A 235,694-nucleotide genomic window follows, 5' to 3' on the forward strand; every position below is an offset into this window, starting at 1 on the left:
ACTCTTCCAATGTAAACCACATTCAAAAAATCAAGTCTCCCTTCATTGCTTAAGCCCCACGTACTAATAAGAGCGTGCGTGGCTCTTCTCTGTACCTCGTCAGCTAAGTCTATGTCATTCTATAAGTGTGGTCTCCAAAACTTATACAAATACAACGCCACAACAGGCAAATTGCCCAACGAGGTGGCTGACTTAAGAACATCATGGATCCCCGAGCCATTTTTTTGGAGGCCCTACCTACTACTGCTACACCACACATGCACCCCGCCCACGCCAACTTAACGGCGTACTCAAATCCAAGGGGAACTAAGTCACGGAAAAGTGGAAGGATCACTTTAGGAGAACGCGAAGAGACCTTTTTGAGAATGAAACCAAGCATTCTGTACGCTTTTTTTAACCACTGCTGAACAATGTTCAGAAAACCTAAGCCGTTCGTCAATTAGAATTCCCAAATCGGTGACCCTAGTTGCACCCGGAATAATAACACTATTGAACTCGTAAGTTGAATTGCGTAAATTAAACCAAAATGAGTGATCATGCACTTAACAACGCTAAAAGTCATGCTCAATTCATTTGCCCATGCTGCAATGCTATTTGATTTAGTCTGCACCAATCCCCCCCCCCCACATCGCGATATAAGGAGTGAAGGTATAAGGTGTTTCTGGTGTATTGGTTAGCGCACTCGTCCGGTTTTGTCATCCTATACATAAAATTTTAACATGGGGTTACGCTAATTCAGTAAGATCACAATTACGTCATTAAAAAAAATGGGACTAAAGAGTATACAGTATGCGTTTATGTACACAGTAAAGCCCTATTACATGGAAAATGAAAAATCCGGTTTCCTTTACTCCGCAATAGGGAAAAATCGCGAAGGATTATGGAAAAGGGATATGCACCGCAAGAATCCTCATAGAAGAGGGTGTAAATATTTCCTAATCTTTCCCTACCAGGGAAAGAAGTCGTCAAGCCGAGTGCTGGAGCTCCTAATGCTACCGCAATACTGCACTTGTAAACGGAGCTTAATAGTCCGACTTGCGTCGCCTGGCATTTGTGTCGTCTCGTCTTGTTTTTTTTTTTTTTGTAATAAAACGCATTTTGACAAAATATTTTGGCGTCGTATTTTTAGGGACAAATGTTCCTCAAAGAGAGAGAGTCGCATTATAATATATGTAGAATTGGAAGTGTCCGTATTCTATTTTTTTTTCAAGAATTATGATAGAAAAAGATGTTTAGCGGAAAGAAGGAAAAGGGAGATATTTCCACATGAATCATGGATTTCCCGATTAACATGCCTTTCTTTCGAAAGCAGTGGTCGTAATATAGACGTCTACTTGACCAGAATATTGCCAGCTTCTATTATAGTAGAAACTTATCGAGAACTGTTTTTTCCCCTTTTTTTAGAGTTGAGCTTCATCACGTCTTCAAGGCATGCTTTGGTGAATTCGAACATCTCGTAGGTAGAATTCGAGCTGGCGGTTGAGTCAGTGTTCCAGTAAGTTGCATCAAGCAAAGATGCAGATTTCTTTCTTGTACTGCTGTTTTTTATTTCGCATAACATATTGTCGTTGATTGAATCAGATTCAACGAACAGTAGTCGAGCAATCGCACGACAGTTGAATGCAAGTAGCAGAGCTGTGATAAGCATTTTGCGCGATGATTCTTGCATCCGTATCATTACATCATTACACACGGGTGCAAGCACTTATATCAGAAGATTATCCGCAAAGAAAACAATCCTGCGAATGGCTGCTCCAACGACAGCACTTTCATTAATAGGATTCTATGGACTTGACTCATGAAGTTGTCTCCAACAGCCATTTCTGGGACTCTTCCAATCCTCATGCAACACGTCCCCATGTCTATCAGGTTCGTTGGGGAATTAATATTTGGTGGGAATTGTAAATAAAAATCTTCTAGACTTCATACGCTTCCACAGAATCTGACGGGTGTAGGTCGATTGTGCCCAAGATAAACCGTTTATGATAAGAAATAGGTCGATTGCGCTCACCCCGATTTCCAAACAACCCGATTTCCAGACTCGGCGCAGACCTGTTAGGGGAATACAAACACTCCCATTTTCGGCGCAATCGACCGAACCCCGATCTGACTGCTGAAAACTACCTCGTTTTCTTGAGAGATTGCCTTCCAGTATTCTTTGATGATGGGCCCCATGGCTTATCAGGCAAAATCTTTAGCTGCAGCACGATGGCACAGCAGCCCATTACGCTCGAATGTCCGCCAGTGATTCAAGAATACACAAATAGTTAGATTGGCCGCAGTGGTTCAATACAGTGGCCTGTTAGATCCCCTGATCTAAATCCTATAGATTTTTTATGGTTCTATCTTAAAGCGCATATCTATAGGCATACATTGACTCGCAACGAGACTCCGTGACCGCTTGCATGTGGCAGTGAAAGTGTGACACCTTCCATGATAGAGCAGGTTCAACTTTCTATCCCAGGCCGTGCCTCTTCATGTGTTTCAATAGACGGAGAACATTTAAGCCCCGTTTACATGTGTAAAATTGGGGGTCGCTTTGGTGATTATTACCTGCATGGCAACTTTGTCTCCTCATGGGGAAAAAAAAGGAGGGATGAAGATCCGTCAAAAGAGTCCCATCTTTGTTACGAAATAATAGTGGGTAACTCCGACCTCCTCTCCAATAATCCTTTGTGCCGCGAAAACTACAGTAAACTCCGTCAGCCATCTTGAACCAACCACTTCCGTTCAACCCACGTAACCAGTGACGACTTCCGGAAAGAAGAGGGGAAGGAATACTGGTATAAACTAAACTCCCTGTAAACGGGTTGTAGCAAAAAACCCTGTTACGGGTAACTTCCCGGGAACTTCCCCCATTGCACATGCAAACGGGGCTTAAGTCAACATTATTCAATTGCCGGGAAATGCACATACGCGATACGCGAGTGCCAGTAACGTTAGTAAAATCTGCGACTTTCTGGCTAGGAATGGCATTTCTGTTTCTTTTCGTCCCTAGAGTGACATATTTATCCTCTTGAGGTGTGATGATCCTCCCAGGACTCTGGCATGCTTTCGCATAGCAATTCCAACTTCAATTTTCTTCCTCGAACCATACAAAAACTCAAAACCACCTTGAAAAACAAATGGGAAAAAATCCTTCAACCTCTCCTCAACAGTTTAGTGGGTGGACAGTAAGCACAACAGATGTCAAATATGTATCAGTGTCCGAAGAGTCACTTTCATACTGACGAACTCACGTCTGTCCTTATTTCCAGCAGAACGAGCACTTTTCGTCACTGTTTACAATTTGCTGGGCATTTTTGTGTCATGTGGCGATATCCTTTTCGTTTTGCATAACAAAGATACTTTAGGTTGTCTATTAAATGTGTCACGTTTCATTTCTTTTGAAGGATGTCTATCGTTAGGGTTAGGTATGACGGAAAATAACACTGTTCCTTAGCATTTATCAAGAAATATATTATTATTGTGTAATTATTATTATATGTGTCCTACAAAAGCAAAAATATTTTCACTAGTTGTCTTGCACAAAATTTCCACTACACAGAACTCTATTTTAGAATAGAATATTTTTTATGAGGTTTCTCATCTTTTTGCGCATTTATTTCCAATATGGATTCATTTAGCTGAATGGGGTCTAGAAAACAACTGTTTTCCCTTCAAACCTTGAGTGGTTCAACTACCATAAAACTAAACGTTTGTGGGTAAATGAAAATGGCCAAAGCCTAAGCCAGAATAACCTAATAACCTTTATGATGCAGGCCTACTAGATCAAAGGCGTTTGATATTTTGATTTGTTTTCACTATTACACAGCTTGAAAATAACAATAGCAGTAAGTGATAAATCGCTGGCAAACAAGACTGGATTACAAATGCTACTAATATGATAATGTTTTTCAAGATGCACTCCGCTACGTACAGTATTAATATTAAGCTTTCAATTCTTTTGCTCAACGTCTCTGAAGTTTTTACGGTGATTCCGAAAATTGGTTCACATCTTTGGAACAATCGTTGAATTTTAACTAATTTCTGTACATCACTCTCTGATTATAATATCTTTTTTCGTATATAATTAATACTGTGTTCATTTCAATATTCGTAGTAAAAGATCGAATTTCGATATCCTTTAACATATTTGAATTCAACGTTTAACATGATCGATGTTCTTTTGCTCCTTGAAGTATGGGCTTACGATGACGAAGCTGATTACTATAAATTTCGGGATTTGATCTATTTTCTTGCTGCTGTAGATCATATAATATTTCTGGTGGAATATTTGTTTATACACCAAGCAAATTTATCAATTCACTAAACTTAGTTTCGTCACTATGCACTCTGCTGAAACTGTATAGCTGTTTATTTAAATGATTTACAACTAACCATCCTCAACATTTATACACTCATGTCCATAAATTAAGGATAACGCCAGCTCCGGCAAATAAAGGTTCAGAAACAAAACAAACGTTACTTATTCATAAAGCCCATTTATTAAACAAAAGATAAAGAACAAAAACGATAGTGTATGTATGATACCATTCATAAAAACTACGATTTTTGCTCCCTGGAGCAATTGTAAAAAATATCTCCTTTACAAAAACTTACTATTACATGGTTGGTATGATGGTTAATACATTGTATGTCTCCCATGCGATGAAATACAGTCCGTACAACGCCTAGGCATGCTGAGTATCAAATTATCGATCTGATCTTGGGGAAGATCACTCCACTTAGCAAGCAATGCTCTCCGAAGTTCCGGTACACATGTAGGATGTGGTTGACGGGCTGCAACTCGTCGGTCAAGCATGTCCCACACATGCTCTATCGGATTCAAGTCAGGTGAGAATGCTGGCCATTCCATACGGGTTATATCCTCAGATTCAAGGCATTCGTTTACGATGTTTGTTCGGTGAGGACTGGCGTTGTCATCCATAAACACAAATTCTGCGCCCATGGCACCCCTAAACAAACGTACATGTTGTTCCAGAATGATGTCCCGATAAATTTGGGCTTTCATGGTTCCGGTTTGAACATGCAGATCTGTTCTGGAACCCAGTATAATTCCACCCCAAACGAGCAATGCTGCACCACCGTAACGGTGTCGTTCAATGATGTTGTCTTGGTGATAACGGGTACCTGGCGTTCTCCATATGAAAGTCCGACGGGAATCAGACTGCAAGCTAAACCTGGACTCGTCGGAAAACATCACACAAGCCCACTGTGACGATGTCCACATTGCATGTTCTCTACTCCAGGCTAATCGCTGCCGACAGTGAGTTGCCGTGAGCGGAACACATCTAACATGCCTGCGAGCATATAGACCATTACATCCCAAACGTCTGTACACGGTTTGCCTGGAAACTGTGGTACCCGTGGCTGCAGATAGCTGACGAGACAGGTCGGATGATGTGCTCCGTCTGCTTCTTTTGGCAGTTACTGCCAAATACCGGTCTTCATTCGGCGTTGTAACTCGGGGGCGAGCTGTACTGTAACGTCTACTGACATTTCCGTTATCTTGGAATCGTTGCCAAAGCCTAGAGATCCCACTTTGGGCAATTCCAAGTTCCTCGGATACTTCCATCTGAGCACGCCCACATTCCAGGCGGCCGATAATTCTACCACGTAAAAAATCATCCACATGCGTCCTCTGTGTCATAACTATTCATTTATGGCACTGAGCGCCTTACAGAACTCGTGTGAACAATTTTACTTCTTTGCCACCATTCGTTATACACCCCCCCTCTTACACTCTCGTCATTGTGACGTACTATTGACATCATCGGGTGGCTGCCTGAAATTTGCATATCATTCTTGCAGATGAGTGTGATAATTCTACAGGTGAAATTTTTACTTTAGATTTCGATTTCCGTGTGATTCTGAATTATCCTTAATTTATGGACATGAGTGTACATCGCATGCTTGCACAGCTACTGAATTTACTGTTGAATTAGATAACGTATTAAAAGAAATATATTAAATGCTCAAACTTAGTGTTAATAGGTGACATTAATATTGATTTTTTGAATACAGAAACGGATACCCATACTCACTATATTGATCTACTTGCTTTTAATGGACTAAAACTATTAATTACTGACATACCCCGTCCACTTTCTCATTCTTGTCTGGATCATATTTTCATCCGCTGTTCAATTAATATTTTATACTACAAGTCGACTGACAAAACTGATCATTTTCCAGTTCTCTGTAATTTGATGTTTAAAAAACCAAGATCGACAATATTACCAACAATTAATTTGCCTAGAACCATTAAAGTTGTTGATTATAATGTCATTTCTTCCTATTTATCCAATTACAATTTTGAGATTCATATTTTTGCAATTTTGATACCTCATTCGAGGACTTTATTCTTAAACTGCAAACAATAGTGATAAATCATACTCGATCATACTTACGTGCTTCTAAAAAAGTAAATGTACTCTTTGGTTTACTGATGGACTCAGTAATCTCATAAAAATAAAACAAAAGCTTTATTTTAAGTCTAAAAGACTAAGAGACATTAACAAACTAACTGGTAATATTGATAAGCAATCAAAATTGCCCTCTAACACTGACTTGAGATTACTCGATAATAACTTTAATATTCATTTTACAAATGTTTTGATTTTCTGCCTTTCCTCAATACATGACTTCAGGCAATTTATTTCACACAATCCAAACTCAATATTTTTTCCTCCGACAGATGTGTTAATAAAATTCAAAAAATTATCAATCATTTTCCATCTGCTGTTTCTGCTGATGTCCTTCATACACGTATTAGAAAAAACTTCCATTTAAAAACGATGCACAGCTAATAAACTCCTGTTTTGTAAATGGAATTTTTCCCGATAGCTTTAAAATTGCTACAGTCACACCTGTGTATAAAGCAGGTGACATAAACGACTTAAATAATTGCAGACCTATTTCTATTTTGACTTCTGTCTCAAAAAAATATTCGAAACATTAATTAGAAGTAGACTTTATTCCTTTCTTCATCACTCAAATTTTTTTTCAGTTAATCAATTTTGGTTTCTCCCAAATAAAAGTACTGAATCGGCCTTATTGTAATTTAGCTCTACAGTTGTTAAAAATATTGATAACTCCTATAAAACAATAGCTATTTTCCTCGATATAAAAAAAGCATTTGACAGTGTGTCCCATGAAATACTTCTTGAAAAAATAAACTTTTGTGGAGGAGTGGGATTCCGCTGTACCTGTTAAAATCATACCTAACTAATAGACAACACTGTGTGAAATGCCGTGATGTAGTTAGTAAGTTAATGAAAATAAATCATGGTGTACCTCAGGGATCGATTCTTTTCCCTTTACTTTTTCTTGTTTTCATCAATGATCTCTGTGAGCTAAATTCCGCAGGCAAGGTTATAACATTTGTCGATGACACAGTTGTAATTTATAAGGCAAAAGACTACAATTCACTGACTAACATCATTAACAGTGACTTAATTAAAATCAGGAATTGGTTTTCTGCTAATTGACTCGAATTAAATATTTCTAAAACTAAATTCATTAATTTTTCTTTGTGGAAGCTAATATTAATGATTGCAAATTTGACTGTCTCCGTACCCCTCGTGACTGTATTCGTCTTGAGCAGATTACCATTAAATACCTAAGAGTTTTAATTGATTCGAACCTAAAATGGAAATCACATACAGCATATTCATTCTAAACTTCGATATCTTATATACAGATTCTACTACCTTAAATCATATATCAACTCCTCATTTCTTTTAGTATTATATTACGCTTTTTGTCATTCTCATCTGCTTTACGGACTATCAATTTGGGGAACTGAATACATTATTCATCTACATCCTTTGATTTGTATTCAAAAAAGACTAATCAGACTAATCACTAACAACTATAGTTCATCGTCTCACATGAGCTTTTTCTTTCATTAAATATCCTCCCTTTTTGCGGCATTTATACTTTCTAAAATCCATTCTTATTTTGAAAAAAAAATTCTTTACCAATTAGTAGCTTTAGATCTCCCCCAAGATTAAATCATTTTTATTTGATTTGAGAAATTAATAAAACAGTTGGTAAAAAACATTTCACCTATCTGATTCCAAATTTTTACAATAATTTACCAAATGAAATTATTAACTGTAGTAGCATCTATATATACCCACTTTTAAGAAAATCTGGAAAAAACATCTTTTTACTATCACCAACATTGAACATTTCTGTTAAAAAATTATGCATTCACCAACCGCTTTTCTCCAACCGCGTTACTTTCCAATTGCCACAGGTTACCTCTCCTTAATTTTTTCTGACTACCTTCATAACATAACCCTTTCAACATTTTTTTAAATCTATTGTTTATTTTTCTTTTGACGTTCCAATTAATTTCAATTCAACAAAATGTCTGAATCAAATGATGGGAAAATAGATCAAACAATTTCTTTCTGATTACTATTGTTGCTGCACCGCAATTGCCCACCACTAAGTATTTTGTCATTTTCGAGTTCCCCTCCTTTTTTGTTTTCTCTTGGTGTTTTTGTGTTCTCTTATTTATTATTTATTATCTTATCTAATTCTGAATCAAATCCTTACAACTAATGTCTAAAACCCAAAAAAATTGTGATTGCTAGTAAGAGCCACGTCTCGAGTTCTTAGCAATTTTTATCCCGCTTATATTGTTCTGTATTTTCTGTATTTGTGAATAAAATTGAATTGAATAAACAATAGAACTTGATCCATATTACAAATCCTTATGTGCGCTTCCCAATTACTAAGTTCTACTTTTTTTCCTCATGCTCTGCCGAGATGGATCGTGTAAGTTCTCTCAATGAAGTCAAAAAAATTCTGGAAACGTTTTGTGATTAGTACGGTTTTTATTGTTTTTATACGGGTATTGTATACTATATGTATGTATGCAAATAAATTGAATTTAACTGGAAAAAAATAATTCCCTACGGTAGCAAGTTTTTTCTGTGGTCGTGTTGTCGCCATATCTATTGTAACTCCGCGTCGGGAAAACGTCTGACAAGGACGAATCGGGTATCGAACTCGCGACACTTCTGAATATCGTTCGGTACTTTCGGCGAGTATCTTATCGACCTAGGTTACCGAGCCCGACTATTTTGCATGTTTTCTAGAAGACACTGACAGTGCTGCAAAAGAATGCTGCCCCAAGACGGCTGCTCAGATTTTACGGTAGAATCCATTTGACGTCCCAAGAAATGCTATATGATATTATGTAATTTTGTCATAAATATTTTTTCACTGAGAAACCTCGTGAACATGGTGAACAAATCTTAAAACATAAACATGATAATGAGTGCAAGATTTTCGGAAGACTGATTATATTTGAAGATGATGATTTAGGAAGAAAATTCATCTCTGCCTCCACGGCGACACGAACCCGGTCTCTCGTTTGCCGGACGAGTGCTCTACCCTGAGCTATGCAAACGGGTATAATATATCTTCTTTAGAGAGTGTGTATATGCCGAAAGATTCCGTGCAAATGGATGGTGGCCCCAATCAACTATCAGCTCGTAAATGACATCAGGGCCACCAGATGGCGACGTATTGCACGGAGCCTTCACGGTATATATACTTTCCAAGGAGGATGCATTTTATCTGTTTCCATAGCCATATAGGTAGAGCACTCGTCTGGCAAACGGGAGACCGGGGTTCGCGTCCCCGTTGGAGCAGAGATGAATTTCCTTCCTAAATCATCATCTCCAGGCAAAAATTTTCCGATAATCTTGTATTAACAAGTGGAGAGGACATCTCTCTACATGATAATGAGTGGTTTTTACTCTTCGTAGTTCATGTATACGTCAATGAAACACCTATCCACAGTGGATATTTCGCATTCAGTTTTTTTTAACCGTAATCATATTACTTCGCGATTACGGTTCAAAAATAACATTTGTGCTTGTGTTTTTAATCGTTTTACTTGTTAATGTAAATTAAAGATTAATAAAAATGTTAAATATTTCAATTACATCACTAAAATATTATACACCCCTCTCACTCTTTCTCTCTCTTGTTTATCTTATACTCCAAATTTTAATATTACCCTTTATTTCGCAGTGTTGCTCCCAACCACAATACACATGAGTTCATATATTTTTCAAATAACGGCATTGTGTATTTTGAGCTCGTTCCCAGGGGTTAACGAGGAGGGTTAAGCGGGGATCCAAAAGGTGCGATGCACCCGGGGGGCAGGGTGGAAGGGGCGGCCGGCCGGTTTAATTTTAGTCGAATGAAATTTTTTTTTTAAATTTCCAATAGGAAAAATTCACATGACATCACGCTTTTGAGCCAGTCTGACGACAGAATTGTTGAGAAAACTTGAGGGAACAGTCAAGTCCTGAGACCGTAATACCAGAAACAATGTACCCCATCACAAGGGGCAAGTGTGCATTTTGGTGCCCTCAAATATGAATTTTTTCGGACCGGTCAAGTAAAGGCAAAAAATACTAATTCTGGAGGTGGAAACTATTTTAAAATGGATTTATAAGAATAAACATCGTTCCGCTTTATACATAATCTTTACAGGATAAGTGTAAGCAATGATAGCTCCCCAGTCATTGCTGTTTTGTGGAACGGTAAAATATTTTTAGACCAAAAAACAGAACAAACTGCTCAAAACTACACAGTTTGTGCGGCTTTAACCTCTCACTAAACCAACTCTCGAAAAGTTCAACCTAACGACTATAGCTGTGCCTACTAAAAACTTTGGTTTCATGCCCCCCTAAAGATGCTATACCACAGATTAAACAATTGGGAATTTATTACTTTCCATGAGGAGATTGCTCTCTTGGTTATATAGGACAGACACAAGGGGACCTATAAAAGCAAACACGATACCTTAAGCTGAAATCCTGCTACCACGAATTACATGAGCACGTTCACGGTGTTAAGAATCAGGAATGTCAAAAATCGACCATCGTCGCTCACTGTTGGCAAGAGAGCCATGGGTTTAAATTACAGGAAGCGAAAGTTTTTCACAAAGTCAAGTCCACAGTTGATTTAGATTTCTACGAAAGCACATATATATTCGGGGACTTTCAAAAATATATTAGTAAACGATAACGAATCTACACCACCGATTGCAACGCCATGGCATAATTCATTACGAGCGGGAATTCTAAGAAAATTCGAATAGACCAATCGCGTAGCTCCATTTTACAAGCATCCAATCAGGACGCTTCATTAGTATGGCATGCAAGCTCTCAGCTTCATTCTAACCAAAGCCGCTTGTAAGTTTAATGCAGCTTGATTCTAACCACGACGTTTGAAGTGAAGAGACGTACTTTTTTTTCGCTTAACACAAGAGTAGAGATTTGGTATTCAACCCAAGTGGAATCCTCGGTCATCGTGTGCGTGTGCGTGTGTGATTAGTGGTTAAATATTTTTCTCTGAAGACGTCACCCATTGTGTGTCGAAATGCATTTGGAATTTTGTACTTTTCGTGTATTTGCCTTATTCGTTGGCGACTTCTTAATACTATGTATATTTTTATACGGGAGCGTTTAGGATTTTAATTTTTTGGTTATTTTTTCTCAAATTTTAAATTAACAACATGCAACTGTATTAAAAATCACGAAATTTACTTCTACTTTGTGGCATGAAATTACTTTAAATCATTTTAATAAGAAAGAGAAATCCTCTCAGGATCCATAGTGTTGAGAGACACAAATTTCAAGACGAACAAGTGATTTGTTTGAAAAAATATTCCTTATCTAAACTCAGTTTTAAGAAAAGAGCATTTTATAATGGAAAACATTAGCGTGTGTGTATGCCTGCCAGTAGTTTATATTAAAATGTGTTAAAAATACTTTCAGTGCAGATACAACAAAAACTCGAACACGGTTAAACGCAAAATATTTTATAGTATTGGAAAATTGAAAATCTCGAAAATATGTTTTTAGAAGATTTGCGTGTGCCAACCCACTTACAAAAAAGTATCGTAATTTCATGATTTACGTTAGAAATTTCCATGCTAATGCCTCATAATCGCTGAATTTCATGCAGGATTTCAGCTTAAGGTATCTGACTACCTTTCTTGACACTTTTCTTTAAAATAGTAATGGACTGAACTTTAATAATATTTTTTGACATCATTGTCTCAAAATGGTGAAAACAATAATAAATTTTTCACTACCTGTCATAATCTAAGAAAAATTTTTATATCAAATTTCAAGCAAAATTCTTGTGATATTCCAAACACGGTTGTGAGAAATTCTATGAATGGAATGTTTTGTTATTTTCACAGTAAATTAAGCTAGTAATGGAGCAGGTGAAGAACTAAAATTTAAAGAATTGTATATGATATGTTCATAAGTTATATTCAAAGATGTTAATGTCCGTGTGAATTTTTTTAAATTTCATTTAAAATTTTGACTATAAACATTGTAATTAGACAAATATATGTTATAGACTAGACCTTAGATAGTGATTCATAACCTGAACAATATATAGCAGAATATCATACTGGCATTTCGTAATAATACAATGAATAGATTTTTAGAAATCATGTTTCAAACTCAAGTTATATGTCAAAAATAGCATTCTTCGTTAACACGTTTTTATTCACGGATTACTTGTATGTAAAAACACAACACTAAAGTGGACGTAACTTTGGTTCTAAGCATCATATGAACACAAGGCGTTTTGGAATTACAAAAACTAAGGTTTTCATAAAAATTAAAAATTGATATGACATGAATGTCGCTCTCCACTTGTTAACACAAGATATACGGAAGACTGGATGTTGTGAAGATATTTATTATTTGAGATGTTAATTTGTGTGTGTGTGTTGTTGTTGTTGTTGTTTTTTTTGTTTTTGTTTTTTTTTTAAAGGAAGGAAAAAACTCATCTCTGCCTCTAGTTTTTTCCTTCCTTAAAAAATTAACATCTCAAATAATAAATATCTTCACAACATCCAGTCTTCCGTATATCTTGTGTAAAAATTGATATTTTCTTCCAAAATGACGTTTTTAACGTATTCGGATACCTCAAAGGAAAAAAAGTCCGTAACGGTTGAACATTATGCAACCAATAATGTACGAAAAAAAAAACAGTTGTTCACACACAGTATTTTCAAAATCACACGTGCCGCTCAACTAAACGGGACGTATGATCAACGTACTTGCAAACGGGATTTTTTTTCGGATATAGCTGTGTGTCATTCGGCTATTATTATTAAAAACCATGAGTCCCGATGTGGTCATATTTAAGTAGTGCTGACTTTATAACCTCTCAAAATTTTTCTCCTCCGGATATTTTAATTGTTGCCAATGAAACAGTTAAACCAACTCTGTCATGGAACAAAAATAGTTGAAAATCGTGATCTAATTTAAGAAACCACAACCACCGCGCGCGCGAAACTAAATCTCGTGTCACGAAGAAATTTAGTGTTTTACCGGTAACAGAACATACAAACCTGCTTTCGGGAAACTGAGAGAGAAAATGTCTAAAAAAAGCATTTATATATATATATATTCAACTGGTCTAACACACACATGAATTTTCTCATATATATTTCACTGATTCATTATCAAAAGCAGCTGAGACAGCTGCAACCACACAATATGTGTTACAAAAAAGGATTCCTGAAAGTCTCTATGAAGGGTTATGTCAAAAAAGAAAGGCGCAGGTTTAAGTTTTGTAAAAAAAAAAAAAAAATCACGTGTACAATGAATTCCTGCGTGTGTGGATTATCGTCATAAAAAGCAAACGGCAGCAACGAAAAGGTCCCAGACGTACGGATAACGTTCGAACAACCCAGAAGCAGGTACTGATTGTTGGATTTATATTTCATTATTATCTGTTTTATTCTAAAGAGCGACTTGTCAGTATTACGCGCACGTAGACCCCCTTTCTCTCTTTTGTTTATCTTATACTCCAAATTTTAATGTTATCCTTTATTTGGCAGTGTTAGTCTCTAGCACAACATGAGTTTCTTATATTTTTTCAAATAACGGCATTGTATATTTTGAGCTCGTTCCCAGGGGAGCGTTAAGCGGGGATGCAAAAGGTGCGATGCACCCGGGCGGCAGGTTGGAAAGGGCGGCCGCTTGAATTTTAGTAGGACACCAATTTTTTTTTTTTTAATTTCCAATAGTAAATATTCCCATGACATCACGCTTTTGAGCCACAGTCTGACGACAGAAGTGTTGAGAAACCTTGAGGGAACAGTCAAATCCTGGGACCACAATACCAGAAATAATGTACCCCATCACAAGGGGCATGAATGAATGAACGCCAGGCTCTCTGCCACCGGACTTATACCGTTGCCGAGATCTCTTCCAGCTTCGAGGCAGAGTCTGGAACAAAGTGAGTGCACCTAACAGTCTGAGTGTGCAGCTAGTGTTGTGTATGATATTTCAGTGCTGCCATCTATACTTCAAATTGTGAGTGAAGTGTAATGATTGAATATTTGTAGATGTAGACCTGTTGCTCTCTGTGGCGAGACTTTTTAACGGGGAGATCGGCTCGCATTCGCGCCTTGAAGTTGGGAACCACAGAAAACCAACCACCACTGTGGGGTTCGAACCCGGATCCTCGCATCGCGAGTCCGTCACTATAACCACTCGACCACCACAGCGGCCATCATCACAAGGGGCAAGTGTGCATTTTTTGGTGCCCTCAAATTTTTTCGGACAAGTCAAATAAAGGCAAAAAATAATAATAATTCCTGGAGGTGGAAACTCCTTTGAAATGGATTTATAAGAATAAACATCGTTTCGCGTTGTCCATAATCTTTACAGGATAAGTGTAAGTAATGATAGCTCCCCAGTCATTTGTGTTTTGTGGAGCGGTAAAATAGTTCTATAGACCAAAAAGCAGATCAACCTGTTCAAAAACTACAGTTTGTGCGGCTTTAGCCTAAAGAAATCAGGTTAATTCCGAGGCTAAAGCCCTGTCAGCCTCCCACCAGGGTCGTTTGTAGGGGCGGCACTTGAGTCTTTGCAACCGGGCAGCAGGTAAGCTCTTCAACGCATGATCCGAGGGGCCACATTTGGTCCTCGGAAGTTTTAGTTGTGGCCCCATTTTTTCAGAAAATATTTGAAAACGTTGGAAAAAATAGTTTCGGAATTAAGGAAGGAAATGATTTCGGAATTAATAAAAGAAATAATTTCGGAATTAATAAAAGAAATAATTTCGGAATTAATAAAAGAAATAATTTCGGTATTAATGAAAGAAATAATTTTCGAAACAAGTAATTTCTGAGTTAGTGGGAAAAAACAACTCAGATAAATCAATGAGAGAGAACTAATTTCGTAATTTCTGATAGAAATTATTTCACATTCAATAAAAGAGTAATTGCATAATTATTGAAAGAAATGATTTCGAGATATATTGAGAAGGAAAATAATTTCGGAATTGCTGAAATAAATAATTGAAGAATCATTTAAAGTGATTTCAGATTAAAATTAATCTCATAATTAGGGAATTTGATTAATCAAAACCTTTTTCAGAATCAGTGAAAAAAAATTATTTCAGAACTGATCAAGATTGATAATTAATAAAAGAAATAATTTCAGAATAAATGAAAGTCTTTAACTACTTTTTCCTCTTTTTAACTCTCTTTCAGGGCCCTGTTGTCCCCCTTCAATTAAGATGGCACTCAATTACATGAGTTGGTGGCCCGCGGGATCCGTGGGAAATTTCATTTCGACCCGCCGCGTCTGAAAGGTTGAAGACCCCCGAATGTCCATTATTAACATTGCTTTAGTTTTTGTATAGTGTATAGTAGTGGTTCTCAACCTTTAGAAGCCCGCTGCCCGATTTTTTTTTTTTTTTTTTGTGTGTGGAAGGCCCAGCCACAGGGTTTAACTAGGCTGACGCTGGTGGGTCTTGTTCCCCCCCCCCCACGACGTTGGACCAGAGAGGGCGTCAAATTCACCCTTTAACTCAGAGGTTCTTAACCTTTTTCAGCCATTAAGATAGCTTCGTTACCCATGAAACTGTTTGTTTTTCAAAATTAGTGAAACCATTGATAAGTGCATTTATAATAGGACAGTAAGTGGATTCGTACGACCCATCTCTGAACCCCCTGCGACTCAAGTTCGGGTCGCGACCCATAATTTAAGAGAATGCCTGCTTTAAATTCAATTCTATTCTATCCGAATTCTCTATTTAGTAGGCCCCGTGGTAGTATTACAGGGTAAAGATCAATTTTCTTGAGTGAAGTCGAAGCATGAAGCATGCACAAAATCACTAACATGCGGCCCAATCGGCATGAACTTTATGTGTTTGATTAATTCAGAAAATTATAGAAGGCTTATTATTGCCAGTGTTGTATGCAGAGATAGGTGTATGTACGTACAATCATGATTCTGCCGAACCATGCAAAAAAAATAAATAAAAACGTGGCTGTTCGATCCCCGTTGACAGTGTAGTGGTGACCTGCTGAAGCTGGTTTTCTACTGTTTTTTCTAAGTTCCAGTAAGGTCGAGACTGTTTCTTCTTCAAAAAAGGTATCACCATTCTGGCAGCAGTCCTACATACAACATGACAAAAATACAGCACCTTGGATTTTCATTTTAACCGCTTTACAATTCTGTGGTGATTGGTCAGAACATGAATGATATCTCCAAAAAATGGTTTTTTGGTCTAAAAGTAAGTTCCTTGCTAATTATAACTAATTAGATAAATGCATAAATACGTGCGTACGGCTAAACGATATGCTGATGTATGATATTTTCATTTGTATTTGTTGCTATGTTTTTTTTTATTTTTAAATGACAATGAAAATGCTTATATCTCAAAAATGTGATTTTGGAATTATCATGTTCTGACCAAACACCACAGAATTTTGCCTATTTTGCGTAAAATTTTTCCGCAAAAAATTATCAAAAATTAATTAATTCAATACTTATTATAACAGTCTGATTTTTGACTGCGCTGATTTGAATTTATATAATCGACTTGAATACAAAATTGTTTATCAAAAATGCGCCTATTTTTGAACACAATATGGCAGAGAAAATGAACTGTTGAGTGTTTAATGAAACTTTTAAATACACTGCTAGCCACCCAAATTGCAACACCAAGAAAGACATGAGATATCGCAACAATATTTATTTTGTAGATAACATGTTGACCAAGCATCAAATGATTAAATTTATAGACTTCTGTGAAGTGTGGTTCCTGCCAAAATCAGTAGCCAGAGTAGCCGCCATTGTTGGAGATCACCGCTGCCACACGCCTCGGCATTGATTCAAAGAGACTTTGGATGTGTTCTTGGGGTACAGCAGACCAAGCAGCTTCCACGCGTTGCCAAAGTTGATCTGGTGTGGCAGCTGGGGATGTAATCTGGGTCAATCGTTGAGCAACCATGGACCACATGTTTTCTATCGGCGAAAGATCCGGAGAGCGAGCTGGCCAGGGAAGCAATTCAATCTGGCGATTGACGAAGAACCTTTGGACAATGCGTGCCACGTGTGGTAGCGCATTATCCTGTTGAAATATGGCTGTGGGCAAGCCCTGAAGGTAAGGAAGGACAACTGGCTCCAACACCTCGGAGATGTAGCGCTGGCTTTTTGAAGTACCGGCAATGCGTACTACAGGAGTGCGAGAGTGATATCCAATACCGCCCCATACCATAATACCCGGTGCAGGACCAGTGTGGCGGTGCATAACGCAGCTGTTCAGCATCCTCTCTCCACGGTGTCTCCAGACTCGAATCCGACCATCGTGGTGTTGCAGACAGAAGCGTGACTCGTCAGTAAAGACAATTTCATTCCATTGTGCCGTCCACATCCTTCTTTCATCGCATCATTGGCGGCGGAGACGTCTGTGGTTCTGCGTCAAGGGTAGACGAAGCAATGGACGTCTTGCGGACAGACCACTCTGCTGTAAACGGTGTCGAATGGTACGCGCAGACACTGGATGATGCGGTACAGACTGAATGTGCTGTGCTATGGTTCGTGATGTGGCTGAGCGATCCGTCACTGCCATACGCACAATACGCCTGTCATCACGTGAAGTGGTGCACTGAGGTGGATGCGATCGAACACGTCGATCCGTCGTACCCTCCTGCATCCAACGATCACATATCCGCATTACAGTTGTTTGGTTTCGTCCAACACGACTACCGATTTCCCTGAAAGATAATCCACAATCTCGGTAGGCCACTATCCTTCCTCTGTCGAACTCGGATACTTGATCAAAAGATAATCGTTTTTTTGAAAAAACCACAAGAAAAACACAATTGCCGTACTTCAAATCGTCGAAATCTCCAAGCCTTAAATAGCGCTTTGAAGTGGCGCCACAGGCGCGCGTGATGTGCTTCTGCGCTGAAATTCTAATCATTTGCATATCTCACCTCCGCTAATGCATGTTGTAAATTTCATATTATTTGCATGCTTCCTTCAGGGTGTTGCATTTACGGTGGCCAGCAGTGTATATATACACGCAGTGTAAGTTTTCGTTTTTAAGAAAAATTATAAGCAGGCTTCAATTTCAAAATGCTTCATGTAAATTATTTTCACAGTGAATCATGACAATGAAATACTCAGTTGCCACTTTGGTGTCCGGGTTAGTGTGTCTGGTTACGTTGATGTTCCGTTCGACGGAAGGAATTGTATGCAAGCCGAATACCTGTCGGACGGTTAGATGCATGCAAGTGGATGAAGCATACTGCGAAGAGAGAAACCAAAAATTTGTAAAAAATGGTGGCTTTTGCGGCTGCTGCAACAGTTGCGTAAGAATCCTTTGTAAGTCCTTTTATTTACTATAATTGAAAATTTATTGCACATGCGTTTGCTAAAGTGTTACTAACTTAGAGGTCGATCTGTTTTGACTGTTTTTATTTTTAATAAATTTACAATATTTTTTGATGTATAAAAACAATTTTTTGTCGAAACTTACAGAATCGGATGCCTAACATAGAATAAAATGGGCGCATTTGATAGTATGAACGGTTCTTAACTTTCTTGCCTTGCATGAACCTAGTTGACTTTTCCTGGCCAGAGTTTAAATCCCCCGCCAACTTGTGTCAACAGCGGTAGCCCTACAAAAGGGAAGATATTCTATTCTTCATTTGAAAAGAATAAGATATTAAAGGGGTGATCTGCAATATATATTAAATAACAAAAAAGGGATGGATAGCAGATACTCGAAGATTATTGTGATCAGTGTCAAAAAAAAGTCACTTATTTTGCCGTTGAACATTAAGCAAAGATTCCATTTTTGGCGACTTTCTTCTCGAAGATGAAATGTATACAGTCTCATCTGTTGCAGAATATCCGACAGGCAAGTAGTGAATTCGGATGATTAGAATCGATATTAGAACTAAGAAAACTTTCATTCAAAGATATTGTTCGTTACATATGATTTCGTACTTTTGGAGACTCGTTATCCTTTATATTAGGGGCCATTCAAGTATTACGTCAACATCGATGGGAGAGAGGTTTCGGGTTTGCTGACTTTTGATGACGGGGGGGGGAGGGAATAATGCTTACGTCATCAACCACCCGTTATAAAAATATGAGATATTTTTAATGGCATCTTACTGGGTGAAACGAAAAGAACCTTTCGCTAGTTTGTGGGCACCTGATCTAACATTCTGTCTATTGATCTCTTTAGTGATCTCTAAATGTCCCGATGATCCTTCAAGTGAGCTGTGTCCGGGCCACTCAAGTTTTCTAGAAATGTATAGCAGACCGCTTAAATGCTCTGGAACCGTGCCGCGCGTCATTCAAATGATCTGTAACGATGCCATTCATCACTTAAATAATCTGGGAAGGCCCCGCGAGTAGCTTGAGTTATGTAGAACTGCACTGCGGGACGCTTAAGTGCTGCAAAACGGTGCCACATTCCACATAAGGGATCTCTAAATGTGGCACAGACCACTTAAGTGTTCTGAAACAGTGCCGTGGGTCACTCAAATGATCTGTAAATGTGTCGCGGGTCACTTAAGTGATTTGTGAACGCGCCACGGGCCGCTTAAATGCTCTGGGAATTGTGCCACGGGTCACTTAAGTGATCTGTAAATGTGCCACTTAGTTCATTTTTACAAAATTAGGGTTTGAGGTGGCGGACCACATCAGATAACCCCGAGGGCCACGTGGGGCCAGTTGCCCGTAAGTTTAGCATTTGTGGCTTAGAGGTGGGTCGCAACGAATTTCTTAAAGGGGAATTTTCTGTTAAAGTGCATTCAAATAGCATTGAAATGAACATAAATTGATTATAATAACATATAGAGGTATTTTCATCCGAAATTTTGATTTGTTTATAAATATTTTTCACATCAAAAAAAAGTAATCATCGGGGGAGGGGGGACATATCGGGGCTTGTGTGGCACCCCGTCCCCACCGCGTACGATTGCGATCCCAATATGCATTAGCAGGTGGTGGGAAGTGATGACGAAAATTTGCTGACAAGAGGGGAGGGGTCCGAGTTTTGCTGACTAGGAGGAGGGGTCAAAAAAATGGCTAAAACTCTCCTGACGTAAACTTGAACGGCCCCTTACAGCTCTATAGATGAAGAAAATAGGACCGAGCCAAAAGCATTGTTTTGACCGCTTCGCTTACAAGCGATTGGCAAGAAATTCGAATGACCTCTGTTTGACGAATCGTCAATAAATATAACGTTGTTCTAACGTAATGGCATGTTAGAAAAAAGGAAGGCAAAAAAGTAGAAAAATAAGTTAAAAACAAACGAAAGTAAAACAGTATATCTAACTGTAACCTCTCTTACCTGTAATACTTACAGATAAGAGAGAGTACGTATGAAGCATATTTCTCTTTTCACCCTTACCTACCTGTCCTCTTTCCTCTCTTACGTAAATATATACAGTAGAACGTATTTAACCTTAGAGTAGAAGCTTTTTACCTCCTCGTCACGGAAGTGAGAAGAACTAATTTTTTCATAGGGTTGCAACAAAGTGTCGTGGTGATGAAGAGAGAGGAAAGAAAACAGAGAGACTTGTTTGAATTTATTCCACTGGCGTTTGGACGCAATATTACGTCCTTGATCGTAAAGTGGATGTAAGATGTTCTTTACGGATCAGATTCGCTGTAGTAAAAATTTGTAAAACAAAAGTAACAAATAGAAAATAATTAATATAAATGAAACAAAAAAGGCTTTCGTGGCCATCGAGTAAATTTAATTCTAATTAATATAAAAAAAATTTCAAAATTTAGCCACCTTATAAAATTAAAATACACAATCTTGAACCTCTTTTTCAGTTGTCAATTCCTGAGATAGACGTTTAGTGGTAGAAAAGCTAGGTTGGTGTTGCCTTAACATTTTAAGAATCCAGGTTCGAACTATGAGTTGTGCACTGCTCCGGCTAACCAATGAACTGATGGACATCTCCATCACGGTCTAGTATTTTAATGAGTGAAATGTCCATTCATTCGACTTATGTCGCCTCTATCACTGTCATACCATGGTCATTTTTCGCTGACACGGCCTGCAGTAGCTGAAATATCCACTTTTTTGTTCGATTTAGTTTTGACGTGAGAACGTCTTTGAAATCGATGCCGGTCGTGGGAAGGCAATCGCGCCCAAATGAGCTACAGTTTCTGTCGAAGTAATTACGAACTTCAATTCCCCGGCTAAAATAGACACGGCGGCGCCATCTTGATCTCGTTTTAAAGAGATGAAAATTTGTGCCAGTACTGCTTTGACATTCGTGGCAGCCGGCTGTCGCAAACACTGCTCACACGCAAAGTGAACCACGATAATCCCATTGTGGACATTCCGGATTCGTCTGTGTCCATAAACGGGATCATATCTCAGAGGCTAGTCATTCAATCTGAGTACACCAAGCGTTATTTTAAAGAAGAGTATATATGTATTGCAACTCAAACTGAGTTGAAAGTCTTTATCCCCAAAACTCAAAAAGATAAGAGGCTGTGAGTTTCAAAATATTTGAAAATTTCCCGATTTTCTTGAAATGTCACAATATATGAGGACAAAGTACAACCAGAATTACAAATATGCGCATGAATGTGTAGACCACAAAATTCCAAAGACAATGACACCGAAAACGCCTGGTCCGAACCCAAAACCAACGCAGTACTATCGGGAATACGCAAGGTGATGCCTTACGTCCTTGGCCACAAATTATTGGCAAACTGTTCATCCTAGAAGTATACATTATGGAAATAATTATAAAAATTAACCAAATTACGTGTAAATTCAAGATGCTGTCCTAAAAAAACCTAATTAGAGAAAAAGAGAAAGTGTTGTTGCCCGTCCCTCTCAGGCCAACAAACAAAATTCCATATTTTTACCGTAGGGATTACACTATAAAAGTTTGATAAAAGTTCTTTTATAAAACTTGAAAAATTCAACCAACAAGACTGTCGGTTACATTCGAGCAAATATACACTCGTGTGCAAAATTAAGAGAATTAGCACATTATGTCGAATTTCTGAAATAGCTAAAGGACAGATTTTAATGAAATTTATACGAATACGCAGTTATATAACAGAGAAAGAGATGTACCATACAAAAGTCACAGTATGCCAGCATGATTGTCAGTAAAGCTCATCATTGCAGGAATGTCCAAAATCCACGCGTTGCGAGATCGAACCGAAAATGAGTCTAATATGGGGTATGGTCCCCTCTCACAGTCAGACAGGTCGCACAACGCGACAGCATACTGGACACGAGGGAGTTGAGAAGTCCCTGTGGCAATCGGTCCCACTCCTGCAGCAACGCAGTTTTCAATTCCAGGATAGTTCCCGAAGGGGGGTGGCAAGATGCAATTGCCCTCCCAAGAGCGTCGAGCACGATGTGGACGAGCGTTGTTGTTGTCCATGAACAGGAAACGAGGACCAACTGCTCCCCTGAAAAGTCGAACATACACTGTGTAGGGCTCTAAGATCTCCTCTCTATACCTCCTAGCAGTCACGAACCCTCTGCCAAACACATGGAGGGTTGTGCGGCCGTCCTACATGATGCCTGCCCAGACCATGACACCATGACACCTCCACCACCATAGTGGCCCATTTCCCTGATGTGGGAGGGATGATATCGGGTACTAGCCTCTCTCCAGATGAGTGTACGTCGAGAATCAGTGTCCAGGCTGAATCTTGACTCATCTGTGAAGAGCACGGTGCTCCACTGAAATCTGGTCCAACGCTGGTGTTGTCTGCACCATGCTAAACGCGCTCTCTTGCGTGCTGCAGTTAGCCGGACGCAAACAGCGGGGTCTTCTGGCATAAAGCCATCTCTCGTGAAGCCTTCGGACAACAGTAAATCGTGAAACTCGAGTTCCAGTGCCGGCATGAAGCTCACGTGAGATCTGTGGCGCCGCGCTGAAAGTGCCAAATAACGATCCTCATTGGTCGTCGTGGCTCTTCTCGATATGGATCCAGTGTCTTGAAACTGTTTCCACAAATTGCAGACGACACTGGGCGTAACATCGCGCCCTGTAGCCACCTGCACTTGTGATTGCCCTGGCTCCAATCTACTGACGATTCTCCATCTCATTCCGTCATCCATACGTTTGTGGCTACTTATTTTACCTGATAGCTTAAAAAATTTACCAAACTCTTGCGAGAAGCACAGCGAATGTCGCCATCCATATCGAGTACAAACGAATCGTGGAATACGCCTCGTGGTCTCCTCCGTGGTCACAGCTCCTCCCACACGCACATGTTCGCTTACGTATTCGACACTGAATATTTGCTTACCTCTTCGGTGGCATTATTAGTACCTTCGGTTCAGTACTTTTTGTGAAAATGGACACCAACGAATGTGCAAATTCTCTTAATTTTGCACACGAGTATAACCAATTTGCTAATTGGTTAGTTTTTCAAATTTTGTAAAAGATCTTTTATCAAACTTTTTAGTGTAAGCTCTATCTAAGGGCAATATTCACTAAGATATTTGATTTCTAAAAATCGCTGAAAAGGTTAGAAAGAACGGCATAATGAGTTTTTCCGTTAGTTTATGAAGTTCTTTCCCTCATTTTCAGCGATTTTTGAATTCATATATCTCAACAAATATTGCATTTAGAAATATGAATTTTTTTGCGAGAGAAACAGGGAAACATCTTTTTTTTTAATTGGGCTTTTTAGAACCGGGTGACCAAATAAAAAGTTAATTTTTTTTTTTTATTTCATTAATGAAAATTACACATAAAGAAAAAAAAGTTCCTCACATTTAGAGAAGATTTATGCAAATCAACACAGACATTCGTGAGAATTTTGAATTGATTTAACTCTACAACCCCTTGAAATGTGAATGACGTATCTGAAATCTAGTTATTTAGATACTTCTTCTAATTGGAAGTATGCCTCTAGGATCAACTGTTCGTCAGTAATTTGCGGCCAAGGAACTTGAAGCATCGCCCTGTATAGGCATCGGAAGCGCGCTCGGACAACTCAAGCGGCAACTAACGAACCTGCGTCACGTATTGATGTGGATTACAATTTTTTCTACATAGCTGACGTATCTAAACATAAGTAATTCCCTATCATAATATTGTATATGTATTAAAAATTTAATTTCAATATTTACTATACACGATTGACGTTTTCGTGAAAATAACTGCGGCAGTATCCGACACTGCCTAGTATTTTTTTATACCTCTAAAGTGTTGTATCCGTTGTCGTTAGGAACCATCGAGTCGATTCCGACTCCTGGTGACTCTATAGAACATGGCTCTCCAAGCTGGTCTGTCGTTCACAAACATGTCTCAGTTGTGCGAGCTCAATTACGGCATCCGAGTGGCGCAGAGGTAAGATGCTCGTCGTCCATTATGAAGGTTACCATCAAGGTGTATGGATTCGAATCCGGGCAAAGGAGCATCAGAAACACGTTCTTTACCTACCGAGCCTGGGGTGACCACCGATAGATGTCGCCTTCATTTCCCACCCAACTCCAATGGTTGGAAACTGCCGTATGGCGGTATATGACCGGTGTTGGTGTGCGGTAAAGTTGCTTCATTGCAACACCTCCTCTGTCAATCTGGTGCTCTGTCTGTCTCTCTTTTCTTCCAAGCATTATCATTTTTTCTAATGAGCCTTATGTACGCATTATATGACCAAAGTAAGATAGTTTCTGTTAAGAGATTTTTACTTCTAAAAAGTAGTCAGCTTTGACTTCTTCGATAACTGGTTTATTAGTCCTTTTAGTTGTCCATTTGGAATTCGAAGCATCCTTCTCCAGCACCAAAGTTCAAAGGAATCAATTATTTTTCTATCTGCTTTCCAGGGCCGTAACTAGACTGGGGCAACCGGGGCACTGGCCCTGGGCCCCAAGTCGAATGAGAGCCCCACAAAAGTTGGCATTTGTTTTGCGTAATAATTACCCTTTCAAAAATGGTCCCAATGAAAAATCTACCCCGGGACCGCGAGAAGGCACACTACGGCCCTGCTGTTTTTTGTAGTGTTCAAGTCTCACATTCATAAATTATTACAGGAAAGACCAATGCATTTACAATCCTAATTTTTATTTTCATTTTGAGATATCTTTGCCTTTCATTATTACGTTAAACTTCCTCATGCTGTTTTTCGCAGAACTACTCGTCTTTACAGTTCTTTAGTGCATGTTCCTTTTTTTTTACAATTCTTAAGAAATTGTAAAAAAAAACAATTTTTACAATTCTTACAATCCTAAGAAATCAAATCTGTCCACAATCTCAAAACTTTCATTATCTCGTTGAAAACTGTGGATATCTGCTGTAGTTATGATCTTTGTTTTTTTCAATATTCAGATAGTCCAAGCTTTTCTTACTTTCTCTTTTTACTCTTGATTCTTCAAGTCTTCTTCAATATGTATCCTATAGTTAACACGTACTGGATTGCTTGAAGGTTTTTTTGGTTTTCCGTTGTCTTCCTGCAAATCTTCCGCAGTCTCACAAGATACTCGTGGAATCTTCTTTGGGGTTTCTTTTTTTTTCGTAGCATGTTTTAAGCCTTTCCGCGGCATAGCAGAAATTACTGAACCCCATTTAAAATGTCATATCTTTTTAATGAAGCAGGTTTTCTCCCGATTTTCCGCAGGTGCAAAGTAAAGGTTTTGGGAAAAAGTTCTGACTCTTGTAGTTCCATCGAGAACTTCACAAAATATCTGGGCTTGTTAATAGGTTAATTCTCTTCTGATTGTAGATCTCTGAAAGCAGATAAGGTTTCTTGCTCCTATATAATTCAGATATTCTTGTGTGTCCATGTCTATCTGGAAATAAATTAATCAAAATTATTATAAATCAAAATTAGTTACAATTTTTACAACTGGTGGCAGTCTGGAAAAACTGAAACATTCGGAAAACTATCCATCATTCGCAGCAATAACCTTTTTAAACCCTGGTGCCACAAATGTGTGTGGGTGTTGCTTTATCTCACTGGAAAATTTTTTCTTTTGACCTCAGGGAGCTAAGCTCTGACTTAAAGGGTTGTGTGAGTTTTGAGTTAGAAATATGGTGAACGCGATCTTTTCATCAGAAAAGTTGGGGCTTTCATCAGAAAAGTTGAATTTCAGGGGGTTTTTATGGTGGCTTCCAGGAAAAAGTGCCTACGGGGGAAAAATGTGATTTATTACATGAAATTTAGCAATAAAATTCTATTTGAAGGTGAATGTATTCTGCTATTCTGCATTATCTTTGCTGAAAAAAAAATTGAACGAAATAAATTACTTCACAAAAAACAAATTTTTCTTTAAATGAAAATTTGAAAAATTAAAGATTTGGTGGCATTTATGTTTTTAATGCATTTTTTGAGTATCAAAAATGAAAAAAAATCCTGAAAATCCAAAAAATGAATGCTTGGGTCTGAAAAGGTTAACATGGACAAAATGATATATTAACCTCAGAATAAAATTCGCAGGAACTCCGTGTAAGCCGGGATGACCTGAACTCAATGCAGACAAGATTTCACAACTAGCTGCAAAGTTCGTCAACAGATGGCAATGAAGTCTGAAAAACTAAAATGCGGTGCCTTCACAATCCCAAAAATCCTTATGAAAAATCAAGTATGAATCACGTGCCAGGTTATTTGCATTGTATTATAACCGTATTACCTCTTAAACTAAATCTCTGTCTTCTTCCCGTGATTCAGTGTCATGCATTCCATTGTAAGATTATGCGGAATTCCGATTCAAGGTTTTACTAATGCGGAAAGTAAACGTGTGTGTACCGATTTAAACAAAGGATTTATTTGAAATCCCAATTATTTATCAAAATAAGTTTCAATAAAGAATGTCTCATAACTCAGAAAAGCCATGCATGGGCCTATTACATCATATCCTGAACTGGGGTGACTTTGTGCCACTTCTTGAGGTTTTTACTTGATATTTTTCCTTATACTTTGCTTAGGCTGCTGGGGATTTTACTAAAGGTAGCCTCACATCTCAGCTTTCTGTTTTTAAAAAAAAATTATGATGATAAGGAAGGGACAGGACATTTTTTTCGCTTGGCACATAGTCATCGCCTCGGGGGTAGTGACTACGTGCCATCACTTTTTCTCACCTATAATTCGCCGGAAAAAGTCGGGGTACATTGCCGCACCCAGTTTTATTGAATTCCGGGTGTTAACTTTTTTTACTAGGAACACTTTGAAAAATTATTTCTGCCCAAAATAAAGTCATTTTCTAATTTTTAAATAAAATGAACAATTTTTGAATAAAATGAACAATTTTTAAATAAAAAAAAACAACAGTTTATAGGCATTTTTAAGTAAAGAAAACATTTATTTTTGCTTTTTTGGAAAATTTTAATTTGCTGAAACATAAACAAGAATAAAAAAGGCTCAAAACTTAAAAATATAAAAGGCTCTTCTTAAAAAAAAGTATAGCCTAAATATAACATTCATATCTTGAAATCCACTACAAACATGTAGTCACTGCCAATTGGTGCAAGTTTCTTGATTTTTATGACTTGGCTCCTCCGAAACCAAATTTCACCGGCTGGGTCAGGTCGAGTAAAATTTGCCAACTTTCTCTTCATGGCCTTACACACGCCTCCCCAATATGATCAAAATTGGTGAGCATATGCTTGTTTCTTATCGCACGAAAAGCCTCTTCAAGTGTTTCATTTGAGTAATTGCGGTAGGGTCGACCACCCAGCTTCCGCACGTACTTGCTAACCACTGCTGAAACAGCAAAAAGTAACAAACTAGTGAAAAAAAAGTCGAAAACGCTGAAAAAACAGGTGGCACAAAGTCGCCACCTGAATCCCCATGTTTTTGTTTATGTGATGACAAAATGCAGTATTTTTTCAACTCAAATATGGGTAGTTTTAATCATGGCCCCCACAAGGCCGGGGCTGACAGGGCTCTAGCCTTGGGGTCCGAGATAATTCTCATAATTTATTTGCTTTTTCACGCTATACATGAACTATAGAAGGGCCCGTGAGTAGTCTGACCAGGGGGCCCGCGAAAGATCCCAGCCTGGGAACCCTACTCCTGGATGTAGGGGCCCATGGTTCTAATCGTAGGTAACTTCCACATAGAAATATTAAATAATCTAGTTTCCCCGAAACACACGCTGCCTGCACCAGGAGAGGTTTACACGCACTTGAAAAATTTCATGTAAATCACAATATAATCTAAAAAATTCTCCAGACAACAGCTGACAGGAGATGATGCAATAAATGCTGTCGGTGAGTCACCTACAGCTCCTGAATCGGCATGAAAAATTTTGAAACCGATAGTTCATCCATACGCTCCCGGAAGAGCTTGCGTCCTAAAATACGTGAATGGCACACAATTCGGAACCTTGGCACAAAGTCACCCCACTTTACGCTGCGCAAAAAATGAAAGAATAATTAATATCCGCCAATATACAGGATGTTTCACGTAGAGCGTCCCTTAGGAATAAAAATCCTATGGTTCATTCTGAAGTTACCGTAAAATAGAGGAAATTGAGCGGTGATCTTTTCTTCCCCCATATTATGGTTATTGAGAAAAATATACAGGGTGTCCTGTAAGTGCTAATGCGGCTTTTATCTCATCAGCCGTCCATCATAGAGGTATGATTCCAGTTTAAAAATGCTCGAAAGGCGTTCAAAAATTATCCAGTGCCAGTTTTGAGAGTAAAAATACGGTGTGTGTCACAAAATAGCAAATCTAAATTTTTATACGGTCCCCTTGTTCCCTGACTTCCAGTAAGAAGATTGTTGCCCTATATCTCCTGAGGCCAAGAGAAAACATTTCATGTTTCCAAGTTCAATATTCGCGAAGATATTTGAATTCAAAAATCGGAGAAAAGTTATGAAACAGCAGAAACTAACGAACAACTCTCCTTTCCCTCATTTATGCTGTCCTTTCCCAACTTTTCTCCGATTTTTGAATTCAAATATCTCAGCGAATATTGCACTTAGAAACTTGTTTGTTTTTGTTTGTTCAGAGAAAGTGCTTTTCATTTTCTTGTCACTGCGAACAGCGGATTTGACACAGCCAGCAAGCAAAGCACCAAAACGAAGGAAAATTCTACAGGACATGATAGAAAGAACTTACTGTGTATGTGTTTCTTATCGGAGACCTATGCCCTCCAAATGCTTACAATGGACTTTCTTACCCTCTGAGGATAACGCTGAAGACATTGGGAGAAAAAAAAATAATTTCAAAGAACATATGGCCGTCAAAACAATTGAAACCCGTTTCTTTGCCTCTCGCCGCGTCGGCGTATTCTCAGAAACAAGCAATAAACAAATCACATGATTTTCCTCTCTAAATGGCTATCAGCCAGTTTACTGGCTATTTTCGTATACGTCAGCAATCGCCCTAATGGCTTTTGCGTGTGTGGGGCCGTGAGCTCCTTATGGCAGTACATATCCCAGTGCCGACAGACAGCAACACTTCACTTTAGAAATGCGCCTATGTACGTGCCTATTACTTCATTTTAAAATGTGGTTGTAGAAGACACGGATTTTACAAAGCCCAATGATTTGGTTTCATTATCCAATTCGTGTAAAGAAACATCATCTTCACAATAAAAGAAAAGTACAGTCAAGCTTACCGTGATCCACATTAAAAAAACCTGACTGTTTACCGGCGAGAGATCCGGGACCGTTCAACAAGTGTCATTACAACTTCCGATTGGGCCCAAGTTGGATATTAATCGAAATTAACTTACGAAATTTATCTGCAAGATCATCGTTCATTACTTATCTTTAATTTACCAAATTTTGATGCGATTATGACGTCCGTTGTATGTAAGTTTGATTTATAAATATAAACGCTAGATGCATCCATCCCTTGGGAACGCCTTGAAATCTCCAAAAGATGTGTAAGACTGCATACGTATCTGGTCTTATAGGTGATAATATGCAAAAAGAACTGCATACAAAAATTGTGCGCATTTGATGAATATAAATGACGTTATTTCAAAAGATTCTGAGTTTGCGTCGAAGTGAAAACGCCGAATAAATGAATTATTTTAATACTGAAGTGTATAGGAACCAATTGTGCGACCAAAGTCAAACGTCGTATAAACGTGAAAGTCGTATAAACGAGGTTCAACTCAATGGATATCTCGACGAATTTTCATTCAAATGTTACGAAGTAAATTTTTGTCGGCATAATAGGCACTAATTGACAATTTTCTGATTGAAAGGAGATGAAAATTTAATTTGTCAAAATTAATCTTAACCATCGTTGCAATATCAATTCACAGAAATGAAATTGTCACAACAATTTGCCACTTTTTGCTAATATTTTTTCTTACATTAGTATAATTTCAAATATGAGCATAGATTTTTTATTCCTTTTGGACTCTTCGTAGAATACCCCGTATACAAAAATAAGATGGAAATTGGAAATACGTTTTGAGTGTCCTATACAAATAATATATGTCGTTTATAATTGTTTTGCTTTGTTTCCATACATGAATTTCGCTGTTACGTGCACTTAAATAAGGTTTCCATTGTGATGTTGGCGTAAGTGGACAAAAAACTATCGTTGTAGTTTTACCTCGGCCACGAATCACCGGCTGAAGCTTTACGAACGTTTCGAACACAGAATGGATTGAACAAAGGTTCGGGTCAAATAACTCCTGTAAGACTTTCGTGCTGCGTCCTCTGTGTACAAAACTTTCTGCACCATAAAATTCCTCTTTTCCGAGAATACCTTTTTCCGCAAACTGCGATCAAATGAACCAATTCCTTCAATTTTTATGGATTTTTAAACTATTTACGAATTTATGGGACACATTTTATATCCACCTCAATCCTGGGTCCATCTTAATAATTTATATTCAATTTACAGCTTCTTATCTCTAAGAAAATTCAAGATTTAGAATTCATCTGTTTTTAAAATTGTTTAAAAAACGTGGTGGAAAAACCCCACTAAATTTCAGCATTTTTACCAAGAAATCGACACACTTTTAACATTAATTTGTATGAAATTGATTAATTATTATCCCCTGTGCTTGTCTTTCAAAGTTATGCTGATTATGATATCCATGCGAAAATCCTCATTAAACATTCTTATAGAACAGCTATATCTTATAGAATTCGTGTATTGTTTCCATATGCATTTATATTTTTAAATTTTGTAACACAAAAGGAATTTTAATCAGTAACATAATCTCTCTCGCATAGCTAAAAATAATACATGTTTTTAATTCAGACGAAGGAGACGGCTGCGCTTTAACAGAACTCAGAGGAACGCCACCACCTGAACAGTGTGCCGACGGCTTAATCTGTGACAGTGAAACTCAAGTTTGTGTTAAGCAACAAAGAAAATTCTGTGGCTAAAAATTCATCAAAGAAATGTGACATTAAACTGTCGCTATCTAGTTTCTTAGGTTTTGATAACAATTGCCGTTTTCTGACGCTCAAGAAACGTCTCAACTGCACCTTTGCTATGATCGTCAATTAAAATTAATAAACTGATTAACACTGATTCTGTATACTGACTCCATGATTTCCATATGTATTTGTTATTGTGTGAAGTATGAAACATTTTCCACATTTACTGGTGCTTATGTAAAATTCCCAGAATAAATTTTTAAATTTGATAAATCAGCAATAAAATTACTCAAATTTACAGGAATTGTGTGTCTTCTTCTTCTCTTTAGTTTATACATGGCTTTATGCGAGTATAAGGCCATCACTTGTATATTTGACTAATAATTCTAAGCAATACTGGATAAATACTTGTAGATAAATTCATAAAGGAGGACAAAAACATGCTAGTAGCAAAGTAATTCAAGACTGGGTAGAACAAAGACAAGGTAGATTTAGTGTTAACCCTTTAAGTGGTTTTTAAAATGTTCCTGATCCGCATTATAATTGCCATATTGGAAATAAAAGCGTGTTAAGAACATGAGATATTTCAGTGTGACCGAAATAAAAAAAAGCAGATTAAGTTCGACGAGATATCTCGGGATTACCGCTGTAAGGGTTAACCGGGATGCACTACCAACCTACACCCCAGGAACTGTGCGTAAACGTCATCGGTCAAGGATGGTGAATTCGATCGATAAATGCTGGTTTTGTTTGGACACGTTGATGCATGTGAAGAAAGACAACTTTAACAATATTGGTAATAATTTTTAAGTTTTTATCTCCCTCTCTCTTTCACAACTATTTCCATATAGAGAGATTTAGATGGCTTTTTTCTCAGCCAGAGATATCAAGGAAACAGTTATTTTCCGGATATTATGCTGAGGTGAGCTCGGAAAGAAAAGTCATCACGTCTCCGCCGGGACTCGAACCCAGGCCCTCCTGCATACCGGGCAAGCATGCTACCATCTACACCACTGGAGACACATGAATCTGCCTTCCTAATTTCACGAACTGTGTCGTGAGGCGCTGAAGTAGAGGCATTAGTAGCCTCTCTTAACTTCAGGAAATGGCCCCCGGGTGGGACGGTTTAGAGAGATTTAGATGGCTTTTTTCTCAGCCAGAGATATCAAGGAAACAGTTATTTTCCGGATATTATGCTGAGGTGAGCTCGGAAAGAAAAGTCATCACGTCTCCGCCGGGACTCGAACCCAGGCCCTCCTGCATACCGGGCAAGCATGCTACCATCTACACCACTGGAGACACATGAATCTGCCTTCCTAATTTCACGAACTGTGTCGTGAGGCGCTGAAGTAGAGGCATTAGTAGCCTCTCTTAACTTCAGGAAATGGCCCCCGGGTGGGACGGTTTAGAGAGATTTAGATGGCTTTTTTCTCAGCCATTGTCATTGTCATTCATGTGTCTCCAGTGGTGTAGATGGTAGCATGCTTGCCCGGTATGCAAGAGGGCCTGGGTTCGAGTCCCGGCGGAGACGTGATGACTTTTCTTTCCGAGCTCACCTCAGCATAATATCCGGAAAATAACTGTTTCCTTGATATCTCTGGCTGAGAAAAAAGCCATCTAAATCTCTCTAAACCGTCCCACCCGGGGGCCATTTCCTGAAGTTAAGAGAGGCTACTAATGCCTCTACTTCAGCGCCTCACGACACAGTTCGTGAAATTAGGAAGGCAGATTCATGTGTCTCCAGTGGTGTAGATGGTAGCATGCTTGCCCGGTATGCAAGAGGGCCTGGGTTCGAGTCCCGGCGGAGACGTGATGACTTTTCTTTCCGAGCTCACCTCAGCATAATATCCGGAAAATAACTGTTTCCTTGATATTTCCATATAATTTTTAAGGAAAAATACGTATATTAGACGAATCTCGTCAGAAAAACTAATAAACTAAAAACCAATAACTCAGAGTTTCTCAACCTATGGTTCGCGAACCAGAGGTGGTCCGCGATGATGACAAAGGTGGTCTGGCAGCAAACTTGACAATTTCCTTCCAAATATCAATTGTAAAATTGTTCAGTTGGTGTAATTGATACTACTAATATTCAATATGGGTTAAAATAAGAGTTACAGCTTCATACTTGGCGTCATCATGTCTCATCTAGGAAAATGCGAGAAATTGCGACCCTATATTCGGGATATCACTAATTGTAGCCCAGATAAATTCAATTTCCGACAAATTTGCTAATTATGGCAACAATTGGTGAAATAAGAAGCTGCTGCAAATCACAGTAAACAAAGTTGTATTCCTTGAAAAAAAAGTGTCATGACTACTTGACCATATTTTATTAAGTAATATACGGGAAACTGGGGGTTTTAAATATGGCAAAATACGGAACATCGTCAATTGTCAGCAAAAACGTTACCATAAGTCGGCAAAATCAACAATTGTTGCTAAAATGGCGGAAAAATTGCAAATGCTTAGGAAATGATGGACTACTAGAAATCGTCTTGGATTTTGAAATGTGGCCATAGGAATTTGAAGGGTAGCAGCTCAAAATTTCTCTGGGAAGAGATTCCTTGTGCTCCCCGAACCCAATGTTCCCCCTCTAAAAGTTGATCTTGAATACGACAATGCTCTTGACCAGGGTGCAGGGTAATGTAATATGGTAGATATGGTGCATCTTTGGTTAACGCAAATTCTACCACAAGTCACTATACCGCTTGATCATTGTTTGGCACAGCATAACCTCTTGATGGTCCTTGCACCTATGAAAAACAAACTCCAATCCAATCCAATCCGAAGCTGCATATGCTGCACCCTCGAATGAATGATAGCACATATCGCAACAAATCCGTCGAAAAAAAAAATCGGCAAAGCGGTTTTCCAAAAACACCCTCTACGCCTTTGCTATTGCGATTCAATATATTTAATATAATATATTCAATTCAATGCCTATGCTGAATGGCTCCATGCAATGGACAGCGGCAACATTCTGCTAATAGCTCGCAAATTGACATCAAGGCTACCAGATAGCGACGTGTACAGTCAAACCTCTCTATCTCGATACTGACGGGACCGAAAAAAATTTCGAGATAGTGAGTTTTCGAGAAATAGAGTTTTTTCAGCAAGAAAGAAAAACACGCCAAAAATGGCGAAAAATTCGTGATAAAAACTAAAAAATATACCGTACTATATTTTACTGCATACTAATGAAATTATTGGTTAAGTTACACAATCAAAAATGTTCAAACACACTGTCTGCAAATATATTAAAGTACGTTTGAATTTTTTTTGTTCAATTCAATTTCATTTACATACCTTAGTTACAATAATCCGTAAGCTTAGATTGACGCATATATTTTGCTCTTTGAGCCTTTACAATCATCCGTACTCTAGCAAGAGCTGCAAATATTTCGGGCCCTATCTTCTCTCGTGTTCGCTCTAGAAAATGGAGCAGCGTTTTTACAGCATGTGTTTAAAGCATTTTTCACTGTTACTTTTTTCTAATTCTTCTGGAGTATCTTCTGCTGTATTTTCGTTACCCGAGTCGGTCATACATCCAGCAATAATTTCGGTATCACTCAGGGTGTGCTGCAAGTTTGTAGTCAACTTGTTCATTTCCACAAAATCGGAAAATGAAATTTCTAACTTCAAGTGTTTTTTTAGTAAAATGCCCCAGTGTTTTTCATTTTCAACATTGTTCTGAGAATCGTTGAAATTCAAGTGAACTACCTTATCTGGTCTTCCATCACTGAGACGACTTATTCCAAACCCGCAGATTTCTTGAAGCGATTTTAAATTGTCTGTTGGCTGACTTTTTGGCATGCTCAACAAGCCATCCACATGACATCCACTCCCGTCAATCATAATATTATCCGCCTGCGATTGACAAGATCCATGAACACAATGCGCTGTAATATACAAATATAATCCTTTCTTATCAGTTTCTTTCACCTCCGGAGATTTGCGCGAAAGAAAGAGAATTTCGGTGTTGTCCTTTTTATTATCATTGGGCTTGGCCTTCCAGATAGAGAGTTTTTGAAAATTGCTTCGAGACAGAGAGGTGAAAATGTATTGATTTAGTACAGTAAATGCAAGGAATTTTTCATTTTTCGAGATATGAATTTTTTCGAGAAAGAGAGGTTTGACTGTATTTAGAAAGACGTCACTCTGCCTTGTTAATACAACAGATTCGGAAAACTGGCTGAATGAAGAGATATCGGTGTTTCAGGGAAGGAAAATTCAAACAAAAAGAGTTGAATATTTCTTGAACTTATGAAGATATGAATTATATTGATGCAGTACTCTCCCTAATCTAGCACATATCACACAAAGGTGTGCTGGGTTACCGAAATCGCCGAATTACTGCAAGTTGATTAAAAAAAACCCATTTAAATAACAAACTTCTGCTCATAGACATGCACTGTGTGTATGATATGTTTTCCTCTTCTGTGCTCGAAGAAATCCCGCCTAAAAGCACCGGATTACTAGAGGGCAGTGGCGTAGGAAGGTGGGTGCGGGGGGGTGCGGACCGCACCGGGTACCAGTTCTGAGGGGTGACAAAAAATTGCCGTTTTTGTATTAATGCGCCTTTCTTGTTACATAAAATAACATTTCAACTAATTTACATGGGCCTTTACAATCGCTAATTGCAGCAAATTGTGGGCGGGTAAACGATGTGATGCTTTAATAATTTAGTATTATTGTGTGGTGCGTAGGGGGAAGGGGGTGTTCCGTCTCGTTTCTTTTGAACTGTGTTGGTGCTCAAGTAAACAAACAGACGGTCCTGGTGACCCATCATCTCATCCTTCCTACAAATATCATTTGCCCCAAGTCGTTCTGTGCAACAAGATCGTATTTTTAACCCGAACATCATAATAATATTCAAAAAATCGTCAACGAATAAGGCAAATACCGGGAAATACTTGAAACTTTTTATGCATTTCGACATGCTATGGGTGTCGTCTTCTGGGGATAGAATATCACATTGACCGAGTTTCCCACTTCATTTTGATTTCCAAATCTTCAATCTCGGTTGCTCGGCGGAAATAAACTGTACGCCTGTCCAAGTCAAACGTCGTGGCAAGAATGAAGCGAAGCGCCTGCGCGTAAGTAAACTCGGTCAGCGTGATATTCTTATCCTCTGAAGACGACACCCACAGCCAGGGGCGGTTCAAGCCAGGGTGTAAGGGGATGCGGCGCACCCGGGTGGAGGCGCACACGGATGGCAGCGCAGCCTTTCGTTAACTTAAGACCCAAAAATTTAAGTAAAAATTTACATGGCATCACGCCTTTGAGTCATACCTATACAACGGAAACGTTGAGAAAATAGACAGGGCCTGTAATGCCAGAAACAAGAATGTAAGCAATCGAAGCGGCTCGAGATAAAATCTGTACCCGTACGGGACCTATTTTTTGCGTCTTCTGCCTATTACCCCCCCCCCCCATAGCTCCTACGTCGTCCCTCAGGACCCTGAGACTGGAATCTTTCGCTTAATTCAAGGCAGATTTTCCATGGGGGGGGGGGGACTTCTACAGTTAATTTAGTGTGAAAAAAAAAACAAAATTATAAGGATTTAGTTCCGGGCTCCCAAGTTGGAGCCTTGTCAGCCCCACCGTGGGGGTCATGCCCCTCCCTCGCGAATTATTAAAATAATTCTTACGCCTTTTCATCTCGGATTTTGCACCCCTCCAAAGCAGACAGAAAACTTTCTTCGGCCAATCAAACTGTTTTTTACCTATCCATCTCGAATTTAGCACACCTATTGAACGGCACCCTGTGTAGCCGCAATGGGTCGCATGACCAAGCGCCTCCCCTGTATTCCTATCACAATGGGCAAGTGTGCATTTTGGTTCCGTCACCCATGGCCCCCACAAGGGAGGAACTGACAGAGCTCTTGCCCTGGGGCCAGGGACAATTCTCATAATTTTTTGGCTTATTCACGCTATAAATTAACTATAGAAAATCCCGTGAGAAGTCTGACTGAGGGGCATCACAAAAGATCCCATCCTATGAGGCGCTGCTCTAGGATGAAGGGGAAGGGGGGGGGGGTGCCATCTAAGAGAGAGGAGAAATAAGAATTGTACTTCTTCTCAATGGGTCGGAAGAGCGCGTACTTCTTCTCAATGGGTCGGAAGAGCGCGTGAATGAGCTTTCGCCCTCTACATATATTTCTTCTCAATGGGTGCCATGCCCTCGCCCAGAATTTGTTCCAGAATAGCCAAATGAAGGCAAACGAACAATTTGGCTTCTCACTTGGCCGGTCCCTGGAGTATCGAAACACCTTTGAAAAATATTTCCAAGTAAAAATAATCTCGCTACATATCTTTACAAGATAAGTGAAAAAGTTTCACAAAAATAAGTGCTGTTTCAAGGATTAAGTTATCTGGCATTATTAAGAATAATAAGATAATTCTGAAATTAAACAAAAATCTACTTTAAAAACGGGACGTATGGTCACACACATTTTGCACAGTAAACAATAAGATGTGCGGCTTTCTTCTGGGAAAAAAAGCAGGTTCATCTGGAGGTCCCCTTCACTGGAGCCCTGTCAGCCTCTTGCCAGGATCGCCGGGCAGGGGCGACAAGTAAGCTCGAGCCGCCCCTGCCCATAGCGTGCCGAAATGCATAAGAAATTTTTTAGTATTTCCTGGATTCCAACAATAATGACTCCAATAAATAAAATGTCTTATTTGTTGTCCTCTTATTAAACAATTGTTCCTCAATAAATTTCATTTTATATTTTGGTGGACATGGGGGTGACAAGTTAAAACTCCGCACCGGGTGCCACCAGACCTTGCTACGCCACTGCTGAAGGGATTCTTGAGAATTTCAATTATAGAGAATCTCTATACGTAGTGGTATAAGATGCCTTATTTGAAGACAAAGAATATGGGTTTCCGACGCAAAATGTTTCATAAATCGGGTGTACAAAGCTGGAAATTTTTAATGAATTTTCTTGATTTTATCGTCTTGTTTGAAAATTATAAGCCGTAAATGAGGAAGTTAAAAGGTATTATTTGTGAATACAGGCATATCATCAATGAGCAAAATCTTCGTGTTTTTACAGTAGAGTTTCTTTCCATTTCAAGAGAGGATATAAGTTTGGTGTGTTATAAAAGTTTCTTTGAATTTCTAAAATCGTTCACAGAAACACAAATTAATTGTCAAGAATGTGAGTAATTGAAAGAAGAATGCTTAATGTTCCCTAAACAAATCGCTAAGTCTTCAAAGCGTATTCGTAAACACCAAAAGTTGCTAAAGTGAGCAGAGCTCAGCTGTGGACGCTTGAGTTTCCAGCAATGGTTCCCAACCTTTTCAGTACATACGCCAAGCAGATCAAAGGTTCAGACTAAACAAGGTACGGAGCGAAACGAGCAGAGACCACAGAAAGCCAACTTGAGGGTCCCTCATGGATTGAAACAAAGTCCCTTTGGTCAGGTCCAGTGCCGGCTGGTAAGTACGGAGCTGATATAAATAAAGTACGAGCCAAGCAGAGCCAACTGAAGGCCCCTCATGAATCTGCCGGCAAATAAATGGGATACCGAAAGAGACAAGTAGAGACCACAAAGGGCCCACCTGGGGGTCCCTCACTGATATAAACGAAGCTCGTTTAACCGGTGCCAGTGATGGTACGCAAAATATGAATAGATAACAAAACTATCCTGTGCTACACTGAAACCGAAACTATTTTATCATGGAACCTGCAAAAGAGCCAAAGGCTGTGCCGCGTAGGTTCACCTTTTTTTCTGATAGTATGTGATCCTTTAACCGACTGACGGTTTGAGGGTGTTGAGAAAATCGACTTGAAAAAGGTTCAGGTAATTGTCACAAAACTGCTTCGAAAAAAATCCAACAATTTTTCCTTCCCCCCGTACAAACAGCGGGATATCGGATTTAGTGTTGTGTGGTTTAAAATATTTGTTCCGCCCACTGTTGAATGCTTCTTTGTAGGAGAGGAAAAGAAAAGGTGTGTTCTCTCGTAAAAGGGTTCAAACTAAGTACAATACTTGGCTTTCTGTGGGCTCGTCTTTTTTCCCATTCCTCTGCCAAAGTATTTTTTACTTTTCAAGTAAAGATCTGTTACCAAATTATTTTACTCAAAAATTTCAATAAATTCACCGTATTCCCACGCATTGGCCGGCATGCCGCAAAACACGAGGGGCACCAGCTTTTTGTATGTTGTGGTCTTGGCCACTTTCGGCATGCCGGAAAAAGTGAGGTTATAATAGGATCACAGCATGCATTCAGCTGAATCAGTGGATTTTCCGAATAAAGTTTATATATATGTATATATTTTTCTAAATCACACTTCCTCATTTTCAAAAAAATCAGTTTTCTTTAGATATTAATTTGTCTCGTTCTTCCTCAGGAATAAATTGAATCTATGCATTATCTTGTGTTCATAAAACTTTGAAAATAAAGTATTTTACTTACATAGTTCCTGAATTTTATAACTCTATGCCATCTGATATGAATTCAACTGTCAGCCTTCATTCATACACAGGGCCGCAACTGGGAGAGCAGATGGGTCTCGTACCCCGGGCGCTGAACCCGAGGGGGTGCAAATTTCATTCTGAAACCTCTCCTTTACCATTACAAGGGGGCGTAAAAATTCGCGCTTCCCCCGGGTGACCAAGCATCTAGTTGCGGCCCTGTTCATACACATGTATAGAAGACTAATCAAATTTTACCTTTTTTCAATTCCAGTACCGACATTGAACAATATTTCTGATTCTCTCAATGTTTCATTTCCTTCTTCCTCCCATTCAGTTATTCATTCTAATATTAAATATTCAACTGTTTGTTTTCAGTAACATCCAGTAAGAGCCAACATTGTTGGCTCCGTGGATATGTATAATCTATTTTCCTGATAAGAAATTAATAAAAAATGAAGATATTCAAGAATTTTTCAGAATCCGTGAATCGAATTTATCGGCATTCCGGAAAATACGGATATTTTCAGCATGGTGGTCTGCCTCACTGTTTCCCGGCATGCCAGCTAATGTGGGGGAGTACGGTAATTATTTTACTAAGAAATTAGTTTTTCTCACTAATTGAATTCAATTGCTGTGGCCCGTTTTACATCCAGGAGATGAACTGTTTTTGATCGTTAAATTTCTTCCTAAAAACATTATTGCGCAAATAAATGTTATGTTAGGTTGTTTGACCTCAAGACCTGTCAGACCTTTCTATTATGTGGGCAATGGTGCTATTGGAAGAGCCGTAGCCAGAAATTTCTTGTGGGTTGGGGGAAGGGAACTGACAGTGCAGTACTTAGTCCAGATTTCACAATATATAAATAAAATTCTGGCATTTAGGGGGATGACTGGCAGTGGGGGTGGAGCCAGAGGGTGCAGTGAGTGCTCGAGTACCTACAGTATTCTGTACCACTGATCTGAGCACCCCCAAAATTCATTCAGGGATCAATAGTTTCCATGTAAAGCTCAAGTCAAACACCCACGGTTTAGTAACTCTTCCGACGTATCTAATGGCTGGGCCACCAGATCACTATCTTAGATGGAAAAAAAAAGTCAGTCAACCATTTGGATGTTTCGTTTGTACAATGAGCACACTTTTTATAAGTGTGATAAATGACCAAAAGATACAATAAAAATTTTTTATTTTATTTTTAAATTTAAATGTACTTTTTTTTTCGTTCAATGTTGAGGCATTGTGCTTGATGAGCACGTACAAGCTTATTCATGTCCTGTCACATAAGTGTGAGGAATTTATAGATGAGCTGAACATTTTTTTTTTTGTATGGAATGCTTAATCATAAGCCGTGGCTCAGCTTTTACAGCACAGTACTTTTTTACTGGATTTTCACCCGTGGCCGTGTATATTCTAGAGCTACTGTGTCGTCGCGTGGACATCACTCTGGGATCTCATCACGAGCATCCAGGTTTGTACCTCACTGGCGGCAGAGTGCTGGGCTACCGAAGTTCGTTTTCTGTGGTTTTTCAACTTAATGAATGGCTACAGCAGCGGTTCTCATCCTTTTTGGACTCGCGGAGCCCTTTTCAGTATATAATTTCTTTGGCGGAGCCCTGTTTCACTCGAGGAGCACTTTTTGCATCTAATTTTTATGGTAGAATCTTGTAGGCCTCTTATTTTTTATTTATCTATCAAAGTTACTGATTTGTTTTATTTTCCTCGAGTCACCGCGGAGCTCCTGGGAAGTGTACACGGAGCACCGGTTGAGAATCGCTGGGTTACAGGTTTATCCTGCTTGAAAGTTCGAATTTACTCATGACCGGTCAACAATGTGATAACATGCTTATATTTATTTCCACTTCCAACTGTTTTTTTTTTTTTAAATTCTTACTATAACCGATAAAGTTTAAAAAAAAAAGCCACATGGTGCCCTTGCCTTATTTATTTTTTAGAGCATTGCTCAGCGAAGCGATGAACAATGATATAAAAATGTATATATTTGTATAAGTACCTGTACTAGCTGAAAATGATCAACTAAGCAATAAAATGTTGCAGAGATTGAATACATGCGTGGATTTAGGTATTGCAAATGAGCCGCATTCTCGATTTCACTGAACATTAGCACGGCATAGTTTGCAAAGCTAATAGAATTTCATACATGTTATGTACGCCTTACCACAAATGTGATGCGCATACTTTCCCATATGCTTTCTCTGTGTACGTTCGCCCAACTCTGGTTCACAAGTATGGGATGATCCAGGCATAGTCCGGGGGGTATAATGTCTTCATGGGGGCCTACATGATAAAATTCTGGCACACAATAATTTTCGAAAGTATGTAAATATGTAAGCTGTTACTTCCATCGAAATACTGAACCCCCCTTCCCGAATATCACTTTGCACGCGGGAGGGGGGTGGGTTGGCGCGATCTTTGCATCACTGCCCAGCGTATAACCTTCCCAAGTGGGAAGCTCGCTGGACTCTAGAGACAGGACAGTCTTGACAGACACTATGACCATGGCCCCCACATCCTGAAGCAGGGCCCCTAGGCTGGGATCTTTTACGGGCCCCCCGACCAGACTTTCACGGGGTCCCTTTATGATGAATTTATAGTGTGAAAAAACAAAAAAAAAGATTAAAATCACACCGGGCCCCAGGGCTGGAGCCTTGTCAGCCCACCCCTTGGGGGGGGGGGCATGACTATGACAGTCTTTGTTTATAAAATTTTCGCTTTCACTATATAATTTTTCAAAAAGAAAATAGTTTGTATACTTAGAAATGGTTTAGTCTGCTGGGTGAGGTTAGGGGCCCAGGCAAAGGCGGGGGCCAAGAAAGCAAGAAGTGAGAAGAAAACATGGTCCAAAGAGGGTTACAGGGGGTAGGGTAAAGGAGTTAAGAAACACTGGTATCAATTATGCTCTGCGTAAATAAACATGATAATGTATTTTTTTGGTTTTCTGATGTAGGGCTTTCCAATCACATCGGGTAATTGAGGTTCAGCCGTATCGTACTTGAGTAGTGATAAAGAGGTAAAGACAAACAAATGAAAAATAAAATTAAAAAATTTCGCCTGTACTGTAAAAAATTAAAATCACTGGAAAGCCAGGATGTCACAATTCGGGGGGGGGGGGAAATCCTGTTTATCTCTATCTTGCATTCAGTGTTTCGCAGTCAATGAGTTTTAATACAATGTAATTTTCATGCCAAAATAAAAGTGAATGCCAGTACATATCCTACAATCAAGCGATAAGAATTTCTATAATAAGATAAAGACGTGCCTTTTAGGTGGGGCATTTCTTGCTGAAGAGCAGCCTTTTTTATACTTTCTGAAAATTCCTCTTCGTTTACAAAAGGATTAAGGCTTCTTTGAACCGACCATTCAAAAGAGGCTTGTCAAACCTCTGTATCTGCTAAGTTAATTGAAAACTGTCCCCTCCCGCCGAAGAGGCAGAAGCCATTTTGTCGTTTTCAACGCCCAGCGCTGTTGCGAGTACAATGGTCATTTTGTGGAGAAAGGAGAGGGGCGTATGCTAAGCCAGCTTAGTGATTCTTTATGGGGGGAAAGCAAGGCAGTATATTTACGGCCAGGACCATTTGGAAGTCGAAAAGTTCACACGTGAAAATACGGCCTAGACCGTTTGGAAGGCATCAACTTCACACGTACATATACGTGCAGGACCGTCAGTCGGTTAAAGTTTGAGCGGTCGCATACATCTTTCGCAAGTGCAGTGTGACCCTTTACGGGTAATGGACTAGAATTGTGTGTGTCCGCAGTACATACTTAATTGATAACTGCTTTGTTTTTGTGTGTCGGTGTTTGTATTAATTTTTTTCTTCAAATATTCAAGGATCGTCTCTATTAAACGAGGTTTCTGGTATACGAGGTAGCTCAGAATCGGTTTCCTCTGGTTGACCGAGATCCTTACTCTATTCATATTTATTTTGCGTAATTGTTATCAAAACGTCGCAGAGAGAAACGTTTAATACTTTCACAGGGTTAAAAAATACATTAATAAGGAAAATATCTACCTACTTTGACAAGAAAAGCTGGAAAAAAATATTTATCGAATACAAATACAACGCCACAAGAGGCAAAATGCCCAACGAGGTGGCTGAGAAAAAGATGCCCATAGCAAATATGGATGTCATATATTTCAAAAATACATACGGATGTATTTTTTATTTGCGTATATTGTTGTGTCCGGTTAACTGTGAGCTTTAATTTTTATCAAGCAAAAGAAAATTAAGTAGGATTCTCGGAGCATTTTTAAATTCTTCATATGCTTTCGATATTCTGCTGTATTTTCATTTGCAAATTTTTCATTTATTTGTACTATTGCACTCTTGATACTGTAATATAAATTTTTTTAGCTGGAAATGCACATCGGAATTAACGTGATCCTCACGTATATCTTTCTGGCCAGGGAATTTGTTAGCGGTAGTAGAGATCCATGCCCGAGCCAGGATTCGAACCCAGACCTGCAAAGTCAGACGCTAGCTCCCTAAACACTCTACTGCCAGGCTGCTAAAGAGGCCTTACGTTTATAAATACAACAGATTATTCAGTGCCCAAGAAACTTTTTTTATGTACGGTAGTTTTTGCGAGGGTAGCCGGAACAAATGTCCAAATTCATTGTCAAAAAAAACTAATTCATTAGTTGTAACATTAGTTACTACGAGCAATTTCTTAAATAAGTATGTTGCTTACTGAAAAAATTTATAATATGCATTAATATAAATTTTAATTAATTCACAACTTTTAATTTTTATATTTTAAGCATGTTTGGCGTCTGCGGACACTAGGTTGGGCCTCCCTTATCGGAACCGTCACTTTAAAAAATCGCCCCCCCCCCCAACACATCACCCTGGATCTGCGCCTGGTTCGCCAAAAGCTAATTTTTTTAGCACATGCACGTTACTTACTTAGAAAAATACGCTGGATCATTTCTAACGATTATCGGGTGCAGGGTGGGGATATCATCGTAATCTGAAGAACAACCCTCTGCAGAACTGCACTGTATCGACAGATTGCATTTGGGGCTCCCACCTGGTTTTCTTCCCCCTCTGCTCGGCTCCTGGCAAAGATGGACGTGATTCAAAGACAGGCTCTAATTTATATCACGCGATCATCATATCGAACCATGGACACCACGGTTTTACAGATTTTGCTACTGGCAACCCCCCCCCCCCCACTGGGTCTAAAGAAATCAAATTTTTACTAATTTCCACGAATTTGAATGACTAATTAGATAATTATGATCTTAATTAGCATCCGGCTAGTTATGATTATTAATTAAATGACAAGTTTTCAAATTTATGAAAATTAGAGAAGTCGCAATTTTACTCATTTTCATGAAAGTTGGTAAATGTCAGCATTTACCGAAGTGCTTGGTAAAAGTCTGAAAAATGTATACGTTTTTCAGGCTTTTACCAATTCGTCTTGGCAAAACCTAGGTTTTACCACACAGTCTTCGGGCTTTTACCGTAACATATATGTATGCTTTTATATTGGGAGTATTTTGGTTATATTTGACATCCATATTTTTTATGGACATAATTTGCTTGTTGTGGCCTTTGTATTTGTAAATGTCCCTTATCAAATGTGAATTCAGTGTTGGTTTTTCACTGCAGATTTATTTTTCCTTGTTTGCCTTTTGTGATTATGAAATTGCATTCTTGTGGAATACAATTACATAACTGCATCAATATTATTAGAACAGTCAGATTATTAGACCAACTGTAAAACAAGAGCTACAAAGATTAAATCAACACACATCTATTATTTTTATTACAAAACAGGTTACACAGCATTGTACAGCACGACAACTTGAACAATTTAAGGTGAAAAATAAGACTCATTAAAATAACCATGGACTCTTTGAAAACGTTTATTAAAGTCCAGAGAATTTTTCTTTATTATTCAAGACATTGTCATTGGAACCACAAGATAAACCTAGGGTTACCAGACATCTTCAGTTTTATGTTATTTAGTCTGTGCATATACACACACATTTTTATGATTCCTTTCTTTTACCAAATTTTCAGTTTTCCACATTTTTGTTTTTGTTAGTAAAAAACTTGCAATGCAAACAAACAATTTTGCACGTGTGTATCTGTATGTTCCTTTTTCATACAAATTTACACGCTTTATCAATCTTAAAAAAAAATTAATGACAACTAGAACTGTCATTGCCTCCAAGAAGGGAAGTAACTGTTACAGTCATGCCTGCTATTGACTAGTTATGAAAAATAAAAACAATCTGACAAACCACTCTAAAAGAAAAAACACAACACCTGTCTTAAAAAGATCATGTTCTCTCTACAGCAGCTAAGGCTAATCATGGAAAGGTTAGGGAAGGAGTGACCTCTCAAAATTTGGAAATAAATCAGTGAAAAGACAAAGTCCCTGTCTCCCAACATAACCTTTTAACATGCACCAGTAAAAGTAGAACTGACCAAACATCCTGACTCATATTAAGCAAAGGGAGATACAATGCTCATGAACTATCCAATAATTCTTTCCCCCATTAGTTGTCATAGTATCTACCCCAGATGCTGACAAAACATGAATAACACAATTGGGATGTGTCCGGTTAAGTGGCCAGGATTATTAGACTTATAGCAGTTGTGTGTTTTAAAAAATTACTTTGATACAAAACCATCAGCTGAAAAGTCTCCTATAGTGGCATGATCTGTTGTAAGCACAGGAAAGTTACATCACAATGTGGCTCATTCATGTGAATTTGCATCTTGGGGGTTTTAGAGAATGTAATATATATAACTCAAGATGAAAACATATATTTATTTAACATAAAATGTTTGGCGATTTTAACATGTTTAAGTACAAATATTAGAGTATACAGTCTGACACAGGAAGTGGATACTAATAAAATAACACACCAATTAAGTGGTTTTTTTAGTTCCACTAAGTTTCCATGCATTGATAAGAGAAAAATTTCTCAAGTAGATGCCGTTTTAGAGGATGAAACCATTTAAATGATTGCTCATTCTCAACCCAAAAAATTCAAACACAACATGAATAACATTTTTCTATATTAATATTGAATTTTCCTATTAATTTTTTTCCTCAATTTCTTGTTAAATGTAGAAAAATATATTATTTTCAGAAACTTTTTTTGATTAAATTAAAAGTAATCAAATTGAATAAAATAGTTTCACCCTATTTTGTATGACTGCATAAGTAGATGAACTGCTTAAGTGGATATAGTGTACTTTCTGTCTCAATAATATATACTTAGAGAGGGTCGAATATATATGATTACTATTCTTGCTCATTTCATGCACTGAAATAACAATTATATTACAAAAAGTGGTTAATTCACAAAGCAAGATATTACTTATTAGCATATTACAGTACCTTTATAGCTTTACGATTCAGACCAGTAAAATAATGGTAACAGACTGGAGTGAATTGTAAAAAAAAAAAGAGTGGGGTTTAAATCAGTAAAACATTTTCTCTCCTCTAATCATGAGATTCTACTACATGGTGGGACAACATCCAAAAAAATAACTCAGGGTGGGGGGGGGGGGGGGAATACAGCCTACTCTCAGAAAACCTTGTTTTACACAAAAATCAGAAGCTAAACAGGAATGTTGATACAACACAACAAAGAAACCGAAGGCAAATACAGTCAACCCTCAGTTTATGGACAAAAAACATGATTTGGTTTAGGGACATACAAACTGGCAAAAAGGAAACCTTAAAAAAAAGAACATGAAAAATAGACTACATCCTGAGGGAAGTATATTTCAGAAGTCTGTGCCCACATTAGCCATTTATATACACGGAAATTCAAATATATTTAAAAAAATAAAATATGCCTGCGACTCTGCTGTAATTATTTTATTCCACACATATTAACAGAATATGAAAGATTAACTCTCCAACTTTTTGTTTGGTAACACTGAAAAGCAGCTATATCCTAAATGTTCACTAAAAAGGCACTGTTATTCAAAATGAAATAAACTTATGATTTGCTATGTGCAAAAATTTCAATGCATTTTCATTTTATTCACTAATTTGGGAAAATTCCACTTTCACAGGACTTATAACAGTTGAAGCAGTGAATGGCTGATGAGATAGACTCAATTGCCTGATCAATCTGGTATTTCAAGGAGTTCTAGGTCAGGGTCTATGCTGGCACAGACGTGGCATAAACTTTACTGAAAAACTGTATTTCTAGAGAACATGTAAAAGATGGCAGCTTTTCATTGTTGGTAAACGAAACTTTGAGATTTAACCTTTCGTATTATGTTGATATTTGTGAAATAAATTAATTACAGCAATCACAGGAATGATTTTTTTATTGTGGCATTCATTTCAAATTATCCTGCAGTTGTGATTATAATTAGGGAATGTCTGATAAATCAGGTCAGTTAATAATTCATTTTTTAATGCAGTTAAAAATTTTAGTTGATTTAATCGACTCGCCTAATCCAATTAAAATTTGATCACATTTTTTATTAACAGTTTATAATTTTACTTGATTTATTTGACTGAACCGATTAAATGTCTTAAATTATGTTCCTATACATAACATTTCAGATAAGTGACCATATTTAAAAATACAGTAAAACCTATCTTCAACAACACCTGTATTAAGCAGAAACCTGCCTTTAACAGGAAAAAAATCATGGTCTCGTGATTTCAATGCCAAAATACAATACTGGATTAAACGAAACCTGTCTAACATGAAAACAAAGGAAAATTTCCTTTGGAACAAAGGAAAAAATCTTTTAATGGAAAATTTCACACAAACACTTTGACTGTTTCGCGACTAATTGACCAAAGGATCATACAAAGTGTTAGTAGTTCTATCGAAATTTTTAATGCAATGACTGCTTGCCAATCAATGCTAGTCCTACTTCACCCACCCTTAGATTTGTAAAAATCGTTACCATACTTGATGCTGTGGTTTTTGCAAAGCCACATGTAGTGAAACAGTTGCTTTCTGAAATTGTGATAACATTTTTCAATAAAGTAGGCTTTTCTATGGGAGAAATCAGTTTAATGGTTAGCTGATATACAATGACTTACAAAATTATATGCAAGCTCCTTTCCGTGATCATAAGTGCTGAGCAGGGCCGAAATTAGAGGGAGGCAATGGGGGGATATTGCTTGGGTGGCAAGATTTAGGAAGTGGAAAATTTTACGTGGGAAAATTATTAAATTTTACAGTGGTCAGGGCAGCAAAATCATGTCCCCCCCAAAAAAATCATAGTTACAGCCCTGGTGCTGAGGATTACATAAATATAGACAACAATGTACAAACTGAACCTGACATGACAGATACATGACCCTCATTGAAAATTTCAGAGAAAGTAAAAAAAAACGTGAATATATATAGTCATTTCAAATGAAGAACAGTCTGGGGCTGGGCCGTCATTTCAACTTTTTCCAGGGGGGGGGGGACATGCACTTAATGTATGTATATATATATATATACCATTTTTAGTGTATTTTCAAAAGCCAATCAAGGGCCTGGTCTGGGGCGAAGTTTCACACAGATGCTGTGAAAACCTAAATATTTAGTAATTATAGAGTAATTAATGTACATTACATTATTTTATGTACATTTAAATTAATTATTTTATTTCCAAGTGATTTATTTTTAATATACTGTACACTTCAATTACCTACAAGATCATTACATAATTTTACACATTATGTCAATTCAATTGAATCTCTAATTGAATCACAGGTGGAAACCTGTGTACAATGGAAAAAATCTTGGTCCCTTGCGATTCCGTTGAAGACAGGTTTTACTCTATTTGAATCAATATTTTGATCAAATTTTTTTCGACATGAGGAAACACAAATCGGTTCAATGAAAACTAGTGATGATTTCTAAAATTGCTGATTTAAAAAAATGACATGATTGTTAAGAAATTCAAGCTTGTTGTATCTGAATGGAAGTTCAGATATGACAAGCATGTTCAGCATATCACTCCCCCCCCCCCTTTCAATGCCAGATAAATATGCAAATTTTCACTTTTGGGTTTATCAGCTGGTTGGATCACTTATTTTGCTATGTTTTGCCAGAAACGCACAGATGTGTATCCCCCACTGAAACACATTTTGGGCGCAGTAGCCCAGGTCGCCTAAAGTACCAAAGGATGTGTAGAGGTGTTGCAAGTTCAATACCTGTTTGTCCTTATCAGAAACTTTTCTGAAGCAGGGGTACAGGCTACACACATGACCACAGAAAAAGATTGCTACCACAAGGAGTCCTATACTGAGGGGCTAGTGCACCAACCTCTCTGTAAGTATAAAAATAAACTGCAATAGATTGCAGGCTTAAAATCAGCAATAAATTGCAGTTCCCAGTCTAATTAGCCCTCGTGTGCAGGAAATGACAGTGGTGCGACAAAAATGATCAAATGAAATACATTTTACAAATCACTTTAGGAGAACAACTTCCATAGAGTAAACAGTCAAAAGTTATTTTCCAAGTTATAGAAATTAGCGCATTCATGGTTCTGGCAAAGGGGGATAATATTAAATTGCTTCAAGCAGGCAGCCTTTATTTGTTAATCTATTTTTATATTTATTTACATCCATTCAGTGGATTGATGCATGAAATGAATAGAATGTTTTTATAGAATCAATTAATATTTCCTATTTACCAATACTGTGAATGCTATGAATATTCAATCTAAATTTGATTAATAGGTCCATTAATCAATTAAATTATTTTGAATAACCAATTAAAAATTTTAATAGATTCCCATTCCTAATTATCATGACCACATTATAATACGCTCCCCCACTTCCATGGGGAAAACATCATATTGGAAGGTTTAAAAAATTTGCTTCGTAAGAGAATTACATATTTGAACGGAATAAAAATTATATTATTAATTTTTTATATAATGCTGATTTCTGAATGAATTCTAGGGATGTTCAGACTGGTGATACAGAATACTACAGATGTTTGAGAACCCACTGCGCTCCTGGCTATGATGCAACTGCTAAGCTGGGATACCACTTGGGTTGTTTCCAAATCTTAATTCTTAGTTGCTCAGCAGAGAAAATTTATATCCATACAAGTCAGAATGAATATAAAATTTGCTCTCTCTGAAGGGCTATAAAATTAGATTCTCACCACAACTTCTGACTTGTACAGACATTATTTTCTCTGCTAATTAACCAAGAGTTAAGATTTGTTAACCAGCCTGAATTAGATCTTCAATCAGAATGATGGGGATTATATTTGTTCTCTCAAAACGCATAAGAAACTCATGGCTTTTGTTTATTATTTTGACAGTTTTTGACAGTTCAAACCTGTTTTTGATGCTTGTCATGCAAAAACAAGTTTTAACGTGAAAAACCCAACCCTGACTCCAACGTTCAGAAACAAATGAAAAAATGCAAAGAATAAAAAAAAGAGTAAATGTCTTGATTACATAAAATCAATGGATGCCATACTTAATAATTCAGTCTGATTATATCAGTAAAATTCCTCCTAACAGACACACCTTAGATGCAGTCGCCCCTCTTTTATGGCCAAATAATTATTTTTTGTGTATAATAAAAATATGCTTTTCAAACCAATGATTAACTGTGAACTCTCTTTCACAATTTTTTTTTCTCCCACTGGTGTCCTCAAAAGAGAGGTTTTACTGTATTTACAAATGATATTATACACAAATGCAATTTGTTTCAGAATAAATATAAAATAAATTAGATGGTTTTTCATTCACAAAATTAGGTCATTGTTAATTATAAAGGGTGGATACTATTGACTGCTCAATAATTTTACACATGTGATTCCTTGTGAAAAACTAATATGGAAAAGTGTTTTAAGTTTTTGATTTGACCAATAATTCCAAAGTTATAATGTTTCAAAAACTGATTACGTCACTTCATAATCCTGCCAAATTCACCGAACGTATACCAAACATATAACTTGCCATTTTTGAAGCTGGTAAAAACTTGCTATTTTTGAAGCTGGTAAAAATTCTATTAACCATAACAGAAATCAAGAAAGATAAAGATGTGCAAACCAGTTTTTTTCCTTGCACTTTTCAAATTTTTATGTGGTTGTTATACCCAAAAATGATGGTTGGACCAAGTTGCACAATGTTTGTGCTCATTTTATTTGTCCCATTTAAATGGAAGACATGCATCGGTTGTTTCACCGACACCTAATAATCGATACAATTTACACCCAAGAAGACAAGTGTCAACTGTTTCATCCTTTTCCGGCGGGTGTGAATGAAATGGAGATGCCGGACATATAGATGTCAATTTATATCTTATTACAGCTTGATTGGTATATTCTAGATTGGATAAACTCACTTCCAGATTCTATCACATACAAGACAAAAATTATTCTTTGATTATTTATATAAGGACTATTACGATTACGGATTATCTGTGGATGATGCTATATGATCACAATTTGTACGATTATTTATTCCAGATTATTTATTGTATATATGTATATCATTGTTATTTTCACATAAATTAATAAATTTCCGGATACACCCATCCCCCGGGAAAGCTTCTATATATCTCTGAGATGGGAAGCGGGGTGTGTCCGATCCTTCAATGTTCAATGTCCCATTTAAATTAATGAAGTATCATCAACAATTTTTAAATTTTTTCCAGTTTTAATTTAGAAGTTTTAAAAGATATGAATGGTGCATCACGGCTTTTGATTGCAATTCTGCAACACAATTAACTTAATTAACACAATTAGCTTGTTAAATGATATCGATCACAGTTACAAATTTTCATGATGAAGTCTAACAAATAAAGTTTAAAATTGTTATGGCATCTCATTTATGTTAAGATTATGTGTATGAAACAATATTCAAAATCATATTTAGAACAAACAGTAAAGAGATGGATTTTGGATTTTATTTTGAAAATTAACGCTAAGGGAAGGAGCATGATTTTTCAGGGGAAAAAAATTTAAGAAACAAAATATAAGAGCATCTCAAAGGGGGGGGGGGCAAAATTAGGAGTACCTTGGGCGGTGAGAGCTTGAAGTCTGTCTCTGCTAAAAAGTTCATGGGACAGCTGCTCCCTTTATAAATTTGCCCCCAAATAAAACTTCACCTGAAAAAATTACCAAGTTCTGCGTGAATCATGCAGGCTGGAATAAATGACAATCTTTCTTGTAAAAAGGTAAAGTAAATTTATCAAGACAGTACGAGTTCATAAAACAAAATATTTCAGCATGATAAAAAATCAATTGCGATCACAAGGTAATGAAAAACCTTCATTGCAACATGTAGAATTTTGTATGAAAATGTGACTCGAATATAATGAATAGGAAAAAAACTGAAACAACTAATTATTTTGAATGTAGATTCATAAAATAATTAGTTTGATCAAAGTTTTTTGATTGAAGCATTATTATTTCGCACCAGTCGCTTTTGTCAAGTTTTTTTTACATCCTTCATTGAAGCTTTTTACATGTAACAGTTTTGATGAAATTTTAAGATAACTATAAAAATATTGCCATTTTATTGATCTGCATGTGGTCTAATCCAAATGATAGGGTAAAAAAACTACCATGAAGTGAACACTATGCACTGCTGCACCTTCCCTCAAACAATATCACTTGACAGTAGACGAGATCAAATTACCACATTTTGCCAAAAAAGGTGTTTTTTCACCTTTGAAACACTTTTCCACTTAAAAGGTTACAATTTTTCAAATAGATCTCATTTGGCTAACACTTTGCAAATATTGTGATAAATTTGCCAATATAGCAGAAGAAAATAACACGTAATAACAAGGTTATAATATCACTCTACATGAAGGGGAAAAGTGCAATCGGTGAGAGAAAAAACAACTAAACTTGGCTTGTAATGAGATTGAATATTTAAGTTCATTTTAATAAGTTGCAACCCGCTGCTGGGGGAAAAATTCATTTTTGTTGTGTGTTTGGCACGAAACTGATCATTACAAAACAGACACATCACAAAACTCTGAAACATTATAACTCTTGAAATATTTGTCAGATCCTGAAACAGAAAACACTTTTCGATACTAGTTTTTCACAAGGAATCATGTTTGTATGTGTTGGGATGGTATCCACCCTATATACTAGATTATACAAGAATTATAAAGCTTAAATATGATACTGAATGTCATCGCACACTTATAATAGCTGTTATAAAATTTTTCATAAAAGATTAAAAGTTTGTTTGAAATAGTTTGTACTATCTGTCAAAAATATTAAACTGAATATAATTTGTTGAAAGCATTTTATTATTAATAAGATTGATTTTGAACACTGTAGATAATAGCAAATGCACTCAATACTGAAAATAAATGCCCATAGAGTCAGACCTCTATACATTGCAACTGTCTGAATAAATAAGTTTTGGTGAATCTTCTGTATATATATAAACATTGTGAAATATTTTTTAATAAGTAAAAAAAGACACTCAAACACCATTCACAGGAATATAAATGCAAAAATATATTATGTAAATAAAATATACTTCCACACATTGTGTTTGACACATTCCATTTCTTACGACAGATTTGTATAGAACAAAATGTAAGCAATACATACCCTATCACTATGTCCTGGGACATATATGTTGGACGGACTCCAACAAGTTTTATTTAGTTGCCAAAATGAATATAATGCTGGCAGGGCAGCCATACCTTGTAAAATTTCATTTCAAAACCTGTGTAATATGGTATGAAAATTTCACTGCTCATACACCAGAAGTTGAGGTGATGTTTTAAATTTTTTTTGTCAATATTTGTGGACCTCAGAGTAATAAAATGGAATTCTTGTTGTATTCTGGAGATACCCTGGAACTTTAATATATTGTGAAGCAACAGGACCATCTATGAATCCTGATAGAAAGTGCTACAGGTTTGTTGACACAGGTGATTCTTCAAATATGAATTATTGCATCATTGACAATGGTGGAACAAAACAACTAAGGCTGCACGCATACTCGGGAGGGGAGCGAAGAGTGCGACTACAAAAGAGAAAATGCATAGCGGTGGAGGTAGAAATGCCCTTACATACTGATGAGGCAGAGGATAGTGAAAATAATTGCAGGGGTTCGCTCTGCCTTTGAGCGGGAAACGTGACATCCTGCCAACTAGCAACCCAACCAACCTGTTCATGCCAAATCAATCAATTTGGCAATATTGGAGGCTTCCAATAAATGCATTAATACTCAAAGGAGTACAAGTCCTGATATATGTTTTTAAATGACATCTTGTATCAAACCATTTTTTCCAATATTATTGCATGGTATGTATAAAAATTGAAACAGTTATACTTCGATCAAAATATAGATACTGAATAAAAATACATGCCTACAATCTGCAGAAGCTTATTTCGATACTTTCTAAAAAAATATCACCGTTAATGTGATGAATCGAGAAGTTATCCATGCATCTCAATGAGGCAACCATAATTTTTTTATGGGCAGTGTATCATTATTTTATATATATATAATTTTTTTTTTCTCGTGGTAATTGCTCTCATATGAGGTTAGTGCATAGCAGATATATTAGCATCCATACTTTTTTATGGGCATCCTGTTTCACCCCCCATCGTTGGGTATTTTGCCTGTTGCTTCCTTTGAATATGTATCTATCGATAAATCTGTGAAAAATGTTATTGCAAATTAAGTTTTGGAACATTTATTTCCATTTCAACTTCTTAGAGGGAAAAAAAGCTGTAGATAGTACTCATCCCTATGCACGCATCCTAGAGCAGAGGCATACGCAAGCGAAGGGCATAGGGGGCTCACGCACTGCCCTGAATTAGGAACAATTTCAATATACCTGTGAAAGAAAACAAAACATCAAAAGAAAATACCTTTTATACACTATTTGAATTTATTGCTTTTTGATGGTTTGTTACTCAAACTGCTCGGAAAAATTTTTGGGTCTCTTCCAAAATTCAATTATGCGTATGACCCTGCCCTGGAATGGAGTGCTGCGCCATGGTCGTGAGTAGGATTTTTGCCGCTGCCCCCCCCACAACTATAAAATTCGATAATTTTAGACTGGTGTTCTTTGTTCACAGTTAAAACTCCCACCCCAAAATGTTACTGCCTGGGCAGTTGCTTCCCCCCCCCCCTCTAGTTCCGGCCCTGTGCTGCGGTGCCACCTTTTTTTGGAATCTTTTTTTTTTTTAATTCAAGGTAACAATTTTTGATGAATTCGCATTTTCCACTCGCACCGCCCCTTCCCCTTACCAAGAGCAGTTATAAGCAAAGCATTTTTTCAAAATACCTTTGTCAGGACCAATGCCCCGTTGCACTTCTGACAAAGGTCAGCAGCGCTCAGTTTGAGAACACCTGCTAACCCATCAACTTGTTGACAAATGCCTACGAATTTTTTTAAATTGTAAAACATGTTCAGCATTAAGTAGAAAATTAGAGTCGACCAGCAATTCTCTACCTTTTCTGACTCGCAGAGCCCTTTTTAGTACATAATTTCTTTGACAGAGCCCCATACGCCTCGTTTTTTTCATTTGGTTGTAAAATTTACTGATTCATTTAACTTTAATCGAGTGGGTGCGGAGCCCCTGGGAAGTGCACATGAAGCATTGGTTGAGAACCGCTGGTATAAACAGTATATAAAGTTTTCTTTCTAAAAGGTTTTGGTGTGTTTGTGGGGAGACATGATTTTTCCGCCCCGGCAACTGCATAATGATTTATAGTGATATGCTTTATATCCTATGATTTTATAGCAGTTTTTCAGTTTCCACCAGAAATTTGCCGCCCTCTATATTTTGCAGCCCAGGGCAAAGGCATGGACATGAAAAAACATTGAGAGGGTTGAAAGTTGCCAGTCGTTCAGTAACGGGCCTCGAAACCATATGTAGGAGGATGCAGTGTGCTGCATTCTATATTCATCAATTGGGGAAGGGGGTTCTCAGCCCCCTAACAAAATTTATTGGGAGGGGTGTCTGAAATATCCTCGTTCCCCCCCCCCCCCCCAGGTTCTGGTGTCTATGCCACATGGCAGTATGTTTCTTATTAAAAGCTATTCAGGGACAATTAAAAGGATGGAATTTGCACTCCTTCTGATACTACACCTGGGAAACCAGACCCCCCCCCTGTTCCCCTCCTGGTTGCAGCCCTGTTCATTCCTCAGAAAGAAGCTTTCTTGCACATATAGTGTGTAGTTTTCCATGCAATAAGCGCAATGGGATGGGCGGAAATCTGAGAAATATGTCACAGTAAAATTTTGAAAAATATCGACGCCTAAAAGAATGACAGGGGAATTAATCCGTAAAATGCTACCACAACAATCATCAAATTTTTAAATTAGGATAGGTTACGTTAAGCACAATGGGAATTGAAAAGAAGAGAGGGTGCCAAAAGTGGAAAAAAATCGGAAAGACTCCCTCCAAACTGAATGGGTGTGATGATGATCTCTCCTCAGAAGTTTTTTTCAAGAGAGAGAGGAGAAAAAAGGGAGAAAACTGACCAATCCCTAAATAGAGCTTGATTGTACCTCGCGGTAAAAACAAACCAGATTGAAAGAGTACCTCGTTGAGTGGCCTCTTTCTCCTCTTCGACTTACTTCCTGAGTATGTGAGGAGCAGAACAAAACAGTACATTTGTTTTCGACGCTCCCCTCTACCTCTTCACTCTCCTCCCAAGTATGTGTTCGGTCTAAGACTGCAGGGAGACAAACTGACTACTTATTCAGTATCTGGCAATCTTCTTGAAAATATTTTAAAATTTTACACAGTCAAAGCCAGAGAAATATGCAATGGAAATACTGTGGTGCTGCAATGCAGATACCTCTTTTTCCCTAAAAGCTAATGTGTTTGTCAGACGACATTCTGACGAAGCAGCAAGTGAAAATAAAGCTTTGGAACTTGTCAAGACATTGGTTGATCCTAGGTAGAACAAAGCATAGAACATTATGATGGACAAGTTCTCAGTGAGCAGAAGATTCACTACAGTGTCTAAACATTTCAAAAAAAATTATAAAGTTTCCACAGAATTACTGGCGATAAGATGAAAAGCAGATGTCTATATATCATTTCATAAACAATTAACCTGTGGTTCACAAAACGACAAAATAGATAAAGAGAAATTTATTCACACAGAGGTGTTACAACCTTGTCGAGCACGGGAAGAAGAAGCAATAAATTCTTTTCTTTCTCCACGGACGCGCGCGCTTTCTCGTGACGATCGCAGCGCCACAGTACCCCCCCCCCTCCAGTGCGGATCGCACGAACTAATTATTGACAACAAAAGAAAGAAAAATATATATATACACATATAAGGACGGGATTATGAATGCACTTATACAATGAGACGATTCGGGGGACGACTTACTCTGCCGTAACGGGTCACAATGGGTTCACTGTTTGTACTGTCACTGTTAGTGGCAATGTGCGTTGGTTTCACTCGTGCAATGTTCACACATACGTTTCTTCCTTTGCATTTGATGGTGATAGTGTTATTGTGCCTTGCGACCACTTCATAGGGGCCATCATATGGGCACTGCAATGGCTTCTTGACAGCGTCATTGCGAAGGAAAACATGAGTGGAATGATGAAGTTCTTTATGGATGAATGTTTTGGATTTATTATGGTGAGACGCTGGGACAGGTCGAATTTTCGAAAAGTGTTGTCGTAATTCAGTGAGCAACTGTTTCTCATTGACGTCTGTGGTGGAAGCTGAGAAGAACTCGCCAGGGAGTTTGATAGGTTCACCATATACCAGTTCAGATGTGGAGCATTCCAGTTCCGGCTTGTATGTCGCTCTTAGTCCTAGAAGGACGATTGGCAATACTGCCACCCAATCTGTTGATGAATGGCACTTGATCGCTGCTTTAAGGACGCGATGCCACCTTTCAATGGCACCATTCGCTTCCGGATGGTATGGAGTGGTACGATTTTGTTTGATCCCCAGTAGTTTGCCGAGAGATCGGAATAGATCACTCTGAAATTGTCGACCTTGATCAGTAACGATCACTTCTGGTACTCCAAACCGTGCAACCCAAGTATGTATGAAAGCCTTAGCAACAGTCTCAGCAGTAATATCTGCTATAGGAATGGCTTTGGGCCATCTTGAAAAGCGATCTACGCAAGTGAGGCAGTAGCGATAACCTTCTGATAATGGAAGCGGGCCCACTATGTCGATGTGCACGTGACTAAATCGTCGAGATGGAGATACGAACTGTCCAATATGAGGGCTGGTATGACGATGAATTTTTTACCTCTGACAGGCGATGCACGCTTGAGCCCAATTTCGGATGTCTTTCGTCATGTTCGGCCATACATATCTGTCTATGATCATTTTAACAGTGGATTTAACACCCGGATGCGCAGGTTGATGAATAATTTTGAACACTTCCCAACGGTATTGTTTAGGGATATAAGGCCGTGGTTTAGATGTCGAGGTATCGAAAAAAAGTTGTGTTTTTCCAGATGGGGAAGAGAGCTATTGAAGAGCGAGTGAAGATGGTATATTTCCGTCAAGCAACTGCTTCAGTTCAAGGTCATTCTTCTGTGCTTCAGCGATGAGGTCGTAATTCATGGAAGAAGGAAAAAGTAGGTCAACTCCTGCTCGCGAGAGAGCATCCGCTACCACATTGCTTTTTCCCTCGATATGACGAATATCAGTTGTAAACTGAGAAATTAGATTTAATTGATTAATTTGTCGAGGAGAAAGCTTGTCGGCTTTCTGATTGAAAACGAACACTAACGGCTTATGATCTGTGAAAACCGTGAAAGGTTTACCTTCCAGTAAATATCGGAAGTGAATGATCGATGCGAAAATTGCCAAAAGTTCGCGGTCATAAGCACTGTATCGCTTTTCAGTATCACTCAGTTTGCGGGAAAAAAACCCGAGCGGCTGCCAGCTATCATTGACTCGTTGTTGTACCACTGAGCCGATAGCTATGTTGCTGGCATCTGTCACGAGTGCAATTGGGGAATAGGGCCTCGGATGTGTCAAAAGAACTGCTTCTCTAACAGCGAGTTTTGTGTCATCGAAAGCTTTAATGAGCTCTGGTGTCCAGGTAATAAGTGTTTTGTCATGACATGTACAATTTCGAAGTACTAGATGCAGTGGCAATTGTATCACAGCTGCTTTCGGTAAAAAGCGACAGTAAAAATTAACCATACTGACAAATCGGCGAAGTTCTGCCTTGTTTTTGGGTCTTGGGTAAGAGTCAATGGTATCGACTTTGGCTGGTAGCGGTTTAATGCCCTGAGAATTGACTAAATGTCCTAGAAACTTGATTGAGCTGCATGCGAACACGCATTTGTCGATATTTATTTTTAATCCGTGTGTACACAGACGTTTCAAGACCTCACGCACATGACCGACGTGCTCTTCAAGGTTTGAAGATGCAATTAACACGTCGTCTAGATAAGGGAAACAGAATGGAAGTCCTCGCAATATTTTGTCTATATAGCGCTGAAACGTTTGCGCAGCGTTTCGCAACCCGAAACTGTGGACGTTAAATTCAAAGAGTCCGAAAGGGGTGACAATAGCAGTTTTTGGTACATCGGAAGCAGACAATTGTATTTGATGATAAGCGCGTTTCAAGTCTATGGTAGAGAAGATGCATTTACCGTGCAGATCCATAGTAAAATCCATAATATTCCGAATGCTATATCTGTCAGGAACCGTCTTCGCGTTGAGAGCTCTATAATCGCCACAGCATCTCCACGAACCGTCGGATTTTTTCACCATGTGGAGGGGACTGGACCACTGACTATTTGAAGAGCAACATATACCCATGGTAATCATTTTATCGAACTCAGCTTTGGCAGCTCGCAGCATCTCCGGGCCTAATCGACGGGCTCTCACGTAAACCGGTACTCCTGTAGTTTCGATGTGATGCACCGTTTCGTGTGTTGCTTGCACTGGACTTGATGTTTCTTCCATGAGCTCTTTATATTCTTGTAATAGATTGTGGAAAATCTCATGTCCACATGTCACAGTTACTGCAGGGGAAACAGTTGGAGAAACAGTTGTTCCGGTTGTAGACCGTTCACCCCCGTTGTTGACCAAAACTCGGTTTCCCAAATCCACCGTGAGTCGGAATCTTTTCAGAAAATCGGCGCCGATTATTTGTCGGGATACATCAGCAATGGTAAACACCCATGAAAAAGTTTTTGCTAATCCGAGACTTAGTTTTATCATTTTCTTACCGTATGTTTTTATTGTAGAACCGTTTGCCGCAGTAAGCGTGAGTAGTGACTGTGGTTTATTTCTATCAGCTGCCGAAGGGGGTATTACGGAAATATCCGCACCAGTGTCGATGAGAAACGAAAGCTTGCTTAGTGGGTCTGCGATGAAAAGGCGACTGCTGAATGAAACCGACTCCCTCGTCGCCATTAGTTGTCGGTTTGGTCGTTTCCCGAATAGAAACTACATGGTTGCACACACTTACGGGCGTTGGGTCCGAATTCACGGTGATACCAGCAGAGATCGTTTCGAAACCTCATGGATTTTGCACCTTCGTGGCGGTTTCGATTGGGAGGACGTTGAGGGTTTCCACGTTGTTCTCGAGATCGACGTAGCGCGTCAACTTGCAATGTCAATGTCTCTATTTTTTCAGTCAGCTGCTGCACGTCAAGTTGTTGTGGGTGATCGAGATTTGGTGAAATATTCTGTACTTCTGCTTTGCCGCTGACGCTGATGATCTTGTCTGCCATCTCTGATAACTTTTCCAACGTTTCTGAACTTGTGGAGAGGATTGCTTGAACTTGATATGGTAACCGTTGTATCCATAGACTTCGAAGTATTTCATCGCTGAGGCGGCCACTGGACAGATCTCGCATTTCTCGGAGTAACGCCGAAGGTCGACGATCGCCCAGCTCGACTTCATACATCAAACGTTGTAAGCGTCGCTCATCTGGTTCAGCAAATTCAGCTTGGAGGCGTCTTTTTAGTGCGTCGCACATGTTTGCCGCCGGTGGATTCATGATGAGGTCACTCACATGTGCCAAAACACTCGTATCCATGGCTGCAACGGCTGTGTGGTATTTAGTGGCATCGGAGGTAATTCCACTCGCCAGGAACTGAGAATCCAATTGCTTGAACCATAGATGAGGTTGTTTGGCCCAAAACGGTGGGGCTTTGACAGCGACTCGGAACATTGCAGGTGGTTGCTCTGATGAATTGGGCATCGTTGGTTGCTCCGATGGATTGGACATCGTTGGTTGCTCCGATGGATTGGACATCGTTATCGTTGGATGCCGGGTCACCAAACTGTGGTTCACAAAACGACAAAATAGATAAAGAGAAATTTATTCACACAGAGGTGTTACAACCTTGTCGAGCGCGGGAAGAAGAAGCAATAAATTCTTTTCTTTCTCCACAGACGCGCACGCTTTCTCGTGACGATCGCAGCGCCACAAACCCTTTGTTACACATGGAAGCAAATGACATGTTATCGACCCATGGTCTTTTAGTTCATTATGCTGGACTTTGTAACCATTACTGGGTAGATTATTTAGATTTTAAATACTCGTAATAGAAATGCCATTGATGTCATTTCTTGCCAAAACACCTTGGAAGTTAGTTAACAGCCTCATCCACAAAAGAATTTAGAACACCACTAAGCAACATTCTGAAGTATTACTCACTGAAATCATTGAGAGCGGAAATTCAAAATTTGCACACCACAGAGGCTGAGCCAGAAATACAAGTGTACAATAAGAAGGTATTCTGCTTTTTCACATTAGTAAGATAGGAAAGGAGTGGACCAATCACACAAATTGCTTTAGTCCGCATTGCCAGAACACCTCAGATAGATTCAAGATTTTGCAGACAGTGGGCTATACAAAGTTTGCCCTCTCCCCTTCCTATTTCAGTCAAATTTTCTTGATAGCTCCTTCCCAAATTTACCACCCCACCGAACCTGCCATTCTGAACTATAGCCTTCTGTTAATACTTAAAGCATTCAAAATATTTTTGAATAAATATGAAGTTATGAGGGTATTTTTTTTTGGTAGTGGTTGAAATTGAGTAAACTATATGAATTAGAATTGATAATTTATAAATATGTAAATAAACCAACATATATGAATCATGTAAAGTGTATAAAATCTTTCTATTGAACAAACTTCAGGTCATAATAGGATACATTATGACACAACATAGTGATAGGGTTAAGTTTCTTATTTGCCTTACATATAACTGCTGACTTAAAATATAGAAGGCAGAGTACAAATAAGTCACCTGAATTAGAGACATTACAGTGAAAAACAAATGTTTAAACATCACAGCATAACTTTGAAATTTTAAGTCCTGAATTGACAAGTCAAGCTGGAAGAAGAAAAAAACTGCTTATCCCACACTGATTATGCGATATATAGCTGATAATGACAAAACATTCATATAGAAGTAATGGGAAATAAAAACCAACAGACACCAAACAGTACAAATTCCAAATATTAAATACAACAAATAAAAGCTCTTGATTTTGTGTAATATGAAAATATAAAAATAAAATCTGGGTTTTACAAGCTATCAATTTCGAATAAAATCCAACCCTGATTTTATCAATCCCAAGTACAAAGTATGATTCAAAACTTGTTGTATAACATTGATAATAAACAACGTTGTATTTGTATAAAACTCAATGTATAAACTTTTAGGGGAGGTAGAAAACACAAAAACAAAACAATCATTTTTTTTTTGTATGCATAACTGTGGATGGTAAGAACTTTGAGCACTTATTGTGAAACTTAATGTGTACACCGGTGTTTCCCAAAGTGGGCAATATCGTCCCCAGAGGGCAATCTGGCAGAAGACTGCAACAAAGAAAATGCTGATAAGGATTTTTTTTCCTCCCTCTGAGGATCTGAAAAATAATCTTCCATGGAAAAAAGTGAGGGTAAACCACTTGAATGTAGATTTATCCTGATTTTTTTTTCTTCAGATTTTCCCTGACTTTTCCCAAGTATTTAGAATTTTTCCTGACTTTTGACAAATATTTAACATTTTCCCTGACTTTCCCTGACCTTTTTCCGATTCCCTGACTTTCCCTGATTCTCCCTGACTTTCCAGGTCGCTGGGAACCCTGTCCCTAGGAAAACATCATGACAGTTCCCAGGAAGGTATGCAATTAACCCTTCCAAAGGACAGTCGAAGTTGCCTCATTCTGAGGCAGTCGTCATCTAGAGATATCCATGTCACCGGCTACTATGGCTAATGGAAGCACCACCGAATGAAACTATGCATTGTGAGCACTATTGGTACCTTCAGACCAGATGGTAACTCCAATGAGAGGGGAGGTTGTCATTGGGGAAAAATTACTAGATTTCTTTTATGGTGTCCCTTTCGTTTGATGTCCTAAGCATGTTTTTTTCCTTGGTTGATGTAGCCCTGTTATATCTTTAATAGCAGAAAAAGAAAGGCCAGACATTTTTCAGGGGTAAAGAATGTGGCCACTTGCATACACTCTTTTCCTGTTTGAAATAAGCTAATGCCATACCTAATAACACTAAAAATGATATTATAGGGCTTCTAATTGAAAGCCTTCTTTCACAATCAATAATAGTTTGATGGGGGGAAAATTAAATTTTAATCAAAAATTTCAAAAACATCTGCTGAGAAAGAAAGGGGTTTCTTCTGGGAGAATTGCGGCCCCTGAAATTTTGCAGCCCGGTGTGACCGCACCTTTCGCACCCCCCTAAGTCCGGCCCTGAGGGCAATGGAATGGTGAAGGGGATGATAGAAGTTACAGGTATAACATAGGATTCTATGGGTTGGCTTGAGTAGGGGGGGATGAGAGAGGAAAAATTTCTGAAGGAGGGAGCGATGGAACAAGAAATTTGGGAAACTATGGTGTACACATACTGTCCTCATGTAAAGTATCGCTACAAAAAGAGTTATTCCGCCCATTATTTGCTTGTCATCATCTTCGTTTATCCTCCAGCTGATCAGATAGGAGTTTCGGTCATACATTCCTGTGTGATTCTGTTTTGTTTTTGTGTTTTCTACCTCTCCTAAAAGCTTGTACATTGAGTTTTGAATCACCTTGTATAATAAATGAAACTATGGATATAATTTTTGATGCCGTACCATAGGATGATCTCTCATCAGATTGGATATAGCAAACAGAATATTTTCTGTGTCTTTTGAAGTTCATTATAACAGGGTTGGGCAATATAAAATTTTTACTAAAATTGATATGGGTGTGCTATAGCTTAAGAAAAGTATTTTTTGAGTATGATACAACAATAAAAAACTAAAAATCACTGTTGCATAAGTCCAGTAACTTCTACTTTTTGGATCCTGTGGTATCAATACTGTAATACCTTTCATAGAAATTACATTGAGCAACAAATTAAGCAAAAATAATGGGAAACAAACAGAATTTACATTGTCTTCAGATTGTTTGATTCTTTGGGAATGATGCACCAATAAATTTGTATACGTTATTTTGTAAGTTGTTTTGGCTGAAAATAGAACGCGTGGTTGCCTTCAATTTAATCAACAAGACTATATTGTGTAGAAAGTTTTGTTTGAATTATGACACATCAGCATGTCTTGATTTTTAGCTTTCTGTATAAAATGAACTTTACTTAATTTTTTTTTTCAATTTCTCTGTCAAATCTTAGAGAACAATATCATTTTTGTCACTTTCTCACTTGAAAATACTATTGTTTGGTTTATTTTGTGTTCAACGCAATGTTTCAAATCCTTGTTCAGAAAAATTTTAACATTTTGAGTTAACTCTTCTCTATAATTTCAGTATGTAGATATTTCTTACTTTATGCAATCACACTGTATACGATCTTGCAACAACACAATTTGGAAAGGTCAATTTATAAGCCAGAAAATGATATAATTGAAATAACAAAATCTGCTGGGTTTGAGAATGCAGATGAAATTAAAAGGAAAGTATGTAGATAAACTGTTCAAATAAAATTTACCAGAGCTCACTAATGAACTACTCTTGGTAATGAAAAACAAAATGAAAACTGAAATTTTGTTGCATTAGAGCATTGTTGTTGAGCCCCATCAAGCAGCTTTTAACAAAAATTAGATTTTTTTACACTTTGACGATGGCATCAGAATCATAAAAACAATTATGAGACTAGAATTGTCACATTTCTGAGAGATATTCAGAATTCTCTGGATTGCTAAAAGTTTATAAAGACAAATAGTGCTGTGAAAATCAACTGAATATAAACCGTTTTATTGAAGAAGTTATCAGCTCATCATACCAAGCTCTTCAGAAGGAAAAAGATCCACACTATATAGAATCAGTTCATCATTTGATAGAAAACAGTCAGAAATAAAAAAAGTTTAATCAACTTTGTTCGTATGCCATAAATTTGCAAAAAAAATTTATGAGTTGAAATAACTAACACACACACACATTCACAAAAATTGATTTCCCTCCTGGAAATTGCCTTTATATTTTTCTAATGTTATCCATGTGTGTGTGATTCAACTCATTTTACATGAATATTGCAGAACCAATTAATCATGCAGAGTTAGAGATATTTGTACCATTCACAACTGCCACCAATTCCTGTTGCTCAAAGTGATAGCTTGAACATGAGCATTATGAGAAACAAATATTTTTCTATGTCGCTGTATAAGCACATCTAATGTATTTATTTTGCAAGTGGCTTTTTTTAATATATGAGATAGAAATTAGTCAAGAAAAAAACTCAATTTCTAAAATAGAAGTCAAACTCTGTTATTATGGCATTGAATATTCATTGAAATTTTGTCACTATAATGGAGGTTTTGTTACAAATGAGGTTGTCATTTTTTAAGACCTTTTAAATGTGGAAAAATATAATCAGGAGCAATCAAATACTATATATGTAGTTTTGTTCTTTTGCTAATATTAGGGTGACTATATTTTGTCAAGATGACTACAAGAAATAATCTAAATACAGAACATGGCCAGTTGTCACCAAAATGTTGCAATTGTCAGCAAAATTATCAATTATTGCTTTTTTTAAATATGAATACAACTTTTTTTAAAGTCCTGTTGCTCAACAAGATTACTCAACAAAAAATTAAAAAAGAGAAGACTGAAAATATAAATAGAGGAGGAGTGTCCATCTGAGGAAAAGGTCCTCACACTTGAAGAGATTGAGGTAGAGCAATACAGAAGGGAGAACCATTCAGAATTAGATATAAACTGTAAGTCCCAGTCTAATTAGCTCTTGTATATGTAAAATGACAGTGATATAACAAATACTATTGAATAAGCTTATAACAAAAACTTTTAAAAAGAAACAATTTTCACTCTATATAACATTAATGATCTTAAGTTGGAAAAATTAATTTAAAGTATATGATGTACAGATAAAAGATGTGAAGAATTTATAATTTGTACTTGAATATAAAATTCTAGATACTTGAAAAATTAATTTTTACACAAAATGCATTACTTATTTACAAAGTAACCAATGTACAAATGTTTTTTGCCAAACTCTGGAGATGAAAATTTGAAATATTACTTTAACAAAACAATATTTATACATTGAAACTATGAGAAAAAAAATAGTTATTTTCTGTGTCATTTCAATGAGCATGAATAACAATAAAAAATAAGAATGATAGCAATCATTCAACATTAAACATGTACTTTTGTAAAATTCCATAAATCAAATCTATGGGAACAATATGCATTGAATTTTGTGTAATTAAAGTTTTCCCTCTGCATAATTGAAAATTTACTCTTTTTTTTCTTTTTTACAATTTTAACCATTAATTCCTTGCAGTTCCTTAAATATGCTATGTTTTTATGTAGCTGGTTATCATAACGTAGCAATTGGTACACAGAAATATGGCAAAAAAGCAGCAGTTCACATAAGCGTTTTCGGATAGACTTTTCTGTCTTAACTGCCATAAAACTTGGTAAATTTGCAGAAAGAAGTCGTTTACAAATTTTTTTAATCCAAATTCTCTAGGTCTTCATTCATACACAAAGAGTTTTTTTTTCATAAATGCACAGCATGTACACTAAATTCTATAAGCTGATAGGTGTATCAAAATATAAATAATTTCTTGAATGCTATTAATTAGATGATCAGATTCTATGGATCAGGAAGACGTACAGAAACTTCTGGTATAAACCTAAAGCTTAAATTGTCTATCATAGGAATTTTCACTCTTACATTCACATTAAGCCATATACATGAACCAGATATTTCAATGCCATACAACAGTGGTTCTCAAAGTGGGCATCATGGTAAGATGTGGATATTATGTAATAAATAAATTACTTTTATAAAATATTACTGTACAAATCAGATGTGTAGCTGATTAGAGCTATGAAGTGGTTCTTTTCTAGGCTATATAGGGAAGTGGCAGGTAAACAATGTATGGGGCAAAAGAACCGTGAGTGGCAAAAGTTTGAGAACCATTGCTATACAGGAACTTATTATGGTTTGATAATCTAATGAAACTGTGTGCAATAATCTGAGTTATTTCAGAGACAATTTTCACAAATCCTGCCAACTGGTATGCCAAAGATATTCATGTAACTAGCTTTTAGTATATAAAGTTTATATTCATATAAAAATGGTAAAAGTTGAAACTGCACTTCTTCATCACCACTTTTTAATCAATGGTTAAAAATTTATTCAAAGTTTAGAACCTGCAGAAGAAGTTCTGTCAGTAGTCACTATAACTTCAGAAGCTGGAAGGAAGTATTCTGTAAAGAAACCAATATTTAATTAAATCAAACCTTAGAAAATCAATATTACACACAAACTTCTTGGTAAAAAGTGATGAATAAACTGAAAAATCATGATTTGAAATGAAATATCTTATGATTAAAAGAAAATAAGGTATTTTGGGTGTCAATTAACACAAGTTACTTGGTTATACATAAAACTGCTATTGAGGTGGGTGTAAAATACAAATGTGTCATAAGTTTAATGATAACACTGTGGAAAGAACAATATTTTCAGAATGTCATAATTTATAATCATTAGTGACCACCAATTTATAATCATTAGACTGAGCTAGAAGCACATTGCTCTCACCTACAAGGATGAATATCCCTAAAACAATGTGCTGATCATCGTGACCTATCACTGTAAGATTCAAATTTTTAGAAATATCTTTGGAAATTTGGCTGCCTCCGTCAACTAAGCATTTCACAATGCAACTTTCACCCTCGTTCTTGTATAATGTCTGATCTGTTACATGCAGATGTATTTTGGGACACTTCTGACAGATTTTTTTCATACATATTATCTCTATAAGCTAGCTCGCTGGGTGGGAGGTTGTGGCTCCACCAATTTGAAACACGGTTTCAGGATGCTTTCTTCAACAAATTTTGCAATTCTGCCATTTGCTTTTACACTGAGATGCTAAGTGTTGTCAAGCAAACACAAAAAACATCTTCCGGTGCACTTCTGAAAGTCGCTTTTCTTTTCAACACTCAGCTCTTTGCATTCGAATTTACTGTGATTGTGAGACTGCATTCAAATTTACCATGCCGGACCCGATCGAATGCCTTCTGGAAATAAAGATAGGCAACATCAACGATTTTTCTTTTTCCCAAAACTTTAGTCACGAGATCCATAGAAGTAAAGGAGGTTGGTTATACACATGACTTCCCCTTCCTGAACTGATGCTGGTTTTCTGACAATTATTCCTGTCTATCCACTTCACTGTTCCACTTTTATACTCTCTAAATGCCCTTTTCTTTTCCAGATAAAGATTACACACTTTTTCCCTGAACCAGAGGGGTGTGACAAACAAACATGCTTTTTACGAACAAAAAGTATGACGTCATACAAAACAGAGGAAAGTTTTGCCCTAAATTCTTCCCACTGACTTACCACACCGATTCCAACCAGTCTATGAAAACCTCTGCTAACCTTTTTCACAAAAGGTCGAAGTTGGTTCTTCAAAAACAAAGAACCATTCTTCTGTGATCACCTTTGCCCAAAGTAAATTTACAGAGAAAACTAACAGCACGATGATCAATAGAAGAAAACTTGTCCTCACTGAAACATCTTCGACAAGAGCTTCGGAACTAGGGAAACTAAATCCAAAATAGAAGTACCCCTATTGGCTTCTGATACGAAAAATTATCAAACACAAACTTAAAGTCTTTCTCATATTGATCTCTAGCCGATAGGTTCGACAATTGTGACCCAGGCAATTGAAATCCCTTAATATGACAACCCTCTCATGTTGACAAATGTAGGAAATTTCCTCATGAAGTTTGGAGATGTATTTGTGATCCTTATTCGGTGGATTATAACTCCTACCATAAGCTTATAATGATTTTTTTTCCAAGCTCAACCCATGTAGTTTCAATATCACTTGTCTGTACGTTACACTTTCTAACCATCAAACAATTTCACGTAAATCAAGATTCCACCCCCTTTCCTATCAGATCTTACTTCTTAAAAATGTATCTATCTCAATACATTTTCAAAATTTCATTCAGAGTCTTTAGTAATGTTCTGTATGTGAAGTATCATTTTAATTCCCAAGTGTGAAAGTAAATTTTAACTTAGCAATTATGAGTAAACAAAAGTTAGTGCAGTTGACCACAGAAAAGAAAAAAAAATTATTAATTTAATTGACATATTTAATTACTGAATTTAAATTTAATTGTAAAATATTGTTAGTAATTAGATACTTTTTTTAAATAATTATTTTCTAAAACCCATTCAAAAGGTTAATGCTTGTAAGTATATATATATATAGTTAGTATTTTTTATTATTCTATCAGTTAAAGTCGTTTAGTGATGCTGTAAAATATTTCTTTGCACCTCTATATCTTAGACACTTCTCCAACTTAGATTTTAATAGAACCGTAGATGTCAAACTTAGACAGGTTTTACTGTAGTAGGTAGATACAGAGGCAGCTGTAGATATTAAAGATGTGCAACCCATGCCCAGGGGCCTGCTATAGGAGGGGTGCCAAATAAGGGATAAAAATAATTGCAGCAAATTCAGAAGAAATGTGATGTCTCGCAGAGCTGAGAATTTTGGTTAGAGGCCCCCTGAATGAATGCCAGAACTCTGAACCTAGACTTATCCTGTTCCAGCCCAGCTTTATGGTAGTCGCCTCTAAGCCACTCCTGGGTAGGTACTTCAAACCTTGTCAAGGTCCCTTGAACATCACTTGGCCCAGGAGCCTATAATACTGTTAAGATGGAATCAATTGAGAATGCTTCCCAATATAAAATTTTTTAATAAATACTTTTTTTTTTCCATCTTTAACATTAGTCTGTCAATGATGCATTGGAGATCACTCATAATCACTCCTCGCAAGATTCTCTCAATAAACAGCACTCATTATATCAGACTTTTACTATAATTTACATTATAGAAAAAGTCTATTGATCATTATTTATTTGACATGGCTCTTATTGATACAGTATTTTTAAAATAAACACTTCATGGGGTATATGCTGAAACCAGGAAACATCATTAAAAACATGAATGTGAGCTTTACAAACATATTGCATATTCACGTTTTAAAATTCTACCCTTATATGATATTTTCTCTTTTATGCCATAAGCAAACAATTGAGTATATTATACAATATAAGCAAAAATTATTATAAATATAAGCAAAAATTATTATAAATATAAGCAAAAATTATTATAAATATAAGCAAAAATTATTATAAATATAAGCAAAAATTATTATAAATATAAGCAAAAATTATTATAAATATAAGCAAAAATTATTATAAATATAAGCAAAAATTATTATAAATATAAGCAAAAAATTATCATAAGGTATTCACTAATTTCAGATTGAGATATTTGTAATGCAATTCAGTGAACTGAAATTTTCTAGTTATAAAATTATTATTTACATGGGTGCTTTTTTAAATTTCTTAAAAATTAAAAACTAGTTTATGTGCTGCATGAGCATAAGTAGCACAGTACTTAATCAAGGAGAAAAGTGATTTTTAAATGAAAACTCCAACGATTTTTTTATCCCATGTCCATTTTTAATCTTTCTTAGCATTAGAAACAAAAAAATGTCTTAATTTTCTTAAAAACTGTAGTGAAATTGCTAATACGGTGTAGAAATGCTGTGTACTGGACTTTCACAAATTTTGAGGACAATCACATGATGGCATAATTACATAAAAAAATTTAAAACAACATGGCAACTAAAGCGAATTAGTTATCTATAAATTATCTATTTCCATTGTCACATCATTCAAAATGACATAATTTAAGAAAAAATTCCAATAATAACAAATAACATCTTATGGTTAAAAAGCTCAATAATAATGAAGACACGATAAGTGAAAAACTCACCTATTTCAATTGCAACATTAATTACATCATTTACTCGTGGTATTAAAACAAGATGCTTATCCCTATATAATTGAAAAAATAATAATTCCAGTTGAGAATTGAATACTTCAAATAGAAGAGACAAGCATGCACTTTTGATTAACAATAAAATTTTAGGGAAAAAAACTACTTCTAGTGAAAAAATATAATAAAATACCTTTTTTCTCTTATTAAAGCACCTTTGCTGACTAGAAAAGAAATGCAGTTATTTATAATATCCAATGAAAGACACCTGTAATCACAAATCTCCTCATTAATTATGTCTTTTTCTATGATTAGTTGACACTGATGTGATAGAGACTGTGAATTCATATCTTCGGCAACAGTACATGTTATAAGGTATTTACAAATGGCCTGAAAAGAATTACAAAAAGAAATGCTTTTAACACAAATAAAAAAAATTAAGAAAAATACAGTTTCCCCAATTTTTTTCATTCACCCTTATATCCTTATACAGTAAAACCTGTTCAAGTTTGACACCTACGGTTTCGTTAAAATCTGTCCAAGATATGCAGGTAAAGTATTCAGGAAATTCTGTGTTACAGGATTATGGTTGGTTCCATTCAAAACTGTCCAATGTAGGGAAGTGTCCAAACCAATAGGTTTTACTGTATGTATATAACCACCTTCCTATCTTCCATCAATGTCTTATCAGCATTTAGGCTATTATTAATTTTAGTAAAGATCAATACACAGGGGGTAACAAAAACATAGCTTTTCATTCATACTGGTCAATTGAGAATTACTTAATTTAAGAAAAAAAATATTATTAAATTTTCAGTTATAATCAAAATGTGTTTTATGGTGTATGGTGTGCAGCAGCACTTTAGAGTACACTGAGATTACCCAATGTGAGATATCTCTATGATAGAATTAGAATTTTATTGGGGGTAGGTATGTTACAACAACCTCAAAAGTTGCTGAAGTACCTCAACATTTGGCAGGGATGCTGCCAAACATTTGAAATTCCAATGTCATTCACAAGAGGATGTGAAACAAACAAAATTTTACATCCCTGATCCATGAACTATTCCATAGGTCCAAACTGAAAATGAGTTATTTTCTGTATCATTACTTATAAATGGCTTTTTTGAGTGTCTCAAAGATTTAGGTTCCTTCTTGTCTACCTATTTTTAATACTTTTTGTAGGTTAGCTCATGGACTCTAGTCATTAACAAGAAAAGCTGAATAATGTATAGAACTATGCATCCAAAAATGGAAAAAAAAAAATGTTTATGCATTATAATACGAAAATTTAGCTTTTGTTTATAAAATCAGGATTAGAGGGAAGGATTCTTTTTTATTAATTTTTTTTATCTCTTTTTGCTTCGGACAGAAAAAATTTTATTTGACATGCAGTTAAATACAGAAACTTCTGATAAAAGGTATTTTTCATTATCAATTATATCATAGTTACCCAAACTTTTTGTTCAATCGTCCCCTTTCTTCAAAAACATATTTTCTTCTTATCGCCCCTTACTCAAGCCAATCCATAAAATCCTATGCTAAACCAAAAAAAAGCTTCCACCGCCCCTCATAAGGGAGATGATATTGCCCACTTTGGGAAAGTGGTCAACATTGCCCACTGAATGATATGCTATAATTTTTTTTGAATCAACTGAATACAAGCTAAATATTTAACAAATAAAATTTGTATACATTTTTTCAAAGTAAACATCTGTGGCGAACTGAACTTTTTGACTTTAACCATAACCATGAAATATACGTCACATCGTGGATGGACAACTGACAGAAGAAAAAATTTTGAAAGTGATCTTTTCAAATATTTTTGCATATTTCTTGCAGCTGGAAAAACCAGAGCCACTGCTTACCATCAGCAGTCTAATGGCTGCGTAGAGCGCTTTCATCTCCAGTTGAAAAGCGCCATCATGTGCCATACTGACATCCGGTGGACAGAAGTTCTTCTCAGCGTGCTGCTTGTGATACGTGCAAGTTTGAAAGAGGATATGGAAGCTACACCTGCCGATTTGGTGTATGGATGCTCCCTCCATTTTCGGCGAGTTCTTCCGAAACTCTTCCAAAGACATCTCTTCAAGACAAGATTTCGTGGACAGTCTGAAAGCTTATGTGCAGCGACTACGTCCAACTCCTACTTCAAGCCACACCTCTAAAGCATGCTTTGTTCACAAAGATCTACCGATGGTCAAGTACGTTTTCGCCAGGAATGATGCCGTTCATCGCCCACTGCAACAGCCGTATCAAGGTCCACATCGTGTCTTGCAGAGAACAGAAAAGTTCTACACTTTAGAGATCAACGGCAAGAAAGCAACAATTTCCATCGACAGGCTAAAACCCGCCTACGTACTTAGTGATTCCTTGTTTCAAGAGTCAAGTAATGAAGTTCGAGACGGCACAGTGATTACACGCTCTGGTCTGCGTTCTAGTCCGGTTGTCCATTTTACTTCTTGATTATCTTCACGACTCAAGGGGGAGTAATTGTGGCAAACTGAACTTTTTGACTTTAGCCATAACAGTGAAATATACGTCACGGTTCACAAATAATCACATCATGGATCTATAAATACTGCCGAATTCTATTGTACATTCGCATTGCATTATGTTCGTTCATTTCTGTAACCATCATTCAATAGTTCACGTTAATTAACCATGTTACTCAGTACTAAATATTTAACTTTCTGATAAATGTAATGAATAACAATTATGGAGTCTACTGCTATTTCATCCCTTCACATCCTACAAGGCAATAACAATGAGAAAAGAAATCACAATGAAACTCAAAATGACACTGCTGATGTGACTTTAAAGGGGAATGGTCCTGGCCAATGCCCATAAAGCAGTGTTTTTCGAAGTGTGCATCGCAGCTCCTAGGGGTATCGCCAACCGTTGTCAGAGGCATCATGGCAAGCTGGAAATACTGATTTGTGTGTCTATTTGTGCTTTAAAGTGGTTCTTTTATACGAGGCAATGTCTATCAAACTATTCTGGGAAGCTGCAGATGAACCATGAATTGAGTAAGGGAGCCGTGGGTGGCAAAAAGTTTGAGAACCACTGCCATAAAAAATAATTTTAATGAACCTCACTTCATTGACAACCACGAATGAACAACCACCAATTCATTGACCTCGGAGGTAACAACACAGCACTTGTCCATCCATTTCACACAGCATCACTGTCAGAGTTCGCAGAAGCTTCGAACCCGTATTGATGTGTTTTTATTGTATTTTCATTACCTATAGTAAGCTTCATGTATCTCTCTGGGGGTTGACATCTTTAACTCTGCTCAATTTATACATCTGTTATCTCTTTGAGCTTTCATTTTTTACTTGAAGGGACTATTTGAATTCCATTCATAGTCTCTAGAGGAACACACATCAGGGCATAAAAAAACTGTCATTTTTTATTTAACTGTCATTTTTATCATTAATTTATGTTGTGACTATAAATGTTGTTCTGCAATCTCTATATATAAAAATTATCTTCTGAGGTGCAAAAACTTTGTTTAATTCTGCATTATTTATATTATGGTGAAATAACCATTTCATGATGGCGTATGGTATTTCAAACCCATATCTCAAAACCTCCACTTCATTTACTTAATGAAAAAAAATTTTGGTCCCTTTGGATGTTTTATTAATCAAGTTTGATTATATTTAATAGAAGCTAACCATAGTTTGAAAAAAATTATAAAAGGATTATTGTAATCATCAAAGAATTTAATTGCTTACGTGATAACTGACAAGAAAATGCATAGGTAAGTGGCTGAGAAACTCAATGTTGTCTTCTTTTCCGGGTACTATTGAAACTTCGGAATTTTTCAAACAGATGATATTCTCAGTGAGCAATGAATCAAATGAAGAATTAAAATCCTAAAAAATAAATATTTTTGATTAAATTTTTGAACATAAAAATTTAGATACTTTTTTCACAGCAAAATAAAAATTAAACACTTTTTTGTTTTCAATTTTCAATTGAGCCAAAGCTACATCTGTAATTTTAATATGTTGTTCTTAAGAGTCAAAAAAATTTATTCTATCAATTTCATTACATTTAGTTCATTCATTGGTTTGTAATAAACATTTCTTTTCATCATCTCAGTCTCCTCGTCCCATTATTAGATACTTTCTCCAGGGGTTCTATGAATATATTGTTAACCTGAAGAGAGATAGGGGGGAAAAAAAATTCAAATTGGGTTTTTAAAATGAGGTGACCAAATAAAGAGTTAATTTTTTTATTATAATAGTCATACAACCCCTTGCAATAGTAATGGCATATCTGAAGTCTACGTGTTATTTGGATACTTTTTCTAATAGAAAGTACGCCTCTAAGAGCAACAGTTTTCCAGCAATTGGCAGCCCAGGGACTTCAGGAATCATCCTGTATACAGGTATATAGTCAACCCTCTGTTCACGAACGTAATTAGTTCCCGAAGTATGTTCATGAACTGGTTTGTTCACAAACAAAAACAATTTTTCCCATAGGAATCTATGTAAAATGGATTAGGGTAGACACTGTCGACTGCCCAATAATTACACGCCCGATTCCTTGTAAATATGGAAAAGTGTTTTCAGATTTTTGATTTGACCAATAATTATGGAGTTATAACGCAGTAAAAATTGATGACGTCACTTTAGAATCCTGCCAAATTCATTGAACATGTACCAAAAAAAATGTATAACTTGGCATTTTTAAGCTAATAGCAATGCTACAACCCTGAGCGTAATCAAGAAAGCTAAAGCTGTGCAAACCAGTTTTTTTTCCTTGTCCTTTCCCTCAAAAAATTTCACTTAACAGTGAAAGAAAAAACAATTACCACATTTCGGCAAAAAAAGTGATGATTTTGGGAAAACCATTTTTCCAATAGATCTTGTTTGGCTAATGCTTTACAAATCTGGTGATAAATTTGCCAATATAGTGGGGCGAATGCAACACATACTGACAAGGTTACCATAACTTTACTTGAAGAGGAAAAGCACTAATCATAAAAGGAAATAACTGAACTGGTTTCTAACAGGGTTGAATATTTCAGTTAACTGTCAATTAGCGGCAACCCACTTAATGGGGGGAAAAATTTCTGTTGGGAGTTTGGCAGGTAACTGACAGAAAACTGATGAGTCCCAAAATTTCAAAAGGGTATAACTCCCTTAATATTTGTCTGATCCTTAAATGGAAAACACTTTTACATATTAGTTTTTCCACATGGAATCATGTGTGCAGAATTGCCAACTGCTACAGTTTGTCTAGTTTCTACAGTTGAACTTAATAAACTACGGAGTTACACAACCTCTGTTGAGAATTTTTTTTTTAATTGGAGTCATACCTCTACAGCAAACGGTTGATGAGATAAAGGCTGCGACAGTAACAGATAAAGCACTTACAGGACATTCTGTATATACAGGGTTCATAGATAACAGGGTGCATGGCATTTTACTGGCAAACCATTGATCCTAGAGGTATACTTCCAATAAAAAAAAATATCCAAATAACATGTAGTACTCAGACATGGCATTCATGTTGGAAGGGGTTGTATAGTTATTAAAATAAAAATGTTAGCTTTTTATACAGACACCCTGTGCCCAAAAACCCTGTAGATGTTTGTTGACTGTCTCATGAAAGTTGTTGCCTGATGCCAACAAAAAAAACCTATGTTTCTTAGTGCAATATTCACTGAGATATTAGAATTAAGAAAACGGGAGAAAGTTTAAAAAAACACAGTATTAAATGGAGGAGAATGGCGTATCCGAGTACTACATGCTATTTGGATACTTTTTCTAAATGGAAGTATGCCTCTAGGATCAATGGTTTGCCAGTAAAATTTTGAGCACCCTGTTACCTATGCACCCTGCGCATATACTACAAGTCTAGTTTTACAATAAAATAGTAACTAATTAAATATATTTACTCACTTTTTCTGCACTTAATCTTTCAAACACAAACTCTCTCTGCAAAAGTTCTCTTAGAATTTTATACCGCATGAAAATTGTATCTGAAATTATCAAACAATATGTTTATTGCACACTATTCTAATAAATTCAAAGAAATAAAAACAGGCACTTGAAGAAAATGTTTATATAGAGAAAAACAGAGAAAATATGCAGATATACATAGAGTATAGCAACACAAATATAATAACACCTGAATTAACATCATAGTTATGCAAAGAATGTTCATAAATGATCAACATTTTGACCAATAATACCTTCATTTAGTGATTTGCAAGTGTACACCTTAGTAAACTAAGCAATCAACTGTAGTGCATCAATCTGGAGTTAGTTTGACCTTCAGGGGTGGCAACATCTTTCCCACATAACGTTTTTCAATAATTATTTAATGGGACTGCTTAGAATGTTTGTAATATATCAACCTCTTCAATCTATTTTTGCTAAATGATCTCCTGCCCTCTGTATGATTGCTTGGAAATTGAATGTCATGAAACCTTTTAAATTGCTTTTAGGTTCTATATATTTCAATGATGTTTTCTGTTGCTATTAAAATTTTCCTATCAGTTCACGGTTTGTAACTCCTTCCATGCACCAGCTAAATTTTAAATTATGGATTTGATGCTATATCTGTGCAAATTCCACAGTACCCTGATTCCTTCAGTGTCTTCTAAATCATTTTTCTAATATTCAAATTTATTGATTTAGCTAGTAAGCCATAATCAAAGTGACAAAAATGTGCTATTACAATTAATTTGTAATAGCACAAAATAATTTACAAAACAACATTTCCTCTGATATACAAACAATATACAAATACAAAGGTCACAACAGGAAAACGCTCAACGAGGTGACACACACACACACAACCTGTGTGTGTGTGTGTCACCTCGTGTGTGTTTGTTTTTGTTTGTTGGAACTTCTCACCTTTTTCAATAGCTGCTTCAATTTTCGGTAATGCCAAACAAACCATACAAACATGAATCAACAGCTGCATAGCTTGATTGCCATAATGATAAATGTACATGGAAGGTACAGCATTTCTTAATGTTCTTTTCCGAAGTCTGTGAACAGGCTGCTCATTTTCTGAGCACTGTATCGATACAATTGAGCTATCAGAAAGTTTTACAATGTTTGAATGAAGACTGAGTTGGTATTCAACAGCTGTAAAACGATTGGAATTGCCTAAATAAAGAAATATTTCATATTTTATTAGACTGACAGAACTGTACATCCATTATTTATAATTTACGCAGTTCGGCTCACTTATAACAAACATGGATATTACAAATTTTTACATATAATGAAGTTTTTCTATGTCTCATGAGTTTTGTAGTGATTATCTATGTTATTTTGATTGCTCATAACAAACACCAAGTTCAGCAAATTACAACTATAACAAATTTTCAACCAGTTTTCAAAAACAAATTTCTTTGTTATTTTATCTAAATTCTCTTATCTATTTACCTTTCTACAATGTGTAAGTACAACTAATACTGTCCCCTTTATTTCCCTGACATTCTAGTAGGGCATTTTTGAGTATTGTGTGAAATCCTCTTCCTTCTCATGCTCCACTTTTTTTACTTTTCTCTGTTAAATCCTGTTTTGTTCACAGAAAACATCAGAAAGAAAAAACTGAGGTTATACTGCAAAGAATCTCACCTCTCCAAAACACCTTTAGTGTATATTTACCAACTTTAGTTGGATTTGGACATTGTGGCGAGTTTGTTTTTGTGCTTGAAATTTGCAAAAATTATATTCGCTGCTTCAAAAATTAAAGCTATATGCAGTTGTTTGAAAGCCAAAATTGGAAAAAAAGTGATGTATCGAAACAATTCAGGATTCCTCGAAGTTTGCTATCCACACTTTTGAAGAGCAAAGAGCAATTAAAGGAAAAAGTTTTCAGATGGTGGACTGAAAATCTACAAGGAGATTCATACAAGAGGTTCTTTTTAAATGGTCTGAAAATAAGGGACAAAACATTCCAGTAACCAGGCTCTTGGTAGAAGAAAAATCATTACATCTTTTGCATGTTTATTAGGCAAAAATCCTTTTAACGCAAAGCATTTAACGTCCACGATCGTATCATGAAGAAAAAAAGATCAAACATTTTCATTTATGGGTCTTTAATTATATAAGATTTTGATTACGATTTTTACTTTTTTTAATTAGTTTAATCTTTACATTAATAATGCTCAGATTATTGAAAAATGTGTACCATGCATTTAAATTATGTTCCATTTTGCTGAAACACATAATTTTAAGCCGATGCGGAACCATAATTCTGTATCCATTATAACACCTGGTTATAACGAAGTTTTAGTATAACGAACAATTTAATAGTTTTTACCAACCTCATTATAAGCGGGTAGTAAAAGAATGTATGTTTGGCACCAGGAGAACTGCTAAGCCATCCAGGATGTTGGACTGGTCATAGTGTACCTGTGGTGTGGCATGGCTGACACGCTCCCTAGACCTGAATCTACTGGAGTACTTATTCTGGGGATATCTGAAATCATTAGTCTATGACACAACAGTAGACTATAGCGGACGAACTTGTTTCTGACAAGAATAGCTGAACACCAGACCTCTGGAACTCTGGAAGCAGGTGCATCATTCCCTTCCTTGCTGGTGACAGTTGTACAACAGTACCCTCGGACACCACTTTCAGCAACTACTGTGAGGGCTTGCATAGCCTGTTACATTGGTATGTTTTATTTTTGCTGATTTCCATGAGGTGTAGTTATTTCTGTAATTACTTATGTTTTCTATTGAATTAATGTTTTTTTTACACAAGGTTACGTTGAAGAAGTTGTTTGTCTTGATGTACTATATCAATGCTAGAAGTTTGCTGGTGGCATTCCGGATGACTCTGTCACTAATCTATGTCCAGAAGTACCAACTTTTTTGTGAAAAAAAAAAAAATTCGAATTTTTTTTTCAATCAATAAAGGAAAGGTACCCCACCCCAGGCGAGTCCCTCATATAATAATGCAAGAGATGTGCATCTCCTCTTGAAAAGCAACAACTTTTGATATGAAATCATACAAACAGAGACCATCAGAATTCATCAACTTTCTAATAAGAGGTAAATGTATTGTGTTTTCAATGTTTTTGCTATCTGGAACAGATGCAGATCTAGGGGGGCTAGCCCCTCTAAAGCACTGTGAATAACTAGAAAAAATCTGTCTGTCCTGTAAAATAAGGGACGATCCAATGAACCTACATTGACATTGATGGACTGGTAACACCCCGCTTCACATCTCCAAAAGGATATTTCAAAACATTTCCCAGGGAATGGGTGCATCCAGAAGTCCAACAAATCTTTACTAAATTCTGAAGAAGTACAAAAGAAAAAAGAGTGAGCTGACAAATTTGCCAAAAAAAAAAAATGAACCTACAGAACAAATCATCTCTCCCTGGATCCAGAATGTCTTTTTACATTTTATTTATAACGCAATCATATTGCAGCAGCTTGATATCACGTGGTCAGCACACAACGGCGACTGTGTAGAGCTCCCATAGATCACCATAGCTACTATAATCTATGACAATCGCAATTGTAATGTAAAGCAGAATCTAGACCAGCGCCATGACAAACTGAACAAAAACAAATTTGGAAGCATGGCTGAGGAGAGCGCGGGCGATTAAGATGCCGTGAAAGAACTACAGTGAAAGGGGGCAGGGAAAATATACATATCGGCTGTATCTAGTGCTACGACAAACAGGAAATTAGCATGAGCTGGCAAACTTGTATTCAAAACAAAGAAAAAGAAAAACCTTTATTTTTAAGGCTGTTGCTAGACAAGTAGAATTATTGCCGTACGCTGAAGTTGACATAATGCACAAATTTTCAGACAAGTGCTATTTTTTATGGATGAACCAGTCTCATAATGAAGCCAGAGTGGCGCAGTGGTTCAAATTCGGGCATAGGACGTCAGAAACTTTACCTACTGAGCCTGGGACGACCACCGATAGAATGTGCCTTCATTTCCCACCCAACTCCACTGCTTGGAAATTGCTGAGTGGCGATATATGACCAGAGTTGATGTGCCATAAAGTAATAATAAAAGACACCCACCCGTAATTCATTGTGTGATTCTTGCCGTCTGCAATCCTCTGAAAATTCTAGTTCATTTTTCATCCCCAAAGCGTATGCCACAAATGGCATACGTGCAGTAATTTTTTTGCTACAATCAAAATTCCAATTTTTGGCGAAAATCCGGAGAAATTTCCAATAATCCCGGAGAGTGGGAAAGGGTGAAAAATCTGGAGTCTCCCCTTCCCTAAATCTGGAGAGTTAGCAGGTTTGAATGTCTATTAATAATTATCAAGTTAGATGATAGTTGTACATACATTGTACAGGGCATCTATAATTAAAAGACCCTATTTTAGAGTACCTACAGGCAAAACCAGTCATCAAAAAATTGTGAAATTTTGTGGAGGGCTTCATGAAGTGATGGGAATTTATTTTGGGACAAAAAATTAGTTGCACATGTTGCCACCAGAGGGCATTTCACTTATAATACCTGTAGTAAACATGTAAATTTATTTGATGTCACGCAGCAGCTGTTATAAAATCTAGAAACATTCACGAAGATCTTGTTTCTCAATGTGTTTGCTGCTCACAATGACGATAAGTTTACAAGATCATGCTTTCTTGGTCAAATTGTTTCACCAAAACAGCAATTCCACAGTAACTGCTCTATGAAAATATCGGAAGAGGATTTGAAAAGGTCCAATGAATGTGAAAACCTTAAGAGTATGATAAAATTTGAAACCACAGGACAATAGGCTGTTCGTCCTGGAAGAGGAAGAAACCCTGTTTCTATAGGCGCAGTACAGGAGGTTTCACTTCAGGTGGAAGAGGACAGGGCTTCAAATTCTTGTGGTAGCACTAGTTTCAGGTGTGTAGCACAGGCGTTGGATAGGCCATCTTCAACTGTCCATAAGATCATGCAGAATATCCATCAATATTATCCGTACAAACTTTCACTTGTGCAATGGTTACTTCCACATGATTATGACATAGCTGCCAACTTTTGGAAATGAAAATTCGGGAGATTTTCGCGCAAACCAGTATTTTATGCTTAAACCACTCCCTAATAAATAAAATAGGGATTTTCCAAATAAAAAAGGGATTTTCCAAGCATAAAAGTTAAAGCGTAGGGAATAAAATCCCTACTCAAAAACTGAAGTCAAATTAAAATAGGTATTTTACACACATGGAAGTTAAACCATTGGGAATAAAATACCTACGCAAAAAACAAGTGAAATTGGAGGACAAAACTTCAATAGTGATCTAAAATATACATATTGTGTTCAATCAGAAACGATGTGAACAAACATTCTGCGCGAATGACCCCAAAATCATCGGAAGATGAAAGAAAAAAGCGTCAATTTTTGAAGAACCCTGACTTTTTGTGACGCTTGATGGTTTTTTTTTCCCCATTTCACATGAGTGTGATGATGACAGTCTTTCCATGACCGATGTTTATGTCCGTAACACAACTTGTACAAAAAAAAAGGTGGCCCTTTTATGGAACGTTTGATGAAATTCATCGGGGAATAAGTATCTTTAAAATTGATTAAATATGTTTTTGCTTATCAGTATTCATGTTTTGTTGTATTATTTGTTTTGTTGTACATTACTTCAACAAAAGAAATTTTGGCCATATGCGCGTCACTATAACCTTCAATTATTATCCAGGACTATTGGCTGCTAAGCCATTTCCCTGCGCGATAAGACAAACAACTTTCTTGTTATCATCAGAGGGTTTGTAAAATTTCCTTAAAAAGGGAATTTCCCCATTTACGACATGTGATGTCATTTCGAAAGGGAAAAAAAAGAGGCCTCATGCCCCACAAGAAATTCCTAAGGGATTGTTTTCATAAGCGGGGATTTTTTTAATGAAGTAGGGAATTTTTAGGGTCAATCAGGGATTTTTTGTGATTTTCTTAAAAATTCGGGAGATTTAAGAACTTTTCGGGAGGTCGAGCGATGAAGCTAAAATTCGGGAGATTCCCGAAAAATTCGGGAGACTTGGCAGCTATGTTATGATGCTCAACTCCAGTTCTCACTGCAGTTTCTAGCTCATGTTGAGGTCGATTCAAATTGGCCTTGGAATATCCTCTGGACAGATGAAGTTCATTTTCACTTCGATGGTGCAGTCAATACTCGCAACTGCTGAATTCAGGAACCAGAAAATCTGCACGCTATCTTAGAGGTTCCATTGCATTCACCAAAAGTGACAGTATGATGTGGATTTACTGCATAATTTATTCTTGGTCTCTATTTGGGAGTAACGTTTTACAGGTCCAGTGACATGTTCGATCACTGGGAAGCGATATGCATTGCTGTTACAGAATGAAATTGTTCTGGCTCTGCACGTCACTGCCTTGTCCCTACTGCCATTTCAGTCCCTACTGTATCCCTACTGCCATTTCAACAGCATCATTGCACCAGGGCAAAATGAAAGAGAGCTTAGGCACCACCTCTTAAATTACATATTTATCGTCATAAATCATTGTGCCATACCTTATCGTGGAAGTCCCTATGCAAATTAGGTTCCCATGAAATGCCTGGGTAAGACTCATGAGTTAAGAAAGCCCTGGGTGTCCCATAAAGTAGATTTAAATTCTGCAATTCAAGAATCCTCTCTTCTAGTGGATAATTTCAAAAAAAAAGTTTTTACAACTTATAATTTCCTAATGAAACAGAAAATGACCGAGTTTCTGGTTCAAAAATTTGATGTGAAAAAATTTAGTTTTGCTGTTTCTAATCCACCTGGTCTGATTTTTTTTTTTAAATGACACTATCCCGTAAAATAGTCCCGTTACTCACACTGTGATATTTTAATTTTAAAAAAATCAAAAAATATGCAATAATCATATATAAAATGAAAAACTTAAGTCTTTCAAAAAATTTTCATCGATTATTTTTTTTATGCATGGATTTATTCACAATCAAATGCAGTGCCACACTATATCTCTAAGACAAAACTAGATATATAGAATGATCAAATTTTCACAAGTAAATGAAAAATATTTATCAAAAAATCAAAATAGAACCACAGGTAGATACAAGAGCGTATATCAGGTACTGAAGCCTAATAAAACACTGTATAAAAAAAAGCTTTTCCTACATAGCTCCTAAAGTTTTAAACTTATTTTATACTGAAAATAAAATTAGCAATAGAAAAAATATAAATCATATAGCATTTGACTTTGTTAAAAATAATGATTATGAAATGATTTAACAAATACGCTATAATCAGATATAAAAATGGTTTTATGCACTGTGTACGAAAAGAGAGAAAGAAATTGTAAAATGATGAACGGATGTATATGGTTGTCATTGTGCATATAAGTATAGATAGATGCATGTATATGTGCGGTATTACATGTAATGTACTAACTGATATTCATAATACGTAATTTAATTATATAACTGTGACTATGACTCTCAAAATGAGAAATCTAACATCTTAACGTATACCGTAATCGTATAAATATATAAATAGAAATACAATATATATACACTGCTGGCCACCCAAATTGCAACGCCAAGAAAGACAAGAGATATCGCAACAATATTTATTTTGTAGATAACATGTTGACCAAGCATCAAATGATTAAATTTATAGACTTCTGTGAAGTGTGGTTCTTGCCAAAATCAGTAGCCAGAGTAGCCGCCATTGTTGGAGATCACCGCTGCCACACGCCTCGGCATTGATTTAAAGAGACTTTGGATGTGTTCTTGGGGTACAGCAGACCAAGCAGCTTCCACGCGTTGCCAAAGTTGATCTGGTGTGGCAGCTGGGGATGTAATCTGGGTCAATCGTTGAGCAACCATGGACCACATGTTTTCTATCGGCGAAAGATCCGGAGAGCGAGCTGGCCAGGGAAGCAGTTCAATCTGGCGATTGACGAAGAACCTTTGGACAATGCGTGCCACGTGTGGTCGCGCATTATCCTGTTGAAATATGGCTGTGGGCAAGCCCTGAAGGTAAGGAAGGACAACTGGCTCCAACACCTCGGAGATGTAGCGCTGGCTTTTTAAAGTACCGGCAATGCGTACTAGAAGAGTGCGAGAGTGATATCCAATACCGCCCCATACCATAATACCCGGTGCAGGACCAGTGTGGCGGTGCATAACGCAGCTGTTCAGCATCCTCTCTCCACGGTGTCTCCAGACTCGACTCCGACCATCGTGGTGTTGCAGACAGAAGCGTGACTCGTCAGTAAAGACTGTTTCATTCCATTGTGCCGTCCACATCCTTCTTTCATCGCACCATTGGCGGCGGAGACGTCTGTGGTTCTGCGTCAAGGGTAGACGAAGCAATGGACGTCTTGCGACAGACCACTCTGCTGTAAACGGCGTCGAATGGTACGCGCAGACACTGGATGATGCGGTACAGACTGAATGTGCTGTGCTATGGTTCGTGATGTGGCTGAGCGATCCGTCACTTCCATACGCACAATACGCCTGTCATCACGTGAAGTGGTGCACTGAGGTGGATGCGATCGAACACGTCGGTCCGTCGTACCCTCCTGCATCCAACGATCACATATCCGCATTACAGTTGTTTGGTTTCGTCCAACACGACTACCGATTTCCTTGAAAGATAATCAACAATCTCGGTAGGCCACTATCCTTCCTCTGTCGAACTCGGATACTTGATCAAAAGACGATCGCTGTTTTCTACGAGGCATAATTGATCGTTTTTTTTGAAAAAACCACAAGAAAAACACAATTGCCGTACTTCAAATCGTCGAAATCTCCAAGCCTTAAATAGCGCTTTGAAGTGGCGCCACAGGCGCGCGTGATGTGCGTCTGCGCTGAAATTCTAATCATTTGCATATCTCACCTCCGCTAATGCATGTTGTAAATTTCATATTATTTGCATGCTTCCTTCAGGGTGTTGCATTTACGGTGGCCAGCAGTGTATATAACATGTCTAATCTTTGTAAAAGCTGTTGTGTGAAACATATGTGATTATAACCCCCTTTTAGACCTGCTGGAAGGACTTTCAAGTCCCTTGGGGTCAAAAAGTGTTTGTATTTATGTGTTTTTATGTTTGTACCTATGTGTATGTTTGTATTTGTATATATGTCTAAATTTTTGTGATTTGTTTATTTCAAAAAAAATTCAAAATAAAGAACCGTTTGGTAGGTATTAGTAACAAGAAAGTTTTCTTATTTGAAAGTTCTCCGGGTTAAAGAATTTTTAAATTTTCCTTGGCATTTGATAATGGGGAACCCCAAAAAAAGTTGTCAAGAAATCCTAGGGTTCCATGGAACACTAGTTGGAAACTCTTGTAATAAAGACACTGGGAACACTTGTTTCTGTAGACATCCAAGTAACTTGTCACTAAGTAAGTTTTGTCAGCACTAAATGAAGTATACATGTTACAGTAAAGCGGTAAATCCTGTGATTATGCATAGTAACCAACTACTTCAGTAAGTTTGATCAATTTTGTTCCCATATCCCAAATTAAATCCCATTGTAACATTACATGGAAACATGCATAATACCCAGGTCATACTAGTTGATAAGATGATCATCAATGAATGTTTCTTGAGATATGTTAAATAACATATGGCAAGTGAGGGACTGAGATCTCAGTCCAACCTCGTCTGAGTGGAATTTAAAACTCTTACTTCAGCTACAGAAAGTTGCAGCATGTTAAATCCATTGTTTGTATTTTGAAAATATGGGGAAGGGCAATGGTATTTGAAGTAGATTTTTTTCCCTCACCTTCCCTTTGTCTAATTCAAGTAGGTGAAATAATAGAGGAAACTCTGCTGTACCCTGAGCATAGTCAACCTTGAAACACTTGAAAATATTTTTACATTTTTGCACAAAAATTGTGTTTTGTTTTTCCTATTTCCCAACATTTCAAGTTTAGGGAACTATTTGTAGTTATTATAGTTCATGCAGTCATCTAATAAACATCATTCATGTACCGTGAAACAGTACAAAACTGGAAATTATCCTAGTGTAAACTAGAATTTTTAACTCTTCTTTTTATTTTTTATTTTTTAGTTTTATTTGCATTCCCTTCTCCTACAAGAATTTCAGCAGCCCCATTTCTTCTCTCCCATCACATTTAGTTATCTCCTAGTCAAATGTATTGGAAAAAAAGATATAGTCCACTATATATGGACTGAATCCAACAAAAACTTTCACCAAGCAAATTTGAAATGAATTTTCTCAGGAAGAGATGCGAGAATTTTTTTTAACCCATTCAGTGACTAACATAGCAACATGTATGTTGTAGCTCTAATGCTAGGTAGCATCAAAAGAACTAATGGAACTGAAGATGTAGAAACATTTCATTTTCCTTTAATACAAGTATGTTGTAAAATAATTCTGCATTCAATTTTTATAAATAGTTTTAACTGCATTTTTGTTATTTTTGTGTTTATTATGTGTTAATAAATATATTTGTGCCATTATTTACATAGGAAAAGGGCAGGGATTATGGAATACCATTTTTTATTCCAAATTAAAAGATGAAAGAAACCTGAAACTCATATTTTTAAAAATTTTGGTTCTTGTCGTTGCTTTGACAAATGTGTTGTATACAGGGTGTCCCGTAAGTCTTAATTTGACTTTTATCTCATCAACTGTCTATCGTAAAGTAATAGTCCCAATTTAAAAAATTCTCAAAATGTGTTCAGGAATTACCCTGTACCAGTTTTGAGTGTGAAAATAGTGTCTCACAAAATAAAAACCTATATATGGTTTCCCCATTCTCTAACTTATTGCCTGGTCTCTTGAGTCCAACAAAAAAATTCCCCGTTTCTAAGTGCACTATTCGCTGAAATATTTGAGTTCAAAAATTGGAGATGAGACAGGAGGAAAAAAAACCAGTATAATGAGCTTGTCTGTTAGTTTATACTGTTCTTTCCCATTTTTTCTCCTATTTTTGAACTCGCATACCTCAGCGAATATTGCACTTGGAAACAAAAGGATTTTTCTTTTGGATTCAAGAGAGACTGGCAAGAACTTTCTAATTGGAAGTTAGAGAACAAGGGGAACATACATAAATTTAGATTTTTTATTTTGTGACACACTGTATTTTCAGTCTCAAAACTGGTACAGGATGATTTCTGAACACATTTTGAGCATTTTTTTAAACTGGAACCATACCTCTATGGTGAACGGTAGATGAGATAAAGGCTGGATTAGGACTTACAGGACACCCTGTATAAAAATTAATATCATGTCAGAGAGAACAGGTATTTATATAAAATGTTTTATCAAGCACAATATTCCTTTCAAGGAAATTTTGTCTACATTATCTGATTAGATGTGTAAATTAAATCATCATCATTCAAGCAAAAGTCCACAAAAAAAAACTTCTATGCACTACTGCAGTTAATTAGAATTTCCAATTAATTATTTCATGATATAAACAATTATGAGCCACAAACCAGTTATCTAAAGATCAGTAAATCTACTGTGTAGGAGTTAGATATCTTTAAAATAATTTTTATTATTTTTCATAACGACTCAAAATTAACAAAATCTCACACACACAAAACTGGACACCGTGACTTTTGCTTGAACACCAATGAAATTATGTTCTTAATAGTAAATGTCCACAAAGAAAGATTGGGACAGAATAATTGTCTGCAATAATGAGATATATGCATTAAACAGAGATGCAGTGATGAATGTACAATATATTTAATCCCATATCAAATACCAAATTTTCAGCACAATATTCAAATACCTGTAACTATAATAGCTCCTGTTCTTTCTATGAATATTTTGAGATAGAATACTTGGTTAACAAGTTCTTCAAGATGAACACCTTGTGCTAAATGAACTGGATGACCAATCACTAAGCACATAAGTGGAAACACAGATAGTACAAGATTAGACTGATGCATACATATAATATAATTTGCCATATCTCTGCATAGTAGCTGCTCTTCTTTTGTTGATACACATGATTCCCTATAAGGTAAAAAAAAAATTATCTTCAAAAAGTTATATTATACTTCCTGTCAAAAGAAATAATGTGCCAAGAAAGAATATTTGAATGGCTAGGAAACATGGCACGCAGTTATATCACATGTAGGTATGCAAATGATTGGTATTGCAAAAGAATTACGCAAATTATCCTCACCAGAAGGCATGAAATTACTTCCTCCGTTACTCTTTCAAACAGAGTCAGAGACTGCTTTCACATATTATACAGAGATGGAAATAACACGCTATAGCATGTCAAATACCCGGAATTTCGAAAAAGTACACATAAAAATTTGGTTCACACGTCCCCGGGACACATTTTTTTATAGTTCCAAAAAAAAAAAAAAATAGAGAGAAAAACCTTTCCAACATTTTCTTTTCACTGTTAATCATGATCGTGTGATATTGAAAAAGGTTTTACTACTTTGTATACTTCAATGACAGCATCTATACGGCATAAATTCAGCTTTTTTTGGAACACCCATTCAAATTGTAAAACATTTTCTGAGATCATTCAGAAGAAAAAAAAACAAATCTGTAAAAACTCTACCTTGACTATCTACTGTCATCTAGCTGCTATGCGGTAATCACCATTTCTCATCGTGGAAATCATGATTGTGTTTGCAGAATCGGCTTATGGAGGGGCACAAGGATTTCTTCCACAGAAATTGTGGGTCACTAACACTCAAAAATAATTTTAAATTAACATATAGTATAAGAATGTATTTTTTCCCCATATTTTAATTTTTGATCTTCTTGGGGGGCATGCCCCCTCCCCCTTTGCCTTAGATGAAAATATGGGGTGAAACCTGAGATTGTGCAGTGGTAATAGGCAAACTATGGTTTTGTACATTTTTCCAATTTTGAGTCGGCTATTCCTTTGAAAAAAGCTTTGGTTGCTACGACGATCACACAGACCTACAACACAAATATGTATGTGGATATGATGTCACTCTCCGCTATCCATATGAAGGTTTTCAACAGCTGGCTGATACGGTCCCGTTCAGTGTACATGAGCTCCAAGGAAAGATTGAGATATTCGTTTCCTCTGTAGTCCAGTGTTCTAGGGCAGTGTTTCTCAACCTGGAGCCATATGGCCCCCTTGCGGTCCTGGGATATTCTAAGGAGGCCACGAGTGAAAATCAGATGAAAGGGGAGTTATGACAAGTGGTGAAGTGCAGAGAGATATGAAGAAATCAAGTTTTCAAGTGAAATATGTTGGGGAAAAAAGTGTGACTTAACTTTCAGAATCCAGCAGAGCTGTCCATAAAGCAGCAGCCATCTAAACCTATGTGGACATGGCTTGGGGTGCTCATGGAGGCCCTTCGTGGTCACATATGGTACTATAATTTTTGAGTGTAAATATATATAAGCTGTTTCGATTACGTAAAGGGGCACACCAGAATTTGGCCCGGGAACCATGATAGTGAGACGGCCATGCATAGAACCCCCAAAAGAAGGAAGTTTACTGAGCTCCACCACACGGTAAGGTGCAAACCCATACTGATGTGTCGGTAGGGACGATTTATTGCAAAGGTTCGTTGGATGGTCCAGCATTTCACACATATTATATTCCTATATAATTTGTCCCTTAAGAAAGGTGGCAATCTCCCTTTCCCCTCACTTTGATTGATTTTATCTATAAAACTTTTGCTCATTATAAATTTACTTTGGATTACACTAAAATAAAGTAAGTAGAAAGTGTTTCGCTCCTTCATGAGGGTAGGGGGCCCCCTAGGTAAGACGAGGGAGCCACGAGAAAAAAATGTGGTACAAAATGGGCCATAAGCTAAAAAAGGTTGAGAACCACTAATCTAGGGCATTCACTCGGAACACACACACAAGCACACTGCTAAGTTTCACCGACACAAATCTGACATAGTTCCCATATTCAGGTGTGGAAATATTGCTGGATAAATGGCTTAACAGATCAGAGTGGTGGGCCATCAGGGAGAGAAAAAATTAAATACCAGGAAATCGCTTTGCAAGGATTTATATGAATAGGGGAATCAGAAGATAAATATCTGAGAGAGAGTGAGAATCTCATTTGCTTTAAATTTAATCAGAAGATATTATTGAAAGAGTCAAGATTTTTTTCAACAAAATGGAAAATCAATCAGAAGGGAATTGAGACTGAATCATATAGACTGATTTATTAGTAAATATATGAATTTGTGCCTCTAACTTTTAATCACAGTGCATCCTGCTTATAACGTTTTTCAAAAAACTGTCATAAAAAACGTTGTAAGAAGGAAAAAAATTTAAACAGGAAATCTTAATGGGCCACGAAAAAAAGTTGTAGCAAGTGGAAAAATGTTCTAAATGGGAACATTATAAGTGGGATCAACTGTATATTTATTTTAGGTTTATCACATGTGCTAAATACCATAGGTTAAATTCTCAGTGTTAATGGGCTTCTTTGCAAGCTTTTCCTACTAGTAGACAACGAAAGTAAATGAATCTTTGGATAGAACATGTCTTCAGAAATGATTTATTTTCCGACATTATTGTCCTTTGGATGATATAATAAAATGCAATAACACTGGCATGCTATCACGCTGTGTGAGGTGTTGTGTTATTTCATACACATAAATACCTCCTCCTATCCAGAACATGACCTGCCCCTGTCTCAACAAAGAGATATAAGCAGGTGATCAAAGACCTGGGGCATGTTGGAAAAAATTCATAGAGATACCAGTGAATTATGGGGGGAACCATACTTTTTTTCAAGAGGGACCCACTTTCACTCAAAAAGAACACAGATTTTTCGAATAACATGGGTCTTGGAACCCAAATAAATTAGAGTGCATTAGCATCTCGGAAACACCTGTTTTCATTTGATAAGCTGTTATTAATTGCTGATGATGCCTCTTTTCTATTGAAATAGTGTGCGAGTGTTTCAATTAAATATATAACCTGTGCTTATGAATCTTGGTTGCCTCTCTGAAGGTTTAAGAATAAAATCTTAATATTGCTGATTAATACCTTACGGCCAAAAGCATGTTCTGCCATACCTGATTTTTTTGTCTACAACTTTTCATAAGTTCTCTATTTCTACCTGTCACACATTTTTTCATGGTTTCAGTATAAACCTGTCTACGCGTACATAGTATACACATACAGCAAACACTGATTGCTGGTAATTTGTCTTTCCTGTCCTTGGCGGATCAGAAACAATCACCAATTTTCTTTGTTGGCTGGGAAATAATTTTATACAAAACTTCTTGGGATATCATCTGATTCTCTCAGTAACATGCAGAATGAATGACAAATTCCTTAAATTGAATGTATGGCAAATTCACCAAAATGGTAATTCATTCCACATGTATGAACGAAATCAGACAATATCTGAAGAAGTTTGAAGTATAAACTAATTATAAATAATGGACATTTCTTTATACACTGTATATATAAGCTGTAGAGTAGGCCTATTTGGAGTTTTATGGAAGAAAATAATTAAAAAAAGTTTTATAAAAAATGCAGCACCTCTGAAAAAAAAAAAAGCTACAAGCGAACAAAATATACACTCATAACTCTAAAAGCCACAGCTTATCTTCTAGAAATTATGATACCACAAGCTTAATGCCAAATAACTCAGACTCTCATACACATGCATGAAAATAAATTCAAATATTTTTGACAGACCTAGGGTCCATGTTGTGAGCACTCCTGTCATAGCTTTTTAAGAATTCCTTTGATGAAACTGGATCTCCAAAATGGACATAAACATTTCCAAAGTTTTCTGAAAGTATCTTCCTTGCTTTAATCAAACCCTTTGTGATTTAAAGGAAAAAAAAACCTTGAAACATTATATCTACATTACATGGTAAATTCATTAGTACATCACTCATGAGAGTTAAAACATTTTTAAAAAACATTCACATAAAAGTAAAATTTGCAAAAAAATTCACACACATAAAATAACAATGAAACCTCTCCAATACGGTTGATTTGCATTTCCTGAAAATTTAGCCATCTGCAGAGAGATACATGATAAAAAATTTGAGCAATTTCAACAAGGGCACATAAATGTTGCAGTGTCTCACTTTCAATAGTTTTCCACAGCTACACTGATAGTGTTTTCTATATCTGTAAATACAATACAAATACAAAGACCACAACAGGCAAAATGCCCAATGAGGTGGCTACAAAGAGATGCCCAGAAAACAAAAACAATATGGACATCAAATATATCTAAAGTACAGCAACCTAATAAAAGAGCAATTATCTCGAAAAAACCAATAATTATGATAAAATATACACTGCCCATAAAAAAAATTATGGTTGTCTTATTCTAAGTATGGATAGCTTCTCGATTTATCCCAATATGTTTATCTTACTTTATAAATGTGCTGATTATGTAGGAATTCATGACCCCCAGAAGTATAAGCTATTCCATTTATTAACAACTCTATTGGAGAAAAACTCCCTGTGACACAACTTGGAACTGCCTTTTACTAAGCGATACTGGTGTCCTCTTGTCGAAGCAGTTTACTGGAAGTGTATTAATAACTCATGATCCATCCCATTGAAAATTTCAAACACTCCAATCATGGCCTCCTACACATGTGTTCTTTTGACGTGAACATATTCAAGAAACCAAGTTTCTTTTTATGGCTCAAGCCCTGTGTGCCAACAAGAGCCTGTGTAGCTCTTCTCTGCACCCCTTCGACCAATTCTATGCTTCTTTATAGGTATGGTCACCAAAACCATACAGCATATGCCTTGAGGTGTATGTCAGCATGTGTTCTTGAGGAAAAACTAAAAATATTTAGTGTCTTGAACAATCCAAAACACTGTACACTTTCAAGATTAAGAATTTAAAGACTACTGTATTGAACTTTGCTAAAAGGTTATTAAAATGAAAAAAAAGAGGTAAAAAATATATAAATTGAAAGGCACTTGAAATGAAACAATCAAAAAATATTATAATTTAACTTCTGAACAAGTCTGAATAAAAATTGCATATTCACTTTTGTTGATTCTTTTGGTTTTGGTACTCCTAATAATTCAAATGCATATAACGACTCCTCGAGTGTCCTGTCATAGCTAATGCTAATAGGAACTACAGTGACATCTGGTATTTTTGAAGTAAAAACTTCATCCATGATTACTTGAAGCATTCCTTAAATCCTCAAAAATAAAAATTGTGTCAATCACATATACATGCAATTATAAAAAAACAAATTTAATACTTATATTAACCATTGACGCAAATGTTTTTGATAACTATGATAAATCAAATACCATGGAATCTTCTTTATAAGGAGTTCAAGAGCCCTTGTCAAAATGCTGTATACATGCAAAAAATTGTGTAACTGAAATTTCTATGAAATCAACCCCCCCCCCCTCCCATAGACCTCAAAACAAAATACTGAAAAAATTCTGTATTTTTAATTATGTTATAAAAAATTATAATTAGCATAATGTTAACTTTCGCGCAATATTCTTACACAGTGGAACTTGTTTAAGACTATCAGGGGTCTGTCCAGACTTTATGCACAGGGTCCTGTTTTTGTGAAAATGTACCTTATTTTTGTGAAATGTTCAAAATAGCAGGGAAAGTAATACTAATTAAACAGCAACCTCATTTTCCTATTTATTACTTTGCACAAAAAAAAAATCTGTGTGTCGTAGTCTTTGCATTACTTTATTTTATGTTAATTTGAAATCAAATTGAGTTTCAAGTTAAAAAGTAAGAATTGCTAAGTTTACTGAAAAATATAAAACATACCAACAATAATATCCTTATACGTCTATTTCCAGTCGATTTGAAAATATCAATGATTGAAAGGCATTCAATATCTGTAAGCTTGTTAGGTCCATTGAGTACGATCCGAAGATGTCTGTCGAGAGTGGTGAGTGACAATTTTGATCCTAAATCGGTGTACACGAGGTTCATTTGAGAAAAAAAGTCTCTCGACAGATGCTGTTGATGAAGGTATGATAGTGCGTAATGATAACCTCCTTAAATTAGGATAAGTAGTCCAGATGTTTGTTTCATTCTCCAGAATTTTCAAAACATTATTTGGAGAAATTGCTTTCTCCAGAGTTTTTTCGGCCTCATATTTCTTGCCTTCTCTGAGAAACACATTTGCTTCATTATTCCTTTGTGTCTCAAAAGACAATTTTGCAAGAGATTAACAAGAGGTTGGGATTCAAAGACCATTCAAGGAGAAGTGCAGAGCTAAAGCATTTGCATAATGGCATAAGTTGTGCGATAAGATCTCGGACGCGGTCAATAATCCGTTGTCAAACAGCAGGACATCCTAACAAGAAGCCCAGGAACAAGGAAAGCCCTTTCAAGGTCACTCTTTCTCGGATTGCCTTTTCAAGGTCATGTTTTCTATTGTCCAACCAATAACTTCTATAGATAAGATTACTCATTTATAGGGGAAGGGGTGTTCGCCCAACAAAAACAAAAATGTGTGCTTAAAAAAAATATTATTTGGATCAATGGCTTTCTATTATGACTAGGGTCATAACTGATAAGAATTTTGTCGCACAACAGTCGCGAAAGTTCATTTTTTACAACGTAATTTTCATAGGCAGAGATTGACTTGGAAGTCTGGGGGGAACACCATGAGGATGATGTCAATTCATATATACATTAGATCAGTCGACTCCACCTTTGATGCTGGAGACCCCCCCACGCCCCCGTATCTCCGCCCATGGTAATTTTATGAAGGGTTTGTTTTCCAGAATTTTGTGATGGATCCATTTATTATCCTCAAAATTTTGTGAAAGGTCCGTTTTTAGTCCCAGAATTTTGTGAATGGTCCATTTTTTGCCCAGGAATTTTGTGAAGGGTCAGGAAAATGGACCCAAATTCTGGCTGGACACACCCCGGACTATCCTTTATAATATGAAAACTTGTCTTAAATGTAATAAAAAAATAGTCTTATTGATAATTAATGTGTTTTTTTAATTATGGGGAAACTTCTTTAAGGTAGAAACTATCTAAGGCCGGTATTACACTATAAAAGTTTGATAAAAGTCCTATTATAAAACTTGAAAAATGCAGCCAATAAGGTCAACGGTTACATTTTCTAGAATGTAACAAATAACCTTATTGGTTAGATTTTTTAAGTTTTATAAAAGGGATTTTATCAAACTTTTATAGTGTAATACCGCCCTAAAACAGAAACAGATGGCATATTTAGTCTGTTTTCAGATGTAACCAACTGAAATAAAGAATTTTGCCTAAGCGCAATTTTTTGTTCTTTAGGTGGAAGGAAGTTAAGCCATACTGATCCTCCTTATGTTAGGGAACTCTTTTACTGCTTGAGAAAACAATGAATGTTTATTATCTATCAGAGTTGATTCTGGAAGTAAAAGATTGGGTGGAAGCAGATTGTGGCTATTTAAAATTTATCCAAAGCCTGTTTAGCATTTCATTTATGGTGAAAATGGTGGTTGTTGTTAGAAAACACTCCTATTTCTTGGAATTATGGTGAGGGCTTCTTTTTCCATTCAAACTAGTTAGAGAGGGGAATAGGTGAGGAAAACTAAATAACTGTTCCTTAGTTATTTAGTGATAGTGTGTTTCATCATTCAATTCAGCGTAAAGATAGCAATAAGCCACAAGAAACAAGTCTTGGATTTGACTGCAAAAATGGAGGTATTCAAGGCAAAAAAAAACCCATCTGAGTGTTACGAAGACAACGAAAAAACATGCTATTGAAAAAATCGAATATTATGACATTATCAAGAAAAAAAAGTTACAATAATTCACTGTCGTTATAACCAGAGTCAACTGTACATAGACTTTTTCGCAAAAAGAATGGAGTGGTAGGTCAAAAAGTTTGGAGGACTATATCCCCCTTATCTGATAGATTCATGAAACAAAAAAATGTGAATTTATTTGTATGAAATGAAAAATTCATTTCACCTGTTTTTGGCACCAAAGACTTCGCTGATCTACTTCTAGTTCCTTCTATGAAAAATTCTATTGGATGCTCACACCCTTGAATATGAGATTTCACATACTCCGAAAAAAGTTCCCAATACAAAATATCATCAATGAATGATCGTCTTATGAAGAAAGCACCAGAATTCCTAAGTAGCGTGCTGACAGTTTTAAGACCAAGAAAATCTGAAAGAGAAATTGTAGAATTTCATAAAAAATATATATAGCCAGTTATTATATTGTTGCATACAAAAAATATAATTTTAGGATTAAATAATCTGCATATTTATAAACGTTTTTAGATGACTACAGTGGTAAGATGCTCGTCTTCCAATATGAAGGTCACCATCAAGGCAGGGGGGTAGCCAGAAATTTCGTTCGGGGGGACCATTTTCATTTTGGGGGGGGGGGGCAAAGTGATAGAACAATAGATTTGGCCATCTTTTCCCCTTTTTTGGTCATTTTCTCACATTTCGGGGAGACCAGACCCCCCAAGTCCCCCCCCCCCTCGCTACACCCTTGCATCAAGGTCCATGGGTTCGAATATGGGCATAGAATGTCAGAAACAAGTTCTTTACCCACCAAGCCTGAGACGACCACCAATAGATAGTGCCTTCATTTCTCACCCAACTCCACTGATTGGAAATTACCATATGACCGGAGTTGGTGGGCATCATCTCTATGTGAACATGATGTCACATAGAAATGATGAGTTTTGGAAGGAAAACATTTTCCTTCCTAACATTATCAGCTCTACATTGTATCCAGATTCATATATCGCAATTCTTGCATGGGATGAAGTAGATACCAGATTCTTTGGAGGGTGAGATAGGATCTTTCAGATGGGAAAAGGTGAGTATATTTGTTGGCTGGAATATTGTATGGAAGTCAAATTTCTTGAAGATAGAAGAGATCATGAAACTTGAAGAATCGAATGGAAGAACAACGGTATTAGAAAACTGTTTTGAGTCAGCTGGGAGCATGTACGTGGTGCATGTACGGGTCATTTTTCTGAGGATCTTGTCGATGATAAAAGGTAAAAAACCCGATTAGAAGCGATGTCACGAAGGATATTGAGTTCATTCTGGAGGGAGGCTGAATCACTGCAAAGTTTTAGTGCTCGATGAACAAAAGAAGAAAATGCCGAAAGTTTCTGATTGGGAGGATGAAAGGATTTTGCATGAGGTGGCATGGAGATAGCGAATGGCTTACGTTACACAGATGTATGCAATTCAGTGTCTGTCTTTTTAATCGTTTAAAAGAATTAAAAGTTTTGTTTTGAAAAAAATCCATATATATGTCACAGAAACAAAACTTTTGGAAACCCACCACTTCAAACTTTGGATCAGGTATGTTGATGACACATTCACTTCAGTTGATGAGACTGATGTTAATGTCACTGAGTTATTCAATTTTATGGATTCTATTGACCCACATATTGAATTCACCTATGAAATAGAAAAAAATAATATGCTGCCTTTTCTCAACGTGCTTATTAAAAAGACAGACACTGAATTTCATACATCTGTGTACAGTAAACCATTCGCTATCTCCATGCCATCTCATGCAAAATCCTTTCATTCTCCCAATCAGAAACATTCGGCATTTTCTTCTTTTGTTCATCGAGCACTAAAACTTTGCAGTGATTCAGCCTCCCTCCAGAATGAACTCAATATCCTTCGTGACATCGCTTCTAATCAGGGTTTTTAACCTTTTATCATCGACAAGATCCTCAGAAAAATGACCCGTACATGCACCACGTACATGCTCCCAGCTGACTCTAAACAGTTTTCTAATACCGTTGTTCTTCCATTCGATTCTTCAAGTTTCATGATCTCTTCTATGTTCAAGAAATTTGACTTCCATAAAATATTCCAGCCAACAAATATACTCACCTTTTCTCATCTGAAAGATCCTATCTCACCCTCCAAAGAATCTGGTATCTACTTCATCCCATGCAAGAATTGCAAAAATGGATATATTGGCCATACTAGAAGAAATCTAAATATTCGAGTTCTCGAACACCGAAAGAATGTTGAGAAGGGACGGACGGATAATTCGGCTATTGCCCAACACTGTTGGCAACATTCACATTATTTTGATTTTGATAAAGCGTTTTGTTTTTAAAAAAGCAACACACAATTCTGAATTGAATTTTCTCCAGGGATACTTCATCAGAACATGCCAGAATTTCCTCGTTAATGATGGAAGAAACACGCCACCCATTTCGTCAGCTTGGACAGGCTTTATTAACCTCAGTCGTGACAAAACGTTCAACACTTTGCAACAGATGGCTCCCCAATCCGCATCCAAAGACCACTCGGACGCAGCAAATACAAAGGCGAACTCTTCGGACAACCAGACGTAAACATCACCCCTCCACGACTCATTCGTGTGAATTCTGACCACGAGGTCCTGATGACGGCTCTCCATTGAAGAGCCAAAACGAATCGACCATTCGACCAATTGAATTTATTTGTCTTGAAAACGTGGCAATTTTTGTATAAATTAAAACCAGGCAAAGTTTCTCATTTTTGTGATAGTACAAGTGTAATTCAATCATAACACATCACTCACTTCACTTCTGAAATATATAGATGGTGGCACTGAAAAATCAAACACAACACTCCATATGAACTCAGACTGTTAGGTCAAACACAGTTACACTTCTGGCACAACTTACTAGGTAGTAAATTGCCCATAGATGGTGATAGACCTGAGTTGTGCTCGGTTTGAAAGAAAGAAAGTTTAAATTTCTTGGGAGCTTTCTCTTTTAAGAAGAATGGTCAAAATAGTCTTTTCTTTGAATTTACAGGAGTCAATAACCCCCGTTTTTGACACACATTTACATATATTTAAAAACAATAAAGTAAAACCATCTCTAACAGCCACCTCCAAACAACTGTAATCTCTGAACAATGGCCACATTTTGTTGGAGCCTAACGTATCCCATAGTTATAAAATTACAGGTAACCTCTGAACAATGGCCACTTTGGACATGGAGTCGGAAAAAATATGCATATTGATATGAGAAAAACAATTTTCAAGAGAGTTCTCCCCCCCCCCCCAAAACTCTACGGGAGCAAAAAATTATGTATGCTTTCTTTTCCTGGGTATAAATGCTAGACGAGTACACTGAAGGTAGTGGAGAGGGAAAAGAGTCACTGAAGTTATCTATAGTTGTGCCGCAGGCCAGTTAAGTTATCTTTCAATGCACCACAGATGACTTACGTGATCTGTAAATGTGCTGCAGGTCACTTAAGTGACCTGGAACAGCACCCCAGGGTCACGCCCTCCTATACATTACAACCTTTGATAACTCAAATACAAATACAACACCACAACAGGGAAAATGCACAACGAGGTGGTTGAGAAAAAGATGTCCATAACAAATATGGATGTCATATATTTCAAAAATACACAGCAACCAAATTAAAAATGCATCTACAAAAATTATAAACAATATATACACATGATAAAATATTATACAATGCCCATAAAGAATACTTATGGTTGTCTTATTCTAAGTATGAATAGCTTCTGGATCTACCCCCATTATTGTATTTCTTTTTAAACGTGTCAACTATGTAATACAATTTACTACTTCCGGGGGTAAGCTATTCCATTTATTAACAACCCTATTAGAAAAAAATTCCCTGCGACACTATAACCTTGGATTGTCCCTTACCAATCGATACTGGTGTCCCCTTGTAAAAGCAGTCGATTGGTGGTGTACTAAAAGTTCATGGTCCATCCTATCCATCCCGTTGAAAATTTTGAACACTTCGATCATATCTCCTCGACACCTGCATTCATCCAATGTAAACATATTCAAAAAATGAAGTCTCTCTTCATAACTTAAGCCCTGTGTACCAATAAGGACACACGTAGCTCTTCTCTGCATCCCTTCAACCAAGTCTATATCCCTCTGTAGGTATGGGCTGCAAACCCTTACAGCATACTCCAGTCCAGGACGAACTAAGCCTCAAAAAGCGGAAAAATGACTTTGGGAGAATGCGAAGAGACCTTTTTGAAAATGAAACCGAGCATTCTATTTGCTTTTTTGACCACCGCTGAACAATGTTCAGAAAACCTAAGCCGCTCGTCAATGAGAATTCCCAAATTGGCGACCCTTGTTGCATCCTGGATAGTGACACCATTCAACTCATCAGAGAACCATCGGTTGTTCAAACCAAAATGAGCGACCATGCACTTATCAACGCTAAACGAGCGACCATGCACTTATCAATGCTAAATGTCATGCTTCATTCATTTGCCCATGTTGCAATCCTGTTTAAGTTGGCCTGGAGCACAATTACCCCCCCCCCCCCTATCGCAATATAAGGAGTGAAGGTATAAGGTGTTTCTGGTGTATTGGTTAGTGCACTCGCCGTGTTTTGTCATCCTATACCTAAAAATTTTAACATGGAGCTCCCAATGCTACCGCAATATTGCACTTGTAAACAGGCTTAATAGTACGACTTGCATCGCCTGGTATTTGTGTCGTCTTGTCTTAAGTTTTCTATATACGTAATATTTCATGTATATAGAGAAATTGTGCAAGAACTGAGGATTGATTCATTTTACAGTATACAATCAATAATGTGGTAATCTCTTCTAGGCTCAATTTATCATAGGTTTGAGGGTGAAAAAAATGTCGAAATTTTTTACACATACTTTTATAATCAGCTATTTTTTAAACCCAATAGCACAGCTGACATGCAAAGTTTTGTGTGAAATTCACTTGAGAACTTTTTTGATCTTCTGTTGGGGAGAAAAGCTTACAAAAACTTGCAAAGTCAGTAAAATACAGATATGAAATACTTTGAGAAAGACAGCTTACACAGTATAAAATTTCTCTCTGCCATAGCTACACTCAGGATGAGCCAAAATGGCAGATGTGTGCCTTAGCCCAGCTCAGGTCAAGTCGAGAAGAGATTAACATGATGTTTCACATTTTGAATGATGTATCTTCACTTCTAAAATATACATATATTATATACTCTAGCAAAGCAGAAATGATCAAACAAGAGAGCATTTACCTATTCCAGCAGCTATAACTGGAACAGGAAGGTTGAAATGAAAACACACATAAGACACTAATAAGAAATCAGCATAGCTACGGTGAGTGGGTAGATATATCATTGGGTACTGACTAGATATACTGGCAACCTAAAACAAGTACAAGAAAGTTTAAATTAGATGAACACTTAAATCAATCATATCATACTCAATGAAAAGTATATTAGACAGCACTGCCATAAAAAAGAAAAAAACACCCACACAAAATATAACACTTTATTACAAATGTACAAAACCAAGAGCTTTAAATTTTAGACCCCCCTCCCCCCGAATCTCCCTAATTCAACCTACAAAAAATCCTGAGGGCAACAAAGCTATGATGATATTCAAACTTGTTGATAAAGACAGCAAAATATCTCTTTTGCCTACAACCATTCAAAGTTATGTCTAAGAGCATAAAGGTGACTGAAAATATTTGGCAAAAATAGGTAAAATTCTAATAAGACGTAGTTGTTATAACTGTAAACCATCACAATTGTTCAACAACATTGTTTGCAATCTGGACAAGGCAGTAGTTTTACCAACATGGCCACCTTAACAATTCAGAATTTGAACAGTTTTTCAAACAACTGTCTACTGATACGATTGTTCTGCTTTGGTTACTTAAAGGGAAAAAAGGGAAGGTGGTTGAAAAAACAGCTCATTGAAAAAAGCTGTTCTACACACCCTGTCACTTTATACAAGATGCATCAATTTGGCTGATGAGTTTAACACTAGAACTAATGAGCTATCATTTTGACCGCAGTTGGAAATTTCATTTTTTATCCAGATTTTAAATACATTATGAATGCATTTTTTAGGAAATAAAATTGTTATTTATTTTTCCCTTCTAAAAATAGAGTATAAAATCGCCCATGCTTCACTACATTCCAGGCGTAAGAAAATGTTTCAAAATAAAAAATGGACTAATTTCTAAAAGGCAGTAGAATGCATTGAAAAAATGTCTCTTTACATGTATATAACACAACTATTTTGACATCATTATATAATTGTATGAGAAATGACAAAATTGTAAGCACCTAAAGTTCTTTCTGCTAGTAAATTGAGTATTAGCTTCAAACATAAAATCTCTTGACTGCTCCAGCTGGAGCAGCTCGGGGAATAGGCAGCAGAGCTCTAAGGATTTAGGTCACTTGATCCCCCAAGAATTTTTGAGAAACGTGCTCTCACTAATTCATGAACATACAGAGCAATGCATGTACCCCCTTCCCCCAGTGTGTTTTAACAAATTCCTTATTTACGAAAAGTCTGGCATCCCCCCCAGTAACAGTAACTCATAATTGTTTTGCCTTATTGGAACCCCTGAGTTGGAGGGGATGTCACTCTATTGTCATGGAACAACTTATTCTAAAATTTTGAAATCAATGAATAATGCACAATGTAAATTCAAAAAAATATTAACAATATTTTTCACAGGGTTGGGCCCATTTCCCAAAAGTCCTCACATGGTGATATTTCAAAACAGGCAACCCTAGTCCGTAGTAATTGGTTTAATTTAAAAATATATCAACATTTACAGCAGTATCATGAATTTTTGCAATAGCGGTCAAAAAGACCACTCCAGTAGTTCTAGCATTAACGAGCTCCCTCCCAAATATATTCTGCAAACTGTCATTGAAAGGCAAACTGGTGGAGGTGGATGGAAGATAATCATATGCTGTCAAGCAAACAGTATGATTTTAGGAAGGAGAAAGAAAAAATAGATTATGCTTTCATGATCATGTGGCTAAAGCCTTAGGTTAGGGCAAAAATGTGAATGTTGTCTACCTGTGTTTTTAAAAAGCATTGAATTAGGATTAATCAAAGTAAACTCTTGACACATTTATATGAAATTTGTATAGGAGACAATTTATTGAACTAGATAGATTATTCATGGTTGCAGGATAAGTTGCAGTGTGTATGTTGAATGATGAATTTTTTGACTCAACAGATGTCAGAATAGAAGTCTCTACCCTCTGAGAATCTATGAAAATTCATGAGATGTGAAAAATAAACTCTACCTTCAATGAAATGTTTTCAAAAAGTTCCCAGCTAGACATTGCTTTCCCTCCTATTTCACAGGACATCTGAGGGATTTGACTGAAGTGGCATGTGTGTAACACCCCCTGTGTGAATGCAGTGCTGTCTTAATGCATGGGCCCACCCGGGCACGGTCCAGGGGCCTCAGAAAAATGAGTAGTATTTGAATTTTTCGAAAATTTGCCAGGTAGAGCCTCAGAAATATCACTTGGCCTGGAAGCCCATGATGCTCTTAAGACGGCCCTGTGTGAATGCTGTAGTCCAATATCTTTGTGGACCTCTGAATTTTGTTGAAGCTGCCCAATCACACTGATAGAGCAGAGTGTTATTTAATTGTTACTGTTACACTGTTAACTATTCAGGAATCTAGATGAGGAAAAATAACCACAATGAAAAAATATGAAGAATCTATTGAAAAATTCATATTTTAAGCATTCTTTTTATGGAATAATTTATAATTTAAGTGTTAAAAAAACAAAAAAAGGGAAAAAATGTATGTAAATCTCAATTGTATATTTTGTGGTTAAATTACATTTCATGGATCATTAATCTAATTCAGGGGTTCTCAACCTATTAGCTACAGAGATTAGTCATACAAATCCACTTTACATCATAGATATACTTGTTACTCCACTGGTTTCACTAATTTGGAAAATCAAATATTTCATTAATAAATAAATATATTCAATAGGCATTTTAAATTCAAAAAAGACCCATGAATCATGAATTTGGGCTATGGCTAAAAAGGTCAAGAGCCCTTAATCTAATTTGAGGCTTTCTAATTTCCATTTTAAAGACTAAATTTTTTTAGATTATTGATGAGTAATTATTTTGAAACAAATGAACAAGAAGTTCCATTTAGAAGTTGAAATCGAAACTTGAAGTTTTATTCTTTTTCTGCACAGAATTATTTACAAGAGGAAAGATATGCTTTCTCTCAAAATTTAGATTGATGTGCTAGAAATGTTATAAATATGCAAACATATATGCATACATAATACACTAATAATGACAAAGTTTACAAGGCTATAAGATGTATGAAAAAATAAAAATGTGCAGGTGAAGACGGGATTTCAATTCTCATTGTTAAAGAAGCAGAAGAATTTCCTAGTATGCTTAGGTGCTTTGTATACAAATTGTCTCACAAAATCAGATGTGCCAGAAGATTAGAGAGAGAGAATGATACCATAATTCTTTTTCAAAAATGGTGAAAAAGAGGATATCAAGAATTATTGACCAATCAGTAATTTATAAGATCTTCATCAAAGTGCTAATATCTAGGCTTGAATCCACATTGAATGCAGCTGAACAAAAAAAAAGAAGGTTTTTAAAGTGGACTCAGTACAATGGATCCCATACAAACAATCAGGGAACTCGTAAAGAGACATGGAATATGAATTACCCTTGTGTTTAACCTTCACTGATTTTGAGGAAACTTTTGCCTCTGTCTTCATATCTGCCTTTGTTAAAACTCTAAACACAACTAAGGTAGAGAAGGTTTACATCAATATCATTAACCTTTTACCGGCCGAATTAAGATTTGAATTAATTTTTTAAACTTTTTTTTGTGATTCCCCTTCTGAACCTTTAATATGGGGCTCTTCCCCCCGGGATCTCTAATCCCAATATGTGTTAGGAGGTAAGGTGAAGTGCTGACAAAATTTTGCTGACGGGAGGGGGGGGGCAGAGTTTTGCTAACTTTTGCTGACAAGGGGGAGGGGGTCAAAATGGCTAAAAATCTGCTGACGTAATACTTGAACGACCCCTTACAGCCAGGGATTCTTGAGCTATTGGTCAAGACCCAAACTTGATTTACAGGGAATTCCAAGATGAGAAGTACAAATCCACTTACAGTCCTTTCAGAAATACACTTATTGCATCACTGGTTTTACCAATTTCAAAAAATAAATACTCCCATGGGTCTCAAAGCTGATCTTGTTATTGATTTTGGGTCACAGCTGAAAAAGGTTAAGAACTCCTGCCCTAGATACAACCCTGATTTATGTAGGTGTATTTTGTACTGAAATGACAATAAAAAAAATTAGAAAAGAAATTGGTATAATAATTTCTTTTTACCATGTATTTGTCATGTATATTCAAATATACACGGAACCATAGAGTTTTAACAGAATTGCTATAAACCTTGCGGTAAACATAGAGAAATTTAGTTTTAGGTCGGAATTACATTATAAAATTTTTATTAAAGTAAAAAAATACAACTAATAAGCGTATCGTTACATTCAAGCAAATGTAACCAATAGGCTTATTAGTTGTGTTTTCTCAAGTTTTGTAAAATATTTTTTTATTAAACTTTTATAGTGTAATCCTGGCCTTATTTATAAATGATAGTGTTTTATCTGTTCTCTTGAATGAAAATGATGTTTGGTTTATACATCCCAGCACCTCATTCACTGAATAGTATGCCAATTTTTCTCATATTTGTTTGTAAATTAAATTACATGTTTGTACAAAAGTATGTATCACTAGTTTCACACACAATCATCTCTAACTATGTTGTGAGAATTGAGTTTATTTCAAAGGCTTTGTTGAGATCATTTTTTTTACATCACCCCAGGGCACCCACTGACTCAATTTAAAAATGTAGGATGATTTTAATGAAAAAAGTAATACAAGTGTAACTACTCATTTAATGACATAGAATTCTTATATTCCCTGAAATCTCTACAAAGGAACATCATGTGTAATTTTCAACAAACCTTGGTTTTGGAGACAAAAAAATAACTTTCACACATGGGCTGAAATTAACTAAGAGTTGCAGACTGAGTGAGTTGTCATTGAAGAGCATCACATTAAACAAACTCTCTTAGGCTGAAAATAATATTTGACTTCAGGCATGAAATAGCGACCAGTTTGCAAAAATGGCAAATGCTGTGCACGCCATGGGATTTCATTACTAAAAAAAAATCACAGCAAAGTTTTTCATCTTCAATAACTATTCCAACTTATAGTGTAGAATCTCAAAAATCAGTGTAGTTTAGTGCATGTACTATTCAGATCGACCAAACAATACCCACTTGGTTATAGCTTAACAATCGCTACCAATTCAGCAACTATCCTGTGATTATGCTTGAATTTGAGAAATGTGCATTTGTCACAGAAAATCACTTAACTTGGGGTAGTTTAAGTCAGGGCAGAACAACAGTGGTAGTTGGGTAAATGTAGTTTTCTGTGGTTCTTAACCTCAAGGCATGAATGCCAGTAGATCTCCCTGCTAGTCATTCATTCTCCCTGCTAGTACAAACATTAAATTATTACACGTAACTCATTATTTGAAAAAATTCATGCACAACACTAGATACACACTCAGACTGTGAGATACACATGCACATTTTTGACACCACTCATTTGGTAATAAATTGCTCATAGCGATAGACCAGACTTGTTCTTGGTTTGAAAGGGAAAAAAAGGTCTATGTCTGGGTGTTACTGTACCACCAATTTGTACCCGTCAAGATTGTCTGTGTAATACTCTCCCCAACATCACACCTATCGTTTATGTCTGTTGAGCTGCACAATGCATTCTGGAAGATGGCATTCACCTTAATAACTTGTCTAACACAGAGTATTTATAACAGAAATAATACACGTTAGTTTAGAGGGTGCTGTTGAGTTATGGGCTGAGCAATCACTCTAAAACTCATAAACTAAATGATTTGCTTATCATAACCACTTAGTGCCCGAGTGGCATGGTCGTAAGATGCTCGTCTACCATCGTGAAGGTTGTTGTCAGGGTCCTGGGTTCGAACCCAAGGGAGGATATCGACAAGATTTTTTCCCTAACGAACTCGAGGCAACCACCGATAGACAGCGCCTTCACTTCCAACTCATCTCACTAATGGCAGTGAATTGCAGTATAGCGATATGGCCAGAGTTGGTGTTTGGTGAAGTAGAATGAGTGACCCAGTGAGTAAGTGTGTGACCTGGTGATTGAGTGCGTGACAGGGTGAGCGACCAAGTCAGTGAACGAAAAAAATTTCAGAAATAGTAGCAGATTTCATGAACATTCAGAATTGATAGCAGTGATGTATCCGGAATTGATGAATATTCAGCCAGACTGAACTCCAACACAAGAAGACACTAGATCAGCAGTTCTCAACCGGCGCTCCGTGTGCACTTACCAAGGGGCTCCACGTATTTTTTTTTTCCCGCTGTGGTGGTCGAGTGGTTATAGTGATGGACTTGCGATGCGAGGATCCGGGTTCGAACCCCACAGTGGTGGTCGGCTGAAGTTGGTTTTCTGTGGTTCCTAACTTCAAGGCGCAAATGCCAGCCGGTCTCCCCGTTAAAAAGTCTCGCCACAGAGAGCAACAGTCCTACAACGATAAATCATTCAATCATAACACTTCACTCATAGTTAGAAAAACTGGTGGCAGATAGCAGCACTACACATAACAAGCATTACAGAGAAACAACAAAAACTTCACGTCAGGTTTCACTACACGTACACGCACATTCCCACATGTACCGATTCGTTGGGGGGTTCCGCGGGGGGTGTGGTGTAGTAGTAGTAGGTAGGGCCTCCAAAGGATGGCTCGGGGATCCATGATGTTCTTAAGTCAGCCACCTCGTTGGGCAATTTGCCTGTTGTGGCGTTGTATTTTTATTTGTAACCAGGTTTTTCATTTTGCATGCACTTCACTTTGTTGATGAAATTGTTTAAATACATAATTCACCTGATTTATTAAAAGTTGATAAATGAAGTGAAACTGATGAAATCATAAGAAAAGCATATAACACAAACCTTTGATATGCCATCTACATTGACATACACAGCTTGATACAGTCTTTTCATTGTTTTGGAAAGAATAAATCCAAAAAGTCTGATTGCTTTGATTTGAAAATTATGGGACATTTCATCCATAATACCAATAGCCAACTGCCAAATATCTTTCTCAGACTGACTGCTTTCTCTGCTTATCTGTAAACCATTGCAAACATGGAAGTTTAAAATAATTTTGTAATAATAACATGCAATTGCATCCAATATTTTGATCTCTTTCATACAGGATAAAATCACATACATATAAAAAATGAAGAATAAACACACTAATACCAAAAAAAAAAATTGAAGACTAAACACAAAGTATCATGATTAGAATACTTTTCCAAATATAATTTTGATTTTGTTTCAAAATGGAATATTTATGACTCCATCTCATGAAATTGTAATTTATTTTTAGTTTTATCCCCCCCCCCATTTTCATTGTTTGTTGTTTGTTTTGAGAAATATAAAAATATGCAGAAAGTGAAAGAATTTGATTTATTTTGCTATAATAAGTTTACAAAGCAGTCAGTGATGATGTGTCCAGTAATAGGTAACATGACTGGTAATAGATTCCAATTTGTGTATGTTGGTTTGTATATGGGGGTCCCAAACTTCACAGGCATAGAAGAGGACTCCTAAAAATAATGAAATTTTCCTAGGAATAAGAGGCCTATAAAGGATAGCTGGGTTGTCATCCATTTCTAGTTATAGCATCTTTTCTCAGCCATCTCGTTCGACGTTTTGTCTGTTGTTATTATTATTTATTTACTTAAGTGCTGTTATGTTACATTTGGTGTCTGACCACCACACCACAAACAACAGGTTTACTGTTTGTTACATTTGATGTCCTGGAAATCTTTGAAAAATTTGAGGGAAAAAAGCAAGATAGGAAACAGCAATTGGCTATAGTGATAAGTGATAATACTGATGTGAAACATCTGCTTAAAGATGGCAGATGACATAGCTTGGTATTTCAAGAACCTGTATTTTGAGCCATACCTTGCCAATGAATTTGTAGAGAAAACTTGAAAGAAGAGACAGCTGTAATACCAGAAACAAGAATGTACAGGCACACGAGGCAATTATGCATTTTGGTGCTCCCACCCATTAATTTTCACCAGCAGTTGAATAAAGGCAAAGGGAGAATTTGATTTCTCACTTGTCTGGTTCCTTGGACACCAGAACTATTAACCCTCTCTAGTTTCCTGCCCTGGGATACTTAAAGAGTAGTTGTTTTGTATATCTTCAATAATCTACAACCCTCTTCTAACATGGATACAGATGGAAATAACTGCTTTTGTCAATCAGATCAGAGCCACCCTTAAGAAATCTTCATGAGTAAGAGTTAAGTTAGGTTATTTAGTATAACAGCGATCAAATAACTCTATTACAAAAAACTGAATATTTCTTTCAAATACAGGTATTTTCCATACGGGACATTTGGTGAAAGACACTTTTCTTGATAAACAATGGCATGCTGTGTGCTTCAGACTAAAAGAAAACCAGGTAAATCCCAGGTCAGACTCCTCCAGGGGTGGCACATGAGGCTTTGCATTCAGGTGGTAGGTAAGCTCAAGTTATGACTTTTTAAGCTCACAAATACATTTAAATATTTTTTCACACAATGTCACATGCTCATATGGCACTTATTACAAGAAATACAGTAATTGTTTGTGTGAACTGCTAATCTGTTTAGTTTTTTTCATAATTTTTTAATAACTTATGAATCAAAAACTTTCTGTTGCCATTTATTCTGTTCTCTCCCAATAGATGACAACAAGAGATGAATGAAGAGCACTAATAGACCAAAGGATTTGTTCAAAATAAACAAATTTCTTTTTGTTTTCATGAGCATATTTACACTCTTCTCAGACAATCAAATCAATTAAATATTTTTTATAATTACACTGCTACTCAACTGTGAATTTCAATAAATTTGTTCAAGTTTTGTCACTATTTGGCAATCTGGTATGGTTTTTTTTCCTGAATTCATGATGATAAAGACAAGAAACATGATGCTTAATTTTTAACAAAGACAAAAGATAAATACATATTATCTTTAGAGAATTGCATAACGATCTTTAGTTCTTTATATGTTGATTATGAAGATAATTGTATTTTAACCATTTTTAGCCTTTAATAAATTCCAATTTCCTTCAATTTAAAATGCTACTTTTCGAACAGTAAAAACTGAAAATACCTCTGAACAGGTATCTTCGAGAGCAGCAATTGTGGCCTCACAAAGCACCTTTCTAGGAGGGGCACCAAATCCAAGGTCAAAAAGCCAAAAAAAATAGAGAAAATTATCTCTTTCCACTCTAGGAAGGATGCCTAATTTCAGGTGGAGGGCAAAAAAAAAATATTCATCACAAAAAAAATTAGGGAAAATGATTTCTGTCCGCTCTAGAAAGGGTGCCAAATCTGAGGTAGAAGGGTGAAAGAATGAAATTCAAGTGATATAAAAAAAATAAAGAAATTGTTGAAAGGAAATAAACTGGGTGAAGGGAGGCAGGGGCATTAAAAATAGGTCTGCATGAATGAAGATTTTGTCATGAGCTGCAACTGGGTATATTGCACCCCCTCTCAACTGACGATTGTGTCCTATCCTGGTCACGACAGTGATATTATTAGCAGCAGACGTATTAATTTAATGGTTTTACTGTCATTAAATCAGAATGAATTTTATATAGATAAAGACAATTCTATAAAGAAATAGGCCTATATGAAAGGAAGAACATTAAGACAGGGCTATAAACAGGATGTTTTAATGAAGAGGCAAAGATGATGTTGCAGCCCTCTTCACTGTAAAAATTGGTGATTTTATAATGGTAGTTTTATGTTCCATCCTGTAATTTGCCCCTTCCCTCAAGATTGCCACCTGGGAATTATGCCCATAAAACATGTGGACGTCAAATAACCAAAATACAGCAACCCAATAAAACATATATTACCAAAAAAATAAAATAATAATAATGGTATACACACTGCCCACAAAAATGTTATGGTGGTTGTTCATTTATGTATGGATAGCTTCTCGATTACTCCCACCCAGATTATCATATTTTCTCTTGAACATAGATGAAGGATTTATTTTAAATATACAAGGTGATTCACAATTCAACATAAAAACTTTTAGGGGTTGTAGAAAACACAAAACAAAACAGAATAGCATAGGAATATATGACCGGAAACCCCAACCTGATCAGCTGTAGGATAAACGAAGATGCAGAAATGACAAGCCAATAATGGGTGGAAAATCCGCCCTTCAGCAGATAACAGCATCCTCAAGCATGTATAACTGTGGATGGTAAGAACTTTGAGCATTTGTTGCTCTTGAAACTTAACGTGTACACGTACTGTCCTTGTGTAATGTATCGCTAAATAAAGAGGTTTTCCACCCATTATTGGCTTGTTATTTCTGCATCTACGTTTATCCTCCAGCTGATCAGGTTGGGGTTTCTGGTAATACATTTCTATGTGATTCTGTTTTGATTTTGTGTTTTCTACCTCCCCCAAAAGTTTGTACGTGGAGTTTTGAACCACCCTGTATAGCTAATTAAATCTTTCAAAATGGATACTGTATGACTGGAAAATTATAGTTAATAAACTCTAGTAGCACCAGTAAATAATGATTGCATTACTATAAAAATTGAAATAATATATATAACAAACTACAAAAGCTTGAATCAAACGCAGATGTCAACAGAAAATGAAGAATTTGGGAGCTCAACACAGAGTCCATATCCATGGGAGGAACTTCATGAAGTAAGAAAAATTCTTAGTAACCCAAGGCAGAAAATAAATCATTGACATTTCCAATTTTGAGCATCTAAAGCTTGTAAGAATTAATTTTGATAATTTTTTTAATATTCCTAAGAACTTTAAACAAACCAGTTGATGTGACATGCTTAACTGAAATATAGATTGAAAATGAGATGATTTGACCTTGATTTTGAAATCCCAAATTATGAAAGTATAAATGAATATTATTCATATATCAATTGTAGAACATACAATAGATCAGGAGGTGTAATAATCTATATAAGAAATGATATTGTATCAATACAACAAAAGGAGCAAACTTAAACTCGGCTGAGGATTTACACATAAACTTTCCAGATTATAACAAATATTTTGCTCTTATATTGGTCCTATTCATACAGTATAACTCGATCTAACAAAGAACTAGAACTATATCTAAAAAAAAGACCAATCTATTAATAGTTGAAGACATTAATATGGAGGTATATACCAGAAATAGTACTTCATCACAGTATCTTGATATATTGGCTACATATTACATAGAATATGTTATAAAAGCTGTTGTCTATGAACCACATGCAATTATAACCCCCATTAGACCTACTGGAAGGACTTACAAAGTCCCGTGGAGTCACAAGTGTGTTTGTATTTATGTGTATGTTTGTATTTATGTGTATGTTTGTATTTATGTGTATGTTTGTATTTATGTGTATGTTTGTATTTATGTGTATGTTTGTATTTATGTGTATGTTTGTATTTATGTGTATGTTTGTATTTATGTGTATGTTTGTATTTATGTGTATGTTTGTATTTAAGTTTGTGTTTTGTAATAAAATAAAGTAAAAAAATAAATAAAATCAGTTTCTTCCACATTCAGTGGCAGGCCCCCAGACCAAGTGATTTTTTCTGAAGCCCTGGTCTGGGGGCCTGGCCTTTCTAGAAAAATTCAACTATTTATCATTTTTCTGGGGCCCCCCCTCTCTTTTTGGGACCCAGGTGGGCTTGTGCGTTTTGACAAAAACCTATTTCTTCTGGCTGGTTTTTCTACTTTAAAGCAACGGTTTTCAAACTTCAGCTACCCATGACTTCTTTGGTCTAGCCATTGTTCAGATGCAGCTCTCCTTAATAGACTAGAAAATAATATTTTTTCATACATCTCACTAAGATTTCAGTACGCTAGCCCATTGGTGGAAAGAGGGACTTCCTTTGGTAATAACATGTTCTACAGTCATACTGTCATCATTTTGTTGTACCTCCATGTCAGGAAAGATTTTGACAAAGACTAACCAGGTATCAAAGTTATAACACCTCTTTTTTTTGGTACAGTAGGCGAGTAAAAATAGAAATATTTCAACCATTTTGAGAAATAATTTTTTTAGACTATACCAGCTGGTTTGGTAAGAGCTTGGTATTATCTAGAACAGTGTTTCTCAAAGTGGGCAATGGAATGGTCGGGGAAGGCAATAGAAGCTGCATATTTAACATACGATCCTGTGGGCTCACTTGAGTTGAGAGGCAATGGACACCCCACAGACCCGATCACAAAATTTTGTGTTAATTTTTTTTTTAAATTATTTTAATCAATTGACAATAAGTGCCTCCCACATCATAGACAAGCACTGGGTAACCCTTGAGCAGAATATAATCATTGTGGATGTTATCAGTGATGGATAATCTTGGGTATACAAACTTTCACACAAAGGAAAGTTCTATACTTTCTTTTTTTGAAGACATTTGATCAGAGAAAACCAAAATATACTTTAAAATATGTGGCTGCTGATGAAAAAAGCTCCGTGGCATCACATTTCAGGTGGTGTACAATCTCTCTGCTATTGTGTTTGCCACATGATTGTTAATAGAATACAATGATAATTATACAGGGATGTCGGCAACCAAGACCATCCCCTAATAAATGGCTGTTGATAAATGCTAAGAAATCTAAGTCACTTCATTGCCAGTTCGCTTCAATGCAGTCATCAAGACATTCTTTCAGGGCCGGATTAACAATTAAGAAAAATAAGCACGTGCTTAGGGCATCAAGAGAAAAGGGCATGACAAAAAAGTTGCCAAAATGTTTTTCAAACTAGAGATCACGTTAATGCTGAGCTTTTGGAATGAGATATCGTACAATTTCTATTTCTATAAAGTTAGCTTGAGCTATTTTAACAGCATCATGGGGCCCTTTAACAAACAGATTTTTCTGAGGGGCCTTCTCTACCAGCTAAAAATTTTTGCATACTAACTCTTGCAAATTGTAAACAGATCTACTTGTTGTCAGCATTTGGCATGTTTTGTGTTAAGTAGGTGGTGCCATCTATCTAGGGTTGCAACTAGATACTTTGTCAAATAGGGCAAGCACCCTGTGTAATGTAGAAGCAGTTATAAAGAGTGAATTCGGCGTCCCCTCTAGTCCAGAGCCAGGGAAGGGGGCACTAGATTTGCCTGCTCTTTCCCCCCACCCTAATTGTGGCCCTGCATCTATCCTCTAAATTGGTGATGTATCGATTTGAAATTTAATGTATACATATTTGTGTTGTAGGTCTGTGTGATTTTTGTGGCGAACAGAGCTTTTTTCAAAGGAATAGCCAACAGAAAATTAGAAAACCTTAGAAAATCATATTTTTAGCCAATTACCACTGAGCAATTGCAGGTTTCAAACCCAGATTTTAAATATTGGAAAAAATACATTCTTGTACACTTCATATTAATTTAAAATTCTTTTTTAGTGTTAGTGACCCACAATTTCTGTGGAAGAAATCCTTGTCTCCTTCCAAAAGCAGATTCTGCAGACACACCCATGATTTTCACGATGAGAAATGGTGACTACCACATAGCAGCTTGATGACAAAACTGTAGATATTCAAGGTGGAGTTTTTACAGATTTGTTTTTTTACCTGAACGATTTATGAACAGGTCTGTTCAAAGATCACTATGAACGCCTGTTCAACGTGATCTACAAACACTTTGAACAGGCGTTCAAAAAATGTGCATTCGCAATCTTGCAGGAACAAGGCAAATTTACATGGTATAGATGCTGTCTTATAATGCTGGCAGATAGCAGCAAAAGTACCGTAAATTCTGGTATGTATTCTGAGGGGAGAAAATCTGCAGTGGAATAGAAACTCTAAAATTTTAAAATTCTGTACATAGCCCCTCATTAAGGAAAGCAACTAAATATCTTCAACAACCCCCGTGTATATCAACACAATACAGTACAGTATACAAAGCAGTAAAACCACTTTTTCAAGGTCAAGCGATCATGATTGACTGTGAAAAGAAGGAAAAAAAGTTGAGTTTTTCCCTCCACTTTTTTCTTCTCGGAAGGACGTGTGAACTGAATTTTTATGCATCCTTTTCCTAAATTCCGGGTATTTGAAGTGCTATAGTGCGTCAACGGCATCTGTCAATCTACTTTAGAAGTAAAAGAAATGTTAACAGTTGAACTCAAAAACGTATCTGAAAGAACAGGTACCCAATGATTATGGTTCACGAAAAATAATGTAATATTGGCTATGCCAAGATTCAGTGGTTGCGTTTGAAGCCAATTTGTGAAATCCTAACAAGCAGTCAATGGGAGAAAATATCTTTAAATGTTTTTAAAATATTTTGAAAAAAGTCTAAAAATTTAAGGTCTGTTTTTTTGGGAAATGTGAAAGAAAAATTCCAAAAACTGGGCAAAGATGGCCCAAAAATAAACAAAAATGATCCAATAAATATTATCAATTATTTTCAAGTTGAAAGTCTCTCCTTCCCCCCCCCCTTTTTTTTTCTCTCTATATCTGTGCACTCAAATCATAATTCTGCTTTAGATTAGTTTTACTTCTGAAACATAAAATTTTATTTAATGTTGTTTTTTCCTTTATAGATTCAATATCGAGTAATATATACTTTTAGGGGGGGGGAGCATCATAACTGTTCAAGTGCTTGGGGCCTTCAAATGTTTTAATCCGGCCCTGCATTCTGTGATGGCTGCTCAACAAAAAAGTGTAGGTTTCATGAACTATGGCTGTCCTGTATAGGTGTTTTCTCCAATGGCGACCATGATCATTGATGTCAGGCATCGTGAAAGCTCAGGGAATATCTAAAAATGTTTGATCTAAAAGAAATAAAAATAATTTTTCTTCCAAATCTAATTTTCTGCTAAGACCATGAGCAATTTTTAACAAATCTGGAGAACCGGAGGAAGGGTGAAAAATTCTGAGTCCCTGGCCTAAATCTGGAGAGTTGGCAGGTCTGAACTTTATACGTATCAAATCAAACAAAATTTATTCATTTCATACATACAGAAAAATTGAAATCAATTTATGAGAAACATATTTACCATCGTGAGGCAAAATGCCTGTATACATGATCAAACAAATTACATTATAATCAAGGAACAAATAATAAATGCAAAATAAACAAAACATAAAAAAAAACTCACATACAACATAAGCAAGACAAAATTATTAATGTTAAATAGAAATACAAAATGAACAAAAAAAAATACATGCAACACAAATGAGGCAAAATTCTTAATGTATGATGAAAAATGCAAAATAAACAAAGCATTTAATAAAACACACACACATACACAACACAAACAAGAGCAAATTGATCTGAATTAAAAATATACATAATTATGAATATTCTTGATCCTCTTAAATGAGCCATTCCCAAAAAAAGTCCAAACCAAATCCGAGATTTTATAAATTTTTTCACAAAATTTCAGAACATTCTGGTAGTAGCTTTAATTTTTTTCTAGTTCTTCATTTAATTCTCTCTCATTGTATTTCTTAATTTGTTGCAGATGGTATCTAATTTTTTTTTAAAAATTGTATGCAGTAAAACTTCAAAATCTTGACATCCCAACTTGAAAAAGTGTTAAACATGGAGACTTGGTGTAAAAAGCTGAATTTTTTTTTTAAAAACAAAGAATCGTGTCATATATGTGCCATAGATAAATAAAACTGATAATAAAATTTTAAAGGAAAAATTTTTTTCTTATGAAAATTTTATCTTATGAAAAAACTGAATTTTTCTCTAATAGGGTTGTTAATAAATGGAATAGCTTACCCCCGGTGGTAGTAAATTGTAACACAATTGACACATTTAAAAAGAAATACGATAAACATGTTGGGGTAAATCGAGAAGCTATCCATACTTAGAATAAGACAACCATAAGTATTCTTTATGAGCATTGTATAATATTTTATCATGTGTATATATTGCTTATAATTTTTGTTAATTGTATTTTTAATTGGGTTGCTGTATTTTTTAAATATATAACATCCATATTTTTATGGGCATCTTTTTCTCAGCCACCTCGCTGGGCATTTTGCCTGTTGTGGCGTTGTATTTGTATTTGAAAAACTATTCTTTTGTTCATGTCCAGATATTTTTCCTATCTTAAAATGTCCACTCTGTTAGGATCATTTAAGAAATATTTTTTTATACCAGATTAAATCTGATAACAATTCTGAACTCATTGAAAAGTTTACTTCTAATGCTTAATCAACAATTTTGGATTTGACTTTTGAAAAATGACTTAAGATTCATGTTATGTCTTGAATACCAGATTTTTCACTGTTGAATGTCCACTCTATTACGCCATTATCATAAATAATAAAGTTTTTTATCTATATCAACATTGTGATATAGAGATATGTTTCAAATATAATGAAAGTTTTTATCAATCATTTAAATTTTTAATGAAAAAATTAATTTAGGATTATTTGTCCACTCTGTTTCATGTTCCAAAAACTCAAGCAATGCAACAGAATGGAAACTGATTTTTAAAGTCTTCTTAGTTAAGAGCTTTTGAAGTTTTAAGTTAAATTTAATAAGTTATATATTCGATTTAAACCAAGGTTGGCAGGTTTTTGATGCATGAGTTTTTGACAGTTTAAACCACAATTTAAACTGTCTCATCAAAAACCTCAAATAGTGAATTATATAAAAATGGCAATATTATACCAGTAATAAATATTTAATACAACCTCTGACAATAAAGTTCGGTGAATAGTCCTGTAACATTAACGTAGATGAAATGTTAACGAAAGTTACCTTACTGTCCTTCGAAATAGTCACCTGCCATTACTATGCACCGCATTAAAGGCCTCAGCAACATGCAAAATAATATGGCTCTGAATTGGGTAGCATAACAAAATTAGCAAATGTCCATCTGCAGTGCCAATTGGATATGAAAGCTGATGAAACTACTTTTGCCTATCACTTTTTAGTGCAACAATGTCTAATACTATGATTTAGTAGATGGGAATTTCAAAATTCAATCGTTTTTGCAATTAATGCTGCATCTCAACTTGCGAAACTGGCAATGCTTCAGCTAGTGAGTCGCCATCTCACCTTAAATCAAGAGAGTATTTTCCAACTTTGGATTTAGTACAAATTCAAAGTTATATATAAGATATATTGTGAGTGTGAATAAATGAGTAAAATTATTTATGTATTGCTCTTATGGGATGCTAAGCAGTAATTTAATTTTTCTTACAGAATAGAATTTTGTGCAGACAAAAAAATTTAGAATACGTGTGCAAAAATATTTTGTACTTAATAATTATAAATAATAAATGAATATTTCAAGCTGTGTAATCAGCATAAAAAATGTTTGATTGTTCAATATATCTAATCTACATTTGTCACATCAAAAACCCACAACCCTGATTTAAACGCTTTACAACATTCTCCATCGTGTTATTTCTTTTAGTTAAATACCAAAGTTAAGCAGTATAGATCGTCAAAATCACTGCTAGACACAGATCCAGGAAAGATGTGTCATAAGAAGTATTTAAGTATGAGTAAAGGTCATTGTGTGACAATACACTTTGTATTTTATGGGACAGAACCATTATTTTCCTATATTATTTCCGTTTATAGATTCTACTCCCTCCCCAGTTCACTCTGAATCACTAATGTGAGAGGCATAAATGCGAGATTTTACCAGCAACAAATTACTATTCAATTTCAACAAGTTTTGAAGTAAAAAGAAAAATCATCCTGATGATATAATATACAGCTGACCAAGTCCAGTGTCCACTACAAGTGGGGGGGGGGGGATGTTTCTTTAATTTTCTCATGGCCTGGATGTTTTTCAAAGGTTATAGAAGAGTCTCTGGGTCACCTGTAACATTTTGTATATAATTTTAGAGAACATAAAAGTGTATTTGCATAGCCTAATTATTTAGAGTATTTGAGATATCTTTCTCTCCTTTCAGTTCAAAATTTCTGTCCACTCTGTTACGGGAAGCATTTTTTAAGTTCACAGGCAAAAAAAATTAAAAAACACTTCAAACTAAGATGTTAAATTATAAATTATCAACCCATTGTCTGCCAGAGATAAAAAATTTTGATTTTAAGTAGCTAAATATATGTAAAAAAATAAACTTTTCTTTATGCTATTTCGAAAAAATCATGAAAAATCATCAAAACGACAGAAAAAAAATTTTAAAAAATTGTAACTTTTCTTCAGCATATCTGTAAGAAATTGATTTCGTTATTTTTAGGGGTAGAAACAGCAGAAATAATATTTATATTTTTACAGCGATATTTGTTTTTGTAACAAAGTAGACAAAATCCAAGACTCAGTCATAACACCCAAAAAATAAAATATATTACAAAATAAAAGTGAAAAATATCTATCAAATATTAAACTTCATGTCATTGGCTATATAATTTGAGGTTGAGTTTATTTTAAAAATTCAATACTGAATTTTTCATTTCAAAAATGTGGAATGTACACGTTTTGGGAATGACCCAAATGCCAAAGTAAGTCTACATCATCTATTGAAATAAATAATTTGAATGTATTCTTTAAATGCCAGGTATGTGAGCATGTTCTGTATGAAGTGCTAATGAATTATATAAGTTTTTGTGCTAAATAAAAAAAATGTGGCTAAAAAAGTGGCTATTTTACTGTAGCAGAATTATTGAATTTATAAATCATAAATTGGTGGGGAAATATTTGTTGGTGTAGAGATGTTGGTATTTAGACTGTACAAGAGCATGTAAATAATTTGAACTCATCAGTGGACATCATCCCTTTTTTCTGTTCATATATATCTAGCTTTTCCTGAAGGGATGATAATAATCTGATAATCTGTTATGTAAAGATGTTTTTTGCAATTGCATTCAAATAAACGTTGGAAAATATATATCATTGATGAATGTTTTTAACCATGACCTCAATATTAAGTTATTACAACTATTTAGAATATTCTGCTTAAAAGAACTTAGTTCTGTTGACTTCTAATTATTGACATTCAACTGCACATAAAAATAATTAAAATGTACACAAGTATATTTATAAGCTACTGATATTACCGTTTGAATGATGTTCTTGATACGTGCACTTTCCAAAACTCCTTTTTGTATTTCATTAGGCGAGCGGTTTTGTGAATATTGGCAAGTAGGACAGCACCATGGACGAGAAACCCAAGCAAAGTCGCTTGATACCCGACGCTCTGCTAATATGTCCACTAAATCATCAGTTTGTACAGGTGCCATTTTTTGTCTATAGGAAAAATATAGATTACACATTTCTATAAACACAAAATGTAATTTAAATGCTGAATGTAATGTTCTAGTGTACAGGAAAATTAAAAAAATCTTAGTACTATAATGACAAGATTTAAGGCTATTTGACAATTGTGAATAAGTGCCATTGCTAGTCCAAAGACAGACAAAATAAACTAACCATGGGTGGTGTTTATTGTGTACTGTGTAGTTATATGGACAGGTATATATTGTAACCACGAGCAGATTGATAGTGGGTAGAATTGGAGAGCGTGAGAGAGGCTGTAAACTGTGGCAGAATGAAAAATCATACATGGGAGAACATGCTTTCATCTATGGCCATAAGGTGTTATTCACAGATAAAGTATTCCAATGCAGTGTAGCAATTCCCTGTTAATCCGTATCCTAGTATAAACTGAGTACCACTAAATTTGAATTAGCATGTACACATTTTTTTTTTATTACTGCAAGAGTGATTCTCAGAATTTTTACAAAAATTGTCTGGCTAACAAGAGTTTCTACACACACATATAGATACGATCTATGGGTGTGTTCTAAAGTAGCACAAAGATATAGATCTATATCATAAAATTCAGTTTCCAATATTTATCCATATCGGGCCACGATATCGTTCTAGCTAAAAAAGGCATCGTCAGAGATAAATAGATCTATATCGTCAATGTGATATATACAAATAGTTCAAATTCTGGACGATAGATGGCGCCCTTTCAGAAGAAATGAAAAATAAAAAGTCTAGTTTTCCTGTGTGTGGGTTTGAACCCATAAACCCTGAGCTCGTCCCATCTCTGACTCCATACCCTACCAACCCACCACAACAGCACTTGCTGGAGATGATGCTATTATAACATTAATTTACAAGTAATGATTTTTTAATTGTATTTCCAATCATTTATTCATTTTCATGTATGCACAAAAATTACAAAAGAAAAAATGTGAGACATATTTATCATCTAGAGGCAGATAATTGAAAAAATTATACTTTTATTTAGGAAATTTTATATATAATACAAAAAAAAACACCGGAAAAATTAATGTATTGTGTAATATATTATTTTTAGTTATTAATTTATACTAATAGAACAAAAAATACAAAATAAAAAATAAGCAACACAAAAAAGTCAAAATTCTCAAAGTATGATAAAAAATGAAAAAATCAAAGAAAAATAATAAATGATAAATAATTTTACGGAAAACACACATATACAACTAAAACAAGAGCAAATTTTTCTAAATTAAAAATTATATAAAATTATAAAGTGTCAAATTTACGGTGGATAAGTTCTTGCTCCTCCTAAAATACCAACATCTACGACGCAAAACATACACAGTAAGGATTCAATTATAGTTGATGAAATGATTTTTATATATCAACATAATTAATCCTATTAAAATCAAAATTTCATATTAACAATTGTTCATACAAACGTTTTTAATTTCTATTCAAACAAAACATTGTACACTTGACTAATTTTTCTCCAAATTTTTATTCGAAGGCAATATTTTTATTTGAAGGCACATAATATGTTGATATAGTTATCAGCATATGTTGGCATAGTTATCAGCATATGTTGATATAGTTATCAGCATATTGTGTCTAATATATATCTTTGTCAGGTTCAAGATATAGATCTATGTCATGTTCAGGATATAGATCTGTGTATTTCAAACTACACTGCTCAAAACAATTAGGGGAGCACATGGTTTTAACAAAATTACGCAAAGATGTATACCGATAAGTAACATAAAATGAATCATCCATAATTTAAAGCCTAGCAGGAAACGGAAGAAGAAAACTTCATATGCAAATCAAAGTTCATGACGTCAAAAACCAGAAAAAGGAGATAAGGGCAGAAATCGGGATGTTGCAGAAACGTCTGTTTTACTACCGTAACTGTGAAATTCGATTGCGCAGTATTTTTTTTTTGAGACAAGGTGACTTGAGGATGTCTCAACAACGTGATATACCGGAATCCATGGCATGGCGTGTTATAGGCAGACTGGAATCCGGGCAAACACAACGTAGTGTCGCGGACGCTGTTGGAGTCGCCAGAAGTGTTGTTGCAAGGCTGTGGAATCGATTCCAAGAAACAGGAAATGTTATACGTCGACCAGGGCAAGGTCGGCCACGCGCCACTATAGCAACTGATGACCGGTATGTACGGTTAACAGCCCGTCGAAACAGAACAGAGAATGCTGTGCAGCTGCAAAGACGGTTGCTCTTGGCAACAGGACGAAGGGTGTCCAGCCAAACAGTACGCAATCGGCTTCATGAGGGAGGGCTCTATGCACGTAGGCCAATGGTCTGCATTCCGTTGACCCCACGCCACCGTGCGGCCCGAAGAAGATGGGCTGCTTAACATCGAGATTGGGAGCAACATGATTGGAGCCAAGTGCTGTTTACAGACGAGTCCCGATTCACTCTGGAGTGTGACACCCGACGTGTTCTGGTATGGAGGGACAGGGGCACTAGAAATAACCCTGCATTCGTTCATGAAAGGTCACAATACAGACGAGCTGGTTGGATGGTATGGGGTGGAATCAGCATAGGCGGACGTACGGACCTGCATATCATTCGGAATGGCACTTTGACGGCCCGAAGGTATGCAGACGAGATACTGCGACCTCATGTCATCCCTTACGCTGGAGCCATTGGAGATTCCTTTGTTTTCCAGGATGATAATGCCCGACCGCATAGAGCTCGTCTGGTGGAGAACATGCTTGAAGCTGAAACAATACAGCGTATGGAATGGCCAGCGTGCTCTCCTGACCTGAATCCAATCAAGCATGTTTGGGACATGCTCGAACGACGCATTGCTGCGCGACCAAGGCCGCCCGTTACTGTCCGAGACTTGCAGATTGCACTTCTTGAGGAGTGGAACAGTATTCCCCAAAGTCTGATCGATAACCTCATCGCATCCATGGCAAACAGGTGTGCAGCAGTCAGCTGTTCGAGGAGACCACGCGCCCTATTAAAACTCATGCATCATGTCTAAACAGTACTTTTTTTTATCGTTTACATGTAACCAAATTGTTGCCCTAAATCATCTTTTCATGTTTTTTCCATATTTTCAAAGAATTAAAGCTTAATTCCGAATTTTTTTACGTCTTTTTTCTGTATTGCGCATTGATACGCGTGTACTATCCATTGTATGCCAATACGTGGCTGTCTCGCACGGTTTTCTTCACTTTTTTGCTTGATCCCCTAATGGTTTTGAGCAGTGTATATCAAAATAATTTATTGTAGCAAGTTGCTGCTTTAAAGTAAAGATTATTTACATGGAATCAAATATATATTCGACAAATTAAAGACTTGATCAATTAATATCATAAATAATTTGCACCATATAGGACAAGGTTTTTTTTATATCATAGTTATGACATCTGATATTCCTCTGACATTTTGATATATAACGATATGGTCCAGATATTGTACTATATTGTTGTGCTACTGGGGTTGCAATGCCTTAATGTGATTCCTGAAAAAGTGTCACTTTTTTGTTCTTTTATTAAGGCTACCTACCTGCTTTACTTAGGGCCAGGAAGTTATACGTATGGCCCGACTTTGACTTGCAAGGCTCTCAAGTAAACTTTTAAGAAAATCCATGACTAAGGTCAAAGAAGGTTTGTTAGTCAGTGAATAGGCCTATATTTTGCTTAAATTTGAGGAAGGTGCTTAACATTATAGGGTCCTGAGTGAATGCTTCCACCACTCTGTTATTTGTGCATGATGAAAAATGTGCAACTATATACTAGAACTTGTATTAATGACATTCTTTTACGTGTGGAAAAAATAAAATGACAAAAGAAAACATTCATCTGTTTTTTTATGGTTTTTTTGTATGGTTGAACATATCAGTGGTCAATGACATTTATGTGCTTATGGGCACATGCGTAACTTTTCATGATGGCGATGGTTACAAATATTTAAAAATGTTTAATTTATATAAATATTGTGCACCAGAGATGCCATTGACGCGCTACAACACGTCAAATACTCGGAATTTCGGAAAAGGACGCATAAAAATTTTGTTCACGCGTCCCGGAGGACGCGTTCTTTCCTAGTTCTAAGAAGAAAAAAGTAGAGATCAAAAATATTTTTGTAGAGAATTAAAATATTGGAATAAAATATTTTTTATTTACTATCTGTTAATTTAAAATTGTTTCCCAGTGTTAGTGACCCAAACTTTCTGTGAAGAATTAGATCCTTGTGCCCATCCAAAAGTCGATTCTGCGTACACACCCGTGATTTCCGCGATGCGAAACGGTGACAACCACATAGTAGCTACATGACAAAACTGGATATTCAAGGTAGAGTTTTTACAGATTCGGTTTTCTCCACGATCTCCGGAAAGTTTTACAATTTGAACGGGCGTTCCAATCCTTTACGATTAAAAAAAAAATGCGCATTCGCAATATTGTAGGAACAAGGCGAATTTACGCCGTATAGACGCTGTCTTTCAATGCCGGCAGATAGCCGCGAAAGTACCGTAATTTCCGGTATGTAACCGGAATAAAAACTCCAAAATTCGACAATTGCACGGCCCCTCATTCAAGGAGAAGCAACTATAATAGATAGATATCCCTCATCTTATTCTTAACAGCTCGCGTGTATATCAATACAGTACACAAGATATACGGAAGACTGGATGTTGTGAAGATATTTATTATTTGAGATGTTAATTTTTTTTTTTTTAAGGAAGGAAAAACTCGCCTCTACCTCAGAGCACTCGTCCGGCAATCGAGGGACCCGGGTTCGACTCCCGGTAGAGGCAGAGATGAGTTTTTCCTTCCTTAAAAAAAAAAAATTAACATCTCAAATAATAAATATCTTCACAACATCCAGTCTTCCGTATATCTTGTATTAACAAGTGAAGAGCGACATTCATGTCAAATACAGTACAGTGTACGAAGTAATAAAACCGCTTTTTCAAGGTCGCGCGATCACGATACATGGTAAAAAGAAAGGGAAAAAAGTTGGATAGGTTTTTCCCATAGACTTAAGATATAAATAGACCGCGCACGCTATTCATAAAACTTGTCGAACGTGAAGAAAAGATGAGCAGTATTGTCGGGGAAAGAACAGGTTCTGCGCTATTACATTTGGCGCGTTTTCGCAGAAGCTAGGATGTTGCTGTAACGAAATTTGACTCAATTCGATCAAGTTGATGAAAACTTTCCTTCATTTTTTCAATGAATTTCACTCATTTTTATGTGAAATATTTAGGGAGTATCAGATTTGAAAAAATAAATTCTATAAAATAAACAAATATTGGAAAACGGAACAACGTATATGTTGTAAAGCCTAATTCATTTTTATTTTTAAATATTCTCTTCATTCACTTTGTCGCTTTTAATTTCGAAAATTTATTTATACGAGGGATTATTAAAACAAAAATATATCTTTCCAGAACATTACAATTACTCTATATACTCATAATTAATGTATAATTAATTATAATGCATCATATTATGTTATGTAATGTAACACATTCACACTCATACCATATTCAGTCATGAAATAATATTCAAACAATAAGAAAAAGTTTCATTTCTAACATTCCTGAAAAACCTTTTATAACCTCATCACACAAAACTGTAAACACTTACATAATATTTCAGGATTAAAATAGATTTTACTCAAGAAAATTACAGAATCTCATCATCAATTTCTCTAAATTATAAGAATTAAAATTCCATGTAGAGTATATATGTAATAATTTAAAGTGTGTATATGTATATATATATATATATATATATATATATATAATATTTTAGGATATAATATTTCATATATATAATATAATATTTACACACGTCACATATATATATATATATATATATATATATATATATATATGACATATGTAATCTCTTCGCTCCAAAAGTATGATATGTTAATCTTAATTTAAGGTATTAAATCGTTTTTAGAATGATTCTTTTTCAAGATAACATCTGAGGTACACAATATATGACTTCAGGTCTTAGTACAGATATTGACTCAAAAAATCAATTGAATAATTAATTTTCTTGTTTGAAGCGGCAATTTCACATACAACAAACATAAATTAATGAATAAAAAAATTTCTTTTCTGTAATAGTTTTATCTCAGGTGTGAAGAGGGGTAAAAATACTATTATTTTTAGAGGTTGTTATGCACTTTTATGCAAAACTGCAATTGTCTAGAGTGGGGGGGGGGGGAGTTTTCCTCACATTCTATTTAAATAGAATATTTTTCATAAATTTCTCCTCCTGAAAAGCATATTTTCTTCCAAGTTGAGCAAAAGTCGAATGAACTCACTAGCTCGCCAAATCTCGCCAAATCTTGCGGAGACGTATATTTCAGTTAAAACTTCATAAAACTCACAATTTCAATCATTTATTGCCAAAAATTCTATTAAAACATTTAATAATGATTCATGACATTTGAATTTTACCAAAACTTGGAACTTTAATTGAATTAAATCCAAAATGGAGTCGTTAAAAACTGAGATTACGTCAGAAATCCATTGCATCGTCAATTTAATATTCCAATTTTTAATTTATAAGAAGGGGAATAAGCAAAAAAGTATTCCCTTGTGAAAGGATACTGGTCCCCCTTTCCTAAACCGCTCAGAACATCCGAAAGCTGCGCAAGTGTTGGCCATTCTAATCAAAAATAAGACAGCGCGTGTAGATCGTCATACGAATAGCCATAAGGAAAGCATTGCCAGCGAGATTCCCTGACCAGCCTTTCGACTGGAGTCACGTGACTCCGGATCTTTGCTTCACATTGTAACCCCTCGCGCGCACTCTATAGTATTATTACTCTGTGGTTTTTCCCTCTACTTTTTTTCTTCTTAGAACTAGGAAAGAACGCGTCTCGGAAGACTTATAAGTAATCCCTACATTTCTAGCTACATTGTAGAAATTTAGCTCATCGTGATTGGCCGAAACGAGTAATCACTCTTGGTGAAATTTTTGCTGGCGACGTTTAACAATAGATACATTTAATTGTGCTTGAATCCAACATCCACCGTTGGGGTAATGGTTACAGTACGAGATTCACGTACCGAAGGTAGTGCGTTCGATTCGGTCTGAAACCCATCCAAATTTTTTCCCCCATCTTTACTGTCATTTATTGATTTACTAAAAAATGTCTCCACTTTTGTTTCTGATTTAATCAAATGTGGTTCACGTGTATCGAGAAGACAATAATATCGACTCGCGAAGCGAGGGGCCAGCTATGATTTACTGATTTTTTAATAAAAAATGCTTTCATTTTTCGTCAATGAACTCTGAAATTTAGTTTCGCTCAAAACTCCGCCTCTCGTGACGTCTTGCTAGCTTTTTTGCTCGCAGTAACCAATCACCGGCGTGCTAATGCTTCCTGTGTTACTAAGAGAGTAGGATTGTAATTACGCGTCCCGGAGGACGCATGAACAAAATTTTTATGCGTTCTTTTCCGAAATCCCGGGTATTTGACGCATTATAGCGCGTCAATGGCATCTCGGAGTATCCAGTAGTTCGACATTTTTACTAATATGATATTTGTAAATAACTTATTTTGGAAAATCTTCCGAAATCTGAATTTCCAATTATTCGAACTAATGATCAAAGTTTTTTGTCAACTGTTGCACATTTGAGTTATCACGATTTAACAGTATTTCTTACATTTTTAATGTTATTTCAAGTATTTTTCAGATTAACTTTTGGGAAATTTGATTCAGAATGTTTTTAAACTATTGCTGGGGTGGCTTGGATGCACAGGCGTAGCAAGGCGGGTGAGGCTCGCACCGGGTACCAGCTCTGAGCGGGGGACAAAAAATTGCCGGTTTTGTATTAATGCGCCTTTTTGTCACAGGTAAAAAAAGCACTATATGTACACTTTTTGGCACCATTAGCACCAAGAAGTGCTGAGTCTTCTGTAACCCCGTGAAGAAAGGGAAATCGTTTTGGTTTTTTTTTGTCACCGCTCACCTGTTTTTTTCCCCAATCCTCCTTCGCACAGCAATAATCCACGTTAGAAATGCTTAGGGCACATACACGTGAAATTATCCAAAATGCACGTTTTAAATCGAAGTAATACACAGGGAATCGAATGGGCGGTAAACTCATACTACCGAATTAAAAGAAAAAAAGTTACGAAATTAAAATCACCAGAAAAATAAATTCCTCGGGGTTTCAAGTTACTAGCCCTCGGCCCAACAGAAGCTATTTAACACCGTCAAGAATTAACAAAAATAGGGGCTGAAACGCGACTGTGAGCAGAGTATCCTGCAACAACGCGCGATGGAAATGAAATGACACGTAGTTCAACAATGCATTAGCGCAGAAAACGTTTCGTCCAATCGCTAACATTAAGTGCATGCGAATATGCAAATAAGACGCAAGAGGGAACGTAGTAAAATTCCTACAGCTATAACCATAGATATGCAAAAAAAAGTTTCCGATTACTTTATCAGTAACGACACCTGCGGCCCGCAAACGGCTTCGCTCCTCCGGCCGTTAAAGGGGGCCCTTGCCCCCGGACTGAAAATATCAACTCTGTTTTCACCCCACAACCGGAAACATGGCAATATTATTTCATTAAGCAGGATGCCCACCCGGGGGCCTCACGAGGAGAGGGGCCTCAGAAAGATGAGTAGTTAAATTTTTCAAGAATTTCTAAGGTGGGGCCTCAGAAAAATCACTTGGCGCGGGGCCCATGATGCTCTCAAGATGGCCTTGGGAATTGATTAAATATTTGGGATGTAAGTATTGTTCAGTCTAGAACCGACCATAAAGTAAACAAGTGTCTATCTCAACATAGCACGTTACTCGTGGTTTTTTTTTCATAAAAAATTGTTTACAAAATAATTAACATTATGCCCTTTTTACTTAACCAATTGAATAAAAAAATTGCTTCCTCAATAAATTTCATTTTATATTTTGGTGGGCATAGGGGTGACAAGTTAAAACTCTGCACCGGGTGGCTTATAAACAATCCCTATTCCCATCATTTCTAGCTACATTGTAGAAATTTAGCGCATCGTGAGATTGGCTGAAATGAGTGATGAACCATTACGTCAATCCTGGTGAAATTTTTGCTGGCGACGTTTAACAATAGATACATTTAATTGTGCTGGAATCGAACATCCACCGTTAGAGTAATGGTTATAGTACGAGACTCACGTACCGAAGGTTGTGTGTTCAATTCGATCTGACACCCACCCAAATTTTTTTTCCCATGTTTGCTGTCATTTATTGATTTACTGAAAAATATTTCCACCTTTGTTTCTGATTTAATCAAATGCGGTTCACGTGTATTGAGAAGACAATAATAACAGCTCGCGAAGAGCCCAAAACTCCACCTCTCGTGACGTCTTGCTAGCTTTTTTGCTCGCAGTAACCAATCACCGGCGTGCTAATGCTTCCTGTGTTACTAAGAGAGTAGGATTGTAATTACGCCACCGGGTGCCACCAGACCTTGCTATGCCACTGCTTGGATGTTCCTCATAAATTTCCCAAAGAATAAAGAAGAAAACAGACGAGATCGGGAAAAGTATACTGTTTTTGAACCGAATTAATCATTGCGTGCACTATGACTTCAAATTTCAAGACATTTAAGGGTCGCCTTGCACTTGTCCAATTGAGCTAAAATTTTGCACAGATAATTTTTTTGTTGAATGAAACAAGATGGGGGAGGGGAGCTAAAATTTTAGAAAGTTGGAAATAAAAGCCACCCTAGCCCAGATGGCCTTAGCTCCTACTCAAAATAAGCCAGAATTCTGATAATATCCAATGTATAGGCTATCTCTTAAAACATTGAGTTCAAAGCCCTTTCCAACCCAATATTTTCAATAGCATTATGCCAATGAGGAATAATATATACATGGAAACCTCGATAAGTCGTCACACGTTATGGAAAACTTACGACAGCTTAAGCATTAGAGTGCCATCAGTTTCAACATGTAATATTGTGAAAGTTGTATATAAATTCAAAGTAATATAAATTTATTAAAATATGAATTATAAAATCATAATACTAACAAAATTTATAGATTACAAAAGGGAAAAACATTGAATTTTTAACTTTTTTTGAGTTTTTAGTATTTAACTTATTATGGTAAAATGCACTGGTACACTTACGATTTATACTAGTTACTTTTAATTTAGACTAATTAGAGCAACCGTTAGAAAATATATATATAGTTAGCCTTTCTTTACAACAGAACTACACGTATCATACATAAATTTTACATATACATGGCGTTTAATTTCAGAGATTTGAATTTTTCATCTGTAGTTCATGATACAACTATCAGGTAATCCCGAATACAGGATTTGGGGGAGGGCCTCTGAATGAGGAAAATCAGACATCAGAAGGCCTCAACTTGGGAAAAAAATGTCTGGTTTTTCAACAAAGATATTCTGTTAAAATTTGAAGCCCCAAATTAGTAAGGCCCATGCAAAAATAAGGTCAAGCTCTAACAGTCCCCAACATTTCAATGTCTCTTGTTTTTTAGTTAGCAAATTGACTTCCTCAGCCTAACTTTCATTACTTAAGCTGCCCTGATTTGGTACATAAGGCTTTTATGGTCACTTTTAAACATATGGCAATGCTTTTAGCGAACTCTTTCTTTAAAGGGAGCCATAGAAATATGTTCCTCTCTCTCAAACTTTTCCATAGTGATAAGTTAACCAAAAGAAGAGTAAACAAGGTTTATGAACATTGTTTGTAATCTATGGAAGCTGGACTGGACCAAACAAAAATGACGACTTAACTAGAGTGACGACCTATTAGGGTGATGACTTAACAAGGTTTTACTGTATATGATACATTGAAGGATATCGAAGGACCGGACACAATATACAGGGTGCATAACTAACCCCTCTATCGGCCATTGTGTCACTATTATTAATTTTTAAAATTAATTTCCATGAAACACCATCAATGACATTTTCACACATGTTTAGTATTAATAAAAATTTATAGTCGAGCTCATGGTAATAGCATCACGATTGATATTATTTGTTTTGTCTCAATCTCTTCTAATTGAGAGAGTAATAAAAAAAATGTAATGACTTTTCAAAATATTGATTATGCAATCTTAAAAAGTTATTTAAAAAACTAAAAAAAAATCTTTTAATGTGACAACAAATTTTAAAAGCCAATTATACATTTAAAAAAAAAAGCTGTCACATGCACAAATCGTGTGTGACTATAAATATGCTATTGTGTGTGATTTGAGCTTTACAAGAAAATTTGAAAAAATTGTTTCTTGATAAAAGTTTAATTCTTAACACATTGTTGACTGGTCAAGAGTCAACTAGTGTTTTCAAGTATTCATATATAACACAAGTAAACTTATAACCAGTCAAAAATGTGTGAACTACACATGAATTAGCGTGGCAAAATAATCAACCAGTAATTAATTCAGTAACAGAATCATTCTGAATATTCAAAGTAGTATAATTTGAATATATAATATACAGTCGAATCCCATTATAACGAACTCCAAGAGACCAGAGAAATCACACTTCGTTATAACAAAATTTTGATAATAATATGATAATGATATAAAGGAACTCAATTTGTTACATTGCTCTTATGTAAACTTATCTGGGGGATTATAGAAAAGTTTTCGTTAAAACAAGATTTTTGATACAACAGCATTCATTAAAATTAGATTCGACTGCATTCAAATATACAGGGTGTCCTGTAAGTGCTAGCACAGCCTTTATCTCAACTGTCCGTCATAGAGGTACGATTCCAATTTGAAAAATTTTCAACAGGTGTTCAAAAATTACCCTGTACTAGTTTTGCAAGTGAAAGTACAGTGTGTAACAAAATAAAAAAATCAAAATTTTTATACTGTCCCCTGTGCTCTACTTCCAATTAAAAAGTTGTTGCCCTGTCTTTTTCTGAGCCGAACAAAAAAAATTCTATGTTTCTAAGTGCAATATTCACAGAGACATTCAAATTTGAAAAACAGGAAATTTGGGAAATAACATTAAATACGGTAAAACCGTTTTACCCGCATTTAAGGTTGTTCTTTCAGAATTTTTCTCAGTTTTTAGAATTCAAACATCTTTGTGAATATTGCACTTAGAAACATGGATTTTTTTTGTTGGCATCAGGAAAGACAGGGTAACAATACGATTAAATAATCGACGTTTGGGTGTACCCAAAATTCCGAAACAAACACTGCATATATTTTCTTTCTTCTTTGTTTCTGCTACTGATAAAGGAACTTCACATAGTTCCGAAATGTGTTTAGCCGTGTTTGTTTTGGAATTTTGGGTACACCCAAACGTCGGTTATTTAATCGTTTTATCAAACCCAAAAGGTAATCCATTTCTACAGGGTAACAAGTTTCTAATTGTTAGTTAGAGCACATGGGGACCATTTAAAAATTTGAGATTTTTTTTTTTTTATTTTGTTACACATTGTATTTTCATTCTCAAAACTGGTACTGGGTAATTTTTGAATGCCTGTTGAGCATTTTTTAAATTGGAATCATACCTGTATGATGGACAGTTGATGAGATAAAGGCCATGCTAGCACTTACAGGACACCCTATATACATGTTTGTTTCAAAAAATTTGAGCGTATTGGTAGTAAAAAACTTGCATAAAGTAGATTGAATGTGTCTAAAAATGTAAATCACTTTCTTTTTGTTTCAAAAAATTAGAACATCTGATTTAGCCCATTGGGGGTAGAGATTTTTCTGTACTTTGTTGGTACAGTTTGTACTTCATAGCGCCTTTCCTACAATGGGAAAGGCTCCTTTTTTAGTTTGACTCCACGATCTCTTCATAATATCAGTACCAGGTATGCATCAGCTATAATGAAATCACCTAAGTATTGATGATGTTTGTAGAGACATTGCCAAATTCTTGATCCAAAATTTGCTTTTCCCATTTTCAAACAAAGTCTTTAGCTGCTGGAACCAAAAAATAGAAATCAATGAATCAGAAGACTTCTCAGGATGCAGGTGTACATTAGACATTCTACCTAGTACCTGTTGATTCCAGAAGTCGAAGACTTGTATGGAGATGGAAATTTCATTTGCCATCAAGATTTTGACCTTGTCTAAGATGTATCAATGCCGCAGCAATTTATATAGGCAAAATCTTGATAACAAATGAAATTTCCATTTCCATACAAGTCTTCAACTTCTGGAATCAAAATATAGAAAATCGAATGTACACCTGTATCCAGAGAAATCTTCTGATTCATGATCTCCATCTTTTGGTTCCAGCAGCTGAAGACTTTGTTTGAAAATGGGAAACACAGATTTTGGATCAAGAAAATGACAATGTCCGTATAAACATCATCAATACTTTGGTGGTTTTGTGATATCTAATAATTGTACTTGGTGCTGATCATATCACAAGATTGGGGAGTCAAACTAGAAAAAGAAGTTGCTCAATTGCAAACCAGATGCTATCAACTATGCAATAGCAAGGATGGAATTCATGCCCGAGTTCCCATCCAGATCTATGCATGGATTTACTAATTCAATGTCTTGGTGCATAAATTCTATGGTCAAAGATAGCCGTAGTATAATCATAGGCAGAGATATATTTGAAAGTTTGGGGGGAAGACTTGATGTCAGTTTATACACTGGTGAAATAAATTAAGAGAATTTGCATATTTTATCGAATTTCATAAAAAGAACTGAATGTAAAACCACTGCTTCTAGACAAAAATGGAAATCTTGTACGTCAAATACGTAAGCATACACGTGTGTGTAAGCGGAGCCAGTAGAGAAACAGGCTTTATGAGCGCGCGTAAGTTAAGACGCATTTCGTTCGCTAGCACACCTCTGCAAATTTCTTGGTGTTATTTTGCCGCAGCAGGCCAATCTCAATTCCAGATTTGTAGAGAGTTCTATTTAACGCCCAGCGTCATGTGAAACTTATGGAAACAGTTCCAGGATACCGGATCTATCAAGAGAAAGCCTGGGCAAGGTTGTCCAAGAGCCACGACGGCCAGAGAAGATCGCCATTTGTCGATTATAGCGAGGCGTAACAGGAATGCTACAGCTTCTCAGCTCTCTCGTGACTTGTATGCAGCCACAGGAACCCGTGTATCAAGGGTGACTGTTTCCAAAAGACTTCATGAGAGAGGGTTGTTTGCAAGACCTGCTGTTTGCGTCCCACTCACTTCTACGGACAGGAGAATCCATTTATCATGGTGGGGCAGAGAGCATAGAGATTGGAGTATGGATCAATGGGCGACCGTTCTCTTCACTGATGAGTCCCGGTTCAGCCTAAGCACCGATTCTCGCCGTACGTTCATATGGAGGGACCCGCTACCTACCCTCCAATGTCCGCGAAATCTACCATTATGGTGGAGGAGGTTTAATGGTCTGGACAGGCATCATGTTGGATGGCCGCACACCTTTCCATGTCTTTGAAAGAGGCACTGTGACTGGTGTGAGGTATAGGGATGAGGTCTTGGAGCCCTATGTTCGCTTTTTCAGGGGTGCAGTTGGCCCTAAGTTCATTTTAATGGACCATAACGCGAGGGCACATAGAGCTCTTCTGCTCGACGATTTTCTAGAGATTGAGGATATTCGCCGGATGGATTGGCCAGCCAGATCTCCAGACCTTGACCCTATAGAGCATGTCTGAGACGCTCTGGGGAGGGCAATTGCAACCCCCCTCCGGGAACCATCCAGGGAATGAAAACAGCGTTGCTGAACAAGTGGGACCAATTGCCACAGGAAATGATAAACTGCCTTATTTCAAGTATGAAATCGTGCTGCGAGACCTTTTGTATATCTGTAAGAGGGGACCATACCCCCCTATTAACCCATTTTTTTGTTTATTCTGCAACCGCTGTTTCATACCTTCCGACTCCAACGAGTGTTACGCACGATCATGCGTGTGTATATATTACAATTAATGAATGGTTATTTGTTTTGTATTGTATCAATGTATGTACATATCAAATTGTATTAAAATCGGTACAGTAGTTCTAGAGATAATCGACCAAGTCTGCAAATTCTCTTAATTTCTTACACCAGTGTATATATAGGCCTACATTAGATCAGGCAGCTCCACCTTTGGTGCTCTGGGGGCATATCTCAGCCCATGAGTACAATGTATTCATACGATATCAGCATGTTTTCTCATACCACCCAAGTGAATGCACCTCTAATTTTGTGTCAACCAAAACATCACATTTTTATACCCGTAAAACCAAGATTGAACAATTTTAGGTTTACATACATAACCAGAAAAGACACTAACACTTATTTGATCAAGTTGGTGTAAATTTACATTAAACTATTTATGTAATAATCTGTTTTAAGTCAGATGTTAAATTTTTTTTAAACAAAGAGGAAAAAGTAATGACATTTCAAGATGCATTCAATCCACTTTAATTTGATCATTTTTGTCTCACCACAGTCATTTCCTGCACACGATGGCTAATTAGACCGGGACCTACAATTTATTGCTGATTCCGAACGGCAGGCTTGTTTTTATACTCATCGAGGGGTTGGCACGCTAACCCCACGATGGGAGACTCCCTGCAGTAGCAATTTTTTTTACGGTCATGTTGCCGTTTCTGTTGCACCCCTGTGTCAGGAAAGTTTTCTGACAAGGATGAACCGGGTATCAAACTCGCGACACCTCTAAACATCCTTTGAATCTTTAGGCGAGTATCGACCTGGGCTACTGCGCTCTCAATATACTTTATGCAAATTTTTTGCCATGGTTATGCTCAAGAAAAACTTTTTATACGATGAAAATGCCAATTACAACTGCATTGCTGATTTGAGCTTTTCCCACTTGAGCATTTCATGAACTGCTCTTGTAAATTTCTGTTGGTGTTCTGATTTTTTGAAACAAAAGCATATACAGTAAAACCTCGTTAAGTCGTGACTCCGGTTAAGTCATCATTTTTCTTCAGATCCTTCCAGCTCTCATAGACCACAATGTTATTAAACCCTTGTTTACTCGTCGCTAATTTCGGTTAAGTCGTCACTATCAAAAAGTTTGAGAAAGAGGAACAGACTATTTTTACAGCTCCCATTAAAAAAAAAGAGTTTGTTAACAGCATTGCCATATTCTTAAAAGTCACCATAAAATGCTATATACCCAAACGGAACAGTTTAAGTAACGAAGTTATGCTGGGGAAGTTCATTCGCCGACTAAGGTTTTTGGAATGTTGGGGACTGTTCAAGCTAGATCTCATTTCTGCCTGGGCTCCAGCAAAACCAAAATTTACTAATATGTCAAAGATTACATATAGTGCAAGGAAATAAAAAATTATGTAAATCAAAGAATCAAATTAATCAAGTTAAAGTCAAAGTGCAACGGGCACAGATAATAAATAATCATAGAAAGCATGGATTCTACTAATTTAGGGCTTGAAATTTAAAGAAAATATCTTTGTTGAAAAAAATTAGACAGTCTTTCCCAAGTTGAGGTCTTCTGTTTACTCTTTCCTGCCCAGGGCCCCTCCACCAAGTCAAAAGTGTTCGAGATTACTTTGTAGTTGCATCATGAATTACTGATGAAGAATTCAAACACTAAAATTAAATTTGATGTATATGTAAAATTAATGTGCAATAGAGAGTTCTGTTATGAAGAAAAGCTACTTATTCAAACAGTTGCTCTGTTAGTCTAAATTAAAAATTACTGGTATAAATCAAAGTGTACAGTACATTTCATCGCAATAATTTAAGTAATAAGAGATAAAAAAGATAAAAAATTGCTATTATTTTTTTCTTTTGCAATCTATAAATTCTATTGATATTGCTAGTTTGATTCATACTTTAATAAATGTCATATTACTTTAAATTTATACGATTTTCATAACATTGCACATTAAAACTGACGGAACTCCGCTTAAGCCATCGTAATTTTTCGATAACTTGAGGTGACGACTTATCGAGGTTTTACTGCATATAATTTGAATGGCATAATTTATTTGTACTGACACACATGTTCAATATAGATAATAAAAATTTATAGTCTGAGTTTATGGGAACTGCATCACGATTGATACTATCTCGAATAATTCAAATTAATGGATTAATAAAAAATAATAACAATTTTCAGAATATTTATCATAAAATTTTGAAAAGCAATTATGCATTAATGTGACAACAAATTTTAAAAGCCGGTAAAACATTACCTTTGTACTAGGGAGAGTAACGGAGTTGTGCGTGACTATAAATTAAAGCTCAAGAAAACTGAATAAATTATTTCTCGATGGAAATAAAATGTCAATGTTTATTTATTCACGGATGAACATTGGTTCTAGTTTGTGAGTATTTCGATGAACTCTCGGAATTGAACAAAACAAACGTGGTGCTATATAACTAAGATCTCTCACTCACACCCGGTGTATAAAAAAAAAACCGAAATAAAAAAAAATTCAGTCCTGTTGTGATTGGATGGTTAAAAACATCCCACCGGCGCAAATGGATGACGCGTTGAACCAGCGCCTTCAACAATACTATGATCTATTGTTATTATTTTTTTATAAATTCAGGGAAAGTTCACAAATATTCAATTGTAAAACGTTTAGGTTGTGATACGTATACAAAATAAATTACGTTTTTGTTTACCAAACAAACCGAAAAACCTCTTTCTGTTGCCATTTTATTTATCATCCCTGTCAAAATTATTGATCCACGCCAGAGCAAGTGTCCAATCTGTGACCATATGACCTGTATTTATCGGGACATTCCCGTGCTTTCATGTGAAATTTCTTGTTTTTCATGCACAGTCGACCCTTGATTTGCGAACATCTCGGTTTGCGTTTTTCGGCTTACGAACAACAAAATTGATTCGGTTTACGAACTAGTCTTGGTTACGAACACGCAAAAAAGCCTGAATCTCAAGGAAATTTCAGAAGTCTGTGGTCAAGTGGCTACTTTTTTACACTATAAAAGTTTGATAAAAGATCTTTTACAAAACTTCAAAAAATAACCAATAAGCTTATGAGGCTTTTTGAATAGACGTCATAGTCATCATCACATCACATTTTTAATTGGGTTGCGTTATTTTGAAATATATAACATCCATATTTTTATGGGCATCTTTTTCTCAGCCACCTCGTTGGGCATTTTGCCTGTTATGGCTTTGTATTTGTACTTTGAGGGACAGGCACAGGATGATTCTCATAGAAATCAATGTTAAAATTGTCGATTTTAACCGTGGAAATGCGAAAATTTGGCGGGGTTGTCCACCACATCATTAATTTTAAAAATTGAATTGAATTCTCGGTTTTCGAAATATTGAGTTGGCTTAGAGATACGAAGTCCAGAAAATTAAATATTAATTTAGATTTATGTCTTGCATGAGTCGCGTAGGAAGTCGCCCTATTGGTTACCTTGTCTATGATTTGTATGTCCCTCAAGAAAGAAGGAAATATCAGGTGATTCAAAAAGCCTCATAGGTTACATTCGCTCGAACGTAACCGATACACTAATTTGTTGCATTTTTCAAGTTTTATGAAAGAACTTTAATAAAGTTTTATAGTGTAATACCAGCTTTAGTTGGACAATTTGATTTCATCTCAATAATTTTTACACCCCTAAATACGACTCCTATTATCCTTCTGTGATACATGGATCAACACGTCATATTAGGGTGACCATACGTCCCGTATTTCCCGGGACAGTCCCGGTATTTTCTGTTTTTTTGGCCGTCCCGACTTTTTGGCAAAAGTGTCCCGGTTTTTCCCGTATTTTACACGACGCCTACTTGAATTTTTATTCTTTATTGAAGTCAAAGATTGACGTTATTTTTTAACTCAGAAATTTTTTTATGACAATTACCACTATATATGATAATATTAATCTTCCACATTTGCCATGGTGAACGTTTTTTTTTCGTGGAATACATTTTAATCCACTGCTATATGTAGTAATGCATCATTTCCCGCCATTGTGATTTATCGTAATTTCAACAATATTTGGCAACCTCGTTTGGTTTTGGCGTCGTTTTTGGCGATAATTGGCGATGTCCCGTATTTTCCCGTATTTGGAATCCCGATGTCCCGTATTTCTCTCGAAGAAATATGGTCAGCCTACGTCATATCAAACTTCGAGAGCGAAGATGATGTTGATGTTCTCTACATCAGAGAACTTTTTCAAAAAATTTTTACAATAATTTTTGGAATAAAACTAACTCTCAATCACTTCTCAAAACATTATTTTAATATTCTACGTTGCAAATTGCGTATTGCATTTGCTATCGGGACATGATAACCTAGTTTGATGACACACTCGTCTAAAGTACCAAAAGAATGTTCAGAGGTGTCGCGAGCTCGATACCCGGGTTTCGTCTTTGTGCTTGTCAGAAACTTTCCTGACGCGGGGTACAACAGAAACGGTGACATGACCACAGAAAAAGATTGCTATAATAGGGAGTCCCACATCGAGGAGTTAGCGCACCAACCTCTCGATGAGTATAAAAAATTGGTGGCAGTTCGGAATCGGCAATAAATTGTAGGCCCAGGTCTAATTAACCCTCGTGTGCAGAAAATGACCGTGATGTGAAGAAAATGATCAATAATCGAGCATTTGCTGTCATTGACAAAGCTTGGCAGCAAATATTTTATAGAACTATGAATTTTTCTTGGAGGACATTATGGTTAGATTGTGTTGCTGGCAGAGATTTTGAAGGCTTTTACACTGGGATTATATAAATGATATTAATGAAACCAGACATGGCCCTAGCATCGTTTTCATTTCGTCGCTTTCACATTGCGGTTATTTTTTCAACCTTCGGTTTAAGAACGTCTCGGTTTGCGCAAAGTTCGGTTTACGAACAACAAAAATTGATTCGGTTTACAAACAGGCAAGCCGGAAAAAATTAGACTTAATCCAAAAGAACAATGGAGAAATTGAAAAATGTGTGGCCATATGACGGTTTTTTTTAGTTCTTTTCTTCAAATACGACTCCTCTTATAAAGCTCATGGATCAGCATGTCCTTTCAAACTTTGAGAAGGTTAACCTCAAAGAAATTTTTCAGAGATGTTTTGCAATAACTTCTGACAAAGAATCAACACTTACTGACCTATGGAAACATCATTTTTAATGTCTTACATGCTAGCTCATAGTGCTTATTGATAAAGCTTAACAACAATGACTTACAGAAGCATGAATTTTGTTTGAGAAGAATTATGGCCAGATTGTTTTGCAGGCAGAAATTTCGAGGGTTTTGATACTAAGGCTAATAGAGGAAACTAACGAAACTAGAGACATGGGTCCGGCCAACACCATCTATAGCAGAAGACCTCCGCTGAGCTCGTGACATCAGTGAAGAGGGTCATCTCAACTATAGCCATTAGATATACTACAAAAAAGGGCAAAGATGACGCATGCGTCGGTCTGCTATATCCCTTGGGACAGAGTGGGAGCCATGTTCTGGTTTGGTTGTGGTGGTCTGCTATATCCAATGGCTATAGGTGAGATGACCTTCTTCAGTGATGTCACGAGCTTTGCGCGGAGGCCTTTTGTGTTGGTCCGGCTCTGCCCTGGTATAGGGTATTAAACCCGTTACCTCGTAAGTTTGGGATTGTTTCTCTCTAAGCTTTCATTGTCAGTATGATGATTTCGATTGGTTTTTACGTTATGCGCTTGAGTCTAAAAAGTTTTGTAACAATTGGCACTAGAAATCTTCGTGGGTCCCAGGAATCAATTTTAATCCATTTAATCCATTTTACGTCGATTTCTATGAGAAAAGTTATTTTTGTTTGCGAACAATTCCACTTACGAACGGACTTCAGGAACGAATTAGGTTCGTAAACCAAGGATTGGCTGTATTTTCAACAAAGCCTACTTCAATTTTTATTCTTTATTGAAATCAGGGATTGAAATTATTTTTTTAACTCATGATTTGAATTACATCATTATAATCAGTCTCCCTTAGGAGTGTGCGACAAATACGGTCGCACCGGGCCCACGTTTTGGGATCCCCCGCACTTATGGTAATAATAATTTCTTTCTTAAATTCTGAATTTTCATCAATTCTGGAAATCAGCATTTTCTTCATTTCTGGAAATCTGCATTCTCATCAGTTCTGAAATTTCTTTCATCAATTATAAAATTATTTTTGTATCAATTCTACAAGTATTTCTTTCATTTATTTTGAATTTTCAAGGGTGCTGGAAATATCTCTGCCAATTATTTTTCTTATTTTCAATTCATTATCAAAAAAATGTAGATGCAATTGAATGTAAATTAACAAAAAAAAAATCGAAATGAAGAAAATTTCAAATTGATGAAAGAGATAGGCCTAATTCCAAAACCAGTATTTAATGTCTCAGCACTAATGAAAATCCAGAATCCATGAATTGAAAATAAGAAAAATAATTGGCGAAGATAATTCCACACAGCACCCATGAAAATTAAAAATAACTGAAAAAAATATTTCCAGAATTTTTATGAAAGTTCCGAATTTTTTCCAGAATTGATGGAAAATTCAGAATTTATTAAAGAAACAATTCCAGAATTGATAGACATTCAGAGATTATGAAAGAAATAATTTTAGAATTATTTATTTCTAGATCAAAATGCAGAAAACTCCGGAAATGTAGAATTCAATAATTGGTAAAAATTCATAATTTATGGAAGAAATAATTCCAGAATTTACGAAAATTTTGAATTTATGGAAGAAATAATTCCAGAATTTACGAAAATTTTGAATTTATGCAAGAGAGAAATAATTCCAGAATTTATAAAAATTCTGAATTTATGCAAGAAATTATTATTACCGTAAGTGCGGGGCCCGGTGTGACCGCACCTGTCACATACCCCTAAGGGCGGCTCTGCAGAGACGGACTGATGGGTCTCCATTGCTTGCAAGAGCTTATAGAGGGATTCCCATCTGGGAAAGTGAGAAATGAAACCCTCACTTGAAATGAGATTAGAGAGATGAGCAGAAATGTTGGAAGCCGTGCAAAGTTTTGTGGAAAAGAACCACTCAAATAAAGTCGTGGCGGTGCGAACTATGAATCTGTAAAACGGAAGTGCAATTTCCCATTTCCGCGAAATTCTCAACATCAGGCAAAAGCAAGTGCCATTGGATAGGTTCCTTTTCAAAGTCACACAAAGAAAAAGATTGCGGTGAGCCCAGGGCCGCAACTAGAAACGAAAATCTACTCCGTCACCCAGGGTCATCATATATTTTGACACCCCGTTTCCGTAATTTTGAACGAAAAAACAATAAACTTACCGCGATTCCTGATCAAGCACCCAGGGCATCATACCCCTACCTCCGCCCTTCATTAGTTGCAGCCGTGGATGGGCCGTCTTAATAGTATCATGCCCCCCCCCCCCCCGACCAAGTGATTTGTCTCAAATTTCACTTGGAAAATTTACGTGCTTATTCCCGAAAATTTCTATCAGATCTCATTTTTGTAAGGCAAATATCAAAAGAGCATCGGATTACTACAGTAAAGAATGTAGAATGCAAGGAACTTCCAAAAACCATAAAGGCTGAATAAGAAGCTTGGAATAGCTTTTGTTTGCATGCTTAATGGTTTCCTAGGTAATCTTCTTTCGTTCTTTCAAACCGAACACAACTTCGGTCTATCGCCATGGACAGTTTACTATCGATTGAGTTGTGCCGGAAGTGTGAGTATGTGTACCTAACAGTCTGAGTGCGTATATAGTGTTGTGTCTGATTTTCAGTGCTGTCATCTGTATTTCAGAAGTGAAGTGTGATGATTGAATATTTGTAACGTTGTAGGCCTATTGCTCTCTGTGGCGAGACTTTTTAACGGGAAGATCGGCTCGTAATCGCGCCCCGCAGTTGGGAACTACGAAAAACTAACATAAGCCAACCACAATTGTGATGGTGATGGGGTTTGAATCCGGGTCCTCGTAATGTGTGCGAGTCAGTCTAAATAGGTAATCGCAAGACCAAAAAAAAAACATCTGAAGCTTGTGGGAAAACATAAAAATCTATACAAAAATATAATGCTCAATGTCTTTCCAAGTGGCATATATCCTACAAGCTTAACTCGACAAATTCAAAGAAAGCATGGGTGCTTATTCAAAAGAGTACCTTCACCAAGGATTTCTTGACTTGGAGCATGTATATTACGGAGAACGCATTGAAAATATCATGTGGGAGTTCTTTTGGGGGCTTAAATGTGAAAACGATGAACAGTATAAGAATAAAGATTGGAAAAGTCCCACCATTTGTTAAATTTAAAATTTTATCTTAACTCTAATTTTATTTTCTCTGAAACGTCTAGATACGTGACTTATATTCTGAAAGTTATTTGTAGTTTCTAAAATGATTATCAGTGCAAAAAGTTCTTTTTATGTCAATTTCAATATCCTAGTCATGCAATCAGCCAATAGTAAATGACCAATTTACAAATATCGATCCCCTTACCACAAAAACAAAGTTTGAGGGGAATAATTTCAATTTTCATAATTATATTTGAAACAAGCAAACACAGAAACTACAACTTTTACCCAGAAACAAAGAGAAATTATTTTTTTTTGTTACATAAATGTTATAGACCAACTATACGCAAATTATACGCAGCTTTTCTTGACGTAAAAACGTCTTTGAAATCGATGCCGAGTGTGAGGAGGCAATTTCGTCCAAATGAACGACTGTTTTTATCGAACTAATTTCAAACTTCAATAACTCCATAAAAAATAGTCCTGGCGTTGTTATCTTGGTATCATTTAAAGAGAAAAAATGAAAATATTTGTGCTAGTATCATTTTGATATTTGTGGCAGCCTGACGTCAGGAACTGCGCACGCGCAAAGTAAACCAACGATTTTCGAGTTTTTGGATTTGACACGTGTCTATATAAACGAAATCGCACACACACACACATATCTCAGATAATACTCATGCAATCCCAGTGAACCAAGTAATGTTTTGAAAAGGAGAATGTGTGTTATAACTCATTTTGAGATGTGAGTTTTTATCTTAAACATTTAAAAAGATACAAGGCAAAATGTAAATTTAAAAAAGTGTAAACATTTCCGGGGATTTTTTCAAACTGTCGCGATATATATAAGTGATAGGATAGTGATATATATAAGTGCAAAGTACTACCAAAACAAGAAAAATCGGGCACGAATGCGTAGAACACAAAATCACGAAGAGAATGACCCCAAAAAAGCCGGACCCGAACCCAAAACCAACGCGCAGTACTGCCGCCAATATAGGCCAACGCAAGCGCGCTACAATACCTTCTAGAGCAGAATGGCGGCATCTGAAGAGGCTAGATCACGTATGGCAGTGGATTTCGTCACTGAGGAAATGGGGTGCAGTGCAATGGGGGTCGACCCAGACCCATTGGACCCACTTGACATTCTCAATGCGGGGGCCCGAAATTGGACCCGAAAAAAGTCAGCCCCACCGGGGGCCGACAACTACTTCAAAAAACATTATTTGAGGTGAAAACGTCTTTAAAATCGATGCCGGTGTTGGGCATCGATTATTATTTACATCATAATTATAAAAAATCGTAATTGAAATTTACTATAAACGATTGACAAAATAACTGCGGCAGTGTCCGACACTGCCTAACCCTTTCTTCTTAAAAAAATAATTTTTCAAATATCATATCTAAAAGTTATATAAATCAACATTTTTTCCTATAAAAAAAAGTAAACAACAACACAAATACAAACACGAAGGCCACAACAGATTAAATTGCCCAGCAACCAACTAATTCCACATTCCTTGATTTCACCTTGGTGAATGAAATCTACACCACTGCAGATTGTATAATATGTATTTTCCTCAATTTAGCAAAATTCACATCTGCCGATTTTTGGCACCGTGAATTATGTGCAGGAAATCACACTACATGTCTGCACTACACTGTTTGCGTTGTTATACAGCAATGCGGTGATGTACGTCCGAATCATTGAACTTTTCATTTTATCGATTCATGATGTTACAATCAATGTATTGTATTCATTTATACTGTATTACCATTTTTGTTCATACCTACCTATTACGAAGATTTCTGTCTTTTTCCTTATGGTGATTATTCTGTCATATACGTTTTGTTCTGTATCAGATAAACAAATGAAAACCGTAGAAGGAAGTCTAGAACTGAAAATAGTCAATGTTTATGAGCAGTTAAACTGCTCTAACTCTAGCTTCATACATATAAAACACGAATAATAAAATAAACTTAGTCTATCGGGTTTGTCCGACCCGTAAAACAGCTGGACAGCTTCTGTAAAAGTTATTTCCTCATCGGAAAATCTAACTAGATAACTTCTCTCGGAGAAGATGAGGAAATTTTCCAGAAAAAACTGGTTACAAATTACTAGGGATTTCGTAAATTTCGTATTTACAAAATAAGTGCAATAAATGCGAAATTTGCGAATTTTGACGAATAAATGCGGAAATTTGATTTTCTCTACTTTTTGGTGGAAATATTTATTTTTCATTAACTCCCGTTTATGTGTTTTTGAATTATGTAGATCATAAATGAATTCTAATCTTTCATTAATGACCTTGAAGAAAAAATTGTAATGGATTCATAAAATTAACCTTGGAACCACAAGATCACGAAACATATTCTTGAAAATCTGTATTGTTTTTTCACAAACTTTCCCAACTGCAAAATCATCTGGAATCTGGTGATAGACAAATGTAAATCTTTTTTGCCGTCTCTTTTTCGAAGCTCACAATTTTCAGAAGAAATAGGAAAACTTTTGTTCCTAAAAATGGTTTCACTCAAATGAGTGAATGTAGAGAGCCAGTACGACATTATAAAAAAATGAAATAATTATCATGTGAATTTTTTTGGTAGGTCATTTTAGTTCTGATTAAGGACTAAAATAGTTGTAAAAAAATTATTTAATCCACAACGAATTAATTAATTTGGTACTTGAAGTTTTCGTCAGCAGTATACGTTTCTAAATACCAATTCAAATATGTTAAATAATACATAATAATGAATGATTATTTATTTTACCACAAAGAAAACCATAGTTTGCTTCATACATTTGTTTAGGAAACATTTTGTAAAAGCATTGTTTTACTGCATTACACAAAAGTATGATGTAGTAAACACTTTTACTGGGGTGAAACACCTATATAACTTAATTTTATCAATTAATATATTTAACCCGCGATACAGGGAAGAACACGAGAGCGCGCAAGGGGTGCTTTACACCCCAGTGCTTAATTTCTTCTGAAACGCGTTTTTTATTTAAAATTTAGTCTTTAAATTTTATCTTGAAAACAACATTTAATTAAAATTGAAGAAATTGTTAGTAAACACCTGCCTTTATCAGATATGAAAACTTTGAAATGCTCGTTTGAGAAGCTCGTTTTTGTTTTTCCGTCTTTTTCTCGCACACACACAAATTACAACGTTTGTATGAAGTCTTCAGCTTTTTTGCCAATGGTTCGGAAGCTGAAAAAATTGTTTTAAATCTCCCTTTTTCTGTTGGAGTGCAGACGCTTTTACTATTTGGGATCCGATTAGTTGAATCGGATCCCCTTTAGCCTTTATGATGAGAGACAGAACCTTTTTTTTGAATTCATTTAGGAGTTCTTTCGTTGATAGGAATTGCACCCTTGCATTAATTGCAGCGATGGTGAGTAATGCGAAAAATACTACCATAGGCCCATGACCCCCACATCCTGAAGCAGGGCCCCTAGGCTGGGATCTTTTACGGGCCCCGACCAGACTTTCACGGACCCCTTTATGATGAATTTATAGCGTGAAAAACAAAAAAAAAATGATAAAAATCATCCCGGGCCCCAGGGCTGGAGCCTTGTCAGCCCACCCCTTGTGGGGGCCATGCATAGGCCGCCTATTCGAAATTTTAGCTGTAGAATATGGAACGCCCATTCCATCGTCATCATTCACGGCAACATCGCAAGACCTTTTTCAGAAGATCTTGCGATAGCTCTTGGAACATATGCCAGCGGTTTTCAACCTTTTTTGACTCGCGGAGCCCTTTTTAATACATAATTTCTAAGGTGGAGTCCCGTGGGCGTGGTTTTTATATTTATTTATGAAATTTACTGATTCATTTTATTTTCCTCGAGTGTCCATGGAGCCCAAGGACTCCGCGAAGCACCGGTTGAGAACCGCTGATATATACCAATCTGACTTATTGATAGATTTTTCATCCATAGAAACATCTTCAAACATTTTTGTAAGCGTTTTATCTTATTTTCGTAACTAAAATTGAGAAAGGATTTCATGCAAGTAAAGGTACACCAGGACGCACAAGGGAACACCCCAGTAGCCAGAGCCGTAGCGTACCTTCTGGGGCCCCGGGGGCAGACACTTTCTTGGGGTCCCTTTAAAAAGGAAAAATTATGCAAAGTAAGTGTGCATTTTTTGTGAGGACCCTATTTGTCTCTGGGGCCCCGGGGCAGAGCCTAGTTACGGCCCTACCAGTAGCTACATTCAAGTGAATAAAAGAGGGAAATTTTCGTCTGACGCGTTCCCCTAACATAATATAACTTTAAAAGCATCTACTGGGTTATACCCATTTTAAAAATAGGAGTAATTAAATCCGTGATATATATTCGGGTGGGGTGTAAAACACCTCCTTACACGGGGTCGCGGGTTAAAAAACGAATAGCCCCACACTTGCTCTGTCATCTGGTAATCGTAAAGTAGTTCTACAGCCTTTTTATACTTTAAAATACCAACACCCAACAACGTAATGTGAGGAATGTTACGGGAGTTAAAAAGTTGGTGGTACTTTAAACCATCAGTACTGAAAGAATTAACCCTCTCAGTGGCATTTACGAGATATCTTGCCTTTTTAAAAGCCTTTTATTTTAGCAATGGCAAGCCCAGATATTTTGTAAAACTAATTTTTCAATAGAATACATTCCTTACATCACCCCTCCTACTTTGCACCTCTTGAAACTCGAAAGAAAGCCTACTTCATAAAAAAAGATATGGTGTTTTACAGGGGGTTTGGTAATTTCTATGCCAGTAAAGGAAAAGTGCATGAAAAAAACTGGAACACACGAAATTCCAATAATAACAGAAAAACTTCGTCCCTCATAGAACATTAACTTGTACTGTGCTGTCAATTCAGCATAGTAATACAGACGACACTCGTTATAACGACCCCACGTTATAGTGACCATTCCATTACAACGACCGGTAGGATAAGTTCCAAATTTTTTCATAGAACGATTATCATATGTGTTTTACTTTCGATATAACGACCCTCCCAATATAACGTCCATTTTCGACGGGACGAAGGGGGTCATTATATCGAGCGTCGACTGTATTTCTCTCATCAATTCTTATTTTTTTTCTACTTCACATTACTAATGAAAAACTATGAAATGAAATAACAACTCAGCGATATATGTTCAAGTCAAACAGTATTCCATATTTCCCTCGAGAAATATACGGGAAATTTAAATCCGATGGGCCGTCCGAAAAACCCCAACTTTACACTTTTTTTCTAATTTAAGGGGGGGGTCAATATTTTCCTCTATGCACGGGGACTCAATCGACCTTAATCCGCTTCTCTATTTACCGTTTTGAAGACTCCTAAAAAATATAATTTTTTACGCACAAGTCATTCTCTAAGATTATCTCATTAGCCTAAATTCATATTCGACTGGTGGAATGAGCTCATCTCACTGTATCATTCACCGATGAAGGCTAAAGTTGTTGCTTTCGTTTGTGAAGCTAGTTGCCATGGTTAGATCTTTCTAACATTCCCATAATGAGCCTAAAGCTCAATATCTACATGAAAACTCTATTAGTAACGTTTTACGAAGAAAAACTTCCCAAGGTTGATACCCGAAACATTACGGGGCTTGCGAACGGCTTGAAAAATTTTCGGAAATAAACGAAAAAAACAAAAAAAAATTCATAGCTCCTCAACATGAATATAAGGAATATTCCGAGTGATTGGATGATCTGGTCGGAGACTGAAACAAATGAATATTGTAGAAAATATTGACTCACATAAGAGATGTTCATGAAACTTCCATCTATAAGTGAAGACAGTTTGTAGGCATTCCTACGAAAGTGCAACTTGTGATAACTCAAAATTTTTATGAGTTTTTTAGGAGTTCAACCGAATTCAGCACTGTAGTACATCCATTGAACTCTCATGCAGAGAGACAGTCATTTCACAGATTTTGTACTTAATCATAACCTAAACGTCATGAGACGAGGCTGACAAAGAACTAGTAAATTAGTTTAGCATGAAATAGGCTTTCTTTCTCATTATTGGGTGAGAACTGCGCGGTAGATGTGAGAAAAGTGGGGACCTGGCTGTGAAAACCCTCTTGTTTCCCACGGTTTATTACGCGACGTAGGGGGTTTTATGCAAAGCCATCTGGGCTTGAAGTTCATGGTACTTGTCCCGATTTTGCAATAAAATTTGGGTGTTGTCATTTCGAAATCTTGTAAATATAACCGTAATCGCCGTGGATTTCACTGGTGGAATGACGGAAACTCGAGCGCGTTCTTGAAAAGCCCGATTTCCCGAATTTCGCATCAATCTAATCAACACCGCCCTCGAATAAGCAAAGAAACTTTCTGGCCACCATGTATTTGTTTTTCCACACAAATATTAGTCCATGGAAATTGATAATAAATTACAGTAAAGCATCGATTATCCAAACAATTGGGGACTGGGGGTGTTCGGATAACTGATTTTTTGGATAAATGCTCATTCACGGGAAAAAATTGTACCAATGTCATGAGAGCAATATGAAACAAAGAAACAGTGATATTAAACGTAAAACTGTATACATTTCATATCACACGTCTTACAAATAACACAGAGAACTGATTCTATACAGGGTGATTCAGAAAAGATGGGAAAAACTTTAAGAGGTGATAAAACACACCAATACAAACAATTGTCATCGCAGAATGCATGGTCTAACGGGAAACACACATTTGGGAACGGCCGCTCCGCAAACGTTAAAACAGCATTCCTGTTGCAATATATCGGGAGAAAAAGAACACCATACATGCAAATGTAACCTGGGGAAGAAGAAGAAACAGTATGCAAAACTGCGTCACAGTGAATAAAAGGCACGGATGCCAGCCCTGTAAAGTTATTCCAACGTGCAACTGTTCTAACAGCTGTAACGTACGGGATAATGGCACGCTTTATTAATACTGAATCCGCGGTAAATCTTCAGAAAATTTTTTTTATGTCTAAATACATGGACATGTTACTTAAATTCAAGGGAGAAAAGATTCATAGATGCAGCAAATTTATAGAGATGTATAAGAATAGGGGAATATACAATAAAAAATACAAATACGGAAAATGCCTTATAACATGATATGGAATTCCAGACAAAAATGATTCATAGATGCAGCTAAAAAATTAAAAAAGAGATCGTGACAAGTATAGAAACATGCATGCGTACTCTACATGCAATATCAAATTAGTATGAAGAAAGAAAGCTAAAATTACAGTATTAAAACATGAAACCTGTTTACACTGCACGGACACTAATAATGAGAGGATTATATTCAAACATTCAATAATCACATATCATTACTTTTGAGAAAGTTTTTATTCGACACGTGTTAGTAAAATGGATCTATAACTTATAGATGGCTGACTATTCGTTAGAATTTTTTGAATTTTGAGAAAATATATAAATTCAAAAATCTAAATTCAACATTTTTTTTAAAAACTTCCCATTAGTCAATTGCTAAATGTGAAGTCCATTTACGAACACATGTTGAATAAACATTTCTGCGAAATTTCTGAATGTTGGGACAGTAATTTTTTTTTTTTAATCTTATGGATGAGTTCAAAAACTATCGGGTTCGAGGAAATCGCATTCGAAGTGTTTTTCTTGTATACGTTTACATTATAATTCATTATGAAAGAACAAATTAACCGATTGACACCAAATTTTTGGTATTTTATTTGCAATTGAATGAAATATTTTTTAGGTCATTTTTGAAAATTATACTTCATAGGTCGTGACACCCCTTAACCCGTTTATGACTTCGCCCCTCGCAATTCATGACCAAATTGAATTTTTTTTTATGTATGATAACCGGTTACTTAAATAACATATCTGAGAAGTTTAAAAAAAATCGGATCTTAATTTAGCATTTTTTTCCTTTGTAATTAATATAAATTTCCAAATAATTAACTTCTTAAAAACTAATGTAAATAATTAACCTAATTTCATTAAAATACTTAGTAACAATGATTTTGGGAAATCTCTTGTATCATGTGACAAAAAATTTCAAGAAAAAACATTTTTTTCCATTTTTAAAAAAATTCTTTTCTGGTCATTCAAAAAATATTTCCCAAATCCAAAATCAGGACAGAATTTCCAAAAATTTCAATTTTTGAAAAGTCATAAACAATTACATTTTTTTGAGAACAAATTTTAAAATATGGCCCTCTCTCATTAGACCTTTTAATTTCCAAAATGTTAATTTCGTACAAAAATTTGTATGATAATTAACTGAAAAAAAAAAATTAAACAAAGTGTTGCGCAAATGCAACATCAGTCAAAACTGGATTAAAACGCAATTAATGCTAAATTCATCCCGAAAATAAGTATTTATATGATTATAACAAAAATCCAAGTATATAATAGTAGTACAGTAATTTGCATACATTAAACGATCAAAATAGTATAATGGAAAAAATTTTCCATAGCTTATTATTTTTTCACGTCAACAATCATTGATATAAATCTTGAAATTTTCTCGCTTAGAAAGTTCTGTACTATAATAATAAATAGATATTTAGGGAAGTTAGAGAGGGAAACCTAGCCGGCCAACACGTCAATAACACGTGACAAACAATCATTATTATGTGAGTGAAAAAAGAATGAAAGTTCACGGACTCGATGTTTTCTCGCTATTAGCATTACAAAAACTTCCTTACCGATGGTTATCATTGCCAGTGACCATTTGTATGGACATGAAAAGGATACTAACATACAAATTTCCTCAAATGAGATGCATAGTGATTAACTGGCAGGTTTTTTGTGGATACATATACTACATTTTGTGTGTTTTTAGAGAGATTTTCGGATCATCCGATGGGTTCCACATCAGCTGATCCAAGGGACCTTGAAAAACGTCATGGTATAAATCACGGGTTTTTTGCTCAAGTTCCTTTTGTATTAAAACAAAACAAAAAAAAAAAAAAACACGGCTTAAATACAACTGAAGTAATGTAAAATTTTCGAGAAATTTACTTAAAAATTCTGGTTACATACTATTTCAATATCTGTCGTTTTCCTCCACAGAAACCATGTCGAATTACACAGAAGTCCTCATTACCAACTGTAGTACCATTCTAAACGTTGTTTTTTTTCCACTATCTCATTTACGAAACCTCTTATTTATAACAATGCAGTCAAATGCGACTAAAACAATATCGGAAATTCCACGAAACTTTGTCGTTATAACCGGTGTCGTTACAATCCAGATTGACGTTTTCAAGACCTTTCTTGTCGAAAAATATAATCAGAGGCAATCAAAATACTGTTTTGTTTTAATTTATGATTTTTATGATTAGAATGACCATATTCGATCAAGAAAAATATGGTAAATTGAGATATTAATACCGATCTATCATCATCACAGATTCTCACTGAGCCTGCTGTCAAATGTTTGTGAAATTGCCAAATATCGCTTATAAATAACCCTTGGTGAGAAATACAGTGCTGCAGCAAATTTGCTAAAATGTATTTCACGTGGGAAAAAATGAACTTGTTAATTATATGAATTGAATATTTATAGACTCATGTGTGCTCAAAAGTTAGCAACAAACTGATAATTCTCCATTGTAACGGTATGGTGATCTGGACAGCAATTGCTATTAGCGCATCACATCGACCTTCGTGTCTTCACTAGAGGTTCAGAGATGGTAGTGCACTATTGAGATGACGTTCTTGCACCATATGCTTGCGCCATTTCTTTCTGTCATGGATCTAATACCATGTTTACGAACGATAATGCAAAAGTAAACACAGTTTGTGTTGTCGAGCATTACGTTATAACGCCATTGATAATCTTATTATTGGTAGGGATCGACGTTGTCGAGTCCGTTCATCCAACACAGGTCGTCATATACCATATTGGCCGGCCTTTCCCATTGAAATTTTTGTGGCTCAATATATGATTGCTCCTTTCTACGCCAGTTATTCGATATTCCGGATTTTCTATTTTCCTTGAATTTTACCAGAGCGTGTCCTTTGCTTCTCACCCTATGATCTGTGTAAACTCCAACAAGAAAGAATTGAAACATCTGCTTTTATAAGCATTTTTGATTTTGTTGCTCAACTTTCGACCATTAGTGTAGTAATATTCGTTTTAAAACAATTTTAAATTATGAGAATAACCTTCATTCCTGATTCTAGTAAAGATTGAGAATTAAAGCAAGCTTCGCTTAAAAAACGGGACATTTTTATTGAAAAATAGTCGGGAAGCGCAAAATACGGAAATGTTTCGTATAGTAAGTAGTCATGTCAATGAGCAAGTCGGAGCGTCAAACGTGTAATACATCTTATTTTTTCCCCAACGTTAAGCATGAATAGAACAACAGACGAACATTCTCTGCATGTGGATCAGCTCCAACCTCAAGAATTTCTTGGGAAAACGTCATTGAAATAGAAACAAGTGACGAAAAATTTGTCATTATATTCAAGGCTGTTGCTTTTTCATCATAACAACCGAGGTCGTTATAACCGAGTTTGAGGGTATTTGATATTTTGTTTTCCTCGTCCAATACGTCTTCATTCTAAAAAAAAAAAGAGGATTGTAAAAATAATTTTAAAACTACATCACTTTTTCGAATTTCGTCGATACAGTATTATAGGAGCATCTATTATATGGATCGATATACACCTCTATAAATGGGGTTTTTCAAGGAAGTGCGGAGTTTATTTAAACTCTTACGAAAGGAGACGAAGAGAAATGGTGAGTCAGACAGTAAAATGAATTTTCTCGAAGCGCCAAATTGCCGTTGAGAGGTCTTTCTAGCTTTTGGGTAAAAAAAAAAATATTTATAAAGAAAAGAAAATATCTCCACCCTTACTACCTGACGCGCAGGACTCTATGTTGGTCAAGCGTGGTCAAGCATGGTCAGCTGGGCGTGAGATAGTGAGTACACCGCTACCCCAAAATGAGACTAGAACGGTTGGACACAAGTTAACGGCAACATAGAGACTGCTTTGTTGATGCGTAGGCAACGGACAGAAGCCTTTATTTTTGAACAGAAACAAACTATCTTTGTCTTCGGTTTTTACCTCACAGGGAAAAACATTTGCATATATTATACAGAGAAACTCTCGAACGTGCTGTGACTAGAAGCTGGGAGGATATACCATTCTTGTCTTGAAGTGCCGAAGATCTTTTAAGGTACACACAAATTGCGCCCATTTTCTTGTATTTTCTGTAACAGCACAAATCGTTTCCATGTTACCACGCTGTAGAATTGTTGTTCCTCTACTTTTTACCTTATTGTTGACTGCACTGGTATAATGATGTAGTATTTGCTTAATCAATTAAGATAGAAAATTATATATACTGCATCACGTTATTTTCTAGACATATCCTCTTAACACCTGAGCCGAAAGTGATTGTTAAAAAAACAATTTTCAATGATTTGTGTTTATTGAATGTCAAAATGCCCTTTAAAAAGAAAAATTAATTAATTAATTAATTTAGGTACGATATCTTTACTAGGACTATTTGACTTAGGTACACATATGTGTACCTCAGGCGTTGACGTGAAAAAAGAATTACCAAAAACCCTTTAAAAATGAGGTACACGTGCACCTCGAAGCGAGAAGAGGATATATATATATATATTAAATTTCTTAGTTTCTAAACCAATTTCATACTTGATAACTCCATTAAATTTTCACTGCTGCTTCCGTTTTTTTTATTATTCATGCTAATTCCGGAACTAAATTATTATTAATTAATTTTAATGACTTACGAACCGCAGCCATGATGTAGGTTGTACTATTGAGATATAAATATTATAATATATAAGACCAACATTTTTTTTATTAATGTTGAGGAACTACGCGATATTATTTGATACTTTCATCAATAGAATTTAAGGTAATAAAAACACCGTTAAAATGGTAAAAAAATGGCGATTGTGTATTTTTATCCTTTGAGTGGCACAGATGAAATCACTAAACCCTTTTCAAAATACCATATCTCTTTCGTTGTAAAAGATAGGCTTTGTTCCGATTTACGGCTGGTGGAAACTAAGGGTATGGAGAAAAGTGTTCCATTGAGAAATCAGCTTTACAAAACACTTGGGCTTGTCAATGCTAAAATAAGAGGCTTTTAAGAAGAGCTCAGCAATGCCACTTAAAGGGTTAAAGAACCCTGGTGTGACACAGAAGCGAACTTCAATGCATTCCGAAGCATCTAATTTGAAATTAAAAATAATATCGGCGTATCAAATACTGTTGATCGAAGAATAGTTGCAGACAAGTTGGCAAACAAAAGGGCAATAACCTTTGGTATAATGACACGTGACTCTTTGTATCGCACTATAAAATTCAACGTATAAATTGATTGCATGTAAATGAAGTCAAACTTGGCTATAACGACATTGAATACTTTATGAAATTTTATCGTTATAACCGACGTTGACGTTTCCAAGACCTTTTAAATATGAAAGCATAACCAGATCTAATCAATTACTACGCATGAAGTGGAAATTTTATTATCATTAGGGATTTTATAGATAAAAATATGAAATATTAGGATCGTAAACATGGTAGATTTTCGCCAAAAAACTTTGCTGATTGTCGATGAAATTCTCAATTATTGCGTTTAAATAGTTCTTAGAGGGAAATAAGATACGGTAGCAAAGTTTTCAGTGAATTAAATTGCATTCACGGTAAAGGATTTTGAATATGTAACATATATATATATGTGTGTGATGAACATATATATTTATGAATAGTCATATGCATTATATAAGTAATATTTTTTAGTTTTTATAATTGCATTTTTAATTGAGGGTTGCAGTATTTTAGAAATATATGACATCCATATTTGTATGGGCATCTTTTTCTCAGCCACCTCGTTGGACATTTTGCCTGTTGTGGCCTTGTATTTGTAATTTTATAATATAATTTATAAATTTTACTAATTATCTTCATTCCCGATTTTATTAACCCTTTCAGACTCTGGTGCCACGATTGTGGGGATTGCTTTGCCTCTCTGTAGAATTTTTTCCTTTGACCTCAGGGAATTAAGCTCAAACTTTAAAGGATTCCATAAGTTTTGAGTTAGAAATATAGTGAATAAGAACTTTGATTTTCTCAGTGCTTCATCAGAGGGAAGCACTGAGAATTGAACTTTCAGGGATTTTTTAAGATTTCTTCCGGACGAAAGTGTGATTTTTACATAAAATTTAGCAAAATAAAATTCTGGAAAAATTGTACGTGAAAATTATTATACCTCAAATAACATACCATCATGATGGCTGAAAAAATTTGAACGAAGTGAATTATTTCTTCACAAAAAGAAAACTGAAATTTGAAAAAGTAGATTTGCTAACATTTATGTTTTTAATACATTTTTTTAGAACCAAAAGTGCAAAAACATTTTGAAAATTCCAAAAAATGAGTGTTTGGGTCTGAAGGGAATGAATAAAATTAGCTATGAATTAAAGTAAGCTTCACATTGCAAAAAAAAAAAAACGGGAGATTTTTATAAGAGTTGAGAAGAGCAAAATTACAAGAAAATACTCGAATGTCCCATTTATGCACCATATCATTTGAATGCTCCCTCCATTATAATTAGCTAATTTAACTTATTCATTATAAGTCACTCCGGAGGCCTCAAGTGCATGGTGGGGCCTTCTAATACTGTAATTTTCGACAGTAATTATGGAAGTGATCAGGGCCGTAGTGTGCCTTCTCGGGGCCCCGGGGCAGACTTTTCCTTGGAGCCCCCTCTTGAAAGGCTTATTATAAGGCAAAACAAATGTAAATTTTTGTGAGGGCCTCCATTCGGTTCGGGGCGCAAAGTTAGTGCCCCCGATTGCCCTAGACTAGTTACGGCCGTGGAAATGATGGTAGGCAGGTACTTTTCGAGGGATAGATAGGGAACCCAAGAACATTCCTTTGCCGTTCGAAGGCCTAGTTCGATGTTAAGACTGCCCTGGTTATACCATTGTCAAAATCAGAAATTTTTCCTATAATTTTTTGATCTTCAAATAAAATAGAATAGCTCGTGTGTAAGTCATCAAGAAAGTCTGCCGGTACGTACAATTAAAATACATAAAATTTAATAATTTTCTTTTAAATTAGAATTGGATTTACAAGTCTGCAAGTAGACTGACCATATGTCGGATCTTCACGGACTACAGTTGAGAAACGCTGATCACAAGAGATATGATACACGCTGATACACAAGAAACGAAAACTCATTAAAGAGACTAAATACTAATAATAATGATCTGTGATTAGGATGACACCGTATATTTTATCGAGAAAAATATAAAAATACGGACAATATATCGAGATTACAAATACGGAACATCGCCAGTTCTCACCAAAAAATGTTGCCAGTTGTCAATGAAATCGCCAGTTATTGCTTATAAATAACACTTGGCAGAGTAAATAAAGTGCTACAGCAGTAAATTAACCGTTACAGCGGCAATCCCGAGACATCTCGTCTGACTTGATCTGCTTTACTTTAGTCACCCCGGAATATCTCGGGTTCTCAACAGACTTTTATTTCCAATGTGGCAGTTATATATAATGCGGATCAGGAAATTTTTAAAAACCGCTTAAAGGGTTAAAATGTGTTTTAAGAGAGAAAAAAACAAAACAAAAGTTCCGCTGTGCATGAAAAATGTCTGAGATGAATAGTTATTGTCAAATACAGGATGGGCAAAACGTCCGTTGAAACTTTAAAAATGCATAAAAACCGGAAAAATAACCGAAATAAAAAACGGTTCGCAGGGTTAGCATCGCTAGGACACGGGAATTTTTTTAAGACAGGAAAAAAAACTAAAAAAACAGCCGATAGGTGGCGCTGACGTACACAAGTCAAAGAAAAGTGTATCGATCCGGTCTATCCAATCTGCTGGAACAGAAACATGCGATCCGCCGAGAGGTGTCATGTATACATCCGGACCTGCTGCACTTTTTGGTTGCTGGATTTGTGACTCGTCTGCAATGTGTTATTCCCTGTGGTGGTGCTCATGTGAAACACATACTGCTGTAATAAACGATTTGGATGCATGCTGTTCGTTATTTGCGTATCTTTTCTTTGACTTGTGTACGTCAGCACCCCCTATCGGCTGTTTTTTTCCTGTCTTAAAAACATTCCCGTGTCGTGACCTAGCGATGCTAACCCTGCGCAAACCGTTATTTTTCCGGATTTTATGAATTTTTAAAGTTTCCACGCGAACTTTTTTTGCCTACGCTATATTTTATAATACACAGTAATTCATAAATCATGCAATTTTTTTCCTTCCGTGATTTTAATAAAAACTACGAATTAAAGTGAGCTTTGTTGAAGAAACCGGATATTTTAACCGGCATGGCAGAAATCACTAAACACCTTATTAAAATGGCGTATCTTTTTCTATGAAGTAGGTGAAAAGTAAAGGAGAAAGGAAAACGTTTTCCATTGAAGAATCAGCTTATGAAGGCTTGTTATAGTTAAAATAAAAGGCTGTTAAGAAACCGAGATACCTCGTCAAAGCCGGTGAGAGGGTTAGGTCATGAAGGGCAAGTAGAAGGAAGGTTTTGTAGAAGATCTTTTATCAAACTTTTATAGTGTAATCCCGGCCTTACAGCCAATGGTTTTTGAGCTATGGGCCAACCAAACTTGATTCACAGGGGCTTGAAAGATGTGGATTGTACGAATTCGTTTATACATTCCTGTTATGAATTCACTTATTGCATCACTGGTTTCACTAATTTCGAACAACTAACAGTCCCATGGGTCGCAAAGCTAATCTTGTTAATTTTGGATTACGACTGAAAAGGGTTAAGAACCCCTGTTTAAAAAGGAACAGTTGGAAGAAAGATAGTTTCAAAATCAGCTTTGTATATTTACCCATATGACAATATTGGATATGGTTGACCGTCGATTGAGATATTATAATAAAATGACACGGATTCGATGACTCAACACATGTTGTCAGCCTTTGACAAGCTACATTTTGACGTTCAGCGTTAATGGCTTGGAATGTAATGAAATCCTCACAAGCTAACCCATTCGAATTCGTTTCTGATGTGCTTGAATACATTTATTTGTCAGATCTCGTGTTATTTTGAGAAAGAATCAAAATTTCAGTTGGTTTTTGCACCAAAATTTTCTCAAATCTGCATTATTTGCTTTTAATTTTACTACGTAGCCTATTTGTTCGAATTTGCTAAGACGAATCGAAAGGCACCTCTTACATTAGGCGATAGCACGTCGGAGTTCAAAGCTATACTAATTTTCGCTAAGTGACAAGACAGTTTTAGTACAGGGTGATCCAAAAATCAGTTAATATGTGGAAGTTCAATAATTTACGAAATAATGGAAGTAAAGGGAAAAAAATTGACACACATACTGGAAACGGCACACATGGAGTTCTATTGAAACCTAAGGCAGGGTGCTCACTGGAGTGATAGTACAAGCGATGTAACATGTAACTCGACACGGATTAGTTAAAGAACCTGAAATTCAAGTTTTTAACCAATCTGTGCCGAGTTGTAGGTTGCATCGCTTGCAGTATCAGTCCAGGGTGGAATGCGGCTTAAAATTAATCACAAAAATGGCCAACAGATGGCGCTGGACAGATACATATTTTTTTTTTTTTAATCTACCTTTAAGTAATATATCACTTTATCTTTGATAACAGATAATGCTGACAGTACTGCTAATTCTCACTTTTGTTATTAGATGAAGCGTCATGTGTGACATTTTTATATTTATTTTTTAAGGTTTCAATAAAACCTCACGTCGTTTCCAGCCTGTATGTCAACTTTTATTCCTCTACGTACATTTTCCCGTGAATAATTGAGCTTTCAAACGTTTACTGGCTTTTGGATCACCCTGTACTTCATTGTTTGTGCAACTATTACGTTTTCGATAATATTATATCAAGATAGCTAATTTGTTTGAATGCTCTCAAGGCAATATTTGCTGATAGAGTTACGAGACAGCCATCGGCAGCCCCGAAGCATGTCAACGTCGGGCAGATAATGCTGATGGCTGAATGTGTGGTTTCTTTCTTGTCATAATCTTCCATGTGTGGACAGATTATGGCACCAGTTTGCAATCCATGGATTCAGTTTCTTTGAGGTAGGCAATTAGCTACAGCTTCCTTATGTGACAGATAATAAAAATATAGTGTTTCCAGATATATATATAGAGCAAATTCGATTTAGAATGCCAGTCTTCGAGACACTCCCGTTGAAGCATTTGACGTTCAGCATTAGAGACCGAATTTTTTATAATCTTTAACCCTTTAAACGGCACATTGACGAGATATCTCTCCTCCTTGAAAAGCTCTTATTTTAAGGTATTGACAAGCTCAGACATTTTAGGGGAGACAAGCTCAGACAAGTTGTGGAGTGGAGAAACACTTTTCACTATACTCCTTAATTTGCACCTGTGGAAAACTGCGTAACTAACGTGATGTTCTCTGAAAAATACGCATTTTTGAAATTCAGGCGTAATCATGGGATTATTGATGAAATAGTAAAGATTATCAAGTGATAATCAAGTAAAAAATTGTTTTATTCGATCAGAATATCATATGTAATGAAGCTACACTGGTTTTTAAGAGGCTACAGAATGTAAAGATGAAAACTTTGAAAGAATTCAGAAATGGAATCCCAAGGCTTGTGTTTGGTATCTGCTATTTTTATAAAGAAGGCCACAATTTTTATACCTGAAGTCCAACGCCAGTTTAAAAAGTACAGTAGTTTGTTCAATGCTATTCCTCTTTGTCTGCAACTTTCAAATAAGTTTAACTTATGGCTGAAGTTGTGTTTTATTTCTCCAAACATAAGCAGCTTCTTTCCTTCGATGAACCAAAGTGTTATCAAAACATTCAAAGCGTTCAACACGTGACTTCCATTTCCACAGATTTTAGCGAAATAGTCTTTTTTTAACAGGACTGGATTACAGTTGCAACGCAAGTTAGATTTTATGAAGCCATAAACGGGTACCTTAGCATTATAGTCATAGTAAAAAAGAGAAAGGCAGGTTTTGTTCCTAAAATTTTGTCCCAATTAACTAATATATTTATATGTATTTTTATGGAAAACTCTGTCAAGCGCGGATCATGGGGTGATGGGGGCGATCACCCTTCCCAATAACGTGGGACAAATTAGTCCGTAAAATACGGGATGATTGATTGCACCTACACAATAATCCGCTTCTCCTACACATCACCCTGGATCCACCTGTTTCCACTCCGTTCGCAGCTGAAGATGCCTGCCTTCAATCAAGCGCGGATCCAATGAGAATAGGAACGATTCCCGCTACCAACCTCTCGGTGAATATAAAAAAGGCTGCCGGAGTTCGGAATCGGCAGTAAATTGTAGGTCCCGGTCTGATTAGCTCTAGTGTGCAGGAAACGATCGTGGTGCGACAAAAATGTGATCAAACGATTGCCTCTCCCAAGAGCCGAATAATATGGAAAAATTTGACTGTCCCCCGTAAAATACGGTATGATTCAAAGAACTTACACAACGCCCCTCCCGTGACATCGTCCTGGATCCGCTCCTAAAAACTGTACCCCCATCCCGAATCACGCTAATTCGACTTACGTGCTTGTCGTCGGTCCCACCTATCGCGTTAACTTCGAAATATTACTACAACCTTTTTTTACACGTAATAAGCAGATGAATAGTAATCTATTAGAGAACTCAAATGGTTTTTGTTTCAAATATTAAATTATAAAATCCGAATATTATGTGTCCTATAAAAGAAAATTGCTAGAGCTTAAAATATCTAGATAATATTGATGCGGATCTAACAACCGTCTCGGGCCTAAATCTCAGCGACGATTTATATAAATATGTAAGATCCGATTCAAATGAAGAGGACGCAAGGTACACACACACACACACACACCATCCAATAAATATTTCATGCAATAATGCGAAAGACTGACTAATGGATTCATGTGTTACCGTGTTCTAGTAAGTAGTTGCTTGATACGTGCAGCTAATGATGAAATATATAAAGCGTATTAAGGAAACTAAGCACTGTGGTTATCAGAAATAAAATAAAAATAAGATTAAAAAAAAAACCCCATGACCAGGTCAAAAGAGGGAAATGTCACACATGCAGTTTCTACGCAATCGATAACGAGAAAGTACGAGTATATGCTAAGCAATTTCCATAACCAGAGTCCGAGATGAGGTCGTGCGAATGGGTCTGCAGGCCGCCGAGCCGTGACTAAAGAGTTCCATCAAAGCGAAGAAAATCATATGGACGAGAACAATCTCCGGCAACACTAATAAAGGAATAACAAAAAAAAAATGAATGAGAAAAATGGAGCAAATATATGGTGCAATGGGGGCGAAATGATTCTTTTTTTTTTCTCAGGGAGTGATGGATTCGGTGACATCAGCTACAGTCACTGGATATTGCGGAATAATACTGAAAATGAAAATGCACAACCTTTTCGGCAGTAATGCGTGAGAAATTCATTACTTCGTTCCGTCATTGAAATTTAGCCGATATTCAAACGTGCTTTAGATAATGACGGAAATATAAAATTCATGCATATGCTGTGATAGACATCGACTCAAATATCAGAATGTTCTCGTGAGCGTTTTTATGCTATTGCAATACCCCGAAGTGTTAAGGTTCGACGATAACCACGTGAGTCGGGGTACGATTTTTTACATACAAAGACATACAAGCATTAGTTAATTGAGACCCTTTTTTTGTTCTGGTCTTCTATTTGTTCTTGTTTTTTTATGTTCTTCGCTCTTTACACTCACATTCATCGGTCTCAATGTCATTTTATCATTTAAGTGGCCAAGCATCGTCTCTTAAGCCTGAAGACTTCTACAGCCGACCCTTGGGCTACAAACTTAATTCGTTAGTGAAATCTGTTCGTAAATAGAGATGCATTTATGGTTTTGCCGCCTGTGTGGGCTACACGAATTTTGCTGCCCTTTTCCCATTCTGGTCTAATTTTTTTGACTACTCTTTCATCGAACTTGCCACCTTGTGCCACCGGCTGGACCCCCTCCCTTCTGCAAGTACACCTGTGTCTCTAAGTCACTTTTTTAGTCATATAAATGCTACACCGTCCCTCGCCGTGCTTGCATACTGTTTTGGTCACTCACATGCTTGCACACTCTCTAGGTCACTCTTTTGGTTGCTCGCTGACATGGTTCCTTGCTTTGTAGGTCACACTCTTTGATCATTTACACGTTTACACATGCTCTAGGTCATTCTTTAGTCCTTCGCATGCTTGCACGCGCTCTAGGTCACTGTTTTGGTCATTCACAAGCTTGCACACTCTCTAGATCACTCATTTGACCATTTACACGTTTACACATGCTCTAGGTCATTCTTTTGGTCTTTTACATGCTTTCACCCTCTATAGATCAATATTTTGGTCATTCATTCACATACTTACACATGCTCTAGACCAGTGGTTCTCAACCTTTGGAAGAATGCGGCCCGGCAAATCTCTTTTTTGTAAGTGAAAGGCCTGGTCATACACACAACTAATGAGAAATTAATAGCAGAAATGAAAGAAACTGCGAGGCACTCACGGCCTGGTGTGACTATTGTAAAACCCCTCTACTGAGCCAAGCCCCGGCGGTTCAGAAACACTGCTTTAGAGTGTGACCTGGTACCTTGCTCTGTATGTCACTCTTTTGCTCACTCACGTGCTTGAAAACTCTCTACACCACTCCCTTGCTGTCTGGGCAGAGACGGATTTATGGAGAAGATTTATACAAAAATATTTTGCCTTCCTTCTCCCATTCTACTAACTTTCTTCGCCACTCATCCCTCAAATTTGTCGCACCTCTGAACTTGCCACTATGGGCTATAGTCCGCTATAAGCACTCCTCCTCCCCCAAATACACCACTATTCACAAACCGAAATAACTACTTCACCAAACTCTGGTCATATCGCTATATTGCAATTTACTGCCATTAATGAGATGGGTTGGAAATGAAGACGCTGTCTATCGGTGGGCCTCAAGTTCGTTGGAGAAAATATCGCATCTGTATCCACCCTCGGCGTGCGAACCCTGGACCGTGACAGCATCTTACCACCACGCCACTCGGGCGGACAAACCGAAATAACTGGGAATCAATGTAAAATGAATTCATCTGTTCCTGGGACCAGTGCCGTCTTACCGCATGGGCCCGTCCGGGCACGGCTCGGGGGCCTCAAGAGAAGAGGGGGCCTCACAAAAATGAGATTTGGTTGAAATTTCCTAGAACTTACCTGGTAGGGCCTCAAAAAAACTGCTTGACCCGGGGGGGCCCATGATGCTCTTAGGACGGCCCTGCCTGAGACCCGAATATTTTCAGTGTGAACTTTTACAACAGTTTCTGTGTAACGTAGAACTGATAAAAATTATTAAACTGACACTGAAAAAATAACCATAAACATGAAAGAGATGAAGTGCAAACGAAATGAAAACGATGCCAGGCCATGTCTGGCTTTATTAATGTCATCTTTTATCTCAGTGTCAAAGCTTTCAAAATCTCTGCCAGCAACACAATCTGGCCAAGCCAAATTCAGTTTTGTAAATCACTAGCTACAAGCTTTTTCAATAAGAACTATGTAATGTAGGATATTGAAATAATATTTTCAGAAGTCACTTTGACACTGACTGTTAGGCCGCTATAATAATATTTATAATATATATATATAATGCATGTATAATAATATTATAATAATATATAAACTATAAAAGAGTTTGATAATATTTCTTATGTAAAACTTGAAAAATGCAACCAATAAACGTATCGGTTATATTCGAGCGAATGTAACCAATATGCTTATTGTTTTTGTAAAAGATCTTTTATCAAACTTTTATAGTGTAATCCCGGCTTAGTTTTACTGTCAAATATTATTATGAAAAAGCTTCTTGGGTTCATAGCTTCATGAAGTTTAAAATAACCTGCGGACAATATGGGTTGGATAAGAGAAGTGGTATTTAGGGGTGGGAACTTCATATAAACATGTCTAATTTTTCAACCAACTGTTCTGCCAAACAATAATAACGACAAATGTGGCCATGTGGCCGTAGACTTTGGACATGATTCTCACGGGATTTAGTTAATTTTCCGTGTTCGTAAACCAAGTCATTTTTTGTTGTTTGTAAACCAAATTTTATAATTATAATAATAATTATTTTATTGTAAACCAGAGGCATTATCGGCCCCTTCTTCGTGCGAGAAACGATTACTACTGAACGTTACGTTACAATTTTGGAACAATTTATCAGCACACATGGCGCATACCGCAGCCCATGCAGTAACTTTAGGCGAATGCAGTGGTTTCTCTTCACACAAATGAGGATTTTCGGAACCCCAAAATCTCCAGTTTTGTTTTTTTTCCCTTAAATTTTAAAAAATTTTAAAAAAAACTAAATTTTCGAAATTTCTGTACAACATTCTTACAGTTTTGCTAATAAACGTACCGTTTACCGCATAATTCTATTGATCTTTGTTGTAGAGATATTTAATTTTGAAATAAGGGCATATTCGCTGATCACCCTGTATCAAAACTTGATAAATGCAACTAATAAGCGTATCGGTTATATTACAGCAAATGTAACCAATGGGATTTTCTATCGGTTGTTTTTTTAAGAGATTATAATTATATTCATGCATCTCAAATAATATGAACAAAATTTTAATTTGAAGTGAATATAAAAATAAACCTTCTTTCATGAATTTTGTATGTAATTCAATATTTCTTGGCTAAATATTTTTTTCGTTATAACTACTTGACTTTGTTTACAGTATTGAGATAGATATTACTCAAAATGAAATGCATTAATAAGTAATTTAAAATAAAATTATCCCCAGTATTGATTATTATCAATTTTTTTTTCAAAAACTGTAACGTGGAAAATAGAATAATAAGTGTTACGAATTTATGATAAACTTTCAATAAAAAACTAGAATATTGAAGCCAGGAGAATTTCGTAGTACTGTACCGTAAAAATTTTGAACAAGATCTTTTATCAAACTTTTATAGTGTAATACCGGTCTAAGACAAGTTTCACAAGTGAAAGAAAACAACTGCAAGAAAATAACTTTCACTGGTGAGTTGAAATTAGTTAAGAATGTGCACCACACACTAAACTATTTGGTTTAAGGCTGGCAATAACGTTGGTTTTCAGTTATGAAATCGTGACCAGTGTACAAAAATGTCAGATACTACAAAAAGCCTTGAATAGCATGTCTAAATGTTACGGTAAAGTTCACGTCTTTAACAACTTCAAGCTGTAACCTCTCAAAAGTCTGCGTTGCTCAATACATATACTGTTCTGATCGACCAAGCACAATTTTTACTTGATTATAATCTAATAATCACTACCAATTCAGCAATTATCCTATGATTATGCTTGAATTTGAGAAATGTGAAATTTTCACGAAAAGTCGCGTAAGTTGAGGTATTACTGTATTTTACACTCATGTATACAGAGTATAAAGATAAGTCCTCATACACTCGTTATCTTTTAAACCGCTGGTATAGAAACATACGTTTAATTACAAAAAGTATCCAAATAGCACGTGTCCATTTTAGATATGTCATTTCTTCTACTAGGGGTCTAGGTGTACTGAGATGCCAAATTTAATTTCTTACATGGTCCCCCGTCCTGTAACTTCCAATTAAAAAGTTCTTGCGCTGTCTCTACTTAGCCCAACAACAAAAAAAAAACCCACGTTTTTAAGTGTAATATCCACTGAGATTTTTGAGTTCTCAAATCACTGAAAATCAGGGAATGAACAGCATGTATTAAGAAATAAACTTGAGAGAAAACAGCGCGAAAATTTGAAAAGTTCCTGAAGCCGGGATTACACTATAAAAGTCCTTTTACAAAACTTTTATACTGTAATCCTGGCCTTACAGTTCCAGTTTTTAAAACTAAAACTTCTAAGATGCCCCCTTAACTTTGTATGAACAATATCTCGACGAATATTTCGCTTAAAAGAGTAGATATTTTTTTTGTTAACTAAAAACATGGTTCAAAAAACTGAAAAACTAAAGATTCCCCATGTTTAACGAATTTCGTACTTGTTTCTACACTCAATGCAATATTAATCAGTGGAAAAATAAAGAAAATGTTTAAATATTCAATTTTTGGGGATCAATTAGATTTCTTACCGTCCTTTCTTTTTTTTCCTTACTTTAAAACAGACTTTTTAATCGAACAGACACCAGAATTTTTTGATATAAGATATAAGATGCACATAATATATGATTTTTTATGGTCAGTTTTTTCAAAGTCTGGTCGGTTACTAATTGCATTTGATCAAAGTCATAAAATTGCTACATTTTTTGGCTGGCCAATTCGTTTACCGGCCAGACTTCGGACATTGGACATGACGAATATAAACCAATCAATATGGTAAGGAATGTTGTGTCAAAGATTAAAGATATAGGTAAGTGTAAATCATTAATAGCCGCTATCACTGTTTCGATTAGAACTATGTGAACCTCCCCACAACAGCAGGTAAGTAACACATTTACGTATCAGAGTTCAGGTTGTGGTCCTCCTAGCTATTTTGAACGCGTCGTGACTCGTATTAATGTCATTATCATGACCAAACATCAACCAAAAATGCGTATGAAGTTTTTATATGCGTGTATATACTAGAATGTACAGGGTGATTCTAAACTCATGGGAGAAAGTTTGAGAGGTGATATAAGATTCCTAAACAAGCATTTTTGGTCATGGAATGTGTGGCCGAATCGCAATAGCAAAAACGGTAGAGGGTATTTTTAGAGATTGCACAACAGCACTTCTCCAAAAGCAAATATCATATTTTTCTGAAGGATTTGCTTCAATACGTGCAATAAACCATTCGAGGGTGCAGGGTATCGTAACGCGGTAGGCCTTCTCATGGTGTAACTCAAATTCTACCACAAGTCATTATACCGCTTGATCATTATTTGGCTCAGCATAACGTTGATGGTGCTTCTGCCAATGTAAAACAAACTCCGATCCAATCCGAAGGTGCATGTACACCCTCGAACACTTGATAGCACATATCACAGCAAATCCATCGGAAACGTATGATATTTGTTTTTGATGAAGTGATGTTGAGAACTCTCTGTAAACACCCTCTATCGCCTTTGCTATGGCGATTCACCTGCACATTCTGTGACCAAAAATGCTTGTTCTGGTGTCTTATATTACTCTTAAAGTTTGTCCCATGAATTTAGAATCACCCTGTAGAAGACAATCACTGATGAAATTCCATCATGTAATGGTAAGTCATGTTAGTATTCGATTTAAAATTATTTCTTTGTTTTCTTCGTACGGTAATTCACGGTTATACGATATTTCTATTTCCAATGAATAATTGATACACAAATGTTAATCACTTACTGAAAAAGATTCCATATCGTAGAAGTACAGTACGCCCACATCCCGATGAACTTTCTCAGTTCCACTCTGGAGTAGTCTATCTTAGTCACACTACCGAAGAAAAATATTAAGATTTTTCACGGGTATTTTTTCCCTTACATAAGATAAGAAAATTATCGAAGACAATTGTTTAAAAAAAGAACAAAAAGTGACGCTGCTTTTCAAAAAATGAAGAAAATCATTATAAGCATGGATATAACGTCTGCTTCAGACAATAAACTCATTACAAACATCGGTTATTGTTTTGTTTTTTTTAATTCAAGGAAAGTCATGCTTTGATAGTCTACTTGAAAGTCTACTTCCCTTACCTAACATTAATTTTAGAATACGGAAATTTGTTCAAGGTTTTCTTACTTTATATTTAACGCTTTCTTTATTGACGTAAGCGAATGCAAATCCTTGTCGATGATGTAAATCATTCACAAACACTGACTATTAATCATTGAAAATAGTTCTCCAAAAAATGAATTGATTTTATTTCTCAGGATCGATATCTTCGATTGGATCGACGTATGTTTATAACAAAGTATTTAATTATCTGAAATATCGAGGGCCAATATGTGAATTTTTTAGTAATACATGCCACTTGTAAAGCACCGTTTTATAACAGTCAATATAGTAATATCTCCAAAACTAGAGTCATAAAACGTTTTCATGATCATATTCATTTTCAGTAGCTCAGAATCATTCAGAACTGTATATTTTTCATGCCGGACAACAATGAAATTTTTATGGCATATTTACGGATCGCAGCGGCACAGTTCCAGAGCACTCAAGCGACCCGCTCGCGGGACACATTTTACAGATCACTTAAATGGAAAGTGGGACAGTTCCATATACAGGACTGGCAAAAAGTCCGTCGAAACTTTAAAAATTAATAAAAACCGGAAAAATAACCGAAATATAAAACGGTTTGCAGGGTTAGCATCGCTAGGTCACGGAAATTTTTTAAGACAGAGAAAAATAACTACAAAACAGCCGACTGATGGTGCTGGTACCAGCGACTTCGGTGGAAATATGCAAATGAGACGGTTACAAGAACTTGCGCTCCTAATCCACAATCAGTTCACCGTTGTAAACCGTGTATGTGAACAAGGATGCTGAGTGCGAAGGATAAAGCTTTGTTGAGGAAGTTGTTTTATGTGAACCAGGAATCAGCGATCATTGCCTTGCGTAAATTCCGAGTTGAGAAGAATGTGAGGACTGGAAAAGGGCCTTTAACAGCGACAGGCCTCATAAAGCTTGTTCAGCGGTTTCAGGAAACTGGAACTCTGGAGTATCATGTAAGAGAGAGCCGGACGACCATGTTTAAGCAGGGCACGTTCGTCGCGTGTTGCAGCCGAAATGGAAGCGTAAGCGTCCGAATCAGCTGCAGGTACCAGCAGTGCTCGTGAAGTTGCCACACGCTTGGGCTTACCACCATCATCGATATACAATATACTTCATGGAATCCTTGATCTGTACCCATACACATTGCAGTCGTGCCATGAACTTTTACCAGCGAATACCGTACAGGGGGAAGCATTTGCGTGGTGGGGTTTCTTCAAAATCGAACAGAATCCCACCTGAGTCTTTAATATCTTGTGGACAGACGAAGCTCATTTTTCACTACATAACGACGCTAATACCAATAACTGTCGTATCTGGGCGACGTCTAATCCACGTGAGCACACGCAGAAACCATTGCATTCCCCAAAAGTGACAGTGTGGCGTGGGTTCACAGGTCCGTTCATCATAGGACCCTTTTTTTTTTTTGGAACGCGGTGCCCAGTAAATTTGTAGAAAACGGCTACGGTGAATGAGCAGCGTTATTTAACGCTTTTCCGCGAGAAGGTCGTGCCATGTTTGCGTGAAAGAGATGCGCTTTCTACCGTCATGTTTATGCAGGATGGAGCAACTAGTCCCACTGCTACTCCGGTCAAGACATTCTTGCTACAGACCTTCCGGGTAGACAAAGTCATTAGCAGGCGTTGCAGGTTCCCATGGCTCCTCGATCTCCAGATTTGACACCGGCAGACTTCTGGTTATGGGGATATTTGAAATCCCGGGTGTATCGATACGGTCCATCCAATCTGTCGTCGGAACTGAAGGATGCGATCCGCCGAGAGGTGTCATGTATACCTCCGGACCTGGTGCACTCTGCCGTTGCTGGATTTGTGACTCGCCTGCAATGTGTTATCCCCTGTGGTGGTTTGGTCATGTGGAACACATACTTCTGTAATAAACGATTTGGAGGCATTCTGTTCGTTATTTGCGTATCTTTTCTTTGACTTGTGTACGTCAGCGCCACCTATCAGCTGTTTTTTAGCTATTTTTTCCCTATCTTAAAAACTTCCTGTGACCTAGCGATGGATAACCCTGCAAACCGTTTTTTATTTCGGCTATTTTTCCGGTTTTTATGAATTTTTAAAGTTTTTACGGACTTTTTTTGCCCACTCTGTATATCACTTAAATGATTCACGGCATAGTTTCACAGAAGTAATCTACGTTGCTGTTCCAGATCACTTAATTAAGTGGCTCCCGACTCATTTTCAAATCAATGAAGTGGCCCTCACTGTCCAAGAAGTTTAACACCCTTGCTTTATAGAGACCTGAACTGACGCTAAAGAAAAGTGGTCAAAACGGCTTTAATTGGAGGTCATTTCGATTGAGGAATCGTTCCCCGAGGGTATGTTGCATTTGGAACCACCTAGTCATGTTCGTAAGTGCCACTAATATACGTATTCTGTCTTTTTTTTACCTGACTCTGAAGGCCTAGGATTTTCAGCTACCGCAACGCGCTGATCGGCTGGAATTGCTGTTCACGCAGTTGCCCACAAGTAGCGCTAACGCTCTTCCTTCGGCTTTCACTTCAGTGTTTGTCAAGATTAGCTTTTCCCACAGTTAGAAACCGATTCGGATGACTTCATTTTCCAGCAGGGCGGGGCACCACCACACTGGAGCTTGGACGTTCGAAAATTTTTCAACAATCGCATTCCTAAACGATGGATCGACCGTACGGAACCTGATGATTCAGTTAAACATCACTGGCCTCCAAGATCACCGGACCTTACAGTGTGCAATTTCTTCATTTGGGGGCTTATGAAAGACTACGTTTATGTGATTCCCCTTCCGGCTACATTAGCCGAACTGAAGATACGCATAACAGCAGCTGTGGAAGCAGTGGATCCAAACATGCTCGCAAAAGTTTGGGACGAATTTGACTACCGTATAGATATATGCCGTGCATCCCAAGGTGGACATATTGAGCTCCTTTAATTTGGTTTATAAAAAAACTTTGATTAGGCATGCAATATAAAATTAATGTTAAGTGTCTGTTCAATATTTTTCGTAATAAACGCTTCTTTTTGAAGCAACCTGTACATTTAATTCCACAATTACTTTCATCCACTGCTGATCCTGCAAGTACACTGCTCAAAACAAGTAGGGGAGCAAGCAAAAAAGTGAAGAAAACCGTGCGAGACAGCCACGTATTGGCATACAATGGATAGTACACGCGTGTCAATGCGCAATACAGAAAAAAGACGTAAAAAAATTTGGAATTAAGCTTTAATTCTTTGAAAATATGGAAAAAACATGAAAAGATGATTTAGGGCAACAATTTGGTTACATGTAAACGATAAAAAAAAGTACTGTTTAGACATGATGCATGAGTTTTAATAGGGCGTGTGGTCTCCTCGAACAGCTAAGACTGCTGCACACCTGTTTGCCATGGATGCGATGAGGTTATCGATCAGACTTTGGGGAATACTGTTCCACTCCTCAAGAACTGCAATCTGCAAGTCTCGGACAGTAACAGGCGGCCTGGGTCGCGCAGCAATGCGTCGTCCGAGCATGTCCCAAAAATGTCGATTGGATTCAGGTCAGGAGAGCACGCTGGCCATTCCATACGCTGTATTGTTTCAGCTTCAAGCATGTTCTCCACCAGACGAGCTCTATGCGATCGGGCATTATCATCCTGGAAAACAAAGGAATCTCCAATGGCTCCAGCGTAAGGGATGACATGAGGTCGCAGTATCTCGTCTGCATACCTTCGGGCCGTCAAAGTGCCATTCCGAATGATATGCAGGTCCGTACGTCCGCCTATGCTGATTCCACCCCATACCATCCAACCAGCTCGTCTGTATTGTGACCTTTCACGAACGAATGCGGGGTTATTTCGAGTGCCCCTGTCCCTCCATACCAGAACACGTCGGGTGTCACACTCCAGACTGAATCGGGACTCGTCTGTAAACAGCACTTGACTCCAATCATGTTGCTCCCAATCTCGATGTTCAGCAGCCCATCTTCTTCGGGCCGCACGGTGGCGTGAGGTCAACGGAATGCAGACCATTGGCCTACGTGCATAGAGCCCTCCCTCATGAAGCCGATTACGTACTGTTTGGCTGGATACCCTTCGTCCTGTTGCCAAGAGCAACCGTCTTTGCAGCTGCATAGCATTCTCTGTTCTGTTTCGACGGGCTGTTAACCGTATATACCGGTCATCAGTTGCTGTAGTGGCGCGTGGCCGACCTTGCCCTGGTCGACGTCTAACATTTCCTGTTTCTTGGAATCGACTCCAACAGCGTCCGTGACACTACGTTGTGTTTGCCCGGATTCCAGTCTGCCTATAACACGCCATGCCATGGATTCCGGTATATCACGTTGTTGAGACATCCTCAAGTCACCTTGTCTCAAAAAAAAAATACTGCGCAATCGAATTTCACAGTTACGGCAGTAAAACAGACGTTTCTGCAACATCCCGATTTCTGCCCTTATCTCCTTTTTCTGGTTTTTGACGTCATGAACTTTGATTTGCATATGAAGTTTTCTTCTTCCGTTTCCTGCTAGGCTTTAAATTATGGATGATTCATTTTATGTTACTTATCGGTATACATCTTTGCGTAATTTTGTTAAAACCATGTGCTCCCCTAATTGTTTTGAGCAGTGTAGATGGCAGCACAACAACTTCACATCTTCTGCTTCTAGACTGAATAGAGAGTACGATGATTGATCAATTTAAATGTGTTCAACTGGGTTCAAGTCTGGAGGATCGGGTGCCCCATTTACTGTGTATGGGGAAATCTTAATCAAACCACCCAGTATTGGACATAGGTGATGCTTGACTGGTAGGCCGACAACCGTCCATTTTATACAAAATCTGATGAATATTGTTTTAAAACTTACATCATCGTTTTTACTGAACTTATAGTTTACAGCAATGACGGAATATTTTTCAGAATGCCTACATCTCACCTTATATTTACACCCACTCAGTTCGCGACTCGCCTTATTTCATTGCATACACGCACCTTTGATATCAAAAATAAGAGGTAGTCACAATAATGTGACTTGACTGTATATAATGGGATTTCAAAAATCCTGTCTGAGAACCACAAACACATTGTCGCGAGACCGTGGGTCGCGAATATATTAGCATTAAAAGAAAAATGCACACATATAAAAATAAAAATTCTGACGCGTTGTGAGCCGCAATAATATTAACTTTTAATCAAGTTTTAGGTATTTCAAAATACATTCAAGGCTTCTGAAAGTTCGCACCGTTACGGATTAGTTAAAAAAACGGAAATTCAAATTTTTAACCAATCCTTAACGGTACGGATTTTCTGAATCGGAAACCAAGCGTGCACTATGTTCGAACCCTTAGGGTACGTCCATAGAGCACCACTTCCCGCTTTATCGCGGCGAGCGAGCGGGGACAAAAAGTAGTGAAAACTTATTAGGACAGTCATAGTGCACCTGCCTACCTAACGGGCTCCAACCATTTTCTACCCGCTTTAACTGGAAAGAATTATTAATTCTTTTTTTCCTATGTGAACCGCTCACTGCTTAGTAAGCCCAGTGAGTTTGCTATTATCTTCTGACTGTGGACGTTATTCTTATCAGTCTTGTTTTTTATAAAATGGAAGTGGAGATAAAGACATTTTAATCTCTAAAGCATTTGTGACAAGTGTCATTTGGAACAAAATGTTGAAGGACCGCGCCAATCGCAACGTTGTTGACAAAGCATGGAAGGAGGTAGCTGCTGAAGACGTTCTCCAGGAAGAATTTTCTGTTGATTGAAAGAACTGAACTGAACTGAACTGAACTGAACTGAACTGAACCTTTAATGATTTGCACAATCGTGCCTATCAGTACACCAGTGGATGGCAAGTACAAATATTAGTAATTAAATTATTGGAGATACACAAGACAGGAACAAATGCATAAGGTTTGAACACAAGAAATATAAATGCATAATATAGTTTCGAATCCAGATAGACTTAAAAAATAAATAAATAAATAAAATAAATAGAATAAATAAATAGAATGGCGCATGGGCAGAGATATGGAGCAAACAACAACAGAAAGGGCGTCGAAACTACTGCCCCAAGAAAAATAGAATTTTTGATATATCCTCGATAAATCGAAAAAAATGTAGACACATAGAAGGAGAGGGGTTGCTAAACATTAGATAAAAGTTTGATCGGGAGTAGGTATGGCGAAGGTATTTAGAGATATGAGTATGTCTTTGAAGGGCAAAGAATGTGCATTCCTTAAGAAGGTGAAAAAGATCATTGTAGCTATTTAGTTGATTGCAATACTGACAAGGTTCATCAGGGTTAAATTTGTGCAATATACCTTTGTTAGTATAAAGTATAAAAGGGTAAAGGCGAAGCCTGGCCATATTCTTACGGACCGCCAAGGGGAGATTGAAGAGAAGGTAAGACTGTAGGGATAGCGAAAATTCAAAATTATCGGCAAAATGAAATAATGTTGAAGCAGACAATCGAGATCTGTCTTCTTGGAGAGAGATATCAGTAAAATTATAAGTAAGGGATGTTAGAACTACTGGAGTGAGGTAAGGAGTGGGTGTACACCATATATCAGGTCGACCGCAGTTATTCAGAAGGGTCTTGACTGAATTTGCCCAGTTTTCCGAATCTGTGTGCCGGCAGAGTTCAAGTAAGCAAATTTTTGGCAGACGGTTTTCGTCCATTTTTTGAAGCCTAAGCCAGTACGAGATAAGTTGGTTAAACATTTGAGTGGCAATGGGGCGGCGACCAAGCTCAAGTCTAACAAGATAACCAGGACAATATTTGCTCAGATTTAGTAACTTTTTCAGAAAACTCGTATGGACTCTTTCCAGCATATCAGCATAGAAGAATTTATTGATTGATTGAAAGCTACACCACATCCATTTTTTGATGATGATTTGGACGGACGTTCCTGTGAGCGATGAATCCACCACAAGCTAGAATCGCGGGGGTTAACCTAGCTGTTTGCAACTTCCACGATTTATTAAGTGGGGGAAGCGGTGCACTATGCACATACCTTAAGTAGAAAGACATTGCGTCACGGAAGAGGGCTAAAAGAAGAAGCAGTCATTTTTCAAAAAAGCAAGAATTTCTCAAAAATATATATACATATATAAATTGTGTGAGTTTTGACTCTTTCATCTTAGGCCTACCTTTTGCGTAAGGTTGCGTGAATGTTTTGTTTATTTTAAACGCGTATGTATTCATACTGTGTAGTGTATATGATTTTATGTTTCCTGCAATCAAGTTAGACATAATAGAATTTATCCTAAAATTTGTCGAATATTTTTATTCTCTTGGATCATTTACTCTGTAATAAATTTTTAAAACATATTGTTCAGTACAAAATAAGCATTTATTAAGTGCTCGCCTATACTTAGAGGTCGAAAAATATGAATAAGAGCGGATTTTTGCATAAAAAGGATGGTTTTTGATGGTATGGAGGAGGAGGTGGGGGGTAAGAAGTGAGCATTTATAGAACTTCGGCCTATCCGACTTTTCTGTTATCCGGCCCACCCTTCTGCCACATTAGGCGGGATAGTCTAGAGCCTACTGTATTTTTGTTTCCATTATGTTCCCCATTTTCACTAGCTTCATCGAATAAGTGAATCCTCACTTGGCTCCGAAAACCTTTGAAAACCTGTAATTTCCACCATGAAAATATGAGAATACATCAGTGTCATACATTCGTTAATCCTTTATTGCTTTGACATGACACGTTTCGACGGCGACATTCATAGAAATTCGTGACAGTTGTCTTACCACGTTAATATCGTAATAATGATACCCCACCTACGAAAATCAATATCTAATCATGTTAGTGGAAAGTAACGCAATGTCTTCTTTGAACGTCTAGAAGCGTCTTGAAGACCACCCGAACAATTCAGTTTTTCTCAGCAGGCGGGTGAGTCTGAATCCGCCTTTGTTGGCTTTTGTCTCGGTGAAATACTGGAGCATCAATAGCAATTTGATTCCATTTTCATCGCCACTGAACCTCATCGGATACTTTCTTGTATTGAAGGTAAATAACAAAAAAAAACCATTATTTTTTCTTTCACTTTTAGAAATTCAAATGATTCGCTGGATAAAAACTTTGGCTAGTTATTAACATTATGGCTGGAGCACTTTCATATAGTTAGGAAGTCTTACACTTTATGATCATACGAATAGGGCTTCATAGAGATATAAAGGTCTTTGTGGCTATATACTGCTGAATCAGACATAGCTTTTCCTCATCTATGAAAAATTAATATATTCCCAAATATATGCGAATTATCATTACTATGAATAATCCGTAAGAATGTGCTCACACCAGCTGCATACAATATTGTACCACGAAATAATTAAGAGGAATCACATCCAAAGCTGTTTCATCCTGAATAATGTGATCGAAGATCACAAAGTCTGTTAGCAATCAAACGCGCTGATATTTTTATTGCAATTACTCGAAAAAAACCACAACATCGATTATTATTTGCTCGTTTATAGCCACCTAAGGACCCCATACACGATCCGGAAATCCTCTGAGGAAAAACTGTGCAGTTCTAGCCTTCGGTATTTCCGGAGTGTGTGTGGTAGAAAACTACGCAGACTTTGCGAACTGTTCAAGCGCCCTGTGTGATGAGAATGGAAAAACGATTCTAAAATAACTAAGCAGTCCCGAGCAGTACAGACCGACCAGAGTGTGCGTGGCGTTGCGTCAACATGAGTCGGAAATTTCTGGAAGAGTTTATAGTTGTAAACTTGAGATGTTCGTAGCTTCTACAGTTACCAGAAATCTATGCCCCTCCCCACAAGGGTGGGGTTCATTTAACAGGGTCTCAGTTATGGGGCCCGGAACAATAACCATCATTTTTTTTTTGTTTGTGCTATAAATTCACTATAGAAAGGCCCGTGAAAATGTCTGACTTGGGGGCCGTAAGTCTCTCGTGAGTTGAAATAGTCATTAAAAACAACACACTGTCTTGTGCCAATAAAAAACCGACAATAGCCCAACTACCGTCCGTAGTGTCCATCACCCACCAGTGAAAGGCATTCTGGAGCGTCTGAGGTGGCGGGGTATTCAGGACGAATTCTAAAATCTGAACAGGCTGGCCTAATCAGTTTTTCCTCAGATTTCCGGATTGTGTAGGGAGGCTTAAGATTTTATGCACGGCTTTTTTTTCTGCCTATGAAACGTTGTCTCTAATGAAATACAAGGAAACTCTTGATTTACAACAACATATTACCGCCTATAACTAAATAAACACAGCGTGATAATAACCTATTAATGATATCTGCCGAATGTGACATTCTTCCTACTCAATGTAACACTGCATTTGTAATTCGCCAATTGTAGCTGGCTGCAGGTAATGAGGGATACAAATCGACTTTTCAAACAATGATATTCCAATATAGTATGTTTGATGAAGGACGTTTGACCAAACAACATGATAAAGAGTGTTTATTTGTATTACATAGGCCAAAAAATATACAATCTAGACGTCACAGGAGCGAGTGTTAATCTTTGCAATATCGTATAGATCCAGGAAAGATATGTGTGTCTTAAGACTTTCAGATTGAATAGACAAAAATTTCATTTTTGAAATATATGACATCCATATTTGTTATGAGCATCTTTTTCTCAGCCACCTAGTTGGGCATTTTGCCTGTTGCGCATGGGCGGAGATAGGGGGGGGGGCGGCTAGCGTCAAAGGTGGAGTCGACTGATCTAATGTATATATGTATATATGAATTGACATCATCATCATCTTGCCCCCCCCCCAGCAATAATGACCGTGCCTCCCCAGACTTCAAAGTCTATCTCCGCCTATGCTGTTGTGGCGTTGTATTTGTATAAATTTTTATTGATTAGCTTACTACAATTCGCGCAAAACGTGAGTGGGGTTGAATTAAATAACATCCAAAAGTAATTTTTTACAAATATTCCAGATAACCTCTCCAGCCCTCACTATAACTGCAAACAACAATGCAGTCCTCGTGGCAGTGCCGTCTTAACGCATGGGCCCACCCGGGCACGGCCCGGGGGCCTCAAGAGAAAAGGGGCCTCACAAAAATTAGATCTGATAAAAATTTTCTAGAATCTACCAGATAGGGCCTCAGAAAAACCACTTGGCCCGGGGGCCCATGATGCTCTTAAGACGGCCCTGCCTCGTGGCTCACAAGATTATATCTGTTCTCGTCAGAAAATATGATTCATTCCGATCCAGGATTCTAACATCTTCGTTCTTGGTACTGTATAGTTGACGTACTCTGGTGACTTAGTTAAAAGTTAAAGAAACGCACATTAACGTGATCCGTGACAGAAACCCTCGCTGCTGCAAAGCAGAGCAAAACGGAAGTTAGAGTACGAACAGTGCACGCTAGTTTCTGCAAGTCGGAGCCGTTGCTAATTGGTTAAAAACCTGAAATTTAGGTTCAATCCATAACGATTCCGACTCGCAGAATTTGAAACCGGCGTGCACTATGCTCGCACCCTTACACGCTAGTGTCAGCGGTTTTTATTGCAAAAGCTCTCGTGAAAAATTTGATGATTATGAGGCTGTTCCGCGGAACCCTTGTGTCTGATCCAATGAACCTAAACAAATTTTGAATATTTCTCCAATATACAGGGTGTCGCGCAAGGCCGTAGCGTACCTTCTCGTGTCCCCGGGGCAGACATTTTATTTAGGGCCCCCTTAAAAATAGAAAAATTATGCAAAATAAGCCCAGCCTAATTACGGCCCTCTGGTGTAGCGTAAAATTTATATGTATATTTTGTATTATTTATATACTGAGTGTATTTACTGTGCTGAAAGAAAGGGGGGAAAACATACAATCTCTCTTTTGCTCGCTTTTTTTCTCATCTAACCTTGAATAAGAACTTACTCCGTCCACTGGCAGTTAATTGGTTGGTGGAGGGATGGAAAACGTGTTTTACGGAAAAATATCTTCAACGCGTTTTTAGAAGACGAAATATTTCGGGGTATCTGAAATAATGTAGATCAAGTTTGATGAGCTATCTCGACTGAAAGGGTCAATAACAAGCCAGCAAAAGGCACATGTTCACTGAATTAAAGGATGGCACATTCTCACCCCATTTTACGGTTAAGAAAGTTAGTAACTACAAAACCTTTATTTTAATACAAAAATGCACAAAAAAAAGATGTGTGTATTAAGCTCTCTTAATATTTTGAAGTCGAAAACGAATGTAAAAAGAAAAATTACGAAAAATCAGAAAAGAACAAGAAAGTCATCATACACAGCTTCACGTCCACCAAGAAAGTAGGTCGATCGCTCCCTTGAATTGATGGTTGTAATTTTCGCGCAATTTTGCTGCGGTAATACCAAATTGGTAAGCTAGCATATATATATGACGCGAGTTCTATGTCACCATGACCCTCAGCTGGGATGTCAATTCGTCCCAACTTGACTCTTTATATAGACAGGAATCTTCCTCGCTGTTCCACAAAAGTTCTATCAGGCATTCTAGCACTTGAAATACAGCCGTTCCATCACAACTGTTGAAAACGTCGCACCATATTCATGGGCAGATTAAAAGAAAATTGAGTGAAAAAAGTACTTTCCTGGCAGGAAATCTGGAAACTTGCTGTGCTCCTTCTCTGGAAGCTCTCATCATCCTGAAACTACAATGGATGATGCAGCAACCTCAGGCAGAGGATTACGCAGAGGGGCACAGTGGGCCCGTGCCCCAACCCCAAGCCGACAAAAAATTAGAAAACAAAATTCATATTTCGGTTAAAAAAATTAATATAACGAAAGAAAATACCTTCTAAATGCTACTTTAACCAACTTCTGTTAATTTAAATGCTTTTTGAAGGACGCGACATTTCTCGGAAAGAAAATTTTTGTGCCCCATCCAATGATAGATCCTGCGTATGCCCCTGCCCTCAGGTATGCCAGCACTTGGTGCTCACTGCGGTAGAAAAGAGAAGCTGTATGTCAACTTGCCCCTTATGCCAATTAGCCTCGGCCTTCTCTACGCTATGCGGTCGGGTTCGTGAGTTATATTTTTTAAAAAAGTGTCTGAGGTGGTGTGTTATGTCAGTGTTTCTCAACCGCCGGGCCATGGCATCAGCCGAAACGGGCCGTGAGTGATTCATCGTTTCATTTTTATCCATTTATTTCCCCTTAGTCGTGTTTATAGGACCGGACTTAGGCAGGTGTGAAGGGTGCGACCGCACCAGGCCGCTAAATCTTAGTGCCGCAAAACGAGATAAAACACTAATTACATTTTTTGACGTTAAAGTTCTTAACAAAGTAAAGCTTAAAATTGTATATAAGACTGAAATTCCTACATCGAACCCTCTGGCCTAAGGTTTTCGCAGAGCCCCCCCTCCCCCAAAGTCAAGAGAAGTATGCAGGTTGATCTAATGCCCCGGGTGCTGGATCAGAGTTGGCATTAAATTCTGCTTTTAACATTATTCAAAATTACACGAGAGAAGCATAATGCATGCTTTTCCAGCTGAAAGAGTGTCTAGTTGTGGCCCTGGGTAGATAATTGGTTCTCTAGCTCTAAAAGTCCTCCAACCTTTAAGGGCCGAGGGAGCATACTGGCAATGTTTTTGAAGGGCAGCAGGCACTATCGTCCAAATTTATTGTCGAATGTCTTTTTGTTTTATGACCATGAATAGTACTTTGATATTCATTCCTGGGTGACAATGTGAATCTGGCGTGCACCTTGCGTCCCAATTCCGTATTGACCAAGAGTCAATACGGAATTGGGAAACGCCGTTTTTGAGGGCCGTAAAGCTTATACTTAAGCCCGTCCCTGCGTGTTTATGACTGAGCCTTCAGCTCAAGAAAAGAATTCAACTAGGCAAAGAGAGTGGGATTTCAAAGGTTGAGAACCACTGTATTATGTGGATACAGTTTTATATACATTTCTCTCTCACACACATATATAAGGAAAAGCTGAGTTCCTAAAATGTCCAGACTGTTCAGTTTGGTATTAATAGTCTTCAGTCTCCACTGGAACCATTCATTCGACACTCTCAAGCTTCTTTTCCATAAATTCGTTTAATTATTTATTTTACATGAAATGGCTCAAAATCTTTCTGAAAGAGAAAAAGTACATATCCGGAAAGCGATTCCTGGTGGAAATAAATGGATCTGGCACAAGTGACAGTTCATTATTGGATTTATTTCGATTGTCACGAAAATTAAACTGACGATGCGGCTGTTATACAAATACAAATACAACGCCACAACAGACAAAATGCCCAACGAGGTGGCTGATAAAAAGCAGAAGCATCCATATCATCAAAAATGTGCGTCAGCCGAGACAGATAAACGACTAACAAAAAAAAAAATCTTAGTTAGCCGAAAAATTCGTAAGATAAAGCATTCGATAGCCGAGATATCGCTTTAGTATATACCGCAAAAATATATATCACCATAACGGGAGTGCCTGTAAAAATTTATAAGGTTTGTAATATCCACCCGAAATTCAAAATAAAATTGAAACCATCAGTGATGGCTCGAGTTCATCTGCCGCCAATAAAGATAACCCTGGTGGGAGACTGAAAGGACTTTAGCCTAGGAGACTCTGAAATTCTTTTATCAATCCACAGCTGCACACCATTGTTCACCATGCAATACTGTATGTCCAGCTTTTGAAGAAACTGTCGCGTTTTTTGTTCAGGGTTATCTCACCTCACCACACAGATAACTTTGCCACATTGCAGCTCTTGTTTTTTGATGAGTTTTCCCTTCCTTTTAGAGTTGAATTTTTGAATTGATCTCAAATCTCAAACAGAGTTAAAATATAAAACGCGAGCTGTTGCTGAGTTAGGAAACTGTCTATTGCGCAGTCCCGTTCAGCCTAAAGGAACACAGTGCTCTTAGGAAAGAAAATTCCTGTAGAGAACGCGCCCGGAAAGTGCGAGGTTAGTAGTTCGATTTCCCTCAGAGGAATGCGGCTTTTCTTTCCAATTATCTTCGCATGGCGTCCAGTCATCTGTACCTCGTATAGAGTGAAATTTTGTTACCGCCAAAATACCTAATCCAAAATGGGCCTGGGAAGGTCCCCTGCTCTAAAATTATGAGCACCCGAGGGAACTACGGTATTCGCGAACCCTACACGCAAAACGGCCGTCGAGAAAGTGAATATAGCAAAGAGATAATTCTACGTTAAAAGCTCTAATTTGATTGATTAGTTGTAGCGTGGGAATATTTAAACCTCTGTTTTGATGTCTGGGTGTCATTCAGTATAAACTAAATTGTGGAAGCCAAGTGTGATAATGTAAGATGTAATAAATGAAGGTAAAATATATATGTGTGTATTTTCTCTCTGATTAAAATGAGAATTCTGCCTATACAATTTCAGAAGTTTAAATATTTTCATTGTGAAAATGGCGTTCACGACATTGCCCAGGCCCTGTCTGTTCCCTCAAGTTTTCTCAATATCTTCGTTGTCAAGGTATGGCTCAAAAAAGTAACAGAACGTGGTGTGTCTTCAGAATTTTTATTATTTCAAAACTTCAAAAAATTTATGTGTCTAAACAAAAGCCTATGCTGCCGCCCCGGGTGAGCTGTACCCCTTGCACTCTCACTTTAGCCGCCCCTGGAAACCATAGTGCGACTGATGGTAGCAAATGGTGACTCTACTAGATAAGTCAAAGAACTAAAATAGATTTTTCTCTTAAAAACGAAATTATTTAATGTTCAGTTGAACGAAATCAACGAAGGAAAATAACCAAATTTCATAGAAATTATCAGAACATAGATTAATATTTTGGCAAGGTCAAGTTTTAGATATAATTAGGTAGAAAGCTGGCATTGAGACGCTTATGTAGATTAGCTCCATTATCCATTCATCCCATTTAATATTCAAGCGAATGGTTACAGGAATTCAGCTGGAAACGACATGCAACAGAGTTTTTATATGTATGCCAGAACAACACACACACCAACCCCTCATTCACTATTAGGAAGCGATAGCCTAAGCTCATCACGCAACCAGCAACGGAAGGACATCGCCCAACAGACAAGCTATTTGTTACGTCCTCGGGCTCATTTTTCGTTTCTGTTCAACCTCAAAATGATCTGACATCCAATTTATTAAAGCTTCGCGGAACCTGTGGTTTGTTGTTCCTTTTTATGCAAAAAATGTACGTACGGAGTACATTTGACGGTGGGAATCAGGCTTTTAATATTCGCTTACGGATCAGATGAGAAATAGCTTTGTCCTGCAGTGGACGCTCCAATTCCGGCACTGAGTGCGTGTGACAATTACTAGAATTACGAAAACGTTTAAGGATCATTGTTTCGCGTTCTTCACGCGCAATTGTTTTACAATGGATTCCGCAAAAGAGAAAATAAATCAGCTTTTATTTCATTTTTAACATTCTACAATCCGTAAATATTTCAAAAGATTGTTTGGTAACTCAAAAAACAGTTAAAATATGAAATTTTAATAAATATACAAATATGAATAATGAATTTCTAATAAATACCGAGACCACTTTCAATAAATCAAAATTATCATTAGTTCTAGAGTTACAAATACGAGGCCACAACAGGCAAAATGCCAACGAGATGGCTGAGAAAAATATGTCTTTACAAATATTAATGTCATATGTGTGTTTCCAAAATACAGCAATCCGATTAAAAATGCGATTATAAAAACTAAACACTATATATACAATAATAAAATATAATCCAATGCCCGTAAAAATAGTTATGGTTGTCCTATTCTAAGTATGGATGGCTTCTCGATTTACCCCAACATGGTCAATTGTGTTAGAATTTAAAAATAGAAAAATTTCTTGTGACACCACAAACTAGAATTGCCCCTTGGATACTGGAGTCCCCTTGCCAAAGCAGTCGATTGACGGCGTATTAATAATTCATGGTCCATCCTATACATCCCGTTGAAAATTTTGAACATTTCAATAATATTCCCCCGACACCTGCGTTCTTCCAATGTAAACATATTCAAAAATGAAGTTCCTCATCATAACTCAAGCCCCCGGGGACTTTGGGGGTGTGATTGCCGTGAGTCGGAGGCGATGGGGGCCCCGGCGGGGTTGGGTCCTGTGGCTTACGGGCCGGGGATGCCTGCCGGGTCCGGACATCAAGAGAGTTTTTCCAGCATGGCACAGCCGCTAGGTAATCTGCTTCAGAGCTGGGCCATGTTTGGTGTTTGTGTTTGTAGTCCGGAGGTCGGCCCGTGGTCTTGGTGGTTAGCGGGGCTTTTTCTTTTTTCCAGCATGGCCCAGCCGCAAGGTAGCCTGCTTATATCCCACAAGGGACAGAGCGGGGGCCATGTTTGGTGTTTGCATAACTCAAGCCCGAGTGCCATCAAGAACACGCGTGGCTCTTCTCTGCACCCCTAAACAAAGTATATGTCCTTCTGTAGGTATGGTGTCCAAAACCTTACAGCATACTGCAGTCCAGGACGAAGGAGTTTTTAAGTGTTTAAGTACCATTTAAGATTTTTACTTCTTGAATTCACTTCCGTTTTTCATCAATTTTGTGTTTAGATAGTTTCCAGCATTCCTGTAAACGTGAATGCCATGTGGAAACAGATGCTCTAACTGCAGTGCCGTCTTAACGGGTAGTAGGCCGGAGCCGGGTAGGCATGCGCCTACCCAGGCTCCTCCAAATGAGAGGGGGGCCTCACAAAAATGAGATCTAGTTGAAATGTTCGAGAATTTGCCAGATAGGGCTTCGGGAAAATCACTTGGCACGGGATCCCATGATGCTCCTAAGACGGCCCTGGCGAACTCTTGACGTTAAATTTCATTTGTATTGCCAAATTGCCACTGGATAATCTTCACTCATACTTAACATGGGGAATGCTAACACCATAAAAAAATATTCACAAAAATATATGCTCTGTGCCTTCATTTATCCTGTTATTTCCCAACTTTTCCCTTTTTTTCAATTCAAATATCTCAGCAAATATTGAACTTCGGAGGGTGGAATTTTTTTTATTTTTTTTGTTGGCTTCAGGAGAGACAAGTTGGGTTTTAGTTGGGTTTTTGAGCACAGGTGTCCTTATGAAAAGTTATTTTTTTTATTTTAACAACTGCAACCCCTTGTAATATCAATGACTTATCTGAGGTCCACACGTTATTTGGATAATTCTTTTAATTGGAAGTATGACTCTCTAAGATCTACGGTTTGCTTGTTATTTGCTCTGCTTGCTGTTAGCTATGCACCCTATATATTATGTTATAGTAATTGTGTGTGATAAATCTAGTTATTATGAATAATTACCGACCATTTTGATAAGTTTGATCAATTTTGCGAATTTATCACGTTTACTGGTGATTATGTATAATCTCCAAATCGTATTGGCAAATATGTATAATTCGTAAATTTATTTCTTAAATTTACCAGACATTTTGCTCGAACTTCAGTCTATAATTGATGGATTCGATCGGTGATGTTGATTATGTTTAAAAAGGTTGATGAATGTGAAGAAAACTAAAAGTCAACGCTGGTAATACTTTATACGCGTTTTTATCCTTATAACACTTATTTTCATTTAATTTTTATGGCAAAATATGTGTAGTGCACCCGCCACGTCATACTCACCAACTTCAATCGAGAATTATGCATAACCACCGGTAAAACTGATAAATGTAGGAAAATTTATCAAACTTACCGAGACGATTGGTAATTGTACATAATTACCTGTTATTATGCATAATCACCGATTTATCACATTTACTGTAATATATAAAGGTGAGAAAGAATGGTCACCTTATACAGTAACACACCGAAGTTACCCAATGTGTGGGACCGACGATAACCGCGTAAGTCCAATTGCGTTTGTAGAATGCAAGTTTGCATGCTGGTACACAGATACATAAATATTAGTCGGGACAAAAATTTAGGAAAAACATACCTTTAGGTAAAAATTACGACAAAAAAATGCACTTATTACACCATAACGTACTATGAAAAGCATCAGAGTGCACTCTAACTGCTCGAAATGTGGTGTGTTGTGTTTGAATGTGGTGCTTTGAGAGGGCTAGTTGATGGATAAATTTTCATATGAACCATATAAAATCAATTTTTTTAATTCTTCTTAAAACCGTATCTGGCAATATATTCAAACCAGAGGCCCGAGAAAAATTCCACAAACAAACATCACTTGCGTAGGCGCAATTCTTTTTATCAACTTGCCATCGTGTAAAACCGTATATCGAGGTCTTTCGGATGGTAAGGCGTCTTACAGGGTAAAACACGATAAATTATGCTTTTGCAACAATTTTAAGCCTTTGAAATATATTCAATAGACTTAACTTGTATTTTTGATCTTGAAATTTTATTAATCTCGTCCACAGATTGGACTGCTCGCTACGTTGCTTTTGCCATCTTGTAAACAAAACATTCTTTCTCACCTTATTCAGTCTATATAACTGCATTTAAAGATTTTAAATCTTGCGTCACGATTACGCGTTTCAAATTTGCATATATTCAATAGTTTCCATAAACTTTTGAGACACGTAATTTTAGCAAATTAACGATTATAATATAAACGACAATTTTTATCATTTTATGAAAAAAATGCTGGTTATATTATTAAAAAAAAATGCTTTTCCTTTCCTGTGAAAAAATTGTATTTCATTACAACCACGCACTACAAAAGTTATACTGAAAAACCAAGAGTCTATATACTTTTGGCACATAATGTAGTACAAATGCACAAATTTACCGCAACTGTAGCGTTATTTTTTTTATGGTTGTATATGACCCATATTTCTTTTCAATTGGTCAAATGTTCAAAGAGAAGGGTAGACAACAATAGAACGATCTTTGGCACGGTTTTCTAGTAACCTTTTCATGCACCTCTTGCACATATTTGTTCCACACAAATCAATGAAACTGAAGGCCACAAGTGCATCGCCTCAACTAAAGAACCCTCTTGTAATTTAACTACTCCTCCTCCTCCTAAATATCGCACAGTTATGTGTCCACGTTCAGTGCACACATGGTGTTTTGCCTGTATTATGCATGAAGAAGATTTTCTGCCAAGATCCCGATTTGTAGTCCTTTTTTTCCTCGCTTCGATGGCCGCCATTATCCTAATCTCTATGATTACACACAAATATCAAATGGCGTCAGGGGTAGAGCGATTATTCTCCGTTTGTTTTGGGTTTGGGGGGTTTTTTTTTCTCCCTTTTCATGTTCTTTTTTGTCTCTTGTAGGAATGGTCTTGAGGATGATTGTCCAATAAGGGGTGCTACAACAAATCGGAATCATGGAGAGTGAGAAGGTGCTGCAGCGGACTTCGTCCCTTCTGCAGAACACGGCTCTCAGCGACGTGACTTTCATTGTCGGACCTCCTTCGGCATCTAGAAAGTATGTGGGCCATAGAGTTCTCTTGGCTATGACGAGTCCCGTGTTTGAAGCCATGTTCTACGGTGATATGGCCGATAAATCGAAGGTGATACGCATTACTGACATTGCTCCTATTGGATTTGAAAACCTTCTCAGGTAAGAGACTTGTGCAATCTCAAAATGAGTTTAGGTTTATCTCGATATGTTTAATGGCTTCTGAGACTAGAAGCTACAATATTTCCAAAAGTCTGTGTCGTTTTTGGAGTTTAGACATTTTCTCGAATTTCTAGAAAAATACTGAGCGAATCGTTCTGAAATTTCGGTCATATAAGCCCTATATTAATAATTATCATTTCCAATGAAAGTTTAGTCGCGAGTGTATTTATGAGACTGACAAAAATTAAATAAGAGAAAAACGTTTTTGATCAACCCTGTAAGTTGCAAATGACTTCAACTTTAAAAAAATATTGCAGTAAGTTTGTGTAATATTTCTGTGCTTTTCTGTGAGAATAGCTCATATATCCACGAAGATATAAATGTTTTCTATAAAACTTCCAATTTTCATCGCATGATTTTTGCTTAGAATGTGCCGAGTTTTCAACCAATTATTACGAAATTTACAGAGAACATCACGCTATACATGAAACATACTGTGCAGAAATTTAAAATGTGGCAAATCATTATTCAATGAGATGAGTGTTTTCAGTGAATGATTATTAATCGCGCATGCGCAAGCAACATAAATTTTATTTTTCATAATTTGATTGCCCCAGATATATAGTGCAACTTATATGAAAATTCCATCTGAATATCGTGAAAATTCAGGACATACGAGATATTGTGAGCTGTAATTTCGAAACTGGCTGAAAACAACTGAAAAATAAAGGATTTTCGACAAATTGTTGTACGATTATTTTCTGTTAGTTGATTATTTCGAGAATAAGCCTAAAGCATTATGCGAATGAGTGAAGACACGTGTCTGATACTTTGTAAGAGAAGTGTTTTAGCATAAAACACGCGTGCATGGTGTCAAATCAAACAAACTGAAGTCAAAAATGAAATAACAGCAAGTAATCATGTGCCAGTTTGTGGGAAATTCTTTATTATTGAGTTACATTCAGCAAGTTTTGAAATTACAGCTCACGATATCGCGTATATCTTTCTGAATTTTCATGACATTCAGCTGGAATTTTCATATAAGTTGAAACATATATTTGGCAATCAAATTAGGAAAAATAAAATTTATTCTACTTGCTTATGCGCAATTAATAATCATTTATTAAAAATACTCATATCTCATTCAGGGCCGGACTTGTCATTTAGTGGCCCTGTGAGGGAACAGTTTTGCGGCCCTCATTAATATTTTATACGCATGCCACTTCCTCCCACACACGAGAGATATGTTAGGAATTAGGCCCAGAGATTAACCCATTTTTGCTCTATACATTCACCGAAAATCCATTTATGGGGCCTTCTAAAATTCTCGGAATTCGGGTTCGTCAAAAAACATTTTCGAGAAGGTTTCAGAGTGCAGGGCCGTCTTAATGGGCATAGGTCCACTGGTTAGCTCAGGTTAGTTCAGGTGGATACTAAGCCTCATGATACTGTGTGTGTCCCCCCCCCCCGCCACATGGAAAAGGCTGAAAGGGCTCTGGGGGCTCTGAGTATTGGTCTTAAAATTTTTCAATATTTGAAACTATAAATTTTCTTCAAAATCAATAGATCAATAAAAACTTGAAATTCTGTTTTTTTTTTTTTTAATGCAGTTATAGTTGAATGTAATACACACATAATCGATGTAATAAAATTCAGTTTTACAGCCCGGTGGGGTCGCACCACCCTTCTCACCGGCCAGCCCTGATCTCATTGGATTATAATATGTCACATTTCAAGTTTCTACACAGTACGTCTCATGCATAGCGTCATGTATTCTTTAAATTTCGTAACGATTGGTTGATAACTCGGCATGTTATAAGCAAAAATCTTGCGATGAAAATTGGAATTTTTACAGAAAACATTTATATTTTCGAGAATGTACTTGCTATTCTCACGAAAATGCACAGAAATACTGCACAAACTTAGTAAAATACTTTTTCAAAGTTGCCGGTCATTTGCAGCTTTTTCTAATACAGGGTTGATCAAAACTTTTTTTTCTTATTTAACTTTTTTGTCGGTCTCCTAAATGCACTCGTGACTAAAATTTTACTGGAAATGGTGAGTACCAATATAAGGTATATATGACCGAAATTTCAGAACGGTTCGCCCAATATTTTTTTAGAAATTCCAGAAAAAATACCTTAATTCCAAAAAGGATACCGACTTTTTTCGGAAATATTGTCTATCTTGATATATTTATATAATGGCTTCTGAGATTGGAAGCTCAGCTTAATGGTGTTTATTACTATTATAATATTCCCATTCCATGGAGTGAAAATACATGCCTTTGATAATTAGAATCATAATGGTGAGGTTGATAATTAGAATCATAATGGTGAGGTTGATAATTAGAATCATAATGGTGAGGTTGATAATTAGAATCATAATGGTGAGGTTGATAATTAGAATCATAATGGTGAGGTTGATAATTAGAATCATAATGGTGAGGTTGATAATTAGAATCATAATGGTGAGGTTGATAATTAGAATCATAATGGTGAGGTTGATAATTAGAATCATAATGGCCATTTAAAATTGTACAGCACATAACCGAAATACCCAACTGAATTCACTTTTTTTTGTAATGGCGAACCGATGGCTGTGTAGACACGATGTCCGACGTGGCAAGAAGATGATACATGGTTTTATTTTGGCGGGTACGTCTGTAGCTAAAAATACCGGAGATGGAGCTTTGTAGAGACTCACCAAGACATTATCGGCAGGGGCGGCTCGAGCTTACCTGCCGCCCGGATGCGAAGCCTGATGTGCCACCCTAGAGGCAACCCTGGCGGGAGGCTGACAGGGCTCCAGTCTTGGGGATCTCGAGATAAGCCTGTCCCCCCACCCCAGAAAAAAGTCACCCCACCCCCCCCCTTCGTTTATCGTGCAAAAAATGTTCGTGACTATGCGTCCCGCTTTTAAAGCAGATTTTTCTCCTTTTTTGGTCCAGTAATATTTTCGTTCTTAATAATGGCAGAGATAACTTAATTCTCAAAACAGCACTTATCCTTTAAAGATGATGTATAACGAGGTTGATTTTTATTAAGAAATTTATTTCAAAGGTCTGTCTGGTGCTCCAGGGACCGGACAAGTGAGACCCTTTGCCTTCATTTGACCGTTCTGGAAAAAATACTAGGTGAGCGAACCAAAGTGCACGCTGGTTCCCTTGTGATGGAGTACAGGTGCTGCTCTTGGGCCATAGGATCCATTACGGGTGAACTCGGCACCGCGTGTCCCTAGCAAAAAAAAAAATTTTTGTTAAGAATTATTGGGTTAAGTTGTGTGAGGGTGGGACTGACAGGGATCCAACCCGGGACTATTTTTTTATCATATTTCTTCACACTATATATTTACTTGAAGGACCCCGTGAAAAATCTGGTTTGGGGGCCCGCGAAAGATTCCAGCCTAAGGGCACTGATGCAGGTTGTGTGTGCCATGGGAGGGGATAAGCAGGAAGCGCAAAAAGAGATTTTGTCTCGAACCAACTCCTGATAGTTTACTCTCACGGTCCCAGGCCCTGTCTATTCCCTCGAATTTTCTCAACAGCTCCGTTGTCGAGGTACGGCTCAAAAATGTGATGTGAATTTTTGAATTTGTGAATTTTTGTGTGAAACATTTAAAAATTTTGGACTAAACTAAAGTCTAGCTGCCGCCCCTTACAACCTGCCACCCGGGTGCACCGCATTTCTTGCACCCACGCTTAAGCTGCCCCTGATTATAAGACACAATTGCCGGATACAGCAAGACATTACAATGCATTGGTTATCTGTCATACTCCGCCATGGGGATTAATTGCCTAGACTGTTAGGATCACCTCAATAGGTTTTCAATATTTCAATAATATTAAATATTTGAAATATATATGTTACGATAATTGTGACGAATAAGGTTATTATGCATAATTACTAATTCGTCTTCTGGTAAATTTATACGTGGTTGATAAATTTATTACTTTTACCGCGGAGACTATTGGTAAATTTGATAAATAAGGAAAACACATAATCATTTTTACTGGTTATTATGCATAATAACCAAGTGAATTGTTGAATTTGATGAATATGAAAAAAAATCCAAATGAGTCTAGTATGTGTGATATGAATATAGTCGGACCCATGATAACAATTTTCACTATCTTACCCCGATATAATGATGCAATACATGTATGAATTATCATGTATAATATATCATACAGACGATTTATTAATGTTTATTAACGACGCAACGCTTAGGTATTATGCATACAAGTCAGCAAAAGTGATAATTTTTTTAGTACTTATTAAAATTTACCAACGACGCTTGGAAATGATGCGTAATCGCCGGAAAAGTGATGCATTTAAATAAATTTATCAAACTTACCAAAGTGCTCGACGATCATGCAAAACAACCGGTTATTATGTACAATATTCGGTTATTATGTTAAATCATTCTAACCGGTCATTGTACATAATAACCGGGCTTATCACATTTACCGTAACATATATACACTGAAACCTCGCTAAGATGATACTCGATATAACGATAAATCCTTCTACAACGATATTTTTTTCTAATGTTGTTCAGAATCGCCTATATTCTAATGTTAAACTACCCTCGATACAATGGCATCTTTTGCTACAATAAATCCCGCTATAACGATATTTTTGAGATTTTTCAAAACCACGCAAGCGCACTACAACGATATTTGACATTTTTTTTATTGTACTCAATGCTCAAAATCGTTTTGAATTTAATTTTAACTTCGTCGCATATTTTCGTTCTTCTGAAGGCGTCTAATAACATCGATATTTTGTACTAAAGCGGGTATTACACTATAAAAGTTTTATGAAAGTTCTTTAATAAAACTTGAAAAATGCCACCAGTAAGTTTATCGGTTACATTCGAGCGAATGCAACCGATCAGCATATTGGTTGCATTTGTCAAGTTTTATAAAAAAAATTTTTATAAAACTTTTATAAAATTGTAATATTACAATATAAAAGTTTGAAAAAAAGTTCTTTAATAAAACTTGAAAAATGTAACCAATAGGAATATTGGTTGTTTTTTTCAAGTTTTGTAAAAGATCTTTCATTAAACTTTTATAGTGTAATCCTGGTCTAAAGGATCACAGAAAGCTAAAGGAAATTGGTATTGCTACTTTCTGTGTAAGGCCGGGATTACACTATAAAAGTCTGATTAAAGTTATTTTATAAAACTTAAAAAATTCAGCCAATAAGACTATCGGTTGCATTTGCACGAATGTAACCGGTACGATCATTGGTTGCATTTTTTTCTAAGTTCTATAAAATACCTTTTATCAAACGTTTACAGTGTAATCCTGGCATTAAACGCAAAAGTGCAATGCAGTAAACTTCTTTACAGGGACAATTCATCTAATGCCGGGATTAAAGTTTTAGAAAAATTATTTTATAAAATTTGAAAAATGCAACCAGTAAGCGTATTGGTTACATTCGAGCAAATGTACCAATTTGATCTTTTATCAAACTTTTATAGTGTAATCCCGGCCTAAGACAATTTCATAAATAAACTAATCAATTACAATTTTTTGCTGCGAATAAATACATAAAAGCGCATTTTCTGGTTTATTTACAATGTCGATGTAAAAAAGATGAATTCGATCACACGTAAAGAAGATAATGTTGCCTCTCGGTACAACGATAATTCCTCTGCAATGATATCTTTTCTTGGACCGCACAATATCGTTATATCGAGGTTTCTCTATATTAATTTTATGATAATGTAAAGCAAACAGTGAATAAATCAGGTTTTGCGTTGAAAACGATTTAAACTGAGAAACGAAACTCTGTAATTTTTTCATGTACGGAAATGAAATTGAATTGAATTTTTCAGATTTCAATTCAATTTTTCAAAATAAAAATTTTCGAAATTTTCAAAAATAAATTCAAAAAATTTTAGTGTATCGAACGCAGTTTTTAATCGAATTACAATTTAAATCGAACACAGTTCAAAATTAAATAAAAAATTTTGGACCAAATTTAAACTTTTTCATATATTATTAAAAATTGTACATATTTATTATTTCATATTATATATTTTGATATATTTATTTAGGAAAAAATAAAATTGATACAAAAAACAATTGATTCAGAAAAATTCTAAATTTCTTCATTAATAAAATTTTATCTGAACTGCAAAATCTCTAGAACGAATCGAGAAAATTGCAAAAATAATAGAAAAAATTAAATTAAGTACAAAAAATTTAAAATGCTAATCAAAAATGAATATTAAATGGGAAAAAAATTGAATTCACACACTTATGTCAAAAAAAAATTACATGAAAGCGCATTTTCTAGTGGTATTAACCACTTTACGTACAAGGTTTTGGCAACAAATTTAGATTATCTCTATTTGACGAATCGGCGATAAATCTGGTAAACCTCGTCCTAACATAATCACACGTTAGAAAAAGGAAGAAGGGGGGGAAAGAAAAAATATAAAAGGAAAAATTGTAATAGACAAGGTAGATAAGAACATTTTTTTAAGAGTCCTCTTTTCCCCCTCACCCTACATGTTCTCTTTCGCTCTCACATGTAGAGAAAGATACATTATATGTGTGGGGGGAAAATCAGAACTGAAAGGAGGGAAAGAAAAAGCAAAGGTTACTATAAAATTTTGCGATGTGAAGGAAGAGGAAAGAAAACACGAAGAACTTGTGTTTGAATTTATTCCACTGGTGTTTGGACGTAATATTACGCTCGTGATCTTGAAGTGGTTGATAATGCCGGTATACAGAAAGATTATCCCTGCACAACGATATTTTTTCTTGGTCCTCAGAATATCGTTATATCGAGATTTCACTGTATATAATATTTGAAACACATGCACACACACACACACACACAGACTGTGCACTAAACGACCCATATATTTTAGACGAACATCACAGTTGCTATCTAGAGTACTGTATATATGTTACTGATAAAGCCCGAAGTTGGCTGCTTCGCGAACTGGACGGCTCAGTTAACCCGGCCAATTTCCGAAATTTGGGCTTCCGCCGAGCTTTGGCTGGTCCCTATACATCGATCGTTCATTATTTTGTGATAATTAAGGCCGTTTACAATTAGCCATAATACTTATGGTTATCTATGGCAACCCTAACGATCAAAGGAATCTGGAAATCGATATCTTAGGCCGGGATTACACTATAAAAGTTCATTTATAAAACTTGAATAATTTAACCAATAAGGTTATCGGCTACATTCGAGAAAATGCATGTGATGCAAATGATCTAAAGACCATATTCTATTGAGAAAAATAAAATTCAGTAAATTGGGATATTAAAATAATCCGTAAAATACGCGACATCGCCACCTATTATCAAAAATATTGCGGACAAACCGTTAAACCTGACAAATATGTGAGATGAATATTTATAATTTTTTCCATAATTATCACAATACAATTTATATCATGAAGACGCTGTGTATTCCCGACTTTATATAATAAATATTACAAATTAAAATATGTGTATGTACATATACACTATCTACCACTATCTACCACTATACACTATCTATTTGGACACCTGTGATAGAAAAGAAAAACTAACTTTATTCAAAATCAATAGTTGGTAGAGCCTCCACGAGAGGCAATTACAGCGTGAAGCCTCCGGGGCATACTTTCCACAAGTCCTTGTGTGACGGCTAGTGGTATTTTCTTCCACTTGGCTTGGAGAAGACATGTCAGTTCCTTCACCGATTTTGGACGGGTAGGGCACCCCTTAATTCGGCGATCCAACTCGTCCCAGAGGTTCTCGATAGGGTTCAGGTCTGGGCTCTGGGCAGGCCAGTCCATTCGATGAACCCCATCGGCACCATACCAAGCCTTGGTTAACCTCGCAGTATGACAGCTGGCATTGTCGTCCTGGAAGTAACAGGGGTCCACCCCGTAAAACTGCCACAACGTAGGAAGCACATTGTCATCCAAAATAGTGCAGTAGGCATCGGCGTTGAGCTTACCATGAATGAGGACCAAGGGTCCCAGTCCATACCAGGAGAAACACCCCCAGACCATAATTCCACCTCCGCCGAACTTGACTGTTGGCACAATGCATTCTGGCAGGAGACGTTCTCCAGGCAGACGCCAGACCCAGACCCTGCCATCCGAACGGTAGAGGTGAACCTTGATTCGTCGCTCCAGAGAACCCGTTTCCACTGATCTACGGTCCGATTTCGATGTGCTTTGCACCATATTAACCGAGCAACGCGGTTGGACTTTGTGATCAAAGGCTTATGGGCAGCAGCACGACCATGAAAACAAATCAGATGTGCTTCCTTACGGATGGTATTCATTGAAACAATACTTCCGGATGCCTGTTGAAACTCCTCGCGGATGAGGGCCATCGGTTGGGTGCTGTTCTTCCGAATTTCTCTGGACAGCACCTGTCGGTCTCTATCTCCCAGTTTCGTTGGTCTGCCGACTCGGGGCAATCACAGCTCACCTTCCACTTCTTAATCACATAGGCCACTGTCGATTTTGGGTACTTCAGCTCGCTAGATATGTCCCTTAAGGATCGGTCATTTTTGTGATACCCGATAATTATACCTTTTTCGAAATCAGAGAGCTCCGAACTGCGCGTCATCTTGCATGCGACTAATGCCGATGTTGTTTCCTACACGATATATACCGGCGGAGGGCGTGACGTATCTCAGGACCGCAGATATCGTCATTTGCATAGGTGTCCAAATACTTATTAGTAGATAGTGTATTAGTAAATATATGTATGTTGAAAAAACAGGGCAAATGTATAAAAAAATTCGGAACAACGAAAATTGTGTGTGTGCAGGAATGTCCCGTAATACGGGACACACATGGTCCGTGAAATTGTATCAGATATTTCACCACTCCTTGTTTTCAGAACGGTTGAGAAACACTGACCTACCTGAATATATAAGATGTGTGAAAGTAAAAGTGTAGCCGTGCGACAGAGGCACATGGATCAAATATTCATGATCGGCCGAACGGTCAGGGTCACCATCTTATCAGACGAACGGCCCGGTGCGACAATAATTTCGATACTCCTTAGCTTAATAAAAAAAAATCCCAGAATTATAATGAAAGGAAAAATCCCAGAATTATAATGAAAGAAAAAAATCCCAGAATTATAATAAAACAAAAAAATCCCAGAATTATAATAAAACAAAAAAAAAAATCCCAGAATTATAATAAAACAAAAAATCCCAGAATTATAATAAAAAAAAATCCCAGAATTATAATGAAACAAAAAAATCCCAGAATTATAATGAAACAAAAAATCCCAGAATTATAATGAAACAAAAAAATCCCAGAATTATAATGAAACAAAAAAATCCCAGAATTAATGGAAGAAAAATCCCAGAATTAATGGAAGAAAAATTTCAGAATTAATGGAAGAAAAATTCCAGAATTAATGGAAGAAAAATCCCAGAATTATATGAAAGAAAAAAATCCCAGAATTGTAATGAAAGAAAAATGCCAGAATTATATAAAAAAAATCCCAGAATTACAATGAAAAAAATCCCAGAATTATAATGAAACAAAAAAAAATCCCAGAATTAATGGAAGAAAACCCCAGAATTAATGGAAGAAAACCCCAGAATTAATGGAAGAAAACCCCAGAATTAATGGAAGAAAATCCCAGAATTAATGGAAGATAAATCCCAGAATTATATGAAAGACAAAAATCCCAGAATTATATGAAAGACAAAAATCCCAGAATTATATGAAAGACAAAAATCCCAGAATTATATGAAAGAAAAAATCCCAGAATTGAAAGAATAAAATCCCAGAATTGAAAGAATAAAATCCCAGAATTGAAAGAATAAAATCCCAGAATTGAAAGAATAAAATCCCAGAATTATATGAAAGAAAAAATCCCAGAATTGAAAGAATAAAATCCCAGAATTATATGAAAGAAAAAATCCCAGAATTGAAAGAATAAAATCCCAGAATTATATGAAAGAAAAAAATCCCAGAATTATATGAAAGAAAAAAATCCCAGAATTATATAATGGAAGAAAAAATCCCAGAATTATAATGAAAAAAATCCCAGAATTATAATGAAACAAAAAAAAATCCCAGAATTAATGGAAGAAAACCCCAGAATTAATGGAAGAAAACCCCAGAATTAATGGAAGAAAATCCCAGAATTAATGGAAGAAAATCCCAGAATTAATGGAAGAAAAATCCCAGAATTATATGAAAGACAAAAATCCCAGAATTATATGAAAGAAAAAATCCCAGAATTGAAAGAATAAAATCCCAGAATTGAAAGAATAAAATCACAGAATTATATGAAAGAAAAAATCCCAGAATTGAAAGAATAAAATCCCAGAATTATATGAAAGAAAAAATCCCAGAATTGAAAGAATAAAATCCCAGAATTATATGAAAGAAAAAAATCCCAGAATTATATAATGGAAGAAAAAATCCCAGAATTATAATGGAAAAAAATCCCAGAAATAATTAAAGAAAAAATCCCAGAAATAATTAAAGAAAAAATCCCAAAAGTAATTAAAGGAAAATCCCAGAATTATAATGAAACAAATACCAGAATTATAATGAAAGAAAAAAATCGAAGAATTAATGAAACAAAAAAATTGAAGAATTAATGAAACAAAAAATCGAAGAATTAATGAAACAAAAATCCCCGAATTATAATGAAACAAAAAATTCCAAAATTGTAATAAAAGAAAAAATTCCAAAATTGTAATAAAAGAAAAAATTCCAAAATTGTAATAAAAGAAAAAATCCCAGAATTGTAATAAAAGAAAAAATCCCAGAATTGTAATAAAAGAAAAATCCCAGAATTAATGAAAGAAAATACCCAGAATTGTAATGAAGGAAAAATCCCAGAATTGTAATGAAGGAAAAATCCCAGAATTAATGAAAGAAAAATCCCAGAATTAATTAAAGAAAAATCCCAGAATTATAATGAAAGAAAAATCCCAGAATTAATGAAAGAAGAAACCCCAGAATTTATGAAAGAAAAAATCCCAGAATTATAATAAAAGAAAAATCCCAGAACTGTAATGATAGAAAAATCCCAGAATTATAATGAAAGAAAATACCCAGAATTGTAATGAAGGAAAAATCCCAGAATTGTAATGAAGGAAAAATCCCAGAATTAATGAAAGAAAAATCCCAGAATTAATTAAAGAAAAATCCCAGAATTATAATGAAAGAAAAATCCCAGAATTAATGAAAGAAAAAACCCCAGAATTATAATGAAAGAAAAAATCCCAGAATTATAATGAAAGAAAAAATCCCAGAATTATAATAAAAGAAAAATCCCAGAACTGTAATGATAGAAAAATCCCAGAATTATAATGAAAGAAAATACCCAGAATTGTAATGAAGGAAAAATCCCAGAATTGTAATGAAGGAAAAATCCCAGAATTAATGAAAGAAAAATCCCAGAATTAATTAAAGAAAAATCCCAGAATTATAATGAAAGAAAATCCCAGAATTAATGAAAGAAAAAACCCCAGAATTTATGAAAGAAAAAATCCCAGAATTATAATGAAAGAAAAAATCCCAGAATTATAATGAAAGAAAAAATCCCAGAATTATAATAAAAGAAAAATCCCAGAACTGTAATGATAGAAAAATCCCAGAATTATAATGAAAGAAAATACCCAGAATTGTAATGAAGGAAAAATCCCAGAATTGTAATGAAGGAAAAATCCCAGAATTAATGAAAGAAAAATCCCAGAATTAATTAAAGAAAAATCCCAGAATTATAATGAAAGAAAAATCCCAGAATTAATGAAAGAAAAAACCCCAGAATTTATGAAATAAAAAATCCCAGAATTATAATGAAAGAAAAAATCCCACATTATAATGAAAGGAAAAATCCCAAAATTAATAAAAGAAAAATCCCAAAATTAATAAAAGAAAAATCCCAAAATTAATAAAAGAAAAATCCCGCAATTGATAAAAATTCAGAATTAATAAGAAACAAAAGTCCCAGAATTGATGATACTTCAGAATTAATGAGTGGAAAAATTCCCAGAGTTTATGAAAATCCAGAACAAATAAGAAAAAAAATTCCAGAAAAAGTGACGAAATTACAGAATTAATGAAAGCAATAACTGCAGAATTGATGAAAATTCCAGAATCTACTCAGTTCAAGATCAGACACCTTGTTTTACCACGAAAAAAATGCATTTGATAACACGTTTATATTTTTTGAACTCCTTTCAATTTTCTCCTGTCCTGGGCCCTCCTAAGTGCTGGGCCCTCAAACCGCGGGGCTTGATGCGACCGCACCTGTCGCGCACCCCTCTAGGGGGGGGGGCTCTGTGTATTTATATGATTCATGTAGATTCGAACTGTATAAAATTCCACTTAGTTTGACAACTTGTTCAAAAATCGTTCTTGCTTGGCTTATCAAGAAATAGGAGACTGAGTTATTCTGCTGGTGATTATAAAAACTTCATGAATAGCTCAAAAGTAAAAATTGAATCAAGGAAACAGTTATTTTCCGGATATTATGCTGATTTGTAGACGGAAAGAAAAGTCATCGCGTCTTCGCCGGGACTCGAACCCAGGCCCTCTTGCATACCGGGAAAGCATGCTACCATCTACACCACTGGAGACATGACACTGCCTTCCTTATTTCACGCACTGTGGCGTGAGGCACTGAAGTAGAGACATTAGCCTCTACTAATGCCTATCTCTATAAGGAGGGCAGGGTCATGTCTCCAGGGGTGTAGATGGTAGCATGCTTGCCCGGTATGCAAGAGGGCCTGGGTTCGAGTCCCGGCGGAGACGCGAGGACTTTTCTTTCCGAGTTCACCTCAGCATAAAATCCGGAAAATAACTGTTTCCTTGATATCTCGAGCTGAAAAAAAAGTCATCTCTCTCTCTAAAATTTGAATGTTTAGGAGTTGCTCAGTGTAAAAACGAGCTCAAAATACAGGGTGTCCTGTAAGTGCTAATGCAGCCTCTATCTCATCAACCGTCCATCGTAGAGGTATGATTCCAATTCAAAAAATTCTCAAAATTCGTTAAGGAATTACCCTGTACCAATTTTCAGAGTAAAAATGCAGTGTGTAAAAAAATCTAAATTTTTATACGGTAATCCTGTCTTCTAACTTCCAATCGGAAAGTTGTTCCCTGTCTCTTCTGAACCCAAAAAAAAGTTCTCACTTTCTTTAAAAGCAATATCCGCTGAGATATTCGCGTTCAAAAATCGGAGAAATGTTGGGAAAGAACGGCATAAATGAGAGAGAGAGAAGCGTTGTCCGTTAGTTTTCGCTGTTCTTTCATAAATTTTCTCCGATTTTTGAATTCAGATTTCTCGGTGGATATCGTAGTTAAAAAAACATGGGATTTTTTTGGTTGTTGTTGGGCTCAGAAAAAATAGGCAACAATTGCCTAATTTGAAGTTATAGGACGGGGGGGGGGGTCGTATAAAAATTTAAATTTTTTTATTTTGTGATACACTGTTTTCAGCCTCAAAACTGGTACAGGGTAATTTCTGAGCGCATTTTGAGCACGATTAAATTGAAATTATATACCTCTACGACGAATGGGTGATGAGATGGAGGCCGCATCAACACTTACAAGACACCCAGTATAAAATGCCTTTATTTGAAAAATATAAGAAACTCATATTGCTTTTGAGAGCAACACTACCAAGTATAGGGTGAAAAAAAAAAAATGGGCCTCCAAGGTAGTTAGTTGCCTCAATGAATCTAGGTAAAGCCTCGCTACAACGATACTCAATATAACGAGAAATCCCTCTACATCGATATTTTTTCAAATCTCGTTTGAAATTGCCTGTTGAACTCCTCTGGTTTCAACGGTATCCTTTACTACAATAAATCCATCTATAACGGTATTTTTTTAGAATTTTTTCAAAAACCGCTGCAATGATATTTTTTAATAATTTGCACAAAATCGTTCTGAATTTGATTTTAACTTCGTCACTTGTTTTCGTTTTACCGAATGCATCTTATTACATCAGTATTTTGCACCACAGAATCAACAAAAGCGCTAAGGAAGTGCTGTATTTCAACATGTATAAGGAACTCCTTTTTTGCCAAAAATTACGTCCCAAAAATAGGAAGGAGTTTTCTTATATATGGATATTATTATAGATTTATCTTTTTAACTTTTCCGAATTTTAAGCCCCAAAAAATCAGGGGATTCCTTATACACGTTAAAATACGGTAATTGGTATTGTTACTTTCTGTGTATGACATAACAGTGCAACACAGTAAACAACTTTCAGGGGCAATACCTATAACAATTTTTTATTAATCAACTAATCAATTACAATTTTTTGCGGGGAATAAATACATAAAAGCACATTTTCTAGTTGTACTAACGATGCCCAGGGCCGAATTTAGGCAGGTGGTAAGGGTACAACTGCACCGGGCCGCTAAATTTTTTAACCGCGAGTTAGAAAAAAATACTTTGATTACATTTTGACCTAAACGTTTTCAACGTTTGACTAAACATTAACACAAAGCTTAAAATCTTGTCCAAACCTCTAAAATCCAGACATTGAACCCTCTAACATAGGGTTTTTCACCCCCCCCCCCCAAACCAAGAGCATCTGGTTTCCGGGCGTTGGACCAGTGAGGGAGCTAAATTCTTCTTTTAAAATTATCCAAAATTACTCAAGGGAGGCATAAAGTATTCTTGCTCGGCTGAAAGAGTATCTAGGTGCGTCCTGAGTAGATAATCGGTTCTCTAGCCCCCCCCCCGACAGCCTGGGGGTTGACAAGGCTCCAGCCCGGGGGCCCGGGAAAATTATCACCATTTTTTTTTTTCGCGCTGTAAATTCCGTGAAAAAGAAGGCCCGTGAAAATTCTGGTCTGTGGGACCGCAAAAGATATCGGCCTAGTGGCCCTGCACCAGGATGTGGGGAGCCATGGTCTGGCGGCAAACTTGCAATGTTTTTCACTAGACAGCGGGCGCTATCATCCAAATTTATCGTCGAGTAGTTTTTTTATGACCATGAAATATAGTAGTTCGATATATTCATTCCAGGATGCCTGTGTAAGTCAGGCATGCATCAGGTTGTGCATGCACAATGAGAGGTTGGGAAACAATGTTTTAGCGGGCCGCAAGGCTGTCGTTGCACCGGGCCGCAAATTCCTTAAGCCCGTCCCTGACGATGCCGATTTAGAAAAGAGAGCAACAACCGAATAAAATTGATGAAATGTGATGATAATATTGGCTCTCGATATATAACGATAATTCCTCTAAAACGATATTTTTTCTTGGTCCGTAGAGTATCAATATATCGAGGTTTCACTGTAGTCGAATTGTGTTGATTTTATTGCCCGCAACACAATGCATTTCAACTCCCGTATTCGTAGAAGTCAATATTCCGAGTAAATATAATAAAAAAAAAAAAAGTGAAGCACGTGATACAATCTGTATGAAACTATTCAATGTAGCTGTTTCCTAGAAGACGTGAAAGAGTGTCGCTATTTAATAATTCAAAGGTCGTCACAGTAGCCCACCCCCCGTTTTGTGGTCATTTATATATCTTTTACCGCTTTTACCGAACGATTCCTCTCTACGTAACGGAAACCAGGAAGCGATTGTGTCTCTGGTATTGTATGTATGTATGTATCGATGTTTTTCGTCCCACTGATCGCGATTCGCGGAAATTCATTACCTCCACAAGAATGACGCAGCTTCGTAGGATTGAACGGGAAAAAAAGGAGTTTCAGTTGAAATTAACGCATACATTTTTTTTCTTATAAAGACTCATTTCCATTGAGCAGAATGTTGGATTCTTTGCCAGTTAATTCAGGGGTTCTTAACCTTTTTCAGCCGGGACCAAAAATCAGCATCGCGACCCGTGTGACTTTGTTTTTCGAAATTATAGTGAAACCAGTGACGCAATAAGCGCATTTATAACAGGACTGTAAGTTGGATTTGTACGACCCTTCTCGGAAAAGTCCCTGTGAATCACGTTTGAGTCGGGACCCCATAACTCGGAGTCCATGGTTGTTAGACCTATAGTTTAAGAACGCCTGAGTTAATTAATTAACATCGTGAACGCACATTCAAGTGTATTTCTAAATAACAAATTAAAATGGTGCTTATGGTGATCAATAATTTTTTTAACTTTATAGCATAGGTGCGCAACATTTTTAGTCCGCCAGCCAGATAAGCGGTATTTCTGCCGTTCGCGGGCCAGAAACTTGTGCATATAGGCAGGGCCGGACTTAAGACAGGTGCGAAGGGTGCGATCGCAATGGGCCACAAAATATTAAGGACCGTAAAACTGAACTTTTTTAAACTGTAACTGATTTAAAAAGCCAGACACCTATGGGCCTATCACAACCGAGAGAGGGGGAGGGGACGGGAGAGAGGGGAGAGAGAGAGAGAGAGAGAGAGAGACCTGAGCTTTGCCTGGTTGACAGAGCTTTGGGCAGGGTCGTCAATCCACCAAATTTCCAGCCGTTCTTCTCCCTAATCTTGTTTATATGAGGCTCTCTATCCCCCTGAATCTTCCAGTAGTCCTATGCCCGTGCATTAAGATGGTCCTGCATTCTGGAATGTCCTTGGAAAGGTTCTTTGATGGACCCAAATTCCGAAGGGGGCCACATTAATTTATTTTCGGTGACTGCGTAGAGAAGAAATGAGTTAATCTATAAGCCTACTCCCTAATCACATCTCTCGTGGGCGGGGGAAAGAGGCATGCATATAAATATTAGATAGGGCCGCAAAACTTCTCGCACCGGGCCGCAAAATTACCGAGTCCGGCCCTTCATATAGGACAGGAATCTTCAACCTTTCTCGAATCACGAGCACTGTAATCCCATCATCAAACGAATAGCACCACTTAAGGCAACTTTAACATACTTATGCCAGAAATTTTCGTTAATTGTAATCCTTGAATACAACTTTTATAAAATGTTTAATTGAACCGTTGATCGAGTGCTCACTTGAGCACGAAATCGGACGCCAGCATTGAGCACTCTTTGTGCTTTGGTGCTCCTCGAAGAGCAGCAGGTTGAAGAAGACTGATATAGGATGACCACGGGACCCAAGGTGGTGGCGAGAGGGGGGGGGAACTTCCCCGAAATGTGAAAAAATGACTGAAAAAAAGGGGGAAATATATGGCTAAATCCATTGTTCTACCACTTAGGTCCTCCCCCCGAAATGCAAGTGTTGCATACCGGGCAAGTGCGCTAATTGCTGTAGTTAAGGGAAGCTGCTGTCTCCACCCAGCGCTTCACGCTACTAATGCGTGTTATAAGGAATTGAAAAGTGTGTCTCTGGTATATGGGTTAGCACACTTGCCCGGTATGCAAGGGGATCTGTGTGGGTTGGATTCCTGGAGGAGACAAATCACTTTTCTTTCCAAATATTATTTTCGGCATAACATCTAGAAAATTCAATTTCTCAGTTTATTTGCCTTTGACAATCGTTTTGACTACAATTGGCAACTTTACATGTATTTTTGCGATAATTGACGATATCCCGTATAGATACCGATTTCTCGTACTTTTATAAAGGAAATATGGGCATCTTAATTATCGGCTAAATATGCTATGGGCAGCACATTTATCGTGTTGTGTGTATTGATACTTTACTACCACAATACCTTTTGCTGGCCGGATCAAACTCCTTGGCAGGCCGAAGGTTTAGAGCACCTTGCCTATACCCAGGGGCAGCTCGAGCTCATCTGTCGCCCAGGTGCATAGCCGCACGTGCCGCACTATAGACGACCCTGTTGGGAGGTTGAAAGAGCTTTTGCTTAAGGACTGGGATAAACCAATTTTTTTATCCATCTAAAGCCGCACACCATTGCTTACCCAACAAGATGTGCCTGACCATATGTACAGCTTTTAAATAAGCTGGCTTTTTTTGGTCTAGGGTTATTTCAACCGCTCTCAAATATGCCCCAGATACATAGGCGGAAATAGACTTGGAAGTCTGGGGGGGCACGGTCATTATTACTGGGGGGGGGGCACAATGCTGATGATGTCAATTCATATATACGTATATACATTAGATCTGTAGACTCTACCTTTGACGCTGGGACGGGGGGGCAATGCCCTCCCACGCCCCCCCCCCCCCGTATCTCCACCTTCTCCAGATAACTTTTTACACATTACAGCTCTCGTTGATGAGCCATTATATTTTCTGTTCCTCTCCTTTTGGGGATTTGGGGTTGAGAATTTTTTTATCACAATCTTAAACTTTTAACTTGAGTTGAACACCAGGATACCTATTCCAAGAGGTTTCCTAGGCAGGAACTAGGGCAGGAGTTCTTGTGCTCCAGGCCCTGCACAAGAGAGAACTAGAAAAATAAACATTTATTCTTTGTGATTCCATTATTGTTTCTGGTATTACGGCCCCTCGTTTTCTCAACATCTTCGATGCCAAGGTATAGCTCAAAAAAAACAGCGCTGGTGTCATGAATTTTTATTATTCAAAATTTCAAAAATTTATTTGTGTTGACGGAAGCTTAGGTTGCTGCCCCTTACGGCGTGCCGCCCGGACACGCTGCACCCCTTGCAACCTTGCTCAATCCGGCCCTGCCTATACCTGACAAAAGAACCAAAAGAGTTGTATTACAGTAAAACCTCGCTACAACAATGCTATACATAACGATAAATTCCACCACAACGATATTTTTTCGAATCTTGTTTGGAATTGTCTATTATCTCATGTCAAACCCCTCTCGATACAACGACAACTCCCTTCCTCATAACGATATTATTTTATGATGTTTTGAAATCACTACAACGATATCCTGTATATTTCACTCAAAATCACCTTTAATATATTTTTAAATTCCTCGCCAGTGTTTGTTCTTTCGAGGGTGTTAATAATACCGGTACTGTGCACTATACCACTACCTCCTATATACATAGGAGTATATAGGAGGTAGTGACTATACCCACCGTTCGAAAATGTTAATGAAGCAGCCATAAAGCTGCTTTCTGTGTAGTTCACAAAAGTATTGCGCGGTAAACTACTTTACAGGGTGTAAGAACCAACTGAATTTTATTCATCAAACTAATCAATACAGTATTTAGCCGCTAATTAAATGCATTTTATGGCGGTACTAATAACGCCTATTCAGAAGAGATGCCTACAACAGTATATATTTGGTGGCGCCTGATGATAATGCTATCTATCGATATAACACACACACAACAACCCCTCTACAACGATATTTTTTCTTGGTCCACAGAGTATCGTTATATCGAGGCTTAACTGTCATCCGTTACTCAGAAAAATACAATAGCGTTACAGAGATGCAGCTCTTAATAGGAAGTAATCAATATTAAAGTATCTATTAGCATAAAATTGAATTAAAAGTCTGAAACGCATTTTTTTAATGTGATTGAACTGTTAGAAAAATTTAGAGCTATTACGTATAATTATATATACGGGGTGATTATAAAAAAACTATCCCGACATATGGGTCCCTAACTATCATACCATTCACAGAAACTGAATGAAATTTTGGCATAAGGTATTTTTAGGTATGCGCTCAAGAATGATATGGAAAACAACAGTGTCACTCTAACAGTTACTGTTACAGTGAGAAAATTTCGAAAATATCAAATGGCAACACCAAGTTTTTTGTATTGGAATGCGATCTCCATACTGAAAAACACTAAATAGCGTTGGAATGGCACCTGTAGCACGAAAATCCCCGGAGCTAGGCAAGGAAAAAGTAAAAAGGACTTTGCCGTGCACCAGAGCATTAATGTTCGTTTCATTCGTCACACCGTTTCTTCGGCTGAGATCCCAGCCTGATTAGTCCTCCACAAGGTCATGCGGAAAATTTGTGAAACACAATAAAATGCTTTATTTTATGCTGCTTCTCTGTCCTTATTGGTTGTCCTCACTTTTAGCCTACCTGCCGCCGGTGATTTTCATGCTACAGTTGCCGTTCGAACGCTATTTAGGGTTTTTCGCAATGGAGATCACATTCCAATACAAAAAACTTGGTGTTGCCATTTGATATTTTCGAAATTTTCTCACTGTAACAGTAACTGTTAGAGTGACACTGTTGTTTTCCATATCATTCTTGAGCGCATACCTCAAAATACCTTATGCCAAAATTTCATTCAGTTTCTGTGAATGGTAGGATAGTTAGGGGCCCATATGTCGGGATAGTTTTTTTATAATCACCCTGTATATAGGGTGGCCATATTTCATCGTAGAAAATTACGGGACATTGAGATTGTTAACCTCTCAGCGGCATTGACGAGATATTTCTCTTTCTTAACAGCCTCGAATCTTAGTATTAACAAGCCCATTTTGCAAAGTTGATTTTTCTCAATGAAACACTACCATATGCCCTTACTTTGCACCTGCTGAAAATCGGAAGAAATCCTACTTCATTAAAAAAATATATGTAATTTTTACAGGAGGTTTAGTGACTTGTACTATGCCATGGAAAGGACAAATACAAAAGAATACGGGACGTCAATTTTTGCCAAAAAAAATGCCCATTATGGTTAAAGTTTTCTAAAAACTAATGGATGGGAAATGAAGATATATAGCAAACCTGTAACGAATAAAAAGTATTCCACAAAACATAAATAAAATAAACATGGAATGTGACAAATAAAATGTGAGAAACTGGCTGTTACCCGCTGCCTCGCTTGCGTGGATTTGGTAATCTGAAATTGCTCGGCGATGATATCCCCCATATTACATTTGCACTCCCTTGGGGGTTGAATTTTCAGAAGTTCCGTGTTAGTGAGTCTTTATATTTTAAAATTTAATACTCACCAAATTTCATATTTATAGCTTCAGCGGTTTGGGCTCAGCAATGATTGCCCCATATAACCTTTGAAAAGACACTTATGACCTCCCCCCTCCCCCAGGGATCGAATTTCGGATTGAGTTTTTACATCATGAAATAAAACTACTGATCGAATTTCATATTTATAGTTTCAGCGGTTTCGGCTCGGCATGAGTTCTCTATAGCCCCGTTCACATGTGTAATAAAACATCCCGGGAAGTTCCCGGTAACGGGGAACAAACCGTTCACATGAAGTTTATGCTGGTAATCCCACCTCTTCTTTCCGGAAGTCGTCACTGGTTACGTAGGTTGAACGGAAGTGATTGATTCAAGATGGTTGATGAAGGAGCTTATAGCAGTTTTCGCGGCGCAAAGGATTATGGGAGAGAAGGTCGGTGTCGACCTCCAATCCGGCCCAAGAAAGATGGGCTTTTTTTTATGAGCTTCTCTCCCACCTTTTTCTTCCCTACGAGGGGAAAAAGTTGTGATGCCGGTAATTATCACCAAAGCGACCCCCAATCTTGCACATGTGAACTGGGCTTATATAATCCCCATTATGATCCCCTTTGAACTACCCCTTCTATGACCCCCTTTAAGCCCCGTTTACACGTGTAAGATTGGGGGTCGCTTTGGTGATTATTACCTGCATGGCAGCTTTTTTTTTCTCATGGGGAAAAAAAGGAGGGACGAAGATCCGTCAAAAGAGTCCCATCTTTGTTGCGGAATAATGGTGGGTGACTCCGACCTCCTCTCCCATAATCCTTTGTGCCGCGAAAACTACTGTAAGCTCCTTCGCCAGCCATCTTGAACCAACCACTTCCGTTCAACCCACGTAACCAGTGACGACTTCCGGAAAAAAGAGAGGGAATACCGGCATAAACTAAACGCCATGTAAAACCGGTTGTAGCGAAAATCCTTGTTACGGGTAACTTCCCGGAATATTTTATTGCACATGTAAACGGGGCTTTTGAAGTCAAATTTTGAAAATCCAGTTCTTAGTGGGTCTTTATACATCATGAAATAATGATAAAATTTCATATTTATAGCTTCAGCGGTTTCGGCTCAGCGATGATGAATCAGTAAGTCAGTCAGGACATGTTATTTTATATGTATAGATTGGAGTAAATACGGCTCTAGTGGATACACACTGTGCCTCAGGCAAAAGCCACAGTGGGACACATTTCCAGGTTCAAGTAATAATTTTTAATTGAAAAAAAAATTCTGCAATTATTTTCGTTCCAGGATTCCAAAACCGTCGGCCAATCACCAGGGACGTGGAAGCTGGAAGTGCAAAGAGGGCAGAAATTTAGATTAGTGGAAGGGAGACAGGGAATGAGGAAATACAGTTAGAATTTCAGAAACTACCATACGAGGTAGAAATTCAGAAACTACCATATGAGGCAGAAATTCAGAAAGTGGCAAGGGAAATAGAAATTCGAAAAATACCATAGGAAGCAGTAGTTTAGAAAAAGTCCAGTTAGGTAGAAATTTGGAAATATGCAGTGGGAGCGAAATTCAGGAAAAAACAATGGAAACGCAGACGACAAGCAAAGTAAGGGATAGGAACAAAATTTGAAAAAGTCAAAGGTCAGAAGTAGAAAAGAAATGTCAAGTCGCAACTACTTTAATATACAGTATGTTTGTTGATCAAATCCTTATGAAATTTGCAAGTAATAAGACACATCAAATATTCTATTGTATATCTCAAGGTCACAGACTCATTGGATAGGCCAGTGTTTCTCAAGATGGGCATCGCGGCTCCTAGAGGCGTCACCAACCTTTGTCAGGGGTGCCACGGCAAGATAATAAATAGGCATGCAAATATATTCATTTGCATGCTTATTTATGTTTTGAAGTGGTTCTTTTACAATCATATAAGTGAAAATATTTTGCCGGATAATGTCTCTCACAAGCACTCGAGATGGAAAAGCACGAAGCCCCCCCAGTTCGAAGGACAATACAGATTTATTTTACAGAACAGCTATGTACACGTATTCACAAGCAGCGATTTGGCAATACAGAGAGTCTCGTGAAAGCGGCTTCTAACAGACAAGAGATCTCAGGACGAAACGATGAACCTCTCCGCGAATATACGAAGTACAAATGACTGGATACCAAGCGAAGATAATTGGAAAGAAAAGTCACATTCCTCTGTGGGGAATCGAACCACCAACCTCGCACTTTCCGGGAGTGTGTTCTACCATTAAACTACAGAGGACAGACATGTTCTTTTCTAAGAACACTGTGTTCCGGTTCATCGTTTCGTCCTATGTCGCCATCTGGAGGCTAATTTCGTTACGAGCTGCTGCAGAGTTAGGAGGCTTTCTATTGTGAAGTCCTGTTCAGCCCAAAGGAACACAGTGTTCTTAGGAATGAAAAAGTCTCTATCCTCTGTATTTAAATGGTAAAACACGTGCCCGGAAAGTGCGAGGTTTGTAGTTCGATTCCCCACAGAGAAATGTGGCTTTTCTTTCTAATTAACTTTGCTTGGTATCCAGTCATTTGTACTTCGTAAGAGATCTCATATTTGTAAAAACTCAACAAAATTCCTTACAGTTCGGCCCTGGCGGCCCAACTACATAGGGAAAATGAAACCTTCCAGAACAAACTACCCGATTTTCGCGAGATCTTTCCACGTCTTTTGGCGCTCTGACATCGCCAAATCGTCGGAGCTGTCACCATACTTGCCAAGTTTGTTGTTAATTTGGCGAGATTTACAGAGAAATATGTCAATGGCTACTTACAGGAGAAAAATTACATAATAAATGATAAATAATGACTATTTACATAATTTTCGTAACAATATATTTACTAAACTATTCTGGGGAGCCACGGAAGAACCATGAATCGGGCAAAGAAGCTGCGTGTGGCAAAAGTTTAAGAACCCGCTGGGAGAGGCATTGGACAGATGATAGAAATCACTAGTGCAAATGCTCCCAGTGCAAAAAAGCAAGGGGGACAATTACCTCTCTTTTGCCGCGTAGCTGCCGTTAGAATTATTGTTATTGCTCGCATGATTCGAGAGAAATCATGTGAAAATATATTTTCACTTGAAAAATAATTAAATAATTTCCATAGTTGTATATGTTTCGATAGAAATTCAATGTTAACCTTTAAATATGTCGGAGGGAAACAAGATGAGATCATTTCTAGTTATTTGAATTCATGGGCTGAAAAAAAATGAATAAACAGTCAGACCTCTTTAAGTGGATAATTAGCTCATGTTCCGTCCCGTTTCCATACATAAAGATAAGAGAAATCGGATTTGTGGACACTGCTTAATTTGATAAAACCACTAAACTGAATGTTTCTTTCTAAAATCTTGAGACGCAACGTATATAATACAAGACATACACTTTACACGTCCATTAGTCTGCGTCCTTTTTAGAGTTTCGATGTTTTTTTATCGAATTTCTAGGAAAATACTAAGCAAATTGTTCTGAAACTTCCGTCACGTAGACCCTATGCCTGCACTCACAATTTCCATGAAAATTTAGTAACGAGTGCATTTAGGGGACCAACAAAAAATTAAACAATAAAAAATATTTTTGATAAACCCTGAATGGCAAAAAACTTCAAATGATTTGTAACTTTCACAAAATGTTGTACCAATTTTGTGTAATATTTATGTGCTTTTTCGAGAGAATATCAAGTATATTTACGAAGATACAAATGTTTTATATGAAAATTCCAATTTTCATTTCATGTTTTTCGCCTATAACATGCGGAGTTTTCAACAAGAGTTTTTTTTTTAAATTCACACAAAAATTAGCGCTATACATGAGACATCTTGTGTAGAAATTTAAAATGTAACAATTTATTATTCAACGAGATATGAACATTTTTATAAATGATTATTAACTGCGCTTGTGCAGAAAATAACGGTTTTATTTTTTTCATAATTTAGTTGCCAGGTATATAATTGCAACTTATATAAAAATTTCAGTTGAATGTCGTAAAAATTCAAAAAGATATACGCGATATCGTGAGCTGTAATTTATGTTACTGGCTGAGAATTCCTGGATGATAAGGGTTTTTCCCCAAATTGGTATTTCGATTATTTTATGTTACTTGATTATTTAAAAAATAAGCCCACAGCTTTATGCGAATGAGCGAAGACATGTGTCTGATGCTATATAAGAGAAAATCTTGATCATAACACGCGTGTGTGATGTCAAAATGAAGAAAATGCAACAAAATACTTTTATGTGAATTTCATAAAAATTGGTTGAAAACTCCTCATGTTATAGGTGAAAAACATGAGTTGAAAATTGGATTTTTTATAGAAAACATTTATATCTTTGTGAACATACGCTCTATTATACAAAAGTATTATACAAAACTAGTGAAATATTTTGTGAAGTTACAAATACAAATACAACGCCACAACAGGCAAAATGCCCAACGAGGTGGCTGATAAAAAGATGCCCATAAAAATATGGATGTCATATATTTTAAAAAAAAAACAGCAACCCAATTAAAAATGCAATTAACACAAATTATAATGAATATATACACATGATAAAATACTATACAATGCCCATAAAGAATACCTATAGTCGTCTTATTCTAAGAATGGATAGCTTCTCGATTTACCCAAACATGTTTATCGTATTTCTTTTTAAACGTGTCAATTGTGTTACAATTTACTACCTCCGGGGGTAAGCTATTCCATTTATTAACAACCCTATTAGAGAAAAATTCCCTGCGACACCATAACCTTGCATTGTCCCTCACCAATCGATACCGGTGTCCCCTTGTAAAAGCAGTCGATTGGTGGTAAGTTCATGGTCCATCCTATCCATCCCATTGAAAATTTTGAACACTTCGATCATATCTCCTCGACACCTGCGTTCATCCAATGTAAACATATTCTAAAAATGAAGTCTCTCTTCATAACTCAAGCCCTGTGTGCCAACAAGGACACGCGTAGTTCTTCTCTGCACCCCTTCAACCAATTCTATGTCCCTCTGTAGGTATGGTCTCCAAAACCTTACAGCATACTCCAGTCCAGGGCGAACTAATCCTCGAAAAAGTGGAAGAATGACTTTAGGAGAACGCGAAGAGACCTTTTTAAAAATGAGACCAAGCATTCTATTCGCTTTTTTGACCACCGCTGAGCAATGTTCAGAAAACCTAAGTCGCTCATCAATGAGAATTCCCAAATCGGTGACCCTAGTTGCATCCGGGATAGTGACACCATTCAACTCGTAAGAGAACCGTGGGTTGTTCCAAAATGAGGTTGTGAACCAAAATGAGCGACCATGCACTTATCAACGCTAAACGTCATGCTCCATTCATTTGCCCATGCTGCAATCCTGTTTAAGTTGGTCTGGAGCAACTCCCTATCGCTTTCATTCCCGATTACCCCCATTAGCTTCACATCATCTGCTATTTGCTAGTAATCCCATCGATACCCTGATCAAGTTTGTCGATAAAAAGTGAAAAAAGTATGGGGCGAAGGACACTTCCTTGAGGAACTCTACTTGTGACGTCTGTCCAACCAGAGAATTCCCCGTTCACCATAACTCGTTCCGATCTATCTCTTAACCACGATTCTATCCAATTCAGCAAGTTGCCCCCAATTCCAATCTCGTGTAAGCGCTTCAAGAGTTTGCCATGTTGGACCCGATCGAATGCCTTCTGGAAATCAAGGTAAACAACGTCGACATTTTTTGCTCTTACCCAAAGCCTTAGTCACGTGATCATAGAAGCAAAGGAGGTTAGTTACACATGACTTCCCCTTCCTGAACCCATGCTGATTATCCGACAATACATTATTCTCGTCTATCCACTTCACAAACTGCCTTTTGATGATAATTTCCAAAATTTTCGAGAGGGAACTCGTCAAACTCACTGGACGATAATTTGACACCGCTTCTCTACTACCCTTCTTAAATATCGGAACAACGTTAGCAAGTTTCCAATCTCTTGGGACGATACCCTCAGCAACACTACTCCAGTGTTCATTTCCAGTCTTTTTATCATACGGGGTTGATAAAACCTTTTTTTTCATGTTTTGTCGGTATCCTGAATGCACTCGTGGCTAAATTTTCACAGGACATTGTAAGTGCAAGCATAGGGTTCACGCAGCGCCCCGTAACATATTCAATAATGCAATAGCTCTGTGCACGGATTGACTCCTACTGTATCGGCCAAAAAATAGAGGGATGTCAAATGCACAGGGGTGGCCCTTAACCTCTTTACGTAGAGTGACAAAATATTTTTGCTCGGAGCAGTGCAAGAAATACATTCGAGTTCTCCCTCCTTTTTTTCCCGTATCTTGACACTTCATTGCTAACCCAATATACGCCAGCGTTCTGAACCGGTGGTCCGCAGGCAGGCTTGATAAAATTATTCATCCGTTGTAATTAATATCAGTAATATTCATATGTGTTCAAATAAAAAATTATACCTTCATACATAGGTTTACCATACATCAACGAGGACAATGCTGGAAATTGCGATGTTAAGTACGGGATATCACTAAATTTTGCCAAAAGTTGCAATTTATTGCTTTAAATGCAATTTGCTAATTACTGCTAAAATTGCTGGAGGGTGTGGAAACAAAGGACCACTATAAATCGGAGTAAACCAAAATTTGTGAAAAAAAATATTCCAATGATCTGATAACCATATTTCCTTGAGAAAAATAAAATTTGGTTAACTGGGATCTTGAATAATAATCCGTAAAGTACGAGACATCGCAAATTGTAAGAAGTAGGACCAATTACCCCAATCATAATTAAAATACAAAAAAAAAATTTAAGACAAAACGTTAAACTTGACAAATAAAACGAAGAAAAGAAATGGGATCTAATAAACGTGAGATGAATATTTATCATTCTTGCCATAATTATCATAATTATAATTTATATTACGGGAACGCTGTGTGTATTCACGACCTGGAGTAAATCATTTGAATTCCTTCTAGCGGTAGTAAATATTTCAAATTCAAATTTTTCGCGTCGTTGAAAAAACGGGACAAATGTATGAAAAAAATCGGAACAACGAAAATTATATAGATGCCCCGTAATACGGGGCGCAACCGTCAAATTGTTTCAGACATTTTACTGGTCCTTATTTTCAGAAAGGTTGAGAAACACTGCTATAAAAGCGAATAGTATTTTTTTTAATTTATTTTTCTCATTTACCTCAGGATTATTATTGCTTTTTTTTTTCTCCCTCACCGAGTTTTGACGAGTAAAAAAAAAATAAAGTTTTACACATAAACAGAGGAAGGGCTAAAAAATGGGGTAAGAATTAAAAACCTGTTTCATTTCTACCCCTCTATTTCCTCGAAGCTAACAAAGATTTCACTTTTTTTAGATGTACCACTGGCACTTCAATTGTACTACTACGTTCAAAAAGTTCCGTCACTTATAACTACGGAAGAATTAATACTGATAGAACATGTTTATTTGGTGTTTCCTTCGAAGTAACTATCCTGTGCAATTATGCATTTTTTGCCATTGTTCATACTAAGATGTAAATGCGGATTGCAAACTTTTTTTTTTCTGTCACACCCTCTAGTGCCTTCGTCGCTGCTCGTTGCACTTCTTCGGAACCTGAGAATCGTTTCCCCTTAAGCAAACTCGTTATCAGAAGGAAAAGAAAAAATGTTACATATGGGGCAAGTGTTCAGGGGAATAAGATGGTTGGGAAAGTATAGGAATGTGATGGTTAGACTGGTAATCTGACATAGGAAGAACCTTCGAGTCCTTAAACGTCCGCAAGATTTGGTGAGATGCAAGCGAGCAGATCTTTGGAAGGCCTAGTCGTGGGGGCTCCATCAGAACAATGCACCGCTCACAAGTCCCTCCTGCTGTCAGAACATCACATTCGGATACTTCCACAACCAGCTTATTCCCCCTGATCCTGCCCATGTGACTTTTTCCTCGGATAAAGAATTTGCTTAAGGGGCAACGATTGTCAGGTTTGGTAGAAGTGCGGTGAGCAGCGACGAAGGCACTGGAGGGAGAGGGTGTGACGAAAGAAAAAGCTTGCAATCCGCATTAACATCTTTGTACGAACAATGGCACAATGGCAAATTGCGCAGAGTAGTTACTTTAAAGGAAACACAAAAATAAACAGGTTTTATCTGTATGCATTCTTACGTAATAAAATAAGTCTCGACACTTTTTGAATGTAGTAGTATATTATCCGAATATGTTGCCAAAGGCCTATACGTAAAGGGATTACATGGAAGGTAAATTATAAGTTCCATTTATAGTGGACAGGAAAAAAAATAATGTGCCCTTCAGAGTTTTCATTAATGCACCACATTATTCTCACCACATGAGCATTTACTTTTGCTATTTCAGATACGCTTATACTGACACTCTGAACTTGACATCAGTGGAAGATGCGATGTTAACGGCGTATGCAGCCAAGAAGTACCTGTTGCCTCATCTGCTGCGTGAATGTTTCGTCTTCATTGAACAGCACGTCTCGCCAAAGAATGTATGCCAAGTGTATGAATTCGCGAGTGTGTTGGAGGCCCATCATCTCATCTACGAATGTCTTAACATCATCGATCGTCAAACGCATCAAGTCCTCAACTGTCAAACATTTCCCTCGGTTTCCGTCTCTACTCTGGAGACTATAGTATCGAGGCCGTATCTCAATATATACTCCGAATTCTCGCTTTACTCCGCCGTCCATCTATGGGCTGAAGAAGAATGCAAAAGAAAGAACGTCGAGATTGAAATCGAGAATCTGCGGCTGGTAATGTTCAGCAGTTCATTATTTTTCCTTTCCATTTGAATATGTTTTTTAAGTATAATGAAAGATGTTTTAGCTATTGAATGATTTTTCATGTTAGTTGTAATATCTGAAGAGGACTTATATCAATTTTGCGATTAAAAGCATGTCTAATCATATCAACGTAATTATTCTACTTTTTGATACGATTCAAAGTTTTTTTTCACAATTAGTGGAAAATAACTTTTCCTTCACATCCATTCACGATAATAAACAAAGATACGCACGTAAGTTCTAAAATATCACTTTGAAGTGTGATTTGTCATTAATTAATGACATGATATGCAGCCGCTCGTCGTTACCATCGTCCCCTTACATTTGATAGATGCTTACAAAATTTAGCTTAGCGTTGATATATGACATCAAATGAGGCAACGTTCCAAAAGATGTATTATCGAACGATGGGTGTGTGAAACTCTTTGCTTCAGCAAGGAAAAGTGAACGAAATAATTTTATTCATGTCTTTGTTCATTTTCTGCTGTATAGTTTCACTAATTTTCTTAAAAGCTTAGCTGAATTTTCTTGATTTATGTTGACTTTTCTCCCATCATGAAAATAAATTTCCTTGCTGGAAAAAGTATTTTTCTTAGTTATTGTGCTTATGTACATGCGTGCTTTTAAGCTATTCCCCTTTCTATTTCAGGCTCTAGATACAGTCTTACCTAATGTAAGATTCTTGGCCATGAGCGCAGAGGAGTTCTGTAAGGGCCCAGCAAAAAATGGTCTTCTCACAAAAGACGAAAGCTATGCTATCTTCATGAATCTGGCGATTCCCGGAATCGTGCCGATGCCTAAAGGACTCACATCAGACATGACTAAAAGAACTGTACCGCCAGATTTTTTCGTGGCGACGCGTTACAATCCCACCGGTTTCCATTCGCCAGTCCGACCGATCAAAGTCTGTGGCACACGTTTCACGGTAACGAATCACGATATATTCCTCGTTGGTGTTGGATTTGCTGTAAGACTGGACAACAACTTCTTCTCAGTCAGGCAACCAAAATACGACGGAACTCTCAGATTCCTTTACAAACTTCAAGAGGATAAAATTGAACGCGAAGACATGACGGTCAGCTTCAATTTGGCAAGAGACAAAGACGTTCGTTTACGTTTGCGCAAGACATACTTCGTCAGGAAAGGTATCGAATGCGAATTGGAACTGCACGTCAATTCGATGCTAGCGGAAGACGTTGTGATACCAAACATGCGGAATCGAAAGAAAGAAGACACCGTGGATGGCATCACTTTTCATTTCCATCAGTTCAATCGCGGACAAGCGACAAGTACATCTGAAGTCATGGAGTTCTCAGAGATATTCTTTTACTTCTGAGATGATGTATTCCTTTTTTTTAATCGACATACACAAGCACCATAATAACTGAGAGAAAGTCCACCAATATAAAAATCAAAGCCAAAAATGATTCGTACGAAGTTACTTACTGTGACTAGGCAAGTGTGTCATATACAACTGGTAAAATAAATCGTGGCAATGGTATAAGTATATAGAGAGAACCGTATTTTAAAAAATACATTCTATGCAAGTGTATATAACTTTTGAACTCTGCAAAAGTGTATAAGCATATCGATAATATATTTTTCTGAAAGCACAAATACATCTCAACAGCACAGCTGATTGATTTCACTATCGTTTGAAATTCATAAAAAAAAGAACATTTTTCCTCTCATTGTTTTTAAAAACAATTTATAACTTTTGAAATATATAATTATTATGAAACGTGTGTATATACTATACGTATAAGCTTGTACTTGAAATGACTAAGCACAAAATTGATTTTGCTCCTTTCATTCACTGTATATAAACTGCACATGAATGTTCTCATCGTCTTTACGCATTAAAAAAATTATCTCGCGCTTTTTGAATCAATGGAATAAGATGATTACTCTTTTCAAATATGGATTTTAACACTAATCACTAACTAATCGAGATTGCTTGCACAAAATGTTCGAAGTGTTTATTGGGGATATCTAGCTCAGAAAGTTTTCTTTAAACACCATTTGATGACGTTTTTAAAATAATACAGTTTAAAAAGATCAAAACCTTTCATTTGAGGTATTATAACACTGTCGCGTTGTACAGCAAATTGCACAGTTTATTACTAAGACGAATATAGTAAATTGTAGGCATTTTAAATTTGAGTCAAGCTTTATGTTTTCTCTTTCGATGTTTTCGCACCAATCTTTATTATATTGAACTTACTGCTTTGTTATAGTAAAATATCGTCGTAAAACATCTGATGATGCTCTTAATTTCTTCAGTGATTGTATTCTAATGTGATTTATTAGTGAAAAGTATTTTGTAACTCGTCCTATTGTTCTGTGAGTAAATTACTAACAGGGCTAAAATGTTGTGGTCCAGTAGAAATTTCACTTATACTATACAAATACAAGGCCACAACAGGCAAAATGCCCAACCAGGTGGCTGAAAAAAAGATGCCCATAACAAATATGAATGTTACATATTTCTAAAATACAGCACCCCCCCCCCCAATTGAAAATGAAATTATAAAAGCTAAAAACTATATATACGTGATAAAATACCATACAATGTCCATAAAAAATATTCATGGTTGTCTTAGTCTATAAGTTATTCTGGATGAAACTTCTAAATGTTTCGTTCACAGATGGGGATAATATCTTCGTGTCTTCAGTAGGAGGTGGCAGTCACCATTGTCCCGTTGCATGATCACGACAAATCAAGACGAAATGTTTTATTGAGTGAAAGATTCACCAAATAACGAGTATATATTCGAAATTATCGCCTTATCAAAGCATCTACTTGGCAAATATTTTCTCCCATCTGGCTGTTTTCGCTTCTTTATGTGATTAGCAAATTGCTGCAATTTATAAAATATCAGCAGGAACACTGCTAGACATCCAGCTCTTTTGTTAATGGGGTCGATGCGAACCTGTTCGACAATCAAGATCTATAGTCACTCTCAAAGATCTCTTCCGTAGTTTTAAATAAATTCTCATTTGGGAATTAAACTTTATCTGGACCACGGTCTTTCAGTCCGGAACCTAGTAAAAGCTTAAATTCATTTTACATTACTGATAAATTTTTCCACAAATTTTAGGTATTTCAATCGATCACATTATTATGTGATTCGATTTCCCCCCACCCCACTATTGTTGCCATACATTTACTGTATCGTTATTCATATACAAAATTTATGAAGCCGAAAAAGTACCAATGTTAATCTTGGTGCTGACAAATGTACAAATTTTTATCGGCAATTTATGATAAGATTTGAAGCTTGTCTGTTGCTTGTGCATAATAAATTGAGCTGCTTTAAAACTATTACCTGTGGTACGGAATTCATTTTATACGTTGATATCATACAGTAAAACCTTTATAAATTGACCACCTGCAGTGCAATAATTTTCTAGTCAACTCACAAAGATGCAGTCCCCCAGTAGTCCTGTAGTTCCTCCCTGATAAACGGTTTACCTGAGACAGATGGGCAACTTAGCAGGTTGTATTGTATTTGTTATGTTCCTTGTATAACATTCTGCACTTGACCAACACCTTCTAGAACAGAAGGTGTAGAAGGTTTAGGTCTACTCTAGAACGTGTTGACTGGACTGACTGACGTTTCATTTAGATTGATTCCAAACTTCACAAGAATAAACAAAGAAAACAAATCTTAATATAGGATGTGACTTTCTTTTACTTTGACACAAGCTTTGCTTCATTATTTGATCCCTGAAATCATGTAATTTAGCGCAGCAGACGCCAGTAATTTTCCTTCCCTTATATTAGTAGTTTTAAGATCTTGTAAGAGAGTGAACAGGCTATTCAAAAACTTCTTTTGTGGTTTCTATATCCTGAAAATGCAAGGAAAAATAATTGTTCTTTGCGTGATCTATCAGTAATGCTTTGTTCAGCAAATATTTTGTCAAGCAAAAAAGAAGATTAAAATATTTAATTTCTACAGTGGACGGCTTCTCAAATGACCCAAAGATTGAATCTAGCAGTTCGTGCGAGGTTCCAGTAGACTTCGTTCCTTAGTGGACTCGTCTTATCAATCCAAGCGCTTGAATTTCTTCATTTCTTCATCAGCCGAGTTATAGTCCTTATGAAAAGTTTTGTTGAGCATTTTTGATAAAGAAACTGAATTGGTGTTCAGCAATTTAATACGTTTTCGTAAAATGTATCTCGTAAGATTGGTTCAAAACCAATTACTGGTTACTAAAGGGTGTAACTAAACCGATTGTCAGAACTGTAAGAGATGATAGAATTCGCCAAAACAAACAACTTTCATCATACAATGTGTGTAAATTTTGATCAACTTTGCCCAAGAATATTACGACACCAACGAATAAGGCAAATACCCGAAAATACAAAAATCCTAATGCATTTCGGCACCAATGGGTGTCGTCTTCAGAGGAAAATATTTAATCACTAGTCACGCTGACCGAGTTTCCAACTTGGGTTGAATACCAAATCTTAACACTCGGTTGCTCAGCGTAAAAAGTACGTCTGTTCCTGATTGGACGCTTGCGGAATATTGCTACCCGATTGTTCTATTCGAATCGTGAATTCTATGAAAATTCGAATAGACCAATCGGGTAACACTATTCCGCAAGCGTCCAATCAGGACGCTGCATTAGTATCTCACGCAGGCTCACAGCTTGATTCTGACCACGACGTTTGAAGTGAACAGAAGTACTTTTTCCGCCGAGCAATCGAGCGTTAAGATTTGGTATTCAACCCAAGTTGGAAACTCGGTCAGCGTGACTGGTGGTTAAATATTTTCCTCTGAAGATGACACCCATTGGTGCCGAAATGCATTAGGATTTTTGTATTTTCGGGTATTTGCCTTATTCGTTGGTGTCTTCTTAATATAATGTGTGGTCGGATGGCAAGAACCGCGAGAGGGGGGACTTTCTCTGAAGTGTATGAAACGTCGCCTTTCGTCGAACACGTCATTCAGCTGCTATCCGTCGCCGATTTGACACCTGTATTGCAACTGGTGGTCGCTCATTTGAGCATTTCTTGTAAAGTTTTTGATAATCAAGATTATTTGTCTTCACTGTGTTCTCCATTTTCACCATGCAGGTGCCCTCTCACGGCTCGCCGCTTGCTTTCTGACCCCACATTCTAAGGTGAAAGCTATTTTTTTGTCGAGTTCTATCACCCCTTACAGTTCTGACCATCAGTTTATTTGCACCCTGTATATAGGCTGTCCCAAATTGTTTGCACAGCAGATATCTCTGCAACCGTTGACTTCAAAAACATACTTTCAATTACAAAAAGTTTTCAAATGACACGCAGCTACTTAAAATCTCAAAATTTGTTTGGGGGGGAGGGGGTCGTATACATAAAAAACTGATGCTCAAAAACCTAATTAAAAAGTTGTTCCCCAGTCTCTTCTGAGGGGGAAAGTGTTTGTTCGCTCCTTTATGTTTTTGTTGGAATCTTCTGAGGCCAACAAAAAAATTCCACGTTCCTACGTGCAATATTTGCCGAGATATTTCAAGATATTTGTAGAAGGTACCATTGGACATTTACGTCGAATGGACTCCCGAAAATGACGTAGCATATACAAATAGCATCCCTTGTGTGTTTTCCCTATTTTACTCTCTGAAACACGTTTATGCTGATTGTGGGAGTTCATCGTCGTAAACGGGCCAGATCTGGCAAGAAGTTGCCAATGGTACCATGTCCATCGGTCTCTAATGGTAATTTATGGTTTATTTATTTCAAGCGATTAAAAAAAACTGCAGTCACATCATTTTGTGCCATCAGTTGAGGTAAAAGCAGCAATGCAGGGAACGTCACTGGTGATTGTAAACTATGGCTTTCAGCAATATTCCTAGAGCGGTCCGAAGCTTGCAGGAATTCCTCTCTTGAAACTGAAACAGCAATGCTCCTAGAAGCTGTATGAGCACTGGCCAACGTATATCATTACCTAATTAAGACTAATTTAAGCCTGATTTAAGGGGATTATTTTGAAGATGGTTGTGCGTCGGTATTTGAGCTATTGAAGGTGAAGAATTATTAGTCCAACCAGACCAGTGGCGTATTTACTAATTACTAACTCCAGCCAGTGGTGTTTAGCGGGCTATAGCCCAGGGCGACAAATTTTAGGAATCAGTGGCTAAGAAAATTAGTACATAAGGAGAAAAGCGGCAAAATTTTATAACCACGAATCCGCCTCTGCCCGGAGAGTGAGAGACTAGGTCAGTGAGTAACCTAAAGAGTTTGCAAGCATGTGAGTAAACAAAAGTGTGTGCAAGTACGTAAGCAAAGGAGTGACCCAGAGCTTGTGCAAGCACGTGAGTAAGCAAAAGAGTGACCCAGAGCATGTGCAAGCATGTGAATGGAATGACGAAAACAGTAACCAAGAGAGTGTGCAAGCATGTGAATGACCAAAACACTGAGCAAGCATGTGAGTGACCAAAACACTGAGCAAGCATGTGAGTGACCAAAACTGTGTGCAAGCGTATGGGTGACTGAAACAGTTTGCAAGCATTTGAATGACCAAAACAGTGGGCAAGCATATGGATGACCAAAAGAGTGACTTAGAGAGTGTGTGAACATGAGAGTGTGTGAGCATGAGAGTGACTTAGAAAGTGTGTGAGCATGAGAGTGACTTAGAAAGTGTGTGAGCATGAGAGTGACTTAGAAAGTGTGTGAGCATGGGAGGGACTTGGAGACACATAGGCGGAGATAAACTTTAAAGTCTAGGGCACGATGATGATGATGTGATGTCAGCTCACATATGCCCATATACATTAGATCAGTCGACTCTGCCTTTGAGGCTGTACGCAAGCGTGTGAGTGACCAAAAGAGTCCGGAAACATGTAAGTGACCAAAAGAGTCCGGAAACATGTAAGTGACCAAAAGAGTCCGGAAACATGTAAGTGACCAAAAGAGTCCGGAAACATGTAAGTGACCAAAAGAGTCCGCAAACATGTAAGTGACCAAAGGAGTTCACAAGCATGTGAGAGACCAAAACAAGGACTTAAGAGACAAGCATATTTACAGGCGGGAGGGGGGCAAGCGTGTCATCATTGATCATTTTTGTCGCACCACGGTCATTTTCTGCACACGAGGGCTAATTAGACCGGGATCTACAATTTATTGCCAATTCCGAACGGCAGGCTTGTTTTTTTTATACTCGTTGAGGGGTTGGTGCGCTAACCCCTCAATGGGGGACTCCCTGCGGTAGCAATTTTTTCTGTGGTCATGTCGTTATTTCTGTTGTACCTCTGTGTCAGGAAACAAGCGTGTTATAGCACAGGGCGGCGAATTCGAGTAATTAGTCGTCAAGAGATTTAGACTAGAATGAGAGAAGGGTGGCAAAATTCGGGTAGCCCACCGACGGCAAAACCGTAAATACGCCTCTGGCTAAGCCTCCGATTTTTTCGTTCCTATCACGTGTATCAAGGAAAAATTATTTTTTTTTAGTTCAAGGTTAATTATGGATTTTTGCAGTGAATGTGATTCCTAGAAATCTCGGCGTTAAAGGAAATAAAGAGCAGCGCCCAATGAGAGAATAGTCAAGCTGAACCTATGGTCAAGTTGACACACTATGCGGGATTTCTTTTGTTCGCGTTCCTATTTCTGTAGAATAAGAGCAGGATATTCGATGTAATAGCCTCTCCCGCTTATCGTTGTTTCGATTAAGTTAATTGGCTATCGTAATGCACACACAAAGTTTTCACAGTTTTACTGGGATTTCTTCTAACGCGTTGGACGTGTTTCGAATGCCAAGCGTAGCGTAAGAATTTGTGGTATGGGACCACGCCCGTTTGTAAAGAAATTGATAAAAACTAAAAGGCGTCTCGTACAATGAATTGTTCATTAAACAGAGAAAGATACATAGGTAGGTTTCTCTCTGTTGACACGTTCTTTCTTTTTAAGTTTTAGGCGAATGTGTTTCATCTCTAAAAAGTTACCAAAAGTGGAATCTGTGGACCTCATTGTTTAAAAGTTTTACTCCCGTGAATACAGATGGGAAGTAAAGATCTTTCTAGGAAGGTTTCAATAGCTTTCTGATGCGAAGATAAATCCATTAAAGAAAATTCAACCGCCTTTGCGGGGACCACCCATGGCCCCACATCCTGGAACACTGCCCTTAGGCTGGGATCTGTTGCAGGTGCCCGGGTCAGAGCTTTCTATATACAATCCAAGGCTGATGTCACTCTCCGCTTTTCCATACCAAAGTTTGTCTGATGAGAAGATGAATTTAGGAAAGAAAGAAAATTCAACTGTACTTAGGGGCCGTTCAAGTATTACGTAAGCAAATTTTTAGCCCTTTTTGACCCTTTCCCCCCTTTGTCAGCAAAATTTCGTCATCAGCTCTGCCCCTCTGAATCCTATCCTAACGCATATTGGTGGGATCAGAGACGTACACGGGGGGCATGGGGGCTTGTGCCCCCTCGACGATGAAAAATTTATTTTTTTAATTAAAATTTCGGAGGAAAATACCTTTATATGTTATTATATAATCAATTTCTGTTAATATCAATGTTATTTGAAGGCTATGAGCTCAAAATTTATCTTTAATAAATTCATTGCGACCCACCTTCTAAGCCATATAATGATAAATCGTATAAATGCCCTTGGCCCACGGACCAAATATGTCCCTGGGGGTTATCTGATGCGGCCTGCCCTCCTCAAACCTAATTTTGCAAAAATGAACTAAGTGGTACATTTACAGATCGCTTAAGGGTCCCGTGGTACAGTTACAGAGCATTTAAGCGATCCGTGACACATTTAGAGATCCCTTGAGTGACATGTGACGTAGTTTTAGAGCACTTAAGTGAACCCCGGTGCGGTTCTACATCACTCAAGTCACCCGCGGCACATTCTCAGATTATTTAAGTGATCCGCGGCGTATAATTAAGGATCACTTGAGTGATGCATGGCACAGTTCCAGAGCACTTAAGCGGCCCGGAAACATTTCTAGATCACTTGGATCCGCGAAATATTTAGAGATCACTAAAGTGGCTCTGTAGGGCACTTGTCAATAGTGGGGTATGTTACTTCAAGTGCCTACAAACTATCGAAAGGTTTTTCTCGTTTTTGACTCAACGAGTAAGATGTCATTAAAAATATTTCATATTTTCATAAAGGGTGGTTGATGACGTAAGCATTATCCAAACCCCCCCTCCCCCCCCCTGTCATCAAAAGTCAGCAAATTGGAAACCCCCTCCCCCCATCGATGTTGACGTAATACTTGAATGGCCCCTTACGGGCAGGGGCGTACGCAGGATCAAGCTTTGGAGAAGGCACAAATGCTTATGGGGAGGAAACAATTTCCTTCCCGAGAAATTTTGATTTTCCACCTTTCAAAAAGCATTTAAGTTAACGGAAATTGGTTAATATAGCATTTAAATGGTATTTTCTTTTGATATTTCAATTTTTTCACTGAAATGTTATTTTTTGGTCAGCTTAAGGGGTGCACGGCATCCCTGATCGCCCCCCTACGTACGTCTCTGCTTGCGGGGAATCGGACCCATGTCCTCTCACTTGCCGGGTGAACGCATTAGACTAAAAAGTCAGCGAATCTCAATCTTTCTTTAGAGTGCACTGAACGGAACCGTACATGGATGGTCGGATCTAACTCAAGCCAAAGCTCACAATTGCTGACAGTGCCACCAGACAGGGCCGTCTTAAGAGCATCATAAGCCCCGAGGGCCAAATGGTTTCCAGAGGCCCTACCTGGCAAATTCTCGAAAAATTCAACCACTTCTCATTTTTATGAGGCCCCTCTTCTCTTGAGGCCCCCGGGCCGTGCCTGGGTGGGCCCTGCGTTAAGACAGCACTTCCACCAGATGGCGACTTATCCGAGGATGATGTCACTCCCCGATATACAAACAAAGGTCCGACCGTCCATGTACGGTCTCGCTCAGTGCCGTAAGGTTTTTAACAGTTGGCTGATGCGAATTTAAGAAAGAAAAAAAACTTGACTGTTGTGACGGAGAATCGAAAACACGCCCTCTCCTCTTGTCCGGTGAGCGCCCTAGACCACTACGCTGCAAACAGTGACGTATTTACTGGGGGCCTTAGCGGGATATAACGCAGGGCGGCTAGTTCAGATGGGTGACAAATTTGAGGAATGAGTGGCCAACAAAATTAGTAGAATCGGAGAAGGGTGGCAAAATTTGTATAACCCGAAATAAATCTGCCGCTGCCGAGATATTAAGGGATGCATTTATGAGAATCAGAGCCGCCCTTAAGGGTGTAGGACAAGTGCGGTCTCACCGGGCCCTGCGTTTTGGGGACCCGCTTTCACGGTAGCAATAGTTTCTTTCTCGAATTCTAGAAATCTGCATTTTCATTTAGAAAGAAATAATTCTCTATTTCCACCATATCTGGAATTGTTTTCTTAATCATTTCTGAATTTTCATCAATTCTGAAATTATAATGAATACCTCGATATAACGATATTCTGCGGACCTGGGAAAAATATCGCTGTAGAGGAATTATTAAAATATCGTGAGGCAGCAGTTTAACATTCGAATATAGACATTTCTGAGCAAGACTTGAAAAAATATCGTTGTATCGAGTAACGCTGTAGCGAGTTTTCACTATATTTCTATTATTCTACATTTTCACCAATTCTGAAAAAAAAAATTTTATTCGAATTTTTTTGCATTTATTTCGAATTTTCATGATTTTCATTTTCTGAATTTTCGATTCCTCTCTCTCTCTCTCAAAGAAGAAAAAAATCGGGGCTAAAAGGGGCCCAACTATTATTTTCGCGACGGGCCTCATGTATCAGCAAGACTCAACCCAATCGGGTAAAGGGCTTACATCCCTCAAGGGACAGTGTCCGGGTCTTGTCTGGTCTTCAGGGGCCCCATGTATCGTAAAGGTGGCCCTGTACGGGATGCATGCACTTTCTTATCGAACACTTTACCGCAACGATTAATGCAGTAATTTCTTCCTCTTCAAGGTCATCCAAAACCCGCCTCACATCCATGGGTGTTGAAAAAAAACCAATTTTTCAAAAAGGCAAAACAGTTATTACTTCACTGATGGCGTAAAGGCTAAAACACACTACACTGACATGACGTGAATTCCCGTCATGCCAGACACGTGGTAAATTCTTATTCGTGGAAATTCTGTGACGTGAGAATTACACGTCACAGAATTTCCACGAATAAGATTTCACAAATTCGTCATTATGCCTTGATGCATAGGCCTAAACTTGTATCCGGCACATGGGCACGAGCCCCCGCCCCCCCAAAAAAAAAAATTTGGGTGGATATGTTCATCAAACTTAGCTCAATTTTTTTTTTTTTAAATAGTAGCTAGTAGAAACAATCTGCTTGAAATTTTGTTTTATATTACTTTTCTCCTTTTTTGAATCTCGATCCACTATAGCTCTTTAAAAATCTTGTTCTGTGACAAATCTTGCGGTCACCCCTTCCACTCCATCCAAAATGAGTGCTGCCAATTGTTGCTGCCCGAAGGCACCTCTGGAGACGATATCTCGCGGGGGGGGGGGGGGGGGCAGGGCCGTCTTAAGAGCATCGTGGGCCCGCGGGCCAGGGGATTTTTCAGACTCCCTACCTGACAAATTCTAGAAAAATTCAACTACTTCTCATTTTTTTTCGAGGCCCCTTTTCTCTTGAGGCCCTCGGGCCGTGCCCGGGTAGGCCCATGCGTTAATACAGCACTGGGTGGGGGTCCTCTCGTGCTTGAAAGCATCTCTTCCTCTTTTATTGTTGTGTGACCGTCGGGGGAGGGGACGTGCGACAACAGAAAAGGAGGCAAAAGTAAAACAACGAATAAGTTGATAAATAAGTTCGGGGGCCGAAACATTTTTCAAGTTCACAATAAAAATAACTTGGGATATACCTGCATTTTGTATATTTACGGCTCAGTAGAGGAAAAGCCACGTTTTTATTTTGCTCCGACGCCATCTTGATATTTTTATCTTTTTTCCTTTACTTGCTTATTTATTTCATCGTGTTTATTAGTTCTCGCTATTAATTTCTCAGGTCCCCACAGATTTATTGATCAGAATCTTTGTACAACGTTTTATAATGGGGAATCCTAAAAAACAGAGCAAAAACATTGACGAAATTTTCTCGCCTGCAAATCGACTGCTTCATTCACCCCCTCAGGCTACGGGTACCTTGGGAAAACGTCAAAGGCACAGTTCAACTGATTCGCCTCCCGCCCATCGTGGAACTGACGCCAACACTGCTGACATGCTGATGGACCTGAAATCTATAATGCTGGCCAATTCTGAGACCCTTGCAGATCTTGCTGTCAGAATTGATGCTGTGGATGCGAAGCTATCGAAAATCACTGATGACCTCGAGAGAGCTAGCCGGGAAAGATCGGACCTCAGAGCAGCTAACGAAAAATTGAGATCTGATCTGATGACGATCCAGAGACGCCTAGACCGAGCTGAGGACTACAATAGAAGAAATAATCTAATCCTGGAGAACGTACAGATTCCACCCTCTGATGATGTCCAGGACTGGTGCTTCGTCGTACGTGATATTGTGAAAAAAAAGCTACAGATGTCTGGAGCCGACCGTCTGATGATCGACATTGCTCATCCACTCCGCCGCCGAAATGGAGATTCTGGTAATCTACAGTGTGTCACTATGATAGTGAAATTTGTTCGCCGTATTGATCGCGATGATGTGTTTAGTGCCTTTAAGAGTGTACGCCGTTCCAACTTCACCTTACTCGATGGTTTACGTGTGAGAGAAGATTTTTGTGCCACAACAAGGAGAATTAGATTCCACCTTCATTCACTCATGGATAGCAGCTTGAAGGCAAAAAAGAGGGTGAGACTGATACGGGACTGTCTATTTGTGGACGGTAAATGTTTTTCGGTTGATTTGAATGATAACTCGATCATCGAGGTCCCATCAAATACATCAAGTAATACCGATGTCTGATCCCGGTCAATCGTGCCGCAATCCGAAAATAACTCTCCTCAGGATAATCAAATTCCGGAAAACAATTGTTTGAATCATGTTAACCCCCTAGTTGATTGTCAGAATAATGATAATGCTTTAAAATGTTGTTTTTATAATATTTGTGGCTTACGGTCGAAACTTTCATCAAAACTTATCTCTGATCTTTCTGAATTCTTATTTTTCGGTTTAACAGAAACTTTTTATACAGACCAAGACCTGGAGGTGCGGGCATGGAGTGATTTCAATTTATTTATTTCACCGGCAAAAAAACCCATATTCGGCAGACCTACTGGCGGTATTATTCTTGCTATACATAAATCAATAACTATCTTGGAAATACTAATGATGTCTGAATTCGCAATATTTGTTAAGATCTCCCTATCTGATACTCTATTATTTCAAAATCTAATTATTGGAACTGTTTATATACCCCCAGAGAGCTCCAAAACGAAAAATTTTACTGAAATTTTAGATTTTTGTTACACTCTGGTCAGTAGAGGTCAATGGTTTTTGGTTGGTGGGGACCTGAACTGCCACTGCGGGGATCCCTCCGGTCGGGCACCTCCGGATCTTGTATCTGGAAATTTTAGCAGTAGGGGTTCTCTTGACCGTAAACGCGACAGAAGGGGCAATGCCCTAATTGATTTCTGTGAAACTAATGCTATAGCTATCTTAAACGGTTCATACCCCGGGGATCAAGATGGAAATTATACCTATGTTTCATCATTTGGGAAATCAATTGTTGATTATATTTTTTGCCCATTACAGTTCGCAATAAATAACATAATAAACTTTGAGGTCGAGCAATTTTTTTACTCTGACCACTTTCCAATTGTTGCCTACTTCCTCTCGTCGCCATCTGCACATGTTTTCCCTAACAACAACATTGAATCTAAGCTACGGTGGCAGCCCCAATTTACCGAAATTTTCCAAAATACCTTTTCAGATTGCATAGCTGACACATCCACTCACCAAATCACCGACTCCAATGCTAATTTTGAATTTTTCAAAAATAGTGTTTTTCATGCAGCAACTCTTGCAAATATGCATCAACAGGTTAAAAAAAAACATCGTAAATATCTTAAATCTCCCTGGTTTGACTTAGAATGCCGCATTTTAAAGCGAGATATGAGATATACTCTAAGAAAAGCCCGACAGAGAAATTGCCCCGAACTTTTCACAAAATATATTCAACTGAAAAAATCTTTCCGTGATTCATGTACCCGCAAAAAACACACATATTTCCAGGAAATCCACCATAAAATACAAAATGCAACTAATTCCTCAGAATTTTGGAAAGCTTTGAACATTTTTAGACGAAATACATATTTTAACCCCTCAATAATTTCTAAACAATGTTGGTTCGATTATTTCTCTAATCTCTTTGCTGCCCCCTCAACAGCTAACCTAACCCACTCCTTTGCCCACCCTTACTTTAGTAACTCTTGCAGTTTTTTAGAAGCGTCCATCTCAGTTACCGAATATTTTTCAGTGCTTTCGTTACTGAAACGTAATAAAGCCCCAGGGAGCGATAGCATCTCCAATGAATTCTTGTCGAATTTGCCTCCTGACGGACATACATTCCTCATTAATTTGTTTAATTTCATTCTGGGAAGCGGTGATATTCCTCGATCTTGGTCCGAAATAATAATCTCACCAATTATGAAAAAAGGCTCTCCGTTGGACCCGAGCAATTACAGAGCTATATCTCTCTTGAACTGCACCTCAAAATTTTTCTCCCTTATACTAACCAAAAGGCTATATCATTGGTCGGAACAGAACGGGATCCTCCCTGAATCTCAAGGCGCATTCCGTAAGAACAGGGGTTGCACTGATCACATTTTCACACTTAGCTCTATTGTTCAAATCCATCTTCGAAAACCCGCTCGCAAAGTTTTTGCGTGCTTTGTTGACCTAAGTCAAGCCTTCGATTCTGTTAATCGAAGCATTTTGTGGTGGAAGCTCTCTGACCTAGGAGTAAGCCATAAAATTATTAAAATTTATGATCTGCTTTTCAGTGATGCCCGTGCAAGAGTAAGAAGCACTAATGGGTTAACAAGTTCTTTCCCTGTAGCCAGAGGAATTTTGCAGGGCGAACCTGCCTCCCCCCTCCTCTTTTCCCTATTTTTAGCTGACATTGAAAAATCTTTTTGTCAGCCTCATGTCCATGGCATTTCAATTAATAACTCCACTGAACTCAACATCCTCCTGTACGCAGATGATATTGTAATACTGGGTGATTCAAAAATACAGTTGCAAAAAAAAATCAATCTTCTTGACTCATACTTTAAATCTAACCACCTTACTGTTAATTTAAACAAAACAAAAATTGTTGTATTTAGAAAGTCTGGCCGTCTCGCAAAAAATACTAACTTTTTTTGGGGTAACGTTAAACTCGAAATAGCCAGTAGCTATGTCTACCTTGGCCTCCCTTTTTCATCTTCAGGAAAATTTTCATTAGCAGCTAATTTCATGATTAAAAAGGCTTTCGCGGCCATGAACCAACTACTTGACTTACTGCGTAGCTCCAGAAACCCCTCGCTGTGTGTGGCATTCAAATTATTCGATAGCCTTGTACGATCTACTCTATGTTATGCTGCACCAGTTTGGGGTTTCTTCTATGCTGATATGCTGGAAAGAGTCCATACGAGTTTTCTGAAAAAGTTACT

General features: G+C 36.9%; 3 protein-coding genes and 1 long non-coding RNA gene across 5 annotated transcripts; 2 read left to right on the plus strand and 2 right to left on the minus strand.

Moving 5' to 3' along the window:
* Positions 1–13,647: 13,647 nt before the first annotated feature.
* Positions 13,648–31,930, plus strand: LOC149074157 (uncharacterized). The gene is made up of 3 exons (XR_016194466.1): positions 13,648–13,768; positions 18,476–18,698; positions 31,509–31,930. It is a non-coding gene; the product is annotated as an uncharacterized LOC149074157 (long non-coding RNA).
* A 29,462-nt stretch (positions 31,931–61,392) lies between these two features.
* LOC149074158 (uncharacterized) lies at positions 61,393–62,241 on the minus strand. The gene has a single exon (XM_089247343.1). It carries the CDS (start codon positions 62,239–62,241, stop codon positions 61,393–61,395), a length of 849 nt encoding a protein of 282 aa, XP_089103469.1.
* A 5,490-nt stretch (positions 62,242–67,731) lies between these two features.
* On the minus strand, positions 67,732–139,891 carry Gnpat (dihydroxyacetone phosphate acyltransferase). Of its 2 annotated transcripts, none has more exons than XM_089246638.1 (14): positions 139,437–139,891; positions 122,108–122,297; positions 110,003–110,179; positions 103,183–103,312; positions 98,123–98,326; positions 95,205–95,356; positions 93,877–94,004; positions 89,990–90,216; positions 79,174–79,431; positions 78,214–78,293; positions 76,036–76,176; positions 72,486–72,682; positions 72,290–72,351; positions 67,732–68,693 (listed from the first exon to the last, which is right to left on the minus strand). In XM_089246638.1, the coding sequence occupies exons 2-14, from the start codon at positions 122,288–122,290 to the stop codon at positions 68,623–68,625; spliced, it is 2,010 nt and encodes a 669-aa protein (XP_089102764.1). In that variant the 5' UTR covers positions 122,291–122,297; positions 139,437–139,891; the 3' UTR covers positions 67,732–68,622. The 2 variants fall into 2 exon arrangements, with proteins under 2 accessions (XP_089102764.1, XP_089102765.1); XM_089246639.1 differs by lacking the exon at positions 139,437–139,891 and adding an exon at positions 130,277–130,394 and having other exon boundaries at positions 68,517–68,693.
* Positions 139,892–156,466: 16,575 nt separating this feature from the next.
* On the plus strand, positions 156,467–223,416 carry LOC149074160 (BTB/POZ domain-containing protein 3-like). The gene is made up of 4 exons (XM_089246215.1): positions 156,467–156,619; positions 190,307–190,595; positions 219,666–220,068; positions 220,748–223,416. The coding sequence occupies exons 2-4, from the start codon at positions 190,360–190,362 to the stop codon at positions 221,432–221,434; spliced, it is 1,326 nt and encodes a 441-aa protein (XP_089102341.1). The 5' UTR covers positions 156,467–156,619; positions 190,307–190,359; the 3' UTR covers positions 221,435–223,416.
* The last annotated feature ends 12,278 nt before the right edge of the window (positions 223,417–235,694 follow it).

Source organism: Pholcus phalangioides, unplaced genomic scaffold, assembly GCF_987345545.1.
Source record: "Pholcus phalangioides strain wild (caught in Gottingen) unplaced genomic scaffold, Ppha-v1.0 ptg000017l_1, whole genome shotgun sequence".
NCBI classification, from domain to species: Eukaryota; Metazoa; Arthropoda; class Arachnida; order Araneae; family Pholcidae; genus Pholcus; species Pholcus phalangioides.

Coding starts and splice junctions, on each gene's coding strand:
- LOC149074158 (XM_089247343.1), bottom strand. CDS start 62,241: ATGTCCAATCCATCGGAGCAACCAACGATGTCCAATCCATCGGAGCAA.
- Gnpat (XM_089246638.1), bottom strand. CDS start 122,290: ATGGCACCTGTACAAACTGATGATTTAGTGGACATATTAGCAGAGCGT. Junction 94,005..95,204: donor AACCAAAAGAATCAACAAAA/GTGAATATGCAA, acceptor TAAATCACAAAG/GGTTTGATTAAAGCAAGGAA. Junction 68,694..72,289: donor TAATGTTGCAATTGAAATAG/GTGAGTTTTTCA, acceptor GTTTCTTTACAG/AATACTTCCTTCCAGCTTCT.
- LOC149074160 (XM_089246215.1), top strand. CDS start 190,360: ATGGAGAGTGAGAAGGTGCTGCAGCGGACTTCGTCCCTTCTGCAGAAC. Junction 190,596..219,665: donor GGATTTGAAAACCTTCTCAG/GTAAGAGACTTG, acceptor TTGCTATTTCAG/ATACGCTTATACTGACACTC. Junction 220,069..220,747: donor AAATCGAGAATCTGCGGCTG/GTAATGTTCAGC, acceptor TTTCTATTTCAG/GCTCTAGATACAGTCTTACC.